General features: G+C 41.1%; 14 protein-coding genes and 1 long non-coding RNA gene across 33 annotated transcripts; 6 read left to right on the top strand and 9 right to left on the bottom strand.

The window, feature by feature from the left end:
• Window positions 1-3,092: 3,092 nt before the first annotated feature.
• On the bottom strand, window positions 3,093-86,125 carry LOC113020883 (neuronal-specific septin-3-like). 7 transcript variants are annotated; one of them, XM_080300342.1, is made up of 12 exons: window positions 85,799-86,125; window positions 74,572-74,634; window positions 53,062-53,778; window positions 12,151-12,360; window positions 9,240-9,368; window positions 9,046-9,127; window positions 8,620-8,757; window positions 7,176-7,293; window positions 6,633-6,728; window positions 6,432-6,528; window positions 5,719-5,770; window positions 3,093-4,435 (listed from the first exon to the last, which is right to left on the bottom strand). In XM_080300342.1, exons 1-12 carry the CDS (start codon window positions 85,818-85,820, stop codon window positions 4,294-4,296), a joined length of 1,866 nt encoding a protein of 621 aa, XP_080156468.1. In that variant the 5' UTR covers window positions 85,821-86,125; the 3' UTR covers window positions 3,093-4,293. The 7 variants fall into 7 exon arrangements, with proteins under 7 accessions (XP_080156468.1, XP_080156469.1, XP_080156471.1 ...); XM_080300343.1 differs by lacking the exons at window positions 74,572-74,634; window positions 85,799-86,125 and adding an exon at window positions 69,986-70,225; XM_080300345.1 differs by lacking the exons at window positions 74,572-74,634; window positions 85,799-86,125 and adding an exon at window positions 69,771-69,895.
• Window positions 25,672-41,145, top strand: LOC113020885 (uncharacterized). Of its 3 annotated transcripts, XM_080300346.1 has the most exons (6): window positions 25,672-26,144; window positions 26,859-26,937; window positions 30,330-30,487; window positions 31,021-31,076; window positions 31,468-34,867; window positions 37,322-41,145. In XM_080300346.1, the coding sequence occupies exon 6, from the start codon at window positions 37,323-37,325 to the stop codon at window positions 38,763-38,765; it is 1,443 nt and encodes a 480-aa protein (XP_080156472.1). In that variant the 5' UTR covers window positions 25,672-26,144; window positions 26,859-26,937; window positions 30,330-30,487; window positions 31,021-31,076; window positions 31,468-34,867; window position 37,322; the 3' UTR covers window positions 38,766-41,145. The 3 variants fall into 3 exon arrangements, with proteins under 3 accessions (XP_080156472.1, XP_026020952.2, XP_080156473.1); XM_026165167.2 differs by lacking the exon at window positions 31,021-31,076; XM_080300347.1 differs by lacking the exons at window positions 25,672-26,144; window positions 26,859-26,937 and adding an exon at window positions 27,150-27,849.
• LOC113020882 (uncharacterized) lies at window positions 42,379-46,854 on the top strand. The gene is made up of 2 exons (XM_026165161.2): window positions 42,379-43,535; window positions 44,446-46,854. Exon 2 carries the CDS (start codon window positions 44,447-44,449, stop codon window positions 45,926-45,928), a length of 1,482 nt encoding a protein of 493 aa, XP_026020946.2. The 5' UTR covers window positions 42,379-43,535; window position 44,446; the 3' UTR covers window positions 45,929-46,854.
• An 8,659-nt stretch (window positions 86,126-94,784) lies between the features above and the next one.
• On the bottom strand, window positions 94,785-104,777 carry LOC113020881 (polymeric immunoglobulin receptor). 7 transcript variants are annotated; one of them, XM_080300335.1, is made up of 4 exons: window positions 104,613-104,753; window positions 96,206-96,526; window positions 95,661-95,785; window positions 94,785-95,442 (listed from the first exon to the last, which is right to left on the bottom strand). In XM_080300335.1, the coding sequence occupies exons 1-4, from the start codon at window positions 104,677-104,679 to the stop codon at window positions 95,356-95,358; spliced, it is 600 nt and encodes a 199-aa protein (XP_080156461.1). In that variant the 5' UTR covers window positions 104,680-104,753; the 3' UTR covers window positions 94,785-95,355. The 7 variants fall into 7 exon arrangements, with proteins under 7 accessions (XP_080156461.1, XP_080156462.1, XP_026020944.2 ...); XM_080300336.1 differs by lacking the exon at window positions 104,613-104,753 and adding an exon at window positions 104,089-104,182; XM_026165159.2 differs by lacking the exon at window positions 104,613-104,753 and adding an exon at window positions 96,639-96,797.
• Window positions 95,339-96,044, top strand: LOC145428277 (uncharacterized). The gene is made up of 2 exons (XR_013908526.1): window positions 95,339-95,479; window positions 95,637-96,044. It is a non-coding gene; the product is annotated as an uncharacterized LOC145428277 (long non-coding RNA).
• A 5,543-nt stretch (window positions 104,778-110,320) lies between the features above and the next one.
• LOC113020878 (jupiter microtubule associated homolog 1) lies at window positions 110,321-119,941 on the bottom strand. The gene is made up of 5 exons (XM_026165152.2): window positions 119,547-119,941; window positions 116,924-117,066; window positions 113,660-113,808; window positions 112,738-112,768; window positions 110,321-110,906 (listed from the first exon to the last, which is right to left on the bottom strand). The coding sequence occupies exons 1-5, from the start codon at window positions 119,600-119,602 to the stop codon at window positions 110,755-110,757; spliced, it is 531 nt and encodes a 176-aa protein (XP_026020937.1). The 5' UTR covers window positions 119,603-119,941; the 3' UTR covers window positions 110,321-110,754.
• Window positions 119,942-120,849: 908 nt separating this feature from the next.
• On the bottom strand, window positions 120,850-129,661 carry sumo2b (small ubiquitin like modifier 2b). The gene is made up of 4 exons (XM_026165150.2): window positions 128,920-129,661; window positions 126,532-126,663; window positions 122,567-122,638; window positions 120,850-121,564 (listed from the first exon to the last, which is right to left on the bottom strand). Exons 1-4 carry the CDS (start codon window positions 128,938-128,940, stop codon window positions 121,502-121,504), a joined length of 288 nt encoding a protein of 95 aa, XP_026020935.1. The 5' UTR covers window positions 128,941-129,661; the 3' UTR covers window positions 120,850-121,501.
• A 43-nt stretch (window positions 129,662-129,704) lies between these two features.
• Window positions 129,705-138,208, top strand: nup85 (nucleoporin 85). The gene is made up of 19 exons (XM_026165141.2): window positions 129,705-129,884; window positions 130,276-130,366; window positions 131,657-131,813; window positions 131,956-132,026; window positions 132,190-132,233; window positions 132,483-132,552; window positions 132,642-132,763; window positions 132,911-133,045; window positions 133,565-133,687; window positions 133,785-133,916; window positions 134,193-134,299; window positions 134,414-134,497; window positions 134,606-134,671; window positions 134,881-135,032; window positions 135,139-135,256; window positions 135,477-135,577; window positions 135,956-136,107; window positions 137,714-137,815; window positions 138,017-138,208. Exons 1-19 carry the CDS (start codon window positions 129,852-129,854, stop codon window positions 138,113-138,115), a joined length of 1,959 nt encoding a protein of 652 aa, XP_026020926.2. The 5' UTR covers window positions 129,705-129,851; the 3' UTR covers window positions 138,116-138,208.
• Window positions 138,209-140,267: 2,059 nt separating this feature from the next.
• Window positions 140,268-149,160, bottom strand: gga3b (golgi associated, gamma adaptin ear containing, ARF binding protein 3b). 2 transcript variants are annotated; one of them, XM_026165140.2, is made up of 17 exons: window positions 149,090-149,160; window positions 147,142-147,226; window positions 146,971-147,046; window positions 146,787-146,885; window positions 146,585-146,708; window positions 146,396-146,499; window positions 146,212-146,292; window positions 145,953-146,090; window positions 144,715-144,796; window positions 144,499-144,624; window positions 144,157-144,399; window positions 143,885-143,967; window positions 143,666-143,802; window positions 143,192-143,478; window positions 142,939-143,108; window positions 141,078-141,188; window positions 140,268-140,523 (listed from the first exon to the last, which is right to left on the bottom strand). In XM_026165140.2, the coding sequence occupies exons 1-17, from the start codon at window positions 149,127-149,129 to the stop codon at window positions 140,413-140,415; spliced, it is 2,097 nt and encodes a 698-aa protein (XP_026020925.1). In that variant the 5' UTR covers window positions 149,130-149,160; the 3' UTR covers window positions 140,268-140,412. The 2 variants fall into 2 exon arrangements, with proteins under 2 accessions (XP_026020925.1, XP_026020923.1); XM_026165138.2 differs by having other exon boundaries at window positions 144,157-144,396.
• mrps7 (mitochondrial ribosomal protein S7) lies at window positions 148,908-152,500 on the top strand. Its single transcript, XM_026165144.2, has 6 exons — window positions 148,908-149,120; window positions 149,311-149,406; window positions 150,994-151,185; window positions 151,275-151,338; window positions 151,429-151,596; window positions 152,023-152,500. Exons 2-6 carry the CDS (start codon window positions 149,363-149,365, stop codon window positions 152,242-152,244), a joined length of 690 nt encoding a protein of 229 aa, XP_026020929.1. The 5' UTR covers window positions 148,908-149,120; window positions 149,311-149,362; the 3' UTR covers window positions 152,245-152,500.
• On the bottom strand, window positions 152,489-157,078 carry mif4gdb (MIF4G domain containing b). 3 transcript variants are annotated; one of them, XM_026165145.2, is made up of 6 exons: window positions 156,942-157,078; window positions 156,255-156,373; window positions 156,058-156,167; window positions 155,805-155,960; window positions 155,011-155,103; window positions 152,489-154,055 (listed from the first exon to the last, which is right to left on the bottom strand). In XM_026165145.2, exons 2-6 carry the CDS (start codon window positions 156,331-156,333, stop codon window positions 153,828-153,830), a joined length of 666 nt encoding a protein of 221 aa, XP_026020930.1. In that variant the 5' UTR covers window positions 156,334-156,373; window positions 156,942-157,078; the 3' UTR covers window positions 152,489-153,827. The 3 variants fall into 3 exon arrangements, with proteins under 3 accessions (XP_026020930.1, XP_080156460.1, XP_026020932.1); XM_080300334.1 differs by having other exon boundaries at window positions 157,023-157,045; XM_026165147.2 differs by lacking the exon at window positions 156,942-157,078 and adding an exon at window positions 156,824-156,845.
• A 174-nt stretch (window positions 157,079-157,252) lies between these two features.
• slc25a19 (solute carrier family 25 member 19) lies at window positions 157,253-162,638 on the top strand. The gene is made up of 7 exons (XM_026165143.2): window positions 157,253-157,393; window positions 158,669-158,829; window positions 159,122-159,277; window positions 159,377-159,547; window positions 161,356-161,536; window positions 161,617-161,747; window positions 161,832-162,638. The coding sequence occupies exons 2-7, from the start codon at window positions 158,698-158,700 to the stop codon at window positions 162,045-162,047; spliced, it is 987 nt and encodes a 328-aa protein (XP_026020928.2). The 5' UTR covers window positions 157,253-157,393; window positions 158,669-158,697; the 3' UTR covers window positions 162,048-162,638.
• Window positions 162,639-163,901: 1,263 nt separating this feature from the next.
• On the bottom strand, window positions 163,902-219,097 carry LOC113020872 (cytoplasmic phosphatidylinositol transfer protein 1). Its single transcript, XM_026165142.2, has 9 exons — window positions 218,571-219,097; window positions 181,606-181,754; window positions 176,732-176,820; window positions 175,346-175,353; window positions 171,398-171,469; window positions 169,542-169,637; window positions 167,361-167,516; window positions 166,702-166,765; window positions 163,902-165,158 (listed from the first exon to the last, which is right to left on the bottom strand). Exons 1-9 carry the CDS (start codon window positions 218,616-218,618, stop codon window positions 164,848-164,850), a joined length of 993 nt encoding a protein of 330 aa, XP_026020927.2. The 5' UTR covers window positions 218,619-219,097; the 3' UTR covers window positions 163,902-164,847.
• LOC145428560 (rano class II histocompatibility antigen, A beta chain-like) lies at window positions 197,807-201,609 on the bottom strand. Of its 2 annotated transcripts, none has more exons than XM_080300912.1 (5): window positions 201,410-201,609; window positions 201,052-201,306; window positions 200,441-200,734; window positions 200,265-200,338; window positions 197,807-198,562 (listed from the first exon to the last, which is right to left on the bottom strand). In XM_080300912.1, exons 1-5 carry the CDS (start codon window positions 201,459-201,461, stop codon window positions 198,551-198,553), a joined length of 687 nt encoding a protein of 228 aa, XP_080157038.1. In that variant the 5' UTR covers window positions 201,462-201,609; the 3' UTR covers window positions 197,807-198,550. The 2 variants fall into 2 exon arrangements, with proteins under 2 accessions (XP_080157038.1, XP_080157037.1); XM_080300911.1 differs by having other exon boundaries at window positions 200,204-200,338; window positions 201,410-201,606.
• LOC145428561 (H-2 class II histocompatibility antigen, A-Q alpha chain-like) lies at window positions 202,338-203,851 on the bottom strand. Its single transcript, XM_080300913.1, has 4 exons — window positions 203,671-203,851; window positions 203,258-203,503; window positions 202,876-203,157; window positions 202,338-202,750 (listed from the first exon to the last, which is right to left on the bottom strand). The coding sequence occupies exons 1-4, from the start codon at window positions 203,723-203,725 to the stop codon at window positions 202,608-202,610; spliced, it is 726 nt and encodes a 241-aa protein (XP_080157039.1). The 5' UTR covers window positions 203,726-203,851; the 3' UTR covers window positions 202,338-202,607.
• Window positions 219,098-243,793: the final 24,696 nt, after the last annotated feature.

The raw sequence follows: 243,793 nt of genomic DNA, 5'->3' as shown, positions 1-243,793 counted from the left end.
ACAAAACAGATTTTAGCTTATCCAGGTAACTTCAGGGCCTGGGTTTTCTCTGCTATGAAGGTGGCAAACTTCCAACCCAGGTCAATTACCCCGATGCTGTGAAACTAACCTGCTAATTACTGATTACTTCCCCAAGTAATCCCGTTACTTTACTGATTACTTATTTTCATAAGTAATTAGTTACTTAGTTACTTTTTAAAAACACGATTTACAACCTGAAGAGGTGATAAAGCGATAGCTCTTTCAGCCCAGTTCTACTTTTTCTGCATAATCCATCATACAAAATGTAATCAAATGGAAAAGTATCTTTTTTTAAAGTTTTTTTAATTATTTTTAATCTTTTAACTTTATGCATCAAGCAAAAATTAAATTATATGCAACATTCTCTGACTTGAATAAATTAGTTTAACATTTAAACCTATTTCCTACACATTCCAGCACATAAAATAAAATATTTTTTGTGTTTACACTCACTCTTTCAAATAGATGCAAGTAAAACACAGCAGAATATAAATAAAGTCAAAGACTCAGCGGTCCTGTTGCTCTATTTTCACCTGTAAAGCAGCACTCCGGTAGGCGGAGGTTTACCCTGGTGCAGGTGTGCCGCGGTCAGTTGAAGAATCCGCGAGTTTCTCTGTGAATTTCCCGTTACGTCGTTGCGCACTCGGTGTTTTCTTGGAAGTTTAGGGGGTTTTTCGCTGTAAAAAGTTTTCTTCCCACGCACAATGGACACTAATGTTTTTGTCACTTTTTATGGAATCAAACTCAAAGTAAGGTCAGTACTTCCACGCTTTAAACGCTGCACGCTCATACTCTCTCCCACAATCGATATGTGATCCATTGTTGATCTGCACACAGCTGTTGTCACTAACGTCGCACTTGCTTACGTCACTGTCATGAGACATTCTCGCAAAAAAAAAAAAAATCACGGTTTTAGTAACGCAGTAACACAGCGTTCCTACGGGAAAGTAACGGTAATCTAATTACCGCTTTTGCAATAGTAATCCCTTACTTTACTTGTTACCTGAAAAGTAATCAGATTACAGTAACCTCTCAGACCTCTGTGGGTGCAAGGAGGGTCTAAAGCGTTTTACTACAATCTAAAGTCTTTGTTTCCCTGCTGAGGATGAGTAAGAAATAAAAACTGTTTGATCAGTTATTCTTTTGTTGTAATGATGCTTCTTGGCAATAAATCTTATACCACTGGAAAGCCTCTTTATTTCCTCTTGAATGGTGGTGCCTCATTTGCAAGGAAAATGCATTTGTGGCGGAAAACAGCTTCTGCGACTGAGTGTTGTTCTGAGCTTCAGGTGGCGACAATCATCTAGTCTAGACAATCTCTGGCCTCACAGGCCTGCCACGACTGCTCTTCACCGTCAGGCCCGTTTGCACTGGTGTCGGCAACATGTACACTGGAACGTGAACATGTGGAGGAACGTTATGCTCAGCAGTAAGTCCAGATTCTGCTGCAGTTGGATCATGGAGTTTAAGTGTGAAGATTGCCAACTGTGCACAGATAGGTAACAGTTTTTGGTGTAGGCAGTGTGATGGAGAGATGCTGCAACTTCCTTACTGGAAGAACGAGTTATCATTAAAGGCTTCAAATCTCCAGTCTAGGACTGTACCGCTCATGCCATCCTGGTTGAAGAAGCCATCCCACAGCAGTGTATGACCAAGCTGCTGACCGGCATGAGGCAGAGGTAGGAGGCTGCTGTGGGCATGTATGGTTCTTCCACATGTTACTGAGGCATCTCTGTTAACTGAATAACTTGTTAAATTTCCAAGATGTCTTGTTTTGTCAGACTTCGATCCTCACATGCAATAAACTACACCAAACAAGAGTTAGTAGCAGAATAAGCTGTTTGGCAAGAGAAGATTTGGCAGATTTTTCCATGGGTGTAACCCACAAATGCATTTTCCTTATAAATGTGGCAACACTTACGGGGAAATAAACAGGCTTTCCCAGAGTGTAAGATTTATTGCCAGGAAGCATTGTTAGAACAAAGACACAAATTTCCTTATTTTTTGCGCTGTGTTTAGATTCCTTGATTTTTTCCCCCCTGTTGGCTGCAAACTTTTTCATTGTTCTATAAGCATCAATATGTGATCCTAAAACTGGACATTTACAACAAAAAACCAAAACAAAAAGTGTTAAATCTGTTATTACATTTATTCTCTACTTGCTCTCAGCATACTGAAGACCACCAAAGACCTGTTGTTCAATCAAATACTGAATTAAAATCCATCAGATCCCCAGCCACATCTGATGGCTGGGGATCTGATACTATAACAAGAGTTATAGTATTGATAAGTCTGTTAACTTAAACAGATTGTCTGTATTTTGCTTGAGCTCTTCACATTTTTCTTGTAGCCTCTCTGTGGCCACTGCACTACTTCTTCCTGGAGCCTTCACCCAGCACTCTTAGATCAGCACCCATCTGTATTTGAACCACAGCGGCTGGCCAAAAAAAAGTCACCTCTTGGCTTTAACTAAGGAAATAGTGTCTTCCATGGGACCGAAGGTCTAGGTTCATCAACTGATGACACAGGCATATTCCAAGCTGTCACAGCTGATGAGCTGCAAATGAAGCTTCAGTTTAGACCTGAGAGTCACTGGAGTTCCCTCTGGGCCGATTCCACTGGCGTCAAGTCCTTCAAAAGGAATCAAAGTAAATATTTTACTTGACACGAGTCTGTTTGCCGCATTTACATTCTCTTGCTGCTTCAATACCTCAGGGCGCTGACGTCTGCACATACCCTCACTGATCCCGAAGGTCTCGCCTTCTCCAATGTCGTGCCGAGGAAGAAAAGATGCACTCATGCGTTCAAGTAATTAGCACTAATCAGCTTTGCACTGACCTAGTAGGCAGCCATATTGATTTCAGGGGCTAATCAAGAAGAAGTTTAATGACACGGCAATTAAAGTGCTCCAGTAAGTGAATTACACCTGCAATTAAATGCTATGGAAAAGCCATTGTGGGAGAAAATTATCTAAAATGTCATCAGTGTATACATTTAAACGTTAAGGAGTGACTTCTTTCGCTGACTGGACTTCTTCTAGGCATTGTAAAAATATAAGAAAAAAAACAATATTTACAACTTCAATCTTTATTTCTTTCAAATAAGATAAAAGAAAATTTGTTATCAATAATACAAGTACAAAAATGTATCAGAACACAGACGAATATACAGGACAGAGCATGACAGTGAGAGCTTAGGAAGTAATATGTGGATGAAAGAAAGATCCTCGGTACATGATGGGAGGAAAAACAAAGTGGGCTGGTCAGTGGAAGACTAGATTAAAAAAAGAAGAATTTAAGGGGACTGGATAACGTCGAAATGTAGTCAGCCTGGCACCAACAACCGTGCTCTCTTTCCAGTTTTGGCCAACATGCTATGAAAAAGCACAAAAACCCTCCAATAAATAAGGCGCCATGACGGGCCCAAAGCAGGGGAAGTGTGTGTGTTACTAATCTGAATATATGGACTACAACTGACGGCGTTCACATTTTATATCGTGCATAAATACTTTATCATCTTAAATCACTCTTAAGATATTTCTATTCATAAACAATGACATTTATAAGTGGGAATTAAAAACAACTTTTAAAGAGAAACACGAGCTGCGACAGAAAAGTTAAGTCAAGCGTATGAGGTGCTCTCTGATAACCCTTTTTTGGGAGTGGGGGGGGAGGGGTTAACTAAGGGGGAGAGAGCTGAGTGAAGCTGCACTGCTCACACTTTACATTACTGTGTGTTACATGTTGGCAAAGCGCTGCCTGGCCCTTCTCCAACATGCTTTATGCAGTGATCAAGTGCAAGTATCATCACTTTTCACACGTCGCTATAAGTGTGTGCTTAGAGGAAAAAACAAAACTGTGGCCCACATTCCTACAGGCGCTGCTAAAAACAAAACACCAAAATCTGCAAAAAGAAAAGTGGACGAGTTTAATATGTTACGTTTTAAGGCACTTCAGTGTCAGTTCGTTCGGTTTGGTGGAAGCTGAAATTTTGGCACCACAAATATTAACTGTAAGCAGGTAAAAATCCCTCTCTCGGTCAGCGATACTGAGGGGATTTATTCATGAAGCAATAAACTGACATAAACCGTCCATTCAGCCACCAAAAGTCACCGATAATGAAGTCCCTCTGGCAGGCGTTTGAGTTTTTCGCACCCTGTGAGGTGGGGCAGGAGGTTTGGAGTGGAGTGGGTTGGAGTGAAGTTGAAGGACTGTTGCTGAACATCAGAGTCTCAGAACAAACGAGTTACGCTGTGATGGCGGCAGGCGGCGTCTACATCTCGTGGGCGGTGAGATGATGTTCTGGGATACCGTTGGCATGAGCCACCATCGTGTTATTCTCGTTGAGGCGCCTCACGCGATACATTTCATAGTGGATGCTGCTGGTGATGTCCTTAATGTTCTGCATGTGGGTCCTACAAACAAAAACACACACTGTGGCATCACAGAAGTGTCCGTCCATCTCAAACCATCACAGTTTTTACATTTTCTACTCAACCACCTTAAAATTTAGGGTACAAAGTGTGGACAGATAATTACTGCTGTAAAAAACACACACCTTTGTATATATGGATTTTTAAAGAGGCTCGTTCACACACTGAGAAGTTGTTTAAATGAACGAGGATCTCAAAAACTTGAAAAACTGAAGTTTCCAATGGTGTTTCTCGATGTATTCAAGGGCAATTTTATTCTGTTCTATATAAACTGAATCTGGATTTGCAGTTTCAGATGATGAGCTGGTCAAAATTTATATTAACAAACTGAAGCAGTCTCATTCTTGAACACAAACACACTACCTAAAACACCGAAAAACACAACTACAGACCATTTCTACATGGTATATAGAGACAGTGAAACCAATTCTCTACGTTTCACTCATCCTAAGAACTGCAATGTTCGAGCACACGACAGGAAACTATGGTCACTTTATCTCGAGTTTGAAAATAAAAACTACATTTACTTTAACATGCTGACTGGACACATCCTCCTGCTCCTTTGTGTCCTTTATTTTGCCTTACAATAACCTCAAACGGTTTTGAATCCACCTTGATCCAGCATGTACCTGTGAACTACCAGCACACTTGCAGTGTCAGACAGAAACCGCTCAAACCGTGTCTTTAACTGTTGTGTGTGTCTGACTTGAATCACTCCAGCTGTCTTTACAGACAACAGCTCATGGTTTTTTTTTGCACTTTGTGCCTGTAAACATGTCTCATATCAGTTTTTCCCTCTGCAAATTTGCGTTTCTGCTTTTACTGCACTGGGACTGTGATCACTATAAAACAGGTGGATTCACTGAAGCAGGACGCCTCTTGTCAATGTTAACGCATCATCACGATCACTGCGATTAAAATTTTTTTACGCCATTAACCAATCAGGAGCGCAGAATGGACTAACTTTGGACAAACTGCCCGAATTGCGTTGACAGAGACATTTCAGGGATTTTGCGTCATTTTGCGCTCCAGATGTTAACGCATTAACACTGGCAGCTCTATTAAAAACACTTACATATTCATTCCTATTGCTACTACATACATGTGACACATGTGATTCATGAGACTGATCAACCACATGCAGATTGAGTCTCCCTCTCTGTGTCTAAAATTACAAAAATCCCTTTATTTATGATGAATCTGTGCCAGATCCTCATCTGGCATAAACCTGTGGACTTGCAGACTAGTAGACAACATGCACTCACCTGATGAGGAGATCCCGTAAATAGGCAAACTCACAGTGGGCTATGTTCTCAACTGCAGAGAGAGAAGCTTTGAGTTAGAAATGATCAAACGGGAGTTAAAACAGGTGCTAACAGGCTGCAGAAGCTTCATGAATAGCTGGTGCTGAGATTCTTTAAGAGTCCAGCAGGTGGAGTCAGTGATCCTAGTGTGATGGCTCCATGCAGCAGGCCATCTTGCCCTCACCTGCTGCAGCTTTCATCCACTTTGAGTATTTTCTGAGGAGATTAACTGCATCAGAATTTCCCAATGATGTGTGCCTGTGTGTGTCAGCACAGGCACACTCTGCAGGAAATTAAACTTCCTTTATGAGGCACTTGATAAAGGGGTGGGGCCTCCTGTCTGGAGTAGCTAACATAAACTGGAATTAAAAATGACTAAACTTACACATTTTCTCTGCTCAGTGCATATCCAATGTGAGGATTCAGCAGACATACTCTTTGTATGGGAATGAGAGAGGTTGGGACACCAAGTAAACAATCAGGCGTCTTCATAGCGACTGTCTGGTGGAGGCCTGAGTCAGCTACATGGCACACGACTGCTGTCTGGAGAGCTGAATGGAGCATTGTTGACACTCTGTGACCAGCTGACTCCCAGAAACCCTCCCTTCTTTTTTCCCCCCTTTTCTTTTTTGCTAAAAGTGCATCATTAATATAAATACAAACGAGAGTTGTACCTTCAATGGTTCCCCACTTGGTCTTCCTCCCCAGCAACCTCCTGCCGTTGACCTGGTACTCCTGATCACTTCCCACCACAGCAAATGGGATCATCTCCTGTTCAAAAGGTTAAAAGTAAACGGCTATTAGAGTTAGAAATCCTTACAGAATGGATTTCAGATAGAGCCCAAAGTCCTGCTTGGTGATGCTGCTGCCCTTACCCTGATCTTTTCATTGATCATTCGGTCCTCTGCGTCCTCATCAAATTCCTTCTGTGGGTATACGTCAATCCCATTGGCTCGCAGCTCTTCCCTGATCTGGTTAGAGCATGTTCAAATACACACACACACACACACACACACACACACACACACACACACCACAAGTCTCTTAATCTCTGGACTAATTAGGCGGCTGTTCTTGATGTATCCTTCTGAGAGATCAAACAATTGTACCTAAATATGCACAGGATGCAGATTAAGGTTGCATTAACACTAATCTATGCCAAAAGTTTGGGCTTAGTCGCTAACTGCAACAAACAAAACACAAAACCCTCACAGGATGTACGCCTAAACCTGTGTGCACACAGAGTGTGTTAATGAGGGAAAGGGAAATCCTGAGATCCTTGAAAACAAAGCCAATAAAAACCTCATAAAGGGGTCAGCTGTTTAAAAAAAGTAAAGGCAAGCAGAGAGCAAAAGGGTAAAAGAATATAGGGATACTTCAGAGAAGTTGCAATGCCACTAAAATCTAATAGATGTTACCTTCTTTTTGAAGAAGTCTCTCTCCTCCAGCGTGAGTGTATCTGCCTTGGCAATGACTGGGACGATGTTGACCACTTTACTCAGACGTCTCATGAATTCGACATCAAGAGGCCGAAGACTGAGGAGACAACATGAGAGAACCGGGAGGAAGACATTAGATTTAAGAACAAAAGCACAGGAAATTGTAACGCAAAGCTCTCGCACCAGAGGGCAGATGTTCCTAAGAAACGTCCCAGATGGAGGAACATTTACAGTTCCAACTTCTTATCATGCACCCATCATTACACAGAGTATGTGAACATCTGCTTGATACAGTTAGGGGAAGCAGCTAAGGCCTTTCCCGCAGTTTGAGAAAGCATCTGCATGTGGTTAGAGCAGCGGATTCTGGCCTGGCTAACGACTCTTTCACACAGGCTGCTCGTTGTCAACAACAAGGCTTGTGCACTCGAGAAAGAGCACGCTGAGAAAGACAAAAGTGCAGAATTGATTGCATGCACCCAGACACACACAGAGTCTCTGTCTCTTGTGTCCTTCCTGCCTCTCCCCCATTAGGCTTTTTAAGGCAAGCCTGGAGCAGCTGCTGGCCGGGCCATGTGACATCTGCAGTGTTGGATCAACATGAAACGCTGCTTGCTGGAGACGGGGGGGGGGGGACATTCACACCAGGCCCCTGCCTGAGTAAAGACATGCCATGAGACAAAAATTAATAGAGGTGCAGCATTTGCTCTGTTATCAGTTGTGTCTTTGTGTGCGTGCTCCAAAGGGGATGACAGTCCACAGCTGCTTCAACATTTTCCCAAGACCAGTCGCTGCACTCGACTCGAGTTACACCAATGAAAAAATAGGAATATAAAAGAAACTATGAGCTGCATGGTGAATTATCATGTGTTCACCGAACGCCTAATTCCTTCTGCTAGTATACCCAGACCCCCTGAGCTCCGATCGGTGCAGGTCTGAACCAAGAGAGCGCTGAGAGGGAGAGTAAACCGGACGGTTCGATGAGAGCCAGATGTGTGGGCCTGTGAGAGGTCCAGGGAAAAACTTAGGATACTGAGCTGCTTCGGGGCCTGGCGAGAGCAGCCCATGTCTCCAGAGTGTGTGGGCCGGATAGAGAGTCCTTGTGTGTGTTCAATAAGAGGGGGTAACAAGGCAGAGAGATCTGCTTCACATTTAAAAAGTTAAGAACAAAGACAGCCTATACCAATATATGCTGACATGCACAGGCAAAGCACAGCGTTGCTGTCTGTAACAACAGCAGTTATTTAAATTCCAGTTGATGTAATTGTTTCGTATTGTCACCAAGTCAGACTTTTAGAAAACACAATGTCTGTTTACAAGAAAACTACAGAGCATAAAGAACAGCTTGTGTGACAGGAATCAGCACTGATGTTTTTTTAGATGTGTCTTTTTGAGATTTAAAACTACGACTGTGGTGTGTCATTACCAATGTCCAGTTGGGGGGATGAAGTATATGCAGCAGTGGACTCTGGAGTCTGGGATCCTTTTCTTCCTGTTGATATTGATTTCCTCCTGCAGGTACGCCTCGTACTGATCATTAATGAACTTCATGATGGGCTGCCAGCTATGCCATGGTGGAGAAAGATAATTGAAGAGGGAGAAGGAGAGAAGAGGGAGGGGAAAGAAGGGTAAGGGGGTGGAAAAGGAAGACAAGGGACAGATCAGTAAAAGGAGGAAGAGGAGGGGCTCAGGGAGACAAAGAAGAGGAGGAAGGACAATGATAGAGATCAGGTAAAGTAAGAAAGCAGGAAAAGCAAGAATAAAGGGGAGGACATCTGGTTAGAAACTCTTGTCATTATGAACTCTTATAATGCTTATATGGTTGTTGCAGCAACGTTAAGTTGTAGCCTACCAGTTCTCATTGTTGATCTGGTCTCCAAAGCCTGGTGTGTCAATGACTGTCAGCTTCATTCTTACACCCTTCTCCTCGATGTCTGCAAACAAAAGCACATAAGAACACTGTGAGCCAGCACAGCAGCAAACTGCTGTAACACAGACAAGCAGTGAGAATGCAGATGGGCATAAGCCAGTTGTCGTGAGTTGTACCGTGACTGATGGACTTGATTTCCACTGTTTTGGGAATCTTCTCCTGGGCTGTAGCCAGCACAGACTTACGGCTGACTTTAGACTTGAACAGCGTGTTCATCAGAGTAGACTTTCCCAGGCCGCTTTGTCCTGTAAGCAAAAAACAAACAAAAAAATGACAGGCAATGAGAAAAAAAAACACTTCGACAGTGACTGCTTACACAGTGGGGAGCCAACGGTTTACACAATGGTGCCATAATAAAGCCAAACAAGATTCTATAAAATGACCCTGCTTCACTCCAACAATTTCAGAAGCTGTGACACCTGTCTGCTCAAACACTGCCAACAAAGCACACCAGTTTACTTCATATGCAGTAAGTGATGAGAAAAAGGGGCAGCTGCAATGAGCCAACAGCAGGACAGGACAAGCAACAGCCACAACTGCTATGCCTATGGTTGTCTTTTGTCATCTGCTATACAAGTCTCCAACGATTGCATGTGCACAAGAGTTTGGGCGTTTCCCCTGTCTAATTTCTCCAGCTCCTTTCTCTCAGCTGCCTCTCTCAACAAGTCTCATCCCGTGGATGTGGGATGAGATCCAGTCCCTCCGTTGTAATTGCAGCTTGTGATAGTAGTCCCCGTTTTGCTCTGCAGCCTCGATGAGTTTGGCTGATTTGTCCACCTGCTGCAGGTTCTGGTTAGAGTTTCCTAGCAGAACGAGATCTAGTGTCTAAAGCTGAAATCCATGACTGTTTATTTGGAGTATGTTTGACTGCGGGAATTCTTCTTGGGAAGCAGCTTAATGACATTGTGGGCCACCACAACCGCAACATCAACCTCTGGGAAAAATGGCACAGGAAAGGCTGGGGCTAGATGACAAGCAGAGACTGAACTGAAAAAAAAATAAAATAAAATGAGCAAAGGGAGTGTTCACTAGTAAATTAACTGTGAATGGTGATGCTGTTTTGGATGGAGGTTAGTTTTACTTTGGTATCCTGTGGAGGCAGCAGCATATGAAACACTAAAGCTTTTTTTTAATAGCCCTAAAATGCTAATACGACATATGGCACTTATGAGCCACTCAAAATAACAGCAGGGGAAATAGCATGACTGCAACAGCCACACCCAGAAATACACAAATGTAACTCCTTTAATCTTATAACTACCAGTTCAAGACACTTTCTGATCAGATAACAACACCGATGCTCTTGTTTTGCTACAGTAAGAGGATAAAATGCTCCCCCATCCGGGCAAATTGAAACAGACTTAATTTATCAGCTGTCTGTCTATATGGATGAGACCCCCTGTGACCCTTGGACCTCATGCTAACATCACCACGGGTTAATGAAGAGCTGTTTGGAGGGGCCCACTGGGAAATGACCATTCAAAGTTCAACCTCAGGTTAAGTCAACATTCAGAACTTTGATTTATGGATATGCACTCGCATGCACAGCAGCACACACTCCACGCAAACACGGATTCACAGAACAAATATGAAGCTCAACAGCTGGAAGTTAAAGGACTCAAAAGTCCACGTGGAAATTAGCATTTTATCTGCTACAGTGCTTTGGCAGTACTAATGCCACTGTGAGCCGTGTCCAAACTTGCTCCAACAGCTGCTTTCTCCAAAGTGTCTGCATCCATCATCCTACCGCTAACAACCATCACAAAACAGTGAGGTGGTGCCAAAATCCCACAAGTGCTTTCTGTATGAGGTCAAAGTCGTACAGATGCTTTTTAAACTGTTAAATTGTGTCTGGCAGCAAACATTTTCACAAGAAAAAGCAAACAAGCTGGAAGGAAATTTTTTAAAAATGACACTCAAAGTTATCACAATTCATTATCTTACCAAAAAATTTGTTCTCTTTCTATCGTCTCGCTATCCTGTTTGGATGTAGGGGTTTCCCCCCGGGTGTCCTCTTCCTTTATAGACAAGGAAGTAAATCCACCTGCTCTGTTAGTTTTAAACTGTTAGATTGTAGCTACTGCACCTGGGCCTAAGCATGACTGATGTTTTATAATCAGTCCATTATCACTCCATTTGTTTAACAGATGAGAATTAAAATAATGAAAATCCAGTGAAAATGCGTTTTTTTTGTTGATTTTCGTTTCACTTTTGCTACAATTTTTGGAGGGGAGCATAAAGTCCTCTATGCAGGTAAAAACCATCAGTTATAAAGATGCCAAACCAATTATCCAGTTCTTAAAAACCATCAATTGTTCCTACATTGTGATACAGTTAAATAATTTCACCTTGATATTTAAAAAAAAAAAGACACCCAAAAAACCATGGAAACCAGTTTTGTTTAGTTGTGTTTACCCACTCAGGCCTGGGGCTGCTTTCAAGCACATTTTTTTTTATTTGAGGATGAGACAGACCATGTGTGGAGACGACATGCAGGAGACGTAAAGCAGTGAGATTGGGTGGGCTCGATGGTGGCCTGTTTGATCCTGAGGTGTGTAATTAGCTCCTATTTTAAAGGTGTCTGATCACAGTGATGAGTATGCCCAATTAAAAAAAACAAAATAAAAGAAAAAAGCTTCAGGCTTATATTTAAACTTGATTAGAAAGAAAAGCATCATGACTCAGTCTCAGCTCTAGTTATACATAACTGAGGTTATTGTGAGACTTAAGTGTATACAACCATCAATGCAACCATTTATTTGCAGAAGGCCACACTTTTGAGTAAAGATGGGAAATATTATTTCAACCTGAACATTTGCTAGCAGTAGTTATCCACAGTGAAGCACCAGCTCAAAAGTCTTACTCAAAGGCAACTCCTGGAATTATTTCTAATGCTTCACATGCATTTCTTTTAATGTGTGAGTGCATAAGCAGCCAAAGATTTGATCACTGCAATGCTATGTGACCGACAACTACTGTGCGAACCAAATCTGGGAATTTTAGTGAGTGCAAACAGGCTCTGCTTACCCACAACCATAATGTTGAGCTCAAAACCCTGCTTCATGGCTTTCCTCCTCATCTGCTCCAGAATGGCATCGATACCCACATAGCTGAAGTCCAACATGGGGCCGCCAGCCTTCTCCCCATACAGTCCACCCACTGCTGGGGACACCATAGCATCAGGCACCACCGCCTCAGACATGGTATTGCTGCTGTAGCTGGAAAACACTTCAGGTCCTGATGTAACACAAACAGAAACAGAGAAGGCTTGAGTTACTCACAAGTATAATATGGAAGAAGCAATAACAGATAAATGACGCATCTGTGAAAACAGGTACTGCAAGTAAAATGATAGAGAGGTTTAAAAAAACAAAAAAAACAAAATGAGGACTTTTTACAAGAATTTCAAGATTCTTGGTTCCTTGGAAATCCATAGGAGGAAGTAATGTACTGCACCAAACTGTCATAGTGCTGAAATATGTAATGATTGACAACTTCCTGTTATAGAACAAACCAGTTCAGCTAAGCAGCTCTTCAGGTGCTGGCAGTTCAGAAGAAAAGCTATCAGTAGAATTAAACTACAGTAAAATCTGTTAATAACACACATACACATTTGAACAAGATGATAGGGGATTCCTGCAGTGTCAGAAAAATGCATCCCTGACTGGGAAAACTCGTGTGAACACCCAGTTAAACAACAGCTTGGATGGTTGATGGCACAAAAAACCAAGTTATAGCTGAAATGGCCTGTGTGTTTGCCTAATAGGGGGGAACTTGATTAATTGTGCAAGTGGCCATGCACATCATTGCATCTTTAATGTTTGGTTTTATTCAACCTGTGATGCCCTTTGTAACTGTTTACAAAGTGCTATTAGTTATTGTTATATCTAGAGGAAAGCTCTGGGATCCATCTTCTAGTGAATGTCTGCACAAAAGTTTCTGATAATCCATCTAATGGTTGTTGTTTATTTCAGTCTGGAACAAATGTAGCGGACTGTCTAGAAGACAGACAGAAAAACAACTAAAAGCACCTCCTGACTTTCAAGGTCCTGGTTGGTCTCATGCCAGAACAGTTTATCAACCCAAAAGTAAAACTATCAGAAAGTTCGCTCTGTGGAATTAGAGTAGTTTAAAATTGGCAGAACGACATCTCTTCACTTTGTTTTTGTAATGATTAACTTCATGTCCTTCTGTGAAATGCCTGCAGATGTTTGTCTAATCACAAGAGAAATATTAAACTTTTAATGTGTTCACTGAGGTCTGCGCATGCCAAAGTCACCGTACCTCTCGAGCTGTGTATGTGACAAATTTACACGACGGCAGTGTTTATGTCCGTGTGTCATTAGATACACAGTCCATGTACCATGCTACCCCTCGCAAGGCCTCCCTTTCCCTTGCTCTCTACAGTGCAGTGTTACTGTCCTGCTAATGTGAGAGTGGAAAAGAGTGAGACTGGTGAGGTTGAAACCTGATCCACCCACAGCTAACCTGGCTAACACACACAAAAGCCCTGAGTACATGCTTGACTTTGTGCCTTTAAACATGCCGGTTGCCTTGACTTCACACACTCAGAGTTTCCTCTGTTTGAGCGCACAGCTGATCTGTACGTACACATGCAAATATCAGCCCCTGGACTGCCTGCCAAGAGTTTAACAGCTTTTGGATTCCAGCGAATACTCGACCCGTTACAAGGAGAAAGTAGTCCAGACAGCAGGCCAGTTCACCCGTATCACTCTGGGAAATAAATCAACAGGCTGGTAGAAAAGTCAACACACTTCAAACTGGCACTGCACTGATTAATGGAAGAAGAAGAAAAATCTGAGGAATGGCAGTGCTGTAGAAACTCAAAACTAGCTCATGTTAACACGTTAAGTCTTGCTTTTATAATATGCTCCATTGTGTGTGCATCCATGTGTCATAGAGACCCACCTATGGAAGCAGCTCTCCTGGCCTCTTCACCACTTCCTCATCCTGTTCCAAAAGTCAGTCAGCAACTTACAGCGACTCACTGCCCTCCACCTCCCCTCTACACCTCCCCTGTTTCGCTCATGTCTTTTTCCCCTCAGCCTCACCCTTTCCTCCCTGCTCACACTGATCCTCCCTCATCGGTGTTGCCTATTGCACACCAACTCTTAGTTTTCTTGTATCTCTCCTGTTTGAGCCCCTCCTCCTTTCTGCTACTCATTTGGCTTTTAGCTTTGTTATTAAATGTGCTGGATAATACAAAACCTCCATCCTCTTCTTCTCTACACCATGTATTTTCCCTCTGAAATCCCTTGCTGATTTTTTCCTGCGACAGCTTTGTGCTGTAAACAGAGATGTTTGCAGGAGTTAGGACACTGTGGCAACCAGGGCTCCAACAACAGAGCTTCAAAGGCATGATACCAGGGAAAGCATCAAAGGAAAGAGACATGAAATGAACAAGATGGAATACTTAACATATCATCCAACAGCATCTACACCTGCAAAGCACTAAAATATAATGATGAGAAGATCATCTGTACAAGCTTAATCTTTTGTTCGAGCTGAAACATTTAATAGATGGTGGATTGTCAGTTACTTGGATACCTGTTTAATCTAATCCAAAGGCTTTACTGTCAGGACTCGTGCACAACCATGAGCTGAGCATCGACCCATTTTCGAAGGGCATAAAACGGGATAAAAGAAATTTGTTCTTTTTATTGCAACTGTAGATCTTACTTCTGCGGTCCCAGCACAGTCCTCATTCCCAGCCTCTGAGCTTCAACACTTGTCTCCAGTTTGGTATGCACACTTCTCATTTTGTGATCAGTGTGGGTTTAAAACAGGAAGAAAAAGTAGGTTTTATGGAGGTTTTTGGTTCTGTGTAACCTTTGTGGAAACAATCAATTACAGTATTTGGTCTGAGGACTTCCTGAAATGAGCCTCATTTCAGAACAATGCTCAGCACCTCTGCAGCATGTCTGTTCTGTTTAATGTTCAGTTACTATTTGCTCATCTTCCACTGTGGGTGGGAATTATAAAAGCTAAGATACAGAGTGAATGAGAGACGGACAGAAAGAGTTGTTGGTGGTAACTAACTGGTTTCCCAGCCAGGAGCACAAAGGCTCTTCAAAAGATTAACTGTCCTTCATGAAACCAATGTACTGATTTTCTCAAGTCAAAGAAGAATTTAACACCATAAACAACTTGCCAAACATCACAACACCACACAAAAGGAGTCTTGAACCACTACCGTGGGAAACCAAACTCTTCTCTACAATCAAAATGAATCACTTCATTCATGGGTAGGACACCTCTTTAGACCTTTAGCCAACTTTGGTAAACTACAAACCCTACGATGTGGTGAGTGAAGCATCGTATCAGTGGTGCAGAGAGTGTGTCAAAGCATCTGGATACACTGACCATTTATTCACCCTCTGTCATGGTTTTTAGCCAGTAATGGCCTTATAAATGTTAACATTATTTTTTTTTTACCTCCACCTGGAAATGTCTGGCCCTGATGGCTTAACAGCTGTTGGACATTACCTCAAACCTATCAAACACAATGGGCTGACTGAAAAAATTACTGTTGAGTCAAATAGGGATGTAAGGAATGACATATTGTGGGAACCTCAGGTATTTTAATATGTTGTCATGCAAACTGATGGTGTAAATCCTTTGGAGGTGGATTAAATGAGCCTCTCAGATGGCTTCAACCGGCCACAGCCTTTTAAGAATAATTATATTGGGCCGCTTCTCAACTCAGCATTTTATGTTTCCCCCCCACTAGTTTCAAGTCTGATGGGAAATGGGCATGCAAAAGTTACATTTGAGAGAAAATGCGATGACAGTTGTGGAATAGGTTTGCTTATGTTGCTGATCAAACAGCACAAGCACAGTTTGGATGAATCAGATTTGTTTTTCAGTGACAATTAAGGGTCATTTAAAAACGTCAGTTTCCATTGTTGCTTGCTTAGTGGTAATAAATCACCCCTGGATGACTTGCACATTTGCCATGCCATTCCTTAGCTCTACTGCTCCCCCTGCATCATGGACAAACAAAATTTATTTTAGCTATTGGAAAGCAGAGTGACTCACTGTGATGCTGTTTTCAATTACAGGCACTAAAGAGGTTTTCTCTTTTATTGCTTCTAGCGGCATCAGATTGCTTTGCTTTTTTGTAAATATAGCCAGAAGTCTCATCTCTGCAGCAAAGCATTTCAGAGAAAAACAGCAAGACACAAGGAAAAGAAGAAGACCGAAGTGTGGAGAGAAAAAAAAAAAAAAAAGGCAGACGTGTGCAGATAGGCATGAGATACAGAGGAGAAGCAAAAAGGAAGATGGCTGTCGTTGAGTAGGGGGGAGGTAAACAAGATAAGGTCAGTGAGAGGAGGACAAAGAAAGGCATGCAGAGGGGGAGAAGGAGGGGAGGAAAAAAAAGTGTGGATTGCAGAGATTGTGATTTATTCCAGTTTTGGGCCTGGGGCATTCCTCACTAACTACACACAGGCCTCCAAACTGAGATGCAAATACATTCGAATCCAGCTAAACATCTCCCTGTTCACTGGATGGTCTTTTCAAAAGGCACTAAAACTACAAAGGAGTATGAAGAAAAATGTGACTCTGTCGCCTATGTTTAGATGCAGTGTGGCCAGAACCACTGAGCCATGGCTTAGCTGTCCAGGGTGTTGATCTCAACAGGGTGGTGAGCAGGTCAGAGATCATGTTCCCAGTTTAGGTTGGAAAGAGCTGCACTGAGGTTAGTCCCCTCATGACAAACCTGTGGTTTGACCCTTTGAATAAACTCTGTAGAATTTAGAGGAATCCAGAGAGAGAAAAGGATGGAAACTTGGAGTGTTTGTTATCTGCAACACTGACTCACTCAGGGCATCTGTAAAACTGATTGTACAAAATCTTTCCCTTCATCGCTTCACTTTTACAACTGTTTTATACAACATGCAGGCAGTTCCACAGTTTTTCTACTATTTTAATGAGCCATAACGTACACAAATGCTTTCTCTACTAAAGCATTGCACCGAATGATTAAATGCCAGGCTTTAAACAAACACTAAGCTACGGATGATAAGATCCAAACAATTGCTCAAAACCTACAGTCACAAAAACTCCTGTTTTTCAAAGGAAATTAGATTTGTTTTTATCCAACGTTACATGAAACGGATCAAGAATGTAGTAAATGACACTTGCTGTCTAATGGGTCCATTCATCACAAAATGATTTATGATTTTTAATAAAACAAACTCTCAGCCAGCATCGCCCCTGTGTTACACTGTATTACCCAATGTGGGTTTATAATGATAAAATGGCTAACTGATCCCATTAGCACAGCAGAAAACTGCTTTGTTAAACTAGCCATGATTTGGCTGCTGAAACATCTGAGGCGGCTTATTCTAATAATCAATTAGCATTTTGACCACATGTTGTGGATTCCTGGAAACAGCTTCCAAATCCCATCCTTGGAAAGATCTCCACACCTCCTGCTTGCTTGTGTTTATACACCACTTTGCATTTAATTTAATTATTCATCCCCACTCTCCTCCTCAGTTGTGCTCCATCTCCCTCCCTTCACTCCCAACTGTAGGCAGTTTATACAGTAAGTTTCATCCAGATTGATTGCATCCAGGAAAATTTAGGGAACAGCCACGCATATATTAATTTAATCCATTGTATCAACACCAACACAAAGCTGGTGAATTCCTACAGATAACCTTAATTATATTTGATTGAAAAGGTAAATTGAAAGAGTTTGTGTCCAAGCTCCACGTAACAGCAGGCTTAATTTGTTTCATAGCAATGACAGCTCAATAATTTAGTATCCACCACTAGGCATTAATCCCATCAAGCGATAAAATGCACAAGTTCAGGTTAATCTAAGTGCTTGTTTGGAGCTGTATGTCAAAGACACATTGGTTTACTAATCCACTAAATGGGTTTTGAGATCTTTGTTCTTTTTAACAATCTATTTATGGGCTGGTTAAAAACATCTGCTGCGTTTGTCTTCCATTTACATTCCCATACAGGATGAAGGCGGTTTGCAGTCGTGTCTCATCTTAACGCCGCTAGATTTGTTTTGATGGTAACCCAGATGCCTCTTGAGGAGCGTGCGGGCTGCTTCAAATTTTATTTTATTCAATGTGATAAAAACGACTGATTCTCAAGCTGCCTTTTTTATGGTTGATTTCCCACAAGAGATGGTGCAAACACAGCTGAGAAACTTGTGTAGAAGCGATAAAAATGTATTCAATTACATTGAACTGGGGTTCCGGTAGCCCTCCAGCATTGAATCAATTCGATACCCCCAGACCACATGGGTTTACAACACACACAAACACACAAACCCAGTTACCCACCCTCTGACAGTGAAGCCTTTTAATAAAAAGGGGAAATTGGTTTGGTGGCAGTGCAAACACTGACTTTAATAACACAACAGCCTGAGTGTTTTTGCAACAAAGCCGAATTCCCAGACTCATCGTTCAGCTCTCAGGAGAAATGTGCCTGAGAGATTATGTCACCTGCCACTATTTGCCTGGAAATGATATACCCATCTTACTGTGTTCTGCACGTGGCATTTATGTGCATGTTTTTAGAAGTATTTTAATATAATGCAGATGCTTAAAACCAATGATAATCAGTCTCTTAACAACATACAACTTTGTATTTGCAGCATGCAGCATCAGCAGCTAGGGTTACTTTGCAGACAGCAGAGAAATGTAAATTACTGTAATGACAGCAGAAGCCCACAGGTTTGTCTAGACTTCCAGAGGAATGTGTTCGGCCTCTAAGCTGTGGTGGTGCACAAGAGAGCTGTTGTCTTTCTAGGCTCTTCAGCTAATTCTTACACCAAGCAGCTCCAAAAGAAAAAAGAAAGAAAGGAAAAAAGGAAAAAAAAAAATCAAATCACTGAGCGCATCAGGTAAGGTTTCACCTATACATTATTAAATGCATGCATGCCTCAATTTACCGTGCGGACACCCAAGTGCAAGCAAGAAGACTTATTGACTCAATTCAAGGCTCAGGCTGATTTAGTTTCAACTAAACATCTACAGTTAAGGAAATACATTCCACTGCAGCAGATCATGCCTTACAAAAAAATATTCCACCCTAAAGCAACTGCTAAACTTTACCCTCTGAGTTTACATGAAAGCAAAATGAATCAGGAAGTTGTCAGTTTTGTGAGCGTCTTTGTGGCTAGGCTAAATAATACATTAGTTATCCATTACCTATTGGCTACTTGCTGACAGTAATAGAGCATGTGGACTGAACCAATGTAATCTCAGTGAATGGGTCAAAGTGTATCAGTGAAATGGTTAGCTGACAGTGAGTGTGGGTCTAGAGGGGCAGGGGGTTGAGGAATCTGACCTCTGTTCGTGCACACGCCTCACCTTAGAAACAACAGTTAGAAGAAGTGTTATTTAAACAAAACAAAAAAAAAGTACAGCGAACTCAGTTGAAAAAGTTTTGCTTTTTTAACATTGCACAGACATAATTATAAATACCAAATTATCTACAAACTAACCAATGTTACTTTAATGCTCAGTTGACTAAAGGTGGACTTAGAGGGCAGCTGTCCTTCACTATTGAGACAGAAGGCTCAAGGTGTTCAAATCCTTAGAAAACACAAACTCACTATTCCATCAAAAATGCTGTCAGCAGCACTCCTCTGACACAGTCTACAGCCTGTGTGCGAGCTGAAGCCTGTCACCTGGGTCCTCTCCAAGTCTCAGCAGCAGTATTTATGGACTGTGTTTGACCCACATACAAAGCTTAAGGGTGTAGTGGACAATAAGTGACGTCACAGTGTCAGTTTAACTTGAAATGTGACTCCTTACTCAAAGTAGTTCATATTTACATGTTACTTCAGTTAATTTCAAGTGAATCACCATCATCTCCTCACCTTTGAAGATTTTAAAGTCGTATATTTATCGTGTGTGGCAGCATGACACTTCTAGGTCACTGTAGGTGTAGACAGCCAAACACTTGTTACATTAGACCTTAAAAGCGTTCCCTATAAAGGGAACATGAGCTTATTGTGTTATGTAAGTTTAGAATTGTCTTCTTTTAACATCTTCATTGCTAATCTATCAACATCAACACTTGCAGACGACTGAATCATCTCAAAATTTATATGCAACAAGTTACAACAAAAATACGACAGTTTCCCTTTTTCCACTCTTCTCTTGTGGTGAACATCTAACGCACATACATGTACTAGAAAACGCAAACCAGTTATTCAGAGAATCTGCTCCCGGGGAATCCAACAGAGATGAAATGTTATCGATTTTACAGAGCTCCGGTTACATTCATGAAATGTTTTGCATTTCAAACTCATGATGCTAAATTCCACAATAGATACACAATCTTACTGATCTAACTTCTTGACTCCCGATGTGCACAGACAGACAAAGACACGCAAGATGCAGAAGGTAACGATGACCTTTTCAGCTTCCCATTAAACAGTGGTGAAAGGCCACAGTCTGTTCTGCACAGGGGCCACAACAGAGCTCCTTTCAGCAGCTCTGCGTGTGTGTGCGCATATGTGTGTGTTTCTGAGGCAAACCAGAGGCGGGTGACTTTCTGAAAAGGTGAGGGGCGGTTGGTGTTTCCACCGGTTTGATATTAGCTGCTGAGAGGAATTCCTTGTATTCTCCAGGTCAACTTTGGATAACAAAGCCTGGATGATAAATTCTGAGGCCCAGCGTTGTCATCAGCTGCTGCCACATGACCCCATAGCCAAGAACTCGCACTATCACTTTGTCAGTGCTTAAACAAGAGCAGAAAAAGTAGTGAAAGAGAAACCTGATCTGTACAGAGCTCATAAAGAAACACTAATCCGAGGCTAGCCTGTTCTACTTTCCTAAAAGGATTCCTTCACTGTACTTTCCAAAAGCACATCAAAGCCTACGAACCACGTGTGAGGTGCTAACTGTCCACTCTGCATACGTATTTAGCCTGGTAATATGTCATTGTCAGCAACAGCAGTCCAGTGTGTGGACAACGTCAGGAGGAAGGAAACAAAAATAAAACTGGGAGTTTAAACAGAAAAAAATGGGGTTGAACATGATGGAACATCCCCCTGGATACATAAACAGACGTGTGTGTGTGTGAGTCTGTGTGTGTGTATTACACAGAGAGATCGATTACAAAGCGTGCCACACAGCAGACATGCACAACATTTAGGAGATGAAAGACAGGGAATGCAAAATCTGAACAATGGTAATTATCCGTGAAAGCATGCTCACACAAAAATGAGAAAAATATCCCAACCTGAGATCCTGAGCACTGTCTGTGAAATACACAGCCATGCTTCTTTACAACAAACAAATTAATAGCCACGTGCATATTTAAGCTTGGTTAAAACACATCAGTAACATTACATGTTTGAACAGCTGGACTCAAAAACAAACTGTTTTCTTTCTGCTAAGAAGACAAACACACAAATCGAGAACAAAGGACAAAACTTCCTTCCTCCACTTCCAACTGATTTTTAACACACACACACACACACACACACACACACACACACACACACACACACACACACACACACACACACACTCCCTGCCAGTATGCAAAGCACTCACCGTGTGTGAAGTGTTTGTGTGTATGAGCTGTCCCCTGTCGAAGTGCAGCGCTCCAGTGAGAGGCCAAACTCTGCTGTGGCTCTGGAAGCTCCCTGCCTGCCCCTCCCACCCATGCCTGTCATGTGACTCTGCACGCAAGGCAACACCACACGCCCACTTCCTTCAAATAACCCCGACCCTCCCTCTGACAAATAAAAGGGAAAAAACACCCCCACAACTTCCAATGCGATAAAAAGTAAATGTTAGCAGAGAACGGACAAAGACAGAGCGTCAGTGGCTGCGATAAAGAAACAACAGAAGAGCTGTGTGTGCGTGTGCCTGCAGCTCTGCAGGCTTTAGGCCAGCTTCTCCTCAAGTCCCACATTAAAAAACAAAAAACTAATTACTTTGGACTCCTTATCTCCTCATCTTTACGTCAAACTACTAACACTCAGTCCCTTTAACAAATCAGTACCCTCCATAAATCAAGACTCACTGATTTCTTTTCCCCCTCTTTGCAAATTTTATATCATATTGGCTTTTACAGCAAATCATTTAAAAGAAAAAACAAAAGAGTAAAAATGTTTTAGATAAAGCCAAAGAAATCAAGCAGACAGAGCAGGGGATATGATGACATTTATCCTTTTTTTAAAAAATTCACAGGAAATTGTTGTTTTTTTAAAGCAGCTTTTGTAAGTACTGAATAATCCCACAGCAACTAAACTGAAATGTTTGGCAACAGTCAAGAGCCTGGATAAGATATCCTCAGACATTTCAACAGTAAAAAACATTACAGGGATGATGTACAAACACTTTAATGCTGTTACAGTAACAATAAAAGCCACATGTATACAAAGTATGACAAAGTATGAAAAGCAATAAAATAATATAACATGAATCCATGTATTAGGCAGGTATATTTATTTATAGCATATATTAGATTGTATACTGTAAACAGATGTATAAGATGAGTTAGATGGGGGTAGGAATGGCTGACCAGGATATGGTCAACATCTTGTTCTTGTTTTCCTCTTGAATATGATGGCTTTTAATGATTGTGTTTATTTGTCTTTTATTCCCTAATACGTATTGACATTTGTTACTTATATGTTCAAAATAAAGATTTGATTATGACAGTGCAAACACCAACAACTATTACTATTTTCCAGTGAAAATATAAACAAAATACGAAAAGACGAAATCTAAAGAATGGCAAAAGGAGATGTTAAAAACACCTGATCCCTTATCTTCCAGTACCTGAGAACAAACCAATCACTTTGGCTGATTACTACTCTTTGGAAGTGTGTATATTCATGCCAGATTAAAGAGGAAGGGAACAGCTGTTTTCAGGCTCACAGGAAGTGTAATTACACACCAGTGCAGCAACTTGAGTTTAACCTTACAGCCACATGAACAGACACACACACACACACACACACACACACACACTCTCTCTGGGCAACACCTGCATTCCTTGAAACGAACAGTCAGGTTCCTGAAAAAAACCAGGCGTAATATGTTGGAGAGACGTGTCATTACTCAAACTCAGAGGCCAAAATAAACCAGGGCTTTTAAACAATGTCCATCTAACGAAACTGAAACATCAATATGGACCTGAGTCCTGCACAATACCAACACACGATTCATTAAATCCGACACACAAACATAGCTGGACTTGTAACTGTGATAAAAACCAGGTTTTTACCAAATATGGACGTAAAATAAACCCTTGTTGTCGTTAGTTTTACAGGGTGGAGAACCCTGCAATTTCCCCCCAAACTCGGGGCCCCGTCTCTCTTACAGCTTTTCGCTCTTTGACCTTTTTCGTTCTTTTCAACTCACTCTTTCTGAAGCTCACCTTTATCTCCCCAATAAAAACCTGATGTTTAAAGTGGAGACACTGGAAATGTAGATAATTCTGACAGCACTTAACTCATTCACTGCCATTGACGTCTACAGCCGTCAATTGCAGTGCATGAGTCAATGGGTTTAACTCATTCACTGCCAATGGCTGGCAGTGAATGAGTTAATAATGGGTTTAGGAGCTGGTTTATTACTCAGCTGCACTTTTTTTCACCAACACGACACAATCATCTTTGAAATCTTCTTCTGTGGATTATGCAGATTATACAATAGGAAGACATAACAGAGCTTTTCACTCCTAATATGCATTGCAGCAGTGCCAGTGATGAAGCAAGCCATAGATAGTTTAAATAAAAAGGGGCAAAGGTCATGACTTAAGACAAATTAAAATCTACATTTAGGAAGACTAAAGCATCATCCTGAAGTCACGTACACAGCTGTGTGCATAAAACTGTGCCACTCTGAACTCGAAACACAAACTCCTCTTCTCAACATCACTGCCACTCAGGAGCTGCTCTCCAAAGGTCTCACTATTAACTTGTTTTTTTTAAGCCTAAAATAGACTTTTTATGAGATACAAATTCCCTCTTTCAGATTTTCTTCTTAAAAACGCTGACTCCTGAGTGAACCGTGCATGCATGCATGCAGCGTGGGCCAACCATCATTTGTTTGATCTGACATAACTTGGCAGACTTCTTTATTACAGAGCTGCTGTGCTGCTGGGGACACGGCCTTCTTAAATGAAAGAAGAAAAAAAATATCTTAATTTTGAGGAGAAGGAGACAGAAAGCCGATGTCAGGGGCTGAAGTTTGTGGGCCACGCTGAGCCAAGATGGTGTCATGTACTGGCAGGCAGAGCATGAAGCTGCCTGGCTGACCCCTGACAGTATTCCTTGCAGTTGGACTTTCATAACACAGAGATACAGAAGAACCATAGATTGACTGGGCGCATTACATTAAAGGCATCACAGGTTGTCTTTTTCCTCCACAGGAAAATAGTGTAGTGTACGACTAATACAGAGGGCTGCAACACATCTTAAATCAGTATTCAGTAGACTGCAGTGCACAGGGTGTGTGTACAGTTCTGCTATGAACCATCTTAGGCTGATAAATGACACTACCAAAAATAAATAAATAAAGGTTCGTTAGCTGACATGCATGCTGAGGTTTCTAAAAAACGAAAAAGCAAGTACAGAAAAATTAGATCAACAGCAAGGACCTTATTCATTTCTGCAACACTCATGCTGCTCATGTGAAAGATGTGGGTGGTGGCCACGGAGAAACTAAATGTTTCCTTTGTGTGTGTGTGTGTGTGTGTGTGTGTGTGTGTGTGTGTGTGTGTGTGTTTCTACCTCACCCAGAAGGAATACTTAAGCCTCCGTACAGGATAAAAGGAGAAACTTGAGCATGTCTTTATGTGTAAACATTTGTGAGTTTACTTAACCTAAAAATCTATTGTGCACCGTCACACTGTGACGCTTGGATTTCCATTTGGAGATGAAGAGTAAACACTCGCAATGTAAATAACATTTAGGGGCCAACTTTAGGGCAAATCTACCGGAAATTAATGTAGGTCAGTGTCCTCTGAAGTAATAGAAACAGTGTGGGGGTGTGGGGGTGTGTGTGTGTGTGTGTGTGTGTGTGTGTGTGTGTGTGTGGGGGGGGGGGGGGGGTTTGAAGATGTCACATGAATCCAATTCTCTGGGAAGAGGAAGTACTTCCTCACTGAGGAGGATTTAGTAAACAGCTGAATGAGGCCCTCTCAGGGTTCTGAAAACAGCTCCTTCACCCTCCTCCACCCGATGTGTGTGTATGCCGACACTGAGCCACTCAGCTCTGTGTTTGTGTATTGTGCTTCTTAATGTATAATACAGTGGACTTCAACGTATCTTTGACAAATGTTTTCCAGCTCCAGGCGCTACCTTCCAGGTGCAAGGCCAACTACCTGTGTGACAGCAGCATCTGCTGGTAGCTGGTAGAGTTGCAGCAGTAGAAGCAGCTCCACGAGCTTCAAAACAGCATAGGTCAGTCTCCAGCCTCAGCTTTGCAGTGCAAAACTTGCATATCTAAAAATTTGGCAAGCGTATATTTAGTTATTTTAACATGATGAAACTTAAAATTTGAGTTGTGGTGCAAACATCTTTGTACATAATCGTAAAGTTTTTATATGGTGACAGGAACTACAGAACATCTTTAAACAACGAAAACTAAAGTAAACAAATTATAAATGAAAACATAGCCATTAAAAACACGTGTACACTATTTAAAATTCACTCAACTACAACACGAGAGACTCGACTGCAATTTCAGTCCCTCACCTCTGCAGTCGGGCAGACACACCCATATTCAGACTTTGGATTAAATGACCAATAATCAGCTTTTGTATTTTAACAGAACCAAATTACCACAAAAAGAAACAAAACAGAACAAAAAAAAAAAAAAACCCCACACTGAAATGCAAGCTGGTTTTGCTCTATTACAGTGAAGAAGTCTTTTTTAAAACAACCGGCAAAGCTTGTTTTCCTGGTTTCGTTTCTAAGGAAAGTGAAATCTAAAGGGAGTTACTACAGCCTCACACAAACATACAGACCACCCATCGAAAGCAGCAGATTTACACAGGTAAGCGTCTTGTTTTCTAGCGGCTACATTTTCGCTTACTTTTGCTCACATGACTGCTGACAAATTTACAATCACTAATGCAGCGTTTATCAGGTGACAAAATATTTACGAATACAATGAAGTTGACCATTTTTTGTATTAGATTTCACTATGAAGTGGATTACATTTCACTCCGTCTGTCTTCCCATAAGTTTTTCTTGCAAATACAAACACTCCTGCAAAATTGCACTTAAGTCTGCAGCAACAATTTTCAATTTGTTTTGTTTAATTAGTTTAAAATCTAGTTAGTTTAGGTGATTTTCATGGGACCAGTGCCAGACTGAAAAAAATTAAATTCTAAATTAATTCATTAGGATCACTGTTTGGACAAATACAAATGTTAAGGCATGTTTTCGTTACAAGTCTTTGACTCTAAAACTGCCATAAAACAATATCTACTTTGTTTTATTGCTCTTCTTTAACCTGACCGTTTAGGGACTTTTACTTTGTTATTTATCTGAAGCTGAAAGGAGGCTTCATCACATAATGGATGGTATTAATCAGGGGGAAAACACCTGTGAAACCAGTTTTAAATAATGTTTAAATACAGAGTAGGACAAATGATTGCATGGTAATGAAAACATCACATAATTATTAGATCACTGGTCACAATGACAGCATGGGCTAAAATATGGACGAACAATAAAACTAATAAACATGTAAATTTCTCTACAGGATGATGATGACGTCAGCAAGAATTACTGTGCTGTGTGGCTGTGTGGCTCTGCTCCTGACCCTGACTTCTGTGTCAGCTGTAAGACGAACACTCAATTCAATCAATGATTTGATGTCAGTAGGCTTCGGCCAGTCTGTGCCGATCCACAGTTTTGTGCTGCTCCACTGGTTTGCCAACACTGTTAACATTGACAGAAACGATGTCATACATCTGAACTTTAACCCAAACCATGATTATGGGTCCCACTATTATGGCAACAGTGGGAGTAGGGCTGCTCGATTATGGCAAAAATGATAATCACGATTATTTGACGATATTTATTTCGTCCGCCAGAGCTTATATTATTTTTTTTTACATGCTGTAGTGCCATTTGTGGGAGCATTTCAAGTTGCTATACATCAATACAACTGTTATAGCCCATATTTTAAAAATGTGTATGCATTAAGTCCATAGTAACTACATTAATTGCAAAAAAGTGCAATAAACTACAAAAAAAATTGAAAATCGTTTTTGTTTTTACATATATTTCTACTTGGAGAAATTTAAGAGGTTTATCCCTCAAAACTTTAAATACAAAAAAGTTGCAAAAAATAGTTTACAACAACAGGAAATTTATTTTGAGTGTCTTCATAGTTTTATTTTTGGAGATACAGCAATTTTTATATACTGCAGGAAAAACAAAAAAACAATCCTATGATGCAAATTTGCAAAGAATGTGCATGTGCATCAAAATAAACTATTTCCAGCAGTGCAATTCGAGTTCTAAGCCCTACAAGTAAAAAACTACATTTTCCGCAAAAATGACGTCACTTGCGATAGTTCACGTTGACGTCTTTTTCAATGTGGGAAGTGTTAAGAACAGCTGATCGGATCAGCAAAGCGTGTTTCTGGAATATTATGTTTTTGTTCCTGCAAGCGCTTTTTATGCAATTTTTGCAAAGCTATATGTGGAAGGAAACCGTGACCGAGGACAAGCTGATGGCATAAGATGTAAGTACAACTCCTCTGGTTTCATATGGAAAAATTTTTTATTGTGCTAGCTTAGCGTTCAGGTTCTACAGGGATTTAAAAATAGTTACACAAAACGAGCATGCTGCTCTGACCGGCTTTAAAGGTTTAACAATAACAATGTATTGAATAATGACTTTAAAAAAATAATATAAAATAGTGTGCAAATACTGATAACAGTGCAAATGTTTGCAATATAAGAAATAAATGAAAAATGTGAACTTTGCAGTGTTGCTCTGTGGTGCAGCTACGACACCATAGCAAAGTTTACACACTGTGTCTACTTGATCCACGTCTGACTCCGCGAAGCCATAATGTTTCCACACCACTTAAGTTTTGTTTTTTTTTACCTCTCTTTTCAACCAACGGCAGTCCACTCCTCTCCAAATAACTTCTGCTTAGCTTTCCGAGCTTCCCTCGGGTCCTCTTAATTGTTGTGACGCGTGTTCGAAATGCAGAGCAGTGCGCTTGATTTGCCACATGGAGCAGCGCGAGAGTAAAGCATGAGGGAGGGGCTAATAATCGGCTCAGTCATTTCGTAATGATCGTTGAAAGCCCAGATCGTAATCGTGATTAAAATTCGATTAATTGAGCAGCCCTAAGTGGGAGGCTGTTTGAACTATCGCTGGGATCCACATACTACACCATCGGTAACATCAATGCATCAACATCAGTCCCACTTCCACCTCATGTCCGAGCCCAGTCAGGACATGGAAACAGAGTTCGAGTCGTTATTAGAGTCAGGGAGGCATATGGAGTGCGACAAGTAGAGCGTGTCTATATCACGCAGCATTATAACCAATTTAACCATCAAAGGTCAGATTATGATCGACATCAGACGTACGAGATCACTACCAACCTCTTAAGAGAGATCAGAGAGTTTTCTAGGGACAGTGATGACATGATATCATTAAGGTATCTTAGGGATCGCTTTGGACGCAGGGCTAATGATTTGCAGTTAGAACGCATCAGAAACATGTGGGGTCACCTTGCTTCTCTCGGACTGTTGTTCCACATTGTGGGGTATGCTGGGCCAGTACAATCCTACTGTAACCAAGTCCAGTTGGCATCAAGAAGAAATGATTCATGGAGCAACATTCAAGACTGTCTAGGTTTCTTATGTCGTTTGTTGTTTGCAGTTTTTTTGGTAGTTGCTGTTGTTTTCTCTTTTGTTCGCAGCAGCAAATAAAAAATGAGTAAACAATGTGAAGAGAAAACTTGTTCCAAGATAGACTCAAACTAACTGTAACTGTTGGACCAGAAAACCATCTGGATCTTTATTTTGAACATGGTCTTCACTTGTTTTGGGAAAAAACAATTAGCCAGTTGCAACATCTGTACCACTAGATGACTGATGAGAAATTTTGTAAAAGTGTTATAAAACTTTCCACTTTTCACTTGTTATTTTTACTCTCTAATATGAGTTAATTTTGTGCTAAGTTTGAAAATTTTAAATGGATAGACCCACAGCATGCTTTCAGTGAAAGGCCAAATCAATATTTTGTATATTAGCTACTCAAAATGGTTCTTACTGTGCATCATCTGTACAATATCTACTCATGTCTAATCTAACAGTAGTGACTCCCAGCAGATTCATCCAGTGAGGCTCAAGGACAATAATCCTGATGGAGAAATGACAGACATGTTGATTAAGAGTGTATTTGACTGATGCTTTTGAATTTTCTCTGTAATCTTGAAACTTTTGTGCTCATTAAACTGTATTTTCAAGCGTGAGATGGTCATTTTCAATGATGTGTTGTAACCGTCTTGATTCAAAAGTTGTATTAGATATGCACATATTAGATATATGTGCATTGTTCACAATGTAAACTAACTGCATGCCCTGGTGACTTACTGGCCTAAAATAAATATACGATTCACTTGATTCAAATCCATCCGTGTCTTCCAAGTTTCAAAACGTAGCTGATATAATAGTAAAGTAATAATAAAATAAAAAAGTAATAGTAAATTTCTACACGTCCTGATAATGGCAAAAGACCAAAAATGCAGCAAGTGTGAGAGGCCAATAACCTGCATTAAAACAAACAAAAACATCCAGTCTCAAACAAAAAGCAGATTATGTGCAAATATTTCAATCTACTCTAGTAAAGTCATGAGCTGTGACACATACATATTTTTGGACACAGAAATAATCTCAAGTTTTTATATAATGACTACAGATCACCTTTAAACAATAAAAATTTAAATTAAGAAAACAACAATCATTCAAGAAAACTCCAAATTCAAAAACATGTGCACATTGTGTGAAATTCATATGTGATCATTTGGTACAGGAGAGACTACTGCAGTGTCACAGTTCGACACCCTGCCATAAGGCAGACACGCCCATATTCAAAGCTTCCATTACAAGCCTGCTCATAAATGGCCAATAATCAGCTGTTAACAGATACGTGACTGCCAAACTACCAGATACTGAAATGTTTTTTTGTCTTTAAAAACAGAAGGAAGTCAAATGAACACAGTTGTTTTTCAACTTCCTCTTCACAACTGTCAAAGCTCCTCCCTCTGGATTTATTTACAAGGAAAGCAAAACCTAAAAGAAGTTAAAACTGCTCTCACACAACAAATAGATCAGACTGAGAGAAGCATACCGACACAGGTAAGTTCCCTCATTTTCTAAATTCCTTACTCGACTGGTGAGGAATTTACCCACGTCTATAATGCAGAATATATTCAGCAGGTGACAAAATATTCCATACACAACAAAGTGGATTTGACATGGAGTCTGTTACCGTGCACTACGTATGCCTTTTGACTAATTACAAGCATACATACTGTCATTCAATATGATCTGCAAGTCTGCAGGATTAGTATTAAAGCTTTGAATTTTAATTTGTGTAACTTCCTGACACAGTTATTGGGAGTGTCATGAAACCAGTGCCATGGCCAATAAAAAGTGAAATACAATTCATTAAGATTAGCAACTGGCTTTATCTAATACAACATGAAAACATTTTCGGAATCTCTCAAACAAAATCTGCTTTGTTTAATTACTCTAAGCAGACCGTTCAGTGATCCCGCCCTCTTGTTTATCTGAAGCTGACAGGAGGACTCAGTGGACAAGTCAAACAAGTTTTGATTATAAATGAAGAGTTACTAGTGTGACACTCCCCTATCATTACCTCCTCTCAGGTCCTGTTCAGGAAGTTAAGACTGTTTGGGAAAACAAGAGAATTTCTGAATTTAAGGTAAAAACAAAATCTCTTTATTTAAGAAATAAAGAGACATTTTTATAAATGATTTTGTAACTTTATAACATTTGTTGTTCCCTGGGTTAACACCCCCCCCCCCCCCCCTTCTAATTTAATAAAACTTTAATTTACTTTTCCTGGTGAAAATACCATTTACCAGGAAAAGTAAATAAAACCTGTTTCAGTGTTTGTACGACCAAATGATTAACGCTTAATTACAGACTAGGAAAGAAAAATTAAAGTCCTTTTTTAAATGGTAGCATGTTGATAAAAATATGTAATCATAACTATTATATGCATCACAGGTCACACAAAAAGACAAAAAAAAAAAAAACCTTGTAAGGACTGAAAATGCATGGATTCACTAACTACTTAAATCTCTCTACAGGCTGATGAAGATGTCAGGAAAGATCATCTGTTGCTGTGTGGCTCTTCTGATCTTTACATCAGTTTCAGCTGTAAAACGAATGCTCAATTCAATCAGTGACCTACAGTCAGTCAGATTTGGCCAAGGGGTACCTATGGAGAGCCAAGAATTGCTCCGCTGGTTTGCCAACAAAATTGAAATTGATACAAATGGTGTCATACGACTGAACTTTGACCCACACTGTGATTATGGCTCACATCATTACGGCAACTTTGAGGGGTTGCTAGATGAATTGCCATGGGGGTACAGATACTACACTCTTGGCAATGTCAATCAACAGACATCACTCCAGCTTCCATCTCATAGGAGAAACAGGGCCCGAATCATAATTAGAGTCTGGGAGCAGTCACAGACAGTAGACCAAGTCTATATTACACAGCATTATCAGACATTTGACTACCAAAGGTCAGAGTACGATCCAGAACAAACGTACCTGATCTCTACTAACCTCCTAAGAGAGATCAGAAGGGCTCGTATGGACAACTCACCGATACATCGTGTAAACGCGTCCCAGTCATGGGACACTGGAAACAGACAGGCTGCAACAAGAAGAAATGGACAACCTAATGGTTGGAACGATTGGCTGTTGTTCGCTTTGGTTGTTTTAGTCTTCATTTTGTTCATTTCCTTTTTGTCAACAGCAAATAAATACAACAGATAGATAACGATATATATCGGATGACGATATAAAATCGTCTATCGTTGCATTTTACGCTATCGTTTGTTTCGTGGTGTCGCAAAATAAACTGTTTACGGCAATATGTTTCCATTATTTTGATGGTCACTGGTCGTGTCCAAATTCATGGGCTGCATCCTCCTGAGGCCGCATTTGTAGACCAATTATGTCACAGCGACGTGCCGAAGGCTGTCCAAATTTGTAGACTCCTCCAAATGCAGCCGACAAATGCGTCCTCCTTTTCCCCGAATTTGAAGGATGGGTCGGGTGTGTCCTTCGTGGCCTACCATATCCCAGAATTCATAGCGCGGCCCAGCCAAACTCCAGTTTCCAACAATGGCGGCCGCTACTAAGTTTTAAAATTACTCATACTAATCTTTCTGGGTCACAAAATAAACTTAACATATTTTCAGGCGAGAAAGTAGCTGTGTAAACATCAAATATCTGCTCGGTTTATCAAGATATCGCATATTTGCAAAAGTGCCTCGACATTTTCGAAGACATCTGCTACCTACCAGCTCGATAGCTACTCAGGAGCTCGAGGGTCACTGAAGCCGCCGAGAACGGCACAACTCCCGGCACATCATTTTCAGATCACTGTGGACTGTCGCTACTCAGGTTAAACGTAATATATGTCACTTAGACAACCTAAAAATGTTATTGTTGGGCTTTTTTCAGTGTTTTGTTTGTTTGTGAGTAAATCGGTTTGGCTGAGATTAAAGTTATTAGATTAGATTAGATAAAATAAAACTTTATTAATCCCCCGGGTGGGTTCCTCCTTGGTTTTTACACAGCTGACTAAACGTCAAACAGAAAACTGATTAAACAGAAGTATGAGACAGTCGAGAATTTACGCCAGTGTCCTGTTATATTTTAGATAGCAAGGAGCAGACGGCTGAGTTTATTAAACTCCACCGAGACAGCGGTGACGCTAATCAGAAGGCTAGACCGTCCAATTTCCCCAGCCGTTTACTTTCGGCCTACCCGACCTTCTGAGGACCCGGCCCACGTAGACCGCCAAGGCTGGGTCCTCAGGAGGATGCAGCCCATAAATTTGGACACGACCACTGTAGTGACTATATTAATTTCTTAAAGTTCTTTCTTTCTCTTATATTTAACCACACTACAGACAGACAAGTGCTTGTTTTTATGCGTTGTCGTTAGCTACAACAATGGTAAAACCACCGCGTGTCTGCTTGTTTTGTTTTCCACATAAAGCTTTCACAATAGAGCTCAACATCCTGTTGAGACTTTTCAAAATAAACGGAATCACGTGAAAGATGCAGAGTATTTACGGATGAGAAGCAAAAAACGAGCCGCCAGGTGCTAAAAAATAAACCTTAGACTCAAACGTTAGAACAGGCTTTTCCCCGCAGCACGCTGTGTAATAAATACTCACAAAGAAAACGGCGGCCGTTACAACCCATGTCTAAAAATGTATAGTTTCATGCATCAGTTAAAACACTCGACTCCAGGTACGCAACGCCCAGCTGGAAACACTTCACGCAAGTCGAGCTGCCCGAGATTCACAGAATTTACAGAAAATGTTACATTTTTGTGATTTATATCGTTATCGGACGATAGATGTCTTAATATCGGGATATGAGATTTTGGTCATATCACACAGCCCTAACAACAGAGTATAGTTTAATCAGTAACTAAAATTGTGCTCAGGACCAGAGAACCTGGAGCATCTTTGTCTTGACCGGGACAACAGGGCAGTTATCTGAGTTTGATTACATGACTAATAGTAGTTTCTGCTGTACAATTTGCAACCATGTCATTATCTTTTTTTCATTTTTGTTTTAGCCTGGACTATATGAGTTTATTTTGTGTTAGATTTAAAAGACAGGCTGGTTATAGCATGCTTGTAATAAATCATTTTGACAGCAAGTCACAAAAATCAACATTTTGTGTGTGGACTTCAAAAATTGTGCATTTGTATTTGTCAAATATCTAATCATGTCTAATCAACAGTAGTGACTCCCAGCAGATTCATCCAGGGAGGAGAACGGACAATTACTCTGACAGATGAATGTCAGAGACGTGTTGTGTTACTGTTTTGGTATTGTATTGCATTTTTAAAATGTTGTGCTCATTAAACTGTATTTTTAATTGGGGACAGTCATTTTATGTGATGTGTTATAACTGTGTTGACTCAAACGTTGTATTTGATATTTTAGTCTTGCTTAAAAAGTAAATTAACTGTGTGGTCTGGTTAGGTACTGGGCTATAACAAACAAGATTCACTTGATTCAATTTCATCTGGCTCTTCTATGTTTTACAACATAGCTGATATGAGGTTTGCAATGCACTACGTAGATTTCTACACTTTCTGATAATGGCAAAAGATTTAAAAAAAAAAAAAAAAAAGGAAAAAAGTGTTTGAGGCCAATAATCTGCTTTAAAAACAAAACAAAGAAACAAAAAAAGGAAGGTCGAGAGCTGTGGCACTTGCATATAAAAGTGTCACTTGGCTGTGTACCCAACTAAAATGCTAAAATACTGTTCTGTTTTTCTCCATGAGGACGAGGTTTCATGCAAACAGCTGTATTATGAAACTTCCCGTTAGCGCTAGCCTTTCCGGCTGCTTTAGTTTCTTTTTCAGGGAAACAGAAACCTAAAGTGAGTTACGTCTGCTCCTACACAGAGAGCTCAGACACTGGCAGAAGCAGGCTAAGGCAGGTAAGCTCTCTTACTTTCTGCTGCTAATTTGAATCATTTGGAGACTGATTAACTCTAGGTTTTATTGTAAAGGTTTCTCTGCTTAGAATTTATTCTGAATGGAAAATTATTTACACGACAGTGCAGCTAACAGCATTGTACGAGGAATTTATATGGAGTAAGTTACAATAAATTCTGAGAGTCGATCGTCTCTTTGATTACACACTTCTAATGCACCCTTTCACACAGAAGAAGAAAACCACACAACATACATTCACAAACATAAATTCACCTCGTTCTATGGCTTTATTGACCCACTGAATGCATTTCAAAATTTGAAGCAGGCTTTTATGTGATGGATTGTTACTATTGGTCTCTATTACACAGAGTCTACAGAGGACTTTGCGGTATTTTGTGTTGTGGATTGTTTTACTTCCTGAAAAGGCAGCAATCATAATAAACACTGCATGAGCAGCAGCATCATTAGAATTGTAGCACAGCTACAGTGGGGCAAAAAAGTATTTAGTCAGCCACCGATTGTGCAAGTTCCCCCACCTAAAATGATGACAGAGGTCAGTAATTTGCACCAGAGGTACACGTCAACTGTGAGAGACAATGTGAAAAAAAAAATCCATGAATTCACATGGTAGGATTTGTAAAGAATTTATTCGTAAATCAGGGTGGCAAATAAGTATTTGGTCAATAACAAAAATACAACTCAATACTTTGTTATTGCCAACAAAGGTTATGTTACAGAGGTCAAATGTTTACTATAGGTCTTTACCAGGTTTGCACACACAGTAGCTGGTATTTTGGCCCATTCCTCCATGCAGATCTCCTCGAGAGCAGTGATGTTTTGGGGCTGTCGCCGAGCAACACGGACTTTCAACTCCCGCCACAGATTTTCTATGGGGTTGAGGTCTGGAGACTGGCTAGGCCACTCCAGGACTTTCAAATGCTTCTTACGGAGCCACTCCTTTGTTGCCCAGGCGGTGTGTTTTGGATCATTGTCATGTTGGAAGACCCAGCCGCGTTTCATCTTCAAAGTTCTCACTGATGGAAGGAGGTTATGGCTCAAAATCTCACGATACATGGCCCCATTCATTCTGTCCTTAACACGGATCAGTCGTCCTGTCCCCTTGGCAGAAAAACAGCCCCATAGCATGATGTTTCCACCCCCATGCTTCACAGTAGGTATGGTGTTCTTGGGATGCAACTCAGTATTCTTCTTCCTCCAAACACAACGAGTTGAGTTTATACCAAAAAGTTCTACTTTGGTTTCATCTGACCACATGACATTCTCCCAATCCTCTGCTGTATCATCCATGTGCTCTCTGGCAAACTTCAGACGGGCCTGGACATGCACTGGCTTCAGCAGCGGAACACGTCTGGCACTGCGGGATTTGATTCCCTGCCGTTGTAGTGTGTTACTGATGGTGACCTTTGTTACTTTGGTCCCAGCTCTCTGCAGGTCATTCACCAGGTCCCCCCGTGTGGTTCTGGGATCTTTGCTCACCGTTCTCATGATCATTTTGACCCCACGGGATGAGATCTTGCGTGGAGCCCCAGATCGTGGGAGATTATCAGTGGTCTTGTATGTCTTCCATTTTCTGATGATTGCTCCCACAGTTGATTTCTTCACACCAAGCTGCTTGCCTATTGTAGATTCACTCTTCCCAGTCTGGTGCAGGTCTACAATGCTTTTCCTGGTGTCCTTCGAGAGCTCTTTGGTCTTGGCCATGGCGGAGTTTGGAGTCTGACTGTTTGAGGCTGTGGACAGGTGTCTTTTATACAGATGATGAGTTCAAACAGGTGCCATTCATACAGGTAACGAGTGGGGGACAGAAAAGCTTCTTACAGAAGACGTTACAGGTCTGTGAGAGCCAGGGATTTTCCATGTTTGAGGTGACCAAATACTTATTTTCCACCCTGATTTACGGATAAATTCTTTACAAATCCTACCATGTGAATTCATGGATTTTTTTTTCCCCATTCTGTCTCTCACAGTTGACATGTACCTCTGGTGCAAATTACTGACCTCTGTCATCATTTTAAGTGGGGGAACTTGCACAATCGGTGGCTGACTAAATACTTTTTTGCCCCACTGTATATCGGTAAGTATATTCTGTGTTAAAAAAAACCCAAAAACTGTCAATACAGACATTAATTTGATAATGCTTTTGGAAATATTCAGGTTTACTCATGCAATTGTATTTTAGCAGCTCATGAGCCCACAAACAAATGCCAGGACAAAACGTTCTGGCTTAATTAGAAGCAGACAAACTTGTACTTAAGGACCAGGAAAGCTCAAAACGTACGTACACACACACACACACACACACACTAGCAAAGCTTACTGCAGGGTTCATATGGAAACATGTCTAATGTTTAAAGACCACTGGGAAAATATGAACAAATGTAAGGTAAAGATGCAGAGATGAATAATGAAACCAGTAACTTCTTAAACCTCTACAGGATGTTGAAGATATCAGGACAAATCAGCTGCTGTGTGGCTCTCCTCCTGACCCTCTCCTCTGTGTCAGCTGTAAGACGAGCGCTCAATTCAATCAGTGACCTGAAGACGGTAGGCTTTGGCCAGTCTGTGCCCGAGTACAGCCTCCGCTTGCTCCACTGGTTTGCCAATGAAATTGACATTAACAACAATGATGATATCCTGCTGACCTTTGACCCAAACAGTGGTGCTTATGGCTCACATTATTATCGCAACAATGAAGAGCTGTTAGACCCACTGCCGAGGGGATACCGATACTACACTGTTGGTAATAGCTACCAAGATGCATCACTGGGACTTCCAGATTATGTCGCCGAGTCAGACATTGAGGACAGTAACAGGGTTCGCATTATAATTAGAGTCAGGCAGCAGAATGCAGCACGGATAATAGATCAAGTCTATATCACACAGCATTATGAGACATATGAAGATCAAGGGACAGATTATGATCCACAACATACATATCCAGTCACCGTCTGCCTCCTAAGAGCGATCAGAAAGTTTTCCTTGGACCGCAATAACATCAACTCAATGAGGTCTCTCAGAGACCACTTTGGAAGCAGTGCTGATGATTCCCAGCTATGGGAAATTATGGATATCTGGGATGAGCTTGCTTGTCTTGGACTGTTTTTGTTTATTGTGATCCCAGAAAAGTATTCCTCTCACAAACACAACAGCAGACGTCAGCCAGCACCAAGAAGGAACACACAACCTGATTTGGAGAGCAGGCAAAATGTCACTTCTGGGATGTCTGCAAAAGATCAAGTGGATCATAGAAATGGGATAAAACTGAAGGTGACAACAGGCAAAAGTGGAAACGCCAGAATTATTTGGAGAAATGTTCATAGTGACCTTCTTAAACGAAATGTGATGGTGGCACTTTACCAGAATAATCAGGAAGAGAAAGCCCTGACTTCTAAATGTATTGAGAACATAGCGTCAAGCAGTTATGACACATCAGTACCCCTGAATGAAGGCCTTCAGGTACGACTGCATGAGGTCAGGACTCGATTTTTCTTCTGGATTTCAGTAGGAAAGGAGATAGACAGAGGCAGTGAGTTTAAAAATCCCAAAGCTGTGAATATAACAGGATACAATGCTAACCTGCAACTCTTTGCAAATGACGGCAAGGCTTGTGCTCGCTTAACAGTGACAAAGTCTTTCCATAACTGGAAGTCTGAATTTAAAAACGCATGGGTAGGTTTCTATAGCTCTGAAAATAACGCCACAAAAAACTATGAATGGTGGCAGTGGCAGTGGGCAACAAAATTCAAAGAAAACAATTCTCAGGACAATTATAATGTATACGAGTACGAGTCAGACATGACAATTGCCCCGGGAGTGCAAGCACGCTTCATTCTGCAGGATGAAATCGAGAAAGCAAGAACCTCACCCTGGGCTGAATGAAGAAATTTACTCCTTTAAATACTGATTGAATAATGTTTTTTTAAAAAGCCAAAGAAAGAAAGTAGAGACAAGTGTTAGCAGCAGATTTTAATTTCAGGTCATTACCAGCCTCTTAAGAGTGATCAGAAAGGTTTCTAGAGACCACTTTTGAAGAAACAATCATGATTACCAGCTATGGGACATTACAAACATATGGTTGTTGTTTATTGTTGTCAAGAGGCCTGGCCCTATACTATGAAGCAAACCCAGAGTATCTTTCAATTACCTGGATTCAATGGTGATCAGGATACATAGTCATACGAAGCTGTTTATCAACTTGCCAAGTTAACTCCCAGCTTCTTTCACATGAAAAGGGTGGTCTTAGCATCTGATTGATCTCAAAGGAGCATTTCATGGATCATATACACAAAATGATCCCTACGCAACCTAAACCAGACATTATCAAATGGTGATTAAAAATCTGTAAACATAGTAACATTGAAAAAAAAAAATTAATAAAATTGTATAAATGTTTTTATACTTCACTTTAAATGCTGCTAAATCTTATAATACAGCCACTGGGACACAAAAAGAAAAACACCAAGAATACCTATTCAACAAATCAAAGTCACTTTGATCTGCAGACAAACTGAAGTCATTTCAACATCTCCTTTATTAGCCTGTGGGACAGTAAGTTTTAATGTTCAAATGCATCTAGTGTAAACAGCTGTAATGTGCATCCATCACCTTAGAAATAATCAACAGCACAGAGCATGCACTCAGCCATAAAATAATTAATGTGAATTAAAATGTTTACTTTACCACTCAATGCACTAAGTCACAAGATTAATGAGTTTCTCTCATCCTTTTTGCAACAGTGTTGCATTTTACAGTTTGTTCTTTGCATAATTTTGATCAACATTTATCATCATCTGATAAGGTCTGTGATAGCAACACTCGTAGGGATCATTGTGTGTGGAGGACGAGTCATATGACCCGTGAAACACCCCTTTTAGATTGGTGTTGGCAGCATCTGACCAACCGTTTTATGTGAACATGCAGTGGAAACCCTGGAGTTAATGAGTTGATAACTAGCTTCGTGTAACTGTTTATTCAATTGCTGATGTTAGAGTAAGTAAATCCAAATAACAGAAAGATACCCTGGGTGTGTAGAACTTGCTTCATAGTACAGGCCTCTGAAAAGCTACAACTCTAACCTAAATAACCTATTGCAGGCTGCAACACAAGGAAACAACACAACCATGAGATAGCACCTTTGGAATCAGGGCTTCTCCAACATATGTGTGCAAGGACTAATTTAACTAAAATCAACATCAGCACATAGTTTAAATCGAGCTTCTCTGTTAGAATTGACTGTTACCGACTACAGAATCCTGTTACATCATTATTCTTACTTGCTGTCTTGATACACTCCTAGCAAGTTTTTACTTTTTTCAGCACCTTAGCTCCTGAACGTTTTTTCCTGGTATTTCTTCTGCATCAGTGAAGACTGTATTTTTCAAAAAGGACAAATTCAGATAGTGAGGCCATTAGTAATTATTGGCCTATTTCAAATCTTCCATTTATTGGCAAGATTACGTATTACGATTAAGTAACTGCTTGAAAACAAATTTCTACTATGAAATTTTCCAATCAGGATTTCATCAATGTCACATCACATAAACTGCTCTCATTAAAAAGGTGTTCAATGATATTTACTATCATTGTTTACCTGTTTTACACTATATTTACATATGTTTTTAAATCGGTGTTATATATTTTTTTAACATTTTTAAATTTTAATCATACTTTTCTGTTCATTCATCAATTCATTTTTAATACATATATTTTCTTCAAAAATAAAGTTATTTTAATCCAATTTCGTAAAATACTTTGAATGACTGTTGAGTAAACGCTGATATTTAAACACATTAGCACACTGCCTTGCCTTCAAACCAGTAAATAACACAAAGAGGCACAACATGCTCTAGATATCAACTGAACCAAGCTATAGTCGCCTTACTGTTCACCAAGAAAAGGCCCCGACCACCAGCAGGATGTTTAATTAAACATGGAAACAAAAATCCAGCAGGAGTTGTTACATTGTACGCTTTGCAGCCATCTGTTTAATTTTACTTTGTGCTGTATGGATTTGCTTTCTAAATCTTGCATAGAATGCTTGTAATGAAATGTTTGGGATTTCTAAATATCTTTTTAGCATTTGAACTACATAAAATTGTGCTTACTGTGTATGATGTAGTTGCTCGCCACAGATTTGTAAGAAAAATGGACAATTGCTCTGATCGATGAATCTTGAATAAGACATGCATTTTATAGATGTTTTTTGTATTTCTTCTGTCATCTTGAAAAGTGTGTGTTCATTAAACCATTTTTTCAAGTGTGCAATGGTTATTTTGTGATGTGTCATAACCAACTTTAGAAACACAAACAAGCAGATGCGTAGAATGTAAGGCTCATCAGTGCCTACGCTATAGGGCTGCTCGATTATGGCAAAAATGATAATCACGATTATTTTCACTGAAATTGAGATCACGATTATTTGACGATATTTATTTAACCCTTTAAGACCTACCATAGAACCAAGTCCACCAGAGCTTATATTATTATTTTTTTTACATGTTGTAGTGCCATTTGTGGGAGCATTTCAAGTTGCTATACATCAATACAACTGTTATAGCCCATATTTTAATAATATGTATGCATTAAGTCCATAGTAACTACATAAATTGCAAAAAAGTGCAATAAACTACAAAAAAAATTGAAAATCGCTTTTGTTTTGTTTACATATATTTCTACTTGGAGAAATTTAAGAGGTTTATCCCTCAAAACTTTAAATACAATAAAGTTGCAAAAAAATAGTTTCCCACCACAGGAAATTTATTTTGAGTGTCTTCATAGTTTTATTTTGGAGATACAGCAATTTTTATATACACTGCAGGAAAAACAAAAAACAATCCTATGATGCAAATTTGCAAAGAAAACAGCATGTGCATCATTTTACTGTGGGAAGTGTTACGAACAGCTGATAGGAACGGCAAAGCGTGTTTCTGGAATATTATGTTTTTGTTCCTGCAAGCGCTTTTTATGCAATTTTTGCAAAGCTATATGTGGAACGAAACCGTGACCTAGGACAAGCTGATGGCATCAGATGTAAGTACAACTCCTCCGGTTTCATATGCAAAACAAATTATTGCGCTAGCTTACACGGTTCAGATTCTACAGGGATTTAAAAATAGTTACGCAAAACGGAGCGTGCTGCTCTGACCGGCTTTAAAGGGTTAACAATAACTTTTAAAAAATAATATAAAATAGTGTGCAACACCACTGAAGTTTTTTATTTTATTTTAAACTCTCTTTTCAACCAACGGCAGTCACTCTCCAAATAACTTCTGCTTAGCTTTCCGAGCTTCCCTCGGGTCCTCTTAATCAGCGGTCTCCACCCTTTTTTGCGCCACGGACCAGTTTATGCCCGACAATATTTTCACAGACGGCCTTTAAGGTGTCGCGGATAAATGAGGGAGGGGCTAATAATCGGCTCAGTCATTTTTAATGATCGTTGAAAGCCCAGATCGTAATCGTGATTAAAATTCGATTAATTGAGCAGCCCTACTACGCTATATGACCAGGCTCTGGCTGCTGGGCTGGGGTCAGCATAGAGTCAACTTTATGATCACGATGTGTTCTTGGCTAGCTGTGTGTTATCATGTCATCTGTTCAGATGCTTGCAAAGAGCTGATGATGTGTTAATAGCATAATGCGATTGTTTCTGACATGGGTGCAGTTTACCCTGTGGTGTATGAAATGCATGTCTGTTCCATTTTGCTTCTCAAGCACACGAAATGAATTCACATCCATTTCTTTTATCCGCTCTATCCATTCAATATGCAGATAACTGAAGAACTTTTGCAACGCAAGTAAAGACAACATTGTAAATGTAATATAATTACTGAGCTAAGTGTATTAACCCGTACCTGCCTTGAAGCAGAAGTGTCATTATGTTTGTATTAGATATATTATATTCTCTCAAACATAAACTAAACAAATTTAAAAAAAAAAAAAAAAAAAAAAAAAAAAAAAAAAGACAAAACAGTGTCCTGGTGACCTACTGACCTAAAAACAATGTATGATTCACTTGCTTTAAATCCTTCTGGGAATGTTCGTTGCACGTCTTCCATGTTTCACAACATAGTGAATAACAAATAGCAGGTAACCAAGTGACTCTTTCTGTTGCCTAATGATGGCAAACGACCAAAAAAGAAAAAAAAAAAAAAAAAAAGAAGTCAAGTGTTTGAGGCTAGTATTCCACATACACATACATATATTAAAAAAAGTGAATAAAAATTAAGACACTGACGTGCAAGTATTTCAATCCACTCTAGGCGGTCAAGAGTTGTGACACATGCATAGAAAAGTACTTACAAAGACCTGATAGACTTGATAAGGCTTCAGGCAATACTGACTAATATTTAACCAAATTTGTCTCAGTCGCTCTCCCAACAGTCACACACTTCATCCTAAACCTGCTCTTAAAAATGACAAATAATCAGTGTTTGTATTTAGAAGCGTGGCTGTAAACCCAGCTAAAATGCTGAAACAGTATTCTGTTGCTCGCTATTACAGGAGGTGGTTTCATGCAGACAACTTCCTGTTAGTACCAGCCTTGCTGGCTGCTTTGGTTTCATTTACACGAAAACAGCAACCTAAAGGGAGTTACCTCTGCTCCTACACAAACAAAGAGCTCAGACACATGACAGCAACAGACTAACGCAGGTAAGTCCTCTTACTTTTTGGTGGGATTTTGAATGAATTTGTGACTGATTAACTCTAGATTTTATTTGTGAAGGCTTCTCTGCTTCTCACGTTATTTTAGTATTGTATGTAGCAAGGTACAAAAATTGAACATTGACAGTCTTTTGTAGCATTATGTACTTCTAATATATCCTTTATCATAAAAGACAACCACACAATTAATATTTACCTCACTTTCTACAGCTTTATTGACCCACAGAATCATTTTCTCTATTTGAAGCAGGACGTTATGCAATTCACTGGTTCTAATGGTCTTTATTACACTGATAGTCTACAGAGCACTTTGTAGCAGCTTGTGTTGTGGATCATTTATTCATTTGACAAAGGCAGTTATCATAAACATTGCATGAGGAACACTGTCATTAGAATTGTAGCAAACAGCCAAGTATGTTCAGTATTAAAAATAATACAGACATTGGTGTTAATGTTTTCAAATTCATGTTTGTAAAAAAAAAATATAATAATTTCAGGTTTACTCATGCAGTTAAATTCAATAATTCCAGTAGTTCATGAGCCCACATATAAAGCTTGGTTCAAAACTTTCTGGCTTAATTTTAAAGAAAAAGCAAAAACAAAAACAGAATTTGTACTCAATGACGAGCCAGGAAAGCGCACTCCTGTTGTTTAACCAAATGATCTGGCTCATGAAAAACACACTGAGACACGATCCTCATGTTAACTTAAGGCAACACTGCATTATGGGATTAGCCAAAGGAAAGATAACTGGCAAAACCTGTTTCACTGTTTATATGAACATGTCTAATGTTTAAAGACCACCAGGAAAAAGATCATCAAAATATGAACAAGTGTAAGGTGAGGATGTAGAGTCTAGATGAATAATGAAACCACCAACTCTTAAATCTCTCTACAGGATGTTGAAGACAGGAAGAATCACGAGCTGCTGTGTGGCTCTCCTCCTGACCCTAACCTCTGTGTTAGCTGGAAAACGGGCACTGAATTCAATCAGTGATCTAAAGTCAATCGACTTTGGACAAACGGTGCCCAAACACAGCCTCCTGTTGCTCCACTGGTTTGCTAATGAAATTGACATAGACAACAACAACATCATCCTGCTGACCTTTGAGCCAAATAGTGGAGACTTCGGCTCACATCATTACGGAAACTACGAGAGGGTGTTAGACCCACTGCCGAGGGGATACCGATACTACACTGTTGGCAACATCAATCAACAAACATCGCTGCCAATGCCATATTATGTCATCCACCCACGGGCGGAGTACCCAGCGAGAAACAGGGACAGGATCATATTCAGGGTCAGAGAGCAGAACGTGGGACGCCAAACTTCACAAAGGATCGATCAAGTGTATATCACACAGCATTATGAGCAATCTGAAAATCAGGGCACGAGGTATAATCCAGAGCATACATATCAGGTGACTACCAATCTGCTGACGGAGATCAGAGAGTTTTCTGTGGAAGAAAATGACATGAGCTCACTGACGTATCTCAGAGACCGCTTTGGAAGCAGTGCTGATGATTCCCAACTATGGCAGATAAGAAACACATGGGGTGAGCTTGCTTGTCTTGGGCTGTTTTTGTTTATTGTGATCCAGGAGAAATATTCCACTCACAAACGCAACAACAGACCTCAGCCAGCACCAAGAAGGAACACACAAACCAATTTTGTGATCAATATCCCAGAGAGCAGGCATAATAATCCTGTTGGAATGTTTGCACAAATTCAAGTGGATCATAGAGATGAGATAAGACTGAAGGTGACAACTGGAAAAAAGGGAAATGCCAGAATTATTTGGAGCGATGTTCCTAGACATCTTCTTAAAGAAGGTGTGATGGTGGCAATTTACAAGAATGATCAGGAAGAGGACGCTCTCACTTATAAATCTATTGGGAACAGAGAGTCGGGCATTTATGATACATCAGTACCCCTGAATGAAGGCCTTCAAGCACGACTGCATGAGGTCAGGACTGTATGTTGCTTCTGGAAATCATTAGGAGATGAGATAGACAGAGGCAGTGAGTTTAAAAACCCCAAAGCTGCGAAAATACCAGGTTATGATGCTAACCTGCAACTCTTTGCAAAAGACGGCAAGGCTTGTGCTCGCTTAATAGTGAATGAGTCTTTCCATAACTGGAAGTCTGAATTTAAAAAGGCGTGGGTAGGCTTCTATAGCTCTGAAAATAAAGCCACAAAAAACCATGAATGGTGGCAGTGGCAGTGGGCAACAAAATTCAAAGAAAACACTGATTTTCAGGACATGTTTTATGATGTGTACGAGTACGAGTCAGGTATGACAATCGCCCCAGGAGTGCAAGCACGCTTCATTATGCAGGATGAAATTGAGAAAGCAAGAACCTCACCCTGGGGGGAATAAAGATATTGAAAAATTTTTTTAGATATATTAAATTAACCTGTACATACGCCCTTTCAAATAATAGCTGAATGATTTTTATTAAATAAAAAAAGGCAAAATAAGATACCAGACTAGTGATGTCCATACTGTATATTTAAAGGTAGATTTTTAGTAAAAACAATCATATAGTAGTAGATGTAAAGGTATTTCAGGTCCTTCATCTCTATGCTGTCTTCTGCTGAAAACAGACATGAGCCTGTAAGAGCTCATTGCAGAGATACTGGTACTAATGTGCTGTACTTCATGTGGTCAGACGTTTTTGTAAAGCAGTGATGAACTGGGTTTGAGTCAATCAGAAACAATGTATTCATCAGCCCATAATCACAGAGCAGTGTTAAATGTCCATTTATGGAAAAAGGAAGAAATCCATGGGATCAGAGTTAAGATTTCTATGGGGAATTTTTTATATGTATGTAACGAGATTAATGTGACAGATTTTTTGTTTTTTTACCTAATGGAAAACGGACATAATGGCCATGCTTTTTGTAAAGACTGATTTCAACTGTGTATGGCATGCTTATGTTGATGACCCCTTTACAGCAATGTGGCACTAAGATTTGACTCTTAAGGGTTCAAGCTAAAATCCTGCAGACCTCGCCTATACGGAGAATAGACTGGCCTGGATATCACCTGCTGGGATTAAAGGTCCTAGTGTGTAAATGCATTTTAAAAAACTGTACAAAGTCTTCTGTAACAGCCTTATCGTTCATGATAAAGTGCTGCCCTGCAAAGGCTTTTCAATGCTCCAGCATATCTAGTCAAACAAGCCGCACCTCTGTCTCAGCTGTTTGCACAAGATTGCAAAATATGAATTGCCTGAATGAATAAATGTCATGTGTGTTAAGCTGTAAGTGGGTCTAGTTTAATGAAGAACATCCTGTGAAAAAGACTCAAAAATTGTGTTTGTTAAACCTAAGTTTTTTTCTAAAAGTTAGATGTGCATAATTACAGAGACAGGTGTTTCTCTTTTTTCTAATCACAAGACGTTTTTGGGGGTCAGGGATAAATCCTTTCCATCCCTTGTGACATGCACAAGTCGTCGTTTCTAGCCAAGTCCCAGGCAGAACTATCAAAAGGCCTTTATGCTTGAGTGAAAGAGATAAATACTGTTTTAATGCGGTGAAAAGAGGATAGCACTCAGAGGGCCAAGACAAGACCCAAAAGATCATAAGATAATGACTCATCATTAAAAGTGTTGCAGGCTCAGCTTTGCAAAAATAGTAGTACAAAGAACTCTCTAGTGAAGAGACCAGAGCCAAGTTTTAATGACAAACAGACACTTATTTGTTCCGTCTCTAAAAGTCTGAAAGCTGACACATTTGATCAGCTACTTCCACCATTTTGTAAGAAGAAAGCAGAAGAGCATCAATTTCTGCTATGACTTGAGGTGATTCGGATTAGGAAGAATCAGTAATCGATTAATGACACCTAATCCATGCAAATTCGTTAATTTAGTTTTGCTAACAACATTAACAGGTTTCATTTTTGTAAATGAAAGTATGCAAATTCAAAACGCATAGGTGTTTATATAAAATATATACAACACACACACACACACACACACACACACACACACACAAAACAACAAAAAACCCACCCAATATCCAAAAATAAAGCTGCTGTGGATTCACTTTCATACTTCCTCTTTGTACATCCTTTCAATCACATTACATAAAACTAAACACATAATAAAGCAAAAACTGCCTAATGTGTCATTACTGTCCTAAATTCACGCCCCAGTGCATGAAGCTCACACTCAATTACTATGTTAATCTTTAAGCAACCTTAAAATCAGCAAATAGAGCTCACTGCATCAACAGGTTTTTTGTTCCCTTCCTGTGTTCCTTTGTTAACCGAAACATAATGGAATTTTTTTTTTTCGTTTCAAGCAAGTAGCAGAAGAAATTATGTTAAATACTTCACAATCCAAGAGACCTCATTAATAATAAGGGAGCAGGTGCACGGCATGGGATGCATTTCAGCATGATGCTGCAAGTTCCGTGTTTGGCTCCACACCTACATAAACACACACCTCTTCAGGAAAGATAGCACATGGAAAGATTGCATTAGAGAGGTGTAATCAACAAAACACCTTTGATATTCACCATTTACAACACGTAAATCATTAGCTGTAAGGCAGGCAGTAAGTATTATGGAACGTGTCGTAGCTATGGCTCCCAGTGGCTCAACAGCTCATTAAACAACAGTTAAAACGCCTTTTTTAAACGGAGTATTTCATGAAAATAGAAATTGTCTTCAGGCCAGTTAAGAACTGGTGTCATCCCTTAAGCAAAACATAAGACAGCGACATAACAGGACAATCAGTTTTGTTTAACTTAAGCGTGGTAATCAGTTTTTATATAAATTAGCTCTTATTACTTGAGATTGGTTGTTTTCTGGATAATTTTCTTACAACCAATGTTTTATGTATTTTATATTTTATTTAGGTCGACACAATATTAGTGCCTTAAAACATGCATCCAAAACAGTTTTTTTCAAGCTGCTTGCTGAAGTGCAAGCTGTTAAGCTCAATGCTACACAATGAATGTGTGACGTGCAGCCAGGACATGGAGATATCTATATTTCTACAATGTTTCTATTTTAGATTTTTTGGGGGAAGATCTAAATGTCAATCATAACAAACGAATGCATCCAGCCAAATAAAACAATAACTTGCCCTGTTTTTTTAATGCTGAATTGCATTCACTTGCCATCATGCCAAGGTATGACATACTTAATTCTGGCCTAAAAATGGCTTTGTGAACCACAGGTTATTAACTTATTTTTAAACACCTGTACTACGAAGTTTTTGACTACTTAAGTTTAATTTAAAATGACCTGTGGTAGTGTGAATGAGCTGGACTGAGGTTGCCTTTAAAAAGCAGAGGATGGCCTGAGAAAAGCCAAAAAATGTAGCAGGAAATGCAAGTAAATCAATGGCAGGAGGCAAGACACAGCAGACATAACCTAAAACAGTAGATTATATAAGAGTAGATAACAGAATATCTTCAAACTTTTCTTGTGCTTTTTCTCCTTTCAAACTTTCTAGTATTTATGCATAATCTGATGTGAAAATTCTTCTCATTAAGTTAATGCATTTTAAAAGACACTTATACAAACTCGCTGCTGTCAGAGTGAGGCATCCAAAGAAGACCGGAGGCACAAAAAAAAATAAAAAATAAAAGTGAATGGTGTAAAATTTAAAATACACCAAATGTAATATGCACTGATTAACATTGTTACTTAACCACTTATAATTTTTAAATAATGCTATTTATCATTTTTTAAAGCAAAAAGACAGGAAATACCAGTGGTGATATTATTTTGTTGTTTGTATGCATCACAGTGGCTAAACTAATGTATGACAATCACAAAGCAGCAGGTTTAAAGGGATTTCAAGCCTTGGTCTTCCATTGTTGTTTTCTCGGAGAAACAGACCAATAAATCAACATCCTATATAAGGTCTACGCAGCTGTGTGCTGTATGTCAACAGCAAGAAATTGCAGTAAAGTAAGGAGAAACTGGCTTTGAGCCATATAGAAAATGATTTTGCATGCAATAGTTAGTTAATCATAGAGCTCCAACAGGTTTTAAATTGTTAAATATCAATTTATGTCGCAAAACCTCTAACAGATCGGTGTAAAGATACTTCTGTGGTTTGTTTATGGCTGCAGGCATCATCATCAGCAGATAAATGTGATATTTAAACTTAGAATCAGTATCCCCCTCAAAAACACATTACTGAGGGGTGCATTGTTTTGCATCCACAGTTTGAATTCTATTGCATTTATGTGCATTTCTTTTTTCTTACACAGTCCTTCCACATGAAACACATACTCACTGTATTTTCTTTTGCGCTATATAAGCAGCAGATACAAATTTATAGGACAGACTCTGTATTGCCTTGCCTTGAACTGTGATCATCCCTTTGTCCATGTAAAGATGCCTGCATTGACAATAAAAAAAGAAACCTTCTGAACTGCCCCTTTACATTGAGCTGTTTGTGAATCAGGGAGCAAAGCATACATGCTGAACACACTTCCACTACATACAGAGTTTCTTTAGATTACTATTTCAAATTTTAAGTCCTGCAAATGTGTTAGCAAACCCACTTCCTGTCAAGTTTTCCATAGCAGCTGGTTCTCTGAAAAGGTGCCTACTGTTGTTGTGGCAATCCTCGCTATCATTCATTAATATGCACGGTGAGAGCAGCTGACTAATTTCCCAGATATTTTTCATAACGCCCTTTGCAAATAAAACTTGCAGGAGAAACTGCATGCAAACAGACATCCCAACCCACAAACTGAATCTAAATCTGGAAATAATATGAAAAAAAAATTGCAGTAAGTTTATGCAAAACAAAGCCTATTTGACTGACTCTGCAACATGTATCGCAGCATCCATGACAAAACAAATCAAGGTCAAGGCCAGGAACAGGAAACTGAGCTGTGTACACAATGAGTGTGCATGTGTGTGTCTCTCTGTGGGTAAACATGAGATCACATCCTGCTTGAGACTGAATACAGCTGCTCATCGTTACAGGCGACAAATCAGCCGACACAAAGCATGTCATTACTACCTCCTGTGCTCTCGAACAGCCACCACAAAACTTCTTATCACCTATCAGCATGTCCATCAGTCACTCTCCCCTGGGCGTGAGGCATTCTTAACCCTCGTCATCCACACAAGGATGAATGTATGCACTCATGGCATGTACATACATGAGCTGACACCCGAAGGTGAGTACGTCCCACTTCATATAAATCAGAAGAGGCTTTAAGTAATAATCTAATGGGTCTCAGAAAAAACACTGACACCCAACTGGATGCAGACCTGACATAGGCGGCAACAGAAGTAAACAAACTGAAAACATTCCCCTTTTCCCCTTCCAAAATAAGTCAAAATATTTACCAACAAAAACAAATGCTTGGCCTGCATCAAAGCTGTGTGGAGTTGTTGAGAAAATGGTAATTAAAATCTGGTTTTGGGCACGATGTTGAACCAGTGTGGTCTAACTGTTTAGATTTATTTCCAAATGACGGGATGCCAAAGTGGGCTTTTCTCATATTGTTTTCTCCCTGCAGACAAACTACAGGAAGCACATCGTCTCTATCCACGCTTCACATCTCCATGCATTTGGCTCTCTCTTTCCTTCTTGTCCACAAACTCTAGACTCTTTCTCCGCCTCCTATCTGCTCACTGCTGGAAGCTTCCCAAGCTTCTTGCAGGGCCTCCCACCACATGCATGGCTGAGCAGGAAGTGTGTAATCTGAGCCAAATGTGGCAGAAGCTGAGATCTAATCCTCTCCCGTTTCCTTGCTTATTTTACATAATTAGAATGCACATGTGCTGAATGATACAACAATGCTGGTATCTAAGAAACAAAAGTTTTAAAGGTCTTTTATATCTTTAGGTAGAAGGACAACCAAAATAAATCTCTAGCTGCCTGCAAGGGAAAAACAGTGGACAGAGTCAAAAACAGGCGAGACACCATGTAAAAAAGTGGAAATTGGAGGCTTTCTATTTTTATGTAAAATGTTTTATGACCTCCAGATTTGGAATGTACCACCTCCCAGCCGCCTACGCCTGCATGCTACTTAAGCAGTGACAGCAACCTATGAGCACAGCTTTCTCCAGATAGCAAAGGCGCGCACACACACATACCAGTATAGCGATGCGCTGTTTTAGTTAGACAAGATAGGAAAGCAAACAACCAAAATAAGCGATAAACTGAAAAACAAAAAACGTCCTGCACAAATACACATGCTTTCTTCCATTTAAACCAAGAGCCAAGAAGAATATTACAAAAACAAAACAAAAAAAACAAAAAAACAAAGCATACAATGACAGTTCAAAAACTGAAAACAGACACTTCCAAAGGCTGACATTTATTATTAAAGCACAGGGTTAAACAAACATATCGGGGGGGGGGGGGGGAGCAGTTCGACTTGAGAGTGGCAGTAAAGAAAAGGTCATAGGTTAACCTTAAACATTAGGTTTAATTAATCCATTAATGATGAGGCATATCCAGAAAGTGCCTCATGGAAATCCACATTCAGTTTTTGGGAAAGTGTTACTGTAGCGCTAAATTCTCCCTGATAATGTGATGAAAGAAAAAGAACATAAGAAAAAGTTCAAAGGCAGTAATGTGTCATCTTTGGGTATGAACCAACATGCTGGATGAGCTGCCTAACCAACCTCTGTCATCACTTTCCCCTGATCGATTGCTCAAAAAATGGTCAAGCAAATTAAAAAGTCCTCCATCAAATCATGTTATGATCAACATCAAACACTTGAACTGGTCAGGTTGAGTGGTTAGTCCAAAAAGTGACTGTTTCTCCCTCAGTAAAACCAATACTTAAAGGCACAAGTTACTAGAAAAACATCTGACGCTCGAGTTTGGGCTTGGCATCATCCCTGTACCACATCTGAGAGGTTAGTCAGCTGTGGGTGAAAAGTAAAGCCTCTGAGTGGTCTAGACAGGGATAAATTCACTTGCGCAAATATCCTACTGAGTTTATGTCACAAAAATCCAGAGAATACACAGAAGAAAAAAAAAAGGAGAAGAAATCACAAACCGCACGCAAAGGTCAAAAAACAGCGGCTACCAGACTTCCTCCCGCGTCACATGCATCTTATAAAAATAACAGACCAAATTAACTACAACTGCCTGCTTGTCTGAACTTACAAAGGCTTCAACCAGACTGTGAGTGCTATAAGTTTTTAACTTAAGTTCAGGGAGAGCCAACATATTCAACCGCTTGCCTGAGTCTTTTCTTGTAACCGCTGTCCTGGGAGAAGCTCTGGGATTCTCATCATCACCCTCGCTGACCTACATTTAGATAGTCTATAATGACAAGCTCACAAGGACTGTGAGCTGTATGCCTCCTCTTAACATGACTATGAGTGTGTTGCAAGATAAAATTAAGAAGAAACAGTCAAGCGGAAGAAACAAGTGAAAATCAGATATGGTGGCGCTTTCAAACAAACAAAGAAATCAGAAACAAACTGTTTGATCTCACTGAGGAGTTTACTTCTATAAATCATACACAGGGGTTAGTTTGGAAAACAAGCCCAACTGAGCAGGTACTCACTGTCTGCTGGTCGGCTTGCGGACGCCTCTGTGACAGGCGACTGCACCCTCTCCACCCGGTGCTCTGCAGGTGAAGGCAGGGGGGTGACGGGTGCAGGCGGCTGGTGGCCGTTGTTCTCCACAGGAACCTCTGGCCTCTTGAAGGCCACATCAACTGGGCTAAGGTTGGGCGACGGGGGTTCCGCCCTTCTCTGGGGAGGCTCGGGGATCCTAGACACCGGGGTTGAGGCCATCTGGGAGTCGATCCTCCGGGGAGGGGCGGGTGGCTCGTGGGTCCTCGTCATGTTCAGCTCCCCTCGCCTGCTACTGGTGCTTGAGAAGGAATTGGAGGAGCTCTCCAGGGAGGTGCTCCTGTTGCTCAGGCTGACCTCCGGCCGTTTGAGCCCAAAGCGGGTGATGCCGGCACTGGGCGAGCTATCTATCTGCTTGGAGGAGACTTCAATGGACATCTCGGCACGGCGGGAAGAGGCTGTATCAGCATTACGACCCCCTGACAACTCAATGCGCCTCATGCCGGTCTTCGGGGAGCGTAGACTGGAGGACTCAGAGGGTGAAGATCTGGTGGAGGAGTAATCAGAGTTGCGGGAGCTCAAGTCGTAGCTCCGCTGGCTGGATGTGGAGGAGGTGGATGAGCGGAGGGGGTTGGTGGTCCGGCGAGTCAGGGGCGATGGGTGTGTGGATGTATCCGCTTCCTCCACCTCAAACGAGCGTTTCAGCGCTGAAAGACAAACAACAAACATGGTTACATAAGAAACAACAGCCTGAGCTGACAGATATGGACTTAAATCACTGTTGCACCATTACAGTGTTATCATATGGAGCAAAAAGAAAGTAAAAGCACAAATAAAGAAGAAAACATGAGAGCCAGAGGACACAATAATGCTCATCACTTCCTCTCCAACCCTGTAGCAGGACTCTATAGAGCCTACATCCATTTCTGGTACTTAATGGCCTAGTTTTAGACCATAAATTTTATTTCAAATACTCATTACATTTTTCTTTGAAGCTGAAATGTTCTGGGGAAACTGCAGAAAAACCAGAGGCTCTAGAGGCCTGGAAGTCCTCAGGTTTACCACTTTAACAAAGGTTTAAACAATAATAGCAAAAACACATGCTGAACAATAACCTATAGAGAAAATAATCAATTTTATCGGAAACATATAAGTTATTAAACGAAATGCAGCGCGCAATGTTAAGGATATCAGCTAACGAGTTGGTTAGCTAACAAACCACTGAAATGAAATAAAGAAAATCCAGAAGAAACTCATCTTACTCGACTTGACACGCTTCATATAGCGCGATAACATGGCGTTTAATTCACTCGATAAAGATACTTCTTTTTCCCCACCAAGCACGTTTTAATAGGATTGCCGAGCTTTCCACTCACACCCAGCCACTGAAAGGAAAGAGTTCAGTTTAACCGGCTACCTACACATCTCTTGCGAGCCTCGCGCACCTGTAGCCAGAACAGCGTATCAGGATGACGTCGTCAGAGCCCAGATTGATCACGTGACACTTAATTCTGAAGCGTTGACGTATGTTCTACCGGAAGTATCAAGATTTTGTAATTTATTTATTTTTTATTTTATTTTTGCCATAGGGAAAATTTCCTTTTGCTATTATCTCAAAATTCATATTGGAATTTGCATTTATTTTTTTATTTTACATAATAAAACTTTTCCCAATTTACAATGATTTTCTTAGAAGTTTGAATTAGTAAGTCGAAATACTGATATAATAACCTGAAATTTTGATTTACTTGTATTTTTCCCCAGTAGTCAAAATAAGCTTCCATAGATTTTATTAAAGGATCTATTTAAAACAAAACTCTCACTAATAAACTAACAATGAAATATAGAAATATTTTCTTATATCTACTTTATGTTATATTACCATTTATTCTACACCAAACTAAGCCTCGGAACCTTTGGACTACTTTGAATTTAGCAAGTAATATGTTTTGAAGTTTTGTTAGTTCAAGAAAAGATGCCAAAGAAACTTGGATCCTGCTTTGGTGAGTGGAATTTTAGCATTTTAATGGTATAGACACGTTACAGCAACAAAAGGGTCAGAAAGAAAAAGTCAATAAGACATATATTAGAAAATCATACGAATAAAATAAAAATAAGTAAATAAAAATGTTGTACAAATAAAATATGTGACTATACAGGCAGTTTGGTAGCTATGCAATGACTTAGCACATCAGTCTCTTTTCTAAATATAGTCAATTCTGGCTCCTGAAAACAAAGATGAGGAAGGCTACAGAGCAAAAGTTGCTCTGAAAAATCCAAATGTGTATATTGACAAACTAGTAAGCCCCTTCCATATCTTTTGAATGAGTCAGTATTTCACCAGCAGCTGTGTTGTTACTGGTTGATAAATTGCATTTTTTTCCTCACTGCAGTGAGCTGCATGTCAGATGTCGATGGTGACACCTGGCTCACCTCAGCTCGGCCCAGAGACAAGAGCAGCCACTAAAATCTGGACCAACACAGCCCCTGTCCCAGATAAACACCCGAGCCCGATCAGGCATCTGGCGTGTTTCAAAGCTGACGAGCCAAGTACCAGCATGGGAGAATCCTCTCTTTCCCCCAACTCAGTGTTTCCACATCCTCGATATGTTTCAGCAGGTTTCTGTGTCTGATATCACAGCGTGTACCGAGAAGAAACTAACAAATAACACTGCCCACCACGAGGTGCTGGGTTAGCTGGTCGTCTGCAACGGTAATGACCTTTTGAGTTGCTAAAGCATGAAATATACATCGCTGCGATCATTTCATCTGTGTCTGACAACAAGCTCTTTGTGTAGAAATAATGAGAAAACTGGCCTTTGAAATGTTCTCAGAAGCAAGGGTAGCAATGCCTGATGTTCTTCTTTAAGTACAAGCACACAGATGGCACACTAGTCACACTGAAGTTATACTAAAATTAATCGAATGCGGTGGGAATTTCTTGTCAGAAATGGAAAGGAGGGGAACCATTAACGAAGCGGCTAATTTAGTGGACATGACTCGCTCTGTTTATAGAGGCCGAGGAGTAAAAGTAAGCACAAAATAGACGCCAAAGATGACTTAAAACTGCATCTGGCTGCTGGTTTGATAAACAGTAATGACCCGTTTGCCTGAAATGGCGCTGAAAGTGCGCTCTGTGGTGACACAAAGCCAACGCAGTGACGTCCTCACAGACACTGTGGAGACAGTGGCCTTGTCAGCTGAGTTACTCTGCGTTATCTCTCACTGGATGTGCATGCATGTGCGCGTGCGTGTGTGTTTAAAGTAAAGCAAACACAACTGGGGTTTTTTTTGTTGTTTTGACGGTCAGTGGGGATTAATCCCTTTTTTTGGTGTGAAGACGATGGCACCATTACTTCTGCATGTCTCAGTGACTCCTTATGTGCCTGCATGTTTACACATGAACGGCGTTGAGCGCGTGTGACGTTTTTAGCTGTATTCCTATGCGTGATGGCTTCAAGCTGCTGCTGCTCTGAGGCGATAGCATTGATCACATACCTTCCAATGAAGCAAAGATATTGACTGATAAGCCCCAACGGGGAACAAAATGCAACCCCTTCTTTTTACCTCTCATTTGAGCTGAATTTGAAGCAGGTTTCTGAGTCCTATTAATCTTGGAAACCCTTCTCACAACCTTAACTGCCAAATAAGGAAGACACTGAGCCAAGCGTGATGTTTTCCACCCGACACTCGGTCAGACATGGGCTGGATCCATGTAGTGCACTGAAACATAGTTAAGCTGCCAGAAAAATCACATGACGCTTCTCCTCTAGCATAGCATGTACCGAATGAGGACCACATTCGATACGCATCTCTGAGCGTGACAGCGGATGAGCTGGACAGGTCAGCGAGAGGTAGTTTGGTCATCTGGAGGTTGACAGTGAGCAAGCTGACAAAACCTAATTAGAGCACCAGCATACCTCCAAACAGACAGTCACATGACAAAGTACCAGCATGCTTGAGGGTAAGTTATAATCCTTGTATCTGTGCATGTACTGTCTACTTTATCATACAGTTGCTGCAGAAGAGTTGGTGGTTTGGTCTGCTAGCAATTCTCAGCAGCTTCCCGCAGTCCCTGTCCTTGTTTCCTGCTGAATTAAGATCCTGCTAATGCAAAAACAATATTTACTTTATTTCAACTGAAGACTTTTTTTGTGAAGTCACAGGAAACACAGCTGAGGTCATCAAAAAGAATCCAGTTATATATATTTTTCATTCTCCCTGACATTGTTCTGATTGGGTCAGCTTATTGGGATTTGAGCTGAACACGCTCATGTGCCAACGCATTCAAGTAGAAAAGCACGTAAAAAAGTGATGAGTATGGCCTGCAGTCATCTTCCACCACAAGATAAGGTCACCTTCCTTATCTTATCTTCTTCACGATCATCTCCCTGAAGGTGGAAATCTATCACCTGTTCCAAGAAGAAGTTGCAGGTATTTATTCTACTTAAGCAGTGTTATCAAAGACCAAATTTTCAGCTTGCAGAGGTTGCCATATGCAGAAAGAACACAGCCAAAGAAAGACAAATCAGGTTAAACTGTTTACCTGTTACAATTTTCATGTGATCAGTTACACTTATTCCCCTGAAATTTTACTTGGCTTGGACCTTTCTAGTCCTACTGAGGTGTTTAAACCAACTACAATAGCAATACTTGGCTCCATGCAAATGTAGCATGTGAGATATTTAACTAACTTTAAACATATTCAACTAGTCAGGCACATCCCATTGTGTTAATGGAGCTGCTCAGTAATGTCAAACCGGAGTGCTGTTACGCTGACAATGAGTGGATACGAATGCTGCAGCCAGGTCTGAGGTCTATAGTTTTACAACTTTAAAGCAGAATTTACAACATTAGATTCAACTTTAGAGATATTTTAGCAGCCTGTTACTTCGCACTAGATACTGCTCTCTTATTTCCCAAGTGGAAGCCACAGCAGATAAACCTTCATGTTTGATTTGGCACAGATTTTGCGCCGGATGTCCGGCCTGATGCAACCTTCCCACCATGGGAGGCCCTGAGACCGGCACTAAGAGTACACTAACTTCCACCTCCCCGAGGCTGGGTTTCTATCTCCTCTCAGTCTTTCACCAGGGATCTTTGGCGTAACAGGCAAACATGATAACCACTACGCCACTTGGGCATGTATGTATCGATGTGATATCCCCGTACAGACACACACCCAGCTTGTTAACCAATTCTTCAAGTGGCACAACGTAAATGGTATATGAACCAGGATTTTATAGTCTTTCTATGCAGGTGATCATCAAAGCCTTGATTTGTACCGCAAGTCTCATTCACCCAATAAAACACACATTCAACTTTGGTAATGTGAACTGAAGGAGTTTGGGAACGACCTTTCAATTGGTAGACAGCCTGCTCTATCATCTGAGCCACAGTTGCCAAATTTCACAGTCCCCCATCTCATCCAAATTTGGTCACTGTTGGCTCCAAAAGAACAAGATGGAAACTACAAAAGTGTTAAAGTAAATGCTTCAAAATGCCAAACGCTGGGTGACATTAAGGGGCAGCATGGCCGTGCATCGGTCCTACACAGTTTTACAGACCATCATTTATGTACATCTTGTAGTTTTTACTGTCACCAGAGGCAGCATATATATAAGAAAAGACAGTGTAGGATAGTCTTGCTTGTGTTTTTGCTCATCTTTCAGCCAAGTAATGCATGTAATAACAGGACAAATAATCATGAATCCCCAACCACCCTGGTAAGAAAAACTGCATAAAATACATAGATACGTAAACCAAGAGTATGGAAAAACCTATGGTTGTTGCCCCAGAACCAACAAGTACCTCCATCCCCTCGCAGGGAGTGGTAGGAAGGATGAATCAGCTGGACACAAGCCAGCTGCTGAACAGTAATGCTCATCCACCTGCCCCCAATGTCTAAGATGCAGATAACATTGAGGGACATATAGCATCCTTCTGCACATTTTTTAACCAATCAGCATTGCATGCTGTTGTTTTTCTTTTGTTTTATTAACAGCTGTATGTAAGCACATGTCTGTAGGTTGCATATAAATAACCCTTCACTCTGCAAAGCCAAACGCCTACACAAACGAGTTACAGTGAATTCTGCTGTCCATGCCCATTTTTTATTTACAGCACTGTTTTCGAGCACTTGAGTTTTGCACTCCTCTCTTAAAGACAGGGTGGCCTGCAGGTCAAAATGTTTCTTTGAAAGAGCTGGCATAGGATCATTTGGTCCTTAACGAATCTCAGTCAAAGACATTATTCATTCCCTTACAGGAAAAAAAAACATTTTAGTCAAAGAAAATCTTTCATCGAAGACTAGCTGTTTTTAGCTGTAGCATGGAGTGTGTTCATAACTCTCGGATCTTGCCCGGGGTTGGAATAGGTGCAGCTTTTTTACTCGTCATGTCCAACTGGGAGGGACAAAAAACTAGGATTAGTTTTAAAACTTAACAAAGACCTGCTGTGTTCACTCTGCAGAGTGACCCTCTGTGGCTTCCAGCAGCACCCCTGCAGTTGGCGTCATTAGCAGGAAACCTGTTGGAGCTGGTGAATACAGAGCAGCCTGATAGTGCTGATAAGGATGGGGACTCCTGAGGGTGGCTCATCAGCCTTTTGTCAGAAAGTTACTTCCTTCCTCTCACACACTCTCTGTTTAGTGTGTCTACTGAGCTTTAATGCTTGCAATCAATATCGTACTAGCCCAGCATACAGTATCTGTTTCTTTGTAGCACAGTTTCAACGCTTTACTGGCTACAGAGCACCAACTAACACGGTTCCTGAAAAAATCCAAAGCCACATGTAATTGGCAGTTGGCTTACTGTATAATGACTGTTTTCATTTTGACAGGCATTTAAGTTCCTGCTATGATTCCTCGTCGGATTTCTTTCTGTCACCATTAACGAGAATTATCCCACAGAACAAGGTGGGCCGCCTCATTTAGAAACAGATTGTTAAAACTGCCGCACACACGATGAAACAGAGACTACGAAGCCCACGAATTCTGTAAATGTTAACCTTTTTTTTGTATTACATACCAGGCATACTATATATCTATAGGCTTTTCTTTCAGTTGTTTATAAAAGCCTGCTTTCTTAGCTCGAGATAAGATTTTCCTTTGTCTTATCACCGACTGTCAAAACAAAAAAAAAGTGCCATGCAGGCTGGGCCCCATGCACAAAAAAAAGAAACCCGGCTGTGCTCTGATCCACTCCTCCTCTCCGGCCTACCCCGACATTTTCACCCACCGCAGAAATGTACTCCTGTGGAATTTCCTCTCATTGGACAAGCAAATGCCCTTAACATGCAGTTTGGAGATGCAGAGAGACAAGAGTAGTAGACAGAAATCGCTAAATCACGGCTATGAGACAGAAAAATAGCCAACTTTTCCCAAGAGAAAAGACAGCACAGATCTCTTGCGATGACCCTGAATTGAATGTGTGTCTGTTTGTGTGCATGTGCTCCATCTGCTCGCAGAAGAGGAGCCCAGTGGCCCGGTCAATGATCTATGTCAGTTAGGGAGGCTGAGGTCACAGCTGAGGTCACCAGCCTCAGGGGCGAGTAAATCCTCTCCTCTGTCTGTTTCAGCCTCTCAATGGTGTCATCAGCCGAGGGCGTGGCAGGCTGAATCACACTCACTGTCCAGCACCAGTGACATGGCAGATACACACACTGATACATATAACGTTCTTGTTACTGTCCGGATTACACAGCGCAAACTCTTTTTCCATCCCATCCAAGCAAAGAACATAATCCGAAGATGGTATCTCAGAGCACTGGGGTTTGTCAGCATATTAATAATTAGCATATTTGACATAAGATAAAGTAAAGTTAACCTATTATTACAGCGCTCATTACACTTTGTTCCCATGTTCAGTCTTGACGTCGTCTCAACTCTGTTTTCTGTAGAAAAGCATGTTTGATTTCCCCCAAACCTCTTGCAACACTTTTGAACAGCTCAACAACAGCGTTAGTCATGTCGATTGGCTCACTACTTGGCTGTTAAACTGGCTGACTGTCTTTTAACCGAGAAATTCCTGATTCATGTCACAGTACCAGTCAGTGCAATGGATGCATTTAAGGTCTGAACCCAGGAAAGATGGGTCCAAACCCAATCAGAGATGTGAAATCACTATGAAAAATGCAAGCTTTCCAAACTTCTTCCAATCTTTGTAGGTGTGATCTGTGGTGGTTAAAATCACCCCCAACTGACCTAAATCCTAAACATTCCCAGCCTTGTGTCTTTTAACCGGAAAAGACCAAAAGCTTGGATGCAGGCCTGTTTTGGAGGCTTACAGTGAAAAGTTCTTGCAGCACACCATTCACCACGTGCCACTTTAGATTACAGAAAAGGCAACAGACTCTTATTACACAGTAATAAACTACCACTGCTGGTCTTTGTATCATAAAATGATGTAAAACCTGAGACAGGGGAGGCTAAAACTGTGGCTACAAGATACAAGCGGGGTGTAATATACTATGCTAAAATAAAACTAGCTGACTCGATCTCACTGGTCCAAGTAAAGTTGAGGCAGCTAAACTCCCCTCAGGGAATAAAGGGTGTGTTGTGTTGCTTTTAAAATTCATCTTTTCAGTCAGAGAAGTGTGTTACTTTTTCTCTCTAAAGTCACAGAGTCTGGCTTTAAGGAGAGTTTGTGACAAAAGCATCATCTAACCTTTAAGGGGGAGATGCCTGTGTCTAAAGTTTCCTTGCTTATGATTTTAAAAGTTCCTCTTACAGCAAATTTCAAATCAAAACCCCTTTGATTGCAGACTGCCCAAAAGCTGTTCTCAAGTGAAGTACAATGTTAAAAAATGTACCAACAAATGAGCTCATTATAATGAAATCTTATCACTTACAGTAAGAGGAGAACTTGTAGTTATTTTTTTTCCAACCCTGATACATATCGGCTCCCACAGGACTCCCGTGCTGCATCGGTGCCATGCTGTGCTCAATGAGCCACACAGAGCAATACATCACGGGGCATGGTGGTGACACAAAGGTATTACCACACAGTTAGCCCAACCACGGACAACACACACACATGCACCACTGACAACCCCAACAGTAGGCCATTATACTGGTGTTACACATGAGCGAGGACCGTCTGAAAGCATGACTTCGAGCTACATGGTTGGAGCACACCTCTTGTTTTCTGAACGCCACTTATCTTTCCGCTCGGTTGCACTGTGTAAGCCGGTGGTTTAAAGACCTAAAGATAGGAAGAGAGCGCGGCAGAGAGATTCCCAGGACATACCACGAGCAAACTCGTGTTGACAGAGACGCAGCTCTGGACAAGTGTGGATGCGTTCCTGATGGCTGTGAGACAGGAGGCATCTAGTGAGACAGGCAAACGGTTTCGTGGGGGAGAGATGTCGGCCTGCCTCACCCATCCCTCTTGTAACCACCACCGGTTAGGCGAAAAGGGGAAGAGGAGAGGGAGCTGTGAATGGACAAGCTGCTGAGAGAGGGAAAGGGGAAGCACAGCCAGAGGACGAGTGGGAGGGGAGAGATGACAGGGGGAATCTGTGTGCCAGGGGCAGAGAGATGAAAAGGAAGAGGGGGGAGGTGGTCCAGGTGTTCACCTCGCAGCCGTACGGTCAATTCGTGCTTCCTGAGCGCTTAAAATATAGTTTCATTTTTTGCCTTTTCTGTCACACGGGTTTGTTGTAAAGTGAAGCAAGAGAAAAAAAATCAGTTACTTTAAAAGCACAAATTTCTCTCTCACACTTCAGAATAAAACACACTCGCTCAACACGTCTCGCGACAAAAGTTTAAGAGCAGTTTAAAAAGCAGCAACACTTTCACAAATTTCACTCCCCCCTCCCCTAAAAAAACACCACAGCTCACCGCAGACGTCAACAAAGCCCTCACAACACCCTCCATTTTTCCAGATGCGCTGGGCTCCAATCAAACATGTGGAAATAATCTATAGTGTCCTCATGGCAGGGTTACAGGGAGCCTCACTCCACAGTGACAAGGAGAAGAAGAAGAAGAATCAGCAGAGCACATGAGAGAAACAAACTGACCTTCAAAGTCTGATATGATCCCTTCCAAGTGAGCGTTGACAGTGGAATCAGACATTTTGGGCGTCAAGTGTGTTTGTGCGTGTGTGTAATAAATGCGAGAGAGAGAGAGAGAGAGAGAGGGAGCAGGGTTCCCTTTCCCTAGCAAGGAAAAGTCTTCCTACGGCGCAGTCCCGCTTTTAAACAAATCCCAAATTAGGAGCCCGAGTAAGGGAGAGGTGGGGAAGGAGAAAAAAAAAGAAAAGAAAAACACACACATATATATGCACACACACACACACACACACACACCAGGCAGGTCACAGATCCAAAACGCTCTGCCTGTCCTATCTCTCCTCTCTTTCTTAAAGCAGCAACTTATTTTTCTCTTCTCCTCCTTCTCAACTTCCAGAGTTTGGAATGAGCAACCAATGACAACCCCCCACCCTCCCGCTCTCTCCCTCCCTCTCTCTCTCTCTGCAGCTCACTGCCTTCCCTCCCTCCCCCCTCCTCCTCCTCTTCCTTCCCTATCTCCCTCCCCTTCTGCAGCCCTCCTCTCTCTGGCTTGCCTCTTCTCTGCGAACCCTCTCATTTTCGACCGGGCAAGTCGAATTATTCACACACCAACGTTCAAAACGCACTTCCTACAGGCCCGATCACATGACTCACACGCTCCGGGCAGCACACTGAAGGGCCTTTGGAGGCTCTGAAAGGGTTGGAAGCCATTAGAGCAGCATCCTGCAAACACGTAGCTCGCTCAGTGTATAGGAAAGATGAGCTCTACGTCCAGTCCTGGAGCGAAAGCTTGCAGACGACACATGAACGACCCAAGAGCGAAGACACAACCACACAATGGACTAATATGGTCAGGACGGGCCCACGCAGGCAGTTTGTAGGTCGTCTGACATGCTCAGTCACTCTGGAGGCAGACATCAATAAATAAGTACCCTAATGACTTAATGACCATGTGAATGAGGCTCTCTGTGGGACGGGTGGGCAGGGGCGCTGGTCAATGTGATCGTGTGTGTTGCTCTGTGCATGCACGGGACCAGGGGGAGAAGAAGCGAGCGGATGTGGCATTTAGGGGCATGTGGATGAATGCATGTTAAGAATGACTGCGCACAGTCGCAGTTAGTTTACTAGAGTGTCTTGGAAATGTTTTTCTAGTAAAGCGCTGCCGCCTAAACTGACAGCTCGCTGCGAACGCAGTTACCTTTTGTGTAAACTAGAGTTACTCCACAATGCTATCACACCCTCAGGCAACTGCTCAGCCACAGGCCTGCGGTGAGAAAACACTGCTGCTGGCCTCGCAACCATTCATTAGTGAAGACAATAAACACCAAAAGTATTATAGTTATGTGTGTGTGTGTGTGTGTGTGCTGAGAGGATCTTTTCTCATAAGGCTCATAACTCTTTTCAATCTGCACGGATGTTGTGCTTGTAAAGTAAAGAGGCAGCCCTTAGAGACAACAGCTGAAGCAAAAATGATTAGGATCTAAACGGCAGTAAATCTTTTCAGAGCGTAAAGGGGCAGGAGACGTTAAGAGGCCCCCTCAACCCCCCCAGCAGTTTCTGCCCGGCGTGTGATTTATCTGGAAAGCCAATTGGTTGCTTACACTAGAATCAAAGTTTGCATTTTCTGTTGATTTAAGCGTGTTTACCTCGCCATAAACACAGATGTGCACGAGTGGCCAAACACACACTAAACACGCTGATTGTGAAAATAAATACGGCGCTTTACTGTACCAAAACCTGCAGTCTGTGGTTAATCTCCACGTCCCCCCCCCTCCCCCAGTGAACCATGAAAACAATTATGTAACCGGAAAAATGTCAGCGAATAATTTTGGTTAATACAGAGAACTTGAAAATTGTGGGACATGTTTTCAAAAGCTTCAATTTTTAATTTTTGGTTTTTGCCCAGATGAACAGAATCAGAATCACTGCCTTACTCACAAGTTTCATAGGGGTTGTTCTCGTCTTACTACCGCCCCACACACTTAGCCTATAAATACACCTAAATATGTTTACTTGAAGTGTGTTTTCCTGGAGATATGAACCCTACAATGTCTCAATTGTGTATCACTTCCTCCAGCAGAGGTCAGCGTTGTACTTATAAATAAAACGTGTCACTATACCAGTCACTATAGCACCCGGTAACATAATCTGGGAACAAATAAAGATGGAGACACGAGGAGAATCCTGCTCGGGACACACCCTCCACCCACACAGCTAATCCTGCCCAGCATGTGTGTAGTGGATTTCTACTCAACCTGGCATAAAAATACACACTGAGCCTTTCTGTGCACACACACACATGCACGCACACACAGATGACTAATACGCGCACAGCTGATGCATGCAAAACCACGAACATGCATGCACACTCAGCACAGCGCCCAGGCCTGTCGCCGTAGCAGCTTTGTATAAGTGTGAGGACACTTACCCCTCACCTTGACTTTTAACAACCCCATACCCAAACCTCACTGTGAGCTACACCCCGATTCTACACAAAACCCTGAAATCAAGTGGTTATCACAATGGTTTTAAGCAAAAAGTGAAGAAAAACAAATGTTCACACAAAGCTAGAAAGACACACACACACACACACACACAGCAATGCACACTTCCTTCCACCACATATCCTTGCAAGCCCCAGCAAGCCCAGACAGCTCTAATCCAATCTGCTGTAACAACTGTCACACTGGGTGAAGAGGGGAATGCTTTTCGCCCTTTAGAGAACTTCATTCACATCATAGCAATCGTGCACTCGCGCTCAGCACATGCAGAGCACTGAGAATCATTTTTATCTGCTTTTTTGCACAACATATGCCTTGGATATGGTATGTGGTAGCCCAAATGTGTGTATGCGTGAGTGTGTGTGGGTGTGTGTGTGTGTGACTGGAAGTTTTTACAAGGACATGTTGTTTCCAGATATCGGTGCAAGCTTTGGGGCCTCCTGTGGTGTCAATTCAGCCACAGCGCCTCTTCTTTCTAGTAAACGTGGCATTGTTTTATGAGCAAAGATGATGTTTTTCATTAATCAGTCATAAACATGTGCATTATTTTCCACAGAATAATTAAATCATCAAGTTAGTCTTGGCAGAGCTGCGTATTTGTTGTAAAAAAAAAAAAAAAAAAACTCCTAAAAAAACAGCAATAATTAGGAACTGGGCCTTCGGGCCTTCTGTACATTTTTGAACTGTAATACATTTGAATAGCGAGCTGTTAATGAAATGTTGCACTGCAGCAAGAAGACAAAGAGTCTGTCGCTTAAAGAAACCCAGACCACCACCACGCTAAAGAGGGTCCTGTCCTTCGAGGAGCTGAAAAATGAGTGGAGCCCAGTGGGAGGAGAAGACGATTGCTTCTATAAACAGATGCCAGCTTGGCGAGGCAGTTGCTGGGGCGATGCCAGGGCAACAGCAGACTGAGATACGCTCCTCTGTAGTCTGGTGAGTGGTAAAGATGCCCTGAAAGTTCAAATCTGAGATAAAACTCCAATAACAATTTCAATAGTAAGCAAAGCCACACTCATCAGGAGGATTCAAGAATGCACCTTAACATCATTGATGACTGCAGCTTTGTTAACTTTTTTTCTACAGATGGCATGTTTTCAAAGCCGTTCCTAAACCCCTCGTACCAGCTTCGATGCGTGAATAATGATCAGTGTTTCTTTCAGCTTGTGTCAGTTGTTATTTCAAACATTTCCAGTACCAGATACAGAGGAAGCTCTGGCTTCCTGCTGAGTTCACTGTATAACAACAGAAAAGCTTTGTCGGCCTCAATGCAGACAAGTCGCCCATGAGTCAGACTGCATCAAACAAGCCATCTGGAAGAGGTAAAGTCGGTGCCTTGCTTGCATTGATCGCGTGTGCTCATTTGTCTGTATTTTTTGGATGCTTCTGTCTAGTTACTGCAACTCTGTTTACATGGCAACCCCCATAATAAGCAGCTGTACCTGGCTCGGGGCTTGAGAGAGGGGGAGAAAGGTGGGGAAAGGTGTGCTTGTTCTCTCTCCCTCTCAGGCAGCGAGGGGAAAATATATATAAATATGTAAAGAGAGAGAGAGGGAAAAAGGGAGATGTGGAGTGACAGTGAACCCCCCACGGCTTTATTGGAAACTAGAAAGCAGGAAGATATCTGTCAGCAGTGTTAGGAAAAAAGCAGTAAACCCCACTGGAAGAGTGCTTTTAGCTAAAAGTGGGAATGAATGGCATGGGAAGGCATCAGAGTGAGAATGTGTGACGGTGCACACACACACACACACACAGTAAGAATCTGTAAAGGTTGCCACATTAAAACACACAGATGCACACGTGCACATGTGCACACGGAGCCTGTGGCCCCAGAGATGGCGAAGTGACTTCATGTAAAGTAAAAGCACAGCTGTAGTGATGGCAGCTGCCCCTTAACCAAAATGTTAAACATCAGCACCCGGCCAGGCTCCCCGACCTTTAATCAAAAGCAGCACCTGTTGGAAAATACACGCACACATGCGAGGGAACCCCCCCACTCTAAAAAACAACTCTGTGGTTTTCTCTGCAGTGTGCACAGCCTGTATATGTGACTGCACATGGGGCTGGTGGGGTGATGGCTCGGTAAATACAGAGAGCAGCTGTCCTTCAATGGAGATGACTCTCATTACGCTCGTCTTTCTTTCTCCCACCTACGCCTTCTGCGCCGTGTCACCACTGGGTCGGTAACAGCACTGTTTAATAGGTCAACAAGCCAGCACTGTCATCACGGCCCTAGTTTTTCCCCTGCAGGCATGTTTTGTTTTCACCAAAATCAACTCTGTTGTTTCCTTAAAACCAGTTACTGCGCAGCAGCCTGAAGATGCAGAACAGCACAACAAGTCTCTGAGACTCCAGTGACCGTCGTGTAACTCAGCGCCTCCACCTGGTGGTGAGTGTGTAAATTACACATCAATCAGAGCGCTCCTGCCACAAACAGCCTGCCTGGCGTCTTTCAGTGAGTTACCGCATTGATCACAAAAGCTTGTAGTCACTGTGAAAGTCATGACCCTGAGACTTCAGAGCGGCGTTGACTATGGCTGTGTCATGCAGATGTTTATCAAACCTCATCAGCTGACTTCACTGTGACTGGAAATGATGTGAAACATCAGCTCTGAGGTTCATGGAAAGTTTCTGTTGAGGACATCACGGTCGTTGATTCATGAGGGGGGAGGATCACAGGAGACAAAGGGAGCCTTGAAAATCAGCATCAGCACCAGAGGGGTGGGGAAACAGAGCGGATTCATTAAGTGGGGTACACATGATACATATAACAACAAAAAGGGTCGCAGCCTATCTGAGCTAAGATTAAGGCTGCGATAGTCCACACAGAAAGGCCACAGCTGCTTTTCAGAGGCAACTGTGCCTCAGGAGGACGTGTAGGTTGTCTAGTAATTCCAGACATGAGCTTTGGACAATTTCAAGAGAATCAGGTCGAGACTCTTTCAGAAGTCCTTTCTTATATGTGGCACGCGGCAGGAAACTGTCCACTTCAGACACGCTCTCACTCCTGGAAATACTCCGTGGTTTAGGCAAGGGTGGTGCCTGAATGCCACTGCCTTGGATATTTGTGTTTCCCATGTGCCCAAATGCTCCCAGTGGCCGGGGGGTGGGGGAACTTGAATGGAAATTCTGCCACCATGCATCGGTGTGTGAATGAGGAACACACTGTAAAAGGGCTTTTCGGAAGGTTAAAAGGAACTGAATACATAAGCGTGAAACAGCAGGCAACAGAAAAATGAGTCCAGCGCGATACAATGCTTACTAAAAGAGAAACGAGAGGAGCTGTTCACGGGGCGGGAGAAGTGCGATAGGTGTACCACTACTTTACACTTCCACCAAACACTTGTCAATAATCTGAGCTTACTTCAATTCGATTCAACAGACCCTGTAGGTGCTACAAGCTGTGCTCGTTCACACACACACACACACACACACACACACACACACACACACACACACACACACACACACACACACACACACACACTACCGCACCAACCACATGTATGCTCATTAACATAGACAGTCCCACACACACTCATATAAACATGCTGCTGCCACCACTTGAACGTTTCCACCCTACGTCTCTTGAGCTTTTTTACAGCTCTCACACTAACACCTATAAAAAATACCAGCGAGAAGCAGACAGGGTTCCCTCACTGATGACTTTAGCATAATGTCCAGCTCACATACCAGCACCTGTGCACAGAAAAACGGTTATCAGTTCACTAATGTGTATTGTTTGCCGCATCCAGCAAAGAAAGACATGGCAGAGGTGCAAATTTGGAACGTCGCTGTCAACTGAAAGAGGGACTGACCGATGGCCAAAGAGGGATCAAAGCCACAAGGGACAAGAGTAGTACTGTTCAAACAGAGCTCCTTCCTGTTTTCACACTAAAGAAGAATGCAGGGGATGGAGAGAAATATCTAAGAAATAAGTTCTGTTCTTTGTCACTTTAGCACAAAAAAGTAACTCTCTAAAAAAGTTGCAGCACTCTTGCAACAAATGAAAACGAAGCAAACCAGTCCAAATCCTGACCAACAGCCTGTAAAGACAAAAACATCTAACAGAGGTTTGGTGATACAGATGGTGAGGTGAGTGCAGAGAGACAGAAATACATGAAAGGAAACAGGACAGATAAAAGACAGATAAACCAAAATCGGGTCCGCTAAGCTGCTCCACAAACCCTGCAGAGCTCCTGGTCCCAGCTTCCAAACCCCAAAGAAAACATCCAGTCAGCAAACAGCCCAGAATGAGAGAGTGGAAAATACCATGGAGGGGAAAAATAGACTCTGGCTCATGGAGAAAATAACCCAGCAAAAGAGCCGACGAAGAGCCTTAAACTGCGCTAAAGAACGGATGGCACGGACTCATCTAAGCTCCCCGAGAGTTTGGGCTTACCTGAGAATTTGTCCCCCTCCATAACCGGATCACTCCCTCCACAGCCACATGTAGTGTCTGCTCTTTGACTCCACTCTCCCTCTCTCACCCTCTCCCTCTCTCTCTGCCTTTTTTTAGCCTTCCCTTTCCCCCCCCCCCTCTTGCTCCCTCACTCCTTCCCTTTCTCCCTCTGTTCCTCTTCCTCCTCTTCTTACTCTCTCTTTCCTTTCGGGCTCTCTCTCCCTTTCCCCTCCTCCCTCAACACTGATTCCTTCAGTGTGTCTTGCTAATGAATTCAGAATTACGACATCCCCATGTGCTGATCATATGTTGCTCCCTCTCTCTCTCCCTCTCCTTCTTCAGAGCAGACCAAGAGACTGAAGCAGCATTGTGTCTTGAAAATAGAAACCATTAGCTCCACCATGTGACACGGACAAGCTCCTTACAGACAAAAATAAACCGCTGGACTTGAAAACTCCTCTGTCAGCCTGCTTATAATGCTCTCCTCGCGTGTGCGTGCGTGCGCTCCGGCCCTGATTCATTTGATACCAACTGCGATCTCGTCGAGCTGGTAGGACTGTCCTGCCTCAGCCACGTCTGGACTTCCCCACGATGAAACAGTTCTGCCGTTGCGTACGATGTGAAAGGCTGATAGAAATAACACTGAAGCGCGAAAACAATAAGAGCTGGAAGCAAGAAGGGGGAACTTAATTAAAACTTCCCAATTAAAGCTTCCCAGTAACGAGCCTATATAGGTAACGCAGAAGAAGCGCTTGTGCTTTGCTGGTGTAGTGGAACAGCAGCCGTCGTGCTGAAATGTGTGCTCAGGAAACTAAAATGACCTGCGACTGTTGGCATATCCCTCACGCTGCGCCGCAGAGGTCAGGGGTCACATGGCAAGCGTCTGAGCTCTGATAGAGAGCTCAAACACACTTAGACATGCCAGTCAGCTGTCTTGTGCAATACGTAACGTCCCCAGTGACCCAGTATTTGTGCCTTCATAGGAGGCTTCGGAGTGCTTGTGTGTCCTTTGTTTGTCTCAACTCAAATCACTTTTAATCCTTCAGTTAAAACCAGCCTCATTAGGCCCCGAATGGATAAAATCTGGAACTCTGATTAGCTGGAAGCCGATGTAAGCAAAGAGGATAGAGCGCACAATTCTAGCAGGAGGCTCAGACATGATTAGTATTTGTTGCCAAAATAATTAAACGACTAATTAGATGCTGATAGACAATCTAAACAATGGCTGAGCAGATCAAAATTCAGGCCTACTTTCAGACACAGATACTATATATTAGAGATTGACGATGTTCACCTACTCCTGCTGTTGCTGGTTTGCCGATGAGAGAATCTATCAAGTCATTTAAGCGAAATCCGCTCCTTTTGACAGTTCTTGTATATTAATAAGATGATTGTAAGGCTATTTATCCATCCAGACTGATTTTGTACACTTGACTGAGTAAGGTACTGTGCAGCAGTCTTGGCTCACCCTTTATTTCTTTAAACTTTGCTTCTAAGGAGACAGATTTTTTCAAACCTTTTAAAAGTAGCTTTCTAGAGATCTTTCAAGCTTTTTATTTAGAACTTGGCTCTGCCTGACTATTTTTAGAGGAATGTTTTTCTTGTTTGTTAGACTACTTAACACTGACATGTGAATAATTCAAGGATAAAAAAGGCACCTGTTGTTGTCAATACAAAACAGACAATTGGAAACAAACCATCTTAAACAGTATCTTGAGGCACTTAATTTCGTTAGCTGAATATACAAAACTGCCAAAGATAACAGGCTGATAGGCACCGACTGTATTTGTGCAGTCAAAAAGTTGGCATATGTTAGCACGATGTGCAGTGTGTCCTTAAAAAAAGTGAGGAAACAGGACGAGTGGGGGAACATCTTGACAGAGAACAGAAAGAAAGTGAGCCAACATCCAAGGAAGAACTTCCTTCAGGAAACCTGGAAAACTATTCCTGAAGACTGCTTCAAGAAATTAGATGAAAACACTCCTGGAGGGGTTGAGAATAAAGGTTGTCTTTCAAGCTCATTAGAATTTTACAAACTCTGTTTTGGCCTTATATACTCTATTTACATGTATGTTCGCACATTTCAATAAATCACTGCACATCCCATTTGACAAAACATTTTTGCACAGTACAGTACATCAGGAAACACACATCTAACTGTGGTGAGAGGCTGGTGCTCATAAAAGGCTACAGGATGTAAACATTAGTGGCCCCCTCTAAGCTCAACTGTAAAGTTAGCTTGCTGCATGCTTCTTTGCAATGTTAATAGATTAGAAAGAAAATAGTTCCTACAACCTGAACCTGCTCACATTACAGTTTGCTTTGGAAATGTATTTTGTGGCACTTTGAAAAGACAGGAAATGTGCAGATTTGATATTTGGGTGAACTGTCCCATTAAGTTTAAGATGAGAGTAAATGTCACTCAATGTGTTGCTTTTGCCATAAAAAAATGAAGTGTTAGAATTAAATCCTATCTGGGTTAAGTGCATGTGATTATCCTTCTGGAGGGCTATATCTCTGTAATGTCTCTGTGTGCATGTCCAATAAAATAGGATCTGCTGACTAATAGAGGGGAATTAACCACACACAGACAGACAATGGCAACAGTGTTGGGCAGACCTGTGTGTATGTGTGTGTGTGCTCTAGTTGAGTTTACAGTAAAGCATCCTCCCAAACACACGCCTGCTGGCTCGTAAATCTGCTCCGTTGGCAGATGTTTTGTACGGAGCATCTCCCTGTGAATGCCTACACAAACTCCTGCACGCACACACACACATACCTGCACACACACACCCTGTGGCAGCTGCATCAGCGTTGGGGGGGTCTGCTGACAAGCAGGGCCTCTTCTGGAGCCTCAAGCACTGTTTGTAAGTACAGCATGTGGGTATGGAAACATCTAATCAGCCAATCATATGGCATCACGTCACTCTGTGTGGGCATGGTCAAGATGACGTGCTGATGTTCAAACTGAGCATCAAAATGGGGAAGAAAGATGATGGTCGTTGGTGCTTTTCTTTGTTCCCTCAGTGACGTGCTTCGCTGTCATGTTAAACGAAACACCGTCCTTTTAAAACTGAGAGTGAACAGCGGAAAAAACAAGTACTACTGCTTAAAAAGAGCAAAGCCTAAAATCATTGATTACCCTCATGTTGCTGTCCTCACTTGACTCTCTCTGCGCTTCCTTTTTCTCTCTTCTCTTTCTCTATATCTCTTAACCGATTGCATTAGATGGCGGCCCCTCCCTGAGCCTGGTTTTCCTGGAGGGTTCTTCCTGCTAAAATGGAGTTCTTCCTTCCCACACTCTCCAAGTGCTTGCTCAACGGGGATCGTTTGGATTTCTGGTCATTTGGTTTTTCTTGAATGATGCTCTATAATTCAACAGAACAATTTTTCAGATACTGTCTGAAGAGTCATTATTCCCCTTTTGTTTTATCCCTTGCTGTCTGTTACACAGAAAAATCCTTTCACAAAAGTGCTGCTGACGCAAAGACTGGTGGGAGAATTCAGTTTGTGCGACTGCAGACTGACGAGTTTCTTTTGAACAGTTAGAGGTATCAAGATAAACAAGTACCTTATCTCATCTTCTAAGCCACAGTTTGCAGCGTGATGTAATCCCCCCAGTCTGAGATGTGGTGTTGATCACGTGATTAGTTTATGGTTTCATAAACAGCCGTGAAAGAGACGGTCAGTATGTGTGGATGTGTTTTTTCTTTCTGTGAAATATTACACATTTTATTTGTGCAAGATTTTTATTTTAAATCTGAAAACTACCATTTAAACAACACTGCAAAAACACTGCTGGCATTGAAGCAAATAAACTGTTTTTTAGGGCTTATTTCTTATAACCTGTATTTTTTAAATAACCTCTAACCTTTAAAATTATGCAGTACAGTGGGAGTGGTCAGAGCCAAGATAACTTATTTTGTTTAAGTATGAAATAAGATCTAAAATAATAATTAAATGACAATCCTTTAAATGTTTTTTGCTAGAGTTTCTTACCCTTGTATGTGTGATCTGCTATTTACTGACTATTAGCCGTTATCTCTGCAGGAAACACGCAGTGTTCGCACCTTCCTCAGCTGATGGTCATTGACGTCGGCTTACATAACACTTCAAAGTAATAGAGAGCAATTTATCGAAGTGGGAAAAAAAACGTTTTTTGCGTCTACCTCCGCCCACAAGAGACAGATTACAATCGATTCTTGGAGATGAATGTACCAAATTATGCAAAACTTTTTAGGCTCTCAATGTTTGGATTTTGTCTTGTCCCTGACTCATTAGCAGCAGGGAGGGGTGTGATCAGTCCACACAGTCCTTTCACAGCTCTGAACATGCAGCTAGTCTTTTTATGACTCAGTGATGAGAAGAATAAACGATGTTGCAACAGATGCCACAGAGATCACATCTCTGGGATTACCCGAAGAGAGGCTAAATCCACAGACCAACAGCAAATTCTGCAAACGCTGTGTGCAAGTATACCTACGAGAAATGCAAGGTACCCTGTGGGAATCTTTACCTTATGTTGTTTAGTTTAGAAGCTTGGATGTTTTGTATGTGCGGACACTGGAGTGGTGGAGTCTACTTACTGGGGCTGGTGATGCCGGAGGCCTCTCTCTCGGTTCTCCTCGCTCGAGCGCTGGAGGCTCGTGCTGTGGATTGTGACAAGGAAAGAAGGGAAAATGAGTGAAATCTCCTCATCTGGAATGTAGTCAGCATTAGGAAAGAAATATTGCATTACTCACAATTCTCGGCCACAGTTATGGAGTACGAGCAAACATACAATAAAGTCTGCACAAAACCACAGTTTAGGGTTACGCTGTGAAATAATAAGCATTCTCAGTGGCAGGTCTGGTTATGCAGTTTGCCCCTATTCTTCAAAAACGGCAAATTATCAGGGAAAGTCTGCAGTTTAGCTCGCGTTTGCCAGTGTTTCCTTTTAATGGCCAAATCCAAAATGACACATTCGAGCGGATTCACTTTTCCCCACAAGGAACACCTGCTGCCAGTGGCGTTTTGAAAAGACGGGCACCAAATGGAAAAGCATTACTTCACATTCTTCATGAGGCCAAAATAATCTACAGTTGCTATTTGGAAAAACAAAGTAAACCAACAGTTTGAAAGACTGCTATTATTGTCCGACCACAGAGAGAAAAAGCCAGGCTCTTTTTTTTTTTGTAAATTAGTTTGTCGTTTGTTTCTGGTTTTATAATTGTGTGGATGAAGTAAACCCAGAAGACCAAAGCTGCAGTTAGGAGAAAGTGCATGACAGAGAAGAGAGTAACGGCACAGTGTGACAATTCTACTACATGCGGCCTGTTGCATGTTTTGTTTGCGCATGAATAGACTAAAATTGTGCTGATGGAGTGAATGTATGATGCTTTGGCAGGTGGGTGGAAGCAGTTTGTTTAAATTTAGTAAAGCCAGAGAGAGGGGGAAAGGGCGTAAACAAAGCAAACCTCAATGGTTAAATTAGAACAGCAGCTGAAAGTATAAATCAGTGCTGATGAAAGTGTGGAAAGATCTGAAAAGTGCAGCTGAAGTTATGGTCTCCTGATCCCGTTAAGTGTTCTCCCCGGGGTACCGTATGCTTATTTTCTGGAAAATAAAAGGTTATTCATCCCCATTCATGTTTATCTAAGAGAGATCTCAGTGTCAACAGTCTTGTTCTACATGACGGTGGTTGTTTTAAGAATCAGAGGAATGTTGCTTCCTCTTGGCAGACGGTCCACTGTGTTACTCTGGTGGAACGTTGAAGATAATCTCTCATTGATCGACTCCGGTGTGTGTGTTTGCGTGTGTGTGTGTGTGTGTGTGTGCGCGTTCAGTGCTGCTGAATCACCAGCAATGGCTGGTGGCGTACTGAGCTAAAAAGGATACAGCTGTTTTCTGTTCAAACAGGTGATTCAGCTCCACTACAGGAACAGGGGTGAATATTTTCTTTAACGTACATGACTAACACGTGACTTCAGCCAGTCAAAGGAAGAATGATGTAGAGAGTAAATGAATTATATGTGAGATTAATATTTAAAAATAGTTTTATTCATCACTTAAAATCATGTGTAACATTTTCAGACTGAAAGTTTTGGTTAAATAAACGGCAATGGAGTTTTCTAAAAGATCTCATAAGTGAATACAGCAGCCATCTTTGACTGCTGTCTACCAAAATGGGTTTGCATTGCAGTAACATCAAATGGACCTTATGAGTGAATAACAGATATGCAGACTCTCAGCTTTTATTTAAGGCATTAAAAACAATTGTTGCATTAATCACAGATGAGTTATGGCCATTTTTATACACAGTCCAAAGCTTTAGGGGCTCAAATGTAAAGCTTTTTGTCCTTTACACAGTACTAAGGTCCTGATATTCAGGAAGGAAAATAGGAAGTAGGTGCAGGTACTTATTGAAATGTGTGCAACCATGCATGGAAATACAGGAAATGAGTTTTTATAGTGAAAGTGTAACTCTAATGTTGAGGTCTGGACCCGTTTATGACTGATAGCGTTCTATTGTGTGTTTGGAGTCATTGTTATGTTTAAAAATGAAGCCGTACTTTGCAGATGGTGATGCATGCTGGATCAAAATGTCATGGTACTTTTTTGCACTCATAATTCCATCAGTTGTGACCTAAATAATGACAGAGCCTCCACCTACTTCTTCTTTTGTCCTCCACTCATCCAACTTCCTCAATATTTAATTATTTTAAAGACAAACTACACACCTTTCAGACCCATCCCCAGTTTTCAGCTAATAGCTCTTTATGAAAGACATTAACTTGTGCTTCTAAAACTGTATCATCTTTGGCATCTTCAGGTACCTTTTCATGTTGAATGATTCACAGGTCAGAGTTAGGTGACATAACAAACAAACACAACCAAAAAAAAACCCCTTCCTCTGAAACACATTGCTCAAGATTACTTTAGCAATTACAGATAAGCTTAAGAATCCGTTGCAGGCAATGACTGCCTAAACTAAGATACATAAGAAAACATGCATTTCCTCCACTGTCATGTTTATTGCAGCTATATTCAGCTGCTATTTCTTTGTGGGTCTTCCTGCCTTCTGTTTTTTTATCTTCAGCATGTCAAACGCACTGAGATCAGGTCACTGAGCGTTTCTTTAATCACGATCATCCACCAGTGTTTGCTTCACTCACTAAAACCACATCATCTCTAACTTCATTTCATGTGTAGTCAGATTTAATCTCAGAGCGCTCATAGGTTTAAATAGAGTCCCAGTGACTGCGGACTTGTGTTAACCATGTTCAAAGCTTTGGTTGTGGCTTCTCATTTGCTTCATGCAAACAATACAGGATTTACTTGACACAAAATAAAGCATAATAAAGAATAGCTTTGGTTACAGAGAGAATAGCATGATAAAAAAGTGTTGTCCTCCTGGGTCATGCAGTGGCATGGAAACAAGATGCTGCATCTTTGTCTGATCAACCACACTCTCGTCTCCACTTCCCTTAAGCTTCTAGACGTCGCCTGCGTCGACTCGCTTAACGCAGATCAGATGAGGTAGTTCATCCGGTGGATGATGATTCAGTCGTCCCATCCTGTTTTTAATTCTTAGAAGTACTTCCTTCCACAAATTGGTGCACAACATGGGCTTCGTTTTCTTCTAACGCTGCCAGCCAACATAGCGGTTTTCCCTCCTCTGCTGTCACTGATGAACACAAAGACAGCTGGCCCGAGGGAGAGGTAGTGAGTGTGGCGGGTATATGACTGGAATACATGAGTAAAGCTTTTGTAATACGCGAGTGTGCACATGTAGCAGAAGGCGAGAAGGTGCGATGGAGCGTTTGAAGTCATTCCTCACAATGAGGAGAGTAAATGCAGGAAGTGATGATGCAGCCCAGCATCGTCAGCATAATGAAAACAATATGACTGCTTTGTTGGCAAAAATGTTGCCGTCTGCAGATACATTACAGCAGAATTGTATCATTTAGAACAAATCATTAGGCTACAGACAGCACGCTGGTGCGGTGGGGAGCACTGTTTCCTCATAGCAAGAAGGTCAGGACCTTTCTGTGTGGAATTGCATGTTCTCCCGGATACTCAGGCTTCCTCCCACAGTCTAAAGACGTGCACCAACAGACTTTTAGTTGTTAGATTGTCTTGTAGTTAAGCAGTTTTCTCATGTTTTTCTGTGCACACTTGTCCCAGGTCTCAGTAAGTTTTGTTTGTTTGTTTGTTGTTTGTACCTTTGGTTTTCTCATGGTTGGATTCAGCCTCGCCGACTCTCTGCTCCTTTGCCTTTTATTTAAGAATTCAATTTTGAACTTTTACCTGCTCCCAGTGTCCCAGTTTGATTCCCCGCACCCCCAGTCAGACCAGAAAAAGCCCAGGTTTAGCATAGATTATTATAAGCATTTCAGAATTGATTTAACCTGTTTTACACTCAATATTGAGCTACGGTCGATGTAAGTAGCACTACTTGCGCATTCAATGTTGATTTAGGGAGGAAGTCTTACTCTTTAAATCACCAAACAGGAACTCGGGCTGACCATTTGCTGTGAGTGTGAATCATTAATCAGCAACTTTTCATGTCATGACCCAATTGGCCTGCTATGCTGGTGTGTGCACAGAGCTTCAGGTTTGTGGAGTCAAGTCTATCAAGCCTCGGAGCTAAAAAACATGTCTGTACTTATTTATTCTTGGATGCACATGCACACCCTTGCAACTGAACCTCTCCTTCAAATGGGGCGAGCAATGCATATCATCGCAACAAAGTAAAGCGGCACAGAAGCCGCAAAAAAAGCAGCACGAAGTCGCTTTGAAACGCTGGCATTTGGCATAAAGGTGATATAATTCAGCGTAGTTTAAAGTGAGGGCAAAGTACTGACAGACATACAGCAATACAAAGAAAAAGAGGGACACCTGCCAAGTTTACTTCTACACTAGCACAAAAGTGTCTGTGTGCCGAATCTGTTTGTCCTCCTGCACAGTCTTGTCTGAGGCAGCAAACAGAAACGTATACATTCACATGCATCTTTTTTCACCTTTGAAGGCGAGTTTTAATCATCTGATGTCATATTTGCAAATGATACTGTGCGCAAAGGAGGTCAGCGCACGCACAGCGCATACATATGAATGTTTGCACAATGTTTGCACATTGACAAATCTGTCTGTGCTTGTGAGTTCGCAGTAAAGTGACTGATGTCAAAACGCAGTGTTTAGCGAAGCCGTGTGTGCGTTCGTGCCAGGTGGCGTTTTTTTAAGCATGACCAATAAAGTGCACGGCTATGCTTGGACAAATGTTTCAGCTGATTGGTTAATGGTGTCAAATGAGTGGAGAAGAGTAAATAACAGAGGAGAGGGTGCAGCACTTCAACATACTTGAGACACAAGAGTGATCGCATGCGGTCACACATGAAGGACGGCCTGCACAGAGACCGGGTAGAGGGATTTACTAAACGTAGGCTATAATTAATGCCGGGACCTGAGATTTTAGTGTTTGCTTAAGGAGGCTGTGCGGAGGAGGCTGTATTGATATTTGTGCAGGAGGACAGAGGAGGGGACGGATCTCCCCCCCCCCCATCCCGTGCTTCTTTGACTTCACTGTTTCCTTTAGTGGTTTGATTTATCAACAGTCTGATGCAAGACATGTCTTTAGTCACTTTACTAAAAACAGCTGCAGAGCAGTTCCTGAACAATTAATTATCACTGTTGCTTGGAACAGGAAATTATAAATTAGTTCTGTGACATGATACCAGATTTTCACCTATTGATATTTGCACTCATATAAACCAAACACGGACACTGTCTGATTATGATTTTACAAAATATCAGAGTTCCAAAATAAAAGCACTTATAGAGAAAGTTGAGGCGATTTTGAAATGTGCAACCAGATTCATGTCTGCTTAATGCTCCCTTATACACTCGCCAGCCACTTTATTAGGTACACCTTGTTAGTACTGGGTTGTACCCTGTTTTACCCTTTTTTACCGAGCTGCCTTAATCCTTCGTGGCACAGATCCAACTAGGTCCTCCAAACATTCCTCAGATATTTAGTACGGTGAACTCATTGTCGTGTTTAAGAAGGCAGTTTGAGATGATTAGAGCTTTGTTACATGGTGCGTTATCCTGCTTAAAGTAGATGGAAACACTGTGGTCATAAAGGCATAGGCATAGTGAGCAACAGCAATACTCGGGTGGCCTGCGGTGTTTAAACAATGCTCAGATGGTACTATACTAAGGAACCCAAAGTGTGCCAAGCAAATATTCTCCACACAATTACACCACTGGCAGGCGGAAGCATTGATACAAGGCAGGGTGGATCCGCGCTTTCACGTTGTTTATGCTAAATTCTGAGTCTCCGTTTCTTGTTAGCTGACAGGAGCGGCACTCGGTGTGGTCTTCCGCTGCTGTATCACATCTGCTTCAAAGTTTTGTTGTGCATTCAGAGATGCTTTTCTGCATACCTCGATTGTAACAAGGATTTATTTGAGTTACTGTTGTCTTCCTGTCAGCTCGAAGCAGTTTAAGCAGTCTGGCCATTCTCCTGTGACCTCTGACCTCAACAAGTCATTTTTCACCCAGAGAACTGCTGCTCACTGGATATTTTCTCTTTCTTGGACCAAATCTAAAAAAATGGCAGTGTGGGGAAATCCCAGTAGATCAGCAGTTTCTAAAAGACTCAGACCAGCTCATCTGGCACCAACAACTGTGCCACATTTAGAGTCACTTAAATCACATTTCTTTCCTATTCTGATGCTCAGTTTGAAGTTTGTGTTGCCAAATCCTACAAGACTAAAAGCATCGAGTTTCTGCCACATGACTCCCTCGTTTGATATGTGCATTAACAATCAGCTGAACCTAATAAAGGATCCAGCGAGTGAATTACGCTGTATATGCAGGCGTATCATGTTCATTGCTTCATTTACTACCGGTTTATGATTACAATGACTGAGTCTGACAGACACAAGAATACCAGTGTACCTGCACTGCCCTGAACTGTGTACACAGCAAATAAAGATTTTCACTGTGGTGTGTTTGCAGACCTGCATCCATTACTGGAGGATCCACTGGAGAAGTTGACACTACATGAATGAACATCATTTTTTCTTTTTTTAATTTAAATTATGATGTCAAAGAAGGTTAAGCTCACTAAGCCCTCCTTCCTCCCCCTGTGTCTCTCTGCTCAGCCATCTGTTCCACTGTGTTTTATGACCCTCATTACGATGCTGCAAACAGTGTTTCACAACTCTGCCTGTGAAAGAGCTGGGAGTGGATGAAAGAGGGCTGAAGTGAGCGAGCGGAAGAGCTAAAGAAAAGAAAGCAAAGCTGACTGAATGGCTCCACGTCCATTTTTCAAGATTGTTTTTACAGCCCAGGTAAGACCTTTACCCGGCTGCAGGTCTGCCCACACATCGGCAGACTCAACACGCACGCGCAGACACTTTTATCATTTTGGGGAAAGGATTATCCGTGACCCTAAACTGGAACCCATATGAATGGCCGCTGTTCTGATGGCGCCCAAGGCAACACTTTTTCCCAACCTTCTTCTTCACTCACTCCATTCATTGAAAAGCAACACCGTGTTGCCCAACACACAAAAGCCTCTCTGTACTCCTCACAATGCCACACACACAAGTCGGCATTAAATCATATCAAAACGTGTTCTAGACAGCAAACTCATGCAGTCCATAAAATAATACCAGTGTGGTAGATAAGCATCAGCCTTCCTTTTTCCAAGGCTGTTAAAAGCCACGGAGTTAGTCAAATAGCCTGTAGAGCTTTATGAGCTACAGCCTCCCCCAGGAAATACGTGTCACAGGCGAACAGCTCAGCGAGTGACTGGCTGCACAGACGGGATTCTTCAGAAATGTGAGAATGACGGGGAGAAGGAGGAAAGTTTTAAGGGCCTCAGTGTCCGCATGTTTTCTGGGATTTTCTAATTTGTATGAGGGACTTAAGTTCTTCAGGAACTAAACAAACACAGCCACTCCACCTTAACGCTGAAGCCTTAAGCATCATGTGGCCAGCGCATGTGCTTGCTCAGGTGTGTGTGCAAGCAACAGGTCACGTTAAAAAAAAAAAGAGCTTCATCGACTAAAACAAAGCTGATAAACTGAAATAGAAACTAAAAAGCAGATGAAATCCTCTTGCAGCCATGTTATACAGAGCGGTTGTCCCGGAAACTGATTTTCAATAAGAGCAAGACTTTGTACCGACAGCAGAGCTCGCATGCATTTAACATGCATTATCTGGCTAATTCACGAGGGCATTGCCACCCTAATAGGCTCTCCGAACAGATATGAGTCACTAACACTTAAACTGATTGCTACTTGCAATAAAATATTTATTCATGTCACGACAGGACAGGGCTGTTCCTGCCAAGCGGAGGAGCTGCTATCTGTTGCATGGGCTACTGAACAGCATGCTTTCCCCACTCCCCCTTATGGGTTTTGTTTTTCTTCAGGTCTGCATGTTAGCCAGATAACAGTGCAGTAAAAATCTGAAATCTAAACAAATGTACGCGAGTGTCTGTACTTTATCACCCTAATACCCGTCTCTAGATGTCGGCGCACATGTTACTCCACGCATCAGAATGTCTCCGAGCCTGCCATTATCTTTTTACAGGCTCGCTCCTGGCCTCGGGCCTACAGTACAGGCGGTCTGTTGTATCAGTTGACACCCCCAGCAGCAGCACAGCATCACAGAGCTGCATTCTTGGCTGCAGATGATAAACACAAAGCAGAGTGGACACTTCAGAGCAGGCTCTATGCGCCTGAGAGGGGAGGACCATACACAGCGCAGAGACAAGACATAGTAAGTATAGGTCTATGATTTCACACGGAAGTCTTTATTAATAACACAGTGCTGTGGCCTATTTGCCACATACATGTTTATCAGTCTCAAGGTTGCTAAACCTCCACAGAGTTACACAGGTTAGAGATGCCACAGGTCCGCACCCTTGTTTAATAAGCCTTTATCTATGACAAAGATAAAGTGTGTTTCCTGTAGTCACCACCCTTTGTATTTGTGGTTATGGTCAGGTTGTGGTCCAGAGTAGGAGTATTAACTCGTGAGAACCTCCAAGGCCGAAATATAAAGCCACATGAAGTGCAAAATGTGCAGCAGCTCAAATTCGCATAAAACTAAAGATAAAAAGCTACAAGTCTCTAGCGCTAATGCTTCCACTTTTGGCTAATTTGCATAACCCACAGTGTTTATGGTGCTGTTGCCTTTTGGATCATCCATCCATCGTCTCCTGTTTATTCAATTCGGGGTCACATGGTGGGCTGGAGGTTATGAGCTGTCATAGGGCGAGACGCACTGCTGGACAGGATGCCAGTCTATCGCAGGGCTAACACACACACACACGCGCACACGCACACAAATATTCATTCACACTTTGGCACCTATGGTCAATTTAGAACCACCAGCTAAATTAACAACATTTTTAGGCTGTGGGAGGAAACCAAACCACTTAGGGAGAACAACCACACAGAAAAGCCCCCAACTAGAGCCAAACCTTTCTACCTGTGAGGGGCTAATGAGTGCTAATCGCCCCTTTCAGAGGATTTTAAATCAAATTTGCTTTTAATAAGAGGAAGTCTACGCTCTAATTTTGGTGAGAATTTTCACAGCTGACTAATCAGCAAGTCTCAGCAAAGCATAGATATAATCATTTTGTCACTTCTGCTTCTGGAAAACATGAAGATGGAGGTGGCCATAATGACAGAACTGAGGCTTCAAAGTGAGCCTTCACATTCAACTTTTATATACAGTCCATGGTTGGGGTTAGTGTAAAACTGGACCCAGGATCAGGCGAGGGAAGGCACATGCTGACACAACGGTGATATATGAAAACTTGATACTACTAGTACATATGCATCAAGTTGCAAAATCAGTGAACACTGAGTACTTGATGGACCTGCTGTTTCCTACACTGTACCTACAGTACTCAGCGTGGTAAGAGCACTTTACCACGCAGGGTACTGTACATGCATGTCCACATATCCCAATACCTTATCTCTCCATTATCCACAGGCTTCCAAATTGAGGGTTAGACCATCGGCGGCACGCTCTGCTAGATGACAGGGCGAATATGTCTCAACACAGTTTATAGCTCGACTTTCAAGTTGCCATCAAACAATAGCTTTAGGCTCTGAATCAAAGCCCGGCTGACTCTCCAGTGTAAACAGGCTAAAAGCTGTAATGCAGCGGGGAGTGAGGGCTTTGTCACACAGGTGAGAGGAGTGGAATTTGAAGTGTGTGTGTGTGTGTGTTTGTGTCCCGAAGTGAGCTGTTATTCATGCAGGTTACTCATTGATCCAGACAAATTGAGGGAGTGGTGTACAAGCCAGGGATTGGCTCCAGGAGCGGGGTTCATCTGTGCGGGGTTACATGACGGAACACATACACAGAAACACACACACATTTCTACACTGTTAATGTCAGTCTTCAGATGAGCCAGATACACGTTGTACTTGTTTGTGTGTCTACAAGGGTATTTGTGTGCGAAATACACGCACACATAAGCTGACACACGAGTCCACCTTCCTCTCTCAGTCACCTATCCACATCTCTGGTGCTTGTCTAAACACTGCTGCGCATTTGTAAGGAAGGCCTTCCACACATGTCAGACTTACAAACACACTTTGTTATTAGACCGCTCTACGAGTGGAAGCTCTGACAAAGAATGTGACAGCTCCATGCACGTCACATGGCAGACAAAGAAAGAGAGACAAGAAGAGAGAGAACACGCACACACACAGAGGAAGAGGAGGAGGAGAGGCGGCATGACCCAACATGTGCTTGGCTCCGATGGAAAACCATCGGATGCTCCATCGCACAAAGGCTCGGGGAAGAGGAGCCGGGAAAGCTGGCATTCCGCGGGATAGGGTTGTGTACATTGGACTGAGCCACTGCTAAGAGAGACAGGATTCATGTGTGTGTGTGTGTCTTGGTGGAAGGAGGGGGTGAGGGAATGTAGAAGATGTGGGCGATAGTAGGCAGTGCCTTAAGAAGAAAGAGGGGGGAATTAAGAGGAAAGCTGCAACAAAGGAAGGTAAAAAAGAGAGCATAGAGGAAGGTCACATGCACTTATGGTGTACTTTCCTTGCGACAGGGGGCATTGTCCTTTAAAGAAGCATCCTCGCTTCAAGTCTTTGCCTCCACAGTGTCACAACAACCATAATCAGGTCCAGCCAGTCCCAAAGTAAACTGAACCACTGAACTTGTCTGATGCACAAATCAGATCACTCTTCAGGCATTAGTTGGGAGGAGTGAAGGAGCTACACCGTAAAACTATCAATCAAGCAGATTAACAAGCCAACTGACGTATAATCTGACTGTAGGGTTTTGTAGTATTTCACTGTGAATGAAATATGACCTGCTTTGGTGACACACAGAGCAGCTTTCATCTTGTTCGTCTAAGCATGAAAGAAACTCACATTTGAAAAAACAAAAAACTGGGCCAGGGTCTGTGCACCACCTTTCTGTCATGACGTCGTAGCCTATTTTTGAAGGGTAAAGTCTGAGAGCACAAACATGCAAGAAATGCTTTACAGCCACACCCACAGATCCATGTGTGGGCCCCCCTCTTTCTTTCTTCTTGCAAAGGGGGAATTCAAAAGGAAAACTTTTAGAAAAAAACGTGGGTTATTAATTGTTAGAGCTGTTTAATGTTTACCTTGTCTCCCTCTTTTTTTCCCCCCATTCTACAGTCACACTGACACCTAAGCATGCACAGTTTATAAGGCACAGCCTCCTCCCTGCAATCAGGCTATAAAAGGATTTGGTGCTATCTCACGAGATAACGAGTTCCTGAAAGCTGTCACCACATTTAAGAGCTAGACTTACCTGTGAATGAAGATTTCTTCATGATTCTGTGAGATGTTTCCTCTCCTGGTGGTTAAGGGGGTTCTTCACTTTGACAATCTAAGCTTGATTATCCGCTCTGGTTTCTCAGAATGTGTAAAGTTCACTTTTGCATCCGTAACTTTTGCAGGTTGTTTCTCTTTGTGCGTCTCTTGTTCGCCACTGATAGACGGTATACTAAACAACTGCAATAGAGCCTTCGTGGTGCAGCTAATACTAAATTTATTCCGCCTTTATGTCTAACTCTAACTCCTTGGGAAGACACTCTTCTGGAAGTGGATACAATCACACCTGCGCTCCTAACGCACGCCCAATCCATGAGCGGGAGTGGTTTACTGTAACAGTGAGGGCTTTCACCTATCAAAGCTCAGAGGTGGAATAACTGAGCGCGATATTTGGGGAGGTGTGGAGAAGAATTATTTGAAGCACAGTTAACTGGTGAACTGGGAAGCTTGGTGATCCGAAAATTCACCAGTGCGCAGGTTTGGACTATTGCGCAATATGGCACGATAATGAAAAATCTTACAATACCCCCTATCTCTCATTTTCTCTGTGTGTGATAATTTATCAGTTGCTGGCATCTCTCTCTCACACACATACAAACACACACACACCACCTCAGGTACTGTGTGGGCAGCTTTGTGTGTGTGTTTCGTGTAAGGATGTGGCCGGGTGGTGCGTGGAGGTGGAGGCGGAGGGGGGGGGGGGGGGAGGGGCTTTTGTTTGTAGTATAAATCTTACGGCTGGGTAGAGACACGCGAGCAGTGGAGCCCACATCAATTCAAGTACTCAGCTGCGCCCGTGACCTTTAGCCTCTCTAAATTCCAAATGTCAAACTGCAGCAACCTGCTTCGTGTTCGTGGGGCCTGACTTCACATCCTGCCTCAAAGACCCGCACGTCTGAGCTGCAGAGACCTCTTGTGGCTGCTGCTGGCTCCTCCTCCTCCTTTTCCGCTCAGGAGTCTGCTCTTATGTACAGCTTAACGTTATTTATTTATTTATTTTAAAGGACGTGGCCTTTCATATCCGGCATGCTAGAGGACACAAAATCTCTGTCCATCTGTGTGTTTGCTTATTTCTTTGTCTAACCACTGCCTTTACACAATAAAGCGTTAAGCAACCAGACTTGGCACACAGGTACCCAGTTGGCAACTGAAGGTTTTTATCTAGATCAGATATTATGGCAGCATCATGTTGTGTGGTAACCTCTTGCAATGGGTTGAAATGACCTGTTTTTAGCATTTACGCACATACGCATCTTATGAAAGCACCCACTTGTTTGAGTTTCACAACAACATCTCATTATGTTCACAAAAGGTGAACTATGCATTATGCATCATGATGCTATTGTGTTGCCTAGCAGCCACCTTGCAGCAGACTATAATGACTTAATTTTAATCTGATAGAAAAAGATATTGCACTCATAAGTCTACCGTGATTAGTGTGTAACTTGTAGTCCAACAAGCTAATACATTCTCATAAACTCAATTCATTAAAAATACACAGAGTTCATGTGTGGAAGCCACTAAGTTTCTCTGCCATCTTGAACACAGCAGCCGAGATGGACATCACTCATCTGCCTAACGTGCCTGGAGACCGGCCGAGGACACAATTCAGCAAAGGTGGAGGTGAAAAAAAGTTGCAGGCGTTCGTGTCCTGTGGAGGCAAATTTTAATTCATGCCTCCTTGATCACCAAATAAGTGAAAATGCGAAGGAAGGAGACAACGTGACAGATAAAACAAGAGTAAATAGTGGCACAGTTACGGAGAGAAGGATTTTAAAAGTGACCTCAAAGTCCCCCGTCTTCTGCTTGACCGCTAATTCAATCCAATGGTCTAAATGTCATGTTTTTGATCATTTGAGGGGATTAAAGCACAGTCATAACACTACAGCTACAGCCATTAGAAAGATTTGTTTGTTTGTTTTTTAAGCAAAAAAATGTTTTTAGCTCCTAAAAATTCTAATTTGCAAATATAATTTCCAAAAATCTAGACAATTAAAACACGTCTGTCCTACACCAGCCACCACAGCTAGGATTACGCACTTAAATTCGGGAGAGGTGGGAAAACAGAACTCAGCTGGATCTACTGACCTCTAGTGGTGGGACTTTACACACTGTACCTTATAAAGTAATGATCAAAACGAAAAACGAATAAAATAATGTTTGTAAAAGTATGTTTGTTTAGAGGATGTCTAACAGTTGAAATTGTACCTAACAGTATGGATGAATACTATAGTAGCTAAATTGCTAAATAAAATTATGAATAAAATAGTAAAAGTGTGGATAAATAAAAAAAAAACTGTTAGCTAACCATGAAGGGTAAGTTAAAGTGGTCACATTGACTTAGTGTTAAATGTTGTGGTTATTAAAAGTGGACAAATGGTTTAAATAGTAGTTATACACCATGAATTTTTAAGGTACTCCAGATGAAACTAGTTGAAAAAAGTCCGTCTGTGAGCATAATACCAAAAGTGCTTTAACTGTCAAAACGAGCATGACTTATGTCACATGTTAGCTAATCTTGTACTTCTTGTAACTGACTTGTTGGCTCAGCAGCTTCCACCTTTACCAAAACTGTCCTTTGATAATATTTTTGTTTTAAAAAAAGAAAAAAACAAGGTGTTTTTCAGTGCCTGTTTAAGAGCACCTTTGCTCACTGCGGAAACACGCCTTGCTGATGCTTTGCACTGTGCTGACGGTGACAAGTGGGTGAACGTACAAGCTGTGTGACCCAGAAAAAAAATAAGACTGAACTAGATATATTATCCATCACAAGAATAAGTGCGTACTCTGAACAGATGGGGCCCTATCCTGCATTTTGAGTTTTACTGTAAATTATAGTGTGGTTACATGTTTTTAGCAAGCACCTTTAATAACTACAGCGTTAGAAATGAGGAACTAGAGTGGTGTTATCCTAAAATAAAAAACTGCCAGTCACACTAGACCGAGTAAGGCCAAACCAGCAAAACACAGAAATAAATCTAATAAGTTAAACTGCTGTGTTTTTCACCGCTCACAACTATCTTTAAAATGTAGGTTTTCCAGAGAAGTGGCACAAACAAGTCAAATGAGTCATCTCTGAAACCAAATAAATGTATGGGTGATGCACACTCATGATCAAGTGTTTCTGTTTTTTTCTTCACTTCAAAAGGTTGATGCAGCTCTGTTATGTCAGGTCTCGGAGGCTTTCTTTTTTTCTTTTCTTTTTTTGTCGTCAGTATCTATGCAGATAATAACCTTGGAGAACCCTGAGCCTCAATCACCTGGGTTTAAGCTGCCACTGAAGGTTTGAATAAGAATAAATCTGCACATAACAGCTTACAGTAAATAAGAAGATAACCAGGTCAGTTTTTAAGTGCTTTAATTTAAAGCAGTTCACTCTGTGTGCGCTGATGTCTTGGCTCACATTAGGAGACATGACCCCTTTGTTTGCCTTCAGCGGCCACAAACCTCATCCGGACTTCGGCAGTTAAGGGATAATGTTCCATAAGTGCTAATTCAGAAGCTCTGTGTACCAGATGGAGCAAACTCGATGGGCCTTCAGGAAGAAAGTGAACTCCACTGTTCAGTGGGATCTTAGACTCCTGCTTTGGCCTTTAACTTTGCTTTTAGTGCAGGACGTTGTGCTCTTTGAGTCGTGAGACTGAACATATCAAACCATTGATTAAGCAGCTTCTAAGAATACAGTTTGTAGCTGACTAACCTGTGAAATATTAAACCGAACTGTTTGCCTTGATCTTCAATCCTTATGCAATATAGACATGACATGGTGTGGTCACACACACACACACACACACACACACACACACACACACACACACACACACACACACACACACACACACACACACACACACACACACACACACACACCAGTCTACAACACTATGTTTAGACCATTTTTTTTTTGTTTGTCTGTGATCTCAGCCTTGCTCTCTGCTTCTATTTGCCCCACAGCAAGCTTCAGTTTCACCAATAAATCAGCTTAAAGCTGCTCCAGTCTACCTGCTTTGGCTGCTTTTGGCTGCTTCATCACTGCCAAGTTATCTCAGCAGCACAGCTAGGATGCAGCGTAAAACGTAAATAATAACCAAATGTAAGATGTTAATAAAATGACATGAAACTTTGACACAGACATTGTTTTTGAATTCTGGTGTGTTACATCATCTCTTCCTTTAACAACACCCTGTAAGCATTTCAGAGCTGAGGAGAACAAATGAGGTAGTTCTTTATAATGCAGTGTTTTCCGTGGCTGACAGGTCCGGATGATAACAACACACATAGACTGCTGCTTTTATAACACTTGCAGAATGTGGTTTTGAAACCACAGCATCTTCTTCTTCCTCTTCTATATTTTTTGCTGTCTCCATCTTAAATTGTTTTCTTTTATTCAAAATTGAAATAAATGTATTACAAAATAATTAATAAACAGTTGTATCACATGTGAATTCAATACAAATTTCAAATATTTTAAAAAAGCATTAAAAATGCATTGTGCTTTATTACTTTCCACCATAATAACCCAAAACGACTGGTAAACACTGATGTGTTACGGTTAAATCACACGCGTCACATTATATGGCAGCCACTGTGTGCTAATTACTAAGAAAACATCTCCACCACAGTATACACCGACACAAAGAAGAATCAAATGTCACGGTGACAAGCTTTGCAGCTTTCCTGCCGAGCAGAATCGAGTCGAGCATCTGCAGCAGACACTTTGCCCCAGCTTTCCTGGTTATACGATTGAACACGCACATGCTGCATCAGCACAATCAGGATAGTGTAAAACCCACACTGCTGGATGTGTAGCTGCTTAATAATGAGTAAATTGTTTTTCTTATTCAGAATCAGAGGAAAACTAATAACAGTGAGTATAAAATTATGATTATACACATTGAATTTTTTTTTAAAAAAAGATCATATTTATGTTGACATTTACAAAACTGGCTGGGCCTCCTCTGGTGTTAGGCCAAAGCCACATCCTGCTACTGAACTTGAGTTCCAGGTGAGTGTTATCGAGGCTGGATCTGTGGGTTCACAGCTGATGCACAAATGAGAGAGCGTTAACTTGAAAACATGGAAAACACCGATCCGAGTGCTATTTTCAGCCACACAGTGCAAATCCAAACCATTCACCCTTCAACACCTGCCTACACATCTTAAAAAAAAACCACCGAGTGAATGTCACCGGTTTCCACTATTACCCTAATTACAGAAAACAGCTTCTGACAAAATGCTGAAGGAAAAAACAAAAAGCACGAGAAGTGAGTAACGAGTTACGTGTCTACAGTTCTTTTATTCCTCAGCGTCTGATCAACAGCTCAGACTCTGAAACCTGAAAGGGAAGTGGGAAGGAGGTTATGTTAAAGCAGACTGTCTGCAGATGGAGCTTCAAGTCGCATCCGTTTTTGTTTTTTTGTAAACACCCACTGGCAGTGTAACACTGCAGCAGATTATTATCTGTTACTGATGTTTTCAGTATTTTAGGACTTCAGGTTTAGAACACATGCTGTTTCCTGTTACAGGTTATGACAGGTACAAAAACCGCCGCAGTTGCTCAATAACAAATTTTTTGTACTTGTGCAAATCTGCCTGAATTCATCCACACTAGTGAACAAGACGGAAGATTGTATTTTTTATTTTTTATTTTTTTTGTAAAGGCCATATGAAACTGTGGTGGAGGGTGCTCTCGGGTTCTTGGCTCTAACTTGTTTTTCTTCGAGCAGTCTCAGTTTCCGTCTCATGCTCACCTCAAAAAGCATGTTTTCCACACCTCGCTGGACTTCTTGAAAGTGGTCTGCCTGTAAACACACACACGCACGCATGCACACAACAGCTTCCACGAGCATACATTGACATTTAACCCACAATCACTTAAACCCAAATTCACACTTGCAGGCTTCGGTTGCCCTTTCGTGCTTCAGAGGCAGACTCGTTTTGTGACCACAGTCATGCTACACAACTACATCCAACTTATAGCGCTTGCACAATAGTGCCAGATGAGATGCTTTCTTTTGTTTTTCTTAGGTTATTGTTGACTCATACGGCACATCTCATCCCTGTGCTTAAGTAAAACTTGTCTTGACTTATTTTGTTTAAAGTGCCACTTCAGTTACAGTGCTTGAAAATCCACCGCTTGCTTAAGAGAACACATGCACTGGCTTGACTCAATGCTGGCAATAAATTATCATGCTGAAGTTTACAAATGGCTGTTTTTTCTTTATTTGGTTTGAGGTTAACTTTAATTTTCTAGGATTTAATACTCTGAATACTGATTTATCCTCGAATAATAAATGAATAGTGGGAGAGGCATTAAAATAAGAAAAAAGTTGGAAAAAAAACACATTTGATTTGATTTGGGATGTCAGTGACTGAAGACGGGTTTAAATTCAAGCCATGGGACAGTTGTAAAATAGTTATGAAATTATTCAAACCTGTATGGCAAGTTGAGCGCTGTGAAGGCAATTTTAGAGATTTTAAAGATTTACCTAAGGATGATGTAGTTAACGTCTAGTAATTTCTTCAGGTGCCCACGTTATCCTGCATTCTTATACCACTTCATTGCACACTGCAAGTCTGAGCATAAACTGAGCTCCGTTTTGCATTAGACCGTGATGCCTGCAGTGGTGTGAAAAAGTGTTTGCCCACTTCCCGATTTTCTTTTTTTTTGTATGTTTATCACACTTAAATATTTCAGTTTGTTAACACAAGTAAACACAAAATGCACTTTCTAAAGGAAGGTGTTTATTAGTAAGGGGGGAAAAAATCCAAACTTACATGGCTTGGAAAGATGAGTTCAATTTCTCTAGCCGAACCCAGGCCTGATTACTGCCACACCTGTTCTCAATCAAGAAATCACTTAACTAGGACCTGCCTTACAAAGTAGAGAAGACCAAAAGATCCTCAAAATCCAGACGTCATGCCGCGATCCAAGGAAATTCAGGAACAAATGAGAAACAAAGTAACTGAGATCTCTCAGTCTGGAATAGGTTATAAAGCCATTTCTAAAGCTGTGGGACTCCAGTGAACCACAGTGAGAGCCATTATCCACAACTGGCAAAAACATGGACCAGTGAAGAAGCTTCCCCGGCAGACCAAAATGACCCCAAGAGTGCAGCAATGACTCATCCAAGATATCTCAACAGATCCCAAACCAACATTCAAAGAACTGCAGGCCTCACTTGTCTCAGTTAAGGTCAGTTTTCATGAATCCACAAAAAGAGAGACGCTGGGGAAAAAATGGCCTGCATGACAGATTTCCAAGACTAAACCACTGCTGAGCAAAAGGAACATAAAGGCTCATCTCAGTTTTGTCAGAAAACATTTTTATAATTTCCAGAACTTTTTTGGAAAAATACTCTGACGACACAAAAGTTTTTGGAAGGTGTGTTTCCCATTACATCTGGCGTAAAAGTAAAACAGCATTTTCAAAAAGGAACATCATCAACATCATACTGACGGTAAAATACGGTGGTGGTAGTGTGATGAGCTGGGGCTGTTTTTCTGCCTCAGGACCTGGAAAACCATGAATTCTGCCGTCTACCAAAACATCCTGGAGGAGAATGTCCAGCATCTGTTGATGACCTCGAATTAAAGCGCACTTAGCTTCTGCAGCAGGACAATGATCCAAAACACACGAAAAAGTCCCTGGATGGCTTACAAAACTAAATGAAGACTTTGGAGTGGCTTAGTGAAAGTCCTGGCCTGAATCCGACTGAGATGCTGTGGCAACACCACAGCATCTCAAGTGGAAACCCTCCACTGTGGCTGAGTGGGGCAAAATTCCTCCACAGAGCTGTAAAAGGCTCATTGCCAGTTATCGCAAATGCTTGATTAAAGCTGTTGCTGTTCAGGCTGGAACAACCAGTTATCAGGTTAGGAGAGGGCAATGACTTATTCACACTGGGCCATGTAGGTTTGCCCCCCCCCCCCCCCTTTCATAATAAACACTTTCATTTAGAAACTGCGTTGTGTTTACTCGCATTATCTTTTTCTAATATGTAAATGTGTTTGATGATCTGAAAAATATGACAAATACTTCCCCAAAAAAAGTAAATCAAGAAGGGGGCAAACACTTCTTCACACCACTGCACAGTAAGATACTGTAATATGTGTAAACAGTAAATTACTGCAAATGCCAAAGGAGTGTGGGAAAGTACCTGCTCACTACTGTGATTCCATTCACCGTGGTAACCTGGCTGAGAAAAAATGGCCAATGAGAGAGAAGATTTCTTTTAAAATACTAAAAGGTTGGTATAAAGTATTATTGTTATTCATTTACATGTATCTGAGACATTTGTAAGTGCCCTGTCCTCTGACTTGTTTTGTTGCCCTCTGCCTTGCAGTCTGTGACTATAAAGGAAGCAGGGAGAAAAAAAGTTTTCATGTGGTATTTTGATTAGATTTTTTTCCTCTCAGGGTTGTGGTAGAGAGGGTTTCACAACATCTGATTTTTTTTTAATTACTGTAAATGAAAAATACAATATGTTACTGAAAATACTTTTTACAGTAAGTTACTGACATCCAGCTGCCTGTAAGTTAGGAAATTACTTTAACATTTATAGCAACCCTTGGTAATTTTTTAGTTATTTAATTTTTTTAATTTTTAAATTAACAACCATTTAGAAAAATGACGTTGGTTGTATTATAAATCTTTTACAGTGGAAATGAACACAAGCTTTAAGAGCTAAAGTGTTACTTCTTTGGGATATGATGGAAACATTTTAAAATTATAACAGTTTTTATCGTCCTAGCATTGCATTAGTTTGACTAGTTTTTTGACTAGTCCTGTTGTTAAAATCACGCTAATGTATGAAGACATGTAGACATTGCACACCAACATATCTGGTGCTGTATTAACACGTGGTAACACTGTTGTATTATGCTGTGAGTTTGTACTGCTGTAGTAATCTCAGTGCCACGTCTTACTAAAAATAAATAAATAAAAACTAACTAGATTCATATGGATGGCAGATAGTTTATTAAGATGAAAATACACAGTATTTTACAAGACATTCGTGTCTTCATTTACACTAACTGTTTTCTGGCTTATTTCCCTCTTCAGATACTGGAAAAATCAACACATGTACACAAACACATATAAATTCAATTCATTCAGTCCACCCCACCCCAAGTGAATGTCCCACCCACCCTGCCTCACACTGCAGCGACTGTACACCCCAAAGACATCACATATTGCATTAAATTATATATATATATTTAAAAAACGTTTAGTAAAAAAAGCAAAGTTTTTGAAAAACTGACAACAACGATTAACATATTTACAGTTACAAACAAAAAAAACAACCTCTCCGCCTCCGTCTGGGTACATCCCAAAATACCACTGACAAGCCTCAATGTTGACAATCCTCTTATAAAGATTACAAATAATCTACAGAGCAAGTGTTTTTGTGTTGCACCATTTTACCTCACTGTTGCTCTTTAACAGACACCCACACAGGGCATGAAGCGTGAGAACAGACCGAGCTTACACCACAGTGGTGCCGAGAGTTCACGGAGTTTGGCGTCGACTCTTCAGCGCCTGATTGTGCCGCGCATATCCTCGTAAACATCGTTGACCGGGACTTGTCTTTTTTTCACTGTGCTGCGCAAGGGCTTGGTCTGGGAGGGAAAAGACAATGCCGACTGTTATTTGCAGGTCACGTTAAGCGATTTGATTATTATTCGCTGAATTTTGTGAAGCTTGTTGTTGCTGAGATTTCAGTCTCTCTTCATCTTTGTAACAATACAATTTCTAAAGAGGAATTGTATGATTATACGACTAATGATGTTTTAACATTTACACACAAACACAGATGCTGTCACATCAAAGCACATACCTTGATGATGATCCATATGAGGAAGACCGTGAGGACGACAATGAGCACAGCAGCACAGATGACCACAGAGACCAGGACCAGGTCACCCTGGGACTGCCCAGTGCACACAGGTGCTGGTCCGCTTTCTAGAAATTATATTCATATGTTATTAAATTGTTTTTAGTGTAAAGTTGTAAATATTTCTGTTTCATTAGGATTTTTCCCTCCATCTGTATTTTTTCATTCTGACATCACAAATTTAAAAAAAATAATAATTCAGAGAAATCAAATTTAGAGCCACACAAAAGCAGAAACGCTCCATTTCTGTAACACCAGTCTGTTTAAAAATGAAACACTTTCTGCCTCTAATATAAATAACAATAAATATAAACAGTCTGATATTGATTGATCACATGAGTGATTAGTTCTACATCTTCCTCTACAATACTTTGGTGGATTTTGTTGTAAAGCACATGTTGAACTCTTACATGGTTTTTGTATAACATAAATGTCCAGTGGAAAACTTTCAGCTCTATATAAGCTCTAAATAAATTGTTCAGACTCACCTGTCACCACCAGCAGCACAGACCCATTGCCTCTTGAGGTTTTGAGCTTATAGTTGCTGCTCATTTTGTACACGCACCAGTACGGTCCTGTATCATCCAGGGTCAAGTTTTTGAGGAGAATATGCACATTGGGGACTTGCCCATGAAACTGAAGTCTGTCAGTAAATTTTTGGTTAATAGTAGATTTTAAATCTGTCAAATAAAAAATGTCCTCCTCCTCATTGAGGCCTCTCTTCAAATACAGCATCTCCTGATTGGAAGCACTTTTGCACTGGATGGTGACTTGCTTTCCAACTTTTATCCGTATCACCTCATAACCATCTGCATAAAAAAAGACAACACTTACAATCATATCTCACAATACAGTTTGGTCAACATGAATGAACTCTTCCTCCTTACATCATTTACTGTAACACACCTGTCTCAGCCTTACCTGCAGCAGTCCTAGCTGTGCCATAGAGACAAAGGATGAGAATGAAGAGGCAGACAGCAGACATGCTGACAGTCAGTGTCACTGAAGGCTCAGTCAAAGTCTAACTATTCAACAGGAAATGTGTGCATGTTTTTACCACAGCGCCTGACACACTTCTTGAAAGCAACACGTGACGTAGTGGTAACAGTGAGTGACAATGAAAATATAAGCACCGTGCATTCATTATCACTGGCAGAGCATTAAAGCCACCTTTAATCTGAGGTCAAACCAATTTAGCATTTTAAACTTCTCTGGTTTTCAGGCGGGGTATTGTCACTGCTTCATATGTTTTAGGAGCTTGCAGTTGCTCAAAGGGGGGAAAGATGCAACAGGACAAAGACACCTGACAAACAAATACATTAATATGCTTTTCTGCAAAAATAAAGAGCTTTTATTTAATGATAAAATTCCTCAGCTCCTCGGGTCACTATAAATGTGTGTGATCTGAATGAAAACGAAACTGTTCTACATCAAACATTTCTTAAGTATTGTCTCTGGGTGATATAGACTATGTATGTTTATGCAGTGTGCACAAATCGTGTCAAAGTAGGCCAGGAGATTGTCAACAGAGGCTGGAGGGCCATTTTTAGAACACTTACATCGCCCCCTAGCAGCAGAAAAACAGATATTTGGTGTTAACCACAGACTACTGCAGACTGATGTTTATCTTGCGAAGTTTTCACAGCCCTCTGAGTACTTAGCAGGAACTAAGCTCACTGCACAATTCAGGAGCTCATCAAGCCACCTTTTAAAACACTAACTTGAATTAATTGTTTCCTGTATGACTGTATCAGTATTGCACATTGTTGTGGAGGGATTTTGGCCCACTGTTTTTTGCAGTGTAGCTTCAGTTCACTGAGGTTTGTAGACATTTGTTTATGTACAGCAGTCTGAATTTCCCACTAAGCATTTTGATAAGCTTGAGGTCTGAACTCTTACTGGCTCATTCCAGTAGCACTGTTTTCTTTTTAAGTCATTCTGCTTTACATTCTTCCTACTGCATGATATCATTTCAGACGAGCCTTAACAGTCAGACACATGGCCTCACATTTGACTCTAGAATACTTTAGTATACAGAAGAGTTCATGGTTGACTCAGAACAACCAAACCCAAGCCATCACCCCTTCAACAACATGCTTTGTTAAAGATGCAACTTTGCAAACCTGAGCCATGCTGTCACGTTCATTTTACATAGAAGAGACCCTGGCAACCATTTAACACAGGTCATGCTACTGTTAGTGCTTGCTTTCTTTGCAGTTTCTCTGAGCATTGCACAGTCTGACCTTGAGATGAATTCATTGGGAAATCCACTCCAGGAAAAACAATTAATGTGTGCTTCAGATTTCACTAGTGCTTGCCTGGTGGAAGCATCCTCTTTCATCAGTCTGTCATAAACTCCCTGCCTGCTTGCAATCAGCCTTTACTTTACTACCATCTTGTGGCTGCAGTTGGCTATAGTCACAGGAAGCAGGCTTGTCTTTGACCCTACTGAGATCCACAGGACAGGGCGTCCCGTCAACAAAGGCTTAAGCTTTTCAAGCTGAGATGCAAGCAGGTTTTTTTCTGCTTGCTTTGCACGTGCACATTGTGGATCAACCTCTGGTCCTTGATGGGAGACAAGTAGCTGCTGGCTCTGACTTCACAGCCTAAAGGGGAGTGTCACAGTTAGTGCAAAAGACTCAAAAGCTCTACAAGACTTTAATTAAGACTTCTGTATTCATAACAAGTAAGAATTTATTGCTAATATTACATAATAATATTATCAAAATATTACCAAAGCTGCTGTCCAAACAGTGGTTTTCAAGTCTTTTTCTTTTTGTCAGTTTAAGGCCAATTACCACAGGGTGGTATGACAGGTAAGATTGACTGTTCTCACGGGTTGCTGGCACATGTTCACTGAGGTTACTTTCATGGGTGTATTCCCAGATGTATTTACTGGGAATGCTTTTCTTCTGCTACTCAGGCTCCAGATACAGACAAAGTCTCTCCAAATCCACATGTGATTATGTCTTCGTGAGTGCAAAAGCAAGAACAAGTGATTAAAACGAGTCTGAAAGCTGAACTTTTACGAGCCATGGAGACAACCCTGTTAAAACCTCTGCAAAAAACTTCCACCCAGATAGAAATCCACAAATGTTTCTTTTGTTTAATAAGCAGGGAGATTTAAGAACTGCACACATTCATATCCACGGATGACTTCATGGGTATCATAAAGAATGAGTTAATGGTAAAAACGCCACTGCAATTATTTTTGTCCCTCAAGTCTGCTTTGGTCAGGTTTCCCCTGCGTCTTTGTTTGAATTCCTGATAAACGACTTTAAACAAAAATAACAAGAATTTCATGTTTTATTAGAAAAGCAAGCAACTTTAAAAGACAGGGACTGACTCTAAAAGAAAAAAGAAATACATCTCAACAATGAAACAGATTCGTGAACAACACAGGGTCAGATACATAATTAAATCAAATGTCCATCTGAACAGGAACATCTTTGGCTGTTTTGTGTTTTTTTAAAGTTACCTCTAAATCATAAAAACCAAGCTAAGTTTTTCTTTTCTTTTCTTTCCTTTTCTTTTCTTTTTTGAGCCACTACCCCAAAAGGCCCAATCTCGATCTGTCCTAAAATGAGTCCTTGTGTTTCCTTACTGAACTTATGCATAAACTTTATGCCTTCAGTATGTATCTACAATGTAGAAAGTAGTAAAATAAAGAAAATACATTGAATGAGAAAGTGTATCTAAAGTTGGTTTGGTTTCTGGATTATTTAAGATCTCAGACGTTTTCAGCGCATCATGACACGAGTGGTGCACACGGGGACTGACACAACCAAGTGGTTTCTTGAGTAATGATTTCAACATGTGGCAAACCCCTGACTTTCTCTGTCTATGTGTGGTTTGGATCACATAATTATTATCACTGGTTTTCGTTTCTACTAGACATGGACCAGCGAACTTGGCTTGCAAGCTGGATCCTACCATAGATAACAACACCAACACTTTCTCTCCAGGCTGGACACTTCTGTTACAGTTTTTTTTGTTTTCATCATAATGAGCCTTTATCTTAGTCTGTGCATGCGTCATATTTTCCTGTGCTAACTGACATGCAAAGTGGAGTCTCTCGCGAAGACTGCTAACCTAATCGAGAGGAAGTTAAGGAAAGTTATTCCTTGGTCAGAATTTTGGGAGCCCAAAGGTAGAAAACAACTTAATCAGGTCCTTTATAACAGTTTTGGCTTGTAGTGTACATAATGGGACAGCTTTTGGGAATCTTTTCACTGAGCACCTAGCCATAAATGTTTGAACAATATCAACAACATCATCAAATTTACACGATCGCTCAAGAGTAACCACACAAATAGGGAACACACTTGACACAGGGAAAACTCTCCCACCAGCCGAGTCATTTCCCAGAATAAATGAGACTCCTTTAATCAGTAACTGGTAGGTCACGATGACCTTCACTCTATTGCTATGGGTGAATCTCATACCAATACGTCTGAGTTACAAGCAGTTTTATCCAACAATGGCAGGACAGTGTGCAACATAAATGACTGATGCACACCTGTCAGACCTGTTGAATAGAGAAATCACCTAAACAAAAGCTGTCTGACAAAGTGAGATAGGCTCAAAGATTGAAAAAATCAACACATCATGCCACAATCTAAAGAAACAAATGAGACACAAAGAGACTAATGTCTATCAGCCTGGAACGGGTTCCAAAGCCATTTCTAAGGTTCTGGACTCCAGAGAACTACGGTGAGAGCCATTATGCACAAATGGGAAAGACCTGGAACAGCAGTGCATCGTCCCAGGAGTGGTCAACCTACTAAGATTATTCCTCACTGGGCTCAGTTGGGTCAGAGTTCACAATTCAACAATAAGAAAGAGACTGGGCAAAAATGGCATCTACTGGAGGATTCCAAAGAGAGAACCACCGCTGAGCAAAAACATCAAAGGTTCGTCTCATATTTGCCAAAAAACCATCTTGTTGATCCCCAAGACTTTTGGATATTCTGTGGACTGACGCTATTTGAACGTTTTGCATCTTGTTACATCCGGTGTCAAATTAACAGCATTTCATAAAAGGAACATCTTTCCAACAGTCAAACATGGTGGTGGTAGTGTGATGGTCTGACGCTGCTTTGCTGCTTCAGGATCTCAGTAAGTTGCTGTAATTGATGAAACCATAAATTCTGCTGCCTGCCAGAAAATCCTGAAAGATAATTTCTGGCTATCAGTTTTAAAAAGAACAAAACAAAAAGGTTTTGGAATGGCTTAATCAAAATCTGGACTTAAATTAGATTAAGAAGTTTTGGCATGATCAGCCAGGACCTTCATAACCAAAAATCATTTCAACGTGGCTGAATTAAAACAATTCCTGCACAATACGGTTACTGTCAAATATTTCAGGTTGGTTTGGATGGATTTTTTCCTTTAATTAAATAGATCATCATTGAAAAATTGCATTAAGTGTTCGTCTTTGTCTATTACTAAAATTTGTTTGAGGATCTTAAATAACATACGTGTGAGAAATATGCATAAACCTAAGAAACCAGGAAGTGGGCATACATTTTCACAGTATTGCAGACCACAAAAAACCAAAAAAAACCCAGAGGTCCTCATTCTTTTTAACGCTGGTCTGTTTAATGCTTGTAGACTTGCTGAAATGAAACTCATTAGATGAAACACAGTGACATCCTCTACAATACTTATATTTTCTTGTAAGCCCCTGTGTTGAAATCCTACTTGGTTTTTGGACAAAGAAAAGGTCTGGGGGAATATGTTCAGCTCAAAAGGTCTCTCTAGAAGAATAAATGAACGAATGAGGCTCCCCTGTCACCACGAGGAGCACAGACCCTGAGCTTCTTGTGGTTTTAACTGCATAGTTCCTCTCAGTTATTTTGTACACGCACCTGCACAGTCCTGTATCTTTTAGGGTCATCTTTTTTTTGATGGGGAATTTCCCATGAAGCTGGAGTCTTTCAGTAAATTTTTGGTTAATTGCAGATTTTTGTGTAAATCAGTGAAAAAATGTCCTCTTCCTCATTGAAGCCTCTCTGTGAAGGCTCTGCGCTGGCAGACCTTCACAGAGAGGAGGAGGGACCAAACGCAGACACTTAGAACAAATTATAATTTAACAAGAGGTGAGCCTTTATTTGTGGCTGGGGAAAAGGTACAAAACAAAAGACAGATGGAAAAATGTGGATTCATTGTAACTTTCTGTCAAGTAGTCACACTGTTCTGATGGCAAAGGCAATAATGGGGGAGCTACTCATTACTGAGTTCAGATCTCAGATATGTAAAGTCCACAGAAAATCGAATTCCTCAAAGAAAAACCACTTTTGGTTTCACTGCTTTTTTCACAAAGCACATCACGTTGCAAAACCAGACACTGACTTTAGCTGTAGTCAAAATATACGCAAGTGACAATAAATATCTTTAACTCCAACTTCCAGGTCAGACACTTCAAATTACAAATGTATGTGATGCACATGGACACAGATTATGTCTCATTACACCTCTAAAATATTATCATTGGGTTATTCGGACCATGTTTAGAAAGTCTACAAATCATGCTGGTAGGATGACAGTAGTTCAGTGTCTGAGTCTCCATTTGGGTCAGATTTGATTTCTTGGTTTAAAAAAAAGCAACCAGATTACATTTTATTCAATTAAATATTTATTTTCCATAAACCACAATTATTCAACTTACATAGTTTCCCCTCATTATTTCCCCCCACTCACAGTTGCTCTGAGCCCAACAGAGGGACCCAGGCCACAATCTGAAAACCGCTGATTTACAAAATTAATTATCCACAATCATTTATATGTAAAAAAAAAACATGAAATTCAAACCGTGAAAGTGACATGAATTTAAACATGTTCATGTCAGTTCAATAATTAAAAAAAGAAAACAATATTTGAGCTTAACTGTGATGGAGTTATATATCATCTATTTTCATACAAAGCATTTCTAAATATTCTGCAGCGTCAGTGCCAGTGGTTCTTTTGTTGTACTTTTACGTTCTAATTCACTGTTACCCATCTTTCTCTGAGACACATACAAGCACCGAGGAGTGAAAATAGACTGAGTTACCACAAAGCTTGATCTTCAGCACTCTGGTGCAGAGTTTAAATGGTCTCATCTCGTCTTCTTCTTACTTTGTTGTGCAAGCGGTTGTTCTGGAAGAAAAACATATAGTGAATTGTGGGGCTGTTGTACATTATTATACTATGATTATTAATATAACCACCAATGGTCTGTGCAAGCTCTGTTTGCTGAGGTTCTCTCTTTTCCTCTTTTTTTGTCATTAGTCTATCTTCCTAAAAGATAATGTCTGGCCAGCAAATTTTTATACATTTGGTGGTCAGACATGTTGTAAAATTGGGCAATGCAAAAAAAGAAAAGAAAAGAAAGAAAAAAATCAGCTTTAATATGAAATTTGTTTCTGGCATGTTGCTGGTCCAGCTGTACAGTCATTTATTGTAATACGTTATTATTCTATTACAGTGATGTGTGGTTCTACTTCTGTGGTTTTAGACATGCTTATACCTTGATGACGATCCAGATGAGAGAGGCGATGAGGATGACAATCAGCACACCAGCACAGATCACCACATAGACCAGGACCATGGGCGTGTCACCCTGTGATTGGTCACACTTAGGCACTGTAGGTGAAGGTCTGTTTTCTAGAAAATATATTTAGATATTACTTCAGTGTTTTTATTGTGAAGTTGCAATTAAGTCTGTCTGTAAAATATCTGTCCACTTCTATTTTTATGTTCCTACGAATACAGCAAATACATTTTGACAGCACTGCCGGCCACACAAAAGAAGAAGTGCTCAGTTTCTGTAAAACAATTTAAGAACATGTGTGAACTTACTGACTCACTCACTTGGTGGATTGTTGCACATATTGTACTCCTGCACAGCTTTTGAATAAAACAAACAAACAAACAAAAAACACTCAGACTCACCTGTCACCACCAGCAGCACAGACCCATTGCCTCTTGAGGTTTTGAGCTTATAGTTGCTGCTCACTTTGTACACGCACCAGTACGGTCCTGTATCATCCAGGGTCAAGTTTTTGAGGAGAATATCCACATTGGGGACTTGCCCATGAAACTGAAGTCTGTCAGTAAATTTTTGGTTAATAGTAGGTTTTTTTGAATCTGTCAAATAAAAAATGTCCTCCTCCTCATTGAGGCCTCTCTTCAAATACAGCATCTCCTGATTGGAAGCACTTCTGCACTGGATGGTGACTTGCTGTCCAACTTTTCTCCGTATCACCTCATAACCATCTGCATAAAAAAAGACAACACTTACAATCATATCTCACAATACAGTTTGGTCAACATGAATGAACTCTTCCTCCTTACATCATTTACTGTAACACACCTGTCTCAGCCTTACCTGCAGCAGTCCTAGCTGTGCCATAGAAGCAAAGGATGAGAATGAAGAGGCAGACAGCAGACATGCTGACAGTCAGTGTCACTGAAGGCTCAGTCAAAGTCTAACTATTCAACAGGAAATGTGTGCATGTTTTACCCACACCACCTGACATCATTTCTAAAAATACTTTTCATACACAATAGTGTTTGTGGGTAAATTTGTTACATATGTTGTCAGTGGCAGGTCATTAAAATAAGACTGAAGATCCGATTGGTTACACTAGAAGTGAAAGTGGATGTTAGGCTGTCTGTGCTTTTCTTTTGTGCTTTTTACTTGTTAATTTTTTAGAGATTTGGGACATTTTTTAGAGTTTGGAGTAAAGCAAAAGGCCAAAAAAGGAGAAACAGTGTCATGTAGTGATAGAAGCACAAAACAGGTTTCATGCCATTCTTTCAGTTTTCACACAAGGAAAGCAGTTCACTGGCTCAACACAGCTCTACCCAAAGAAAGGCATTAGGCAACTCTTGAGTAAAAGTCAGTCTTACCTGCTCTGCTTGGGGCTCCAAAAGAGAGACAGAGGAGGGTTATCAGCTGTAACCAAACGACAGACATGTTGACACTGATAGTTATGTTTCACACAAAATCTAATTCCTTAAAGAAAAACTGCTTTTGGTTTCACTGCACGTGACATTGTGAATCAGATATTAACTGGTTTCGCAAGTAAGCAAGAAAAAACAGACCAACTGATGGTTTTTTTCAATGTGTTAAATTGTGTTATACTGAATTGCTCATACCTCATATTTGACATACATGAACACAGACCATGTTTCATTAAAGCTCTGAAAAATATCATCATTGAGTTATTTATGGGGTTTTTATTTCTATAAATCATGCTGGAAGGAGTTTAGTGCCCACAGAGGAGCTTGTGCATCGCCCTCTAGTGGCACAAAAACTAACTTTGTTAACTTTGGCACAAGCAGTAATGCTGAATTAGAAGTCTTGCTTTCAAAATCTGAAAGTATTGTGCTAGCAAAGACCTGTTGATTCATCTGCTGTTCACTGAAATGGTCTCAGAGGATGGGTCGTTGTTAAGAAGTCATTTTTAAGAAAGTGAAACAGGGAGAAAAGGGTGACGTATGCCAAATTGCACAACAACTGGGCTGAAAATCTGCTTGAACAGGTCTTATGGATTAATGACTCCAAATTTGAGTGTACTGAGGTCAGGAGAGAAGTGCAACAGTGAGTGTTTTACAGTTATCTGTAAAAAACCGTCGAGGTTCTGTCTGGGCTGCATTTCAGCCAATGATGTTAGGGATTGATTGATCCAATCATGAACACATGAGATTTGTTTCATCATGCAGTACCACCTGGAAAGCATCTGATTGGCCTTCATTTTTCAGTATTCAAACTTGTTAGAATTATACAGTCTTGCCTGTTTGCCTTATTCATTCTATTTCAGTGTATGTTTGCACAGGTTTCAATGAATCACTGATTTCCCATTGTCCAAGCAAAATATAAAGAAATTCGTTTTCTATTAGCATTTTAGGTGAAATGTTGATAAGATCCTTTATTCTGGATTTATACGCACCAAATGTATGTTTTACAAATCATTCATTTAAAGAAAAAACAGACAAACATTACTCAGTCATAATTTGAAGACATGCTTGTAGTAGGTTTAATATTTTTGAAGTTGGTTAAATGTTTATTGTCACACGCAACAACAAAAATGATTTAAAAAGAATGTTTTGAACATCCTGACTGTCTTTGAAGTAACCGTGTCACGCTCACACTGTCAAACCTTTTTCAAAGGAACAGCAGATTATGTTCACTTTAATTCAGAAAATCGACAATGGCAAATTAATTATTTAAAAAGTGCTTTAAAGCCGACGTTTTTAACAAGCAACAAACAAGATCCTGCCGTTAAAATCCCCACAGGGGCCTCAGTGCAAACCACAACCACACTGGGAAAAAAATGGTTGTGCGTATGGGAGCTCGCCCATAGACCGTTAAATCACAGGGACCGGAGTATGAAGCAGCAAAAAGCGTTAAAAGAAAAAAATCTAACATAGATATTAAAACAGACATATCCAGCCACGTTTTTCAAGGACAGATGGAGAATCATCATTAAGTCCTGCTGCCAAGCCTGTCAGCCATCCCAGGGAGAGTGTAAGATATAAAAAGATGACCTCAAAAAGCACTGACCTGAGAGAACTGTAGGCTCAACCAGTCAATCAATAACTACAGAAAACAGTCCCTCCCCTTTTTGCTCTGTCTGTTTCTCCTCAGGGACGGGATAAAAAAAAAAGGTCCCTGTCCACCCCATCACTCTTTTCTCCATCAGTTCCCTTCCTCCAGTCTCATCCAGTTAAGCAGGTTCAATCTGATTGGAAGCAGATGCTGCGAGCAGGGCTTTTATGTGGCCTTTGTGCCTGCGGAAACAGCCCTGCCCCATTTGCCTACCAGTGCTTCCTGTTTGTGCTCCTGGTGAGTGGGAGGTTTTTTGAATTTGCAAGATAATCAGGATGATTTATTTCTGTTCACAGCGACTGCACAAAGGCAGCTCAGCACCTTTAATCGGCTCTTCCATGTATAGTTTTGTGATAATCGCACAATCTTCCTTTAAGCAGCCTAGAAAGGTTGCTGAGTCAGGCCAGTATGACTGCACGGAGGTATTGATTGCCTGATTGTCACTCAGAGATGACTCACCTCATTTTCCCAATCTGCTTCCGTGCTCACGCAGCCTTTCGGATCCTCCCGAGACACAGGAAGGCCTCATCTGGACTGCACATGCTTTAATGGTCCTGTCAATACACTTAAGTTGCAAATGAGCAAGGATGCTGAAACATTCATCGCAGGCATCAGTTAAATAAGTTGGCATATGGCTGTGGGGGAGGAAAATGTAATCTCCCGTCTTTCTATAAAGATTAGTAGGATGATCGGGGGGGATAGAAAGGGGAGTCTGTTTCCAAAGCAGTTTTACTGATTAGCCGCTGACCAGGAGAAAAAAAGGGTGAACCACAACGCTGCAGTTTTTCTTTGCTATGACTCAAATAACGCAAACTCCAAATGAGTGTATTTCTAAAGGGTCTATGAAGTATGAGCACCTCTTGTTTGTAGAAGCAGGAATGTACAGGTAAGAAAATGCAGGAATCCTACATGAGAAAATCTGATAGAAGTATTAGTAAATATTATAATCTCAAAGCACCTGAAGAATTATTATTACATGTGTTGTTTTATCATTAGTATTTATGCACTAACACACTGCATTGTCACAATCTAACCCTCTGCAGCATGACTCAGTTTTATAAACTGTTAAACGTCACTGTCTATGCTTCAAAAGTCATTAGAAATATGTGGTGGAAGAAATATCTAAATGAGTGCACAGCACATTGAAAGACAGTGCTTGAATTGTGTCTTGTTACTTCCCACCGGTGGTCATATGTGCATCAGAAGTAAACTGTGGAAAACACCAAGGATCTGGGCTGATTCTGTGTGATAGGCTGTAACAAAAAGCACAGGACTTTCCCTGTGGATGTAGCACTTAGAGAAAACAAGCCTTCATTGAGTGCACTCCGGCATCCTGGCATTTCTCCAGGGCAGGAAGTTCTTTTCCTGATCTTGAGTGACCCGTGCATGCCTTTCTTGGCAGATGAGGGCTGAAACATACCTCTGTGCCACAGAACTCTACGAACAGCTCACGGTTTGGCTCTGAAGGAGCCAGCGTTGTCAGAAATGCTCGAAATAATCTTGATAACTTGTATTCGGGTCGTAGACCTGCGTAGATACGAGCGATTCACTAAAATGTTGTAGTCTGGTTAATCAGGTGGGCCCAGCAAACACACTAGCCTCAAATACTCTGGTGTGGTCGCCATAAACTTTAAAATGACCCATTTTTGTTGTCTGTTATGGCTGAAGCGTGCTCTGAAAGCCAGAAACTTCAAGTCAGTGAGTAAAGATCAGATTAATCGTGTCTGATCTGTACAGAAGGATCTGCCTTCTAGACCCCCACGGATTCATAGTAAGAGGCTTAGAAAGAGTCATCGAGTCCACAACAGACCACCATTCAATCAAGGCGGGCTGCTGTAATGTATCCTCCCGTATGTTTAGAAGGGATCATTACAGGTAGTGATGTTTCTAGCACCTCATGGCTCAGAATCATGGGTTCTATGTATGTGTGATTATAAATTCCCCTCTTGCACTGAGTGCTCCGATTACCACTGGGCTCACTGTTGCCTTCACCATCCACATCTCCTTGAGCTCTTCTCTCAGCTCTTGGTACTTTTCGAGCTTCTAATCGTCCTTTTTCTCTGATGTTGCTATCACTTGGTATCACCACATATACCATGACAGCTGTCTTCCTCGGCTTGTCTTCCACTTCTATGTCCAGGTGGTTAGCCATCACCACTTTGTCCATCTGGCTCTGTCATTCTTAACCACCCTAGGGCGCGTCTCCCATTTTGACCTCGGGACTTCCAGGCCATACGCAGTACAGATGTTTCTGTATACTATGCCGGCCTTTGCCTGCTAGCATCTTGCACCCTGCTGTGTTGTGCTGAATTGTCTCAGGGGCATCTTTACACAGCCTGCACCTGGGGTCTTGCTTGGTGTGATAGACCCCAGCCTCTATGGATCTTGTGCTCAGAGCTTGTTTCTGTGCTGCCGTGATTATTGCCTCTGTGCTGTCTTTCAGTCCAGCTTTGTCCAGCCATTGGAACGATTTCTGGATCTCAGTCACTGATGTATTTGACAGCACATACCGTGCATGGACGTGTCCTTACATGATGGTCCTTCTCCTTGCTCCGCTTCGGTCTCAGGTTTCTGCTGCCTTATCTATTCACTGAAAAAGTGGTCATCTTCCTCATGTCCTCATGGATGTTCGTTGTCTCATCCTGGATGGTAGTTCTGACACTCACCAGTCCTCTGCCTCCTTTCCGCTTATCGTACAGTCACGGGCTGCTAGACTTTCATTAGTAGGCTGTGGTGTCTACAGCAGCCTGAACCGTTGATCAAAGGCAGGATGTATCCATGCATTCAACCTCTTAATGCCGATTTCTGCCCCTACCATTCAAATGCAGCAGACTCATCAGACCAGGCAACATTTTTGTGATCTTGTCCAAATATTATTGATATCATGCGAATTGTATCCTCAGTGGCACATAGAGTGATCTTCTGCTGCTGTAGCCTGCCTGCTTCAAGGTTGAGCTGCGTACTTTGGTCGTAATGAGTTGGGACCTTTTTTGGAGTTATTTCTTCCTTCTGGTCATCCTGAAACAGTCTGACATCTGGTACAAACAGTATTTTCACCCAGTGAACGGCTTTTAGATATTTGCATTAAAGCGCAGCTAAACAGGTTTTCCTGTATTCCAGGAGAGGACTTCTAATCACTGAAAAAGCAACTGTACTTGCATAGTTGCTGTTAATAACACTTTGAAGCCAGTTCTATTACACTGCATGTATATTTTTACTGTATACCACAAACATCTTCTCAAATACAACAGAACTGTAAATTTCAAACCACTTAATGCGTAAAGCTACCTCTAATTGAGTTGAAGGCAACTTTATTTTCCAAAAAAAGCATTCCAGCAAATCTAAATCCCTGTGGGTGCAATTCACCAGAACACAATAGGCGAGGTATTTAATTCAGGAGTAAAAGAGCGGAGCTGATATTTTACAAGTCTGATGTGTTTAACAAAACCCCCAAGTGCTTTTTAAGAGAATTACTTCTGTGCTTTGTGTATTACTAATGATGCTTAAGTTAAAGTGCTCAGGTTAAGACCAAATAAAGCCATCTCTGAGCAGTGCTGGTAATGGCCGGGTTCTAAAAGTAACATTACGTCTTGTATGAATCACTTTTCACCTTTCGGGAAAAAAGACTTTTGCTTTAAAAAGTTGGAGTCAGAGCAAAAACACCTCTCCTAAATCAAGCACACTGTAACCACAGCCAAATATCCAGTGTATGATGTCATGAAGAGATAGTGCAGTTTCTCTTTTGACATAACTGGCAGCAGCCATAGTCATTTTTTTCCCTTTTTTCGGCTGGGCAGATTTCCAGACCCAGAGCCTTTCTTTGCTCTCTGTGGCTGCTGCCTTCAGGCTCCATTACAATGAGTATAAATAATACTCAGCGCCTTGCTTTCAGACATCTATGCACTGAAATGGAGACTTAGCAGATCCTTTCATGTCTACATTTTCTATATCTTATCCTAGACTACTATTACAAGATAACAATAAAGAAAAAACAAAACAAGCCACAGCAAATTAATATGAATCTTTATTGTATTTAGAAATCCACGCATCAAATCTTTTTTTTTTTAATCTTTTTTTTACCATTTACACCAGGGGAGAGAATGAGGGACAAGCTAAACGTCATGCCTTTCCCAGCAGGCGAAATGCGCTACAGGATGGGCTGAAATGGAAAGGGGAGATACATAAAGTGCTTTTGTCAACAGTTTTCTTTTTTAATAGAAAAAAGGATCAAAACAAAAGGTTTGCAGGTGGAGGGAGAGGACACGGGGGTCCATGGACGTGACGGCATGAGTGCATGTGAAGGAGGTGGAGAAGGTGGTGGTGTTGGAGGAGGGGGGGAGAAGCAGAGATGTTGATGAGGAGGAAGAGAATGGTGGTTGGGGGTATTTGTCATCAAAAAAACAAAACAAAAAAACCCAAAGAAAAACAAACTGACTGGTCTCAACCCAGGATGAGGCTGGACTTGCCACCAGGGGGGTTTCTTCGGCCGCCTGAAGCAGCGCTGGCACCTCCCGACGGGTCGGAGGGCTGTGGCACCTCCTTCTGCTGCTGATCTTGCTCCTCTTGCTGATCTTGCACATCTTCAGGATACTCTACAGCAAAAAAAAAAGAGGGGGGATAATGTGTTATTGTGCAGACCACAACAATGGGTGATGTGGCTCTTATTTTGTTCTGCAGTTTTTCCAGATGTTGCAGTTTGGAGTGGACCTCAAGCTCACAGCGGCTCTCCAGAGCAAAATATGGACTACTGTCAGCAATCTTAGACAGACTATGGAGCAATAACTGGCTCAAGGTGACCCCACTTTTAATATACGAGTGAGGGGACTCTCCAGTAGTAAATGATTATTTTGGATGACTGAAAAACTAAAAAAACAAAACAAACAAAAAAAAAAAACAAAAAAACAAACCCAACAAAAGCAAACAAACAAAACCCATCCTTCTATCACTGGAAAAACTGGGCCCTATGACAGGAAATCGACATCTATCAAAATTTGACAAAGCAGGCAAAATGGTAACAATAAAAATAATAAGGATAATAATGAATTCATACATCTGTGTTAAATCTACACTGCAGACATGAAATGTGCAAAGAAACATAACTACACACTGGTGATGACACAGGCACAGGTATAACTGCTGCCAATGGCTTGAACTAGATTCACTGCAGAAACATAATTCTTCTGTCCTTTTACTTTTAATGTTGGCTAAGATTTCAAACTGTGTCGCTTCTTTTAAGTATTGCACTTAAGCAATTATGCAAACACATAAATATGATCCTCCTGGTTGGAGCCAGAGCAAACTTATCAGCTAGCTGGATCTATCAGCACTGAACACTGCTGAGATGGAAAGGGTTAAAGCTGGTTTTATGCAAATTCTGGCTAAAAACAGTCTCCACACTTCAGCTCTGTGGGCTCAGCGGAGTAGTTGAGGGCAGCCCTCTTTAAATGAGTAAAATCACAGCATTAAAGCATCGCCGTCTTTTTATCCATTACCGCCTGAATTGGTGCAAAAACATTAGCACATTGCATGGAGACCTTTCATTTAAATCTTAGAAATGAGGGCAACATGTTCCTTTTTGGAACATTTTGAAATCTTTTTTTTTTTTTAGAGGTATAATACACACTCAACTGCTGAATGTGCTCTGTTTGAACCCTCAGTGTGGAGGGCCTGTAGCGTTAACTCGGGACAACATCAAAGACATTAGGTGTGCTGAATGTCGATCCAGAAGCTGATATATTTAATCTCTGTTCGCCCTTGTCTTATCAAAAGTGTGCACTACTGGCTCGTCTGCTGGGAGAAGAAACTAACTTAGAGGGCAGTAATGAACTGGCTTAAGTGCTTGAAAAGTTTTTGATGGCATGTAATTGCGAATATTTATACACAACACACTTCAAAGTGCGCACACACAAACGCACGTGCATTCCAGTCATTCAAAGGCCGTGCAGAAAGTGAGCTTTGATTTAATTTTCATTATGGTATGCGGTCGAACCTTCCCATTAGCTGTGGAGCCAGGAATTCTGCTGCAAACATGCACCTGGAGGTTAATAAAAAGCTTTTCATACTCAGTGGAGCTTGCTATCAAACAACAGCTGCTCGACTACACACCGACATACCATCATGACAAGGAAAAACCACATCAAAGAGCCCACGTTGTGTTGACTCAGAAAGGGAGAACATGTGTACTCCATGCTTAAAAAAAACAAAAACAAAACAAAACTGTATGCCAGCAGCAGCATACCAGACCAGATCAGTCGCCATAATCTGATCTTTGCAGAGGGGAGAGTGAAATTAACGGATCTGTTCTAGAGCTATACCGAGGAGCTTCTCACGACCAAGTCATGCAGTTCTGTTTAGACATAGTCAGACTGTGACAGAAACCTGAAAGCCTTTTTATAAAAACACCCAAGTGCTCAAGACACTTACCATCATTTCCTTGTTCTTGGCCGTTCTCAACCTGCAATGAAAACACAAGACAGGAATGTCACATCTCTCCCCGACCTGGCTCCTCTGCTAACGTTTCTTCGTTTGAGAAGAAGCGTTTTATATACAACCACAAACCCAAAAAAGAAAAGGAATGCTGCCAGGAAAATAATACTGAACATCCACAAGGCAGTTGCATATACAGGAACTTTTGTGCAAGCACTTGTAATTGCGAATGATTAATGACAGCACTGCTGTGATTTTTGACCCTAGTGATATGTTTCTAGGTTGGCAGGTGGAGTCGGCCGTTGTGTTTTCTCTGCCTGTCTTTATTTGGATTCTACCCATGTCGACAAAACGAGGGCCGCCTCATTCACACATTAAAAGGGATTACAAATGTCAGTGGAGGATATCTACCCAACAACATATCCTGGGTCTGTTTCAAACAGACGATAAACACCAGGGTTTCCACCAATGTATTAACAGCTCGGCAGCGCGCTGGGGTCAAGCTGGCTCAATGCCAGTCCTAACCACTGGAAACTGGTTTTTTGGACCCAAGTTACACTGATCGAGTTAATGCAATCTTACCATTTCTGTTAATTACACATAAAAACAGCTTGAAAGAAATAAAGTTACAAAAATAAATAAAGAATGAGAGCAGATCTTGTGACTTTTTAGATAAAGTGAAGCGAATGATTCGCGGCTCTCATCTCTCGCTCTCTGGGATGCCGTGCTTCGTTGTTCTCTGTCACAGACTTAACAAAACTCTCTTGGCAGCAGTTGTGAACTCATCTTTCCCCCCAATGACTTTTTCCACTGAACTGTTTAGAATTAAAGTTAATCTATGACAGTGTTTTTTTCAGCCTGGTACTTGGCTGCGGCTCTGTTTTGGAAACAAAGTCTTGAAAGGGTGAACGGCTGGTACCTCTCGTCTCTGATTCCAGACCAAGGCGGCCCCAGAGTTGTGGATGGTGGTCAGCTCCGGCTCAGGGTTCTTGGGGAAGAGGAGAGGCTGCTGTACTCGCCTCAGCGGGGCCGACGGCTCGCCGCACAGGGTTCCTGTAGGCGCCCCGCCTAGGCAGATAAGGGACAGACAAGAAAAATATGCTTTCAAACTATTTAGAAAATAAGCTAACACTCTAACACTCATGGCCCTTTAATTGTTTGGGGTTTTTTCGCTCCTCTTTTTTGGTCAGAAGATTACACTGAAGCTTAACAGGAAACCCAAATGGCAAAACATGAGTAAGGCTCCAGAGCAGCACAGTCATACCATATGGACACTAATCCAATTAGTGACAAAGCCACCCCAGACCCAAATCTCTCTAGCCCCACCAATCTACCATGCTCATCACAATACTCATTTTCTCAGATTTCTCAGATTCACTGATAAAACATCAGCTTGATTAGAGGCTCAAATAACACAAGACAAGAAAAAAAATCATTGGGAACTAAACAGGAAACATCACTAAATCCGTTTGAGCGTCTGCAACAGACCCAGAAACGAAGTGGAACGCTTCCAGGCAGACAACCTGAATGCCAAAACTCACAAAACCCTGCAGCGCCTGCACTCTCCTTTAGCAGAAAGAGCTTTAAAAATCCTGTGTTGGCCCACTGTGGGGAGGCAGGCTGTGCTAGCTCAAGCCACATAAGGTAACAGCTATAAACCCCGAGGGCCAGGGAGGGGACAGACCGTCTTTGTCATGAGGAGAACAACGGAAAGCAAAGAAGAAGAGGAGTGGCCATTGTTGTTAATAGAGTGAAGTGATTCAGCACTCAACAAGCGCGTCTTCATTACCGGCTCCACATTAAGGAGTCTGATAAATTCTCTGGACAGTCAAGAAATATGAAACGGAAGAGGATTTAAGTAGATTGATGGACCAGAGAGATGCATTATGTTGTCATTGCTATAGGCTTCTACTTAACCTTATAGATCTCCTGGGTCTATGGCATAAATATATTATAACGCTGAGCCTACTGAGCTTTGAGACAGCAACAGCAATCATGCGGCTGATGGTAGTTTCGTTTTCCCCCTCTTATTTCATGTAAGCACTCATGTGGTCAGAAGCTGAGGTTACTTGCACATACCCACAGCTTTGGTATCTTTAAACCTTAAATTAAATTTTACTTGCCATACATTTTCTTATTTTCTCACATAAACATGACCATAATGAGGTCAGTAGTTTTTTTTTTTTTTCTTCTTCAACTCTTGGCTCTTTATGACTTCAAAGAAAGCCAACATACCTAATATGGTCATCTCAGACACATGGCTCTGGCTGTGGGCCAAGAAGCCTCACCTGCCATTTGTAAGTTCCAACCAATCAGAACAAAGGCAGCTTAAAGGAAACGAGGAAGGAACTAACAGAACTTTCAGACAGTGGATGACCCCAGAGGCTTCAACGAACCCCAATACAAGTTAAATAATGATCATTTCTCTTGTATAACCCCAATAATAATAAGAATTAGAATAATGAATATTGCTGAATGTTAGAAAAATAGGTCCCCTTTAAAATCCTAGGGAACATCCTGGCTGAACAACAACCTGCTTCTATGTCAGTAAAACAGAATACAAGACAAATCTTTAAAAGAAAACCATCAAAGTATAGTTAAAACAAAAATAAGTTACATTTTTAAAAAAAAAACAAGTTTAATTTTTTTTCTTACATTTGCCACTTAGTAAAAAGACACACCATGAAAGTGAGGAATCAGATTCAGGCATTAAAGAACTACCTTGGGAAAACCCCCACCGCCCTCCCACCTCCTAGTTTTAGCCATGAGGACAGCGCTCCATTTATTTTGTTTTCTGAAAACTGTGGCGCCACCATCTCTTGTTTAAAGTAACGCTTATAGCAGCTAATCCATGCTTGTTTTCTGTGCTCTTATTTTGTCAAATGTTTCTAAGGTCGTTTGAGACTGTGCTATCATAGCTAAACTTATAAATTGCCCAAAGGCAAAAAATACTTTACAAAGTGGCTCTTGATGGTTGAGACATGAAAAGGTGTATTTGATCTTAACAAAACAAAAAAAACAAAAAAAATGTACACAGGGCTGCACGCCAAAGCAAACAATGAAACCCGTTCATCTGCAGCATGGGTTCAAACACAGGCCACATAATAGATCGCACAATGCTTATAAGGCTTTAGATTGTTATTAACCTTGGTCATTCAAGCAGAACTTTATATCCTCCTCATCCAGTTGCATCCGTTAAAGTGGGACAGCTGTGGTAGGCTCTCCTCAACTTGACCCAGAGTGAAACAATGCAAGCAGGAAAAGGCTTTGCTGTAAGCAGCTGCTGGCTGCAGAGGTCAGAGGCTGATGTAACGATTTTAGGCCAAATTCTTCATCGTCCACACTCACCCAAAAAATCTGACACGCCATGTAAACAGTTTTCCACAAAGTGCCCAGTGTGAAAACATGTGATCTCAGGCTTGTGAGGCCCTGAGCTAAAAAGCAAATCTGCAGAAATGCCACAGAGCTCGAATTTTTTCCCCCTTTATGCAATGTATTAAATCACTGACTAACTGGACCATCTTTAATTACAATCAGTGAAGCCAATGCATAATAAAAGATCCAAACCTTGCCTGGCACTGTCAGGCCACATTAATATTTCACCTACTTCCTCTGGCTGTTTGCGGTGACCTTGAAAACTCACAGTGCCACTCACAGGTCTCGTGGCCCCGGCTGCATTTTTCTGCGTCTTCTTGCACACTCAAAATAAGATGTCCTCTGTGGCTGCAGAGGGCCGCTAATTTCACCCACTGACACATTTTTAACTGACGCATTTCTTTCCATAGAGGACTGATCCTCAGCCCCATTTAACAAACCCTCACTTTGAATTACCCTTACGTAGTACTCTGGGGATTTTTCTCTTTTTCTGTGCTATTACTCTTGTGGGATGCTCTTTCTGACAACCCAAACGGAAAAATTTGGGATCTCTATCTGTTCCTAGCTTAAGTTAGAACAATTACTTCCATGGTGTGTGGGGTTTTTTGGTTTTTTTTTGCTTACTTAAGGCTTCTGGTAGATCTGTCTGCTTTTGCAAGATAGAACTTGCTCTTCGTGTGTGTTTATACAAGCTCCCTGATGTAAAACCACAGTTTCGTGTAAATCAAACCTGTAAACCTTGATTTCAGCTCTGATACAGTCACATGGAAATTCCATCAATCAAGAAATAAATGTTAGAGTGAATTACTAGGTGGATTGTTCCTCCGATGAGCGTGAGGGTCATCAGGTTCTGCAAAGATGCTGGAGGCCATCTTGTTCTTGCGCTGGGGCGTTGTGTTGTCATCTGTGCCAAAGGAGAAGCTGGAGTCCCCACCCGGCGGTCGTAGTACCCTTAGAAGCAACAAAATGACAATTTTGACGTCAGCTGGAATGACACCCCGTCTACCATGCTCCTATCTCCCTCCCCCCCCCCCCCCCCCGCCGCCGCTCCATAACCTCTCGCTTCAAACTGCAACACAAGGCCTTCACGTCACACACCACTGATCAGATGCACAGCGCAAAAATAGGAAAAAAAAGAAAAAAGAAGATAAAATCAATAGTGAAATAAAACATGAGGTAGCCCCAAGCTACATGCAACCTTCTCTCTACTCCACCCTAAATCTTTTATAAACATACCACACAAGAAAGAAAGGAAAAAAAAAAACAAAAAAACATGAGAGATACCAGCAAGGTCCCCCCCACTCTCTAAGCCCCGGCTGTCAGCCTGTCAGACAGACAGTCCCAATCTCTGCCCTGCAGCTGACTCCAGTCGCATATAATCACAGAGTTAGCTGGCTAGCTGCTGCCTCTCTTCAGCGCAGATTCCTTTGCAGTGACATATGAGGGCTTGTGTCTGCTTCTAGGGGGAATAATTACACAATTATCGCATTTATTCATCAAATCTGACGTTTATTTTGGTCACAATCGCACAATGGAAGTGAAAGGTCTGAGGTTTACGCTAAATATAGGTCATGTAATATTGGGACTGTTCTAGAACAGCACAGAAAGCCAGGATCCAGATACACAGATGACAAACAAAGCCTACTTTCCACAGACTTTCTTCCACCATGAACCAAACAAAAGGAATTCAACAGCGAGTAGGGAAACCCTTTTTCTCCTCGCTGTGCTCAAGGGCAGCTGGGGTGGACGACAGACACCGAGGTGCTTGCAGAGCCACTGCTGGACCCCTCCCTCTTTTTTTTTTTCTTTTCTTTCCACCATCAAACTCTCCTCTCCTGGAGCCCCCTAAAGTCACCAGCTGACACACCGAGCAGCTGTCCGAGGGCCAGGCAGGCAGATGGGAGTAAAAAAAAAAAAACAACTCTGCTCTTGAAGCACAGCTACAAAGAAAGCAACCAAGACGAGGGGGAAAAAAAACAAACATCTCACACAGCCCAATATACAACAACGTGAATTTGCACATTTAATTCTTGGCTGTGACAACATATAATGCCTAAACCAGACTTCACCTCCCGGCCAGAGAGGATGAGCTCATGCTTTCCACATACACACACAGATTGCGACGGTGGGGGAAAGCTTTGAGCTGGCTGGCAGCAGACCCCACCCTAGAATGAACCTGCAAATAACATGAGTGAAATGGCAGTCATGTTTGGAAGCCTTAGGCCACTTTAAGGCAGGTGAAGCTGGGTAGGATACTGCTAAGGTCCAGAGCCAAAGATGGCATGTCTGATAAGGCAGGATAGGAGGCCTTTGATTTTAGCCTAATTCAAGCTGCTGCTCTACTGATCTACTTGGTCGTCCAGAAGCAGAAATGACCAGCAGCTCGCTAAAGGGGGCTTTAAGGGGGAAAAGGCAGAAGAGCTAAGGAAAGATTTACAGGCTTAGCTAGCTCAGAGCCCCCACCCAAGCCCCCTGCATCATCCGAAAGCAGCATGCGGACTGACCGACATTTGACATGCTCACTCAGACTCAGCAAGGGCTAACAGTGGCAGTATAAAAATCTCTAGCACGCCCTGAAATCATGCCTCGTTATAAAGGCGGCCATAATTTTAAGGTTTGCACTCTTCCCTGTAAGAAAAAAGAGAAAAAGGAAAAAAGGGAGGAATGCACGAAGCCGACATATCATCACTTACAGGAAAAGACTCAGCGCATGCTTGGAGGATGACTCTTAAACTGAGTGTAAAACCGGGCATCAGGCTCGCGACCCCGCTTAATGAGTTTCCCTAAAACTTCCTTGAACCAAAATTCAAGAGATGATGACATAAGCAGACCGCGGTCTAGTCTGGGACCTTTCCTGTAATCAATCAAATGGACTCTATCGTTTCTTTTCTTTCTTTCTTTTTGTTTTGTTAGATAAAAATGCAACAAAAAAAAGAACAAGTTAACAAGACGTTAACTCCAAGAGCAGCACACTCACAGATCTTTCCTTCCATAGAAGGAAAGAAAGAAAAAAAGTGGTGACTTGAACTATTAAAAAAAGTTATTTCGCAGTCTAGAGCAGCCAGCGGGGAGCTGACGTTAGGCTTAGGCAGCTTTGTCCACTTCTCCTTAAACAGAAATGTGGAAAAGATCCTGTCGAGCAGTTTGTTTCCGAAACCCAGGCATGCTAACCTCACTAACTTCGTGTAGCTAAAGGGTATGGTGCATCAGACACCCAATAAGATTATCTTAATTAGCTAGATTATGTGACAGTTTAGCTAAATCCAGAAAAATCCCTCGCCAACCACCACCGGGCTAACACAGCCTGTGATATTCTGTAGCAAGCTGTCTTTGAGCAAAAACGAATAAAAGAGGCGTTTGCTAGCTGAGAGGCTTTGCCCGCATCCTACTTCTTTTGTTCCTCCGTGAAAAGGCTTTCGGCTCCTTTTTACCTGGAACTACTTTTAGCACCAGGCTCCACTCCTTGAAAGGTGGTTGTCGTCGTCATCTTTTTTGGAGTATTTCGATGTCTGGCAGTAAGAAACAGTCAATTAAAAAAGTAATGGTGGGGGGGATAAATCCTCCTCCTTGCCCGCAGGGATGCGACGGGATGTAGACTCCACCCGACACTGAAAAACATAACGAAGAACAGATCCGCTGGTTCTGCGGTGCCAGCCCACCAGACCCAACCCACCAGTATTAGACACGTTGTGATTGGACAGAACGGTACAGAACTCGCCTCTCATTGGACAGAACTTTAGCAGTCGGATATCTTGTTGGTGGCAGGTCTCGGGTTCCTGTGAGGGATCGGACAGAAAAGACCACAACCCCGAGGGCTCTTTCCCCCCCGTTTTCATTTAATAGCGCTGATTGCGGCAATCTGCAAAATTATTTTAAAGAATAAAGTTAGAAAATTGGTATACTTTAAAACTTCTTTCTTAACTTCCAAGCCACAAAGGCTCCTCTCACATTTGCCAAAAACATCTCAAGATTTGAGAACATATCCTCTGGACTGATGGAGGTTTTTGAAGATAAAACTAACACGTTTTTGTTTTTTGTTTTTTAAAATAACATCTACCTACAATGGTGGCTGCTTTGCTGCTTTAACCCTTTCACGCATAGTGGTCACCACAGTGAACAGGTATTCAAAGGCTGTTTTCTTGTATTTTTGTCAGTGTTGATGGTATGTTTGCACATAAACCACCTCATTGCGCACTGATGTGTCACTCCATACCAAACTCATAAGTCAAAACCTGTTGTCCACCTAAGTGGACGTGTAACAAACTCTTTGAAAAGTACATGTTTAAAAAATGAAGTTCAAAAAACTTTTTTTTTCATGCCTAAAGATGAATCCTTATGAAAAAAAATCTGCTCTACCAGAAAATCCTGCAAAACCATCAGTTTGTGCCATGAAACTCGTTTTGTTTTGGACAATGTAAACGCACCAGCAAGTCCTCCTCTGAATAGCTTAAAAACACAAAATGAAGGTTTTGGTGTGGGCTAGTCAAAGTCGATCGCTACTTTATGCAAACATTTGATTGCAGTTCTTGTCGTCACTGGTGGCTCAACCGTTTATTAGGTGTAGGGGTCAATTACTTCTTCACACAGGGCAGTAAAGGTTTGGATAACTTTGTTCTCATAATGAAAGAAATAATTTTAAAAAAATCGGAATGATTTGAAACATTTAAGTGCAACAAACATGCAGAACACACACACACAATTATATTGTTAAATAATAGAAAAATATGATGAAAGTTTGGAAAAAGACAATAGCTTTATTTCAACAAGCATCTTAATAGACAATACAGATGTTTATTTTGCTGGAACATCTCTTAGGGCTTCCCAAAATTTGAAGTGGCCTAGCAAAAACGATTTCTCAGAACATTCCTCTACACATCCAGTACTATTTTTAAAAAATGTAAAAAATCAAATATGTTTTGTGAATATGACAGAACCCAAATGTCAGCATATCCTGTGATCCCCATACTTGGCATATGGTTCACTAAGTGACAGCCAGTTCCAAAAATTGTACACTTTAAGAACAGATTTGCTGGCCACCGACCAAGATCAGCTGAGCAGATTTTGATCAATAAAGTCAGTTTTACTTAATGCTCACTCTATCACCAGTCCTAACAGTCTGGAAGGGAAGTCCTTAACACTTATCACAATACAGCATGGAAAAACAAAATCTGAACTCAGGGTGACGTGGATGTGGCTTATGTACAAAGACAGAAAAGTAAAAGGGGCGCGAATGAAAATATACAGCAGTTATGTGTAGCAGAGAAACGGGAAACTTCTTCTGCGTGGAATTCTGTTGAGACGAGCTGCGAAGAAGCAGGCGCTGTGTGCCTCAGAGGCCAGGAAAGTTGGTGGTGTCCAGGAAGAAAGTGGTGATGCACGTGGCCGATTAAATCCGTCCGCCCGTCTGTTGTTGAAACACATCGATCGTATCTTCATCTTCCATTTCCAACTGTTAAGGGGGAAAAAAACAAAAAAAACATATAAGCCCATGAATTTCATAACGTTTGAGTAATTTATGCAAAAAGTGATATGAGGGAAAATATCTGTACTGCAAAGAGGAAAAGGAGGATGCTAATTTGTTGACCTAGAGGGTGACAGTATGCCCTGTACAAATGAAAAACTTCCCATTTGCATACACAAAATAGCACCACTGTGACAATAAAATGACGCACTGTATTTGGCTTTGAAGGCTGCACTGTGGACAAGGTTGGATGGCACTGCAATAACATGCAAGTTGTGGTTACTCCAGCCACAAACTGCAGTGAATACAACTGGCATCTGCACAGCGACATATTCAAAAACAACTTAAAATTAGCTTGTTGTGACAACCCGAGGCTCCTCATGGCAGCACTGTGACTTTGAACGAACATCTTTCAGCCCGGAGAACCCCTTAATGCCCAGTTATTAAGAAATACTGTTATCACAAGCACTAATCATTCAAATTTCAAATTCAAATTTTTATTTGTCACGTACACAGTCATACACAGTACGATATGCAGTGAAATGCTTAGACAACTGCTCGTGACCTAAAGAAAAAAAAAAAGGAAAGGGCTATGAATAAGATAGGAAATAAATATGAAAAATTAAAAAGTGTAAATTTAACTAGGAAGGAATAAAATATAAGAATATAAAATATAAAAAATGAAATAACTGTACAACACAAATTAGAATGAAGGGTAAATTTAACTGGGAAAGAATAAGATAAAATATATAAATTAAAGTTGAAAATAAAATAACTGTACAACAAAATACACAATACACAGTATAGAACTATATAAGAATGTATGAAGAAATATAAATAATATATATATATATATATATATATATATATATATATATATATATATATATATATATATATATACACACACACACACACACACACACACACACACACAATATCATCATGGGAAGTGCATGAAGTATGTTTAACTTATTGACACGGCCTCACCTGTGCTGGTGTGTCTGTCTCGTTTATTGGCTGCCCGTCAAATCTGAACCTGATTTGCCTCATTGACAGTCCCTGAAAAGAGAAACGTGTAAAATCTTGTTGTTAATCTCATGTGAAGCTCTGTATAGGCTAACGTGTACAAAATAAAAATGCAGACAATAATATACTCATGCTAAAGATAAGGCAGCTGAGGTTTGAGAGACATAGAAAAAAAACATGTCTTGCTGTGAAGCAGAAATGAAGAAATAATGATAACCATCTGGTTCTGGCTGTACTTTAGAAAAAAAGAGCTGTATGACAAACATCTCTTTTACCCTGATGGGAGTCCAAGGAACAGATAACACCGTGATTGGGTTTCCATTCTTCCACAGAGTTGAACCCTTATTTGACTTTCAAATAAAAAGGATCTCAGACCTCGTGTTCTATTACATATTTCTTTTACTTTTGTGCACAGCTCTTTTAGAAAACCTTGGGAATTGCTTTTGTAGCAATGCAAACACAGCTGCAATTAATAGAGAACCAGAGTGATGCTCAGTGCAGTGCTAATTCATACAAAAGTCAAAATTCCTGCATTCCATTACAGCAAGTAGCTTGGCAGAGAACAGCTTAAAATCTGAGCTAATCCATAACAGCAGGAGGAAAAGATTAGATGTCTTCTGCGATTACTGTGAAATCACAGATGACGATAAGGGAGGTTCATTTAAAGGATGCAAGAACCACGTAAAACGTTAAAGCTATGCTATCAAGTAGAGATGGCACGATACCACTTTTTTATGTCCGATACCGATACCGATATCATAAATTTGGATATCTGCCGATACCGATATGAATCCGATATAGTGTTTTTTAATCAACAAAACTGTTTTTTAAAATATCTTGCTGCATTTTGTATAAGTTCATACTCAAGTTTAAAACAACAACTACACTAAAGCTATTCTGTTATACCTGTATACAAAAAAAATATTTCATAGTTCAGCAATACTGATCAATCTAATAAACTTAGACCTACACCATCCTCCCTATTCTGGTATTTTAAAGAGTACTTAGCGTAAATATTAAGCAACCTAACTAATAGGGTTCCAACTCCCAGCAACAACAAAAAGAAATAAATAAAAAATAGGGAACCACCCCTCACGCTCCACCTCATGATGCTTAATCGACGTAATCAACCTTAATTTGATGCAGTGTGAAAAAAAAAAAGCACAGAAATCAATTATTTTTCAAGAAATATTAAATAGATTCAACATCTTTCTTCAACAAAATTGCAGACTGCACAGATGGTACCTTCCCAAAGTAAAAAGTACTATAGCTTACTAGGGTATATATATTAGACTTAATAGTCACTATATACAGTAATTGACTTCTATTCATTTTACATCAAATTAAAACTTTGGGTGTCAGATAATTATTTATTAAAAGCTCGACATTTTAAATGAGAATAAGAAAGAAAAGTATGTCTTTGTGCCCCCTTTTCCCTGTTCATGCCCTATCGGCCCCCCTGGCTAAACTTTGCTAGATCCGCCCCTGCACAGTTACCAGCCGTCAGCTACGTAGAAAAAGATCCTCGAGTAGAAAGTAATATTAAATACATTCTAACAACAGCTGATCAAGCTTAAACGTGCTGCTGTTGTTCAGCCGCTGGTTTCCTCTTTCTGGTGCAAAGTGGGCCAAAAACAAACAAGAGACACGGACTCGCGACAGAAAAGCCGATCAGCTGATCATTTAAGCAGTTTCACGATTGAAGTAGCAGCCGGAGAGCGAGAGGCAGTCGCTTGTTAAGCTTAACGTGGGAATGCTTTACAAACATTCAGAGATGGACTTACACACTTGCTTTACTTCTCTCGGGGATAACTTTGTCGGAGATGAAATGCCGGGTTGCTAGCGAAGCTCCACATGCTATCCAGACCACCGACAGGTCCGGCATGCCACAGCTGCTCTATCACGTGATGCATACTGCTCCGACTGCTAACGTTCTGAGGTGAGTTACGGCGTGTTGCAAGTTTTGTGAGGTGCTTTCGTGATATTTAATGGATCGGATTACATTTTTTATTTTTCTCCGATATCCGATCCAGTAATTTAGGTCAGTATCGGACCGATACCGATACGTAATATCGGATCGGTCCATCTCTACTATCAAGTAGGTATTTGCATTAAAGCTGTAGACCCTAACTGCATTTGAGGAGGAAGAGAAGAACTGCAACGGAAACTTTTTCAAGGAAAAGTGAAACAACAGCCGTGATGAGTTACTGTCTGATGGATGGATGGACGGATCGTTTAGCACGTGATGTGTCTGTTAAATGTGATTAAAGTATTTGAGACTCGAGGACAGCTAAGTATGTTCTCTGTCCAACACACATACATTTGGCCTAACAGTAAATTTCTACAAACAAGTGGAATATTCGATTTAACTAATAAGAACACCCCATGATTCAAGCTTGTAGAACCAACTAAATCATATTCTGTATAACTTTTATCAGTATTTACCAGGTGACTGAGGCTTGCAAGCATTTGTTTATCCTGCCACAGCATTTAAACCAGGCTGAGGTCTGGACTTTGAGTGGGTCATTGCAACACCTTGAGTCTTTTCTTTTTCAGTCATTCTGTTGTACAGTTGCTGACGTGCTTGGGATCACTGTCCTGTTGCGGGATTTAATTTTGGCCAAGCTTTAGCTGTCAGACAAACGGCCTGTGGCTCTGTGGCTTAAAAACAAACCCAAATCATGACCCCTCCACCTCCGTGCTTAATAGTTGGTATCAGGTGTTTGTACCGATATGCTGTGTTCGGTTCTCACCAAACGTCTCTGTTCATTACGGCCAAAAACCTCTTCTTTGCTCTCCTCTGTCCAAAGGACATTGTTCTACATGTGTTGTTGTTTGTGCAGAAGCAACTTTGCAAATTGAAGCTGTGCTGCGTTGTTCTTTTTAGAACCTGGTAACCCTTCCAAACAAGTCACACTTGTTCAGTCTTTTTCTAACATTTAACATCCTAACTGAGGCTCTTGGGTCATTTTGCTATTTCTCTCAGGACTGCAAGGTTTGACCTTGACCTGAACTTGCCTGTAGATCCACTTCTGGGATTGTGGCATTGTGTTACCACACAGCTGAATACTCCAGATCTACAACCTACAAATTTCTGCTTGTATAGAGGTGCTCACACGCGCTGATAATCAGTTAATCAAATACAAGTTGATTAGTAACACCTGGCTGCTACTTGTCCCCTTGATCCCTATTGAAGTAGTAAAGGTGTACTTAGTTTTCCAGAGGATCGCACAGAGTCCTATGAAAACCTTTTTAAAATGCCTGCATATATTTTATGGTAAATGGGATTTTTAAGATGCCCTGGCATAACTGCTTGTTTTGGCATCTAGAATACAAACATATAATCTGCAGTCATTACATGCATGTGTGAAAAGTGTCAAAGAATTGAAAGTAAATGGTTTAATTGTATCCTATTCGGTTGTAAAACACGATTAACTGTGTGCAAACTTCAAAGTCTGGCCTCTAAAACATTAAGTAACTCCAGTAATGATTTCCTTATGATGTTAAAACAGCATAACCTGTAAGCACTTGCAAGCCTTGCTCCACAGAGGGTAGGCAACTCTCCCAGTAGATGTAATTTTATACACCCGTGTCTTTTTGTAAATGGTGTGCAGCGATGCAGGGAAAAGGTCAATTAAAAGAAAGCAGGATTATTGTTAATAACATCTAAACATGTTATTTAGAATACAATCCAACAGCTAACTATCAATTACATCAAGTGTATATATGATTAGCAGCAGAGGTGTACAGAGGAACACTCGACAGATATTTCTGGGGAAATAATACTTAAAGTCGAGTTCCCCTCATGTGGTGAGAACAGAAAATAACAAGAAGTCTATTTAACTGTAGCTACACTCTGCTTATAAAGATCTATGCCCACTCAGGAAATGATCAGTGTTAGTGTAATGCCTCAGGGCCATAATCACCTGTCTCTCGCAGTAGGCCTTCATGAGTTTGATGAGCGGTGTGTGTCTTTTGATCTTGAACTGCACTACAGATCCATCCTGACCCGCTACCTTCAGGTTTATGTGTTCATTGTTTTCTGTCTTCACTGATTCCTGAGGGATAGAAGCACAGATAGAAACACAGTGAAGGAACAAAAGAAATGACTTTGACTAACCAGAACAACACAGTAGTTACAGGTTTGCAGGGGGAAAGCTCTGCACGGTATTTTCTGTTATTATTACATGCGTAATTTCAGTCCCTTTAGTGCCTCCGGTGGCCTTTTAATTTTGCAGTAGCGTGATGAAATAATGAATTCAGACTTAAACAGCTCACCAGGTGGCTAGGGAAGGATATTGGCAAGAGCTTATTAATATCCATGACATTATCAGTTGTGCTAATTCTTTATTGATTCTTGATCAATTTTCTTTGGGAGGAAAAAAGCAGGCAAATGTCAGTATCAACCCAGCCGTGTCATTATCGCCAAAACAGAGTAGGAAAAGACTGAGCAGCACAAAAGCAGCACTGCTATGAGTTTGACTTCACTTTCGCAATGTGTAACTGCCAGAAAGATATGTCAGCATCCATAAAAGGAAGGTTGATGAGCCCAAAGGTGTAAAATTCCCCAGGACTTTTGCGAATTTGCATATTTTGAAATTGTTTAGATATACAGTGCTGTGCAAAAGTGTTAAACCACCACTCATTTCTTAGATTTTGTTAGGATAATGGCAAATAGTTGCAGCAATTTATTGAAACATGCAAACATACTTGAGAATACAGTATGAGCTTGAAAATTAATGTTTGATATGACCAGACTTTATTGTTCCAACACAGCCTGAACTCTCCAAGGAGAGCCTTCTTGTAATTTCTTTAAGTAGTCTGAGCAGTTCTCCAAGGTTCTTGAAGGACATTCAAAGCTCGTCTTTGGATGTTGACTGCTTTTTGGTCTTATCTCCTTCAACATGATGCAACACTATTTCAATAATGGTGAGGTCCAGGTTCTGGGGAGACCAATCCATCACTGACATTGTGTCCCACTGTTTTTTTTTGTTTTTTTTTAATCCAAGGTGTGCTTTTACTGCACTGGCAGTGTAGTAAAAGCACTTACTGTGCTCGAAAATGAGCCTTTTGCCAATCAGATGCTTGCCAGATGATATTACACAATGGATCAAAATCGGTACTTTTCTGTGTTTCCATCAGCTGTGACAAGATCCCCAACACCATTGGCTGAAATGCAGACCGAAACCATGACAGAGCCTCCACTGTGTTTGACAGATGGATGTAGACACTCACTGCTGTATCGCTCTCTTGACTTCCTCTGTACATATAGATAATTTAAACCCAAAAAATTATAAATCTCAACTCATCACTCCAGTTCTTGTCTAATTTTGATACCTCAGCTTTTTCTCCTCATGTTCCTCTTCCTTGAAAATGGCTTCTTGACAGCCATTTCTGATGAGGCTTCAGAGGACAGTACATGGATCATCTGAATGTCCAGGTGCATGCCTCAGGTCCTGTGTCAGGTCTTTGCCGAATTTTTCCCATTTCTTATGGGCATGAATTTCAGATGCTGATCATCTGTTCATCTTAAAGTCTATAATCTTTTTTGTCCTCCACTTGTCCAATTTCCTAAAATTTAAGGACACACTGCACACAGTCCTGAGATATGCTAGGTCTCTCTTTGGGAATCACTTTGTTGGTGCAAAAATACAATTTAAGCCTTTTGTGGCATAAAAAAGTCAGTTAAAGAAATGTGTTTTCTAAATAGGCAAAAACACGAAAGACCTGGAAAACTTGCTTATAACCACTGAGTAGGCAAAACAGAGAGTACTGAGGGATGGCTCAAGACTTTTGCACAATACTGTATACAAACTATTTCTCAGATTTAAACAAAATTTAAATCTTAAGTCCCCCCTTTTCGCTTCGCCTGCAGACCGAGATCACCACAGTGATGATTCATGGAGTTTCAGTGGCACCAACAGATTTTCACCGGTACACTCTCCCACAGTGGCACAAGCCATTCACACATGGAAGCACGCAAAAACACACACACACACACACACACACACACACACACACACACACACACACACACACACACACACACAGGCGAAATGAGGCATGCAGTGGGGATGACACCAGCTGGTTGGCTGTGTGTTATCAAGCAGAAAGAGGTCCGCGCGCCATTGGATGCGCGTTCACAAACCTTCCGGTCTATCAAAGTAGGTACAGCTAGTAGTTGAATTTCAGCTTGTAACTTTGCAAAAAGGCACAGCGGAACATGCGGAAATGACCGTATTTTTACACACGCATGTGTCAAAAAAAATCAAGCGGAGTAAACTGGCATTTCAATCCACTGTGAAGACACTCACCTTTGGTTTTTCATCAGCCATGGTCACTCTTTTGGCGCTTCTCTACACTGCCACACAAAGAACACGAGTACGCGCACGTACTCGTGCCCGTTTAGTCTATTGCAACTGAACGTGCGCGGCCACGCGCCCGTGCGCGTCCACCTCAACGAGCGTTGAGTGGACAGCGAGTAGTCACGAGGTTGAAAGCGCAGTCTGGGCAAGGGCGGGAGAGTCACAATGCGCGTTAAAGAGGCAGGCAGATGCACGTGCACGCGCACAGCGATGTTTTCCCTTTTGTTTTTAGGTTTAGAAAAGCGGTTATCTCATTAAATGCTCCTTATCGCCCTGCTGACCTCGCATGGGTGCAGCATAGTTCAGTCAGCATCACCACACATGATCCTCACTGCATGGGGAGAGCGATATGTGCACTTTTCCATTTCCTTTTTCGTTTTAACCCTTTAAATACCAGTGGCCATCTTGTTTTTTTGTTTTGCCTGATGGTGATGTGTAGGTGTACTGAACCAATGGTGGCCTTTACGAACTCAAACTGTAAGAGTACAGGGCAAAGCTGCACTGATTCTTCACAGATTCAAGTGGAGACATTAGTGGGGGTAGCATGTTCGTGGATAGCAAAAGACAAACCCAGCTTCTTAATGCTGGTAATGACCTTTCGTAGGTGAGTCCGGGCAGGCAGTTATAAGGTTAGTGATAAGCTGTGTTATCTGCATTTGTCGCGATAAATCCAAAATCCCGAGTCAAGCTCAGCCGACGGAAAAACAGGCAGGTAGACGGGCACCCCTTTCGGTGACATCTTAACGCATGCGCAGCAGGTACTTTCGACTGAAAGAGCGAGGCGCGTAAGCAGTACCGGTCCACATTTGCAGTTCATGGCGTGTTTATAGCCAAAAAAGTTCCCATTGTTGTCTTTTCTGTGTCGATGATATTGTTCACATATGGAGGAGGTAGACGTTGAGCCCACTATTACTGTAAGTAGCCATTGTAGCTTAGTGTTTTTAATTCCTTATTGCCACTAAATGGCTTTGCTAACAGGCTAACTTTCGCAAACACCTATTTCAACGACCCGTTTGAATATTTATATTGTACGTTGTCAAGAAATGTTAAGGGGCACACACTCAGCCATGTCACAAGTGTAAAAGTGGCAAGATTATAAGAAGATGAGTTAGAATTACTAGCAGCATTAATTACAGTTTGAGTTAGTAATATAGCTAGACCATGTCCCAGTCACCACTCAACCTTCTCACATAATATTAGAATTAAATATGAAACGGAATCATTTAATTTTAACCCTCGTCATGTTATTCACATTATTTTCAGTGTAGTAACAGTGTTTGTATTTTTTATTTTTTTTAATTGCAGAATATCCCTGCAATCAGTGATGGAAAGCACATGGGATTTGCATGGGGTCCTGGTGATATTCTTGTATATGAGACACGATACAAAGCATCAGGTATGCTTCAAAATTAGTACAAGGCACCATGTATACTTTCCCAGTTTTCCTCTATCTCTTTTTCTTTTTAAGAGAATGAATGGTTTAGTGAATGCCTGTAAAATGCTGTCTTAATTTTTGTGTGTTTGTCACACTTTAATGTTTCATATTATCAAAAACATTTGGATTTTTGATGAACAAAGATGACCAGATTAAATATAAAAGGCAATTTTTAAATGACGGTTGCATTTATTAACAGAAAAAATGTATTCAGCGCTATCTGGCCCTGTGTTTTTGTTTGTTTGTTTTTTAAAAAAGATAATTGCCCCCCAAACTTAATAACTGGCTGTGCCACCGTTGGCAGCAAGTAATGCAATCAAGCGTTTGTGATAACTGGCAGCAAGTCTTTTACATCGCTGTGACCCACTCATCTTGGCAGACTTTATTTAATTCAGCCACATTGTAGGGTTTTCAAGTGTGAACGACTTGTTTAAGGTTTTTCCAATTCATCACAATTGGATTTAAGTCTAGAATTGCACTCCAAAACCTTACATTTGGGTTTTTGTGAGACATTCAGAGGTGGACCTCCTTGTTCAAATTCAAATTCAAATTTTATTTGTCACGTACACAGTCATACACAGTACGATATGTAGTGAAATGCTTGGACAACTGCTCGTGACCTAAAGAAAACAAAAAAAGGAAAGGCTATGAATAAGATAGGAAATAAATATGAAAAATTAAAAAGGGTAAATTTAACTAGGAAGGAATAAAATATAAATTAAGGTTGTGTGTTTCGAATCATCATAGAGTGATTAGAATTCATGGTTTCACCTAGCAGCTCCACACCATCACATTACCACCACCATGTATGACTGCTTATATGATGTTCTTTTATGAAATGCTATGTTAGATTTACACAAGAGGTAACGGGATTAAAAACATGCTTAGCCCTGGGACAATTAGGTTTGGATAACCTTTTTTTTCCTTCCTAATAAATGAAATCATTTAAAAACAGCATTGTCTTTGTCTAGTATTAAAATTTATCTATTTATCTGATCATGTAAGTGTGACATGATCAGATAAATAGACAAAAATAAGCAATCAGGAAGGGGGGGGGGGATTATTTTCCATAGCACTGTATGATGTGTTTTACTATATTTTTTTATGGTTACTTTTAGAGATGTGCAAATATATGTTTTCAGTAAACATATTTTGAGCCGTCTTTTTCAGACATTTAAATTTTGTTGCATATGTGCAATGACAATAACTATAATATTGCTGTTGTTCTTTCACCTCCTGCCTTTGTTTCAGGTGCTTCAGGATCAGGTTGCTCGTTCATCCATGAGATCAAGAAAGATGAGGACATATATTCCCCCATTTTACGCAAGCTTTTTAACGAGTCTCACCACATCTTCGTTGGCCTGCAGACAATTAGAGAGGACCTCCCTAGCAAGAGTAAAAAACCCCAGTAAGGGCACGTGATGCAATCCCACCTCTGTTTGTTCAAATTGTTGGATTGCATATCAGTGGCATAACAATAGTTGCAAAAGTCACACAAAGCAGCACCCACATTGTATGTTTTACAATTTTACCTCTGCCTTACTCCTTAGATTTGTTAGTATCAGCAAAAATTATCGATCCGTGATCCGTGCTTGTATGGAGGAACTTCAGCAAGTTGCAGGTAATACTTTTGAAAATATGCTTCTTTTGGCAAAAATTTTGAGTTGATGTAACCATAAAAGTTTTGGCAGTTTTTTCAGATTTCTATTTTATAGTCTTGTTTATACAATAAAAACACAGGAAAGGTGTGTGATTACTCAGAAAAGAACTTTTCTTTTTTGCAGTTTCTACCAAAAATACAGAGTTGGCCACGCAGTGTGGAAATCAGGTAAGTACTAATGTTTGTGTGGCAATAACTTTCCCTGGACTAGTCCACATACAGAGCATGTATGATTTAATTGAGTAGCATGTCACATCTCTGTGGGTTTTATGACCACAATCAAACAGCCTGTATTTAAAAGGGGACGTTAATGCTCAGTTAGTGAGGAAGAATCCACATTCAGTTTTTTACTCGGATATACATTTCATTACATTGTTTAGTGGCACTATCCTGACCCTGATCTGCTTTTTGTTAAAGGTGTCCATTCTTTTGGCCATAGAACTGATCTGGAATCTGTGTGAAGTGCTGTTCATCGATGCTGCTCCAGGTTAGAATCTGCATCTTATGACTGGATTTTGGGGTTGGAGAAACACCCAAACAAATGTATGTGCAACATGGGTGTGTCTGTATTTTCAGCGGGCTCCCTGTTGCTCCACCTGCTGGACTGGGTAAGGTTGCATAAGGCTGACGTGGACGAGAAGGCCAGGGAGGTGCTCCAAAGTGAGAGCCCTGCCGAGCACCGCGACTATTGGGATGTGGTAGGTGCAGCATGTGCGCACAGTTACATCTTTAAAGTGACATGTGCACTGTTGGTGTTCTGCATTTGCTTCTTCATCTGTGTTTTGTCTGATATGAATTCTCTGGAGAGATGTGAGTGATCACATGGCGTGTGTGTGTGTGCGCAGGTGGTGAGTTATGTGCTGCAGGGCAGGTTGGAAGAAGTCAGACAGATGCTGGTGAAACAGGCCAACCTACAGCCTGCTGCCAGGAGCATGTACAAGCAGATGGATACCTTGCTCAGCAAGATGCCCTTCTACAATGTAAGATAAAAATGCAGTGGTTTATTTCCTTTGAACGATAGCTGAAATTATTTTAATCATGCTTCTAAATGGGATTATTGTGAAAGTGTGCACTGTTAATTTTACAATCAGAAATTAATCACACAGGTTCTTGATGTTTTCTTAATGGGCTGTGGATGTGACATTAGAGGAAATTATCTCTAGGCTGCAAATACACAGTATGATGATATAAAATGATAATAAATGGTCTCCTATAAGTTAAAGTGTATCAAACATCAAATGTGCTGATGTGGACTAAAATGAATTTAAGCCTCTTTATTTTGCTGGTGGTGAAATGAAAATCTACAAATCTGTTCAAAACTTCTTTGCTAAAGTTTCTGTTGCTTTCACATACATCATTCAGATAGTAAAGGGATTAAGTACAACATGTTTGTGTTCATTCAGTGCAGCGATTTCTCTAACGCAGCCTAAACACAAGATGAGCGCATGAGCCGACCCGTGCTGACTCACACCTCTGAATTTTCTGTAATGTTCCCTCAGCCTGGTGGCACTCAGACGCTCACAGAGTTTGATGTAAAGTGGAGGCACTGGCACGAGGAGGTGGACCGCTGCCTGCAGGACAACTCGTTCGCCAGCAACCGACATCTGGAGCTCATCTGCAAGGTGAGTGAGGAAGTTCATTATTGAAGGGTCAGTGCAAACATCCAGCAACAGTTAGGCTATTTTTTTTTTTAAATGTCCCCACCCCATTTCACCTTAGATCCTTCTGGGAGATGAAGACACTTTGCTGGATCACAAGGAGCTGCTGGGTACCTGGTATCACTTTCTGGTCACGAGACTTCTCTTCTGCCACCCCACAGTGAAACTCACAGAGTTGCATTATTATGCTCAGGTATACCATATTCTCACATCATTCAGCATTTTAGAATCACTGCTGGTTTAGTCTTAAAAAGTATTGCATTTTTTTTTTAAAACCTTGTCAGATATCCTGTAAATACTGTGGTAGAATAATTTTTTTTAAAAATATTTGCGTGTTACATCGTCTGTCGCAAATTTCAACCAGTTCATGTGGCTCTATGATTTACAGTTTGAAATTTGATTGTAAAAAATGTACAGCAGCCCCTGATTTATTGTTTGTGTATCTTGTTTGTATGTGTGCGCACTGCAGTCGTGCATGACGATGTTTCTGGACTCGAGGAGCGTCCCAGAGCCCCTGGACAACATCTTACTTGCTGCCTTTGAGTTTGACATCCATCAAGTCATCAAGGAGTGCAGGTAAGACAACTTTTTTTTTTTTTTTTTTGCATCCTGCCATATGTGTGTGTGTGTGTTACATGCAGCATACGAATGTGGGGTGGTTCATAAACTACCTTAATTGTTTCCTTTTAGCATTGCTCTCAACAACTGGTGGTTCGTGGCCCATTTGACAGATTTGTTGGATCATTGCAAACTCCTGCAGTCTCATAATCTCCAGTAAGGATGCCGATTGTCTGTTTTTGAACTTGTTTACCTTTTAATTTGGTTGTACACTTCATTAGCCAATATTTACCAAACCGTGTGTGTGTGTGTGTGTGTGTTTAGCTTTGGCTCCAACTTGAGAGAGTTTCTCCTTCTAGAATATGCTTCTGGTCTCTTCACTCATCACAGGTACGCTCATCCCAAGGTTCAGTGTAATGATGTATAATATATTTGCTTTTGTTTAGATTTACACAGGGTGTGACTAACGTGGCTCCCAGAACAGTTATTTTTATCCTGTTAATCTAGTTAAACAATCATTTCCTCTAATTGACCTAGTACAGGGTAAGCTGAAGTGTAGGTTATCACTGTCATGATTGAGCATGTTTTTCTGTGTTTAGCCTTTGGCAGTTGGCTGTGGATTACTTTGATCACTGTCCAGAGTTTGGTCGTGTCTACCTGGAGCTTCAGATAGAGCGCGTCCCTTTAGAGACGGAGCGTAAAGCTCTCAAGGTGCTGAGGGTTTGTGAGCAGAGGCAAATGTCAGAACAAGGTAACATGTTGCTTCTTAACTCTTAGAAACAAAGATGGGGCTGTTTTTGTTTTTCCAGTGCAGGAGAGACCTAAAACATTTTTTTTTTGTGTGTGTGTTTATGCAGTACGGAGTATTTGTAAGATCATGGCTATGCGGGCTCTGAGGAACAATAGGCTGGGCTCTGCTCTCTCATGGAGTATAAGAGCCAAAGATGCTGCATTTGCCACCCTGATTTCAGAGAGGTTAGTTTCTTTCATTATAATTGTAAAGATCCCAGATACTGTTACTTCACCCCCCTCTCTCTCCCTATTGGCCTTAGCAGGAAGTGTGGTCTCTTCCTGTTTAGTACTGCTTCCACTGTGAACATGTTCCTATACCATCAAACAGCAACCAACCCTTCTGCCCTCTGAATGTTTGTGTTATGGGTTCTGTGGTGTGTTTATGTGTATACTTGTGTTTTAGGTTCCTACAGGATTACTGTGCCAAAGGGACCTTCTCTGATCTGGACCTGATTGATAACTTGGGCCCGGCAATGCTCCTCAGCGACAGGCTGACTTTTCTCGGTATGCTCGGGGAATACACAGTTACTGGAGGACTAGTAGCACCGCCCCACTTGTGACTCAGCCACTGCGTCATTCTCACAAGTTCAGTCAACACATGAAGTGACGGGACATTCAGTCAGACCAGCTTCAGTTCACATGAGTCTCAGGCACATAAATGTGCACACAGACGTCTAAATAAAGCTAGCCTGTTGTTTAGTGCAACAGCATGCCATGGTGCGTTTTACTACTGAAAAATCAGTAAAAATATGAGATAAACACAGATAAACTACGTTCCTATAGATTATTGCTGTTTGTGAACTGAGGAGGAACATGCACAAAACCTCCTGGATAATTTGAGCACATCTGAGTGTGAAAACTCTGCTTTATGTTCTTTCTCAGGAAAGTACCGCGAGTTCCACAAGCTGTACGGAGAGAAGCGTTTCAGGGAGGCGGCAAAGCTGCTCCTCTCCCTGATGACTGCAAAGATTGCTCCACAAAGCTTCTGGATGACTCTGCTGACCGATGCTCTGCCACTGCTGGAGCAGAAAGAGGTTAGTCACCAGCAACAAGTCTAGTTTTGGACAAAATTAGTGTGATAATTACAAGAAATCTAGGGCTGCTCAATTAATCGAATTTTAATCACGATTACGATCTGGGCTTTCAACGATCATTAAAAATGACTGAGCCGATTATTAGCCCCTCCCTCATTTATCCGCGACACCTTAAAGGCCGGTCCGTGAAAATATTGTCGGGCATAAACTGGTCCGTGGCGCAAAAAAGGTTGGAGACCGCTGATTAAGAGGACCCGAGGGAAGCTCGGAAAGCTAAGCAGAAGTTATTTGGAGAGGAGACTGACTGCCGTTGGTTGAAAAGAGAAGTAAAAAAAACTTCAGTGGTGTTGCACACTATTTTATATTATTTTTAAAAGTCATTATTCAATACATTGTTATTGTTAACCCTTTAAAGCCGGTCAGAGCAGCACGCTCCGTTTTGTGTAACTATTTTTAAATCCCTGTAGAACCTGAACCGTGTAAGCTAGCGCAATAATTTGTTTTGCATACAAAACCGGAGGAGTTGTACTTACATCTGATGCCATCAGCTTGTCCTTGGTCACGGTTTCCTTCCACATATAGCTTTGCAAAAATTGCATAAAAAGCACTTGCAGGAACAAAAACATAATATTCCAGAAACACGCTTTGCTGATCCGATCAGCTGTTCGTAACACTTCCCACAGTGAACCAGACGTCAGTGCGAACGATCGCATGTCTGCCATTTCCTGCCCGAAACCGGAAGTGACGTCATTTTCGCGGAAAATGTAGTTTTTTACTTGTAGGCCTTAAAAGCCTATACTGGTGTTTTTATAAGTCATGTTTGACTCTATACTTTTCTGAATAGTTTCTGGGATGCTTAGAACTCGAATTGCACTGCTGGAAATAGTTTATTTTGATGCACATGCTGTTTTCTTTGCAAATTTGCATCATAGGATTGCTTTTTCGTTTTTCCTCTAGTATATAAAAATTGGTGTATCTCCAAAATAAAACTATGAAGACACTCAAAATAAATTTCCTGTTGTTGTAAACGATTTTTTGCAACTTTTTTGTATTTAAAGTTTTGAGGGATAAGCCTCTTAAATTTCTCCAAGTAGAAATATATGTAAAAAACAAAAACGATTTTCAATTTTTTTGTAGTTTATTGCACTTTTTTGCAATTAATGTAGTTACTATGGACTTAATGCATACATATTATTAAAATATGGGCTATAACAGTTGTATAGCAACTTGAAATGCTCCCACAAATGGCACTACAACATGTAAAAAAATAATATAAGCTCTGGCGGACTTGGTTCTATAGTAGGTCTTAAAGGGTTAAATAAATATCGTCAAATAATCGAGATCTCAATTTCAGTGAAAATAATCGTGATTATCATTTTTGCCATAATCGAGCAGCCCTAAAGAAATCTGATACTGAAATGTACGACCGAGATATTTTCTACTGCAGTCTGCATGATACCACCACAATAAACTGCAGTGTCCCCCAAACTGGTGCGGATTTAAACTGAACAACATAAACTTTGATGTCCTAATTATGGTGTAACCAGAGTTGTACGTCTGAATCAGTTGTTGCTGCCCTACAACAACAGTGATTTCTTCTTCTCAGGTGATCTTCACAGCAGATCAAACCTATGAGCTGATGTTCTGTTTAGAGGAGCTCACCTCCTCCCTGAACATTACTGCATCCAGCACAGACAGGCCTATGCAGGTATGCATGTCCTCACATGGCCTTATTCCCTTCCACACAATCAGACTAAAAGCTCTCTAATAGCTGCTTCTAACCGCATGTTTAATATTTGGTGCTGCTATCACCACTGTTTTAATTTTAAGATGACATGTAGGCAGATGTCACTCTGGAAGTCTTACTAGATTGCTTCATCTTTTTATTTGAGTGTTTTTGTCGTTGCAGGAGGAAGACGTAGAGGTGACCAAAGTGGAGCTCCTGAGACTCGCTCTGGCCAGGAATCTGGCTCAAGCGATAGTCAAAGAGGGAACGGTGGAAATATAAAAGTTTGACTGCATTTTTGTACTGTATATATTAAAGAATCATTAATCACAATGTGCTCTTTGATAATAAAACACTTCATGATACTCATTGAAATCTGACCTTTTTGGAGATGGTTTGTCAAGCAAAATGACTTCAGAACATCAAACATCCATGAAGACTCTTTATTTTTTTCATGCAGCAAAGAAATGACACATCATCCCTTTATATATACAGTCCTAACACTCTCCCCAAATCTACAAGTCACATTTTCACAGAAGTTGTCATACACCAAACAGCAGGTACATTACATTAGATGCTATGTACAGTAAACACACTTCTGTACATCCAGTATGATGAATAGAGGACTATCAGAGATGGGGCGCAGTGAAGTCAAAGCGTTCAGACCCCTGAATGTTCTGAGTTCATTTTAAATGAATAAAATCATGAACTCAAGTATTCAGCGCCTTCAGTGTAGCGCTTTAAATTGTAGGTTGGTTGGTCCTTTTTATGTTGAGATGTGGGAATATGAATGGATCAAACATTGTCTAAATGTGTTTTAGAGCGCATGTAAGGTCCGAAAAAAAAAGCTGAAGTCTTTGATAAAACATAATTCTTAGTCTGGGTATAAAAATATTTAAAGCTTTGAGATGTCCCTGGATAATACTGGCCTGGGTTACTGTAAAACAAGAAAAACTGAAACAACCTGGATTCTGTTTTTAAATAGCTCCGCCCACGTGACAATTTGGGAAGGAAGATGGCCGTGAACCCAAAGACCACTAACAGAACCTGGTAATACCTCAGCCCAGATTAGTGAACCTGTCATATGGACGACCATCTATTAAACATGTTACAGCAGCAACACGAATGTCACTCTTCACTATCAACACTTGACAGACTGTTTGTAGTTGCCAAATTGCATTTGGTAAATCACTCTATGCACAGGTTATAGTCCACAGAGCAAGATTATCTGCTCTACCCTCTGTGAAGCAGGCCTGAAAGAAAAGTGACTTCATCCAAATATTACAGAAGTTTGTTTAAATTTCAGCAGTTTGAGTTATTACGTTGAAATTTTGAGATAACTTAAAAAATGTAAACTTATCGATTGCAAAACAGGCTGAGGTGGCTGCAGGACCTTTTTTGTAGCAAAGTCCAAGTTTTAAAGCCGGCAGATCTGCCAAGAGGTCTGTAGATGACAGTTCACAGATTCTTCCTATTGAATCTGATGACGGCTTAACGGGATCTCAGCGTGGATCACTAAACAAATATAAATGTATCCACATCTTCGGTGTGCAGAAAGTGAAAGGGGTCGGAGAGGACCGAGTACAGTTTCCCTCCATCCCACTGCTGCATACTGGATAATAATCTGCTTCGTTCTGGATTCAGATTCAGGTTGGTTCAGTTCACATTTGTTGGGTTTAGCGATCCACTGTCGTACCAGGAACAGAAAATAACTACGACAGAAATACTCCCAATACTGAGCCTGGTAGGAGGAGCGTAAACATGTTTAATAATACAAAACCAAACTATGGACAACCACTAACAGAATCATTTATCTTAAAAATGAAAACATGAAATAAAACCAGTGTTGGACCCCTAACTGCATTTCTGCAATTACACGTTACCATCTAAGTCCTGCTGCACAACGTTTCCTTCATAACCTAGCAGAGGGCTACATTAGCAACACAATTTACTCACACATATCCAAAATCCATCCATAGAATAATCCAAAACACACGCCCCTCTTCTCTTTCTGCAGCAATGATATCTGACTGAATCCTTCATGTCAGCCTAATCTTCAACTCTCAGGATATATTCAAGTATAAATGTTCAGCAACACGAATAAATAGAAGCACATCTGCAGCGCAGGCTCTGCTAACTTCAAGGTTATTTTCTTTTAAAATATTTTTGTGATCAACCCAACATTTTAAGTCTCTAATGCATTATTCATTGCAGTTTCAAACCATTTCCCCTAGGGGAAAATGCATTAAAATATCTGTCAATAGCCTATAAGCACCAAGGCCTTACATACCAGTGTCTATCTTTGCTATGTTAGCTATCTGCAAGCGCTGCATCAATCATCAATAAAACTTTTAGTGATTGCTGTTGTTATTGCTGAGATGGACGTTGTCATCTCAGCAATAACAACGTCCAAAACATGAACTATTGTAAGGAATGTAAAGCTGAAGTGAAGAATATAACAAACGTTCCCCCGCCGGTCTCTCTGGGATGGATATGAACACACACACATGCGCACACTCACACCCCTTCATGGAGTATGAACCAGCCTGTCCCTGCTGAGCAGCCGGTCTCCACCGCTGCTATAGATGACCCCACATCTCTGGAGGGGGAAACTGGTCAACCTCTCCGACCTCGTTGCATGGGCGGTCTCCGAGAGTAAAAGCCAGCTTGTAGCGCAGACGCACCTTATCCTGCGAGGACAAGCAAAGAACATGCAAATTATACACACTCCCGCAGAAGGATTGGCAGCTCTGAAAATGCACTATTTGGACAAAAGTGTTGGGCTACCTATACGTTAGAGGTACAGGAGCTTTTATGGCATCCCATTCCAAATCCATAGGCATAGATTTGCAGTTATAACAGCTTCCACTCTTAGGGGAAGACTTTGTACAGGATTTTGGAGTATCTGTGATGTGAGACAATGATGTTGTCTGGCAATCTTTGCTCTAGTTCATCCCAAAGGTGTTCAGGGGGCAGGATTCTCCGCTGGCCAATCACCAAACAGATCCTGTATGCACTTTGTTTTGTACACTGGGGCATAGTCATGCTGGAACAGAAACTGACTTGTTGCAGTGGTCACACCCATCACAGCACCACACTGAAATTTAGAATAACCAACTTGTAAAAAAAACTGCTTAAAACACCTAAATTCAAAGATAAAACGGCGTAGTCCAACACTTTTGTCCACATAGTTTATGTATTGTTTGTATATTGTTGCCGCTGGAAGTGTTATTATGTAATCTACCTTTGCTGGATTGGCCAGCAGCATGATCTGAGTAATGGAGGCTGGAGGTAGAATGGGGTTAAAGGGTGCCAGCTCTGTTCCCGACGGGGGCTGCAGCTTCAGCTTCATCGACTGGTGGAAGACAAAAGGAAGAGTCAACGCTGTTCGTTTACGCCTTTATTAGAGGATTCACAGTTCTTCTTTTTGTTGCTGTAAGTGGCAAAGGGACATTTTACACTATGAAGACTGTTGAAGCCTCATATCAGCTTTGCATGAACTTAGATAAAGAGGAATGGAACTGATTATCCATCGTGAAAGATGACTTAAGGAAAGAGACTGAGCAACAGATATCACAAGTGAAAGATGAACTTAAGACATTGTGGATTAGTGAACAATTAAAGTTTCTTTCAGTTAAAATAGTCCATCCATCCATCACTTTTGCAGGGAAGCAGCAGCCTAAGCAGTGCTCATCCAGCGGAACACCAAGGCATTCCCAGGACACCAGAGAGGTGTAATCTCTTCATCATGTGCATCAAGGTCTCCAGTGCTTCCCAGTCAGACATGCCCAGAACACCTCAGCCAGGAGGTGCCCAGGAGCATCCTCGTCAAATGCTCAAACCGCCTCAATTGTCTCCTTTTGAAGCAGAAGACTAGCAGCTCTACTTTCAGTCCCTTCAGAATCATTGTACTCCTCACTCTGTCTCCAAGGGAGAGGCCAGACACCCTTCACCCAGTCACAGAAATGAGAGAAAGCTCATTTCTACTGCTTGTATCTGCATAATTTATTCTTTCTGTCAACATCCAAAGCTTGTGACTACAGGTGAGGGTAGAGACTAATCTGTAAATCAACTCAGTGTCCCCAAACAGTCTATTTGGGCGACCGTGGCTCAGGGGGTTGGGAAGCGTATCTGTAACTGGAAGGTCGCCGGTTCGATCCCCGGGCTCTCTGTCCTGGTCGTTGTGTCCTTGGGCAAGACACTTTACCCTACCGCCTACTGGTGTTGGCCAGAGGGGCCGATGGCGCGATATGGCAGCCTCGCTTCTGTCAGTCTGCCCCAGGCCAGCTGTGGCTACAACTGTAGCTGCCTCCACCAGTGTGTGAATGCGAGAGTGAATGAATAGTGGCATTGTAAAGTGCTTTGGGTGCCTTGAAAAGCGCTATATAAATCCAATCCATTATTATTATCAATCTGCAATAATGCAATACTCTGCAGTGAAGCTTGAGAAACAGACCGAGAACGCCCCTCTATGGCAAAGACATTCCCTCCATCAGCGTTCCCCCCCAGCTGGACAATGCACCCTGACACAGTGCAAAAACTGCCACGAACAAAGAGCTAAAGGCACTGACCTGTTGCTAGTTGAGGAACTGTCTATGCACCAGTGGGTCAGAGCTATTTTAACAGCAGAAGGAAGACATTCACAACATTAGGTAGTTAGTTTTAAGATTATTGGCTGACTGGGGTGTGTTCTTGGAAAGGTTTTAAAGCTGTGTTAAACATTTTTAGAAGGTGTTATTGGACAAGAAACATCCAATCATCCAATAACATTTCAGCATATGAAAAATGAAGTAATCTGATAGAGCTAAACTGCCACTTTGGATTTCAATCAAACCTCTACTCATCACAAATATCTTGAATAGTACAAAAATAATAGAAGGAATGAAAACATCCATAAAAAGTACTTTAAAGCCAAAATCAGCACTGACTTACATATGAATCCTGTGGTTGGAGGATAAGACAAAACATTTCAAGAGATCTAAAGAGAGACTTTTCCAGTCATCGCTCAGGAAATGAGTAGGTGATAGGTCACAATGTAGGAGCCAATCAAAAGCAAACACTAGGTGATGCCCACAATGAAAGAACAGATGTGTTAATGTCTTTACCTTGGGCACAGCAGCTTGTAGGACCACATTGTGAACAGGCAGAGGTGCTGTATTAAGCATCGACACCACCATTACCAACACGTCAGGCCGCCCAGGGGGACAGTCAGAAGCAAAGTTGAGCAGCATGCGAACGCCATCCTTGTCATATGCAGTCACAGGTAAGACTTTACCTGAAGACACAGAGAATAGCCAGTCAAGCAGAGGCAGCCATTAACTACCCTCTCAGGTGCTGAGCCCTGTCTTTGTCTCTTACTCGGTCTGATGGCCTCCAGAGGGACGTGTACGTTGCTCAGGGAGATTTCATTGGCTCTAGCCGGGCTGCCCTGGAGTGGAGGGTGGCAAGGGGACAGAGAGCGAAACAGCGGACTTCCTGGGGCTGAGTCAAAGCTGTGAGCCTTCACATGGGACAAGGCTGGGGAGCCAGGCAAGGGTCCTTGGAGAAGAGCCGCTGAAGAGGGCGAGCCCTGCACAGGTACGAGGGGCGGTGCTGCTGCAGGCACTCCAAAGCTGGTTCCTCTGGCCGTCGTCTGGTTGGATAAACTGAAAATCCCGTTTAATAAATGCCAATAAGACCTCACAATGCTGTTCTTGGAAAGTATTGGATATTTATGCCAAAATATCCTCAGATTAGTGCTTTACGAGACAGAATTGCAGAAACCTTGCTACTTTGAGAATTTAAAATACAGGTTTCAAATAAACAGTGGACGGAAAAACATGAATAGATCACCTCTTGTGATCTGAAAAGCCCATCATGGCCAGATCCTGCAGGTTCTGTAGACTGTGGGTGACAGCTGGCTCAGCTGGTGGCACCACTGGACCTGAACAAGCTATGCTGCCAAACATACCAACACTTGTTGCTGGGGCCTGTGGAGGACAGGAGGAGGAAAGATAATTTACACACTGTTACACACTGACTACATATCTGCAGTTAGTTATCCTAGAGTACCTGCAAGGAACTCCACTGGTTGGAGATTTCATCCAGCTTTGGTTTTGATTGGCTGCTCTGAGAGGTAGGCGGGTCATTCAGTCCTGGGAGATGATGCAGGCATTTGTCATCATACAAGACTTTTTTTTCTTTATCTCTCATAAGATACAACAAAAACATGATTCGTTAGATGGTTTTCTCATTTAGCGCTTCACTAAAACACAATAAAAGCACATTTCCAAAACTGTCAAACTGCTCCTTTAATTCAATGAGACACGTTGGGGATGCTCTACCAAGAGACAGTAGCTCATCATCCAGGAGAGAGAGTGCAGTGGAGGCCTTGCTGGCAGGGGGATGACTCGGGCTGCTGCCCTGACTGCCAGCGAGGCGTTTGGGGGGAGGAGGCAGGACGGGGATGGGGATCACTGTGAGATCAGCAGCGACAGGATGTGAGGGCTGGGGTGGTGGAGCAGCAGGCTGTGGAGGGCTCGGAACATCAAGGCCGGCGAGGTCGATCAGTGTATCTGTGGTTTCTGCTGAGCGACACAGACATGAAAAGAGAATGCAGCAGATGTATTAGATACAAAAGGGCAATCAAGTTTTTAGCAAAAAAACAAACAAAAAAAAACTCTGACCGCTCTCGCTGTGACCAGCTGTCGATAGAGGTTCTTCACTGTCGCCGTTGATTGGTTGCCCCTCAACAATCTTCTTATAGGCGTTGATGACTCTGGAGAGGTCATCGCTGGCCTGGAGGATGTCACCTGAGGAGTCGAAGGTCAGTGGTTATAGATTTTACGCACAAAAAGTGAAGACAGGGCTCGCTCAGTCAAACCAAGACCAATGTGACAAACCTAAACTGGTGTCATTGTCCTCCGTCTCAGTGGCCATTTTGAAAGCAGCTCGTCTCAGCTTGTCACAGCGCTCGTAGAGCTCCTGAGAGGTGACACAAAGGACGTGCTGTACGGTTAGCGTGCAGATGTGACACCAGCTGCTGTGTACTGCTGCTGTTAGAAACTTGGCAGACATTAAAGAATTTGAAAATATCAAATGAAAACATCAGGTTCAAACTATATTTGTTAAAAAACGCGGTGCATTCAACCCACAATGAAATGATAAAACAAATTACTGGAGTGCAAAATATGAATTACTTTATCTGTGCCTTTAAATACTGAATTGAAAATATCTGTTCCAACTTTTTCCATTTTCTGATTGTTGAGTAAAGAATAAAGAAGATGATCCTGTTGAATTGTATGTGTGCTTTTTTCCCCTGCAGGGACCAACCAGCAATTTCCACACAAAGTGCCAAAAACTGCAGTTCCTTAAATGGCCACTTGAGGCTGGTTCCAAATATGAGGTTAAAATTTCAAATTTTTCAGTAGAAAAAAAACGTGCATGGGTCCTGTAGGTCATTTTCCCCCTTCACAACAACTTTAGACATTGTTGTTGTACATGTGCTGCTGTGCTTGGGGTCATTGTTCTACTGCATGACCCAATTTAAGCCAAGCTTCAGCTGTCAGACGGATGGCCTCCCAACTGTGTCCAGAATACTTCGGTAAACAGAAAGGTTCATGGGCAAAATGACTGCAAGGTGCCTTGTGGCTGCAAAACAAGCCCGAATCATCACCCATCCACCATCATTTGAATGACAGGTGGGTCATCAACACAGCAGGCTTTAGTTGTTAGCTCCTTGCTGAGCTAAATCACATGACTGAACTGGAAGTGTCTGCTGTGTTTATGGTGTTTGTGCGTTTTTGAGCATTTTAATTCAGTATAGCATTGCATAGCTATCCATTCGGTTAAATGTACTCATACAGTCCAACAAGAATGTGCTTCCATTTTTTAAATGAAGATATTATTTCATTTGCAATAATTAGCACGTGACTGTGTCTGTGCGATTCATCTCGCAGTCTATCGATGTAGTTTCCGAACAAACCTAGCTAGCTGATAACTCAAAGCTGCACCATCTTGTCCAGTTATGGCCACTTTTGGTGACTAAAATCAATCTCAAAAAGGCAGCTCACAAGCCAGTGGGTTACATCGCAGTGGTCACCTCCATCTGTTATATACAGTCTATGGCATGGACGCACACCTTAATAATCTCCTTGTCTGAGTCAGTGGAACTGTCTTTATTGTAGTGGGACAGCATCTCAGTCAGTAGCTTGACGTTGATGTTCACCTCCTCCAGTGTGTGAATTCGCTTTGTAACCTTCTGCACCCGTGCCTCATCCTGGCAAAATATAAAACCCAATAAAGGGTTTTACATCAGAAAAATAGTGCAAAGTGCATTTGAAAAAGAACTCAATGGCTGCGGTAAATAGTCTCATTCACAAGGGTCTGACATGTCTCACCTCTTTCACCATGTTTTTGATTAATCTGTTGGCTTCCTGAAGATCTTCTGGGTTTTTACTCCGGAGAAGCTCAGCAAGCAGCTACACAGACACAGACATCAGTCTGCTTGTTGTAATAATATAAGTATACGGAGTATATTTACACTAAAACAAATGATTTCAATAGGATGAGGCAATCTCTCACCTTGCCCATGTCCTCATTGTCAAACACAGGATGTTTAGGTCGCGTTGGAGGAGAAGGGATCAGAGTCCTATCCAGCGGTAACTCTGGGTCATGTGCCACAAGGCCTGTCAAAGAGAGCAAGGACAGGACTGAGGAAGATGTGTCTTTATATCCTTTATGCTAATCTGACTGATCCACATCCACACATACCCTGTCTCTTCAGCGTCTGGTAGGCTTCACCGATCTTGGTTTCACTGGGAAAAGCGACGGTCCAGCTGTACAGCATTTCAACAATCTTCAATTTCACCTTCTCAGGTGCACTGTCGCCCATGTACTGGAAATACAAAGCAATGACTCATTAGCCACTCAGCACGTGTTTTATCAGCACGAAACCTACCTGAAGACGACCCACCTTTGGAGAAACAACTTTAATCAGCTCATTCAAAAATCTATATTTTCCGACTTCATTGTGAAACCGTCTGCCGCAGTTCTTCATACACGCCTCCAGCACCTGCCCACACGACATTTATGTGAATGGTTGGTTTAGCAGTTCGTAAAAAATGTGCTTGCTGACGGTTCTGTGCAGCATTTCTTACTGTCAGAGCTTGAAGTGCTTCCCATTCTTGTGGAGAGTGGATTTTGTGTACGAGCAGCGTTACGGCTATCTGGGGACTGCAAAAAAAAAAAAGAGAGACCGGAAAGAAAAAATAAATCCATAAATATATTCCTGTGCTAGTTGAAAAAAATAAAAATGCATTAGACGTTACCCTTCCAGTTCCTTGTTGATCTGATCACAGAAGCCAATGATGTACTCCCAATCCTCTTGCCGGTTTGTTGGATGGGTGGCTTTATCTGTAAGAGAAAGACCATTGCACCAACTAAACATATGCCTTTAAGTAGCATCTTCTTCAGTGAATCTGATGGGTTCCTTCCTGTGAAAAGGGAGTTTTTCCTTCCCACTGTCACCATGTGCCTGCTCAAAGGGGATTGCCTGATTGTTGGGGTTTTCTTTGTATTATTGTACGCCTGGAGGCCACTGTAGTTGTGATTTTGCGTTATATTAATAAAACAGAAATTGGATCAGAAAACTGCATATAACATAAAGCTTGACATTTACTCACTCCAAGTAAAAAATCCTGCTTACAAAGTCAGAACAAGCAGGCTAAAAAGGAGTTCTGCATTAATTATCCTCTCTGACCAATATTTCTAAAGAATCTGATATTATCGGACTGTTGATAGTGGGCATCAGTGATGTATTATTATTAAGACTAATCAGCTGAATACTTTGTATACACAGAGTTTAGTCTGACCCATTGTGATGATGAGGGAAAAAAAAGAAAAGCTCTGAACCAAAAAAAAACAAAACAAATAATAACATAAAACAAAAAAAAATCAACATAAATATCAGGATTTGTTATTGGCCAAAATGTTCATTTAAACATCAGTATCAACACAGAATTCACAACCACTGCGTCCCTAGTTTTATATTTGATGTATTTAATATTAATCTGTTTTTATTTGGTAATATGCGAGACACATAAACACAACACTTGAAGTCAACAGACTCACAGACATCCCACAAGCATCTACACCATCGCCTCCTTATTCTTTCTCTACAACCAAGTTTTTAAAGACTGAAACTAAAAACACAGACCTGTACATAAACAGCCCCAAACACTCCCCTCCTGGTCATGCGTCTATAAATAACTACTTGCGCCACACACCTGTTTGCCCTTGTTATCCTGCCCCACCCCACCCTTAACCAGTCTAAAGGTATCTGGCATCAATCCACAGTGAAAGCCTCCCCCAGTCCAAGCCTGAGGCCTTGCTCACTGCTTCATTATCAATAAATATTTATCATTCACATTTGGGGTTGGGGGTCCTTAAGTTTCTGTGGCTAATTACTAAGAGAAATCTGAAATGTGATAAGCTTTGAGGGCTCAAACCCCTTGCTTCCTTCTCTGCAATGTTTACTCTGCAGATTGTCAAAAGACGTGGCTGATCCTTTTAGTTTTTTAGTTTATTCAGTCCTTTATCCACCACCTCAGATTTCCAGTCATCCACATACAGCACACACTGACTCAACCCTGTCTTGGGTAAACAAACTTATTGAGTAACCTGGGTTACCTGGTTTAATCTTCACAATACATTCTATTTAAATGTTTGCAGAATCCAAATCTCAAAAGCCAAAAAAAACAAAACAAAACAATATTTCTTAGATATATATATACACACACATGTATGTATATACATTAACTATATACACACATGTGAGTCCCGTGTGCTGACCCCGACAATGCAGTGACTGTTACAACTCCTCCCCTGTGTAATAACAGATGCATTGTCCACAGTTTCCAGTGTTGTGCATTCATCTCCCACACCCATCTGTTTCTGCCATGAAAGCTGCGCTCAAGCTGTACAGCGAGGGGTAACTATCCGCGGAGCTCCGCGCCTCTGCACAATCACTGCACGCACTGATCTGTCACTGGCAAAGACTTGTGTTTATTACAGCTCTCCACCCATTCAGCTAAACATGCAGACAGTGATTGGACTGGGCTGGCAGCCTGGATCTCTGCTCAAACTGCAGGAAAGACGCTTTCGGCGAGGCGCTGACAGCTTCTGCACACGCTGATTTTCTCCTCCATCACAGCGGAGCAACACGTCTAGCTAATCAGCCATGCTATTTAATTAATAAAAATGGGATTAATAACTCACTGAGCCAAGATTCAAGCGACTCCCCTTCCTGGTACGCCATAGCACTACAAACATCGCGTGATGTCACCGGCGTGTGCGCGAGAGTCCGAAGAAAAAAAATATTGTCGGAATTAATTTCACAAAAAGACAAAATCTAATTTTAAAATATATAGTTCTTCAATTTTGGCACTAAAAATGTAAAATGAGAATTTTCAGAAAGGAGCTTTTTTTTTATTCCAAAGGCACCTGCGAGACTACTAACCCGGGGTCCTAACAGACGCTCACACTTTCAAGATGGCTGCTTCCATCTCAGGATTATTAAAACCTTGGACGCCGAGGTAAAAGAAAAACAACCCTTTTACTAACACGCACACATTAGCAGGCGGTTTCGAGTTGTACGTTATTTATACATTAATATAATTTGAGTGACTACAAATTAAACCAACTAGCTGTGGTATTACATTTAAACCAGTCCCCCAAAGAGGTGAAGGGTGTAATGTTTAGCACATTTTATTTTTATTAAGACAGAATTGACAGTTTTCTTCTTTATCAACAGATTATCTTATCGTTTTGAAAATAATGATAAATGGATCCCACATGTAATTAATATCTGCATGTTTTCACTTATTATTTTATATTATTTATAAAACAAATCAGCAAATATACGTCGGCCGGTTGTTTTTAGGTACACCTGTTCAGCTGCTCGTTAACAAAATATCCATTCAGCCAATTACATGGCACCAACTGAGTTCATTTAGACATGGTCAAGACGACCGGCTCAAGTTCAAACTGACCATCAGAATGAGGAAGAGAGGTGAAGCAGATGAGCTCCAGCTGCAGAAGTCCACATCGGCTGCCATCTCTGTCAGCTAAGAACAGGAAAATTAGGCTACAATTTACACAGACTCAACAAAATTCGATAAAAAGATTGGAAATACGTTACCTGGTGTAATGAGTCTTGATTTCTGCTGCGACGTTTGGATGGTGGGGTCAGCATTGGTGTAGTGGATATTTTTCCTTGAGTACCTTAGCACCAACTTTCATTTAAACACCACAGCCTACCTGAGTGTTTTTGCTGATCACGTCTCTTTATGACCAGAGTTAATCATCTTCGGTTTGCTGCTTCCTGAATGCTCCAAGTCACAAAGCTCACATGATCTCAAACTTGCCACAGTCACCAGATCTCATCTCCAATAAACCATCGTTAGTTTGTGATAGAACAAGAGATTCACATAATGGATGTGTGACAAATCTGCAGCAACTGTGTGTGCTGTCATGCCAATATGGACCCAAATCTCTGAGGAATGTTTCCAGCACCTTTTTGACTTTATGCTAAAATAATTGAAAATTAATGCAAAAGGCAACCCAGTACTAGCAAGGTGTGTCTTGCTTTGTTTGACCAGCAGCCTGTAATCCAGATATTTAGTTCACAGCTATATAATTCTGGGAAGAAGCTGAGAGTGCCTAAATTTAAAAAAAAAAGAAAGAAGAAGAAATACTAGAATATCTGGTGATTGACTGACAAATAATGAAGAAATTCCTGATTCACAGAGACATTTCTGATGTGTATTGACAGTCTGTTATTGGATTTATTTAGTGGTGCTGTTTACTGTGTACTTGGGTTTTAGCCTTGTGCTTTACAGTAGGGTTTTCAAGGATACGTGACCATAGGAAAGTGAAAAATGTTTGAACAGTTTTAATGTGATAGATTACTTGTAAATGGTCCAATTGATTAACTCTGAGTTATAATTGGTGATGACCTCAATCATAACCATTTGCTTTAGCGAAACGAAAAAAGTTATTTTTTTTTTTTGATAGATTAGGATTAGTTTAATTTTTTTTTCTTCAGCTGACAGTGAGACACTGTCAGCAGACACAAACTACCCAGTAACTTTGTGAAACTCAGTTCTGTCATTTGTTTGCAGAGTGTTCCTGGTGAGATGGAGCAGATACAACCCTTATTATCTGGAACCTGAAGTCAGCAAGGAGGCCTACAGCCGACCAGCGACGGAGCTGAGTGCAGAGGAGAAGGAACAGCGCGAGCTCAAGACCCTCAGGCCCATCAAGGCAGCCACCAGCGGAGTCTCAAGCTCTGTTTTTGATGACCCAGTCATCAGGTAGACTCACATCTCAGCTCACAACAACAGGAAAGATGTGTGCATAGGAATGTTCATGTCAGGTGATGATTTTTGTCTTTGTTTTTCAGTAAATTCATCAACATGATGATGGAACATGGAAACAAGGTTTTGGCTAGAGAGATAATGACACAGGTAAAAAAAAACATGTTAATAATAAATAGAGGTGTCAACAGCAGTCTAAATAAACGGTAAATAGATAACTACTGCTTGTCTTGTGTTTAGACGCTGGAGAACATAAAGAAGAAGCAGGTGGAGAAGTATCACAAAGCTTCTGAGGGGGAGAGGGAAGCGATCGAGTGTAACCCCTACACCATCTTTCACCAGGCTCTGGAGAACTGCAAGCCTGTGGTTGGGCTAGCCAGCATACAGAAAGGTGGAAAATACTACCAGGTCAGTAATGAGACACACCACTGCCTGCACAGAAAACACAGAAAAATAAGATTCAATTCAGTTTTATTTATATAGAGCCAAGTCACAAGTTGCCTCAAGGCAACATAAAGACTCTACAATAATATAGAGAGAAGCCCAACAGTCACATGACCCTTCTGAGAAAGTATTTGGTGACAGTGGGAAGGGAAAACTCCCCTTTAACGGGAAGAAATCTCCAGCTGAATTGGCACCGGGGAGGGGCATCTATCTGCCATAACTGATGAGAGGGAGACAGGACAAATGATGCTTTTCGACAGCTTCCACACTTTAAAAATGGGACACACAGTTTGTCTTTGTGGTTTGGTTTTTAGACACATCTGCTGATCTTATATCTGCGAAGCATAAAGGCAAGTAATTGCATTCCTCTTGGCCTCTGACCCCACCCAGGTGCCCATTCCACTCACGGACAACAGGCGGCGCTTCCTCGCCATGAAGTGGATGATCACAGAGTGCCGGGACAACAAACACAGACGCACGCACATGTATGAAAAACTCTCCCAGGAGCTGCTGGCGGCCTTTGGCAAAGAGGGCAACGTGATGAAGAAGAAGTACGAGCTGCACAAGATGGCTGAAGCCAACAGAGCCTATGCTCACTACCGCTGGTGGTAGAAAGCAGCGAAACGGCGTCGACTGAAATCTGATGACTAACAGACTGGAATGAAGTCAGGTCAGCCGCACAGAGCCGCAGCAGCTCAAAGTGCTGAGACATAAAAATCATTTGGACTGTAAAATGCTGTCAGAGGGATGAAGCGTGTATAAAGAAGAACTGAACATGGCTTACTGTCACTGTTGTATTAAGGAAGCTGTACTGTGTACAAGTGTGTTGTATTTGCAATAATAAATGCAAATAATACAAACTTACAAAGATTTATTAGAACAAACTTTCATTTAATGCACAACCCAATCATAAAAAAGAAAAAATGGAACGTGTAGTAAAAAATAGATTCATGTTACAGTCAGGTCTGTGGAGTCATTTAGGGATTTGGTTAAGTCCTTCTTTGACTCATTGCAGTTTAACACACAAATGCATTTTTTTCTTGGTTTTGTTCATTTGACCCAAGAATCTGCAAGAAAAAAAACCTGCAACGGCTGAAATTTAAATCTCCCTACACTAACAAAGACAATGATTTCAGGAGACAAAATACTTCAGTGCATCTATGAGCGGCTTTTAAGTAACTTCTTTGTTTTTATCATTGTCAGACTGCCTTAAAGTCAAATTTCAACATACATTCTACAGATCGTGGTTACGAAAACAACCACATTTGAAAGATGTAATATTTTAACAGCACGGCACCTGTGCCTGAGCAAACTCCTGAAAGCCATGGTGGACTATCAAACGTAGTGTTGCTGGTGTAAAGAGAAGTTAAATCGTTTTGAAAAAACACTTTTTATGAGCTTTGCAATCATAACTGACCTGCAAAAGGAGCTCCGATAAAGGAGAAGAAAACAGATCCCTCTGCCTCTTAAGGTAAAAATAAACATGTCAGTCTTTATGGAGTTGTTGGTACCATGTGATGGTATTCAAGTTATATCGGCACAGCTTGTTTAACAAATATTTTATATCAAGGAATCTGATGTTTCTGCAGAAAAGTGGTTTAACCAATCGCTCGGTCTGCTGTTAGAAACAAAAAAATAAAATAAATCCCTGAATTGAGACTCTGCCAAACTGATCGCTAACAGGATTTTACAGGACAAAGTAAGCAGAAACTCTTCCCATCGCAATTTAAAACCTTTTCAAAATTTTAAGTTTACACTAAAATATCAAAATAATTAAATCAGGTTTTATCTGACTGGAATGTTATTTGGATTTGGTAAACTAAGGTTGCCATATTCTCTCAAAACAGGAATGCTAGAATGATTAAAAATGTAAAAAACAAAACAAAAAGTTGCCTCAGCTCCTCTGGCTGCATCAAACCTGAACACAAACGTCTTTGAAACAAAGTGAACCTGAATGTGGTCAAACCTCGTTAACTCAACTTCAGCTCCGCGTGACCTATTGCACATTCCACAGCACGCGTCAGGAACATTGTATTAGTCTTTTTAGAGAAATCACCATCTTCTCAAACTCCTCCTCAGATTGCTTGGAGGATATTGCTATCTATCCTCAAAAAGCTGGTTTTGTAATCAGTGGCGCTTGAGTAGTGTCCAAGGTGCTTGAAGGCTCTAGTGCTCAGCGCCCTGCTCCTTGAGTCCTAGTCAGCTATTTCACTGTAGTAGTACTTGTGAGCGGTGCTGCTGAGCATCCAACCTCCGGCCCTGAATTCCAGGATCTCCAGCAGCAGCAGGCGGGCCATGGACGAGAGGCCCTCCTGGAGCAGAAAGCCGTCCCGCAGCAGGAAGAACAGGTCATTCATCCGTTGGTTGTCCGCCTTCTCCAGCTGCTCTCCGATGCGATGCAGCTGCACCACCAGACAGTCCACCTGTGGAGAAAGGTGGAGACGCCTCAGTAAAAACGAACGTCACACTAAAAGGGAGATTATGGTTTCGCTGTGGTTAGGGTAAACTGTCGGCAGCCATGGACTGCCCAAATGTGGGCAGTATAAATGTTACGTGCTACAACACATCTGTGGACTACACTTACATGTGCTGTTATTGGTTCACCACCCAGCCACAGAGAAGAGTGAAGTTGAAGCAAAACTAAAAGAGGCCATGCTTCTCATACTGCATTTTTTTTTTTAAATCTTTGATGGGGTTTTTTGTGCTTCTCTGGCCCACTTTTCAACTAATCAACACAGTGTCATCCATGTCAAACAATGTGCAGTTAGGATGTTGGAGGATGGCCTGGGAGCACATTTGAAGTGGCTGAAAATTGTCTGTGTCGGCGCTTCATAGGCAAATACGCACACAAACGTGCTAGCATAAATTAAGCACCAAAAAGTATGCCTTTCTAAAACCGTATCTATATTATATAGAATTTAAAATTCAATTGAAATTAAGTTAAAAGTCATGAAATAATCTCTCTTCATATACACACATATTTGTAAACATTTGTACACAATGTGGAGCCAAAAACTGACTGAGGCCTTCCTCAAAATTACAACCCTTTGGCTACTTTATAGAAAAATGGCTATTTAAGTCTTTTTAACCTTTAAAATTAAAGGTAACTGTTTCACTATGCAGAAAAAAGTGGAGCTTCATTGGCCAAAATGCAATTATGAAAGCTTTAACAATCAATTTTTCAGTTTTTTATTAGCCTTTATAGATTTATATGCATTTGTAGTCAGACAAAAACCACCCAGTGGAACAGGAGGTATATCGACTGACTATACAAAACAACCCCACTCCCCCAGTCAGTCCTGGCTGGAAAACCACTATAGGACTTTTACACTTATATGCAAATGACTGATAAACACTTTCTCCAGATATCTTCCTCACCTCATCCTCATTCATTAGAGCGTCTGGTTTGGCCAACCTCATCAGGCAGTCATACACAGGATGAACCAGGGCCACCATCGGCATGTTGTTCACCTAAAAAACACAGTGTGGAGAGTCCTTATATATATTTATTAGTTTCAGATGTAGCCATTCTTGTATTTTGCTTGTTTACATTATTGTATTTTGCACAACTCTGTTGCTTGTGAAGCTCGCACACAAGAATTTCACTCACATGTGCTGTACCAATGTACCTGCACATGTGATGTGACAATAAAAGTGATTTGATTTGATTACAGCAGCTCAGTATTATCAACATAAAACAAAAGGAAACTGTGTTAAGTTCTTGACTCTGATTTCTCTTACACAAAAGCCAGGATTGAGTAGTCTTACAATAAGGATCACTCTGTTTAAAATGCCAGTGGCTCCAAGCATGGATGGAACCTGAGTGTGTTAGCACCACACCTTTCAGGCTCATCTTTACACTGCCAATGAATAAACACCTTACTAAATGAGACATGACCTAGATTTTAGAAGCAGCATAATTAGGATCTGTTCAAATTTTAGTGGCTGTTCCTGGACACTTAAATGTGCTGCAGTTAACATATTAGGACCCCCAAGATGCAGCTAGAGGAGGTGTTTGTCTGCAGTGTGGACATACAAGAAAAAAAAAAAGCAGCATGTCCTCTTAATAAGGACAATGAAAAGGTTCCATTTTTAATCAGAGTGATTTAACAAAGCTGCTTTGTGTTTCCCTTTCCTAAATTTTAATACTCAAAACTCTCTCTGCCTCTTACTTTGAGGTAGTCGAAGATGTTGCAGATGAACGTGACATAGCACACCCACTCCTGCAGAGAGCGTGCCCTCATCTCCTCGCGTTCTTTGAACTCCTGCTGGAGTCGGTTCAACAAGTGTCTCCTGAACACGTTTCCATTGCTCTGCTTGGCTTCAGCCTGCAGAAAGTGTCAAGCAAAGTGTCAGGCAGATAACAGTGAGAGGGTGGACAAAAAGTGGGAGCTTGAATGTAATATATAGGTGGGACTTACTGACCTGCACTATAGTGTAGCAAATACGCCCAGCCTCTTTGCTGAACACGGGGTCCTTCAAAGACTGATCCACAATGATGTTGGATACTTTCTCCAGGTTCACCAGAGATGGATCTGAAAAGAGAGAATATGTTTAAGTGCTTTTTTTTTTTTTTTTAACAGCACCCAAAAATGACACACATGAAGAAGTTAAGGGTTGACCTTTCAAGGCTGTTTTTAGTAACCTCTGCGTGTCCAGGTCAAATGACTGGATCCGGTAGTCTTCAGCAGAGTTTTCCATTACAGATGCAAGTAAACAAATTACACGGGAGGGCTGTCACCTGTGGAAATCAGACAGTTACTGCAAGCGTTTTCATGCAGAATATAAGCTTTTCAGAGACAGATCAAAAGGCCACAGTCGGAGACATCCGGGCACTTTTGGTGACCACAATACATGCAAAATCCTGTACAGTCATCAAATTGGCTGGCCCCCGGCCGCGGCTCATTCACTGAGGGATGGAGGGGATTATACAACCCAGGTCAACTAAAAAGTTCACCGAACACCCAACCAAGCATGAGCCAAGTTATCTTCAACTTGTGATGTGACACACCAATGTTACTTCCATATTCAACTAGGTAACGTTAGTTTAGTGTAAGAACACGTAAAACTTCGTCTAACGGTAGCTTTGTTTTCAACAACATTAACATCCATTACAGCTGTAGTGGAAACCAAACGTTAACGGCTAGCATTGACGCTAACGAATCAGAGTGGAGTTTAATACTCAACCTACACTTGCGTTATAACCGCCCGCTGAAAGATACAAACGGGTAAATATTTTCCCGAACTGAAAGAAAACGGTAGTTAAATAATTGACCAAAAAATGGAGGATAATTATGTGACAATTATACCTATTTAATGCCAATGTGTCACATCTACGCTCAGGTAGAGGTATGCTCTGGTAGGCAGCCTTTCCTCGACGCAACCCTAACCTTTCGAAGATGAAGTATCAACAGAAAGATGAGTCCCTCCTCTCTTTTCTTCGCCGCAGACCCTATGGTCTTCGCCTAACCCAAAGTTAACGTAAACGAAGGCCTTAGTCTTGTACTTTCGAGGCCTGTCTACGCCATAGATGTCCTAAATAAAAGAGGATGTGAGTTTTAAGTAGTTACTTGCTGAATTTGACACGGTGTAGTGAGGTAGGTACTTATCTTGACGTGATATTTCGTCTTGGAGAGACTCTTCCGACCCGGCAGTAATATTAGGAGCGTGCTAGCAAGAAGTAGAAATCTGTTCCTGTTCTACTAATTTTGAACTGTACCAGTTGAGGTTCACTGTTGGAGCTGATGTGGTATTCATGAAGGTACGGTGATATTTGTCTGCTTCTGTTACCATTATAGCCAAGTTAATGCCTGCTCTGTTCTTAGTTTACCTTAGCTTAGTTTAGCTAGTTCCAAGGTCTTATTATATGTCCTCCACATGTCTTGTTTTTTTTTCTTTTTAATTTTTCTGGTCTTTATGGCATTTGATGGTTGTGTTATAATTTTATAAATGGTGAACATGGAAGAAAACCAGCCATTAACAGACACCTAACAAAACACGAATGACGTGGGTGAAGCTGTAAATGTAATGTCGTGGAAACAGCTGCTAGGAAAAAGTCTTGAGCCACCCGTCGTTTCGTTTTTTTAATACTTTACTTCGGAGGAGCCAGACATAGTTGACATTTTTTCAGTGGTGTGAGCAATAGTTCTCCAGGCTTATAAAATTTTGTTTTTTAGTTTGTTTGTTGAACCACTGAACACTAGCATATGAAGTCATTCAGGCATAAAATGGCACACTAATTAAGTTATCAACCACTGTTGTGTATCCTTAAAACATTTGAGGAAACTGGACTGGTGGGTGGCAAATGAAAGCCATGTCCTTAAGAAATAGTAAAGACCGACACAGGGCGCGAGAGATCCAACTGGCCCTGCAGGTGATCCATCAACTTTTCACTGAAGTCTCCTTGTAAATAGTCTCAGTGTAAGGGTCGATGTCAAGAAGCCATGCTTAAGGAAGGGAGACAAGGAGAAAAGCCATCTGTAAAACATGGTGGAGGCTTTCAGAATGACAGTGATCCCAAACATGCATGGGGAACTTCTCCGGAAGACTACTTAAAGAAATTACAAGAAAGCTTTTCTAAGAGACTTCAGGCTGTGATGTACAATAAAGGTGGTCATATAAAATATTGACTTTCAAGCTTGTTAGAACAGTATAAAAAATCTACAGAATATATACTGCATTCCCATGTATGTTAGCACATTTCAGTAAACGAAATGTGCTAAATGGGGAAACACCCATTTCTCATTTTCATGAAACGTATATAGGAGTTATATATTACTGTGTATTGTTCTAAAGTCCATCCCCCAAAACCAAACTGGAGGTTTTATAACATCTAGCATGTAACTGTTGTTATAAATATCAAAATACTCACTTTAATACAGTTTGGAAACACCTGTGCTTAAGATTATACATACAAAACAAGCTCATCTCACCAAACGTGATGCAGTTAAGATTATCTTTATCTATTTAAACTCGAATTAAAGTTTGTTTTTAACTGTGTTAAACTGAACAAAGGGTTCGTCATTTGTCTCATTAGAGTTTCTAGAAACCTGAGGCTGTAGAGACATGGTGGGCTATGACCCTGGTGTCCAGGGTGCACCTCTGTCCCCAAAGGAGGCGGCCTTCGCTGGTTCAGCTGCTGGGATGGTCACCAGAGCCCTCATCAGTCCTTTTGATGTCATTAAAATCAGATTTCAGGTAAGGATGTGTACTTGTTTTGGAACATGTGAGACTTGCGTCCAAATGGTGAGAGAAGAGAGCCCAGAAGTGAGAATTCGTGCTCACTTTGAAGATTACCGTGAAGTAGCAGCTGTGACCTTCCAATTGGTGACTGTACTAAAAGCATGTGCAAACATTTGCATTCAGTTTAAAAAAAAAAAAAAAAAAAAAAAACAAAACCCAAAAAACAACAACTTTAATCAAGAGATTTTTGAAGCCTGATAAATGCAGGTCATGTGTTGTGTTCTTATCTGTATTTTCCCCCCTGTAGCTGCAGATAGAGCGTGTGTCTTCAAAAACACCACAGGGGAAGTACTATGGGATATTTCAGGCAACACGCTGCATTCATTTAGAGGAGGGACTGTCTGCTTTCTGGAAGGGCCACATCCCAGCACAGCTCCTCTCTATCTGCTACGGAGCTGTCCAGGTACAACCTGCAAACTGTGAACTGCAGGCTAAGTGGAACAATTGTATTACTCTAAACAATCTCAACAACACAGTTGCTTTTATTGTGTCCAATTTGCAGTTTGCGAGTTTTGAGTTTCTGACAGAGTTGGTCCATCAGAAAACGCTGTATGACAGCCAGACAGCAGGCGTTCATTTCGTCTGTGGCGGCTTGGCAGCCTGCTCTGCCACAGTGGTTTGCCAGCCTCTGGACACACTGCGGACACGCTTTGCAGCTCAGGGAGAACCCAAGGTGGGACTAATCATTTCTTATCCTGATCGCTGTCAATGTTTGACAGAATTTCATACATCAGCTCGTTATACAGGTTTTTATTTTACAGTCCTACTTTCAAAAAACTTGGTGCATTGTGAAAAATGTAAATAAAAACAGAATGCAATGACTTGCACATCTTATAAAGTCACATTTTTTCACTAAAGAGTACAGAAAATATAGTAAGTGTTTAAACTGAGAAATTTTTAAGAAAAATGTTAAATCATTTTAAGTTTGATAACAGAAACGTATCTTATAACATATTGTTTACCACTTTGGAACAGGCTGTTCAGGCTGTAGTTGTCTGAGAACTGAAGAGACCAGCTGCCGGATTTTGTATGGATGGGAGCATATGTTGTCCCTTTTTTTTTTTTTTTTCTTTTGCCATCAGAATTATTGTCTAAAGGCGAAGAAAGATGCCCAACGGATTTACTTTACCAAATGGATCATCCCGGCCTTGCCGTATTGGTCTATTTGATTCAACTTTGTTTTTATTCTTTATTTTATTGTCAGATGTTACACATGGGACAGACATGACTGGGGGAACGAAAGGGGAGAAAGAAAGAGAGGTAGGGAAAGAAAAACAGCAGGGAAGAGGAACGGTGATAAAGGGGAAAAAAAACAAAAACAAACAGGAAAAAAAAAATACATATCAATCTTCTGGATCACCTGTTGAGAAAGGGGGGAAAAAGAGAGCAATATAATAAACAACATCATTGCAATGATCGATGTGAATATAACAGTAAATACTAAATATTGAATATTATTGTGCAGCACGTAGGATCGACAGCACACCGTGTGCTTTGAGGTAGGAGCCAAAAAGGGTGTAGTTTGTGTCTGTGAGCACCTGTGTGTACACCTGTGAGCATGAGTGCGCTTGTATTTAAAAGGTTCCTTCATGTAATGATCTGCTAGAGGGTGTGGGGGGGGGGCCATAGCCCCGTCCTCCAGGGCAAGAAGCAGGTATGGAGGAGATCCAGGCTCCAGACATCCAGAGGCCCTCAGAGCACAAGAGCACATGTTGTTCTAAAACCTTTACATACAAATAGATGCAGTATTTAGTTTAGCATATGTCTTGCTGAAGTATGCAGGACCTTCTCTGAAAAAGACGTTGCCTAAGTGGAAACGCATATTGCTCCACAACCTGTGTATATTTTTTTCAGCATCAGTGGTGTCAATTCCAGAGACACTAACGCACCGTCATACCAGAGGTGCAGACTTGTGAACTGAGCTCTGATAACAATGCAGATGGTGCCTCTGCTCTTTAGTCTGCAGAATGCAGCATCAATATTTTCCAAAAGAAGTAAAAAGTTTTGATTAGTCTGTCCACAGAACAGGTTTTTCACTTTGCCAAAGTCCATTTTAAATGAGCTTTGTTCAGAGAACGTGAAGGTGGCATTTACATATGACTTTATCTTTGCACGAGGGAGCTTTAACCTACATTTGTGGATCATGTAATGATTTCTGGAAGTGTTCCTGAGCCCATGCACTGATTTCCATGACAGAATCATGCCACCCGAGGACCCAAAATGATCACGGGCATCCAGTATTAATTTTTTCTCACTTGTCTGTTGAGGACAGAGATATGCAAATACGTTTAATTAGGCGAATGTAGAAATATTTGAGGATTTGGAAACAAGTTTTTGTTTCCCACACTACCAACAGCATTGAAGACCATTTCAAGTCTTACAACGATGAAATATTCATAAAGCATGTTAAATATTCTCGAATTCCTGCCTTAGGCAGAATCGCTCGCTGTATACTGCTGAAACCCAGTTTTCTATTTCCAGGTGTACAGGAACCTGCGACATGCTGTGTCTACAATGTGGCGATCAGAAGGAACTCTAACATTTTACCGCGGCCTGTCACCAACACTCATGGCTGTGTTTCCTTACGCTGGCCTGCAGTTCTTCTTCTACAATATCTTTAAAAAGTTGTTGGCTCCACAACCCGAAGCTGGGAACTCAGGAGGTGAGTGGAAACTCTTAATTGTGCAGCGTTTACACCTGCACAGGGTTCAGTTTAAAATCCTGTCACTTTTTATGTTCAAGGAAACTTAAAAAGCCTGGTCTGTGGGAGTGGAGCTGGAATGATCAGCAAAACAATCACGTACCCATTCGATCTGTTCAAGAAGAGACTGCAGGTGGGGGGCTTTGAAGCAGCCAGAGCTCACTTTGGACAGGTAAGCTCCTCAACAGCATGTTTCATCATATTTGATTAAGCGCTCTGGGTTTGATGCTGAAGCATTGCCTTCTGTCCTGTGCAGGTGCGGAGCTACAGAGGTCTGCTCGACTGCATGGTTCAAATAGCCAAAGAGGAGGGCTTCCGAGGATTCTTCAAAGGCCTGTCCCCCAGTCTCGTAAAAGCTGCGCTGTCAACAGGCTTCACCTTTTTTTGGTATGAATTTTTTGTCAACGCCATGCATAACTTCAAGGAGAAACGGGGAACAAATGTCATCGCCAAAGACTTTAACAGAAGATGATGAAGGTGGAGGGGAGCAACACACACAATCACGCACATTGGAAACTAACTTATGCCTTGTTATTTTCTTGCACTGAAAAAAATGTGTCAACTGGGTCAATATCATCATTTGTTTCTGTTGTGTTTACATATCACGACAGAAAAATTACTACATTATGTTTTTTGTGATGTCATTTGAGTGTGTGTCGCAAAAGAGCTGGATTTTTTTTTTTTTAAAAACATGAATTTAATGTGGGATTTCAAGGTTTGTGGATACTTGCTTTAAAAAGATAAGTGTTAGCATTGAATATTCAAACTGAACTTTGCACACTTTGAGCATTTTGTGTCATTTTACACAAACTGTTCGACTTCATTAAGTTGCAAGAAAAGAATACAACAAAATTAAGCTTTTGTGTTGGTTTTGTGCACAGACAAAAAAAAGCACTTAATATTTATTGCATTATATACTATGGAGGACTGGGTATGTGAGGGACTGCTAACTGAGAGTTCAGTTAGTTTGTTGTGTTACATTACACTGTTAAAGCAGTTGTGTCGATGTGTCTGCTGAACACTATGACGTTATTATTTTTTCAATAAAGTTTGGATTAAGGAATTGTGTTTGCATGTGTGGTGTGTAGACCAGGATGAACATAGTGTTCACTAGAGGTGTGCATATGAATCGTATGCCTTTTGACACCTTTTATTAAAAAAACCATTTACATATTGAAGTTTGGCACATGTGCATGGGTCATCACATGCCCCCTAAATGATGAAAAATGAATAAGTGAGGACAAAGAGCTCACAACAGGGTTTACATATTTAAAATAAATAAAATAACTGAATGTGAACATGTTGGATGCATGCTCTGTTTGCATAAATGCCCACATACTGCTTACTCTCTTACAATTCCTCCATCTAAAGCATAAGTACACTGCACAGCAGTTGCATCTCTTTAATATCTGCAGGGAAAATACCAAAGAGTCCATTAGCTGTGACAACATCCTCATTTAGGTTTGACAGTGTTTCTTGCAGATATTGGCAGATGTCGTGGGAAAGGCCTCAGAGGCGATCGCCTGTACTAATGAGAAGTGTATGAATTGAAAAAGGTAGCAAAAGTTGAGCATGTAGACAGAACAGAAAGTGGCATGTAGGGGGGTGTGGCCTTGCTCCTGAAATTCAGATAAATTATCTGCAGTATGATGAGAGGGGGAACTCAGTTTCAGCTTCATCTATATACAATTTCACGTAATATGTTGAGATATTTATATATTAGAGCTATTTTGCAATATATTGTCTTATTTAATACTGCTGATTTAACTTGTTAGTTACTGTTCTTACTGTCTTGGAGCATATCTGGCCACAAAATTTTCTCTGAGATCAATAAAGTATTCTGATTCTCATTCTAATTTATACAGCATATGTTGTAACTTTATTGCAGTTTATTGTTTGATAACAGCATTTTGGTTATTTTGTAAGTGATTTAAGTGTTAGCCACATGTTTAGTGAGTGCTGTTAATTATAGATTAAATTTTCTGCTAAAAGGGAGCATTTAACAGGTATTTTCATTAGAAAACTGTGTTTCCCAGAATCCTTTGTGGTAGACAAAAGTTACTCTGGGTTTAGCTAGCAAAGAAAGTTTCGGGAAGCCATTATATGTTGCTCTGATGTCGAGCAGTTTATTTGTTGTACATCCCCTTTTGAAGCCCTATATAAAGACTATCGTTTCTGCAATTGATGTCTGATCCGTTTTTTGTTTTGGCTAAGTGGATTCTCCACAATAACATGACTTGATTTCCAAAGTTGCATTTGAATGAGCCACAAGCCTGTCTTTCCATTCAGATAGATCACATTAACAAACTCTCCACACAGTAACGGATGCAGCAGTATTTACTTTCATTTACTGAATACAAAACCCATCAATAGTATGACAGTAAATGAACACAATAAAACCACAATGAAGTCAATACAGCAGCAAAACAACACCACATGACCAAGTCTGTAAAAACTCCTGTAAAACACGACATCACATATAAGGCTCAGATAAGGAAAACATTCAGTTCACAAATATTTAAGGGCAGCCTCGGTAGTCAAGAATCATGCTGTTTCATGAAGACATCATGGCTGCTGAGACACATTACAGAAATGTCAAAGCAGCTTCATCACTTGATATGATATTCTTTTTGAGTCACATTTATATTTTTCATACAGTATATACAAGAATACACAATCACCTTACATCAGACTGTGAAAACCATAATACTCGACTGTTACAGTGGCCAACAAGAGTCCCAACTACATAATTCAGTTACCAAATAAATGAACAAAGCCAGAGATGTTTAAAGATAAAGCAGAAAACAAATGTTAAGTTTATGTGCACTGAGTCTCTCGATATCTTTTCACCAACACACCCTGAGCTTGGATGAAAACAAGGTGACACTGTGGGATAAAACGATTTCAGGAATGTATGCTACACTCAGTCAGGCTAATTGGACTCCATACTGATTAATGAAAGGTGCAGACTGGCTGTTTTCTAAGGAGAAGTGAAGGATGAGGAGCCTGCAGGTGCTTTTGTTGGACTCTCACTGGGATTTACTACACCTTTACACTTGGCGGGCCTTGCTGTGGATGCCTAGCTGTACCTGTAAAGGCAGTCTGAGAGCTGTTGGCTTTGCTGGAACGCCGGCGAGTCGGCTGAGGGGCTGGGATCACCAGGACAGTCACTTCTTCTTCAGATGGCTGAGGGAACATTGCAGGATGTGCTGGGTAGGCATCCTCCACTAATACGCAGGTCAGGGGTGTTTAACAGCGGCTTAGCCCCGCTCTCATTCTGGTTGCGGACTGGAGTTCCAGGAGAAAAAGCTTGGAAGCTTGAAGAGTGAATCCCTGCGGCCTGGATCAGGTAGGGTCAAAGTCTCTGGAGCTGACTTCTTCCGGGGTCGCTCTTTGGGCACTGACAGGAAATCAGGGGCTTCGGTGGAGAGGGGAGTGGACGGGGCGCTGTTGGGTCCGCTGCGGGTGCTAGATGGCAGGGGGTTCTCTGAGATGGAAATGGTAGGGGGGAAAGTGCCAATCTTCAGGTTGGTGGCTTCCTGCGTGGCACGCTCGTACTCTCTTACTTCATCCATGGTCATGTCTGTTGGGTTGGAGCAGTGACATAATATTAATAATAAAAATACCTACTGAGCTATCCATGTCCCCATATATGAGAGACAAGGAATCTTTAGAATTGTTTTTATTAGATTTTAATGCAGTTTTTATGTGATATAAGCACAGAGATGTGCAATTCTAATAAACACATAATTTATTAACAATAAAACATAGAAAACACATCAAGTATTTAAACAGATGTGTTTCAGAACAGAGCTTAGTAGTAGTAGAAGTGGGGTGCTGAACTGGCCTGCCTGCGGTTCAGGCCTTTCACCTCTTAAAACCATTTGACCCATCATGAAATATGAAATGGAGCTATGAAGACCCAGGACTGTTAAAAAGCTAGAAAATCAAGCAGCTCATATCCTTAAGTTAACAGATGTTCATGGTTAAAAAAGAGAGGATGCTACACAGCAGTAAACAGGGCCGTGTCCCAACTGTTTTGAGACGTGTAGCTGCCATCAAATTCAAAATGAGCTAATGTTTTTCTTACTTTGGTACATTCGATATGGTTTCTGTGTTCTACAGTGAATAAAATATGACTTTAAGATTTACAACTTCTTTGTATTTTCAATGTCCACAGCATCTCGAGCTTTTTGGAAATGGGACTTTGCAGATTTATTTAATGTGGTGAGGCTGCAAATGTGGAAATATTGCACACAGGTTTCTCAAGGTCTTACAACGAACTGCTTCAAGGGAAATACGTGTCAGGAGAAAACTGTACTCTCAGTTTCCCGTTCTTAGCTGACAGTAGTCACACCTGCGGTCTTTTGCTGTTGTCCATCTGCTCTACAGTTTGACATGTTGCACAATCAGAGATGTTGTTCTTCATACCTTGATTATAATGAGAATTTGAGTTAATGTTCTCTTCCTATAAAAGCAGTCTGGGCATTCTCTTCTAACCTCTGACATCAACAAGATGAAAAATCAAAGTTTCTAAGACAGTTTCAAAAATACACAAACCAGCCACACTTCTGTAGGAGGAGGTAGGATGTGGCAAAACCAATTAGCAGAGGTGACACTACAGCTAACTGTAGTCACCCATCTAGTGTGGAACATTTTATATGTTATCATTCGTGGTTAATTGTCCTAACAGGCCATTCAGGGAGTCTTTTCTCTGTTTTTGGTGGTGGAGGTTCTAGCATTTACCCTATTTAGAATTATTAACAGGTATCTGTTCCTGTGCATGGTACCCATACACTGCATGCATACACCCTGCTAAAAAGAGCTTGCTAACATTTAGTTGATAACTTAGCACACTATGCTCATGTCCAAATATGACAAATATATCCAAATATTTCCAACTCCAAAAACACCAGATGGAGATGGTCACAAAGCTAAAAGTTGATGAAATTAATAAACAAATTGATAATGTCATGCTAGCTATGTCCATCCTTTGCATACAGTCTATGATCTCCATCTTAAAATGGAAAAATGTATGTGAAGTGGGTGCAATCGTGAGATGAGTCAATGCCTGCACATGGAACTAACCCAAGTTTTCTAAAGACTGTCATCTTCTGCGCACTTACCAATCCACTCATCCACCCAGGCAAAGGCCTGCCTGTGTCCTAAAAGCAGCACATCTCGGATCACCTGAGGAAGATTACAAAAAATAAAAAGAGAGAAAAGGGAAGCAAAGGAGGCAAGCTCACAGGAAAATGAATTCAGGCAGGGACAGAGGCAGGGAGGAAGTTCAAGGAGAGAAACTGCAAATCAGACGGCATTCGCTCTAAAGGATACAAAGAGTTTCACTTCATTTCTCACTTCAAACATTTTCTGTTCACCCCTAGAGGATTATGATTTATGTGGGACACTCCTGGTGTTAGCCTGTGAGTAATGAACCTGCCTCCAATGTGTGTGTGTGTGTGTGGGTGCCTTGGGCAAGGATAGTGCAGGGACAGCTGACCCGAGGGACAGATGCTGTAGCAAAATGGATTTGGGAAATGAGAGATACAAAGTTTAAATTCTGCAGCCAAGAAAAAGGGAGGTGGTGCTGCAAGGCAAGCTGTGGGATGCGAACAGGGCAGATATTGTTGAAGGTGATAATAGAACTGCTGATCTAGCTCACGGCCGTGTATCACATGTTTTCAGAGCAAAAGATAGGACGCCTCTGGCTCAGACGATGATATAAGCAGGCTGAAACTCATCTACAACGTGTCTCTTGCCCCCAAAAATGGTTTGTCCTGACCTTGTGTACAAACTGCTCCACACGGGTTTGCAGGCCCCAGACTTCAAATTTGACAGTGACCAGTTTGTAGGAGCACATGATGGGGTCCTGGGTGTCGAGCCATCCTTCCTGCAGAAGCCCTCGGTTCGTCTTCTTTGACTTAAAATACCGAAGGTCCTGCAAGGCCACAAGAAACCAGGTTCAGAAAAACAACTCATTTTTCCCCAGGAGTTAAATAAACACAAACAAATCTTATGTCGATAATCCTCATAAAATTTACATAAGACCATAAGGAAAATTTGTTGAACTGTTTTCAAACCAATACTTCAAATTAAAACTATACTTCCTGCCATCTAATCTCTCTCACACACATCAATTTCCTCCTCTCTGCCCACAGGACAGGATCATCTGCTTTTATTTACGAGGCTAATGCAGGGTATAGCTAAGAAGCACAGTGGGAGTCTCAGAAACTTTACACGCATTAATCACTGCTCCCAGTGGACTAATTATGCTGTGATGCTCATTTGTCTTAGAGTCATGCATCTGAGTGTGACAGAGTGTCTCTATCCCTGCTGGGAAAGTACTTGTAGAGGAGGTGGAAGACGTCTGTTATATTCTTCTCCGCATAAAATGTTTCATCAAGTGTATTGAGAGACGGAAAGATGAGAAATGCTAATGACAGATTAATCGCTTTTAAGCACATTTTTTAATAAGCAAATATCTCTCCAAAAGATGTTTTACTTCACTTACTTTTCCTCCTGGTTTTGCTGAACAAGTTTCATTAACTGTAGATTGTATTTCAAGAAGGTCTAAAAAGTGAAGCCAAAGTCAAAGTGCTTTAAATATGATTTCTTTCTGGTGACCAGCAGGGAGCAAATCCTCTGGCTGCAAATAGTTTGGTTCTATATACTGCATCATATATGCTGCATCCAGTCAAATCACCAGCAAGTGTGAGGATCTCTATAAAAACAGAAGGTTTTGGTAGTTTGCAGGTCTGGAGCATTGCCACAGTCTTGCCAGGAGTGGACGATGCAGCAAACTCACCCACGGCCAGACTGTGCCATGATCATACAAACGGCAAAAAACTCAAAAGCATTTGTCACTTTATGGTCTCAAATGTTATTTTAATACCTTCTTTCATACATCATGAGGTTTATTTTGTAAATTATGTTCATAAAATAGATTATAACACAGACGTGACTAAGTTGTGACTAAGTTGTGACTGTGAACAGCATCTCCAGGCTTTAATAACAGCAGAACACAAACACAAAATAGGTGACATCCACCTTTTCTATACGAGCTATGGCTTGAACTAATATCAGTGGGGCAGAGAGGCTTTTTGTTGATTAAGATTACATCAAATTCCATTAAAATCAAGCATCTGACACTCATGCATGTGTTGAGCCGTATTGAGCCAAACGTGGTTTTAAAGATCCTTCATTTTTTTTGTATTAATTGATTTCTCAGTGTGATGCATGCTGGTTTTATTTAGTTAAAATACGTTTAGACACTACAATAACGTCTTTTTATCTTCAGCACTGGAAATTCTTCCTTGTCTTGTGGACGCTGGTTGCATGTGTTTGCATCATGAGCACCTGCTGTCAGACCTTTGACTTTTTTCTCCTTTGTTTTTAACCCCCGACATTTGACACAGTTCATCTGTTTTTAAAATAATATTTACATTAGACATCTGACTTCTGTGTTTAGCTCTGGACAGCATGTCTGTGCTATTCTTAGCTCTCAGTGGTTAAAAGCAGAGGATGACAGAGATCGGTGGGAGGTGCGTGTGTGAAAGTGAGGGTGTCAATAACAAAACTGCAGCGCTGTCATGACCCCTCTTGGTTATTAATAGCTCAGCTTTTTATGACCATCACGTCCTGATAGATGAGCGAACGCACGCGCATACAAATGTCAAATCTCCACAGCTAATGCCCATCACCTCCCCCACACATAAACATGTGTTTCCCTTCCTTCCATCGCCCAGAGGAGGCAGATGGCCAGCTGGTGGTCAAACACGAGCTGGTGCTGGTGGAGAAAAGATAACACCCTATTCTGTTCCCTTCTCCTCACATCTCAGTTGTTGACTTCTCTCCTCCTCCCTCCTATTCACCCTTCTTTCCACTTCCTTCCACAGTATCTGTGCCGTGGCTGCAAGTATTCATTCACTCCTCATCCTGAGGTCAGTGACGTCGCTCTCCTCACCTCCGACTCCTTGTAGTGGCGCTCGGGGATCTCATCGTAAGCGATGTCCAACAAACACACATCCATCTCCTCTTCTCTGGGCTCACTGCCAAAGATCTGAGGAACAGGGAACAGTTCAGTATGTGAGGACAGCTCAATCAGTGGCGTTGACAAATGCTGTGGGATGAAGTGCCGTCACTTGGTGGATTTATAAAGGCAGCTTCACGCATCACGTAAATGCTGGGAGTCATTTTAGTCACACATCATATTGCTGTACAGGAAAGCAGTGGTTGAAAGGGTTTACGTTTGACAAAAAGATAATTTCCTGAGCACGTCCCGTCCTTCTAGCTTTACCCTCAAACAATAGGCCAAACAAACTGTGAGTAGGAATGTGAGTCACACCAAGTGGTCAATGATTTCCTCCTGTGTGACTCACGGGACGCAGCAAAGCAATGTTGACTAGTTATCCGCTCCTTTCAGAGCAGTGAAAGCGCTCTTGAGTCATGGACATTAATTTAACTTCCTGCATTCTTTGAATCTTTTCCATGGGTATAGGGCCAGGAGCAAAGGGCAGGGAGTCAACTGCCAAGGTTATTACAAGAAATGAGGGAGGCTGGAATAAAGAGAGAATAGCGGTGACTGCACAAATGGTGGGACCAGTGGGGTGTTAACATGAGAGCGGAAAGACCCTTCTATTGAGTTTGCCTGCACCCACATTTGTTACAATCAGTTTCAAATGTGAGATTTTGACCATCTGTGAAACCATCGTGATGTTCCTGCAACTCTCATAATCCACCACTAGGTGGGGCCGCAGCCTTTTCCTTCTACTACATTGTGCATTCGAGTAATATTGTGCAACAGTCAGACTTGCCTCCACTGCCAATACCAAGTGTTGCTCTGAAGGTGAGGTGGAGATCAATTGAAGTGCTTTTACCTGGTTTGAAATACTCAACACAACCAGCAGGACCTTGTCAGGTTGATTTAATAAAAGACAATTACAGTCAATCTATTTTATAGCTATAGTTCTGTGCAAAAGGTTTTAACCAGCTCTTATTTCTTCATATTTTACTTTAAAGGAGCCAGACTTTCTTGTAATTTTTAAAAGTGGTCTTAAACATTAGTTCTGCAGATTGTCTGAAGGTTTTTTAATGTTGGTCTTAAGACAACAGGCTGCTTTTTCACTTGCTTTCAGTCTAGTCCGTCTACGTGACCATTTTCAGTGGATCATTTGAACCATTGTTGTTTCTACACATAACAAACAACTTAGCAAAGAACCAATTTTAAATTTTGTCTTTAGGGACTTTCTTACTAGTCTGTCTTGAAAAACACATTTTTCTGTGAATTAATTGTATGAAAAATGCCAAAGACACTGAGGTTTGACAGGCATAAAATTGTATCTTTGCACCAACAAAGTGATTCCCAAAGAGCTGTTAACCAAAAACGTTGCTCGTTATAGAGATTCAGACTGTCCACCTATTGTTCAGATGTGTCTGGCAAAGTATCTATGAGAAATTATCATAATGACAGATTGAAAAAGATTGTGATTGTCCAAGATACAAATGAACGAAGACAAAAACATTCATGTTAACAGTCGCAATCACTGCCTGAAGAAATCAGAACAGCAGAATGACTGATAATTCTCCTGATTTCCTTGGCACACAATGATGCAATAACCCTCTGACAAAGAGAATTCATTATTTTTGATTTTGGGGAAAAGACAAGAAGCAACAAGATGAGGCAACAAAGCAGACAGCAAAGAGCACAAAAGGGCAAAGGTACATGAAAAGAGAGAACCTAAATTCTATCCTCTTTCTTTTAGATGCAGCTTTGTTCCTACGATTCACTTCCAACGGCACGGCACTCGGAGCTTTACTCACATTATCATTGTTCCCTTTGTTATCCTCATATTTGGTCTCAATATGGATGGAAAACTTGGGCAGGAAGGAGCACTGAAGGGAGGGAAAAGTGAGAAATAAACAACGTGTGAGTTTCTCTGTTAATAACTGCATTGCTTAATGTTGTTTGTTCCAGCCCCTTTTTCAGAGATTTTTAACATTTTAAGCTTCATCGGTCTGCTAAAGTGACAACATCCTGTTGTTTAGGTCAATATGTGTGCATGTAGTCTTACAGTAGCTTACTCTTTAGCTTCGCTGCATTTTAGCTGCTGTGCTGAAAGCACAAGAAGCCGACACGCTCAGATGCCAGATCAGATTAATGGAGAGGACCGTGTGTCTGACAGGGGCTTATATCTTGGGTTTTATTACACAAAACCAAAGCAGTAATGGTTATTCTCTCACTCCGGAGATTTAAAACCACATCACACTTTAGTGTTTTCGTCCATTTTTACTGTCTTTAACCAAATTAAAGCTCAACACAATCATTATACAGTGTAGAAGGATGAATACTGGATACATGAAATGCAAAAGCCAGTGTTTGTGTTTATGCATGCCATCAATAAGTGATGCTACACATGGTATATTCACAGTGATGTGGAGCGAGAGGCCTTATTGTAATTACTCAGCACAATTCAGTGGCCTTGTGAGTCTTAAAGAGAAACAAGAAAACTGTCTCTGTGTTTCTGATACTGATTATGGTGACAGAGGATAAATGTCTACACACGTAAAGCAGCTCTAACATGGATTAGTAGGTTAACAAGACTAATTTGAACCTACATCAGTAACAACTGACCTGCTGTTTCAAGTCAAACTGGTCAATATTAAAAAGGTGTTTGTCATTTACAGATGAACAATGAAGATATTTCTTTAAAACCTAATTTGGTGCCAGAAATAAAGGTCCTGTAATAAGATGCCACCACTGCAACAAGTCAGCTGGTGAAATGTCTTCCATCTTAGATCGCAATCAGCTGTAAGTGATACAAAAACCATGGCAACTCAGCCACGAATGACTGCAGAGCTCCGAACCTCCTGTCGCATTAACATCAGCACCAAAACTGTGCACTGCTGGCTTCGTGGTATGGGTTTCCACATGGGAGAGGAGCTCCTGTAGGAGTAATGTGTTGTACTCTGCAGTCAGAGTAAGAGGTAACGATGTGACATGCATCCAAAAATCACAGTAGCTGCTGCCACAACGCTCATATTCTTAAGGCTGTTAACTCAAGAAAAGTTTCACAGTTTCACATGAGCTGGCGTGACCTCCCTGAAACATCCAGATGCTGCAGAGGCAGTTGCATAATCTCAGCGAGGCTAAAGAAACGGCCTGCTGCTGATTTTATATGTGGTTCACTGATGCATTCCTGCTGCTTCGCACACAGAGAAGCCGTGTGTGTGCGTGCATATGTGCATGTGTGTGTCTGGGCGGGCATGTCTTAGGGCATGTCTTCTTAATGTCCCGGTGCAAATCATTAGTGCTTTTTGTTGGCAACAGTCAATTAAACATTCAAACAGCTGAGAGCTGTGGGGTTTCTGTTAATGTCTTTAATGAAAAGTTCCCCTGATTAGCTCATATTGACAAACAGGCTGGAGCAGCAGGGGTGCGGCTGTTGTTGAAGCAGGGATCTGGACGCGAATCTGAAACTCTAACAAGTTTGATACTCTCATGTGCTTGGAAGTATTGAATAAAACAAATCAATTCAGATATGCGTGTCTGGGCTCAATCTTAGGGACAGACTGAGGAGCTAATTTATCCAAAAGCAACTTGGATGATTTTTTTTTCAGGATTTGTCCTGAGCTTCTCCCTGTGGAGATATTCCACGTCTACCTAACTGGAAGCTAACTTCAGAAGAGATCTCTGCACGCTGGAGGGATTACACTCCTTCCACAGGGATGCCTCGACATCTGTGTTACCCTTCCCTGCTTTGTGCCATCAGCTGCCAGCAGCGAATGATGACTATTGCTGTCTCGCAGGTTCACTTTTAAAGCGACAGTTGAGACGATATTCATAATCTTAATTTCCATTTTTATCCCATTACTTGGGTGTAAATTAACCGTGATGTTTTTGTGTTATTCTCATTTTCCGAAATTATCCGCAGCAAAAAAATCCCCAACGTCAAAAAGAGAAAGAGAGGTGAAAAAAACAGATGGTAATAATAAAAGAGAATAAACTTTGTTTGGATTTAATCGAGGTATCAGATCACACTGGGGATCGGACGTGAAATTACATTTGTTTCAGATATGCATGGTGGTTTTGTTAAAGACTTCACTTGCTGTGAGCACAATCTGATGAAAAAAAGGACAGAATGATAAGATGGGCACATTTCCCTTTCTCTTTTATTCTTGCATATATTCTTATATTCGTATATACCTGCAATCACAACATGTTATTCATGGCAGTCATGATAACTAAAAACTAGATTTGTGTGACTGAAGAGGTTAAACTACTTAAACAAACATAATGCTTCAAATTGCACTGAGCTGTATGGTGTAGTGCCACTTGTTCTGGGTCCTGGGTCTTTAAATCTGAGGTTTTTTGGTTCTTAAGTTTAATGTTTGTTGTCATATTTGATTTTCATGTTCCTTTTTAGCTTCAGCTTTGGCTCTTTGTTCCTATTTTGATTTCATAGCAGACTTACTCTTCATGTTGAGTTTAAGTGCATTATGGTGTTGTTGTTGTGCAAAGTTAGTCACTACACGTTTTTATTTTGGTAATCTTTTCTCTTTCTGTCTTGTTTCTAATTTTACTTCCTCCTGTCTCATTATCCTTGATTAGTTTCACCTGTCTGTGCCCTATCCCCCTGATTAACATTACTGTATAATCAACTTTTACAAATAATGCTGTCTCCCCCTCAGTCTGTGTCTCAGTGTCTGTCCTGTTCCAAGCTTAAGCTGGATTCATTTCACTTTGTTTTCTTTGTACGCTATAAAGTAGTCCAAAAGTATTTACTCACCCATCCAAATTATTAAATTCAATCCCTTTCATCAGCACAGTTGCATAAAATTAAACACCTAGGCATGCAGACTGCCTCTACAAACATTTGTGAAAGAATGGGTCGCTCTCTGTGAGTTCCAGCATGGTACAGTGATAGGATGCCACCTGTACAATAAGCCCGGTCATGCAATTTTCTCACTACTAAATATTCCACAGTCAACTGTTAGTGGTATTATAAGACAGTGAAAGTGATTAGGTAGCAACAGCAAATTAGCCTCAAAGTAGTAGCCCATGTGAAATCACAGAACAGGGTCAGCGGCTGCTGAGGCACGCAGTACACAGAGGTCGCCAACTTTCTGCAGAGTCAATCACGACAGACCTACAAACTTCATGTAGCTTTTTGATTAGCTAAAGAACAGCGCACAGAGAGCTTTATGGAATGGTTTTCCATGGATGAGCAGCAGCATCCAAGCTTTACATCACCAAGTGCACTGCAAAGCGACGGATGCTGTGGCGTAAAGCCCATCGCCACTGGACTCTAGAGCAGTGGAGACGTGTTCTCTGTTTCTCTTGTTCCAGGAAGTAAAGCTGAGACAGTTCCAGCTCAGCACCCACATTTCTGATATTTTCTAATATTAAAGTGAATATTTGCGCCCATGTATTTTGAGAACTCACAGGCAGGACTTGGGTTAATATGGACATTGCTTCATGCTGTAAATGCCCTGATGATTGTTACAACCAGTAAATATCAAATATCACAATAAAGTAAAGTATTACAACTGTCTTCTAGCAGTACATGCTGCTCAGCATGCACTGATGTCCTTGATACTGATAGTGTTGGGTGTTGTCAGAGATGTGCTCAACAAACATAACCCGCTCCTCTTCTAACACTCACCCTTAAACTCTACAACACGAGATCTTCCAGGCAGCTGGTCGATCAAAGTGGTTTTGTGTGTGTATGAGTGTGTGTGTCTGCGTGCAGGTACACCAAAACTACTCACCGTGTACTCTGACCATATCATCAGCAGAGGCCATCAGTATAATGGATGGGAATGGGAGTTTGAGGGGGGTGGGGAGGTGGGTGGGGGGACAAAGGCATGAAAGAGAATGAGAGAGATAAGACGAGAGGAGAGAAGAAAAAATACTTCAGCTCACAATGAAAAAAAAAGAACCATTAAGCCTCAGCTCAGTAGCACTTCATTTCCAGTAAAAGCACATGAGAGGAGCCCATTTCACTATGATATTGCCCCATTTTTAAAAATCTGTGTGACACTGATTGTTTTTGACATGCACGGTCCTGCTGAGCGCATATTTAGTCTGTCATATAAACACACTGTACATACAAAAATCCCAAATGCAATATGATGTTTACTGGTTGCCATCTATCGGTATTTTTGTGACATTTAGAGCTGTTCTAGCTCTGCTATAAGCTTTTTGAAAACCTTAATGCTATCGCTTTAATTTACACATTTGATAGAAAGCACATTGCAGCTAATATTTTTAAATAAATCAAAGAAAAACAATCTGACAGATAAATAGCGACACCTTGTTGGTGCCAAATTTATTGTGGAAATGTAAAAACGGAACGATGTTGTAGAAATGACCAGATGGTGAAAAACAACACTTGACAATGAAATAATTATTTTCCTAATGAAACAAACAGATTAACCCATCATTTCATTCTATATGTAGGTATTATATGTTTACATACTAAGAAACATGACAACCAAGTTTAAAATGAATCTTGTTTCGATGTGATCAAAGCGGTAAAGAAAAACGACACAGTTGTACACTCGTGTCTTTGACGCAGCTACGGCGGCACAAGGCAGCACAAGGCAGCAGGTTACAAAAATCAAGATGTGCTTGACCTGCAAAAATGGCAACTAGCCAATCTGTTGTCAACTTTCTCATTTGCAAAGCTCTGCATAGCAGGTGTAAAATGGCCCTGACACTTTACTCAGCTCAGCTGGACGTTGTGTTGGTGCCATTTCGAACAGGCCAACAGGAACGTTGCAGAGTGCCCTCTGGTGTGCAAACTATCTAATGTCATCACTCACAACATGGTTGAACGGTATTTCTCCCACGTCTTGTTTACTTTTCAATTTTTCATTTATCAGCCCTACAAATAACAATACTGATATTGGTTTTAGCAAATATCAGCCAACATATCAGCCTAGCTCTAATGTTGTGGTGGAATTAAAGTGTGATTTTTATCATCCACACAACAGTGATGCTAATTATTGAGAACAAAAACAGGCAGATTACCACCTTTACGGCAGTGTTCATTCTAAATCTATTTGCTCTGGACAGAGTTGTGATCCTATATCATTGCACCAATTCTTCTAAATTCTTTTAGAGCACACTAAGGCGTATAATTAAAGCATTACCTGTGATAGTGTATGGGTAATAGTTCCAAGCCTTCTCTGTGACATAGAAGATCTTGGGGACCACTGCTCTGGCCCAACTGGGGAGCTTGCTGTCAAAGATAGACGAGTGGATAGGTTAGTAAAGTGAAGAAGAAGAAGAAGAAAGAGAACAGCTTAAATAAATAGTTTGTGTGCAGCCTTGGTAGTTTCCTCTTAAAGTTTCTCCACTCTTCTTCTTTAGGCTATTATCTGGAACAGGCAACAAGAAGCATCCAGCTGTGTGGAGTCATAATGGAGGCTATACAGGGCAGCCATGATAGTCCCTTGGGGAAGTTGATTACACCCTGTACCCTGCAGGGGAGTTTCACCAGCGTTCATTGTGATAGATATAGAAAAGGGCATGGAAGGCAAATAGAGGAAATACAGGGGGAGGGCTATTACTCAGCACAAATAGATTCTAAATGCTGACAGCTAAGTAGTTGAGCACCTCATTGGATGTCTAATCAAAAAAAAAAAAGAAGAAGAAGAAAAAAAAGATTGCTGCGGAAAGGGAACATCAGGGCTTTGGTGAGCTGGAAGGAAATTGCCATGTCAGAAATCTGAGAAATACACAAATTTACCAGTGAATACCAGCGAATGGAGAAGATTGACTTTTGAGACTTTGACATTTGGAACAGTAAGTCCTGATTGCCAATAGACGCCGAGAGAAAAGAAGGGTTGCAGACAGTCATTACTGAGTGCCATCAGACAAAAATTCACTACAGCCCAAATCACATTTAGTCCAGATTTCTGCTCCCTGAAAAGCAGACAATCAAAGCGCAGCAAATAGCAGCATAATTGGACTCAAAGTCATCATTAAGTTGTACCTTTCAGAAAAATTCTCTCTTAACCACTGATTATTTAACTCTCACATCTCCAACTTCTTCTCTTTTTCTTTTTCTATGTCTGCTAGATGTAAGTGAATATGGAAATTGAGCTGGTTTGTCACTAAAGCCATTTTACACAAGAACTTTGGATCATTTCAGAAGAATAAGATCAGGATATTTTAAAAGTTGTCATTTTTCACACTGGGCATGCAGCAGGAAACGCTCTGCTACTGGAGATACTCTGTTTTAGGAGAGGGAGCTGCCTAGATAGAGACAGCAGGAGGCAGGACACATGACGCCCACTCACCTGCAGGCAGGCAGAGCACTAAATTATTAGTGTTTGCAGAATGCAACATTATGCATACATTTTACAAAAGGTGCAGGCAGGTTAAAGCAACTGACTAATGTCCCGTGTGACTGTGCTGGACATTTGAGTTCTCACGTGCACCTCTATTAGATAAGTCCAATCAATGCTCAGGGCTGCAGTGTGTATCTGCAAATGGCTTAAGACTCTGTATAAACTATGGGAACATGAGGCAGACAGTTTCCTTCAGTCCCCTTCTAATAACCTGTCAAACAGCCAAGGGAATGTCCAGACACAGCAGACTAGCCACATGTCCTCACACTGCCTTATTTGCAAGCCACGCATACACATACACACAGACACACAGACACACACGCACAGAATGCAGCTATAACATACTAACAGGTGGTTTGTGGGTGGAGGGATGCAGGCTCCGCTCGGTGTCCGACAGCGACTGCTCAAATTATCCATCATTTACACTGACCTCATCTCTCTGTGCACACACACACACACACACTATCACACTCGGCTAAACGCACACCACACTCTGCCCTCCTCTTCACTGAGTTTGTCAGTGACACTTTATATTTCCCAAAGGCCCACTTACTTGTCACTTCAGAGCACAAAAACGTCCACCTCAGCCTTCTTTGGTATTCTTCGCATGGATCGCTTTTTATCTCACAGTCTGACTTTTGGCAGTGAGCGGCTCAATCTTGTCTCACAGAATCTATCTTACCAGAATAAGACTATATGAAATAATAATAATAGAAAGTAACATCATTGCTTTACCTGCACAACAATTCAGTAAATTTTAATGGATTAATGGATAGACTCATTTAGACATCGAGTTTATGTAATAGATTGTTCCAGTTTAATCTCTTCAAATACTGCATTGTTGGTGCCTTTTGGAGCTTTTTCATGATTATAATCAGGGCTTAAGCAGACCGGAAGGATCTGTAACAGTGAAAAACTGTTTCACAGAATCACATCCAGTCTTGTAGAAAAGTAAGTACAATTGCCCCAAGGTCACGTATTTTCCCTGGTCATACTATCCTCTATACATTGTATTGTAGTGTGTTTATATTCTAGTTCATTGCTGTTTTTACTGCCTCTGTGTGTTTCCATGTGTAGTCTGTCTTATTGCTGTGTTTGTATTCCTTTCTGTCTCGCCAGTCATGCCCCTGTGTCTGTCTGGTCTCAGTATTCTGTTCTCTGGTTTGCTGGTTTGTCCTGTCAAGTTACCTACATGGTTTCTGTTTTATTTTGACAGTGTCTCTTCTTCTGTGCATGATGTTCGGTTTATCTTCCCCTGTCTTGTCAGCCAGATTACAATTACTGTTTTTGGTTTTTGTTTAATTTGCCTTTTTGTCAGCAATAAAATAAATCTGTGATTTTGAGTTATGTCAGTCTACTGAGTCCTGCATCTGGGTCCACGTTCTTTTTGTCACACACCTGTTCACATGACGCAGTCAGCTAAACCTGTCTTACAGCAGGAAAATATTCCCAAGCAAAGCAGAAAATCTACAACAGAATAGTTGAAAAAAGAAAAATTCCCAAGGTACTGCAATGGCCCAGTCACATTACAGCCACAAACATGAATCAATTTTATTGGAATTCCACGTGAAAGACCAACACAAAGTGGTGTACACGTGAGAAGTGGAACGAAAATCATACATGATTCCAAACATTTTTTACAAGTAAATAACTGAAAAGTGGGGTGTGCTTAATAATTCAGCCCCCCTGAGTCGACTTTGTCGAACCACCGTTTGCTGCAATTCCAGCTGCCAGTCTTTTAGGGTTTGTCTCTACCAGCTTTGCACAGAGACTGAAATCCTTGCCCATTCTTCTTTGCAAAACAGCTCCAGCTCAGTCAGATTAGATGGACAGCGTCTGTGAACAGCAGTTTTCAGATCTTGTCACAGATTCTCGATTGGATTTAGATCTGGACTTTGACTGGGCCATTCTAACACATGGATATGGTTTGTTTTAAACCATTCCACTGTTGCCCTGGCTTTATGTTTAGGGTCGTTGTCCTGCTGGAAGGTGAACCTCGGCCCCAGTCTCAAGTCTTTTGCAGACTCCAAGAAGTTTTCTTCCAAGATTGCCCTGTATTTAGCTCCTTCCATCTTCTCATGAACTCTGACCAGCTCCCTTTCCCTGCTGAAGAGAAGCACCCCCAGAGCATGATGCTGCCACCACCATGTTTGACAGTGGGGATGGTGTGTTCAGAGTGATGTGCAGTGTTAGTTTTCCGCCACACATAGCGTTTTGCATTTTGGCCAAAAAGTTCCATTTTGGTCTCATCTGACCAGAACACCTTCTTCCACATGTTTGCTGTGTCCCCCACGTGGCTTGTGACAAACTGCAAACAGGACTTCTTATGGTTTTCTGTTAACAATGGCTTTCTTCTTGCCACTCTTCCATAAAGGCCAACTTTGTGCAGTGCCCGACTAATAGTTGTCCTATGGACAGATTCCCCCACCTGAGCTGTAGATCTCTGCAGCTCGTCCAGAGTCACCATGGGCCTCTTGGCTGCATGTCTGATCAGCGCTCTCCTTGTTCGGCCTGTGAGTTTAGGTGGACGGCCTTGTCTTGGTAGGTTTACAGTTGTGCCAGACTCCTTCCATTTCTGAATGATCGCTTGAACAGTGCTCCGTGGGATGTTCAAGGCTTGGGAAATCTTTTTGTAGCCTAAGCCTGCTTTAAATTTCTCAATAACTTTATCCCTGACCTGTCTGGTGTGTTCTTTGGACTTCATGGTGTTGTTGCTCCCAATATTCTCTTAGACAACCTCTGAGACCGTCACAGAGCAGCTGTATTTGTACTGACATTAGATTACACACAGGTGCACTCTATTTAGTCAGTTAGTCGTTCCACTTCTCACGTGTGCACCACTTTGTGTTGGTCTTTCACGTGGAATTCCAATAAAATTGATTCATGTTTGTGGCTGTAATGTGACAAAATGTGGAAAAGTTCAAGGGGGTAAATACTTTTGCAAGCCACTGTAGCTGGCATTGCTTTTAGTTGAAAAAGCATTGAGAGGGCTTCTTTACAACCTCAACACACCCTTTGTCAGGCATTCATTTTAGATTTTAATTTCAGCAGAGCAGATCATTAGACATGTCACCAGCGGCTAATCGTGTGTTAACACGCTGAAAGAATGAGTTCAGTGACAGCTATGCAGAGGCACATAAGTGAGCTTGTCTTTAACTTGTCAAATCACGTAACAACTAAGCAGCAGAAGCTCAATACATGGAAACTGCTTCAATGCTGAGAATTATTATTGTCAGAGAAAGTGCTAGACAGTCAGAGTAGCCTTTTATTATCCAAGAATGGGTACACATACAAGGAACTGGGCTTTATCTTTTTCTTCGCTCTACGCATTAACAGAATAGACAACACGGACAATAGCAATATGACACAGACAATAACTACATATATAGTGTATTTATATTTATTTGTAAAATGATGCTGAGTGCAAAGCCTTTGGAAAAATCTATGGAATAAATACAGGATAGATCATTGGTTACTATATATACAGTATATAAGCTATATTCTTTACATATATACATGGAATTTGACAGTATATATGTTAGTATATAGGTTTGTGCAAGTTAGAAGCCCTTATGAAAGTGATTTAGACGTTTGCTCAGTGGTTTATAGTCCAAATACTTTTTTATTTATTCGTTTTTTCAAGCCCACTGTAGGTGGGAAATTACACTCACTTGTTAAGGTAGATCCGTTTCTCTGTGAACTGGCCCGATCCGTGCTCTGGGTCCTCATAAGGCTCATTCTGCACCACCTCAACACCTTCTCCACGTTCACTCTGTTCATGACTGTGTTTGCTGATCATATACAGCTGGCCGATCCGGTACTGAAAAACAAAGGAGGACCAAAAAGAAAAAGGAGACTTTATCAAATATAGGGAGGCAATTAACATTTTACACATCTGAATCAGCATGCTGCTGCGACCGAAGTTAACGGAAACAAAATCTTCTTGGTGAAAGTCCAGGAACTGACCCAATCGTCTGATTTTATGGAAGCCATAAAAATAAATGCGGGAGAGAAAATACCAGGATTACAGCACCTGCACGCTCCTGACACCTGGGGGCAGTCACCATAGCAAAAGAAAACTGCTGGATTAGGAGCCGTCTGCAGCACAGTGATAAAGGCCTCGTGTCAGGTCAGGACCAAGTGGCACAACAATAGTAACAGTGGCAACAGACAGTTACACGAACCCATCCCATGGTCCCTTGTGACACATCAGTCAACACGCACAATCCTTCACTCATCACTCACTGACCCACTTGGGCCTGTGACAGTGTCACTTTCGGCCACCTTGACAGACTGGGTGGGGGTGGGGGGTTGTCACACGGCAACTATTTTCCATACATTTCGAAAACGACGAGCACAGGAGCGAGAATTTCTAACTGCTCATGGGACTATTTACGCGCTGGGGAAACTGATACTGCCCTGATGGTGACTTATGTCGCGCTGATGGAATGCCAAGGGCTCATGCAGGACTCTATACACACCCACACACACACACACACACACACACACACACACACACACACTGCTCCAACCAAGGATAGCTGTGTTAAGCTAATGGAAAATAGGATCGTCTGGGCTGTTGACTTGTGACTCTACATCCAGCCACATAAAGCAAGGAGTGGAGTGAAATGTGATAGTGTAGTGGAAAAAAAAACAGAGCTCATGTATATCAGTAAACTTCTTATATCACAATGCCAAATTTTTCCATCTGCTGACCATCAGAGGAGAGCAATGAGCTGTGACAGAGAATTCCCAGCTGAAATGTGGATGGCTGTGAGTTTCTGACAGCACAGCTGTTGGAGTCTGGCATAGTTTTTCCACTGCAATGACACAGTAACAGACCAGGCATAATAGATGTGGAACCTGTATTTAGTCGCACACAAACACACGAGCCTGCCCACATTTTGAGCTCTTCTTGCAGCTGATATGGTAATCAGCACATCAAAAGAGGCAAAGAATGAGCTGGTTCCAGTTTAAGAGATGTGAATATTTGTTGCTTCTTTTCATCATACGTGCGAGCTTATACTGCGGGATTTTGAATTGTTGCTTAGAGAAAAAAAACAGTTGAGCTACTTGGACTTTGGATTTCATCAGACATTTGAGTTTCGGTGTCATGTTTTGCAGGACAAAGGGCATCAAGAGCAGGCAGAGTAACTGAAAATAAACCTTTTGCTCAAATGGATGTCAAAGTCCAAAAAACAGCCAAAAGTCCAGAGCACTAAACGGGGAGCGCACACAAGCGTGCTATTGTAGACAAGGAGTTGACAGGCGTATACAGTGAGATTTTACAGATATGTGAACATTTACCATGTGACATTAACTTGACAGCCACTTTGTACGGGACAATCATGGTGACAATTTAAGATCAAGTGAAAAAGGTCCTGTTTACACAGGTTTAGACACAGATCCTTGACCATCTGGCAACCGCTGGTCGTAAGGGAAAAATAAAAGCTCACCAACATGTTGTAAGTGGTTGCTGGAGATGGATGAAGATTACCAGGAAAACTAATGCTAAAGCTCCAGTTACACAGGCCTAGAGACCAGTTAATGACCCCCATTTCCCCCTAGAAACCCACAGAGATAGATAGACTTTTATTATCATATAGTGGATATGCAAAAATTTCAAGGATAACCTGTCCCTAGTGAAAAATGTGTATTCCACATGAATTCCCATGCGTATTTTACTCGCAGATTGCTGCAGTTGCCTGTAGTTTTCATGGAAGCGCCAGGCTTGTCCACAGAAACTGTCCAGCTATGCTGTCCAAGCTGTAGTGAAACTGTGAAAAAGTGCAACACAAACCATTTTACCTCCACAATTAAAATTGTGCATTTTAAAACATGGCTGCAGCGCCGAGGCACAACTTCTACTATGAATCCAAAGCTTCTCCTTTTCTGGAGAAATTTTTGTGTTGCATTTTTTTCCAGGAATTCAATATGTCCAGTTTCTCATAATGCCTCCTTTGTTTCCTCATCTGTGTTTGTCAATGTGTAATTTCCGGGTCCTAGTTACGGTCTGTTTATCCTCTTGTCTTCACCCGCTGTGCACTTTTCCGCTGACATCAAACAACTGTTTTTGTAGATTTATTATCTTGACTCCTGCATCCTGTTTTGCGGTCCTCACGTTTAAGTAAGTCTGTCAAAATTTGCGCATAAAACAACAAGGAATAATGTGATTCATAAAAAAAAGTATCACTGGTCAAAGCTGGCTGCTTCGAGTAATGAACACACAGAGAGTTAAGTTCTTCATGGAGCTTTTTCCTTGTCTGTTATCTAATTGTTTCATCTGTACAGCCTGCTAGTGCTGAGCTCAGTGGAGCAGTCAGCAGCTGAAAGGACACATATTTTCCCCATGATTTTCCCTTCTGAAAAGGTTTTTCTTTGGACACTGGCTGCTTTTGCACTCATTTTAATTTAAAAACATGCCATCATATGCCGAACATATTTCATGACCAAATCAACCCATGATAACCAGTTTACAAAAGTGTGTTATTCATTTAAAATACAAAGAAAACCTGAGAGATTCTTTTGTCCAGTCTATGACATGAAATCCAGAATTCCGACACTGAGGCAGCTAAAGAAGGATAAAGGAGATTGTTGTACATATCAAAATATTCCTGTTGTAGCTGAAACATGAGAGATGGTTGAAGAGCTGACATAAATCTCCACGCTGGATGAAAAACATCAAGGCAGAGTGCCCACTCAAGAGGACCTCTGAACATCCCTCCCATCATACTGATGACTAGCAACAGTGTATTACCATTAAGCACCATGTTTTCTGTTTCCCTCTTTGACTAATTTGGGTTTGGACATGTTGTGTAAACAGCCCGGCCATTGTGCTCCCTGCCAGGCATTGTATCCGGCTCGCCGTCTGCTGGCTACCTGAAAGCTGCAGCTGATGAATGAGGGGCTGCTTTTCATTGTTGTCTTTGGAAATCTCGCTCTAATGACTAGAAGGGAGAAGTGGCCCTTGCCTTGGTTAGAGTGGCCATGAATAATTTCTTTTTATCTCTCTCTTTCTCCCTCTAGAGCCTCTGGGCAGGATCAAGGACAGCAAGGAAAAATATGAGCTCTCATCAGCCGAGGTATACTTTCTTTTCTCTCCTATTTACACCTCCTCCTGTCTCATTCCTCTTTACCTGGTCTCCACCTATACACTAAAATCCAACCTTTTACTTTCTGAACTCCTATTCTTGCTCACCTCCAAACTTTGCTCTTAGCTCATTACCTGGTAAAAGCCACGTAGAGTTCAGTCACCTTTGGCACTCAAGTAATGGAAACCTTGAAATTAAAGTAGTGGACCGTGATTGCTCATGGAGCTGCTCCTGGTGCTGGTGGCAAAATTTCTATTTTTTTGGCCAGCGTGACCCAAGAAAATGGAACAAAATTACCGGTACAGTAAAAGTGTAGGATGAATCGTGCCTTATTGTACATATCAAAAGAATAGAGTTGAGGAAGAAGAGGGCTGCAGTAGGCGGGAGAAATTAAAGAACTCTAAAGCAAAAATTTTTGAGCTTCTTTTTCCTTAAGCTTTAGAAATGCTGATAGGTGGATTTTGCTACCTTCGGACAGAGCGAGGCTAACTGTTTCATCTTGTTTCCAGTCTTTGGTTGGCTGTCTGTGGTCATGCATTTAAAAGACAGAGTATATTCATTTTAAGATGAAAGCATTAAGCCTTTTACTGTGATCACACTCTGTGTGTGTCTCTCTCTGGTTTTTTGGCTCCCTGCTCTAACGCAACAGCAGGTGTTGGGGAACTGTGGTCATTGTGCTACAGTGTGCTACTGTAAGATAAGGACACACGCAGACACAATTACACTTACACACATGAGACAATACCGGGCACAGTGCTAAAATGTAATTAAAATTCAACCACTGACAGAGTAATTGCTGCTCACAGCGCTCAGTATTCTTGGATAACTGACTGCGCTCCTGTCGAGATAAATAGCTTTAATTTTTATGTCCGTTTCTGGGTGTGCATGTGTGCATCTGGACACATGCCAAAGAAGTGGATTTGCTTTTTGTAAACTCATCTAAGCTGATCAATAAAGCCAGATTTGATATATTTACAGAAAATTATCCTTTCATTTCTTACAGCAATGGTATGAAAAGCTTTAAACTCTTTACTTGTGAAATCCATCCATGTTGTTCTATCTCATCTGCACATATGGTGGATGAATTATTATAGCATCAGAGGGCACATGCAGATATAAACACCCTCTGTCAGCACACAAACACCGGCCAAGAAAAGCATTTTCAAATGTACATGGAGATGTATTTAATGATTCTGGCAAACGCTGCTGCTAATTTATCAAACCCCGCCTAACAAATATATTCAGGCTTGGACCACAAATGCTTTCAGCGCTATGAATAAATAACAAGGCATTTTTAAAACACACCAGCTCTTCCCTGAGGTCACATCCTCGCCTCTTAATGGTCAGAAATGGTCACAAATCTGTGGCTGTCGGACGACTGCAGCACTTTTCGCTGTTAGTGACTCATTGCAACTGGTTACCCAGCGGCGGAGCGTGCAACAGCCTGCGTTCTCTGGAGCCATTTTTCATGGCAAAGTAATTGCCTTGCAGCCTGGCATGTTGCAGTCAGTCAGTCTACATTGTTGAGTAAAACTCGTCTGTGATGAGTATCTTTGAATTAGGAGAGTGACTCACTTGATGACCACCTGGTTGTATTCTGGTTACATAAAAGCAAAATTGCCATGTGCCTATGTCATTGTGCAGTTAAATTGCTTTTTGTCCTATTTGTGGGGGAATTTCTGTTTCAGATCTGGAGGTTCTGGCTGTGCTTGAAATCAGTAGTCATGTCTTTACCGTCATGGTACCTGGGTCTTGCATCCAGGGTTTTAAGTTTTGGGGAAGTTTAAGGGTTTTTCTGGTTTTGTATCTTTGTTTTATGGTTATATTTATCTCTCTGTTCTTTCTTCGTGTTTACGTGCCTTGTTTCTTATTTCTTTATGCCCGGTACAAGCTCCTTTAGTGTTCTGGTTTCATTCCTTTCGCTGTGTTTGTAAATCCTTAGGGTTAACATTCTGTCCCCTCAGTCTTGTCTCAGTATTTTGTCTGTCTCTCTGTCAAGCTCATGTGTCTTAGTCCTTGTCTCGCTGTTAGGTAGTTCCTGTTTTATTTTGATGACCTATTTTCTCTTGTGCTTTGCATATATACTTCTCCTGTCTCATAGTTTCAGCTGCTTTCCCACTTGTTATCCTGTACGTGTTGTTGCATTCTCCATCACGGTTGTGATGGTTTTTCTCCTGGAAGATCTGGTTTTCTTGTTTATTTGCAGTGAAGATGGCAGCTGACTGTAAGTGTTCGTTGACCATATCCTTATCATTAAAAGGCAACAAGTTCATTGCACACGGTTTCAATAATTTTGATCATGCTGCGGCCACCAAACACTGTTTTTCCAAGTCTGACTATCACGTGCAACACTAGTACATTAATATATAAGCTACTGTACAAACTTGGAGAATTTATCTAAAACTATATGACAAAAGGACATTAGGTGACATTACATAATAATCGCATCATAGTCACATTTTTAAATTCAGCTGCAAAACACACTCTCAAAATCCTCCAGCAGAAGAGGCACAGAAACACATACTGCATTGTGCCTCCAGGCTACGTGAGACAGCAGCTTCCATTTTCTTGCTCATCTCACAGAAACGAGCTAGCATCAGAGCAAATGCACAACTCCTAAATATCATACATCAGATCAAAGAACTCCATTAAAAATACTATCAGGAGGACTGCTGTGGAGCTCATATTCTGTCATAAAGGACATTTGGCTCCAGTGCAGAGCTGTTTCAGAGGTGTGGGAGTTCCATATAAGACCTGTGCCTTAAAGAGTCATACAAACAGGATAAATGCATGGTGAATCTGCAGTAGATGTTACTAAGACGGTCTCGCTCACGTCCAATCAGTATAGGGATAGAAGCATGCTGAAAACAGAAGGAGAAAGAGCGCCACATGTGATGCTGCTGTAGACTTAAAAAGCAAACGAACAGTCTTTCTGCTAGCATAGTTAGAAACAAAGCAGTGGAAAATATTTAAAATGGACAATTTCACAGCAATAAAACAAAATCACAAAAACTCTATTACTATTAAAGAGAATGACAGTTTACTAGCTTACATGTAATGCACAACTGATGAAAAGATGGCCTAAAAAATCCTGTTTAGAGCTCACAGAAAATATTCCTGACATCAGGTTTCTCCTCAATTTGAAATTAGGCGAGAGAGAAATAACGGAGGCAGGTTAGGGCATAAAACAGGTTCAGCTTCTTATTAAGCAGCAAATCCTACAAGTCTAAAAAAAATTAATTGCAGTTCCTCGAATGACCACTTGAGGCAGATCCCCAAAAAGAGAACCGATAGATGAAATGTGCAAAGGCAGTGGGAGGTTTTCAACCCTACTCAGTTTTATCGACGCTGGGACCCAATATGCATTTTGACTCAACCTGACACATTAGACTCAACTAAACTTCAACTAAACTACACTAAATTAGAAAACTAATAATCCAAACCTGTCCTGAACTGGCTTTCAGTAATTGCTTTAACTTTAAATCAACTTATTCTGCCTTATTTAAATCACTGGGCAAATCATACCTGTGTTATAAAACACTAATCCTATACATCTCAGATGAATACTTTCTAACAGCCTAAACAGCGTCTCTCTACTCCAACATTTCCTCGGTTTGTAAAATTTCTTACAGCTCTAAAGCTGTAACTGCTGATGTACACACACACGCACAGACACTGGCACACATTCTGCCGTTTCAGCACAAACGTGGGCATGCTGTCGAGAGTAAGTGCATATGAGTGACTGTATTTTCTCCTCTGGTGCTGATTCAGCAAAATGTGAAGGTGAGCTCAAACTCCCTGCAAAGGTTTGATGAATTCACTCTCCACAGAGGTGACACAGGCAGTGTGGGAGGATGCAAAGGGTGGCAGCTGGCTCACTGAAGCAAACTGTTACAGTAGCTTAACACTAATGAATTCTGTGCCGCACACGGGGACAGCTGCCTTTCGCAGTGTGATAGCCTCACTCGAGCACTCGGGCAGTGCAGCCGCTGAGAGAAAAGTAGAGTGACAGAGGAAGAGAGCTGGTGTTAGGGCCTTTTCTGCAGGGAATACAGGAGGTTTCATGCATGGGTTATTGTTTATGCCCTTTAAATGTATTAATAAATTAATGGAACTAAACATGGTATGTTACTATCATGGATCAGTTAATAAAAGGAAGGCTGAGAGAAGATGTCTAAGCACTTTAAAGACATTTTTCTCACTTTTGGCTGTGAATCAAACTGATTTCCCCCTCCCCTCCCCCCGCATATTATAGTATATTGTATAAGTATACTGTTAGTATGTATACTTTTTGCACTTTTCTACAAAAATACAGAGTGAGCAGAAGTTTGAAGTAATTAAGAAGCCCATACTAATCCCAATAAACACTCCAGGTGTGGTCCAGATGTGATTATCTGTCTAAAATACAGGCTCAGAATGGAAAATGGAAAATTACCACCACAAACTCTTTTCTAGCCCGAAGGCTAAGGGCTATTGTAAATCTATATTTGTTTTTATAACCTGCTGACATCAGCATCATTTTTGGAAATCCCCAATAACAACATCTGCATTGTTTTCATAGATAATTTGTGCTGTTGTCAGCATTTTTAATACTGCTAATCTAGTGTAGTATATTAAGCTTTTTGTGCCATTGCGAAGTCATAATGTTTCATTAAAAATGTTTTAAAGAGCTAACAAAAAAAGTGTTCACGTCTCCCCGTTGACTAATATATTGACTAATATAATCCAGTGGAAACTAAAGCATTTTCATGTAACCCTGACCGTTGGCCTTGAAGCATACGTACCAAAACGGTGTATTTTTTTTATTTATCTTAACCTGTATGATTGGAGAAGAATTGGCTGAAATCTTGGCTCCATAAGCTGTAAAAATGTGAGATTTTAAGATATATTCATGCAGTGTGTGAGTATAAACATTTTGTGGCATCACTGTGAGGTTCTAGGGCATCATGTTGAAAAAATAAAAAGTGCGTTGTACAGCTCTCTCCATTTCGTTTCATATGACATATTACTCGATATGGTTTCTTGAAAATATTTTCAAGGTCAACTTTGACCTCAGGCACTCACAATGAAGGTCAAAATCAAATGCTTAGCCAACCAGGGTCACATTCCCTGAGGCGTAGTATGCTGTAAGTTTGAAGATGATCCATAAAAGATTGGACATTTTTACAGATTTTCACATTTGTGGCCTAAAGCTTGACCTTGACAAAATTAAATCAGCTCGGGCCGTTATTGGTTTCTGTCATCGCACAAAATTTGAAAACGACATCTTGAAAACTCTGGAGGCTAAATCGCTAACAAACAAACAAACCGACTACATACTCCCTCCCTTTGGGGGGGGGGGGGGGGGGAATAAACAAGCAATAATAGAAATTTTAAACAGAAAGCAATGTGAGCAGGTTTTATATAACCAGCTTTTATTTTTTCACAGTCTATAGATTTCAGCAGATTGCAGATAATTAATTTTTAATTTGTAGTTTATAAAACAAGCTCCACTGGGTGAATTTAGCCTTGGAAACAGCACACCTGAAAAACAAGCTTTCTTACAGCTCCTGCTGAGAACAAGAGTGTGTTGCATAAACTATGTCAAAGGTGTGTGGTGAGGTGAAATTTATTAATACTGATTGCTGCAGGTGGGAGAGAGCACTCTCCCGTCGTGCTTCCCCTCTATAACATCTTTTCCCCCCACCTCTCTAACTCGTTAGCTTCTCCTCTTTCTCCAACTCTGCAGCGTCTGAGGTCAATGAACCAAAGATTACATAACATCAAGATCACTCACTATGGATCACTCCGCTATGCATCATCTTTACCCCCTGCCTGGCAGCACATTGAGTGGCTGATGAAAATAATGTAATGATATCCAGGCATGAAACAGGAGAAAGGACTGTAAGAGTGTCCTTAAAAAGTAGAGATGATGATCAGGGATGGGAGATTTAAAAAAAAAAAAAAAGTAAGAGCCGCTGAAGAAAGATGTTTGGGAAGCTGACAGATTGTGAGACATTACATAACCGGCCTTGATTGAGTGCAGCTGTTTCTTGCCCTCCCTTTTACTCCTGTTCCTTTCTGCATTCATACCCTCCTCGATGCATATCAGTTTCTCCTTCAACTTTTCCTCTACTGACACTCCTTTATGTTGCTTTGCCATTTCCATCCTCTGATGCTATTTTTCCTCCCCCTCTGTCTCACAGCATAAGCATGGTTGAACACAGCGCCTCACTTCAAACCCTGTAATAACACTTTTGATAATCTGAATCGGTAACACGTTTGACCTCAGCAGTACTGCAGTCACTGTGCTGGCAGAGGCAGCAGTGAAGTCGCAATGCTTTCAAAAGGATGACCAATACATGGATAAAACAGCAATGACAAATGGTTGATGTTTATGTGTAGCTTTCTAAGTGGTTTAAGTCATCTCCAGTAATATGCCTTCACCCCTATGTTAGTCCTTTAATGCATGTATGTGTGGGATATCATCTAACATACAACTGTGTTTGCAAGTGTTACTACAGTCCAGCGATTATTAAGGCTGTAAAAACACAATTGTGAAGTGATAGTGAATGACTTGGTGTCACAATTACAAATTTGGCTTTATAGTTTATGAATAACACAAAGACATCAATCACAGCAATACTTTTGGAGCAATTCAAATAAGCCAATCCTCCCATTTAGCCGGGAAATGCCATCACTGTTTGCTGTGCTGAGAACTTTATTTTAATTTCATATTGGAAATGCTGATTTGCTAATGTAACAGAGTGCTAATAATAGAGTCAGAGATTTCAGACAGCTCTGTAAAAGTTTTTACGTACGGTCTGACAGTGGATCTAATCTAACCGATTTCCATGTTTGATGAGGGGACTGGATTGTGTCAAACCATCCATGAAATATCAAGTATCCACCTGAAACAGTTAAAGTATGTTTCTCTACTCCATATTCAGTAGCAATGCTTTGGCTGTGCCAAAAACAAGTAACGATTGGCCATTTAAATCATCCCTGCATGAAATAAATGCTTGAATAAATGCACCAGGAAACATACTGTTTGTGTTTTTTTTGTATAGATGTCTACACGTCTGCCTGATTCAATCCCAGGAGGACACAGAAATCCCTGCAGGGGAAGTCAGGAAGGGCTGTTGTATAAATCTGCCAAATCAAACATGTGGCACTACCTGCTGTGGTGACCTCTTGTGAATAAGGGCACAGCTGAAAGTAGCAAAGTTCCACAACTTTGGTTCACTGTCAAATGCTTCTACTGGGTTAAATCTATTTCATCATTAAGTACTAGAGGTAAACAAAGGTTGAGAGACTGAAACGTTCTGAACATGTTTAAGTCTACTCACGTAAGAGCAATTTAAAAAGGAACAAATTAAGGTGGATTTTACTGAGAAAAACAAAGAACTGTTCAGCCTTGGGCGTGGCACGCATTGGCTGCTACACTGATTTTTGATTGATTTCATTTTGTTGCTATATATGCTCAAGACCAATTTACCAGCAATAAAACAACATTCACAGTCAGTTTAAATCCATCACTCTGTTCACTTCCAACTAAGCTTTGAGCAAGAACCACGTGGTTTTCTTAGAGAAGTCATTTCTTGTTTTGGCAAGCACCTTATTGTTACATAAGCCTTTTGTCCCTTCCGTTCCAGTCTGGAGTGTTTTGGTATAACTTGAATTTCAGATTGTTTGTGGAAAACTCATCTCATTCATTATGCATGGAGAGAGCTAGGTAAACTCACAGCAGTGGTGACGTAGAGAATGATTAGAAAAAATGAGCAAAAAAGCACATTGTTAGGTTGTTTTGTTATCTTGTTATAAAAATAGCAGTTTTGGGAATTCAGTTTCAAAAAGCATTGGATACTTTCTTAGCTTTTTGGCATGTAAAAAAACAAATAAATAAAAGTGAAGTCAAATGTGCCCAAATGAAACCAGTAAAATAAAGATCAACACTGTTAGGCTGCAAAAAGACACTGGATATCAGCCAACCAACTAAACTTTCTGGCTAGGCAACAACATCTGTGCCAAACAGGTATCTTTCCTCATTGTTTAACCATGTAGCTGTGCCTAAAAAAAACAAGAACAAAAATACAAAAACAGCCTTTGTTGGCGTGTCATACTGGGAACATTAGAAACAACTTTACTTGAACAACATTTGACTAATTGTTATAATTTTTAATTAGACAAGGAGTTTCCTGTGCGACCACTACTGAATACAGTGAAGATTTACATTTCGTTTGAATAAATATTATAGCAAAAACACATACACACAGTAACAGTAATAATGAAAAGGACTCCACAGTGAGCACTACAAAACCTGTGTCATGTTTCAATTACTAAAAAGTCCAAAATGAGTCACGGGACAAAAATATTAACATGCCAAGAGCCAAGCTGCACTACCAAAACCCTAAATTTAAGTTTACTTATATTTTTGTTTGTTTTCTTTTCCAGGAAAAGTACCAGGAACCTGTACTATGATGCAGGTTCAGCATACCTCTTTTTGTTATTTGAGTTCACCTTCCCAATCTGTAACTAAAAAAAGTTTCTTGTTCTTGGTACAAGCATAAAAGGGACTTCTTTTAAAGGGACTTCTCCTGAGGTTATTTCACACTATGTTGGGATGTCAGGACAAGTGGAGAGAGAAGATAACTCTACATAACTGACAAACCAGGGAAGACATTTAAACACCCATTTTTGCAGTCTACCTGTTACCCAATTAATTTATAAGGGCAAGATTCAATGTGTTGCAATGCTACTGGGTATCAGATTAACTTCCCTGAAGGCTTCAAACTAGTTAAACCTGCCCTGATCAGTCCCTCTCTCTCTCACACACACAGAAACAGTACATGCAGCCCAACCCTTTGCACTGTACATCACATACCTCTACACTGTGGGAAAAAGTATAACAAAGACAAATTTAGAAACAAACACTTTACTTTCACACAGATGTTCTGATAAAAACATAAATGTGCAGTGCTGTTGCTGCTAACACCCACAAGGTCTTCCATGTTTGTATCCTTGTGTGTCAGTCTCATGTGTTTGCTTTGATACAGTGCAGTCCTGCTAGCATGACAAACACCATTGTATTGTTTTTTTATGTACTGCTATATTGCTACCCTTGTATGGAAAGGGGAAGAACGTGATTGTGTTGTTGTGCTAAATTATTGTTGCTGTGCTCAACCTTCCTTGATCTCCCAGGACGTTTGAGGGTGAGGTCTATAGACATGTAGATATGATTTCCATATCTATTTACTATTCTGCAGGAATAGTAAAGAAGTTATTGAAAGAAGTATTAGAAGGCCACAATTTTTTTTGATGTTCAGTGAAAAATGAAGCAGTAAAGTAATGCAAAACTTCTTAATGTTTATATCAGGTTCTGCAAAAGAAGTTTAAGAAGTGGAGGAGTGAAGCAGTTTATATTTCATTCTATATTTCAGATTATTTTGAAAGTTCCTGTGAGTTCTGTTATTACAGTACATCATTTTTGATCACAAAAGGAAGGTTAAGATTGTGGCTCAAAAGTTGGCAGTTGCCGGTTTGAGCCCCGGCTCGGACAGTCTCGGTCGTTGTGTCCTTGGGCAAGACACTTCACCCGTTGCCTACTGGTGGTGGTCAGAGGGCTCAGTAGCGCCAGTGTCCGGCAGCCTTGCCTCTGTCAGGGCGGCTGTGGCTACAATGTAGCTTGCCATCACCAGTGTGTGAATGGGTGGATGGCTGAACGTGTAAAGTGCTTTGGGGTCCTTAGGGACTAAATAAAGCGCTATACAAATACATACCATTTACCATTTAAGATTATTTTTTGTTCTTGCAAGACCAAGCGTTTATCATTAGTAATGGTAAATATTTAGTGAGAAATTGCAGATTACCATAAAAAAAAAAATACTTTCAGCCACCAGTGGTGCCATTCACCCTCAAAGAAGATGCACGTATGGTATCAATTTCAAAATCCTACATTGCCTTGCTCTCGAGTTACCACATTCACAAACTTGGGAATCCACACTGCCTACCTACTTGCCAGCCCAGTGGAAAACAGTCTTATTCATGAGAAATGAATCTAGCTTTACTAAAGTCTAGCCAATATTCTAGAAGGAGTAGCGATTCTTATGAATTTTGGGCTACGTTCACACTGCAGGCGAAAGCGCATCAAATCCGATTTTTTTTTTGACCCTATGCGACCCATATCCATTTATGGTATGACAGTGTGAACGGCACAAATCCGATATTTTCAGATCCGATCTGGGTCACTTTCGTATGTGGTACTGAATCCGATACATATCCCATGTTTTAGAAAGTGACTGCTGTTTGAATGGTCATGTCGCATTAAATCCGTCTTTTACGTCACTGACACAAGACAGACGCCAATTATCAGCGCCGGAGAAGGCATCACGAACACTTCCTGACCATCCAGCGTAGATGTCAGTGAAACTGTTGGGAAGACAACGTTGGAGAAACGTGAACATGTTACTTGTACTGTATAATCTGCAGATTCTGACAGAAATCTGCAACTATCCTTTGAAGCACCGCTCCTCTCTAAAACAGCAATAAGGATAGTTATTAGGTTATTTACATTATTATGTAAATAACAAAATAACTTGAAGCAAAAATTGGGAAACGTAAAGTCCGAAGGCTTTATATTAAGGGCCATCAGTCAAACAATATTGTTTGCTCTGGGTCTAAACAGAGCGCGTTGTGTGTGACGTCTTCTTTTGCGCATGCGGGCCGCTTTGAGGGTTCACACTAGAGCGCGTTTGCTGTCGCATTTTATTTGTAGTGTCAAAAAAGCGTAATTGAGCATTAAGACCTGCAGTGTGAACGTAGCCTTGGATGTACAGACTGATGGAAGGATGCCTCACCATGGATTGTAATTTTTGTGGAAATACTGCAATTACTGGAAGGAACGAAATGTAAATATCTGTTAGATATTTACTGAATATATAAAACACAGTAATTTAATCAAGTGACAAAACAAATAAGAAAGACAAACTGGTATCCTCACAGATGTGCAAGTCATTCAACTTCATTGATATATTTTTTCTTGGTTTTTATGATATACTAGAATTTTTGCATCTACCTCATGGTAGATAGTTGTAATCTGACATTGAGGTCTTTTTTGTGTTAAAACAAGAGACAAGAGAAGGGGAGAATGAAAACACTCACTTAAGACGCAGACCTTTCACAATAAAACAGGAACTTACACATGAAAGGACACAAACTAAGAAACGCGGACTAGATACAGGAACACACGGGCAGAACAGAGTAAACACTAACCAGAGGAAGAACAGAACCAAAATCGCGAAGAGAAAACACAAAACGCTGGGTCAAAAGGACCCAGGATCATGACAGTACCCCCCCGTCAAGGGCTGGCCCCAGACAGCCCAACACAAGAAAACCAAAACCGACCAAAAACAAAAAAACCCGACCAGGGAGGGCGGCGGCGGCCCAGGAAGGAGGGCTCGAAGCAAAACAAAACCGGAGCACCAGAAGGCCACCAGGAACTGCACCCAGACCCAGGTGGAGTTACCCTTTTCCCTGCGGTGGGGAAAGGCAGACCGCCCCGACTCCGCAGCAGCAGGGAGGCCCCACACTCCAGACCGCAGTCGGACGGCCAACTCCTCCTCCTAGCCCCCCTGCTCCAGCGGGCCGCAGAGAACGGGGGTGAGAGAAGACTCCAAACCTCCCTCCACCCGCTCATTGTAGTGTTGATGCATGTGTGTTCTAAGGTGCATTTAAAACCCAGGAGGGCATGGAGCTACCTGCCAGAGAGCAGCAGGTAAGCGCATAGTCCCTCCTGCTAGCCCTCAATGTCTACGTGTATTTAAAATTGAGAGGTGGGCAACGACGCCAGGGGTGAGGTGTACACCCTGATGGTAATTTGGATTCCGTGTATCGTGCCCACCCCCAAGATCCTATATCTATGTGTAATGAGAGTGTGAGTAATGTGAATGTCTAAGTTGTGGGATAAAATTGAGGCAGAGGCAGCCAGAAGGGGACAGAGGGGGGGATGGCGAATAATCTTAAGTAACAGTAATAAATCACACATCAATAGTACATTTATGTAGTTGTAAAAAGCATGATAATATATTATGTAACATAACGGAATACAGTACAAAATACATTTTGGGGCATGTATTCTGTAATCTGTAGTGAAATACATTTTAAAAGTAACCTTTCCAACACTGCAGATAATGAGCATAATTTTGAATTGGAATTTTGAAGTACATGGTTTCCTGAAATCTGTTTTCTAGTGTACCGCTCTAGCTCTCTTCTCTGTTACTATCTTTCATTTACAGGTGTGTCAGAATTTCCTCTTATATTATTTTCTCCTTGAAAGTGTTTTTGTTTGCATCTTTGTCTTGACAATTTTTTTCTGTAAATAGCTGTCAACTTTGGCAAGACACAGACATGAAACTTTACAGTGTTTATTTTACAGGTGTGTACTACCATGACACTGTAACCACAAATAAAACCACTACCCCAGCTTTTATGCACAAATAATATTGTTCACTTTAGTTACATTCCCACAAGTTCTGACTTTCAAGGGCAATCTGTTGTCCTTTTAGGTGATTTGTGTGACCTCCAGGTTCATTAGGACAGCCCAGGCATAGCTCATTTTATTGCTCTGGGTGTGCTCCTTCTTGCTTTAAATGCTAAATACTATTGTTAGTTTAAAAATACCTTAACATGTTCTAAATATTATTTTTATTCTAAAATGTATTACTCACTTTGCTTGAATGCAAAACATTAAAGTTGTGTTGTCTGTTAAGTAGTGCAACAGAAGCAGAGAGCCAAGAAACAGAAGTTTATGCTTATAATTTAATGCAAATGTCAAATATATTGTCAAATATATGTCACTATATTGTGTTTATATATTTCTGTTCCTGTTGATGACAGAACTAGTGTGAAATATAAATAAGACTCATAAAAGGATTTAGCAGATTTGAATAATCAAGAGATATTAACAAGATTTCATATTGATATGAAAGCAATAGTTTACTATAGTAGTATTTGGAGAACATTACAGAACCAACCAGCCATAAAACTGCTGCATTACATGTATACAAACATATATTAGGTATGCTGCTAAACACAGAAATATAATACAATTAGAGTAATCTGAGAAGACATTTTAAGCTCAACCAGGAAGTTAGAATTACCCAGGTTCCCCCAACAAAAAATCAATAATATCTAAAAGTGTAGAATATGTATATTTTGCTGAGCAAGGTAATCTTTATAAATTACTGTAAATACAATCATAAATGGTGATATTAGGATTTAAATGAACTGAAATACCTTCACAGTAAACATCACCACCAAACAAAACATGAAAACATGATGTGAAGGCTTGTGTTAAACACAGACCTGCTTTAAGATGAAACTCAGAAGTGCAAAATGAAAACTAAATTCTATGTTTAGGAATCATTCTGCAACACTCTCTGAAGAGCTTTTCATACACTGTGAAAATTTTGAATTTTAAGTGACAATAGACATGGCTTCAGTTGTGACTGTTAAGTTGTTCCATCTGTAGGCAGGTGTTCCACAGGAATCAGCACTCGTCCTGTAAACACAAGAATACAGGGAGTGCAGAATTATTAGGCAAATGAGTATTTTGTCCACATCATCCTCTTCATGCATGTTGTCTTACTCCAAGCTGTATAGGCTCGAAAGCCTACTACCAATTAAGCATATTAGGTGATGTGCATCTCTGTAATGAGAAGGGGTGTGGTCTAATGACATCAACACCCTATATCAGGTGTGCATAATTATTAGGCAACTTCCTTTCCTTTGGCAAAATGGGTCAAAAGAAGGACTTGACAGGCTCAGAAAAGTCAAAAATAGTGAGATATCTTGCAGAGGGATGCAGCAGTCTCAAAATTGCAAAGCTTCTGAAGCGTGATCATCGAACAATCAAGCGTTTCATTCAAAATAGTCAACAGGGTCGCAAGAAGCGTGTGGAAAAACCAAGGCGCAAAATAACTGCCCATGAACTGAGAAAAGTCAAGCGTGCAGCTGCCAAGATGCCACTTGCCACCAGTTTGGCCATATTTCAGAGCTGCAACATCACTGGAGTGCCCAAAAGCACAAGGTGTGCAATACTCAGACACATGGCCAAGGTAAGAAAGGCTGAAAGACGACCACCACTGAACAAGACACACAAGCTGAAACGTCAAGACTGGGCCAAGAAATATCTCAAGACTGGTTTTTCTAAGGTTTTATGGACTGATGAAATGAGAGTGAGTCTTGATGGGCCAGATGGATGGGCCCGTGGCTGGATTGGTAAAGGGCAGAGAGCTCCAGTCCGACTCAGACGCCAGCAAGGTGGAGGTGGAGTACTGGTTTGGGCTGGTATCATCAAAGATGAGCTTGTGGGGCCTTTTCGGGTTGAGGATGGAGTCAAGCTCAACTCCCAGTCCTACTGCCAGTTTCTAGAAGACACCTTCTTCAAGCAGTGGTACAGGAAGAAGTCTGCATCCTTCAAGAAAAACATGATTTTCATGCAGGACAATGCTCCATCACATGCGTCCAAGTACTCCACAGCGTGGCTGGCAAGAAAGGGTATAAAAGAAGAAAAACTAATGACATGGCCACTTTGTTCACCTGATCTGAACCCCATTGAGAACCTGTGGTCCATCATCAAATGTGAGATTTACAAGGAGGGAAAACAGTACACCTCTCTGAACAGTGTCTGGGAGGCTGTGGTTGCTGCTGCACGCAATGTTGATGGTGAACAGATCAAAACACTGACAGAATCCATGGATGGCAGGCTTTTGAGTGTCCTTGCAAAGAAAGGTGGCTATATTGGTCGCTGATTTGTTTTTGTTTTGTTTTTGAATGTCAGAAATGTATATTTGTGAATGTGGAGATGTTATATTGGTTTCACTGGTAAAAATAAATAATTGAAATGGGTATATATTTGTTTTTTGTTAAGTTGCCTAATAATTATGCACAGTAATAGTCACCTGCACACACAGATATCCCCCTAAAATAGCTAAAACTAAAAACAAACTAAAAACTACTTCCAAAAACATTCAGCTTTGATATTAATGAGTTTTTTGGGTTCATTGAGAACATGGTTGTTGTTCAACAATAAAATTATTCCTCAAAAATACAACTTGCCTAATAATTCTGCACTCCCTATATCGGTAAGAATAAATATTTGTCATAGCTGTAAATATTTAAATCTAATATATGCCCTTGCCTTGACAGAAAGCATTGTATACAGAAGACTTTTTCTTGTGATAAATGAATCCACAGCTCACAATAACAAAACCAAGCAAGAGTCCACATGTTCCAACAATGATTTTGTTTCGTGCAGCCACAGGAAGGGTAGGATCTAAAACACCAATAAAAAATATGTTTGTAATTATTGCATTTTCTTAAAAACATATGTTATTTGTTTATTTATGGATTATTTGCATTGCAAAATAAAACTCACCCCAAATTGCAAGTATTGGCTCAGAGATGCTTAAATGTTCAACCACACAGGTAATTTTTTCTCCATGAATTGGGGTGTATTCCAAGTAAGAATGAATCTGGTAGTACCAGTCTCCATCAGGCATCACTTCAGAGTAACTGACACCTGTAGTAACTTCCTTTTGGTTACGCAACCACGTCATTCGGATTTGTTTCGGATAAAAGTTGAAAGCACTGCACACAAGCATGGCTGGATGTCCACCACTATACTGCTTTACTGATTTCACTCTGATGGTGGGTATATATGTAACATTACCTGAAAAAAAACCCCAAAACATTTGTTTTTAACTTAAAACAATTAGTATGCTTTTTCTAATTCTGTTACTTATACAGATTATAAGATATCACCAATAATTATGTAGTTAATTATTAAATTTCTGAACCTGCTATACCATGGGTTAATTGGGCAAAAATATAATAGTTATAGTTTTTATGATAATTACCAGTATTTATAATAAATAGATCCTTTTTTAATATCAGTGGCTCCATTTGATTAAATGCCTCAGTAAGCAATATCACTGAATGAGCATGCACAAGAGGGATTTTAAGTAGTTTAAGGAAAAATGGTCTTACTTAAGATTTGGATGTAGCCAAGGTTGTCTGAACACAATGCTTTTGCGTCCCTCGTGCCAAATGGATTTAGGTTCCAAAATTTTGCAAGTTCTATTGTGTAGGGTGTAAATCCAATCCAGCTGCCCCTCGTATTATTGTACTCCAACACTGCAATCTTGTTCAAACTGATTATACGTGTATACTCCATATCTTCGAAGTGTGGACCTTTGAAAGTACAGCATGCTCTGGATTGGAAGTAATCCTCATCTGAGGAAACTGTAACACAAGGATTATAATTTATTGTCAGAAGCATTGCTATAATAACACCTAAAACTTGAAATTTACTGTTAAACTGAAAGAGAAAAGAGATGCAACTCACCTAGACCGAAGAGAGAAAGAAACATGTAAAAATAAAAATTCTGGATACGCATATTTCCTCAGTAGTCGGATATAAAAATGAAGCCTCTGGTGTGTATGATTTAGGTGTATATAGACAGAAGAAAATGAATGATGGCATGTCAACTACATGAAAGAATGTACCTTTCTTTTTGCTCAGTGGAAAATCCCTCACAATTAATGACTGTGGTTCACACTGGTTATTGCCACTCCTATTTAGTGTTACTGAAAGTCAGCTGCTACCAGTTCTGGTAAATGCCCTGCCTATGTATTTGGAAAAGTGAGAAACAACAAACTGAGCAGATAATTGTAACTTAACATTAACATTAAGCGGAGTAATTAGGCAGAACAGGAATATCAGTGGGCAAAACCAAATTAATCCAGTCAACTGCAACCAATTTGTCATACACATTATATATCTAAAACAATTTAACTACACAGCCTTTAACAGATGCAGTCTTCAAAGTGACCTATTTTTAATTGTTGCATTACTGGAAATACCCAAATGTAATTATTTGGTGTAGTTATGCTTTCATATACTCATATTTTTACAGTTCTTTTGTGTTGTATGTAAATATATTGTGCAGTTTCCTCTCTGAATAATCACATCAGCATAATGTTTGTTTTCAACATGTATGATTTTTCCCCCCTCACATTTAATATTTTAATTGTCTAGTATGGCACAGTCACAACCTCAATAAAAAGCACACACCTTCTGTAACCAGCTCAGAAACAAAGGACAGAGCCACCAGTATGGAGCTCACTCTAAAGTCTCTTATGTAGTGTGTAGTGTAAACATTCAACACTACACATTAAAAGTTATCTCTAAACCAAGAATGAGGAAGAAGTCAACTTATCAACCTTCACTCGCTTTTAAAACCTAAACTTCTTAAAAGAAGAATGACACTGTGGAAATCATACACATTTATTATTTTAAAATGTAAAGAATTATGAACATACAGAATACATAAATTAAATAAAGTACCAACACATATAATCACATTTAAATCATTTAAATTATTATAGTATGTATATTTTATTTTATGATTATTGAGAATTTTAGCTTACTCTGTAGTGGACTGTTGGGATTTGTCAGGAGACAAAAGAAAGGGGGAGTCACATGAAACCGCCTGCTACAAATAAACTATAATCAGAATGCTTTGTAAAGTATGATAAATGGTTTAACCAGCAGGGTTCTGGGTACTCTGATACTGCCTCCCTTTTACATACAGGAATGCTCCTGCAACAACTCCAATAACTCCAAGACTCAGGCCAAGTCCACAGAAGACATCTGGACCATTACTAGGCTCATCTGTTTGAACCTCTATGGAAGACAAATCACAATAACAAAAGTAAAAACAAAAAAAACAAAACAATATTTTGAGTTAGCTTAGAATTTTGTCATTTCTACATTGCAAGATTCGGCATAATATAAAACTTTGTCCTCACCCCAAAGCTTTGTCAGAGGCTCCGTCAAGGCTTCATGCTCCACACTGCAGCTGTAGATGTCACCGTCTTCTGGCACAAAGTCCAGGTGGGAGAAAACATAAAATGTCCCATCTGGATTGGGTAAACATTTGATGAAAGGATCTTCCACTTTAACTTCTATATCATTTTTGGTCCACTTTATTTTGATAGAAGGGGGAAAGAACTTTTTGATTAAGCAGATGAGGGAATTGTCTTCTTCTTTCATAATTTCATCTCTGGGGTAGATGATGATTTCCGGTGGTGCTGTGGGTAAAATATTCTTTATTTCAAGTTCATATGTGTTGGAAAAAAAGACTTATATTGTAACAGGAGGTGGTATAAATGTTGATTGGGAATCAATTACCTTTAGTGTTCATAATTGTCTCGTGTTGTTTCCAGTCATCATGAACAAAATATCTGCACTGATATTGGGAATATAGTGCTTGGCTGTAAGCGCATGAAGCATGGATGGCTGTAGGTATTTTGCTGTCCCAAATCAGAGACCCGTTTTTAAAGTCTGCATAGAAGACTTCGTCACCATCCATTGTCACGCAGACTTGCGTATCACTGGACTTAAAGCATCCAAAAGTGTAACAAAGCGTAATACTCCCTAGGAATATGTAAAAAAAAAAGTTACATAAATTCAACAACAAAAGTATATAATATTATGCATCAGTTACAAATTCATCAAAGCATTCACAAATAAACTTGCATGTATTTGGATTCAATGCAATATCTAAAGAAGCTGTTCCTGGAACAAGAAGCATTCATACTTACTTTGTGCACAGAGGCAAAATGTTCCTGAGAAAAAAAGCATAATTTTCAGTAACATATTCTCATGTGTATTTATTTGCGCGTACTATTGTGGATTTCTTGTTCTTGCGAGGTAGAACTGAAGATAGATCTGTATTGTATGTAGCTGTCTGTGTTAAATAACACCTTCCTCATTTTTAAACTATGATGCCGAGAAAAGGAATGGCATATGAAAGTAAAATCAAAAGGAGAGGAGAATGATTATGCAAGACTTGTTGAACCACTTCAACTAAACATACTACATAACACTAACCACACAGTGTATAAACAACAATTGTTTTTTGCTTCTCTGCTTTTTATCTTACAAAAATACAGCAATTCATAGTAATACCACCGGGACAAAGCTATTGTAAATTTTTCTTGACCTGTTGTGATTGCGTCATTTTTACAGTTCTTTTGTGTTGTATGTAAATATATTGTGCAGTTTCCTTTCTGAATAATCACATCAGCATAATGTTGGTTTTTAACATATATGATTTTTCCCCCCTCACATTTAATATTTTAATTGTCTAGTACGGCACAGTCACAACCTCAATAAAAAGCACACACCTTCTGTAACCAGCTCAGAAACAAAGGACAGAACCACCAGTAGGGAGCTCACTCTAAAGTCTCTTATGTAGTGTGTAGTGTAAACATTCAACACTACACATTAAAAGCTATCTCTAATTTTTTTTATTTTCCTGAAACGCTAATTTGTCATAACCTTTATCAAGTATGTAGCATGTGCATATGCAGAACTTATGCATATAAAGAAAAAGTTGCCCCTTTCCTATACTGTTGCTTCTATTCATGTGGTTTCTCAAAATGCTTAGCTGTAGAGAGTGAATAAAAAACAGGAGACACATACAGTCATCATCATAAGGTGGATCACTGTATATGAAGTAGCACTTAGGTCACAACAGCTGTAGAAAGGTTTTATCATTGTCACACACATGCACACATACACAACTTGTACTTGAAGGTGGAGGATCATAGTTTCCACTTTGTGTTGCACTTTTTACAGGTTCACTACTAGTGATGCGCGAATCATGAACGAATCATTCAATACTCAAGAATCACTTTACTGACTCATGAATCATGATTCACAAGTCCAACTGACTCACTGACTCATCCCTGTTGCTGTTAGCAGCAATGTATCTAGCTTATAATTAAAATTGTGGAGAAAAACACAACATCCAGTATCTTAACAAAAAAATTTCTGCTCTGAACTGGAAGAAAAAACTCTGAGTAGAAGCTCACATCAAGACAATAGCTCCTCGGTTCACAGTAGCATCGCTCTGCTAACATGCTAACAGCACATTTGAGCTACTCACCCCCTCCCTCCTGTGCTGAATCATAGAGCGAACGAATCACTCACTCACTCACTCACTCACTCACTAACCTCCTCCCTCCTGTGCTGAATCATAAGCGTAAGCGAAGCACTCAGGACTTGCTCACCCCCTCCCTCCTGGCTCACAGCTTCTTCTTCTTCTTCTTGGTTGGCAACCAATGTTAAGGCGCATCACCGCCCCCTGGCTCACAGCTCAGTGGACATTTAGATGAGAAAATATATATTTGACACATTTAAGGAAAATACTAATAAAATAAAAATAAACAAAATAAATGTTTAGTAAGCAATTTTGATAGGAAATTGCTTAATTTTAGAAATGTTTTTGCTCTTTTTTGCTCTATAAAATAGTTGTTTTCTTTTAGAGTCATTCATCTTAGCAGTAGGATTTACATGAAAAGAGAAACAAATTAAGTTTGAGTGAAAATGTAAATTTTTTGCACTCTCTGGTCAACTGACTCAGTGAATCAAATGACTCAAAAAATGCGATTCACTTTGGTGAGTGACTCATTAACACTTGATTCAGTAAAAAAGAATCAAATTTACCATCACTATTCACTACCGCTCAGTGAGCAGTTCACAGGTGTTTCCAGAGCCAGCACCTTCAAGCTATGTGCGATGTGACCTATTCGGCACAGCACTCTTAGTGTCCAACTTGACCTAGCAACCTCTAGCTACTGCTCGCCAACTAAGTACAGTTTTTTACTAGCTAACTTGTTGCTTGGGTGTCACTGAGCCATCTCTAGGCCAGTGCAATATGGGATTTTGTAACTGATTTTAATGGACAGTGCAGGAATATACATTTTTCCCTAGCAAGTAGTGGTTTTGGTCTCTAGGTCTATGTGACTGAGATATGGTGTCTAACACCTTGTGGTGATAATGTGTGTCATCAAAACTAGTTTTCACTTGGAGTATAAATGATTGTTATTTGTGTACATTTCCATGTGTTCTTCTCTAATTTCTGTGTGGCTGTTACAATACTGAAGAGTCAGTAATACACAGACACAAACAAACCTATACCAGGAATAATAAAGTCATGGCAGACAGGCATAAATATACACTGAGACCATCTGGTGTGTTGGATGAGGTTTCACTGCCAGTGCTGAACTTTCCAGGTACACGGTCGCTGTCTCATTTGAAACAGCTGTTCACCAGATTTTCAAGTTTTTTAAAGAACCGCAATAAAATCATTAAATATTAAAATTAAAACACCTTTATGTGAAATAAGTTATATAGTGTATTATCTTACTTTTTTCATTGATTGTACTTATTTGTATTTTTGTATTTCCTTCATATATCTGTACCTGAGCTGAGGTGACGCAAAAATTTCCCTGTTGTGGGATCAATAAAGTCTTATCTTATCTTATCTCTTATAAGTATTAATGTTACTGTAAATGTTAATGTGGACTCCTGAGCAAGAACTTGTACTTCATGTATGCTGGTCAGTTGGACTCACATCTACACACACAAACACACATACAGACCTTGGCGTTTGTCTGCTCACAGAACACAAACACAAAGCCACTTCATCATCAAAGACATTTCTAATCAGTTGCGAGCTGCTGATGTTCCCATAGTAACCAGGGACACTTGTACCTGTTATTTCGGTATGCACATCATGTAGCTGTGCACACAACCACATATGGTAGATGACTTTAGATATACATTTGCATGTGTGTGTGTGTGTGTGTTATGGTGATTATATTAAACAACCTGTCTCTAGTCTTCAGGTTTCAGCTAAAGTGGCCCTTTGACATGCTGTGGTTCCGATACGGTATACACAGAGACCCTGTAGTGAAGGTTAATAGTATATGCAGCAAGAGCTGTGAATGAGACATTTTTAACAGTGTCGGGTGATGACCAGGTTAGGGGAGCTGATTGGATTTATGCGTGTGGGATCAAGTAATAATTATGCAGCTCATTGACTGAATCAGTCACATCTCTTGCGCTGACTTTCCAAGGAAAACATTTTTATTGGCGCCACACACATTGATACCCGAAAAGAATTAATTAGCATCGGCAAATTCAGTGGACAAGAGAGAGTAATGAGGTCTGCAGGTCTGAGAGTCCAAACTTAAATCTGAGACTTTTTATTGTGTTCACAAGCTCCAAAGCTGTAATTGTGCTCCTAAAAAAACGAGGGTTTGCATATATTTTGCATATTTCTACAGACACATAAACAATAATAGTTGACAGTAACAACTGAAATAAGTTTGGCTTTATCTACAGGAATGGACAGGATGATGAAAAACAATAGCCATAGTGTCAAGTAGCAATATGAGGAAGAGCGTGGATAAATGGTGATTAAAAGTAATAAAATCTTCTGAACAGGTTTCTGTATCACTGTACTGTGCTTTTCCGTGCTCTGCAACCTACATATACTGTGTAGTTCTGTTTCTAGTTTAAACTAGGGTCTGGATACAATTATTAGTGTGGAAAAGAAAATCTTCATATATACACAAACACAACAGCCTAGCATGAAACAAAAATTAGTACTCTTTTTGCAAAGCAATGCTCTGCTGGAATATCTTGGATCTTGGGATTCATCTACATGCTGACAAAATACCCATTACTGTAGAAAGAGTAATCCTTCATCATCACTTCTTTCCCATCCCCAGCCGGACAACTTGCCAGCGCCACATGGTCAAAAACTGTCGGAACAGCTTGAGGAACACGAGAGCCAAGGGCGCGGCGTTCACCTACCTTCACGAACAACCACGGGAGAGGCAATCGTTATCCCGTGAGACACCACCCAGAAAAACACTACACCCATAGGACAAGCTAAAGCATTCCCATTTTGCAAAAACCAGAAGTAAAGCTAGTATCTTAGTGTATTTTTATTTTCATCACTGTCCTTCCCAAACTAATATGACCTTCAGGGGAGCACATGGCTTTACTCTACAGCACTGCCCCAGCTGTGAAGTGAGCTCTGCTAAATGTGCTCTAGAAATTTCAAAAAACAAACAATTGAGGAGAAACTGCAGTGCTGGAAAAAAAACAACAACTATGTCGCGACTAGGATTGTTACAAAAATTGATTCTCATATACTAATCCATAGTAAAGCTATCAGATTAGATACTCCTTTTCAACAGTAATTACACCAATAGCACCATCTTTGCCTCCTCCAGTTGGCAAACAACTTCGCACATCAGCTGCTGATGTGGTTGACACAGGGTAATGTTAGCTGCTTAATTATTAGTAATTGCCAGATAGCTACAAACCCAGGCACCGGGAGTCCCACGTGGATCATGAGCCTGGGAAATCGGGTGGGTTGTGTCACAATATCTAATTTGCAAAAAATCTTTGCAAAGTTATTATTAAATTAAGTTATCATTAAGGCTACAATTAGGGGCTATGACTAAAACATTTCATACAAGAACAAGGCAGCAAACATCATCTGTCCTGAAAATCTGTAAAGTTAAGAAAAACAGTGTTAATTTAACAGGATAAAAAAGTTACTTGTCTCTAAAAACGTTTGTTTCTCTCAAAGTCCCAGACTGAAATTGAGAAGTCAGAAACAGCGGCGGTCTACGTTAAAAACTGAAAATATGGTGCCAAGTCACTGAAGCCCAGCACTGTCTCATACAATCTAAAATATTGTCGTCTCTTTTGTTTTTTGGAAAGACCTAAAAGAATATCACTGAGTGGTGGGTGGGCCTAAGGGGGCCACCCGCAACAACGGGCAGACCATTCTGACTGCTCACGAGAAGCAGATCTTAAGTATTTACATAAACAAAAGACTGAATGTGTTTTCCTTTAAAAAAAAAATAAAATAAAAAATGTGGCAAATTCTGACCAATCACAACAGCCCATGAAGAAACCTTCCTTAATTTTTATTTTTATTTTTTTACACGCCTTTTCTTGAACTAATTACTCATAACTTGTATTTTTTATTTCTGTAATTTCAACTGCCTTTAGGTGTAATTTAATTTTGAAAACACCAGTGACAGATCGCGTCACATTATCATATTTATCACATATAGAGCCCGATCACATGTACAATCTGTCCCATAATGGATTATGATAACATTAGAGGACAGCAAGCCCAGCTGATCCCCTCTTTCACCACATCTCTTCTTACACCTGTCCCATAACTCTACTGACGCATTAACAATGTGCCAGTCTAGCTTCTATTCTCGGGAGTCATTGTTTGTTCTTGTTTAGATAGCATGTTGACGGTAAGTGAGGTTAAATGGGACAGGAAGAGCAGAAGTGGGCTGATGGCAGAAAATGGACTGAAAATGGTGGTTAAGATTTTCCGGATCTGATAAGATGAATGTAGTTTTTTATGCAAAGGTCTGAGATACTGTCAGCTGAATCCAGTACATTATAACAAATTAAAAAGGATAGAAACTATATCATCAATATAATGTGCAGGAATGTCACCATGTTCATGCAAAGTGAGCAGAGATAATCTAGTCAAACTGAGCTTTTGAGCTTTCTACATCATTAGTGTCATAATTTTTCCAACCAAAAAAAACATATGAATATATATAAATAAATTGCACAATACGTTTCAAAGTAATAAATCCCCCAAAATGTCTGATGTAGCAAAATTAACCGTTTTTTTGGGGACACATTTCCACAGTGTCTGTCGTGGGCGTGCAGAGGTTCTACTTAAAAATGTCTCGCCACATTCTCTAACCTCACGGGACCTCTGTTTGAAGCTCGGTGTCGCCACGTGTGAGTTTCAAACGCATAGCCGGAGGCAGATGCAATAAGGCAGAACTGTTACAGATGTCAAGTCCCGGGCTGACAAAAGCCGTTGGCAGAGTTACTGGCGTCAAATAAATCAGCCACATATTCACTGATGCTGGATAAGAAAGTCTTCTTCTGGCTGCATCTCGGCAACCAAAGAAAACTGTTGTGCTTTTGATATTTTGTGCAGTTCTCGATGGCAAAGTAAAAAGCATATTCCCTATATTTATGGTCACACTGCAGGTTGGTGTTTCCATCACCAATCACACAACAGTATTGTTTTTTTTAACCTATTTTTCCTCCTTGCTAATTCCCCTGTCCCTTACATGCTTTAAATAAAACCTTTTTATTTATCAGGCCTACCTTTGTTGGTTTACTGACCCTTCATGTTGTCCTCTATTTTCACCTGTAAAGCATCAGCTCCAGGGTTGCTTAGTGATGCGGCTGAACACCAACTTAATTGATAGCTCACAAGGTGGAAATCGACAGTCTGCGTTATCGACCGTGCTTGTGGAAGTCAGTCTCTCAATATAGCATCATCATCAGGTCATCAGTTCCTTGTGAAAGGATAAGCAGGTTTGGAGGATAGGATGATAATAAGAAAAATGTGGGTATTAAAATAATTAGAAGCTAATATGACTTAGTAGAAACATTTTTCCTTTAGCTTAGGATAAATTGTCAAATGTTCAAAGATCTTTAAAGTGTGTTTTTGCACAGTATATTCTACTTATTGAGTCCTTTTATGACATGTTGCTCTCTGCACGTCACTGTGAGCTGCCTGCGTCTTTGTTTGTGTTTTAGTTTTCTCTTTGCCTGTGTCATATCATCTTATTAATCACTGTGTTCGTCTGTTATTCTTCCCGTCTCACCTCCATCTTTGCGTTGCCCTTTATCGACCATGTGCCTTTAAATGAATAAATATGCACTCAGTGGTCTGAGATTCAGTCAATATTAAAGGTTACTTCAGGCCTACACTAAATCACATGTCTAAATGCTTTCCTTGTGCCATCGCTGGCACAGGCAATGACTCTTTGTCCCCCCCTCAGGACTTATTTTATTTCTCACCTGTCCATTAGTCACCCAAGTTCCCACAACCTCTGGACTCCTGACTGAGAGTGTTACTGCTCTTAATTTAGTCCACTGCTCCAAACTATAAATAGAAAACCGTTGACCCTCCACGTTTAACAGATCATTAATGTTGCTATGTAGCTGCTGTGGTGGGGTCATTTTTTCCTGCCCGCCTTTTCCACTCAGTAACCTTCTCAGTATTTTGCCCTGAAAGCGTGCCTAGTTCAACTTGCACCTCTATCCCTGGATATTTCAAAGACCTCGACTATATATTGTGTCTGGTTTATTTTGATAAGATTACCCGAAGAACTCATCTGCATGAAGGCTGTGATTAGAGTCTCAGTGGCCAGGCAGGTGCAGGCAGCTGAAAACACCATTTATGTGTAATAAACATCTTATTATAATACACCAAATCTCTTTCTATCTGTCCACAATCAGGAGCTGAACAACCTAACTTGGCACACAGGTACATCTTAGGCCCCTGAAGGTTCCCATCCATGTCAGATATTCTGAAAATATCATGTTGCCCAGCAACCACCTACCAACAGGATAAAAGAACCAATTTTTAACATGTAGTCGCCTATAAGACCCTAAGAGAGCAGCATATCTTTTTCACCTCATGACAATAAAGTTTAATTTATATCCCAAAACATGAAAATGAAAATATTATGATATATATGATATGTTATGATGCTATCCCATCGCCTGGCAGGAGATTAACAGGAGATTAAAATGTATATATACTACAGCAGGAACTCTGCACCGAAGAGGACTCGCAAAAATTGTTTAATGTATTTAGAGATTATATGAGTAAATGTATAACTGTACCTTAGGGAAATCTATATTAAGCATTATTATAAACAAGCTCTAAGTCATCATTTATATAGCAATAATCCTCTTTAGTATGCCATTTATAAATACAGATATAGGATTATGACTTTGATTATGATCATTACCAGCAATGTTGTACTCGCAATGACAACTGTACATGGTGTAACAGGAACAGATGGACATACATATCAGTATTTATAAATTCTGATGCTTCATAGTGTGACATTATTATGAAGTGCTACCGAAAGTTATTAAATCTTTTTTTACTATATGGGTGTAGAGTTGGTAGAACAATATCATGCATAAGAAACATTTTCACTATACAGTTATGCATTAACTCAGTATCTGACTGATGAGTGTAACAGTACACTATTTTCTAAAACAATGGATGGTTAACATGTAAATACATTTTGCTGTATATCAACATGCAGTCAGTCCCATATTTCTATTCACAACAGAGCACACATAGACCAACACCAGGCACCTTCAGGTTTGACTCAGGGTCAGGGAAAGCACAACATTTGAGAATATTGGTTTCAGCCTTGGAAAAATGTGATACAAATGGATTCATTGAGAAAATAATCAGGAGTTGAAACTCTAATGTTTGCCGCCTGCCATCTTTAGTCAATTTCTCCTTTACCTTCGAAAATGCATGACTCTCACAGAAGAGATTCTTCAGTGGAGTATGGAGTCCACCGTGCACCTGTTTATCTTATCAGACAGTTACATGGCAGTAGCTGAATACATTTAGGTATGAAAAAGTGACGACTGTACTCAAATGGTCAGGAGATGGTATGTGGTGGAAGAGGAGATTCACATCATGGATGTGTGGTCAACAAATCTACACCAACTGTTGATATAGACCAAAAGCTCTGAGCAATGTTTCCATCTCCAAGCTGAATCGATGACACAAAGAATTAAGGCAGCTCTGAAGGTAAACGAGGGTCCAAACCAGCACTAGTGAGGTATACCTAATGAAGTGGCCAGTGAGCGCATAATCACAGCACTTTATACATCACTTTTTTTTTGTTGCATATACTATTATATATTGTACATATATTTATTAGTTTCAGATTTACCCATTCGTATATTTTGCCTGTTTATGTTATTGTATTTTGCACAACTCTGTTGCTTGTGAAGCTCGCACACAAGAATTTCACTCGCATGTGCTGTACCAATGTACCTGCACATGTGATGTGACAATAAAAAGTGATTTGATTTGATTTGACTTGATCACTTCCAGCGCACACTCTGCTGTACACCATCTCTGCGGGGACTCGTCTTTGGTGCACTAATCAAGTGCATACAAATCTGAATCCTCCAAATACCCAGATCACAAAATACACAAACGCAGTGCAGCAACATGATTATTTAGCCAGAAGACATTTAGGGTATTTAGCCTTAATTTTTCTCCTCACCCAGAAGATTAGCCCTGGCAGCATGGGGGAATTAACTGAAATCCCTATAATGCTAATGTTGCAAGACCTCCAAATAATGCACTACGGAGCAACAAACAAGTAAACCAAAAAAAAAGCAGACTTTGGAAGAAATGCTTTAAAGGAGTAGCAGCAATTTGAGCCAAAGTGAAAGAGCACAAATTCAAACATGCCACGAGGATTTTAATGAGACCCCCAGCGGGACCATTAGATGAAATGGTGTGCAGATAAATAAACAGCCATAAAGCAGGTAAAGAGCTGACTGATCACAGCAGCAATCAACTTACAAAGAATCGACGGTTTTTGGAAGCAAACAACCATAAAAAAGTCAAACAAACTAGAAACTAGAAACAGAGTACGTGAGACATTTTTTTCACTCATACAAAAAAAGCATTAGTGAGTTAAAAGATGGACTCATTGACCAGATGGTGCATTAAAAGAATATCTGGAGATAAACATTTGAGTCAAACTGGTGACTTCACCAATTATCCTGCTTATTCAACCCTCTCACAGAGATGCGTCAGGACAAAAGAGAAAACTGACAAGCCACTTGAACTTTATCTGACTGAAAGCTGGGACGGTTATCTGACTGCACAAGAGACTGCTTGATAATCGGAGGGGATGTTCTGTGGAATTTTTAAAGCACGCGGTATTTGAATCGATATGTGCTGCATGTTGAAATTAGGCTGAAGCTTTCGGCCATACTGAGTGTAAAAATCTTCGAAGGTGAAGCAGCTGCACAGAAGAGCCTCCAAGACTGAAAGCCTGGAGGCATTTTGTTCTTTTCACTCTTGCAGTGGCTGATGTATGCGGTGCACACTGATTCAGTATTAAGCATGGGCCCCTTTATACAACACCAAAGGTGAGAAACTACATGTAGAAGTAAGCAAATATGGCTGCTGCTGTTGTTCTTGTATTGGTATCTTAAAATTGTTTATGCTGATTGCATTTGTCCTTTGTGTGATGGTGTAAAATGTGATTCAGAATGGAGCGTCAACCTTTGATTATCATTTTCCTCAAATCTGATGCTCTACACCACTAAAGCTGTTTAACCCGTTTGATCCACAGCAACAAAAACAAATAAAATAACAAACAAAGCACTTAGATAATACTTAGACGTACACTTAGATAATTACCAAAAGCAATCAATCTCCTTCTCAACACACACACTCTCTCTTGGCAGACTGTCCGAGTGAACATGTTTCTCTCCATCTGGCGTTTGTGTACCAGGTCACTTTCTGGCTAAGCGGCGAGTCCCTCAGGGAACAAGGGGTGAAACAGGCGTCTCGTTTATCAGAACGCAGAGCTTCCACTCTGAGGACGTAAACAAGATCTTGGGCCTGGGCCTAGATGCGGCGTGGGGCAGCTCCGTATGAAGGTACACAAACAAACACACTTAAACTCCCACAGAGCCTGATCTTGCACTGACAGCTGCAAGACGATGGAGCGATGTTTGGTGTATGCACTCACAAAAGTTATTTATTTGGCTTAATAAACACGAAGCAATACTTTTCAAGTAAAATGCAACTAAAATATGGAAAATCAAAAGTTTATTTATTCAAATAATTAATCATTAATACTTTATCACCCATATACATAAAGGCCATGTGGACCTTGAAATTTTGACTTGTCCCCAAAATGGTCGAAGAGTTGGGTCAATGTGAAGCACACATGGTAAAATCTAGGTGGAGCTGATTTTCAAATTCAAATTCAAATTCAAATTTTATTTGTCACGTACACAGTCATACACAGTACGATATGTAGTGAAATGCTTGGACAACTGCTCGTGACCTAAAGAAAACAAAAAAGGAAAAGGCTATGAATAAGATAGGAAATAAATATGAAAAATTAAAAAGGGTAAATTTAACTAGGAAGGAATAAAATATAAATTAAGGTTAAAAATGAAATAACTGTACAACACAAATTAGAATGAAGGGTAAATTTAACTGGGAAGAATAAGATAAAATATATAAATTAAAGTTGAAAATAAAATAACTGTACAACAAAATACACAATATAGAACTATATAAGAATGTATGAAGAAATCTAAATATAAATAAATATATACACAATAACAGCAGCTGTACAAGTATTAACCGGAAATGAAGAATATAGTGACCAGTGTTGTGCAAAACCAAAGTCCAGAAAGTCCAGTGTGTGTGTAAGAACTGTATGTGTGGGTCAGTACTGTGTGGTGGTGTGATTGAGAGACCGTATCGCCTGCGGGAAGAAGCTCCTCCTCAGTCTCTCTGTGTTGGTCTTCAGGGAGCGGAATCGCTTTCCTGACCTCAACAGAGAGAACAGTCTGTTGTTGGGATGGCTGAGGTCCTTCACCATCTTCCTGGCCTTGGTCCAGCACCGCCTGCTGTAGATTGAGTGCAGGTCAGGGAGCTCGGAGCGGATGGTGCGCTCAGCTGACCGCACAACCCTCTGTAGAGCTCGTCTGTCCTGCATGGTGCTGTTCCCGAACCAGGTTAAGATGTTTCCCGCCAGGATGCTCTCTATGGTGCACGAGTAAAAGTTCCTGAGCACCTTGGAGGGCAGTTGGAAGTCTCTCAAGCGTCTGAGGTGGTAGAGACGCTGTCGGGCCTTTTTCACCACAGTGTTGATGTGACAGGACCATGACAGGTCCTGCGTGATGTGAACTCCGAGGTATTTGAAGCTGTCCACTCTCTCCACTGGGCACTCGTTGATGACGGGGGTCTGGTAGTTCCTCTCCTGCTTAGTGCTGAAGTCCACTATCAGCTCCTTTGTCTTACTGACGTTTAGAAGGAGGTTGTTCCTCTGGCACCAGTTCTCCAGATTCCTAATCTACTTCAGGTAGGCCGTCTCGTTGTTATCAGAGATCAGGCCCACCACGACGGTGTCGTCAGCAAACTTGATGATGGTGGTGGAGCTGGTAGTGGCCACACAGTCATATGTGTACAAAGAGTACAGCAGGGGGCTCAGAACACACCCCTGGGGGGCTCCAGTGCTGAGAGTGGTGGAGGCTGAGACATGTCCGCCCATCCTTACTGCCTGTGGTCTGCCAGTTAGGAAGTTGGAGATCCACTGACACATAGATGAGCTGAGTCCCAGATGCTCCAGCTTGGTGGTGAGTGTGGAGGGAATTATGGTGTTAAATGCAGAGCTGTAGTCTATGAAGAGCATTTTAACATAATTCCCCCTTCTAGTGTCCAAGTGAGTGAGTGATGTGTGGAGGAGATGAGAGATGGCATCGTCTGTGGAACGATTTGGACGGTAAGCGAACTGTAGTGGGTCCAGTGTGTCTGTGTTTCTGTCTGTGTTGAGACACCAGTACTTTGTGATTGCCTTGTGCACATACACCGAATATCCCCGTAAAGCTTGTCTTAAATATATAAATAAAAATTTAAAGTTAAAGGGAGAAACACTCTTCAACCAAATCGTGAGGGCGTAAAATGTTAGCTTTTATGGCAGTGCTCAAACTTGGTGATGATGAATGGCTGCTATTTGTCCTCTTAATTTCTACAGAGGCAGTAAATGTGTACCTTCCTTTTTTGACATGACTTCATATCCTGTAACTGAAGATTATACTCTCATAATATGACTGTATAAACATTATGTATAACTCTTACAATTGCAAGAGAAACCCAAAACACCATTTGAACTGAAACTCATCTAATCTGACTGTTGATAGCACATTTCAAAATAAGATTCCACAACAAGTGTACGTGGGTTTTCTTCCTTTCAAGGTTTAAACACCCAAAGATCTGTGAAGAACCTTAAACAATATGTATGTGGTGGCACAATTATGTTTTCACTGCAGTGGTTCAACTTCATTGCTATTTGGAGGTGAGACTCCCCAGAAGAAGCCTGTTGATGTCTGTTGGTGATAAAACATTCTTTAGCTCTTCAAGTCCTTGTCATATTGATGTGAAGAGAAACCTGTTGCCCTCACGCTGCAGTGCCATTTGAGGAGACTGTGAATCGTGAGTGAGAAATGCATTCAATATATCAGCACAGCACGGCCCTACATGAACCGTTCCTCATCACGAATCTATGAGAAAAAAAGGCAGTGTACTGATTCTGGGAGGTGAAGATGTGTTTTTATTATACATCCAGTTTTTACAGGAACAGCTAACAGTATGTTAGGCAGTTTGCACCACTCCGGGTGACTCCACTGAAAGACAATGCTTCAAATCTGACTGCTGCTGCACTGAGTACTCGAAGAACAATAACCTTATTGCCTTTCATTTTATGTTTGCCTTTAAAAAAAAACAACGACTGTGAAACAGAACTGATTTAAAATGATTGTCCGGGCTGTGTAGAGCTCATATAAAGAGTTGTGTGTGTGTGAAGATGAGTGCGTGATTTATGTATCTTAGGTGTTCAAAAGAATAGATTTCACGTGCTCATTTACCAAGTCACTCTCAGATCGATGGATTAGGCCGGGCCACGTTATTATCATTACAACAAAAGATGTGATAGCCTTTAGTCTGCCACTGAGGACAACTGTGGCTCTTTTATCACCACTGGAGTGATGCAAAGCAGAAGAACCAATCAGCCTCAGGACACGATGTGATAAAGCAGCGCTTTGGCAAGAAACATAAATAGACCTCAGGAGGGGCTGTTAACGCTGGCTTTCTGATTAAAGGCATGTACAGATGACTCCAATTTCATCCTCACAACAATGGGCTTCGCCTGACTGCAGCGATGAATCAAGTCTTCACAAACAGCAAGGCTGACTAAACTACAATTTAATGTGGCCAACTCTACATTGTGAACCTGTGTGGCAACCCAGGTATTTAGAACTACGCAACACCACATGATTAACTGCACACTGTCAAACTCAATAAAAGTCTTCAGGTGGAACATCTATTGTGCCGTTTCAGGTGTGTATGGATTGAATCATTTGAAGACAATCAGCCCAAACAGCAGGAAAGTAAGGGAACGAGGATTTCACAAAACCACTCTGCTGTGTGATCGATTATAAGCATGAAGACTGGGGGACCTGGTTAGCAAAGGTATCTAACGTGATCACTGTGTGCAATACATCATTTCTGTTTGACCACACATGCAGCAGCTGCACGGGTGTGAACTTGCGCATTAGGGAGATTGCATGCAAACAAAGAAAAAAAAAAGAAGAAGAAGCACATTCTAGTTTCATTATAATATAATACAATCACCCTGCCCGGTGGCTCCAGGAGGGGAAGACGCAGAAAGCAATCTGTAGCTACACATACTCACAGAGCACAAGCAAAACAGAGACATGATTCACTACCAAGATTAATCACACGACTCCCTCTGCTGCTGCTGGACGCAAACAAGCTGAGTGGAAGGAGAGACAAACAGCAGCTCCACCCCGCGGTGGCTGCCCGACTCCAGCTCTTGCTTGTATGAGGCTTTGGTGCAAAATATTGTGAACTTCCCTAAAATACTGCGGCGATCGCTTTTGCAATAGAACAAGTGCAGCAAAGCAAAGCAGGCAAAACTTGCTGATCTGCAAGTCTGCGGCTCGCAAAAATCAATAAAACTTCCCCTACCTCCTCCACTGTGAGAGGCATGCAGATGCGGTACTCCTTCATCAACATAGTCCAAGCACAGTGACGATGATGATGATCGAACTTTCCTCTGTGGGGTTCTCTCCCGATGAAGGTATTCTCTGACTGCAGCTGAGGTTCAGAAAAAACACTCAATGCTTTTCTCACTTGTGCATCAAGAAGACCTCCTGGAACGCTCCGCTGTGCCTACGTGAGTCTCCACAGACACGAGGTGTACTAGAGGTCCTTCCAGTACACGAGACGATCCCACTGTGATCAGCAGCTGTCACTTTCCTAAACTACTCCGACGACTAGTTTGTGCGACTGGGTAACAGTGTCAAAAGTCTGAAATTCAAAACAAACTTCAAAACAAGTCGCCCCTTTCAACCACAGCTTCAAGGGGGCTGTGTGTCCGCTCGAGTCCCGAAGAAGAACCGAGACTTTTTGGTCTCTCCGTGACTCTTCACGTGTAAATAACGTCCACTGAGCCGCTCTCTACCAGTGTGTCTCCACGCCCTTTGAGTTTTCTCCTTACTGTTCCGTCCAGGGATGCGCGGCCGTGCACAGAAAAGCTGTGTCAAGCACTAGAGAGCCAGCCAACAGGAAATGCAACCGGACCTGACCTTCAGCGTAAAAGCATCGCTGCAAAACAACCGCACAGCGGCCGCTTCACTGCGCAATAATACACACCGCAGTGGAAATCTGTCATAGTTAGGAGCAGCTTGAACCACTTCTCGAGTCCGACTCAAACAATGTTGGAGATTTGTTTATTATTTTTTCTAATGAGCGGAAGTTCTGCGTGATTTCTGTTTTATTTTTTTTACACATTTGTACCCCGCAGAATCTGCGCGTGCTAAGCCCTCGATCTCAAAGATTTCCAATCACAGTAAATACAATGATAGCCTACACGGAAACAGAAAATCGAAGCGCATTAAAAACCATTCAAAGAGACACACACACAGTTCAGATAGGACGTTACAGAAAACCATGTAAACTGCATTGCATAACTACGTTTCATAATTGTGCAGATTACTGATTCTGACCCCCCTTTATTTTTATTTTTTTTTTATTATCAGTAAAAATATATTTGGCTCAAGTGGCACATGGGAGGTCATGCAAGCCCATATACAGCATCCAGGCCATTCCACCCTGTTCTGTTTCTCAGCCCGTTGTGGAGCTGACCTTGGTCTGAGTTGGAGCTGACCAAGGTTCTGAAATTTAGCCAGGTTACAAATCTTTATTTTTTCCCACAAAGTCATCAGACTTTGAAATTATGACTTTAAAAACAGATTTAAATTATTTCCACTGTCCTTAAGCGTCTCTCAGCAGGGCATTTTTGACTGAACGGTTTCAGTATTTACTTTGTTGATGGTAATTAATCAATTACTATATTTTTTTATTAAACAGTTAGAGGTCATCAGTGACACACAACTTGCTACCAGATTGTGGAAACTTTATATTCTTTCACAAGTCTTTCTCATAAGCCAAACAAGTCCAGGGGCTAACCTGAAACATATTTCCCTAAGACATTAAGAGTAAGACACTTCTCGTTTTCTAATATTGCCACAGCAGTAAGAACTTTAAATGTCAGTGAAGAATTCACATCTGCACTTCTGTACTTCCCCAAGCTGATTTAGATGAAGTCTGGTCTGTGTGATTTGCAGGTTCTTTCCAGGAGGTCAAAGGTCACATTCTTTATGGGAGAAAACTTTTATTTAATTGGTATCTGTCACTCTTATCCTCTACATCCTTGCATACTTAGAAATGTGTGACAAAGCACAGTAAATTTACCTGATAACATGTGAATCGCAGATCCATTAATCGTGGCTGTTTCATGCAGAGCACACCCACCGTGCTGAACAAACTCAGAGTTTCCTGTACTGTTTTCTGGCCAACGTGTCTGTGGTTTAAGGTCATCATGCTCACAACAGAGCACCTGCATATCCAAGTTACTCATTCTATAATTTTTATTAACCAAAATAATTTATTTAAAGTTATATTTGACGTTTCAAAATGTAAAAAGAGAAGCAGAGGTCTACATGCAGTACCATTCTTTTCACGATAGATGTCAGTAGAGATCTTCATTTCAGTTGTGATACAATATTTACAGTTTTTCTCAGTCGCTTTGGTGCGTTTCTCAGATCAGAATTGAAATTCTCATAACTATTAGTTCAACCTCCACAACACTCAGTCATTTGTGCACATCATAGTAGCAATTTCTCCTCTCTCTGAACAAACTGCAAATGATTTTGGACATGAATCAGTTGCTTCCATACATTTCCCTGCTGCTTTCTGACATTTCCATTTGCTTATGTCATGTCAGTCAAAAGTAATCATACCTATGGATGCTGAATAGTCGTTCCCAATAAAACTATTAGTCATACATCCATTGCTTGAGTCATCACACACAAAATTGTTGAACTAGTTATCACATGCCAAATATTGGCCATCTGTCAAGCAAATCCTATACCTTTCTGTATCATTGTTCCTGGAAATGTCTCCGAAATTGAACAATTGATCTCGGGTGAATTACAGCTGTCACTCATGAGGAGGCGTGTGAAAGTTTAGTTGTAACCAATGACAAACAACTTGTTCACTGTCAATTATGGATGAATCCTGTGAATCCCCAATTGGCAAGCATATATAAACTGCGCAGGGGCTAGTGTGTACCATTTCTACACTTCTGTGACACAAAATGGAAGGTCAGCACCGTGGAAGAGGGGTGAGGATGCGGGGAGGAAGGGGAAGGGGAAGAGGGAGAAGAGGCAGATATAGGCGGATTCCTAATGAAATAAGGGCTACAATTGTGGACCATGTTGTCAATCACGGCCTCACCATGGAGGAGGCTGGTCGAAGGGTGCAACCCAATATTGGAAGAACTACTGTCAGTTCAATCATTCAAACATTTCGTAGGGAAAACAGGTATGCAAACAGTAATACACTGTACTGTACTGTGCCATCTCAGACACATCACATGTTACTGTACTGTATTTGCAATTTCACAAAAAGTTCACTCTGCACCACATAGGATTGTAAGACAACCTCGCGGAGGCGGAAGAGGGCCCCTTTTTACCCCACAGCAAGAAGAAGCCATTTGTGCAATGGTCATTGCAAACAATGCAATAAAGCTGAGAGACATACAAAGCGCTGTCATAGAGAATTACACGGTATTTGGCAATATTGAATCTGTTCCAATTTCAACAATTGACAGAGTACTCAAGAAAAATGAAATCCACATGAGCAAATGGCCCTGCTAGCAGCCATGGATGCAGCATGTGACGACATCACAGCAGGGTCCTGCAGAGGATGGATTCGCCACTCCAGGAGATACTTTCCTCGCTGCATTGCGAGGGATAACATCTGTTGTGATGTAGATGAAAATATGTGGCCAGACAGACAGGAACGTCTGGATGTGCCAGAATGATTTACTGTACTGTTACATGTGCTGTTTATTGTTCACATTAGTGCACAGCTCTACCAAATGGGTGATTTTATGTTTACATGTATTCTACAGTGCACAAGTGACTGTAGCATTTTTTTTTTGTGCACAATTCTGTAGGATTACAAACACTTCTACACAATGGAAATGTGAAACGTACGTATTCAGTGTCTCAGTTACTCCCAAGACTCCCATAACATCTACAGTGACTTTACTGCACATTTCAGATGGCTGTACAGGTAGGCCATAGTGCTGTCGTCAGCATTTTCAGGTGTCACCAATTGTTTTTGCAATGGGAAACACTGAAATTATAAACTGTCATAGTGGAAACATGACAATGCCATTTGACTATCTTGTTCATAAAGATGGTGTCAAGACTTTTCATTTTGATGGCACTGACAGTTTCATTGACATGGATACTTGCTTTTGAGGTAAGCATAATCAATTCTGTGCATGTGACGTGCTTTTGCAGGCTATCCACTAGGTTTTGCAGTTTGCACTAATTGTTTTGGGAAATGCACTAACTGCTGTGCAAATGTTAATGGTGTTCTGAGAAACGCACCAAAGCGACTGAGAAAAACTGTAACTACTACAAATGATAAAACCTACCGGTAACATGTTATAATGTCATTAAAAAGAACTATTCCTGACTCTTGGAGTATTTTGCATATTAAACAGTACATAACAATTATGATTTGGTTCAGATAGAGGGGGAGGAGGTGGAGGTGGTCAACAAGTACAAGTACCTCGGGCTGTGGGTGGACAACAAACTGGACTGGTCATGCAACACAGAGCACCTGTATAAAAAAGCCCAAAGCCGACTGTACTTCCTCAGGAGGCTGAGGTCTTTTAACATCTGCAGGAAGCTCCTGAGGATGTTTTATCAGTCGGTGGTTGCTGGAGTACTTTTCTATGCTGTGGTGTGCTGGGGGAGCAGCACAGCAAAGAAGGACTCATCCAGGCTGGAAGAACTGATCAGGAAGGCTAGCTCTGTGGTCGGCATGAAGCTGGACACTCTGGTGACAGTGGCAGAGAAAAGGACACTAAAAAAAATGATGGACATTATGAACAATGCTGGGCATCCTCTGCACACGGCCATAAACAACCAGAGGAGTCTGTTCAGTGACAGGTTGCTTCTCCCAAAGACAAGAACAGACTTAAAAATTCCTTTGTCCCACACGCCATCAGACTGTTTAACTCCTCTCTGGAGGGGAGAGGAAACAGGAGGACAAAGGAGGGAGGAACAAGCAAGCTGTAGTGCCTCTTCACTTCACTGTGCAATTACGTTTTGTGCAATACTTTTGTTAATAGTCAACGGTGCAATAGACTTCCATACTCAAAATGTGCAATTTCACATGTATTTTTATTTTTTTATTTTTATTCCTATTTATTCTATTTATCCCCTTTGTATATTTTATTTATATATGTCTCTGTATTTATATATGTGTATATATATATAATATTCTGTAACTCTGTAACTTGTGTCGCTGCTGTGCTTTTTTGGAAACCGAATTTCCCAGAGGAACCCACCCGAGGGATTAATAAAGTTTTATCTTATCTTATCTTATCTGATTTTATTTTAAACTGTAGAACAGATCAGATACAGCATTCTGGAAAGAAGTATGCAGATCCTTTAAGTGAAAGTACCAGTGAAAATATTGATTAGTAAAATATTTAAGTAAAAGTACATAAGGAAAATCACTGAAACTTTAATTAAAGCATTAAAAGAAATTGTACCCAATGCAGGAGAATGTTCCTAGAGATATTTTCTCCTACTTACGTATTAATATGCATTATGTTTATATTTTCATCCAGATTTCGGATACATATTTTATAAGCTCCTTATATGCTTTGTGTGCAAACAGATTAATAGCAAACGTTGTAATTAAACACATCAAATGAATCTGTTAAGTAAAACTTTCAGCTGATCCCTTTAGGGGTCGCTACAGTGACTCATCAGTATCTTCAGTTATCAGTATCAGTTCTTCCTTGTTTTCTCCTGCCTGCCAGCTCCTCACACAGCATCCCTTCACTCCACTGTCCCTCCTCTGCACATGTTCAAACCATCTCAGTCATGTCTTTCTCATTTTGTATCCAAACTGCTCAGCCTTACCTGCCCCTCAGATGTACTCGTATCCTGGTCATTCCCAACAAAAATCTTAACACCTTCAGCTCTGCTTCCTGTCTCTTTGTCAGAGTGGCTGTCTCCAAACCATCACAGCAGATTTCCCTACAATCTCGTAAACCTTCCCTTTCACTCTTGCTGCTATCCTTCTGTCACAAATTACCCCTGACCCTCATCTCTACCCACTCCACCCTGCCAGCACTCTATTCTTCACCTCTTGTGCACTGTCTGTTGCTTTGGATGGTTTGGACTTGTCCACCTTCACTAACTCTGCATCTTACAACTTTATGATTCCACCGGTCTCCCTCTCATTAATACATAGTGTATTCTACCTTGCTGTGGACTTTTATACCTCCACCTCTCTAGACTCTTTTTCACCCGCTCCCTTCTCTCACTACAGATCAGAATGTCTGCAAACTTCCTCACACACTGCCACAGTTCCTCTCTTGGCACCCTATCACATGTTTTCTCTGGACTCACAAACAGACATTGCATCTATAGTTCTCTCTTTTGACATGAAGCCATATTGCTTTTTGTCACCTCTCTTCCTGTCCTAACTTAGCTTTAGCAGCTCTTTCCCATACCTTCATGGTATGCCTCATCAAACGTATCCCTCTGTAGTTACTACAGCTCTCCACATTACATTTGTGCCTGAAAATTGGCACAAGTACACTTCTTCTCCAATCCTCAGGCATCCTCTCACTCTGTAGGATTGTGTTAAACAATCTGGTCAAAAAAGCCCACTGCCCTCTCTCTAAGCACAGTACACATTCTCAATTACACTCCACCCCCGTTTGTTATACACACACAGGGAGAGCTCCGAAGTCTCCGTGCTTATTATGAATTTTTAATGCCTAAATGCTTCAAGATAGTCACTGTGGGTTACCTCTAAGAGAATATGAAAACCACCGAAGCTGGGGAATAAAAATGAACATATACTAACTGCTTTGTAAAATTAATTACTTTGGGTGATCTCTTTGAAATTTATTATCATTGTGCAATGGCATAAGTATATTGTGGAATAGCTTAAATGATATCTGGTAGCTATACTCCCTTTTTGGTAGCGATTTGTGGGAAGAAGAAGACACACCCACAGAAAACGCCAGTAGCCACAGGGAGAACACAAACACTGAATGTACCTCAGCAGAACAAGAAGTTCAGAACTGGAGGATTACTCTACCTCCCTTTAGGACTCATATTAAATGATGAAATCATTAAACCTAATTATTAGCTTTTTCCCAAGACAGTAAACAAACAATAACCAAACAGCCTGAATTAAGGATACTTGAAGCTACTTTAAGCTCAATAAAACAGATAGTGCTGAGGCAAACAGGAATCATTAAACACAAAAACTTTGCAACCTCTGTGTAGGTTGCAAAGAAGCAAAACTGAAGTTGTCATGCCTGAACACAAGAGGGTGCAACGCGCTTGCACGTGCTCTTTCGCATGTTGGCGTCAATGAGTGCAAACGCATTGGTACACACTCAGACAGTACCAAAACATGCCAGCATACACAGTGCAGCTCTCACACCCCTCCTGAAAGCACATATAGAGAAAATGAAACCTCGCACATGTGCAACTGAGGCAACAAAAGCTCTTGTTGCCTTTCAGGAATCACCAACAAATGTCAACAAAGGTAAAAGTAGCTACAGAACAACTAAAATCACAATTTAACTGAATGAGATTGCAATATAACAAATTTGCATACATATTTGCAAAGTATTGGTTAGCTTGGTGATGATCGTTTACTTGTTACTGTTGTTACTTGCTACCACACTTCATGGTGTGGAATACAGTGGAATTTTACGAAGGTGCCTGTTTTCACTGGTGCTGGTGAATATGGTCAAAGTGCTTCTAGAAGCAAGTCTCACAACCCAGCCGACATGTTCAAATGTTTCTCGATATTTTTTCACTGTTAATCTGCATGAAAATAAGTATGAAAACTCTTTTTTTCTCTTGATAGTCATATGCCTACAACCATGTAGGCTCTCTGGAATAGTCTGCTAGATTTCAGTTCAGGAGTGTTCGATCGCTCTCTTACAATGTCTCTGACATGATTGTTGTTTTCCTGCATTGATTTAATTTGTAATTAAATAACCTTAATAAAAATATTAAAATTAACTACGGTGAGCCAAAACATCAGGCTTCATTCAATTCTTGTTTTCTGCTTTTGGATCTGTATGATGTCAGCAGGAGCAGACATCTCAACGACACAGGTGTGAATGTTAGCACAGAGTCCCCACCCACCCGCTGTCACATCCTTGTGTTTGTGAGGGAAAGCCAATCAGAACCAAGTTAGTTTAATTCAATGGTTGTCTTAAAGGGAGGGAGGGTAAAACTGATTATTTTGATTGAACTAAGCTGCGACATAAGACAAGCACAGGCTAAGTAGGCTATGGATTATTTTGAACATCGACTCAAACAAAGCTATTTTACTAGAGTGCTCAGAATGAGCATAATACTTCTCATTTAACAGTTGGCTGACGATTCATACAGTATTAAAGTTGCAAAGTTTTACTCGCATCTTCAACAGATCCCTGGAGCTGTGTGAAGTTCCCTCCTGCTTCAAACGCTCCACCATCATCCCTGTTCCCAAGAAACCCACCATCACAGGACTGAATGACTACAGACCTGTCGCCTTGACGTCTGTGGTCATGAAATCCTTCGAACGACTGGTGTTAGCCCATCTGAAAGACATTACAGGCCACCAGCTGGACCCTCTGCAGTTTGCCTACCGGGCAAACAGGTCGGTGGATGATGCAGTGAACATGGGGCTGCATTACATCCTGCAACACCTTGACCGCCCGGGAACTTATGCCAGGGTCCTGTTTGTGGACTTTAGTTCGGCTTTTAACACCATTGTGCCTGAACTTCTTTCCTCCAAACTCTCCCAGCTCAGCATGTCACCAGCTACCTGTCAGTGGATCACCAGCTTCCTGTCAGACAGAAAGCAACAAGTGAGGCTGGGGGAGATCACCTCTGAAACCCGGTCCCTCAGTATTGGTGCCCCTCAAGGATGTGTCCTCTCACCACTACTGTTCTCCCCCTACACTAACGACTGCACCTCCAAGAACTCGGCTGTCAAACTCCTAAAGTTTGCAGATGACACCACTGTCATTGGCCTCATTCAAGATGGTGATGAGTCTGCATACCGGCAGGAAGTTGAGTGGCTGGTACTCTGGTGCAGTCAGCACAATCTGGAGCTGAACACTCTTAAGACTGTAGAGATGACAGTGGACTTCAGGAGACATCCCTCAACTCTGCTCCCCCTCACCATATCAGACAGCCCTGTGTCGACTGTGAAGATCTTCAAGTTCCTGGGTACAACCAACTCCCAGGACCTGAAGTGGGAGACCAACATCAACTCCATCCTCAAAAAGACCCAGCAGAGGATGTACTTCCTGAGACAACTGGGGAAGTACAGTCTTCCACAGGAGCTGCTGATCCAGTTCTACACTGCGGTCATCGAGTCTGTCCTGTGCTCCTCCATCACAGTCTGGTATGGAGCAGCCACTAAACAGGACAGGAGCAGACTGCAGCGGACTGAACGGGCAGCAGAAAGGATCATCGGCACCCCCCTGCCCTCCATCCAGGATCTGTACCTCTCAAGAACCAGGAAACGGGCAGGGAAAATCATCGCAGACCCCTCACACCCTGCACACAGACTTTTTGATCTGCTGCCTTCTGGCAGACGGTACAGAAGCCTGCAGACCAGGACCACCCGACACAGGAACAGTTTCTGTCACGGCTGGCGGAGAGCCATGTGGAGTGGAGGAAAAGGAGGACCCAAAATGCAGCAAACTGATGATACGAGTGACGTTTATTTACAGGGTGGTAGTGGCAAAAACAGGCAATGAAGCATGAGTAATTACAAACGGAAACCTAAACTGGGAGAAACTAAGTGACAAACCTGGGACCATACAAAAGGGGTGCGGGGCAGAGAGACGCAGAGACAGGAACACCATAGAACGCAGACGAGCCGACAAAGAACACAGACCGACACCCACTAAATATACACGCACACAAGGTAATCAGGTAATCACACACAAGAGGGAAGAACAGCTGAACCTAATACACATGAGGACCTGTCTTGTTCTGACACAGACTTTCAGAACAAGACAGGAAATCTAGACCCGAACCGGACACAAGGGGGGAGGACACAGAATAGCTAGAACAGAGGAAAATAATCACAAAACACAAAACGCTGGGTCAAAATGACCCAGAACCATGACAGTTTCTTTCCCCTCGCCATCTCCCTTCTTAACAGTTGACCTGTCACACTGCTCCCACTGCCAGACTGCAGCTGCACCTTATGTACATTTTGTAGTATTCATTCCACCTCATTCATTTCTGTATTTTATGTATATAAGTTTAGATTCGTTATTTATAGTTGGTTTACACAGCTTTGTGTATGTATGTGTAATGTGTATATATAGACACACGTGTGTGTGTGTGTGTGTGTGTGTGTGTGTGTGTGTGTGTGTGTGTGTGTGTGTGTGTGTGTGTGATTTACATTGCTGTGCTTGAGAGCCACCATCTACCGGAACCAAATTCCCTGTATGTGTCTGCACATATACTTGGCCGATAAACACGATTCTGATTCTGATGTGAAGTCTCTTTATGTCTTCTCCAGATTAATTCTTTATATACGCCCCCCACACACTTTGAAGAAAGTTAAAACACAAACACACAGAGAGCACATGATGTTTTGGGCTCTGCTGCCATAGGACAGCTACAAAACTATCTATCACCTCTAATTGGATTTTAAAGGAAAATAATATGACATTATGCTAAGCTGTTTGTAGTGTCAAACTGATGACACCTGCTACAATTAAGCAGACACACACACACACACACACACCAAACTGTTTATTCCCGATGATATCAGAGCGTCGGCAGAGAGGAGAAACAGTTGCTAAGAGACCTGGCTTCCTTGCCTCTTGCCGCTTAACATCATTATCTGGCCTTTACTGTCACTTTCCTATCCACTCAGCCCCGCCAGTCCGCTGTTACTGTGGAAAAAGGAGCTTGTTTCTCAGCTTGTTCGGTGGTGTAGGCTGTGCCGAAGCCAAAATTAATAAGGGGTTTATTGGAGCCATCCGTCTTGGAAGGAAAACACCGGTGCTAGATGGGCGAGCCAGGCAGCTTAATGACTGCATTACATCCAGGTGAAGACACAGGGGAGGGGTCGGGGAATGGAGGTGGGGTGGCGGTGGTGGGTGGTATCTATGGTTTCATTTGTCTTAATAGTGGGGTTTTTTTTGTCTTTCTTGCAGGGCACTATTTAATCCGTGTGAAGTCCAAAACGGAGCTGCTTTTCAGAACAGTCAGTATGAACATGAAAGATTTTGGTTCAGCCTAAAACTGTGACATCTTTGATCCTCCTACTGCTCGGTGGGAAATTTCTCTGTGGGCTGTTCGGCTTTTCATCTTTTCTTCTCTTGCTGAGAACACATTACAGGTCATCAAAAATGAAAAGAGATGGTATCACACATTCAGAGGTCCTAAACCTTACATTTTGTCATGATTTGTCACCGTAAGTGAATAATAGTGCTGTCACACTTCCACACAGAAACAAAGACATTTACTAAGGTTGCAAGAGTTTGGCTAGTTTTACATGACGTGTTTCTTTATTTCTGATAGTCTCGGTGCTTTCTTTAGTTGGATGCAGTGTGCTTGGCTTAGTTTGGGTGAAAAATCAGTGTCACATAGACAAGTTTCAGCATCTTCACAGAGGCAACCAGGAGGCAGAAAGCACCATTCTTCATGGCATAAAACAGAGCCAAGCTCCAAAGCAGAGATGACTCAGAGCTGTGCAGTTAACTGCTCAAAAAAGATGGATGGAAAATGTTCCATGTTCAGAGGTAAACACATGCTGCCTTTAGTTAACACAGAAGATTATGAATACACTATTAAAACTGCAGATTAAGGTCCCAGTAGTCCTGAAAGCAGTGAGATTCTGTGTAGCCCCCTAACCTGCAGGTCACCTGCTCTCAAAATGCAAAACTCAGATCTTTTAATTAGTGCACATGACCAAAAACACACACTTAAAAGCATCAAAAAAATTTAAACTGAGTTCCCTGTAATCAATAATTTTAGGCTAAAATATTGGGATGCACTGTATTGGTTATGTCTGGCTTACAATAATGTAAGAATCAGGTAACTTTACACCATTACTGAGAAATATTTATTGATGTAGTTGGTGACAGATATTTCCGCGCTGCTTACGTGTTTGTAGTATCTGTCAAATGTCTTTCAAGTACCATGAATCCGTTTTACCATAAACATTTTTACAGTAACACAGTCAGGGACACAAATGGTACTGCTGTGCTCCCGATACCTGAGAAAGAATACTCCATCCTGCTGTAGTTGCAGTGTTTTACCAGGAGGAAGCCCCAGGGATACCCAGGACAAGCTTCAGAGATTATATCTCCAAACTGGCATGGGAATACCTCGGTGTTCTACCTCGGAAGAGTTGGGAGAGGGAGGCCTGGACTTTTCTGCTTAGACTGGTGCTCCCAAGATGAATGGTTGGATACTTTATTAACAACACCTACTGATGGGCCATAGTTCTTAGGACTCTAATAGCGCAATGCAGACATAGACAGCTTGATTTGTTTTAAATTAGTTTAAATTATGATTGTTTCTGAGTGGCAAGGCTGAGCGCCCTGAGACGAGAGATTGACTCAAATGGAGATTCAACCCGAGAGCCAAGAAAGTGATGAATAAAGAACTTTATTTAACAATGGAGTGATGCACAAGGTGAACAGAGCTAAGGCTATGAACTGAGCAAAAACTCTAAATGTTAACTGAGAGACTCAGTTAAGGGAAGATTGCAAATAACATCAACTGTGAGGGGACACTATGATGGCTGGGTGCTGGAACATGACGGGGGATGCAGAGATGGGTCAAGGGCACTGTAATAGAAGGACAGGAGAGCCAAGTGGGTCCAGAAACACAGTGGACAGTTTGTCCAGTTAATTAGCTTTGATGCCTCAGGTTAAAGCCAATCTATAGAGAAATATTTCTGATACTGTTTCAGGTATTATGGTACATGTTTGATTTTGTATACTATGTTGTTAGAGAATATATGCTGTGTGTTTAATTTGTGTCGAGTAAGAAAACATTACAGCGCATGGGTGGTAACATGTTAGAAGGAGCCAGCACAGCAATGGAAATGTGAGCTGTAGCAGCAAATAGTTTTTTTTGACCGTGACATCGGTTGTTTGTATGTACGAGTCAGAAATAAATCTGGACAGCTCACATTAAGAAGGGGAAGAATTCTTTTTTCAAAGCTTGGGACAGAAATTCACCACTACACCTTACTTGTTCACAGGAGAAAATCAGGAGGGGAAAGTGAGCGACTGAGGTCTGGGTGAGTCCAGGATTCCAAGCTGAAGCGCGGGAGGCAGGTGATAGTGGCAGAAACTGAGAGGATTTTACTGGCAGCAGCAGTATGAAGAAGACCAGCGTCCAGGTAAGCAAGGCTATAGCGAGGTTTGAAAAATGACTTCTGTGAAACGACTAGGAGACAGGAGAACAAGGTGAGTACAAACACTATGAATAGCAAGGCTGATGTAAGACCACACACTAACATGGGCTAGCTGATGTTCTGTCAAAAGGTGGTTGAGAGCGCCAGTCTTGAATACTGCTGCCTTGATTGCCATCAGATGGGAGCCCCAGGAGGAGCCACGAGGGCGCCACCCAGAGGAGGAGGGCAGAGGCTGTGGAAATTTACTGTGACTCACCCAGACTGACACTAAGGGCTGATGGTCCAGCGAGGACTCAGTGAAGGGGCTTCTTCCAGGGAGTGAACACATTTGGGAATACTCAAAGAAAAACACAAGTAAGAAAGTATGAAGCAACTAGAAGATTGCAAAGGTAGAGACGTCTGGAGAGGAGAGTTGTGGCTGGAGCTGGTTCTTTTCTTAACTGCCAAGATGATGAGACTCACTGACCTCAACTTTAAGGTCAATGTCAGAGGTCAAGTTTTCTGAAAACCTTGTGAATGTGATAAGGAGTTACATTGGATTTTCAAATTTATACCATATGTGCATCTACCAGGAGGCTGAAGGGTGCCGCTGACATCCAGCAGTATCTTTAAGAAATGCAGTTGTTCACTTCATTCAAAGAGCCTAATATTTTTTCCTTCATGTACAGTCAGACAGCGAAACAATGTCTTTAGAGTTAGCAGTTGCATGCAGTTATCAAGCAGTTGCATGATTATCGTGCATGCTCACCTGTTCAGTGTTTACTGGTGAAAAGTGTTCAGAATCTTTAAAATTAACAAAAAGACAAACATGGTTATTTGTTTAAATGTAACAGCCTGCTGGGGTTTAATAATAGTCTCCTGAGAAGATTTATTAGGATGTTTATTAAAAGTGTGAACTTAGGTGCTGTAATACTACATTATCACAATCTCATTTTCTTATTAGGTGTAAACCTATAGGAAGTCAATCTGATTAGCTCAGTCTGAGGATGCTGACTGAACAACTCTATGCTTTGTGTAAATCAGACATTAAACACAATGAATACCCAAACCGGTCCTCTGCAGAGCACTGAAACCAGTTCATTAGTCCGAGGAGACTGATGATGAAGTAGCTGAAGGGTGCAAAGTAATTATGTCATAAATTTTGGAAATTGTGGAGAATCCTTGTGGTGCAGTTTGCTGCTCCATATGATATCCACATGTGTATGTAGCACACACATGTATGTATCCCATGCTGTATGCAGTCAGATACTCGCTTACACATACACATGCACACACATACACACTATAGCACACTTCAATGCACCTTTTCAACATGGCCTCTCAAGGTTTGCTGTCAAGGTGGCAGTTGAGAGATGCCACTACGGGTGACACTGACAGCAACTCAAGACAAAACACCTTTGAGGGGTTTTATGAGATGAGGTGACAAAGTTTGTCTGTAGATAAATTGCAGTCAGTCTTCACAGGAATGTCAGACTTCACCGCTTTCTGCAGCGGCACCTGTTCGTTACTGCATAAAGCCCAGTGTCACCTGATGCAGCTTTAGTCTTGAACGGTTTGTGTGAATAACACGCATGCCAGCTGTAGAGAGATATAAACTCTTTCATAACTCACTGTAGGCGTCTAAGTCCATGTCATTCATTTATAATCTTTGCATAAAGGAACATATAGAAGATGCAGTAGTTTGTGATACATGTGGGGATTTACTTAAAACGATCGATACACAAAAAAAGCCGAGAACACATTAAACAAAGATGTTAACAGATGTTACCGGTTGTTCCATCCAGATGGAAACTTGAGCTTTGATTAGCACAATAAAGTAATAATGTGTCAGGTTACCACTGAATTAAGACTGAAGCTAATACAAAAATGTAGGATTAAATCAGTGTTAATTAATTCAGGGTAATTCATTCCAATTAAGATGATCTTCAGATCAGCGAAATTAACATGGGTGTAGCCACAGGCTGGCTTGTGACAGTCAGAAGTGCTTCTGTGTTGCAGGTGGGTAATGTGCAGTTATCTTGGGGACCTCAGGAGTCCTGCAGGCTTTTCAGCTGATTTGTCTGTCCTGCCACAGTGTATGAAGATGGTTCAGATGGGACACAATGTTAGACTGTATGGCAAACAGAAGAAGTAGCCTGGAAAACAGGTGATGCTGGTCCTTGATTCTGTTGAACTGTTGCTTTCTTAACTTCACTGGGCTGGCTATTTGATTATTAATGTTTTAAAAAGTAATACAAATCATTACAATTTTAGGAAACTTAAATTTAACTTTAAAAACTTCGCAAAAGGTTATAGTAAATCTAATTAGACATTTGCAGTTCTGCTTGGATCCAATGATAAAAATGGAGACGAGAGAGATGTCACAGTGAGTGGGAAAGAGAGCAGGGCCTGATGTGGACAGTACTAGATGGTGTTGCTTGGATATCCTCTGAGGTGTTGTTGAAGTTATTTGCACCATTTTTAAATCCACTTCCAAACCCTGGATGAGTAAATCTTATCTGCATCCTGACATTTCAGGAAAATAACAAAACTTTTTTAAAACAACACTTTTTTTGTTCGATACCGATATTATAAATTTGGATATCTGTCGATACCAATACGAACCCAATATAGTGTATTTTATAATCAATAAAACTGTTTTTTTAAATATCTTGCTGCATTTTGTAAAATTTCATACTCAAGTTTTAAAAAACAAAACACTAAAGCTATTCTGTTATACCTTTATGCTCAAAATACACAGCACACAAAATATTTCATAGTTCAGCAATACTGATTAATCTAATGAACTTAAACCTGCACCATCCTCCCTATTCTGGTATTTTAAAGAGTACTTAGCAGAAATATTAAACAACCTAACTTATCTATCTATCTATCTATCTATCTATCTATCTATCTATCTATCTATCTATCTATCTATCTATCTATCTATCTATCTATCTATCTATCTATCTATCTATCTATCTATCTATCTATCTATCTATCTATCTATCTATCTATCTATCTATCTATCTATCTATCTATCTATCTATCTATCTATCTATCTATCTATCTATCTATCTATCTAAATTGTAACATATGCTAGAAAAAAAGGAGATGGTGGGGTGCCCATGGAACTGTTCTACCAAGGAAGTTAGGAGTGGCAGAGACGTTTGAGAGGGTGGTGCAGGACATGCATGATGACAGCGAGACAGTGGTAGGAGTGACAGATTGGTTCAAGGGAGAGTAGGGAACAGGTGGAAGAGAGCCTGGATGTATGCTCTGGAGAGAAAAGGAATGAAATTAAGTTCAATAAGGAGAGATCATTGGAAAGAATAAACATGATTTATTGATGAACATAATACAGATAGGTGTTTGGCGGTTAGACTCCAATGGTCTTAGCGGTCTTAGCGGACCGGAACCCCAGCTCTGAAAGGGATTAGAGTAGGACACCCCGGAGCTTAGAGGCTGATGGTGGAGATGATGACAGTGGCTTAAATGGAGCTTTAGTGATGAGAGCTGGAGATGGGGAGGAAGTGGGTTGCACAATGGCATCTGCAAAGGAGAATGACAGATGCACAGTGACATTTAAAGTACGCGGCATGCATGCTGATTGGCCTGTAAAAGGCTGGGAGAAGGTGATTGGACTAGACCATTGATGACACAAACAGCTTGACAGCGTGGGAAAGTGGGAGTGATAAGGCTTAGATTTAGTTGGCAGCACCTGGGAAGAGACAAATGTGAGGCCAAAGGTCTTCCTTATTGAACGTGCGCATAAGCTTCATTAGAAGCAAGACAGAATACATGTGTATGAATGAGAGGGAGGCATGTGTAGCAGTGAAGATGCAAGGAGCAGAGGCAGGAGCAGGCTGATAAGTTTAAATACTTGCAGTCAACCATCTAAAGCAATGGACAGTGTACAAGAGCAAAGTGCAAGCAGGGTGGAGTGGTTGGAGATGAGTATCGGAGTGATTTGACAGAAGAATTGCAGCGGGAGTAAGAGGGAAGGTTTACAAGATGTTAGTGAGACCTGCTATGATGTTTGGATTGGAGACAGTGGCACTGATGAAAAGACAGGAGGTTGAGCTGTTTGGATTTTCACCGGTCAGAATGAACAGCATTAGAAATGAGTTCATCAGAGGGAGAGCTCAGGCTGAGGTGGCCTGGAAACAAAGTTGGAGAGGCAAGGCTGAGATAGAGGTGGGACAGTGGATATGTTGGACAAAGGATGTTGAATATGGAGCTGCTAGGCAGGTGGAAAAGATGAAGACCACAAGTGAAGGTGACATGCAGTGGTGTGAGGAGGTAAGAGAGAAGGATGCTAGGCATATAGTGATATGGAGACAGATCGTTACAGACACCATCTCCGTCAATAAGGAAAGTGTAGTTTAGTTTTCTGGTATACTTACATACAGATTTCTGGTAAGAGTCAAGGTATCAGATGTGTTTTTGAGCATGTAAAAAAGAACTACAAATTCCATGAACCAAAACTAACAATAAGGAGAGAAACACGAGTCCAAAGATGGTACAGAGTATAACAGGACCTCCTGGAATCTAGATGCTGGTGGTGGCAGTGGTGAAGCAGGTGGAGACTTGGATGACTATCACTGTCTGGCCAGGATAAAGTGGAAATGGCAAACGACGAATGACAGTCTTAAAGACAAAATGACAGAAGAGCAGTGAGATTTAAAGCACACAGAACAGAGGCTAATTTGCTCACAGAGGGCAGGCAGGAAAAAGACACCAGAGTGATGAGGACAGAATTAAGTTTGGCAGCATGGGGACGCAGAAGTGATGAGTGAATACAGATCTTCCTTATTGAACTTACACATTAGCTTCACTAAAGTGGCACTCATGTCCGTGAATTGCCTTTTCCTGCACACGATGATACCTCTGAAAGACTTTTTCTCATCTTTTTTTCAGGTCTCACTAGTGAAACATGCAATTTCCGCAGCTTTCTCACATTTTATTTCATTTTTGCCAGAATTCAAACTGGAGTTTAGATTCTTTTTTTTTAAGAAGAGGAAATATTCTTCTTATGATTGTGAAGGACTGCTAATGTTAATTCTTGCAATGTATAGATCTGTAAGACAAGAATGATTAATTAAAGTGCAGCAAGCATTTTTTTGGTGAATGCTGTGGCGCGATTGTTGTTTTTGTCCAACGATGCTGATGTTAAGAAAATCATCAGAAAATCAACATCGCTTGAGAAGCGGAAATGTCTTTTTTAGGGGTGGTTGTGTTGATTTGCCATGAATGCAAGATTACTGTGAGAAGAATCACCTGAGCACTTATCAGCAAACAGAACGAAGAAGCACGGACAGCAGAGAAATATCGGGGACTATGAGAATGCTGCTTCAAGTGGCATTACCTTTCATCACTTTCAAATGATAATTTGCAAATTATCCATGTAGAAGAATGCACTTCTGTCACCACATGTGCTCTCATCCTTATCAATCATGCAGATGCAACCTTTTAGAGCCGTGGTTGATGCTTCAATGTCAAGGCTGTTTCCATGGATACACTGAAATCCAATCTCAGCTTCTGCTATTGCTGGTCAGAAACCCAAACATGCAGGGCGTGGTGGTGATGATGGTGGTTGTGGGGCTTCAGGACCAGCATTACAACGAAGAAAATGCCCCATCCTATCAAAGAGGCAGCCATAATGTGTCTTTTTATTCAGGCAATTTCAGACTTCCCATTTACCAATCTACTGGGTCAGGCAGCCATCGAGGTGTCATGCACATTTCATTTAGAGGAGAAGATTTTCTCTTGCATAATGTATAATGAAATCTGTACTTATTGCCAGCAGAGAGATATTGCTGTGAGAGATGTGGCATCTTTTTTTCATCTTGGGGCTCAGCTTGCGTTTCTCCTCCAAGATTAAACAGCAACTGCTCAATATCACAGCTATTAGTGTGTGATGTTCGACGGGGGGTTGCAGGCATCGTGGTGTGCACTTTTGTGCATATGTGTTTATTTCTTGTGCGGTTCCGTGTGTGCTCACACCACTGTGTGTGGTTGTGTGCCTGCTGTGTGTCAGACCTGCAGGCTTTTACAGACAAAATGCTTTTTTCCCCTACCCCCCCCCACTTTTTGTTGTTGTTGTTGTCACTATGGCCCCAGCATATTTTGGGCCTGCTGATCATCTCCTGCGCATAGCCAAACTGCTGCCTCCATGTCACTATGGAGACACTGGTTGCTATACATCAGCCAATCAGTGTGGAGTAGAGGATGTTAAAAAGTTGCCAGGTTTTTGTTTATCACTTGGAAAGTTAATCCCTGTTTTTGTGTTTCCTCGTTCATCTCTGTTGTTTGTGTTTCTTGTAATATTACAGTGGGCAAAAACAGAAGGCTGGAATGGAAAGACAAACCCCAACAAACTATTCTCAGTATTGTAAAAAACAAAACATGCCATATGCCACACACTAGCCCTACAGTATATGAGAAGAAAGTCCCATGAGTTTTCCCTAAAGATCAAAAACCATGGATGACTCCCTGGAAGACCACCTGCATGTCTGTAAAGTGTACTGGATCTCATAGTGGAAAAGCAGGTGCGTGGCCTGGAGGTTATATGAGTCAGGGACACAAATTATTGGCGTGCAACCTGAAGAATGTTAAAAATGAAATAAAATAAAAGAAATAAAGACATTTGCTCCTAGCCAGCAAACCCTTTTAGTGAGGAATTGCTGTGGTGGTTTTTGAGTATCCAGAAAATCCAGCTCTCTGTGATGAGCTTCAACTTGATGTCAGTTTGGGTTGTAGAAGTCAATGTTTGATGAATCCACGGTGGAATCAGAGAGGCACAGTTCATCGTAAGAAGGTGACTTTGCAAAGTAGCATAAGGAGACGGCCTTGAAGGGGAGAGCAGTTAAAATTTTTTTTTCATGGTTTTGATCCCACTTCAAGCAAATAAATAATGACTGACTTTCCACAATTAGTTCTGTTAGAGGTCAAATTGAGCTGAAAGCTGTATGGAAACTTGAATTTCTGTTTTTAACTTTCTCAAGTCTTTTTCGTACTGTTTCTTTACTCGAGGAGATCAAACTACCTGAAAGACATCCTGGCATGAGATAAAAAGCTTATGGTACTCGAACAATTTCACACCTGTGTTGAATTTTTAATTACACTCCTGTGGATACATTTTTTTGCACGTCTGCATTAAATGCAACAAAGTGCTGTGAAGTCAGTTTTTCAAGGTATGTTCCTCATTTTTACTGCAGGTCTCCTTTGGACTTATTCTTTTTCACTGTCTTTAGTTTGTTCATGATATACCAGACTGACACTATGATGCTGACATTAGGGACCCGTGATATTGCAAGACTCTGAATTTGTTGTGGGTGCTTTCATCTGGGTGAATGTTCGGGGTTATTGTCATGATTCTGTTCTCCATGACTGATTGTCATCCGCTGTGTTTTTTTCTAACCAGGTATGCTTTGAGTGCATTGACATTGTGTTTGGGATCATTATCATGCGGAAAGAAATCCAAAACACCACTGCCTGAAATGCAGCTCCAAACCAATGACTCAGCCTCCACCATGCTTTACAGATGCATGTAGACACTCACTGCTGGACCTCTGTGCTGACCTCCATAAAGCCTGGAGAACTATTGCTTGGGACGATTACAATGAAGTCTTACAAATCCATACAAAAATATTCAGATGACAGAAAAAAAACTTACAAAGACTTTAATATGTGGGATCGTCAACAGGTACATGTATGAATAATACCAGATGTACATTTGTTTCTATTGCCCTGTTTTTAACCATGATTTAACATTCTTACTATAATTCCTGGCACAAGCATATGTTATTTCGGTCATATCGAAGATTTTGCCTTTGATAATACAGTTGAATTGTATTTTCTAATGGCTTAACCAACTTCCTTGTAGTACTGATTTCCACACTAGCTGTGCTGCACCAGATCTTGGCAGGTAACTCGGTAAATTGTTACCATAATGTTAGAGAAGCACAGCCAAAACACTAACAAGGCTTCTTTCTATAACCTGACCATTAAGAAGATTATGGTTGCTTTTAGAACAAGGCCAGCATTAGCAACAAGAACATCTGTAACAAGAACAGCATTAATGGCTGAAAGCAGAATGAAAGAATAGAAGAGGAAGGTGAGCGGGCAGAGTTCAGAGAGAATGAGAACGGTGAGTTAATGATCTTTCAGATGGAGGCTAATGAGTTCATTTGAGGAGCTCTAAGGTGGTGTCTAGACTGCGATGAAAGTTAGACACATGTGCAGACACACGCACGCACGCACGCACGCACGCACGCACGCACGCACGCACGCACACACACACACACACACACACAGCCTTCACCTCTCCTCTTTCTTCTCACCTGTATAGTGAGAACAAAGATTCACTATGAATTGATGAGTTTCTTCCCACAGTATTACGGATGTTAACAGCCTGCCTCTAGCTTTTCCTCTCAGGCACTAACGTCAGCTTCTCGTTAACAGAGTTCTGGTAAGCTTTAAAGTTGAAACTAAAGCTAGGTGAAAAACTTTATTATCCTGCTTTTTTCAATTCACTGATAGTGCCAATAAAAATAAATAAATAAATAAATAATAAGCAGTCTTATAATCTATTGCTTCCTGCTTTCATTTGCTCTTTGCATCTTTGCTCTGTGACTCACCTCAGATTGCTTTGCATTTTACCTGAATATTGGCTGCGTTATCTTGGGTTAATTTTGACTCTGTAATCGCCGCGAGAATAATATATAATAAAAAACTGAGGAAATGTTATGACATGCACCGCTAGTTTTTCCCCACATTGCTGTAGGGCTGGCCTCTGAAATTGCATTTGCATGTATGGAGGTATTGGTGGTGTGCACTGAATCCATCTCCTCATTGTAAACCCTCGTGGTCTTTGATAGCCGGGCTTACTCACCTGCATCAGCCTGAATTGCGGCAGATTAATAATGTAGAGGCCCTGCTCCCAGGAGGAACACCACTGATTGAATGGAAATCAGCCCCTTAACCAATGCGCACCATATACACATACATACAGAGAGTCACACATGCCCGTCATACTCTAACTGTACATGAAAGACATACATAACCACAGTGTCACCTGTTGCTTTTTGAAATCCTGTTTTAAAACCTTAGGTTGAGGATTTTTGCAACCACTCTTAGTTTATTGAAACAAGACACCCTGAATCAGCGGTGTTTCTTACTCAGTCTTATTGTATACTTCTACAGTAGCAACTTCTAAATGTATGGTATGAGATCCTAATTAACAAAATGAGCATCAAATTGTATTCACTAAGACCACAAAGCAGCGATTAAGAACACAAACTTCATCTGAAAAAAGTTTCAGAGGCTACGTCCATCTTTTATATACACTGAATGGTTACCACACACACACATTTTGTTATACTTTGTTTGTTTTCTCACAAAAAATAATCTGTTTCCAGACATCGGCTTTCAACTTTTTCACTACTCTAATTTTTCCCTCCATCCATCTTTTTCCATTTATCCAGTTCAGCCCATTTATCCAGTTCAGGATAGATGTTCAGGGTGAGAGGTGGGGTACACCATGGACATGCTGCCAGTCAATCACAGGGCTAATGCAGAGATACAGACCTATGGCATATTTAGAGCCACCAGTTAACCCCACAAACTAAACGTCTTTGGACTGTGGGAGGAAGCCTGTGTACTCGGAGAGCATGGGGAGTATATGCAGACTCCACACAGAAAGAGACCAGTTGGCCAGTAAATGTGACGCCAAGACCTTCATGCTGTGAGGCCAAAGTGACAACCACCAAACTGGCATGCCACTCTAAAATTATATATAATTTTTTTTTTAAATTTAGAATGTCAGCTTGACCCTTTCAATTTTGTATGAAGTGCTAACAATGAAAAATTGTTGGGCAGACGAAAGAAACCAGCAGATGTCTGTATTAATATTCCTTTATAATCCCCCCCCCCTCCCCCAATCCAGTCTGTAGTCTCGGGTTGTGATTCCATTTTATCTCATTTGCTGACATACAGCAGTCGTTTCTGATCATGTGTGTAGATGTTTGGCCAGCAATGCAAACATGACATGGTTGATCCAGTCATTCATCTATCCATCCAGGTTACAGAGGGTACTGGAGTCTACCCCAAGGTGACAGGGTACACTCTGAATATGTTGCCAGTCTGTCACAGGACGATCATATAGATACGGAGAACCACTCACACTCAGTTATAAGATTAAAATAATAATAATAATGGATGGGATTTATATAGTGCTTTTCGGGACCCCTCACAGCACTTTACAATACCACTATTCATTCACTCTCACATTCATACACTGGTGAAGGCAAGCTACAGTTGTAGCCACAGCTGCGCTGGGGCAGACTGACAGAGGGGAGGCTGCCATATAAGATAAGATAAGATAAGATAAGATAGAACTTTATTAATCCCTCAGGTGGGTTCCTCTGGGAAATTCGACTTCCAAAAAAAAGCACAGCAACGACCGAAGTTACAGTTACAGAATTGTTATATATATATATATATATACATATACACACACACATATATAAATACAGAGACAAATATAAATAAAATATACAAAGGGGATAAATAGAATAAATAGGAATAAAAAAATAAAAATACAAGTGAATTGCATATTTCAAGTATTGAGTCTATTGCACTGTTGACTATTTACAAAAAGTATTGCACAAGGTATTGTACAGTGAGGTGAAGAGGCACTACAGCTTAGTTGTTCCCCCCTCCTTTGTCCTCCTGTTTCCTCTCCCCTCCAGAGAGAAGTTAAACAGTCTGATGGCGTGTGGGACAAAGGAGTTTTTAAGTCTGTTAGTTCTTGTCTTTGGGAGAAGCAACCTGTCACTGAACAGACTCTTCTGGTTGTTAATGGCCGTGTGCAGAGGATGCCTGGCATTGTCCATAATGTCCAGCAGTTTCTTTAATGTCCTTTTCTCTGCCACTGTCACCAGAGTGTCCAGCTTCATGCCGACCACAGAGCTAGCCTTCCTGATCAGTTTCTCCAGCCTGGATGAGTCCTTCTTTGCTGTGCTGCTCCCCCAGCACACCACAGCATAGAAAAGTACTCCAGCAACCACCGACTGGTAAAACATCCTCAGGAGCTTCCTGCAGATGTTAAAAGACCTCAGCCTCCTGAGGAAGTACAGTCGGCTTTGGGCTTTTTTATACAGGTGCTCTGTGCTGCATGACCAGTCCAGTTTATTGTCCGCCCACAGCCCGAGGTACTTGTACTTGTTGACCACCTCCACCTCCTCCCCCTCTATCTGAACCGGCAGTGGACCTGCTCTGGACCTCCCGAAGTCCACAACCAGTTCCTTAGTCTTTGAGGTGTTGAGTTGCAGGTGGTTTGTGTGACTCCATGCGACAAAGTTCCTCACCAGACTTCTGTACTCCTCTTCCTGATCATCCCAGATACACCCCATGATGGCTGTGTCGTCTGCAAACTTCTGAATGTGGCATAATTCAGAGTTGTAGCAGAAGTCAGAGGTGTACAGGGTGAAGAGAAGAGGGGACAGCACAGTTCCCTGTGGTGCTCCTGTGCTGCTGACCACTGTGTCAGACGTGATGTCCTTCAGCCTGACGTACTGTGGTCTGTCGGTGAGGTAGTCGGAGATCCAAGCCACCAGGCAGGGGTCCACCTCCATCCTGTTCAGTTTTTCCTGAAGCATACAGGGCCGGATGGTATTAAAGGCACTGGAAAAGTCAAGAAACAGTATCCTGACCGTGCCTTTTCCCCCATCCAGGTGTGAGTGGGCTCTGTGTAGGAGGTACAGGATGGCATCCTCCACTCCGACACCCGCCTTGTATGCAAACTGTAGTGGGTCCTGGGCATGTTGTACCTGTGGTCGGAGGAAGTTGAGGAAGAGCCGCTCTAGAGTCTTCATAAGATGTGACGTCAGTGCCATCGGTCGGAAGTCATTCAGCTCTTTGGGCCGGTTCTTTTTGGGGACCGGGACGATGCAGGATGTCTTCCATAGGGCGGGCACTCTCCCCAGTCGCAGACTGAGGTTCAAGACTCGTTGTAGCGGCTCCCCAAGTTCAGCAGCACACGCCTTAAGCATCCTAGGACACACCTTGTCTGGGCCTGCTGCCTTTCTGGGGCGAAGCTTCCTCAGTTGCCTCCTGACCTGATCCACTGTGACACTGGGAGATGTTTGGGAGGAGGGGAGGGGGGGAGATGTCTTGCTGCTGAGAGA

The sequence above is a fragment of the Astatotilapia calliptera genome, chromosome 4 (genome assembly GCF_964374335.1).
Source record: "Astatotilapia calliptera chromosome 4, fAstCal68.1, whole genome shotgun sequence".
NCBI classification, from domain to species: domain Eukaryota; kingdom Metazoa; phylum Chordata; class Actinopteri; order Cichliformes; family Cichlidae; genus Astatotilapia; species Astatotilapia calliptera.
The sequence above is the reverse complement of the archived record's forward strand: the minus strand, read 5'-3'. Positions and strand labels throughout refer to the sequence as shown.

Coding starts and splice junctions, on each gene's coding strand:
- LOC113020883 (XM_080300342.1), bottom strand. CDS start 85,820: ATGAAGAAATCTTCATTCACAG. Junction 12,361..53,061: donor CGCAAGCCGACCAGCAGACA/GTGAGTACCTGC, acceptor GTGTTACATCAG/GACCTGAAGTGTTTTCCAGC. Junction 8,758..9,045: donor CAGATCAACAATGAGAACTG/GTAGGCTACAAC, acceptor ACCATGGCATAG/CTGGCAGCCCATCATGAAGT.
- mrps7 (XM_026165144.2), top strand. CDS start 149,363: ATGGCTGCTTCCATCTCAGGATTATTAAAACCTTGGACGCCGAG. Junction 151,339..151,428: donor CTAGAGAGATAATGACACAG/GTAAAAAAAAAC, acceptor TCTTGTGTTTAG/ACGCTGGAGAACATAAAGAA. Junction 151,597..152,022: donor AAGGTGGAAAATACTACCAG/GTCAGTAATGAG, acceptor GACCCCACCCAG/GTGCCCATTCCACTCACGGA.
- sumo2b (XM_026165150.2), bottom strand. CDS start 128,940: ATGGCTGATGAAAAACCAAAG. Junction 126,664..128,919: donor TGGCTGATGAAAAACCAAAG/GTGAGTGTCTTC, acceptor TCTATCCCTCAG/GAATCAGTGAAGACAGAAAA. Junction 122,639..126,531: donor AGGCCTACTGCGAGAGACAG/GTGATTATGGCC, acceptor TTCTCTTTTCAG/GGACTGTCAATGAGGCAAAT.
- LOC145428561 (XM_080300913.1), bottom strand. CDS start 203,725: ATGTTACTGAAAATTATGCTTTTTTTCTCAGGAACATTTTGCCTCTGT. Junction 203,504..203,670: donor ATTTTGCCTCTGTGCACAAA/GTAAGTATGAAT, acceptor ACATATTCCTAG/GGAGTATTACGCTTTGTTAC. Junction 203,158..203,257: donor GACAATTATGAACACTAAAG/GTAATTGATTCC, acceptor TTTTACCCACAG/CACCACCGGAAATCATCATC.
- LOC145428560 (XM_080300911.1), bottom strand. CDS start 201,461: ATGCGTATCCAGAATTTTTATTTTTACATGTTTCTTTCTCTCTTCGGT. Junction 201,307..201,409: donor TCTTTCTCTCTTCGGTCTAG/GTGAGTTGCATC, acceptor CTTGTGTTACAG/TTTCCTCAGATGAGGATTAC. Junction 200,735..201,051: donor TGGCTACATCCAAATCTTAA/GTAAGACCATTT, acceptor GTTTTTTTTCAG/GTAATGTTACATATATACCC.
- LOC113020881 (XM_026165158.2), bottom strand. CDS start 96,702: ATGTCTGCTGTCTGCCTCTTCATTCTCATCCTTTGTCTCTATGGCACA. Junction 96,527..96,623: donor TGCAGGTAAGGCTGAGACAG/GTGTGTTACAGT, acceptor TTTTTTATGCAG/ATGGTTATGAGGTGATACGG. Junction 95,786..96,205: donor TGTGCTGCTGGTGGTGACAG/GTGAGTCTGAAC, acceptor TATAATTTCTAG/AAAGCGGACCAGCACCTGTG.
- mif4gdb (XM_026165145.2), bottom strand. CDS start 156,333: ATGGAAAACTCTGCTGAAGACTACCGGATCCAGTCATTTGACCTGGAC. Junction 156,168..156,254: donor ACTAAAAACAGCCTTGAAAG/GTCAACCCTTAA, acceptor CTCTCTTTTCAG/ATCCATCTCTGGTGAACCTG. Junction 155,961..156,057: donor TTTGCTACACTATAGTGCAG/GTCAGTAAGTCC, acceptor CACTTTCTGCAG/GCTGAAGCCAAGCAGAGCAA.
- LOC113020882 (XM_026165161.2), top strand. CDS start 44,447: ATGTTGAAGACAGGAAGAATCACGAGCTGCTGTGTGGCTCTCCTCCTG.
- LOC113020885 (XM_026165167.2), top strand. CDS start 37,323: ATGTTGAAGATATCAGGACAAATCAGCTGCTGTGTGGCTCTCCTCCTG.
- LOC113020878 (XM_026165152.2), bottom strand. CDS start 119,602: ATGACGACGACAACCACCTTTCAAGGAGTGGAGCCTGGTGCTAAAAGT. Junction 117,067..119,546: donor GGTGCTAAAAGTAGTTCCAG/GTAAAAAGGAGC, acceptor GTTGCTTCTAAG/GGTACTACGACCGCCGGGTG. Junction 113,809..116,923: donor TCGGAGGAACAATCCACCTA/GTAATTCACTCT, acceptor TTATCTGCCTAG/GCGGGGCGCCTACAGGAACC.
- slc25a19 (XM_026165143.2), top strand. CDS start 158,698: ATGGTGGGCTATGACCCTGGTGTCCAGGGTGCACCTCTGTCCCCAAAG. Junction 159,278..159,376: donor TCTGCTACGGAGCTGTCCAG/GTACAACCTGCA, acceptor TCCAATTTGCAG/TTTGCGAGTTTTGAGTTTCT. Junction 161,537..161,616: donor CGAAGCTGGGAACTCAGGAG/GTGAGTGGAAAC, acceptor TTTATGTTCAAG/GAAACTTAAAAAGCCTGGTC.
- gga3b (XM_026165140.2), bottom strand. CDS start 149,129: ATGGCGTACCAGGAAGGGGAGTCGCTTGAATCTTGGCTCA. Junction 147,047..147,141: donor ATCAACAAGGAACTGGAAGG/GTAACGTCTAAT, acceptor TTTTTTTTGCAG/TCCCCAGATAGCCGTAACGC. Junction 143,968..144,156: donor TGATGAGCTACTGTCTCTTG/GTAGAGCATCCC, acceptor ATCATCTCCCAG/GACTGAATGACCCGCCTACC.
- nup85 (XM_026165141.2), top strand. CDS start 129,852: ATGGAGGAGGTAGACGTTGAGCCCACTATTACT. Junction 133,046..133,564: donor GCAAGATGCCCTTCTACAAT/GTAAGATAAAAA, acceptor ATGTTCCCTCAG/CCTGGTGGCACTCAGACGCT. Junction 136,108..137,713: donor CACTGCTGGAGCAGAAAGAG/GTTAGTCACCAG, acceptor TCTTCTTCTCAG/GTGATCTTCACAGCAGATCA.
- LOC113020872 (XM_026165142.2), bottom strand. CDS start 218,618: ATGTTGATGAAGGAGTACCGCATCTGCATGCCTCTCACAGTGGAGGAG. Junction 167,517..169,541: donor GCCACTACAAGGAGTCGGAG/GTGAGGAGAGCG, acceptor GTGGCCTTGCAG/GACCTTCGGTATTTTAAGTC. Junction 165,159..166,701: donor CTGGGTGGATGAGTGGATTG/GTAAGTGCGCAG, acceptor CCAACCCAACAG/ACATGACCATGGATGAAGTA.